Here is a 212,427-nt window from a genome sequence, read left to right as displayed (position 1 = left end):
AAGTGAAACCCATGAACCAAAAACATGAAGTCCAGGGAGTTAAAGCAGGGTGCAAGGTAAATCTGCAGGATCAGTACAGATGTGAGAGCTGGACTAAGAAACAGCTATAGAGAGGTGAGCTACACACAAGATCAGGAGGAACAGGAAGGACTTGAGGAGTCATTCCAACCCAGTCCAGCAAAGAACGATGGAGGATTTCTAAAAGATGAATGGAGTCAATAGCCACAGGAAACAAGTGGAAAACAGAAAAACAGAGCTCATTCAGCAGCAGGGAGGCAGAATCCAGAGTAGAATTAGAGCTAGTTTGGCATAGAGTGACAAATTCCCAGCGAAGGAGCAGAAATCATAGAATCAAACTGATTACTGGAATAAGAATACGAACATATGATATAGGACCAGGAGTAGGCCATACGACCCATCAAGCATCCGCCATTCAATAAGATCATGACTGAATGTCTATATCAACTTCACTTTGCTGCACTATCCTGATATAAGAACATAAGAACAAAGGAAACAGGAGCTGGAGTAGGCTATTTGTCCCTTCAAGACTGCTCTGCCATTTAACAAGACCATGGCTGATCTTCTACCTCTAGGGCAAGTATGTCCTTAGGTAAGGAGACCAAAACCTCACACAGTACTCCAGGTGTGGCCTCAGCAATGCCCTGTTTAACTGTAGTAAAAGTTCTTTACTCTTATACTCCAATCCCTTTGTAACAAATGCTAATATACTACTTGTCTTCCTAATTGCTTGTGGACCTGCATGTTAACTTCTTGTTATTCATGTACAAGGACATTCAGGTCCCTCTAAATGCAAATATTTCCCAGTCTCTCACCATTCAAAAATACTCTGCTTTTTTATTTTTTTCTGCCAAAGTGGATAACTTCACACTTCACCACATTGTATTCCATCTGCCATGCTCTTGCCTACTCACCCAACTTGTCCATACCCCTCTGCACCCATTTTGCATCCTCCTCACCACTTACTTTCCCACCTTACTTTGTATCATCAGCAAGCTTGGATATATTACACTCAGTTCTCTCATCCAAGTCATGAATATAGATTGTAAATAGTTGAAGCCCAAGTACTGATCCTTGCAGGACCCCACAAGTTACAGCCTGCCAACCCGAAAATGTCCCATTTATTCCTACTCTCTGTTCTCTGACCATTACCCAATCTTCAATCTATGCTAATATATTACCCCCAATCCATGAGTCCTAATTTTGTGTAGTAACCTCTTGTGTGGTACCTTATTGAACACTTTTTGAAAATCCAAATACACTACATCCACTGATTCCCCGTTATCCATCCTACTAGTTACATCCTCAAAAAACTCTATTTGTCAAACATGATTTCCATTTCATGAATTTATGTTGACTTGACTTAATCGTATGATGATTTTCCAAGTGCCCTGTAACCACATCCCTAGTAATAGATTCTAGCATTTTGCCTACTGCTGTTGTTAGGCTAACTGGCCTAAAGTTCCCATTTTCCTCCTTTTTTAAATAGTGGGGTTATGTTTGCTATCTTCCAATCCTTGGGAATTGTTCTAGAATCTAAAAAATTCTGGAAGATCAAAACCAATGCATCTATGATTTCTGCAGCAACCTATTTTAAAACCTCAGGATGCAGGTCATCATGTCCAAAGGATTTGTCGCCACTTAGTCCCGTTAATCTCTCCAGTACTATTTCTTTATTTATGCTGATTTCTTTAAGTTCCTCATTTTCACGAGACCCTCATTATTTCCATTATATCCCTCAATTACCTTAGTACCCAAAAATCTATCAATCTCAGTATTGAATCTACTCATTGACTGAACATCCACAACCCTCTGGGGTAGAGAGTTCCAAAGATTCACAATACTCTGAGTGAAGAAATTTCTCCTCATTCATTTCATTCCTAAATGGCTGACCCCCTTATCCTGAGATTACAACCTTTTGTTCTAGATTCTCCAACCAGGGAATGTTGGGCCCTAGAGACAGTCCAACAGAAAATACAGCCTTAATAGGAAACAGCAGTGAAGATGGATATTACAGTAATGCCTAAAGCTACAGAAAAATGAACCTTGGCTTAGAAGGCATTGTTTTGTCCAGGATCCAACCGCAGTCACAGAGTAAAGCAGAGAATCCAGCAGTTCACTCAGTCACATAATAATAACACTCTGCACACTTAAGATTTACATTATCTTGGTTGTATAATTACATTTTTCTGAAGCACATTTATATATTTTCTCTAACTTTAGTACTTTTTACCAATGCTATTCACCCACTTACTCATGGCTATCCCTTTGTTAAACTGAATAGCCAGAAGCAATTTAGGACCCCAAGTATCAAATACCTGAATCCAATGTGTATAAATCTGGCAACATAAATTGGTATTGGTCAATAAGTGAGTGTTTCAATAGAAAAAAAAACTAGAAAGGAATAAGATATACAATACTTACAGATGTTAAGAGTAGAAATAGACTGTGAATTCGCATGTTCAGGGGTAATGCAAGGAGCTCACAGCAGAGACCGAGTAACAGAATCAGTGAGGCTTATGTAAATGAATCGGACAATTACTATCCCTTGCTCTGGGAAGGAAAGGTGTGTGTGTACATATTTTCCGTGTGCAATAAAAATTTAACAAGCAGCTAAATGCCACAGGTTACCACACCTACTATTTTAAATGGCATAAATTCACAGATTTTTCTTGCTAGTCAGCTGTCTGACACATCTGGGAACCCATCATTATATTTTATGGCCTCCAAATCAAGCTCCTGAGAAATTTACGCCCACCTGTAAGGTGTCTGTTACTCAATATGGAGTGTGCTCTCTTTCACAGAGGGACACTTAGCAAGTCCAGAATGCTTATGTGCCGGTTGGCAGAGAAAGGGGTAATGCTGGCATTTTACTAACTGAAATCATTCAGCCTACCAGAACTGCTTCTCACTATTTGTCAAGCGAGGACTGCCATACCCACAGGTGCATTGATTGACAGGGTTATCTGAAATTGAGTGGAAGGAATCAGAAGCTTTCGTCACTGATCTACTCCTAACCCTGCAAATTTCATTCCTGAGCCAAGCTGGCTGGTCAATTATTGGACCTGAATTTGCTTCAATGCTGTGTTTGGCGGTGACCATGTTAATTGGGCTTTTGAGCTCTCTGTTAACTTCATACCATATTTATGCTGCAATTTGCTGGAAGATCAATCCATTAACAGCATGGTGAGGCCAATAACACATCAGCTACCTCAAGAACACCATGCTCAATGGCTTATCCTGCAGACCAACCACATATCACAAAAAGCTGAAAAAGATGCTATAACTATAAGATTACTTTTCTCTCCTGTTCAAAATACAAAAGGCTAAAAATTAACAATACACTGTAGTTATTTTCTAACTTTAAAGAATTAAATTTAAAACTGAGCACAACAGTTTGTACCAGTAGTAACTTTTCATAAAACCTTTTTCTAGTAAGTATAACACAGGACAAAGAATTGATCGAGTTCTTTGCCTTGGGAAGAGAAGGTTCGTCCCCTATGTTGTTTTGTCCAGATGCCGAATGTGGTTCTCCTGAATACCCTTGTAGAATGGGCAGTGTTATATGAACATAGAACATAGAACATTACAGCGCAGTACAGGCCCTTCGGCCCTCGATGTTGCGCCGATCTGTGAAACCATCTGACCTACACTATTCCATTTTCATCCATATGTCTATCCAATGACCACTTAAATGCCCTTAAAGTTGGCGAGTCTACTGCTGTTGCAGGCAGGGCGTTCCACGCCCCTACTACTCTCTGAGTAAAGAAACTACCTCTGACATCTGTCCTATATCTATCACCCCTCAACTTAAAGCTATGTCCCCTCGTGTTTGCCATCACCATCCGAGGAAAAAGACTCTCACTATCCACCCTATCTAACCCTCTGATTATCTTATATGTCTCTATTAAGTCACCTCTCCTCCTCCTTCTCTCTAACGAAAACAACCTCAAGTCCCTCAGCCTTTCCTCGTAAGACCTTCCCTCCATACCAGGCAACATCCTAGTAAATCTCCTCTGCACCCTTTCCATAGCTTCCACATCCTTCCGATAATGCGGTGACCAGAACTGCACGCAATACTCCAGGTGCGGCCGCACCAGAGTTTTGTACAGCTGCAGCATGACCTCGTGGCTCCGAAACTCGATCCCCCTACTAATAAAAGCTAACACACCATATGCCTTCTTAACAGACCTATTAACCTGGGTGGCAACTTTCAGGGATTTATGTACCTGGACACCAAGACCTCTCTGCTCATCTACACTACCAAGAATCTTCTCATTAGCCCAGTACTCTGCATTCCTGTTACTCCTTCCAAAGTGAATCACCTCACACTTTTCCGCATTAAACTCCATTTGCCATCTCTCAGCCCAGCTCTGCAGCCTATCTATGTCCCTCTGTAACCTAAAACATCCTTCGGCACTATCCACAACTCCACCGACCTTCGTGTCATCCGCAAATTTACTAACCCACCCTTCTACACCCTCATCCAGGTCATTTATAAAAATGACAAACAGCAGTGGCCCCAAAACAGATCCTTGCGGTACACCACTAGTAACTAAACTCCAGGATGAACATTTGCCAATTTGCCATCAACCACCACCCTCTGTCTTCTTTCAGCTAGCCAATTTCTGATCCAAAGCTCTAAATCACCTTCAATCCCATACTTCCGTATTTTCTGCAATAGCCTACCGTGGGGAACCTTATCAAACGCCTTACTGAACTCCATATACACCACATCCACGGCATTACCCTCATCCACCTGTTTGGTCACCTTCTCAAAAAACTCAATAAGGTTTGTGAGGCACGACCTACCCTTCACAAAACCGTGCTGACTATCGCTAATGAACTTATTCTTTTCAAGATGATTATAAATCCTATCTCTTATAACCTTTTCCAACATTTTACCCACAACCGAAGTAAGGCTCACAGGTCTATAATTACCAGGGCTGTCTCTACTCCCCCTCTTGAACAAGGGGACAACATTTGCTAACCTCCAGTCTTCCGGCACTATTCCTGTCGACAATGACAACATAAAAATCAAGGACAAAGGCTCTGCAATCCCCTCCCTGGCTTCCCAGAGAATCCTAGGATAAATCCCATCTGGCCCAGGGGACTTATCTATTTTCACACTTTCCAAAATTGCTAACACCTCCTCCTTGTGAACCTCAATCCCATCTAGCCTAGTAGTCTGTCTCTCAGTATTCTCCTCGACAACATTTTCTTTCTCTACTGTAAATACTGACGAAAAATATTCATTTAACGCTTCCCCTATCTCCTCTGATTCCACACACAACTTCCCACTACTATCCTTGATTGGCCCTAATCTAACTCTAGTCATTCTTTTATTCCTGATATACCTATAGAAAGCCTTAGGGTTTTCCTTGATCCTATCCGCCAATGACTTCTCGTGTCCTCTCCTCGCTCTTCTTAGCTCTCCCTTTAGATCCTTCCTGGCTAGCTTGTGACTCTCAAGCGCCCTAACTGAGCCTTCACATCTCATCCTAACATCAGCCTTCTTCTTCCTCTTGACAAGCGCTTCAACTTCTTTAGTAAACCATGGCTCCCTCGCTCGACAACTTCCTCCCTGCCTGGCAGTTCGAGGTAGTGCTCAACCCAACGGTCCATTTGCTTGCGTTGGTCAGTGATTATGTCCCCTGATTTAGATTTGAGGGGGGCGATCTTCTTGATGGTTGGCCCAAGAGCTCTCTTCATGCCATCATACATTCCTCTGATGTTTCCGGTGTCTGAGGCCAGCTGAATATGACTGCATAGGTGTTGCCAGTAGTCGTTTGTGCAGCACCTGGCTGTTCTTTGTGCAGTGCTTCTGGCTGCTTTCAGTGCTACAGATGTTAACTCACTGGGGGCTTTCTTGTAGTTCAACAGTGCAATGGTTTCCTTTCCTGAATCTTCTGTTAATTATCATACTGCTCATAACAGATTTTTAACATGAAAGAATCTCATTGTTTTGCAGGCCTTGATTCCTTATCTCTGCAACTATCATGGTTACTTCTTCCTTTCATTTCCTTTGGATTTTATCTTTTGAAGGCTCCATTTCACTGTGTTGATGCATACTTTTCTTTCTCAAAATTGTTTGTTCTTTACTAAGAAATTCAGAGTTTCTGTCCATTATTTTAGTCTTCTTTAAAATAACAACTTTGATTTATATAGCATCTTTAACACAGTAAAACTTCCCATGGCACTTCACAAGAGCTTTATCAAACAAATTTGTCATAAATTCGTGTCACGAAAAGAGATATTAGGTTAGGTGTCCAAAAGCTTAGTCAGAGGTAAATTTTAAGAAGCTTCTTAAGATAGAGAGAGATAGAGAGGTGGAAGGATTTAGGGAGAGGATTACATGGCTTAGGGACTCGGTGGCTGAAGACACAGCAGCCAAAGGTGGAATGAGTAAAATAGGGGAAGCACAAGAGGCACAGAGATTTTGGGGGACGGGGGGTGGTTGGAGGGCTGAAGGAGGTTACAGGGATAGGAAGGAGCGAGGACATGCAGAGATCTTTAAACAAGGATGAGAATTTTTAAACTGAGGCATTGCCAGACTGGGAGCCAATGTAGGTAAGCGAGCAGAGAGTTGGAGGGTGAATGGGATTTAATGGGGGTTAGGAGATGGGCAGCAGAGTTTTGGATTTATTTATGAAGGGTAGAAGATGGGGGCTGGCCAACAGAGCACTGGAATGGCCAAGTCTAGAGGTAACAAAGATATGGGTGAGGGTTTCAGCTGGCTGAAGTGTGGAGACGGAGGTGGAAGTAGGTGTGCTTGGTGGTGGAGTAGCAAACATTCAGAATGAAAAATCCAGAATCCTGCATAACTCAGATTGAGGCATGGCTTTGGGAGGTAATGAACCTGCACCTTCTGAAATCACAATAATTCAACATTTTAGAAATAATAACACTGAAAGAGCCTTTTAAAAATCTTTGTAAAATTAAGTAAGAAGTAACTTCCAGTGTCTTGAATACTCAATTTCTCCCAAAAATGTTGCAAGAGGAAAGTAAGAAGAGAACCCCAAAACTTGGGAATGAGGACCTGCAGGGCTTTGGAAATCTAAAGTAGAGGTGAAAACTGCTGCTGGGTAGTGCCAGGGTGACAACTCCCCACAAAATCAATCAGGTGGCATGGAGGTAGGTGGTGAAGATCCTGACATCCATGAATGGGGGATCAATGCCATATAAACTGCAATGTCTGGTACCTGCAGAATAAGGCAACTGTGACTTGACAGCTCCATGGCTGATGTTACAGATGCCTCCAGTGCCTTACTGGAAGAAACCTCCTGGCTTTCCTGGCTGGCCTCCCATCTTCCATCCTCCATAAATAGAAATTGAAGGCTATTATTATTTTCATTGCCACTGGCAATTATCTGAAGAGAAAAAATTTGCCGGCCTAAAGGGAAAGTGTGGGGGCATGGGACTAGCTGAACAACTCTTACAGAGAGTCGGCACAGACATGACAGGCTGAATGGCCTCCTTCTGTGCTGTAATCATTCTATGATTCTATGACAAGGCTCTATGGGAGGTAGACTGTCGTTTCATGAAGCATCTCCAATTGCTTCCTTGCTCAAGTGTAGTTTATGGATGCACAGCTTCTCCGAGGATGCATCAAAAGACATTTACTCCTGTTCAGTCTCTGGGGGTTTGTGGTGCAGTGAGACCGGTTCAATTTCTGGCTATGGGCCTCATGCAATGCACCTACTCCCTCTGGTCATCCTCCGTGTCAACCAAAACAGTAAAGGTTTTTTTCTTAGCTTTTTTTATAGCTCAATTGCTCAGGAAATAAATAATGTCACAGAATATCTTGTTATCCCTTTATATCCTCTAGGAAAATTAGGAACCTGAATGTTACTTTATTAATATTGATTCCCTTTAAGTTGCAGCAGAATTTATAAAATGAAGGACTTTCCTTTTCTTTAGACTTTCTGGGATTGACAGATGGGTCTAAATGCACTGATCCAGCCTTTTCCACCTTAGAAACTGGGGATGCTAGTATCATAAGGCAATATGGAATTGTAAACTCTTATAGGTGGAAATGTGAGTTCCATAATCTAAACACCAACCCCATTCAGGAAACATCCAAGATCACATACACAAAAATCTCATGGCTCTCATACATAACACTGTGAGCCTCCTATCATGAAAATTCTGGGCTACTCAAGAACAAATAAATTCATGGACATCATTTTTTTTCTCCTTCACTTCCCCACGCCAGATGCTTGGAACTTGGAAGCTTCACAAATATACTCATAAAGTCATTATGTAGGCCAGGTTTGACACACAGATCTGTAAAAAGCAGGCTTTGTGCAATAGAGAACTTAAATGTTGGAGGCACCTTGATAATATTTTCATGAAATAGAGTTGCCTAATAACAGTAGACATTAGGAGCAATGTATGCCAGGAATCAACTATACTACACCTCCTTTGGCAAATTTAGTACTGGTGTAAGGATTATGGGCAAAACAGTAAAAATATTATGTTCTTAGCATTTCTCAGCTTTGTTGCTGAGGAAATAATGCCACAGAATATTTTGTCATCCCTTTAAATCTGCTAGGAAAATCTGTAATCTGAATGATATTTTGTTAGGATTGTTTCCTTTTAAGTTACAGTAGGATTTATAAATTATGGCGTTTCCGGGTTTCTTTTAGACTTTCTGGAATTGAAGGGCATCAATCTAGCCTTTTCCAGTGTCCCCATATAGAAGGTTTAAAGAGTGAAGCTAAGCAGAAGTTGAAGTAGCTTTGTTGACAAACAAAGATGAAAGGAAACTGTAAAGCCTTTGATAAAATAGCTCTTGGGCTGGATTTGGCCAACAGCTCACATCTTGAACCTCTCCACTCAATCTGGATGGGCACTTCAGGCATTTATCACTCATTAACCGAAGAAGTTCTTTCTAACATCAGTCCTTAACATGCCTTTTACTGTTGTTAATTGTGCCTTGTCAGCTTTTTAATTTGAAACATCGCTCTGGATTAATTGTTTCTACCCCACTTTGCACCTTAACTTTATTTAGCAGCTAAACCACAAATTTTAAGTCATTGCAAAGTGATTAAAACATTATAGCAAACTCAAAGGCTGAGAAATTGGTATCATTTGAGTCCATTCTATGGGCACAATGAGTGGCCTGAGAGTTCCAGTTGTCATCTGCGGCATGCATGCACATTTGCCGGGTGAAATGTGCTGGATGCCGTATTGGTGAGGGTGATGCCGTGCACACAATGCGCATCTGCCAGAAGTATGCAGAGCAGGCAGGTCAAGACCTCAATCAGTGATTTGCTAATGGTGCCATTCTGGAGCATAATTCGATAGCTAACACCCTTTCGTAACCTTTCACAGCTGAACATGTGTTAAGCAATCGGAAAGACCCCCTTCCCCGCCATGCTGCAACATAAAATGTGATAGAGCAGGCTATTAGCATGCTGAAACAATGCTCCATTGCATAGATTGCTCTGGTGGAGCTCGGCAGTACTCGGCAGAGCAAGAGTCAAGATTTCTAGTGCTCCGCTCAATGCTGCACAACCTTGCCATCAAGAAGGATCAGCCCATGACACCACCTATATTATGAGCAACTAAGGAACAGGAGCATACAAACATATGAATTAGGAGCAAAAGTAGGCCATTCGGCCCCTCTAGCCTGCTCCGCCATTCAGTAAGGCCATGGCTGATCTGTTTCCGTCCGAATTCCATACTTCCATCTACCCCAATAACCCTTGATTCCCTTGCCTAACAAAAATCTATCTATCCCCGCCTTAAAATTATTCAATGACCCCGCCTCCTCCATCTTCTGATGCAGAGAGTTCCAAAGTCACACAAACCTCTGAGAGAAAAAAATTCTCCTCATCTCTGTCCTAAAACGGTGACTCCTAATTTTAAAACAGTACCCCCTAGTTCTGGACTCCCCCATATCCACCTTATCAAGACCATTCAGGATCTTCTCTACTTCAATCAAGTCTCCCCTCACTCTTCTAAACTCCTGAGAAAACAAGCCCAGTCTGTCCAACATTTCCTCGTAAGACAACCTGCTCATTCCAGGTAACAATCTAGTAAACCTCCTCTGAACTGCCTCCAACACATTCCTTAAATAAGGAGACCAAAACTGTACACAACATTCGAGATGTGGTCTCACCAATGCCCTGTATAACTGAAGCATAACATCCTTACTTTTATTTTCAGTTACTCTCGTAATAAAGGATAGCATTTCATTAGCCTTCTTTATTACTTGCTGTACCTGTATACTAACTTTTTGTGATTCATGCACCAAAACACCTAGAACCCTCTGGACCTCAGAGTTCTGCAGTCGTTCACTGTTTAATACTCTGCTTTTTTATTCTTCCTGCCAAAGTGAACAACTTCACATTTTCCCACATTATACTCCATCTGCCAGATTTTTGTCCACTCACTGAACCTATTTATATTGGTCTGCAAGCACCTTATGTCCTCTTCACAACATACCTTCCTACTTATCTTTGTGTCATCTACAAATTTAGCTAATTCAGGCCATTTCTCCCCTCATCTAAGTCATTGATATAAATTGTTAAAAGTTGAGGCCCCAGCACAGACCCCTAAGGGACACCACACGTCACATCCTGCCAATCAGAAAAGGACCCATTTATGCCTACTCTCCGTTTTCTGCCAGCCAGCCAATCTTCTATCCATGCTAATATGTTACCCCCTACACCATGAGCTCCTACTTTACGCAATAACCTTTTATGTGGCACCTTGTCAAATGCCTTCTGAAAATCCAAGTACAGTACGTCAACGGGCTCCCTTTTATCCACAGCACATGTTACTCTGTCAAAAAACATGACCTCCCTATCACAAAGCCATGCTGACTATTCCCGATTTCCTTGAGTTTTTCTAAGTGCCCAGCTGTAGCCTCCTTAATGATCGATTCTAACACCATGACAAACGTCAAGCTAACTGGCCTATAGTTGAGAAGGAGCATGAGCAGGAGGAGGAGGAAGAAGAAAGGAGGAGGCAACCTAGACAGCCTCCATCTGGCTGGCTGTCCGTTGGTGACTCATCGACTACGATACCAGAAAACACAGCCCTAATTCCCCATTCACAACTTTACCTTCACTCTCACTAGCCAACACAGTCTTTGCTTGGCTACAATGACAATGCTGAAATAAAAGCCAGAAAAAAACAAATATTCCAAACCAAATTTATAAATTAAATCATGGCATATTGCATACAAATGTCCATAATTACCTTTATGCATTCCCTTTGTGCCTGTCTTCCATGTGCCTTTGCCTGGTGCTCCTTCAAGTGCTACTCCTGTGGCTACAACATGGCTGGTGAAAGGCTACTGACTTCCAGTGGAGGAAACTGCAGATGGCCTTGGAGGACGACCTCAAGCAATTCTGGCAGTAGCAGGCCCAGCTGTGGACTGCATTATCTCAGCTTGGACAGCGGCAGTCTCGGCTGACTTGCTGACAGGCAACAGCAAGGGCACTGGTGGGCTGGCAGTGGTGGGTGCACAAATGCTGTCTTCCCGAGAGAGGCAAGCAGGTTCATGCTGCATGGAGTCACTACCACTCCCCTGTGGTGGCACCTCAGATGTTGGGTGTTTGCTGCTTGTGCTGCAATGGAAGCTGAGACGTCTGCCATCTGACGTTGTATCATGGTTGGATCCACAGAAGTGTGCCAATGGAGTTGGCCATTACTTCCAACCTGGAAAGGATGGGTTCCAGGTCCAGCACAAAATCCTTTATCAAGTTGGTTCTGGACTCCTCCATTCTCCTTGACATTAACTGCAGGCTTTCTGGCAGGCTTCCAAATTCACCAACCATTTCATTATGCATATCCAACTGCACTCTTCTGTAGGCTGCCCTCCCAAAGTCCAAATCTGAGTCTTCCACAGCAGAATGTGCAGAATCTGGAGTCACTCATGTCCAGTGTTTCACCGCATGCAGATTCCAGCCTTCTTGCTGTTCCTCTACTTCCTGGCCACATTCCACTTCTTGGGTATCTGAAGGGAGAAAGGCACAAGGATCAGATTGTGGTGTGGGGAGGGGGACAAAGTAAGAGGTGCATGCTTACACCATCTACAGCTTGTAAATCAGAACAGAGTGTGGGATGAAGGGGGGGGGCGGTAGGATCTGAGAAGGAGGATTAGTTATGAGGATACAATCCTCTTCAATGATTTCAGTCCTGCCACTGGCTCAGCAATGGGTGCCCTAATAATGGTCAGCACCGTCTCTTCCATGGGGGTTGGGACCTGCAAGCATGCCTGTCACCCTCCAGTTAGCTCGGTTGTATGAGACACCTTTCCTGCAACAGAGAGGGAAGTGTGTCAGTGGGAATAGTGCAATCTGTTTGAGTGATGTGGCTATCATGGTTGAAATGCTGGCAGTGTACACAAGCCATGAGATGTGGATGTGAGGCTTGCAGCAGTGCTAGTGAGGATGCAGTGGAGCATATGAATGTCAAGTATGAATCCTGATTGATAGAAATTGTTGGTAGGTGAATGAAGGGTGGGTGGTGAATTGAGCGACCATCTTCAGCTGCTTCATCAATGACCTTCCCTCCATCATAAGGTCAGAAGTGGGGATGTTCGCTGATGATTACACAATGTTCAGCACCATTCATGACTCCTCAGATACTGAAGTGGTCTGTGTCCATATGCAGCAAAACGTGGACAACATGTAGGCTTGGGCTGTTAAGTACCAGGCAATGACCATCTCCAACAAGAGAGAACCCAACCATCTCCCCTTGACATTCAATGGCAATAACATTGCTGAATCTCCTACAATCAACATCCTGGGAGTTACCTTTGACCAGAAACTGAACTGAACCAGACATATTAGTACCATGGCTACAAAAGCAGTTCAGAGGCTGGGAATTCTCTGGCGGGTAGCTTGCCTCCTGACTCCCCAAAGCCAGTCTATCATCTACAAGGCACAAATCAGGAGTGTGATGGAATACTCTCCACTTGCCTGGATGAGTGCAGCTCCAATAAAATTCAAGAAGCTCAACACCATCCAGGACGCTTGATTCGCACCCCATCCACTACCTTCAATATTCACGCCCTTCACCATCGATGCACAATGGAGGCAGTGTGTACCATATACAAGATGCACTGCAGCAACTCACCAAAGCTCCTTCGATAGCACCTTCCAAACCCGTGAACTTTACCACCTAGAAGGACAAAGGCAGCAGATGTATGGGAACACGACCATCTGCAAATTCCCCTCCAAGCCACACACTATCGTGACTTGCAAATATATCACCGTCGCTGGGTCAAAATCCTGGAATTCCCATCCTAACAGCTCTGTGGGTGTACTTACATCTCATGGACTGCAGCGGTTCAAGAATGCAGTTCACCACCACCTTCTCAAATGCAATTAGGAATGGGCAATAAATACTGGGCTAGCCTGGATTAAAGGCCTGCTCAGGTCGGGAAAAAAACCTGATGCGAACCCAACTGAACCACAGCGGACCCGAGACCGAACCGGCCCGAGTCCCTCCAATTTTGCCCTGAGCCCGACTCGACCCGATCCGAGCCCAACTCCGACTCGACCCGACCTGAGCATGACTCAACCATCCCTTTACTTACCTTCCAACTTGGAACCTCCAGGAAGCTGCAATGCATGCATGATGACGTCATAGTGAAGTCACTCGTTCACTGCGCAGACTCAGTTTCGTCCCGGACTCCCAGCTCAGGTAAGTTTTTTAATTTCAATACCTACCAGCAGACCACTTACCGTGTGTGTCCGGCCCGGCCCGACCTGGCCCGACCTGGACTCGGCCCAATCCGAGCCGAGCCCGACAGCCGGATCCGGAAGAGGGTTCCGACCTGAATCCGACACGTATCGTCGGGTCCCGTCGGGTTTGGGTTGGGTAGCAGGCCTTTAGCCTGGATGCCCACATCCTATGAATGAATTTAAAAAAATCTGAGGCTAGTGGTGCAGTTGGTCAGATATGGCATTTGAAGATGCATTCACTGACCTTGATCACTTGTGTGAGGTCATTGAACGTCTTGCGATACCATATCCAGGTCCTCGTGGCTTAACTCCTACCATTGACCTCAACGATTATTTGTTCCCATTGCCTTCTGAGTTGTGTCTGTAGGATATCCTGGCCCCTTAGAAATACAGTACATCTCTCCTCCTTTCTACCTGGTCCACCAAAGCCTCCAGTGCAGTGACTAAAAACTCTGGAGTCTGTGCACTCTCCTATCTTGTGTCATTCTTCAAAGTTTCCCAGCTCAGAGTCATTTCCTGCATGACTACCAGCACCTGCTGTAGCCACAATGCACTTCCAAATTAAAAGACGTAGGCTAGCTTAAGCAGTGCAGCCTTGCTTTAAGTAATGCTAGTCCCTCACAATATTGGCCCTCTGCTGATGCATCCAGCCAATCAATTAGCGCTGGTTGAAATCACTCAAGTTGGTGTGCTGCCTGCATTGCAATCAGCGGGTGCAGGTTAATCGTACAACACAATTCCCACACACGTTTTTTGGGGCTATTGAATTTAGCCCCCAGTATGTGCAACATGATATAACCAAATTAGTGTCAGTTCAGTTTTTTACATTTGGCTATGAGATCTCTGGAGGTAGCAGTGCCACAGCTTTTGTGCATTGCACCGGCTCTGCGATATCTAAGTTCATATACACAAAATTCTCTCATACATAAAAATGTGAGTCACTTGTACAGTTAGTACTAAGTCATCTTTTAATCTCTCCATTTAAATTATTAAAAATGCCCAGCCTGCTGATCCACCTTTGTAGGGCCTGTAATTCCTGGAGCCTCATTACATCACCAGTGTGGCCAATGTCGATCCTGCTCCACATTTCGCAGTTGGAGTCATCAGCATAAAAGGGGTTGATATTGAAGCAATTTGTGCCATTTCATGGGCACCAAATCTGTGGAGGGCCAGGAAATTTGGTGCAATACTATTGTCAAGGAGATTGGTTTCTGTGACTGATGCTAATTTTGTTTCCAAAATGACCCTGCAGCATTTCTGTTGCTCTATTCCTAATAGCAGTAGGTTGCTCTTGTAAACCAGCATTAGGCCCCAATTGTGAAACTGGTAAAGTAAATACACTTTCTTCATGCAGTCAGTCCCATTATATTGAATGATGTCATGACAGAAGGTTGGGTGGGGACCAGAAGCACATTCCACCCTCATCCCCCGCTGACATTTCAGAACTTCAAAAAATTGGCCGAGCCTATCACAATAAGGTCTTGGCCCAAGTTTTAGCCCACCACCCCCACCCCTGCTCAATTTACACCCTGGTGCCATTCTCCAAAAACCAGGGATTTTGTGCCTGATAATGAGCCAAAGGGGCAGTTGCCTCTACTAACATTCAAAATTTCCGGTTCAGACACCAGTGAAAAGATTGTGTATATAGGAATGCAGAGCTTTCCTTTTCTCTGGTTTGAGAGCTACAGACAGTAGAATGTTGTTTTGAGATCCATGAGACCCATCTCCTGCTCTCTTGACCTGATTTTCACAGAATCACTGACCACCAACTTCTCTTCCCAGCTGTGATGTTAGCTGACATTGTCAACAGTTCTCTCTCCTCAGGTTCTATCCCTCTCTCTTTCAAATCTGCCATCATCACTGCTCTCCTCTCTATGGAGGCAGGGTGGACTCTCTCTCGATGGCAGACATTCTGCAAACTCTCGGTCTCTCCGAGAGGGACACAGATGTACCACTTTTCTCCATGGCCTCCTCCTCTACATCTGTGAGCTGTACTATGTATGGCGTCCTGTCCTTCTCTCTTGCATTTTGCGCTGTCTTCTCCTATAAGGAGTGATAAAACAGATCTCTGAGTGAGTGTAGATGAGGGATTTACCCAATGGATGCAGTGTATTTAGTGAGGGTGACTATGAGAGAGATACATCACATTGAATAAGGATTGGAGTGAGTGCCACCAGTGGATGGACAACTGGAGAGACAATAATGTATATAGAAAGTGAAAGTTGGGTGCTGCTGAAAATTAAGTGGGTGTTAGAGGTGATGTGATAAAGAATGCTTAGCAAGACAGAATGAAAGGGGATGGGAGCTGAAAGCTCCGGATGTACCTGTACTCATTTTACCTGACCTGGTTAAATTATTAAACTGCTTCCTACAATGCATGCATGACCTGGGCATTATACTCCCACTGTTGACCACCTCAGCTACCTTCAACCATGCCTTCTTGGTAAGAACGGCAGGTTTCTCCCTTTCATTGTGGGGAGGAGTATGCCCTCCTCCTCTTGACTGCACCCAACAGTAATTCCAGTGAGGTGTCATTAAATCTGTGTGCTACTCTTGCTCTATTTACACCATGCATCCTGAACATCTCCAGTTTTCATTTGTGGACTGTCCCTTTAAATACAGCTGAGATTGCATCATGCGAGTTCACATCATGCACACTGCACAGTTTGGAGACATGAAGCCCAGAAGTCAAAATGAATTGGTACAATAGAGTTGGGTTCACAGATTTCAACCCACTCAATTAACTTCTAGGTTTCCCTCATGCAATTTCACTCACCCACTACCCCACCAGGAAGCTGCCTTCAGATTAATAATGTGGCCATTGTGTTGATAGGGAGTTGGGAAAGAAAGGTTTTGTCAGAGTATAAAACTATCATGTTAGCTTGTTGCTAGTATTAAAAATATAAGTGTTGACAAGCATGCAATCTGCAATCTTTTTAAACATTATTATGAAATGATCTTACCAACATATTGGCCAGAATTCTACACCCCCCCACACCCTGACAGGAGTGGGCTAGAGGCAGAGGGTGAGGGGTTGTAAAATTGAGTGGGAAGTGGGGCCCCATTCCCGTCGCCTTCCCGCCCCTGCTGCAATTTTATGAGCAGCGGCAGAGAGAAATGGCATGCCCACCCCAGGCCAATTAGACCCTTAAGTGGCCAATTGACTGCCACTTCAAGGCCTCCTCCTACTGCCGCTGGTATATAACCAATAGCGGGCGGGCGGCTCAAGACCTCAGGAGGCTGCCCAGTAAAACCTGGCAGCCTCCTTGCAGGCTGGGGGTGGCTCTTCTGATCAGACACCATAGAGAGTCCACCCACAGCACAAGCCACCCCCACTGCAACACATTCCCCCACCCAACCTCTCAACCAACACCCTTTTGCCTGTTTGGGCCTGGCTGATTGTCCTTGGTGAAACCCCATACACTTACCTTAATATCAGGTCCTCCTCCATTGCTGCTCCTCTCACTGGGTGCTGTCCCAGCAGTGTCCTCCATTTCTGTTAGCACTGCTGGGACTGAGCTGCTAGTCAGCTGATTGGCTGGCAGCTCTGAGAGCAGGACTTCCTGCCTCAGAGGGGTGTAAGGTCCACCTGAGGCCAAATAAGGGCCTGTGCCATGTAAAATCATTGTGTGGCTTCCAGGGCCAGTGGAGTGTGGCTTGCCTCTGACTTTTTGGCTGGTGGGCGGGGCCTCCAGCCCAATGTCAAATTCCAGCCAATCAAATGGGCAATCTCCAACTGAAATTACATTATGGCTGATTTCTGTGGCTTTTGAGCCTGGGCATTAGTCAGGCACTATACATTTCCAATGTGCTTCAGCACACCTCGCTACACTTAGACCCATCTGGACATGTTGAGTTGGGCTACTTAAATGGCCAAATGCTTCTCCAGTCTAGTCCAGGCTCAGCCTCTTGGAAGGCTTAGTTCTTGAAAAATGGGAAGGGAAGTCTGTCACTGCTGCGACCAGAAAGGCTGAGGATTGTCATTCTCTTACTGCTGCCTCACTTGAAACCAGCTAATTCCGCACGGAACCAGTAGTCAAATCGAGCTGAGGAAAATTGGGGCCAAGTGCTAAAGTAGTGATTTTGAAGGAGCACCTTAATCATTAAAAATTACTTGTCAAAGGATTTTTGTTTCTAAACATAAAACATGACCTTTTCAACATCTTCAATAAGATGCAAATAAATTTGATTCTTTTTTTATAAATAAAAACGTTGGCCAAATCTTTTTTTAACTTGAACATAATGTCCCTTTCTAAAGCCTCAGGTGCTAAATGACTCACGTAATGACATGAAGCAAAAACCTCAAACACGTATAAGGCAAACATTCTTCATCAATTAAAGAAAGCAGAAACACCAGTTTAAACTCGTTCCATTTTAAAGATGATAGATTGAATGCCACATTAAAACAAAATTGAAGCATGAGTCCTCCCTAATCCTGTTACCATAAAACACTTCGATTGCGCACAGTCTGGATGATTAATAGTTTGTTTATTCAAAGAACAAAGAACAAAGAACAGAACAGCACAGGAACAGTTTTAAAAAGGTTGGTGAGAGAGCACCTCTATGTTGAAGCGGCCTCTCAGTTACCATATGACCATACGAATTAGGAGCAGAAGTAAGCCATTCAGCCCGTCGCGCCTGCTCCGCCATTTAATAAGATCATGGCTGACGTTAGGATTAGAATTTCTGTCTCGAATTCCACACTCCCATCTACCCCTGATAATCTTTGATTCCCTTGCCTAAGAATCTATCTACCTCCGCCTTAAAAATATTCAGTGACCCCGCCTCCACCACCTTCTGAGGCAGAGTTCCAAAGTTACACAACCTTCTGAAAGAAAAAAATTCTCCTCATCTCTGTTCTAAAAGGGTGACCCCTAATTTTAAAACAATGCCCCCTAGTTCTGGACTCACCCACGAGATGAAACATCCTTTCCCTATCCACCTTGTCAAGACTGTTCATGATCTTATATACTTCAATCAAGTCTCCTCTCACTCTTCTAAACTCCAGTGAAAACAATCCCAGTCTGTCCAACCCTTCCTCATAAGACAATCCGCTCATTCCAGGTATCAATCTAGTAAACCTCCTCTGAACTGCCTCCAACACATTGACATCCTTCTTTAACTAAGGAGACCAAAACTGCTTACAGTATTCGAGATGTGGTCTCACCAATGCCTTGCATAACTGAAGCATAATATCCTTGCTTTTATTATCAATTCCACACATAATAAAGGATAGCATTCCATTCCTTCTTTATTACTTGCTATACCTGTATACTAACCTTTTGTGCCTCATGCACTAGAACACCTAGATCCCTCTGCACCTTGGAAGTTTGCAGTCATTCCCTGTTTAAGAAATACTCTGCTTTTTTATTCTCCCTGCCAAAGTGAACAACTTCACATTTTCCCACGTTGTACTCCATCTGCCAGATTTGTGTCCACTAACTCAAGCTATCTATATTAGTCTGCAACCTCCTTATGTCCTCTTCACAACATACCTTCCTGCCTATCTTTGTGTCACCTGCAAATTTACCTACCAGGCCGTCGCTCCCCTCATTTAAGTCATTGATATATATTGTAAAAAGTTGGGGCCCGAGCACAGACCCCTGCGGGAATCCACTTGTCACATCCTGCCAATCAGAAAAGGACTCATGTATGCATACTCTCTGTTATCTACCAGCCAACCAATCTTCTATCCTTGCTAATATGTTATCCCCTACACCATGAGCTTCTACTTTGCACAATAATCTTTTATGTGGCACCTTGTCAAATGCCTTCTGGAAATCCAAGTACAGTACGTCACTTGGCTCTCCTTTATCCACAGTGCATGTTACTCCTTTAAAGAACTCCAATGAATTGGTTAAACATGATTTCCCTTTCACAAAACCGTGATTTCTTTGAGTTTTTCTAAGTGCCCAGCTATAACCTCCTTAATGATCATATCTAACACCTTCCCAGTCACCTTCCAGTTACTTATTTATTGCAGCCTCCTACTCCTCTCAAGCTGGAAGGCCTCTGATTGGCCCTTCAGCTTCGAGAGCACATCTGCCTCCCTTAATTGGACAAGAAGCTGTCTCCATGCTGTCATGAGTTTCTTTGTGTTATCTTAAGCAATACAATGAGGTACATGGATTCCAATTCCTTGTAGATCTCTGGAAGGTTTATTAACAGCTAAACTAATACACAATACTGAGCAAACTATATACAGAAACTTTGTCCAGGGTGTTACAGTGCAGCGTGACTATGGCTTCTAGTCACATGACTACATCCTGGTACTTAGCTCATTAGCACACAGTTCTTAAAGGGACATCACTCTAAAGGCGATCATACAACATCCCCTTTCTTTCCAAATATAAATCTTGTACGCTACATAAAATTAGATCATATCAAATTTGTTATACAGGAATAGAGTTTATAAAATTTACAAGTCTAAAGATAAGGATTGTGAAATTTACAAGTGCAGAAGCTTAAGAGTCCATATAACATTTCGGTGTTTTAACAACTCTTCCAGATCTTGTTATGATATAACCTTCCGGGGATGTGGATTTCACCTTTGGCTGTTTTTGGCTTGCAGACGTGTTGTCAATGTGTTGGTTGTTGTCCTGTTGTTCTGTCATACCCTCATCATCGGAGTGTGTTCTTTCGAGTCCGCTGGGCGCAATTGGAGTATTGAACACTTCTCTTAGTTGGCTTCGGTTCCTCCTCAACACTGCTCCATTAGATGTTGTATCCTCCTGGGACCTAGGCTCACTGCAGACTTTGGATACCTCTGTGGGTAACCATGTTCTCATTGTGAGGTGTATGACCCTGATCTTTTGTCCTATGTGTAGTTAAGGTAGTTCCACGCCTGCATGTCGGTCATGTACTATCTTCATTCTCCCTTGCTTTATGAGCAGTGTCTCCTGCATCTCGGAGAATTTGGACAGATAATGGCTTGGCAGAGTTGTTCCCACTTGTCTGCCAAACATGATCTCTGCTGGTGACGGTAAGCCCATATCCATAGGTGTAGCTCTGAGGTGGAGCATGACACCACAGAAATCTTGTTTCATTGTACTGCACTTCAGTATAAGCGATTTAACTGTGTGAACCATTCGTTCAGCAAGACTGTTGGATGTAGAGTAGTGTGGTGAGGACATCACATGGTTTACGCCTATTTGGCACACATATTCCCATATCCCTGAAAAGTCTGCCCCTATACTGTGAGCCATTGTCAGAAATAATTTCTTCAGGTGCACTGAACAGACTGAATATGGCACTCAATGTGTCTACGACACTGCCTTGAAGTGTCTTTTACCTGTCTGACAATTGGAAATTTGGAGAAATAATCGGTGACTAAGATAAAGTCATCTCCATTCACAGTACATAGATCAATGGTGATTTTGGACCAAGGGACTGATGGAATCTTGTGAGGGTGTAGAGGCTCTTAACGTTGTTGTGGCTGGTGGTTCTGGCATGCCTCGTACATCCTCACTAACTTTTCATGTCACCGTTGATCCCTGGCCAATAAACAGTATCTCGTGCCAGACGTCTTGTTCGCTCTATGCCCATATGGCCTTGGTGAAGTTGTGACAAGATGTCCTGGTGGAGAGCTTAGGGCACAAACACTTGATTTCCCTTGAAGGTGATGCCTCTCGAGATACCGAGTTCATCTCTATGAGGTCAAAAGCATCTGAGGGTTTCTGACACCTCCTTTATCGTATCAGGCCATCCTTCTATGATGGCTTGCCACAGTGCCTTCAATTGTGGGTCATTGGCTGTTTCTGATTGTAGTTGGTCACATTTGTGCTGACCAAAAATGCAGTAAATCGATTTTGAGCACATCTTCCACCTTGATGTCCATGTTATCTACTTGTAGATCCAGTGGGACTTCTTCATTCTTGTTCGGATTTGGCAATCTTCTCAGCGTATCCGTGATGACCTTTTTGGTACCCGGTTTGTAGCAGACGTCAAAATCGTACCCTTGTACTTTCATTAAAAGTCACTGTAGTCGAGGTGGTGTGCTTGTTAGTGGTTTGTACCAGATCATCTTCAGTGGTTTGTAGTCAGTTTCCACAGTGAACTGCTTACCTGACAGGTAGTTGTGCAACCTTGTGATCCCAAACACCAGAGCAGGTGTTTCATGCTTTATGTTAGAGTAATTTGATTGTGCTGAGGATAAACATTTGGATCCGAATGCAATTTGTTTGCCATCCTGAAGGATGCACACTCCTAGCCCTTTCTGTGAGGCATCGACTTCCAGGATTGTCTTCTTCCTTGGATCATAATACTGCAGGGTACAGGTTTCAGCTGATGATGCTTATTTGAGAGACTCAAACACATGTTGATGGTCCTCCTGCCATATGGTGCATCTTTCTTTAAGAACTCCCTCAGTGATGATGCTTTGTCAGAAAAAACTGGAATGAATGGTGCCAAGAAGTTTGAAAATCCAAGGCATCTCTGTAGATCTTCTTTGCCTTGTGGCGTAGGCATATGCCTTACATATTCGACTTTGCCTGGGCCAGGATGGATTCCACAACCTGAATAGATGGAGCCAAAGAAATTGATTTGACTGACATTCACCTGGCACTTCTTGCTGTTAAAAATGAGCCCTTCGTAACAAGCTTTTGCCATCAGTGAATGAAGATTTTGATCATGCTCTTCTTCAGTTTTACCCATTACTGCAATATCATCAGCAATGCATATACATCCAGGCATGTTTTCGATAGTTCTGTCCATATGCTGCTGAAGCAAATCTTGACTAACAGATAAGCTGGAGGGTAGTCTCTGGAAGAAATATCTTCCAAATGGTGTTTTGAAGGTGGCGACTTCCTGAGATTCCTTAGCTAGGTGTACAGATCAATATCCATGTTTAGCATCCAATTTGAAGAATAATTTTCTCCTGTAAACTTGGGATTCAATTCCTCTAGTGTTGGAATCTTGTGAGGCATCTCTTTAGGGAGAGGTTTAGATGCCTCCGATCTAAATGTACCATGTGTTATGAAAGTACTTCCATTTTTAAAATATTTTGTGAGGACTCTTGTTTTAAAATTGTGGAAATGGATTCCCTTGGAGGACTAAAGAGATTACATAGATGCTGGGCTTTGTTTTTCTTTAAAAAAAGGTCACTGGAAAGACTTTGGGACTTTGTTTAGAAACACAGTTACTAGAAGTCACATGTCTTCAGCTAAATAACCAACACCAGCCTCAGTGACATGTCAAGATTTGTGTTGGTCAAGAGTGGGTTTCGTTTTGGATGGTTTTGAGACAGTTGGGAGGGGGGTCAATAAAATAAAAGTTATAATACCACCAAATGTATCGTTGGCAAAGTGCTCAACTTGCGCTTCAGGTGCCTGGACAGATCTGGTGGTGCCCTTCAGTATCCACCATCCAGAGTATCCAGAATGATAGTGAAGCGCTACACTCCACACTCTACGCAGCAGTGAGGATTGCAGCTGCGGGAGAAACAAAGCATTGAGCATAATAAAAGCAAAATACTGCAGATGCTGGAAATCTGAAACAAAAACAAGAAATGCTGGAATCACTCAGCAGGTCTGGCAGCATCTGTGGAAAGAGAAGCAGAGTTAACGTTTCGGGTCAGTGACCCTTCTTCGGAACTGGGAACATCGGAACATTGAGCATACACTGTCGGTAACTAAATGTTAATCATGTTTTTATCATAGCAACTCTTCCTCTAAACCTTCACCATAAAATTCCCTAAAATGAAACATATACCCTGATTTTTTAGAAGAAAATTCAAGGCTGCCTGCTTTCAGTCGAGGTGCAATCATGTATATTCTGGCAGTAGGAAGGGCCTCATTAATCTCATTCTGACATGAAGTGCTGTAGGTGGGTGCACCCATTATTTAATGACCCATGGAGTATAGCCTGTGGAACTGTGATAATTGCTTAATCTCCATCTTTGCTACAGACAATGATTCATGCTTGACTGGTAGGTCTGGTTAGTTGTCAGCCTTAGCTCAATGGTAGCACTTGCCTCTGAGTCAGAAAGTTGTAACTTCAATATATAATAAAAGCAAAATACTGCAGATGCTGGCAATCTGAAGTAAAAACAAGAAATGCTGGAAATACTCAGCAGGTTTGGCAGCATTGGTGGAGAGAGAAGCAGTGTTAACGTTTCAGGTCAGTGACCCTTCATCAGAACTGACAAATCTTGGAAATGTAAAAGCTTTTAAGTAAGCGAGGGTGGAGCAAGAGATAACAAAAGAGGTTTTAATAGGACAACGTCACAGAGAATAACTGGAGCAAAGGCAAATAGTATGTTAATGGTGTGATGAAAGACAAAGCATTATTACAGAGGAGATGTCAATTGACAGAGAAATGAACAGCCCTGGCCCCAAGCACAAACATGAAAAAACAATATGTAGGCACAGTAGAAACAAACTAAAATAAAATAATCAAATAAAAAAGATTAAGGAAAAAAAACTGAAAATAAAAATAAAAAGGGAGGGGCGCTTCACGCTCTGAAATTATTGAACTCAATGTTTAGTCTGGCAGACTGTAACGTGCCTAATCGGTAAATGAGGTGCTGTTTCGCGTGTTTGCGTTGATGTTCACTGCAGCAATCCCAGGACAGAGATGTGGGTGTGAGAGCAGGGGGGAAGTGTTGAAATAGCTAGCAACCAGAAGCTCAGGGTCATACTTTTGGACTGAGCAGAGGTGATCCGCAAAGTGGTCACCCAATCTGCGTTTGGTCTCCCCAATGTAGAGGAGCCCACATTGTGAGCAGCGAATACAGTATACTAAATTTAAAGAAGTACAAGTAAATCGCTGCTTCGCCTGCAAGGAGTGTTTGGGGCCTTGGATAGTGAGCAGAGAGGAGGTAAATGGGCAGGTATTACACCTCCTGCGATTGCATGGGAAGGTGCCATGGGAAGAGGGTGAGGTGGTGAGGGTAATGAAGGAGTGGACCAGGGTATCACGGAGGGAATGATCCCTTCGTAATGACAGGGGAAGAAAGTGGAAGATGCGTTTGGTAGTGGCATCATGCTGGATGTGGCGGAAATGGCAGAGGATGATCCTTTGGATATGGAGGCTGATGGGGTGGAAAGTGAGGACAAGAAGAACCCTGTCGTGGTTCTGGGAGGGAGGGGAAGGGGTGAGGGTAGAGGTGCAGGAAATGGGCCGGACACGGTTGAGGGCCCTGTCAACAACAGTGGGGGGGAATCCTCGGTTGAGGAAAAAGGAAGACTTATCAGAAGCACTGTCATGGAAGGTAGCATCATCAGAGCAGATGCGTCGGAGACGGAGAAACAGGGAGAATGGAATGGAGTACTTACAGAGGCAGGGTGTGAAGAAGTGTAGTCAAGGTAGCTGTGGGAGTCGGTGGGCTTATAATGAATATTAGTAGACAGTCTATCCCCAGAGATGGAGACAGAGAGGTTGAGGAATAGAAGGGAAGTGTCAGAGATGGATCATGTGAAGGTGAGAGAAGTTGGAACTTCAAACTCAGTCTTGAAACCTGAGTACATAAATCAGGCTAATACTACAGCGCAGTGCTAAGGGAGTTCTGCATTTTGGATAAGATGTGAAAACAAGGTCCTTTCTATCTTCCCAGCTGGATATTACAGATCCCAGAGCACTATTCGAAGGACAGCAGGAAAGTTCTTCTCATGTCCTGGCAATCTTATCTTTCACTAAAACAGATTTTCTTTTCGTGTATATCATTGCTGTTTGTGGGAGCTTGCTGCATGGAAATTACTTGCCTTGTTTCCCTACATTACTATAATTCAATAAAATTCTTCATTTGCTGTAAAGCACTTTGGGATGTCATCAGGTTTGAAAGGTGAGATATAAATACAAGTTCTTTCATTTAGGTAGAAGACGTGTATTGAGCTGTCTTATTGCACATTGCCCGCACAGTGACGCAGTGGTTAGCCTCACAGCTCCAGGGACCCGGGTTCGATTCTGGGTACTGCCTGTGCGGAGTTTGCAAGTTCTCCCTATGACCGCGTGGGTTTTCGCTGGGTGCTCTGGTTTCCTCCAACAGCCAAAGACTTGCAGGTTGATAGGTAAATTGGCCATTGTAAATTGCCCCTAGTGTAGGCAGGTGATAGGGAATATGGGATTACTGCAGGGTTAGTACAAATGGGTGGTTGTTGGTTGGCACAGACTCGGTGGGCCGAAGGGCCTGTTTCAGTGCTGTATCTATAAATTAAAATTAACATTTAAAAAAAATATGATTGTTGCTAATTTGAAGGACCTAGTACCATGTCTGTATCTAGCACATACTGAAGGAGAATCAGTACCAGTGGGCTGTATTTAGAAAGTAATGCTTTGTATAATTCAGCAGTGTTTCACCTTGCAAGAAGCGATCATCTGCTTTTAAGGTTTAATGTATTCTCAGAGCTAAGAGAAAAGCATTTTTTACTGTTTTGATGTATATTGAGGTATATTGTTAGGTTTTTAATTACTTTAACATATACTTTTTTGGACTGAATACAGTTCATGTACCTATTCCATGTTAAATATATTATCTGTTAGTTTATATTCTGACTCTCAATCTCACAGAATGCATATTAAATATCCCTACTTAAAATGAGATTCTCGTAGCAGGACATGATACATTCCAGTATGTATGTATACAATTTTAAGGTACTCTGCTCAATCCCCTTATTTCGTAATCACTTATCTAGATATTGGGTGAATCAATGCACACTCTGATGCAAGGTCCATTGCTGGAATGGCTGGTGATACTTAATGACAGTAAAATTTCTAGTACAAAACCCAAAACGCATAACAGGTAGCCAGCCACATGGAAACACCCAAAACTGCATGGATAGACATTGTTGAGCAAGTGAATGCATTCACTTCCACCCACTGAACTGGGAGTAACTGAGAGAAAGCTTCCAGTACCATTGGAAATGCCGATATAAGTTTAAGCACCATTGTATACCTGTGTACTTTTCCTTACAATACTGCATGGACGCATATGCACACCTGTCTGCTGCATGCTTAGGGAGATAACCTGCAAAGCATTGACATATCATTGACATTATCTGCAACAAACTTTCATTTCATTGATGCTGCAGAGCACATTTTCAGTGGTGGACAATAGCACCATGCACATAGCTCTTTGTCCTCCAGTACTCATTCTCTCCCTCTTGTTATTTGCTGCCTTCTGCTACAAAAGGATTAGCTTGCATTGATTAGCTGACATTGGCAGTGTTGAACCCATCTAGACCCATGTGTCAGGATGATCTCCACTGGTGTAGAAAAGTGCAATATGCAGTTGGTGGTCCTGGAAGGAGTTAACAATCAGTTAACCTGTGCACCCTTCAACTAAAGGAAATACTGGGAAAAGTAGATACTGGGAAGCGCACAATGCAAAAACAAACCCATCTGGAGATACAGAAAAAAGTAAATGAAAACATGGGTAAGAAAGCACAATTCATGATGGTTACATGTGATATAGTGCATAAAATATGAGCTGATGGTGTGTTCCCCAACGATATTCCTTTTGATGAGATTTTGGATAAATACTTTTGTACACTTTGGCTTGCTGTACACATGACACCTCTAATATCATGATATGTAAATAAAGGCTTTTGACAGTAGCCATTTCATACACCACATGGAACATGGTGTCAGAAGTGAGTGGCTGGGATTTAAGAGGATTTTGATAGCTGTAAGACAGGCTGCAGATGGGCAAAACAACAGAGTTTAAAACAACTTCTTGCAACTTTCCTGCTACTTTCAGGATTCAACTTAATCCAACAAGGGTGACTTGTCCGTGACTGCTACAAACTACTATGGGTACAGGTATATATTGGTTGTAAGTATAGCATATTTATTAATATTAGTTTGCATCCAGCACAAAGAAGTAATACTTGTTGTGACCTGTGGAGTCGTGGACCAAAATAAACAGTGCTCTCCCCCCACCTTGGTCTTAACATAGTTATATTATTTCTGTTAAGACTGAGGCAGGAGGAGTGCACTGTTTATTCTAGTCCCACTTCTCCACAGGTCACAACATATATATTTTAAATTTTCCCACCTACTAGTACAGTCAATTTTTTAATACAGTCAATATTTTCCCCAGAATAGAACACACTAACTAGGTTTCTTTAATGAACAACAAAATTAACAGTTTATTATCGAATGAGTCTTAACTAGTAATGACGTAAAGCATAAACACACAGAGTTTACATTTTAGAGTCCTTTTGTTTTTACCTTAGCCCCTCACACTCACACACCGGTTAACCAAAAAAGGGATTTAAAAAAAAAATTCAGAGCTGTGTTACAGAGAAAAAAGCACTTGGGCTGATTACTTGAGTTTGCTGAAGAAAACAGCAGACGAGATATGTTGTTCCAAAACTGGCATACAGTCTAACTTCCGAGTACACAAAGACAGATCACTAGGATCTTTTAGAACAGTTCTTTTCAGGCAGCGTTGAAAATTATTTTTAGTAGGCTTTCTTCAAAACCAGGAGACAAGATGAATTGACACAGTGGACCTCTCAGGGTCTTTTCGAGATTTGCTGGAAAGTGAGCTGGGTTATGGTGTTCTCTCCTTGCTTGACACTTCTTATGCGAACTTTATCAGCCGCTCACTCCAGAAGGTAAAACACACTCTGACACATAACCAAAAGCTTGTGAGTTTGCTGCCCTCTCTGCTCTGCTGCTCCCTGGGCTTGTCCAATCAAGGAGCTCACGACTGACTTCTCTGCCCACATCTCCCTGGTATCAGGGTTTCTGTTCTATTTTTAACATGAGTTGTGTGACAACCAGTATATATTGTTGCCAAATTAGTTCTTTCAGTGCCCTCTTGATTTACTAAATTGGTCCCTGGAATGAGGAGGTTGCCCTATGATCAGAAGCTGAGTATATTGGGTCTATGTTCTCTAGAGTTTAAAAGAATGAGAGGTGATCTAATTGAGACGTACATGATTCTGAAAGGGCTTGATAGGGTAGAAGCTGAGAGATTGTTTCCGCTAGTCGGGAAATCTAGAACACGGGGACACAGTCTCAGGATAAGGAACCAATCATTCAGGACTGAGATGAGGAGAAACTACAACACTCAAAGGGCTGTGAATCTTTGCAAATCTCTACTCCAGAGGGTGTGGATGCGCCATCATTGAATACATTTAAGGCTGGGATAGATAGATTTCCGGTCTCGCAGGGAATCAAGGGATGTGGGGAGTAGGCAGGAAAGTGGGATTGAAGCCCAACATCAGCCATGATCGCATTGAATGGCAGAGCAGGCTCGATAGGCCATATGATCTACTTCTGCTCCTGTTTCTTGTGTTCTTGTGTTCTTGTATACTCGTGATTCTGACCCAGCGACAGTGAAGGAACGACGATATAGCTCCAAGTCAGGATGGTGTGTGGCTTGGAGGAGAATTTGCAGGTGGTGGTGTTCCCATTCATCTGCTGCCCTTGTCCTTCTAGATGGTAGAGGTCATGGGTTTGGATGGTGCTGTTGAAGGACCCTTGGTGAGTTTCTGCAGTGCATCTTGTAGATGGTACACACTGCTGCCACTTTGCATCGGTTGTGGAGGGAGTGAATGTTGAGGCTGGTGGATGGGGTGCCAATCAAGTGGGCTGCTTTGTCCTGGATGGTATCCAGTTTCTTGAGTGTTGTTGGAACTGCACACATCCAGGCAAGTAGAGAGTATTCCATCACACTCTGACTTGTACCTTGTAGATGGTGGACAGGTATTGGGGAGACAAGAGTTGAGTTACTCATCGCAGAATTCCCAGCCTCTGACCTGCCCTTGTAGCTACAGCATTTATGTAGCTGGTCCAGTTCAGCTTCTGGTCAATGTTAACCCCAGGATGTTGATAGTGGGGGGATTCAGCGATGGTAATGACATTGAATGTCAAGGGGAGAACCTTGTTTGATCTGGTCATTGCCTGGCACTTGTGCAGCATGAATGTTACTTGCCACTTATCAGCCCAAGCCTGAATGTTGTCCAGGTCTTGCTGCATATGGACATGGGCTGCTTCAGTATCTGAGGAGTCATGAATGGTGCTGAACATTGTACAATCATCAACACAATGATTGTCTCAATATAATCATGCAGTGATCAATATTCTCCCTTTCTTCCTGAGCTCTAGTGTTAAGCACATAATGTTCATAAATTACATTAGTAGAGGGTTGAAATTGGGTCTTCAAGGCATCCAAAATCTCGCAACTCTTGCTTTTCTTACTCTAGGGGTGTGACTGCCTCCTGGAACTCCCTTCCTGACAGCAATGTGGCTGTACCTACACCCCAAGGATTGCAGCAGTTCAAGAAGGCAGCTCACCACCATCTTCTCAAGGGCAATTGGGGATGGGCAACAAATGCTGGCCTAGTCAGCAATGCCGACATCCCATGAATGAATAAAAAAAATCTGGCTGAGTCTTGTGAGTTTGGGCAACTGAAGAATAATCTCATCAAAGATAGAATTGTCTTAGGAACAAGAGATCCCACCGTGAGAGCACGACTGCTGAGAGAAGAAAAGCTTACACTCAAGAAAGCTATTGATATGTGCAGAAGCTCTGAGGTGTCTAATCAACAACTGAAATGTATTGACGGGAGAACGGATGAGGCTGTGCACTATGCTGAGAGGAAGTTCAAGTCTCCCAAGCACAAATCAATGATGTAAAGGTAGGACAACTTTTAGAACGGCCAGCAGAAAGATCATGGCCAGATTACTGGATGTATATTCTATGGGGGACACCACAAATAGGAAAAGGAAGCATGTTCAGCATGAGGAAAGCAGTACTCTAACTGCAAGAAGCTGAACCACTTTGCATGCAAGTGTTTTGCTGGAAAGAACAAAAGCAAACCTGTAAAAATGGTTGATGGAGAGATGTCAGATGATGATTCTGACATCACTCTGCACCCCAGAACATGTTGGTGCTGTCAAGTCTCGAAGTAAAACGTGGTTTGTGACTGTTGGAATGATGATGGCAGAAGGAGAGCATCAAGCTGATGTGAGGTGTCAGATAGATACTGGTTTGACATGCAACAGTATGAGCTTTGCAGACTTGTGTGAAATTGCAAAAGATAGTGACCCAAATATGAAGCAGTCAAATGGAAAGTTGAGGCTTTATGATGGAATGATGCTCACCCCAAGAGGACAAACTAAGCTGAGAGTCCAATGCAATGGGAAGAAAGAAGAATTTCAGTTCTAGATGGTAGACATTAAGCAAGCTCCTCCCATATCACCTGAAACAAGTCAAAAGCGTGGACAAGTAACCCTCCACTTACCAGAAGAAATTTGCTGTTTTTCACATGTCACCAAGCCATTAGCTGCTGAACAAATGCCAACAGATGTTTTCACAGGTCTTGGATGCCCTCCTGGTGAATATCATCTTTAAGTAGATGAGAGTGTGAGGCTAACTCAACATCTTCCGAGGAGAGTTCCAGCTACCCTCAAGTCCACCCTGAAAGACAAGATCATGGAGCTTGAAAAGACAGGAGTAATCAGGAAAGTGACAACTCCTACAGATTGGATTAGCAGCATGGTAGTAGTGAAAAAAATTGAAAAGTTGAGAGTGTGTTTAGATCCAAAAGACCTCAATAAAGCTTTGAAGAGATCTCATAACCCTATGCCAACCTTAAAGAGATTCTGCCTCAAATTGCCAAGGCAAAGATCTTTACCATCCTCAATGTTAAGGATGGATACTAGCAAGTGAAGTTGGATGAAAGCAGCAGCTTTCTGACTACTTACTGTATGCCACTTAGAAGGTAGAGATGGTTGCACGTGCTGTTTAGCATTTCTACTGCTCCAGAAGAGTACCAATGCAGACAGCATGAGTCAATGGTTTACCAGGAGTAGAAGCTATTGTGGATGATCACCTAGTCTATGGACGTGGAGCTACAATGGAAGACGCCATCGCAGACCATGATTGGAATCTAGTGAGACTGCTAAAGACAGCTCGCCAGATGAACCTGAAGTTGAACAAGAAAAAGTTGCAGCTGAAAATGACTGAAGTAAGGCACATAGGTCATGCATTGACAGCTAAAGAACTTTGCCCTGATCCTGATAAGGTGCAAGCTGTAGTGGAGATGCAGCAACCAACAGATGTGAAGGCAGTTCAATGATTTCTTGGATTTGTGAACTACCTAACCAAGTTCCTGCCCAATTTGTCATAGGAGTGTGAACATCTGCATAAACTCACTGCAAAGAATGTTCAGTGGTATTGGGGCACAGAACAAGAAGCAGCTTTCACTCACATCAAACAATGCCGGTGCTGAGGTACTATGGTGTCAATGAGGTAGTCACACTCAGTGTGATGCCAGTGGAGAAGGACTTGGAGCCAACCTCATGCAGCAAAGGCAACCAGTTGCGTTTGCATCCAGAGCATTAATGCAAACTGAATGACGCTATGTACATATTGAGAAAGAGTGTCTGGCTATTGTCCTTGTTTGTGAGCATTTCAAACAGTACCTGTTTGGGAGAGAGAAATTGATGATGGAGTCTGACCACAAGTCACTTCAAAGCATCTATGCTCAACCGGAGAAACTACTGCTTCACAAACAGTTAATGAGACTGATCTGAGTTTGCCAACTGAACAAGGAACTGAATGACCCATAGGTCAACCATACTCCAACCAGTGCAACACATGAGCAACAACAATCACCGTAGCAACAATATTCCCCAGAGAAAGAACATCTACAAAATCATCCAAGGAACCAGCAGATACCAGACAAACAGCCAACAACAACTCACACGCCTAACATATAACAACCTGAAAGCTTTAAAGATTTGGCCGGAATTTTAACCCCCCCACCCCACCCGCACCCCCCCCCCCACCAGTAGGAGCAGGCTAGATGTGGGGGGCATAAAATTGAGTGGAAGTTGAAGGATGCTATTCCCGTCACCTGCCTGTCCACGTTGCAATTTTACGAGCAACAGTGATGGTGACAAATGGCCTGACCTCCCCAGGCCAATTAAGACCCTTAAGTGGCCAACTAATTGCCACTTAAGGGCCTCCTCCAACTGCCGCTAATATATTACCATGCAGCGGGTGGGCAGCTCAGGACCTCAAGGGGCTGCCCAGTAAAACCTGGCGGCCTCCTTGTTGGATGGGCAGTGGGCCTTCCTGATCTGGCAGCCTATGCCCCACAGAGTGCCCCCCTACGCCACAAGCCTCCCCCACTGCAGCACATCCCTCCTATCAACCGACCACCCCTTGCCTCACCGGGGCCTGGCCGATTGTCCCTGGCGAGGCCCCGCACACTGACCTTAATTTTGGGGCCTCCTCCATTGCTGCTCCTCTCGCTGGGTGCTGTCCCATCAGTGACCACTGCTCTCAGTGGTGCTGCTGGGACTGAAAAGCTGCCAGCCCGCTGATTGGTCAGCAGCTCTTGGAAGCGGGACTTCCTACCTCAGAGGGGTGGAAGTCCCACCTGAGGCCAATTAAGGGCCTGGGCAACATAAAATCACAACGTGGCTTCCAGGCCTGGAGGAGGTGGGCTTGCCACCAACCTTTTGGCCAGTGGACGATACCTCCAGCCCGACATAAAATTCCAGCCTAAGTGTGCAAACAAGTGTGTCAGGACAAACAAATTTGAAAGGACAAGAAAAACAGACTTTTTATGAAAAGGGATGTTTGGATAAATACTTTTTTATACTTGGGCTTGCTGTACACATGTGACTTCTGTTGTCATGATATGCAAATAGAGGCTTTTGGCAGTGGCCATTTTATACACCATATGGAACAATTAGGCCATTGAATTTCTTAGGACTTTGCAGCCACAAGCTCTGCAAAGTGCTTTTTCATTGCCTCTTCCAGCCCTGCAGTCTTGCTCACCTGATATCCATCACAGAGCAACAAATGGTCCCTACATGAGCTGCAAGTAATGCAACAAGATTTCTGTAGTCTCCTTAAAGTAGGGTGCCCTATTTCTCTATACACAGATATGTCTTCAGCTCCAGAGCTTGTTTAAGCAGTCAACATTGTAAAGTTCCATTCCCCATTTATGAATTCTTTCTTCCCTCTATTGGGAAAGATCCTAAATCTTAGCCCCATGCCCATCTGGTACTCCACCCACAACATACTAATGTTATGATCCTGAAGTTTATTTTCTGGGAATATGCGCTGTGCCTTTAAGACTTGCAAAGAATCAATATTGCTTTGAGAATCAGCAAGCCTCAGGAGTTGGAGAAAGTGCATTTTTAGTTGCCGTTGGATACAGCCATTTGGAGATTGCAATTCAAAGGGTGCATTCTCGTTGCCTTGGAACAGCCACGTGGATTGAGCGTCAAGCGATACATTTGTTACAATTTGAACTGGCTTTTTAGTTGAAGACAGTCTGTTATAACAGAGCACAAACAGGCAGCTGGTGTTAGCACCTGAAAGAACAGTTCTCAGCCATTTAAACTGAAGGAAGAGAATTTAGTGTGTTTAATTATTATTACCTCTCAAAATTCTAAAAAAAGTCAAGCCAAAGCAGAGATCTCTGATAATTTAAACTGAAGGAAGGGAAGTTAGACTGGGACAATCTTTTATCCCTCAAAAACTCTAAAGTCAGATTGATTCTATTGAAAGTATTTGCAAGTTGTTAATTGTTGAAATTCATCGCTGAAGAAGGAAAGCATCACTTACTGCTGGAGTTAGCCGATAGACTGTTCTACTGTTGAAAAACCTTTTTTTACCATCAGATGGCTGTGAGGACTTCAAGCAACATTGGACTGTAATTTTGCAAGGACTTTTTTTTTCTATTTTAAATGTTGCTTATACCTTCGTAGTGTTTAAGAATTTAGTTTTTTTGTTAAATTAGTCAGTTAATTTGTTAATTTAAAGACACATGGTTTAGTTATCCGCATTCGGGTGTAATAGATGGTACAATTTGGCTGGGTCTTTCTTTAATTTGGAAAGTTTAAAATGTGGAGGGACGGGATTGAATTAACAGTATGTTTCTCCCACCATAATCGGAATTGTATATTTTGATTAGGGGGCTGTGACTGGAGCGATCAGGCCTAGTGACATGAACCTGGAAATACAGAACATCTGGAGACAGGCTGGGAGGCATGAGGGGTGGTAAAATGTTGGTGGAAGTCGTTGGGAGGGAAGTCTGATATGTTCCCACTGCTGCTGGATATGATCCACCAACTGGAGGCAGGCAGCTAATTAAGGTATTTAATTTGCCTATTGGTGACCATTTTACAACCCCACCAGGATCTTACTAGCCTTGGAATGGCACCCCACCATGTGGTGAGTCCACGAGCTACATCCAAGAGGCCTCATGGCGACTTGCCGGGGGGGCCTTTCTTTCCAAAGGCTCCATGGCCCACGAAGGGGTCCATGGGTGGCAATGGCCACTTCTGCAGCCCTGACACCGCCACTGGAGGGTTCACCCCTCCGATTACTGGGACCTACCTGCATGGCCCTGGCATGTAACAAAAATTTTCCACATACCTGTGAGGGCACCGGAATATGGAGGCACCCTCTCCTTCCCCTTTCAGTCTAGGCAGCAGCCACCTCTGTCAGTGGTGCTGCGAGGCTGCAAATCCGCTGGCTCTCTGATTGGGCCAGCAGCTCGGAGAGGCAGGCAGCCATTCTTAATTGGATTTGCACCGCACTTTGTGTGAAGAAGTGCTTCCTGACATCACCCCGAACGGCCTAGCTCTAACTTAAGGTTGCACACCCTTGCAACCAAATGATAAAGGGTTCACTCAGCAGTCTCTCATGAAAACTATGCCACTTTTATGACAGTCAAAAGCATGTCTAATTTGCATCAAAATGTTGAGGTGGAAGATGGTGAAATTTTGTTTTGCATTAACAATCCTCCTGATAAAGTTCCTCTTCTCTCCTTTAAGTAATGATGTCTGGTTTCTTCTTCACTCAAGTGGGACTTTAAAAAACTTGCATTTGTGTAACAGCTTAAATAATCTCAGGGCATCCCAAGTGCTTCAAAGCAAATTAAGCATTTTTTTTAAGTAATTACTATTGCACTGTATAGAAATGAACCAGCTAGTTTGTGCACACCAAGGTCCCACAATTAGCAATAAGATAAATGATCAGATGATCCATTGTGTGGCTGAAGGCATAAATGTTGGTCAGGACAATAGGACACCTCCACTGCTTTCCTTCAGATACTATCATGGTATCTTTTACACCATTTGTGAAAGCAGATAGGGCCTTGGTGTAATGTCTCATCCAAAACACAGCACATCCAACAGGGCAGTGTTCCCTCAATACCGCACTGAAGTATCAGCATGTAAATGATGTGCTCAAGTCTCTGCAGTGAGGATTGAGCCAATAATCTTTGACTCAGAAGTGAGAGTGCGACCAGCCAAGCATAGTTTATGTGAAGGTTGACACTGGCAGACCATATGGGTGTATTACATTTGACTTAACCCTGTTCTCACCCAATGTGTACATATATATAGACCTAGAAATCCAATGAAACTGTGCCTGCTTTACAGCTATGAAACAGGTGACAAAGTGTTAAAAATCCATATTCTGAGCTGGAAATGTGCTGCCTGTCATTGTATGGGCATCATAGTTGGTGACCAGTGCCCAGACCTGAATGCAAGTTGTGAGGAGGATGCAAGGAGGCTTGGATAGACTAAGCGATTGGGCAAGAACATGGCAGATGGAATATAATGTGAATAAGTGTGAAGTGATCCACTTTGGTAGAAAAAGCAGAAAGACAGAGTATTCTTAAATGATGAGATGTTGGGAAGTGTTGCTGTCCAAAGGGAATGGGTGTCCTTGTTCATGAGTCATAAGAGCTATATGCAGGTGCAGCAAGCAATTAGGAAGGCAAATGGCCTTGTTACGAGGGTTTCCATTTTTTGTTAAATTTTGAGAGTTTGTGTTTAAAAAAATGTAAAGGACGTTTGGGTGTTTTTTTTTAAAGAAGGTTTAGCACTGAGTTTGACCTGAGAGTAAACAGTTACCGGAAGGCACCTGTTTTCAAAGAACCCAGAAGGGGTTGTTTTGACTTGAAGAGATGTTTGCGAAGGAGTGACAGGCCAAGATTTATAGATGTCATAAGACTTGCTTCTGGAAAGTTTTGGTTTTAATTTGAACTGTTTAAAAAGGCAGTTTGCTTCCTGATCTGCCAGGAGCAGACAGCTCACCTCTTTCTCTTGAAAAGAAATCCTGCATCAAGAGTGTTTGCTACATCCTGCTGTATTTGAAGAATCCTTTAGTGCTATATTTCTGCTGTAAGACCTAACTGAAAGCTCTTGGTGCTGCATCTCTTGGAAAGCCTCCCGAAACTGATCTTCAACATCACCTGGAAGGAACTGTTGTGGGAAGATCCTAGTGACAGCCGCCTATTTGCATTTGGGACGCCTAACCAACACAACGGACATTTTTCCATACCGTCTTTTCAGCCTAAGTGGTCTTTTTTTTTTACTCCTTCTATTTCTTTGTAACAGCTGTAAGCAAAAATCTGTTTTTTTTTCCGGTTAACTGGTTGTGTATATATGTGTATGTGAGTGAGGGCTAGGATAAATCCTTTAATATTACAATTTGTTTGTATGTTCTACTTCATTACTGGTTAAAACTTGGTTTATAATAAACTGATAATTTTGTTGTTTACTAAAGAAGCTTGGTTGGTGTGCTTTATTCTGGGGGAATAAATAGAGTATATGATTGACTCTTTCAGTCAGTGGGAAAATTTAAATATATGTTGTGACCTGTGGAGAGGTGAGACTGAATCCTCCTGTCTTAGTTGTAACAGCCTTCATTGCAAGGGGATCTGAGTACAGGAGTAAAGATGCCTTGCTGCAGTTGCATAAAGCCTTAGTGAGACCGCACCTGGAGTATTGTGTACAGTTTTGATCTCCATATTTAAGGAAGGAAATACTTGCCATAGAGGGAGTGTAACGGAAGTTCATCAGACTAATCCCTGGGATGGCAGGATTGTTTTATGAGGTAAGATTGCAGAAACTGGGTCTGTAATTTCTAGAGTTGCGAAGAATGAGAGGTGATCTCATTGAAACTTACAAAAAATGACAGAGTGGATTTGAATAGGATGTTTCCTCTGGCTGGTGAGACTAGAACCAGGGGACACAGTCTCAGAATAAGGAGCAGGCCATTAAGAGTGAGATGGGGAGGAATTTCTTTACTCAGAGGGTGGTGAATCTGTGGAATTCTCTACTCCAGACGGCTATGGAAGCTCATTCATTGAGCATGTTCAAGACAGAAATCGATAGATTTCTAAATACTAATGACATCAAGGGATGTGGGGGTAGTGGGGAAAGATGGTGTAGAGGTAGACGATCAGTCATGATCTGTTTGAATGGCGGAGCAGGCTCGGCGGGCTGAATGGCCTACTCCTGCTCCTATTTCCTATGATCCTATAACAGGCATTCGGCTCTTAGCAAGTAAAATAAGGGACCTAGTCTTTTATACCCATTTGCCAATTTATTTTGCCCTGAATTTTCAGGAAAACTAGACCTCCATTCAGCCTAAACTGCAGCAGGTCACCACCAAAAAGCTAAGTTTAAAAATTGCTTACCTGAATGTAGAGCTAAGAGATTTAGAAGTACTCCTCCCAGTTCCACATTAAAACCACAGGTGCTGCCAGTCACTGCTCCCCTCCCCTCCCCCTAATGCTACTTTGATTCCCCCCTCCTTCTCCTGATCACTCTTCCATCTTGCAAGACCTACCTGCATCACCAGTAATGGCCCAAATCTCAAATGGTCTTCTCCAGTGAGCTGCCTGAGGATGGCCAGCAGGCATGTGAAACTTGCTGGTATGAAGTAAATGAAGCCCAAGGCCCAGATCTACTTGTTCCAGTGCCGGGACCGTTCCCTGTTCCCAGTTTGTACCGGCAAGCTGGTGCCAATTTCTCAGCCATACGCTTTTTAGGAGTTACTGAATAGCAATGAGGGTAAGAAGTATAACTGATCTTTCCCCCTCTCTAGCCCAGTAGTATTAAAATCAATTGCTGCACCTGAGATTAGCTAATTTAGCACAGACTGGGAGTTAAACCTAGGACATACTGGGCTATATGACCTGGTACTATTTCAGATGTTTCTATCAGACCATTCCAGCAAGTAATTCTGGTTTAACTACATACTAGTTGAAGGAGCGAGACAGAGCACTGGCTGGTTGAATTGTTTTCTAAATGGAGGCTGGGATTTCACAGGACCTGACGGGAAAGGGACGGCACAACGGGAAACAGGTGGCAAATGGATGGCCGGCCACTCAGCAGCAGGAGGCATGCTTTCAGGAGGTGGCTGTATCGTCACCTGATGTGGAAGGAAGTGCTGGCGCTATGTGTAAAAGGCGACCTGCACCAGAGCCCTGATGCACATGTCCGTTGCTGCAGCATTTCTCCCAGCAACCATCCCTCAAGACTCAGGCATGCCACCATCCAGCTACAGAGATCCATCCACCATCCCGCTGCCAGTGACCCCTGCACCATCCTGCAGCCAGTGACCCCTGCATCATCCCACTGCCAGTGACCCCTTCACCATCCTGCAGCCAGTGACACCTGCACCATCCCGCTGCCAGTGACCCCTGCACCATCCTGCAGCCAGTGACCCCTGCACCATCCCACTGCCAGTGACCCCTGCATCATCCCGCTGCCAGTGACCCCTGCACCATCCCGCTGCCAGTGACCCCTGCACCATCCTGCAGCCAGTGACCCCTGCACCACCCCACTGCCAGTGACCCCTGCATCATCCCACTGCCAGTGACCCCTGCACCATCCTGCAGCCAGTGACCCCTGCACCATCCCGCTGCCAGTGACCCCTGCACCATCCCGCTGCCAGTGACCCCTGTACCATCCTGCTGCCAGTGACCCCTGTACCAACCCGCTGCCAGTGACCCATGCAACATCCCACTGCCAGTGACTCCTGTACCATCCCACTGCCAGTGACCCCTGTACCAACCCGCTGCCAGTGACCCCTGCACCATCCTTCTGCCAGTGACCCCTCCACCATTCCCCTGCCAGTGACCCCTCCAGCATCCAGCTGGCAGTCTCGGAAAAAAGTCATGGGAAAAAAACACTTGTCAGCATGGCAGAATCAAGATCCTAGGTGGCCCCACGGTTCAGTGCTGACTCGCTGTGTGTTCTCCTCCGGGCTACTCGACCAAGTCGGGACGTCCTCTTCACCAGGGACCGAAGGAAGAGACCGTTCAATCTAACAAAGTAAGCTTGGACAGAGATCACAGAGAAGGTCAGCAGCTGTGGGGCTGTCCAGAGAACCTGCTTGCAGAGCCACAATGCGTCAATAACCTTCTCCGCTCTGCAAGGGTAAGTACCCAATTTGGTTCCCTTTGGGGGGCAGCAAATGGATAAGTGGGGGGGTATGGATGGTGGGGAGGAAACGCCCATCATGTTGATGGCAATGGGTGCAAGTTGCAGCATTTTCTAGGGAAGGAATGGCTGCAGCTCTCTCAAATGGAGCGTGTCTGGCATAACTGACCTTGCATGGTAGCTCCAGAATGACCCAATGCTGTATGCATGCGATTGGCCACAGACGCAGCAGCAAGCATGCAAGGCGATTAGGCGTTGTGTTTCCTCTAGTGCGGCCAATAACATTTTTCTTCCGTGTTCCCACAGGACAGCGGGGCCCAGAACGGCAGGGCGAGGGTCTGGACCGGTGGCAATGTACAGATATCGATGTGAGATAAGAACATAAGAACATAAGAAATAGGAGCAGGAGTAGGCCATTCGGCTCCTCAAGCCTGCCCCGCCATTCAATAAGGTCATGGCTGATCTGCTCCAGACCTCAACTCCTCTTTCGCGCCAGCTCCTCATAGCCCTTAACTCCCCAATATTTCAAAAATCTTCCTCCTCTTTAAATACTTTCAGTGATCTAGCCTCCACAACTCTCTGGGATAGAGAATTCCAGACATTCACTACCCTCTGAGAGAAGAAATTCCTTTGCATCTCAGTTTTAAAGGAGTGTCACCTTATTCTGTAACTATGTCCCCTAGTTCGAGATTCCCCCACTAGTGGAAACATCTTCTCAACATCTACCCTGTCGAACCCCCTCAGAATCCTATACGTTTCAATAACATCACCCCTCATTCTTCTAAACTCTAATGAATAAAGGCCTAATCTATTTAGCCGTTCTTGATAAGTCAACCCCTTCATCCCAGGAATCAGCCCAGTGAATCTCTTTTTAACTGCTTCCAATGCCAGTATATGCTTTCTTAAATACGGGGACCAAAACTGTACATAGTACTCCAGGTGCCGCCCCACCAACACCCTGTACAGTTGTAACATGACTTCCCTATTTTTAAACTCCAACCCCCTGGCAATAAATGCCAAAATTCTGTGGGCTCATGCCTGGAGCGGCAAGGATTGCTGATCATTCGGTTCTCTCTTGCATGTCAACCACAAGAACAGAGAGCTGCCATTTCCTGGGGTCGGTCGTCCACCTCAGAGGAGGAGGGTGCAGTGTCACATCATTCCCCCACACCCTCGACCAGTGCAGATACTTTCACTTTTGTGGGTATTCATTCGCAAGTAGATTCGGGGTCACAACCTGGTAAGAGCACCACACACATGCCTGACCAGTCTCCAGAGGGTGGACAACCAAGGCCACTGTAACTCGGAGGAGTGTGGGAGGCCAGCCATGCAGAGTCCTAGGCTGATGATGTGCCTCTGGAGACATCCATAAGGTGACAGATGCTGGAAGTCCAGCATGAGGTATATGAAGATCTGGCGGCAATTCCAACGGGTATGTGCACCCTGGCTCAGACAGTGGAGGTAACCATCCAAACTATGAGTGCTGCAATCTTCCTTTCATCTGAGCACGTGGCCTCCTCTATTGAGTGATTGGTGACTTTGAGGGAGAGCCCCATTCAGCAAACTAGTGAATGCTGGAGATGTGTGCAGACCTGCATGCCATCGCCTTGTCCATGAGCTCTATACAGCAGTGACACAGCAAGAAAGGGACGAGGCACCTGGAGTCTTCATCAGGTCCTTGTCTTTCTTAGGTCTGCAGAGAGGTGTATGTGTGCCTTACAAGGAAGGAGAAGCGGCTGCCTTCTGCTTCTGGAAACTCCTCTCAGGGTGCTCCTGCTGTGGACAGCAGCACATCAGCCCCTCTGCCAGTGGCAACAGCACCTCAAATTTCCCCGACGATGGAGGAGGCTCCTGCACCTGAGCAGGACTTCCTCAGCATGCCAGACCTGCTAGGCCTCAGACAGAGGATGGCCACCAAGGTCATTCAAGGCTATGGGGCAACAAGGTCAGTAGCCTGCCTCCACCAAAGTTGGCAGCGAAGGGTTGCACTATGTAGGAGCATTCGTAAAAACAATTAAGAAAAATACAAGATGCACTTCGGACTCAGGGGTGATTAGATAGTTAAAGATTCTCTGCTTGTGTACAAGAGATGTAGAAGTGTACAAAATTATGACAGGCATAGATAAGTTAGACAGGGAAAACTGTTCCAATTAACTAGTGGCGTGATGATTTATGTAATAAAGGCTGGATTTGGTTTCTGTAAGTTTTCATCCATTGTTGGTGACCCTCTGTCAGTGCAAGAGTGGATTGGGCTGACCCAAGGACTGGCAGGGGGGTAACCATGCTTGTGTGTTCATCCTTTGGCCGAGGGAGTCAGGGCTAAGAGCAGCAGTAAGTGGCATTAGTGTTGGTGGAATGTGGGTCTTTATTTGGCTGGTTGGTTGCAGTGGTAGGGGTCAGGCGGAATAAGCCTAGCACTCAGCATGGCTGGCCTCCCACACTCCTCCGAGTTACAGTGGCCTTGGTTGTCACACCCTCCGGAGACTGGTAAGGCACGTGTGTGGTGCTCTTACCAGGTTGTGACCCCGAATCTACTTGCGAATGAATACCCACAAAAGTGAAAGTATCTGCACAGGTCGAGTGTGTGGGGGAATGATGTGACACTGTACCCTCCTCCTCTGAGGTGGACGACTGACCCCCGGAAACGGAAGCTCTCTGTTCTTGTGGTTGACATGCAAGAGAGAACCGAATGATCAGCAATCCTTGCCGCTCCAGGCAGGAGCCCACAGAATTTTGGCATTTATTGCTAGGGGGTTGGAGTTTAAAAATAGGGAAGTCATGATACAACTGTTGGTGGGGCGGCACCTGGAGTGCTGTGTACAGTTTTGGTCCCCGTATTTAAGAAAGCATATACTGACATTGGAAGCAGTTCAAAAGAGATTCACTAGGCTGATTCCTGGGAAGAACGGCTAAATAGATTAGGCCTTTATTCATTAGAGTTTAGAAGAATGAGGGGTGATGTTATTGAAACGTATAGGATTCTGAGGGGGTTCGACAGGGTGGATGTTGAGAAGATGTTTTCACTAGTGGGGGAATCTCGAACTAGGGGACATAGTTACAGAATAAGGAGACACTCATTTAAAACTGAGATGCAAAGGAATTTCTTCTCTCAGAGGGTAGTGAATGTTTGGAATTCTCTATCCCAGAGAGTTGAGGAGGCTAGATCACTGAAACTATTTAAAGAGGAAGTAGATTTTTGAAATATTGGGGAGTTAAGGGCTATGAGGAGCTGGCGCGAAAGAGGAGTTGAGGTCTGGAGCAGAACAGCCATGACCTTATTGAATGGCGGGGCAGGCTTGAGGAGCCGAATGGCCTACTCCTGCTCCTATTTCTTATGTTCTTATCTCACATCGATATCTGTACATTGAAGGACCTGTAAACACCACCCGTCATGCTCGCATGAGGCTTCCCTCGTGCCTGGTGAGAAGGCGACTCACTCTCCTGCAACTGTACTCTGACCTCACCGTCTGGGATGGAGCAGCCGCCATGATACCCTGCTAACTCTATAGCTTGCTCTTCAATGGGTGTCAGGATGGTGAGGACTGGGACTTGCCACCGGTCCAGACCCTCGCCCTGCCGTTCTGGGCCCTGCTGTCCTGTGGGAACACGGAAGAAAAATGTTATTGGCCGCACTAGAGGAAACACAACACCTAATCGCCTTGTATGCTTGCTGCTGCGTCTGTGGCCAATCGCATGCATACAGCATTGGGTCATTCTGGAGCTACCATGCAAGGTCAGTTATGCCAGACTTGCTCCATTTGAGAGAGCTGCAGCCATTCCTTCCCTAGAAAATGCTGCAACTTGCACCCATTGCCATCAACATGATGGGCATTTCCTCCTGAGCCTCACTTACGCCTATGTCACTGTGCCCTCCATGCACCCCCTCATGTCTTTCAGGGGGCTACAGCTGGTCATCAGTGTCCTCATTTCCTCCTTGTCTGAGCACTCCTCGTGTTCCTCAGTTCAGCAGCCAAGGCCTCCCCTCTCTGCAGTGCCAGGTTGTATAGCGTGCGGCAGACCACCACTATCTGGGAGACCTTTGCTGGGGCATATTGAAGTTTCCCACCGGAATGATCCAGGCACTTGAATCTCATCTTTAGGAAACTGATTGTCTGTTTGATGGTGGCATGGGTCACCATGTGGCTTGCGTTGTAGCATTCCTCTGCCTTCATCCTAGGTTCCTCACAGGTGTCAGCAACTAACTCTTCAGCGTGTATCCCTTGTCCATCCTTAAAGGCATGGGAGATGGGGGGGGGGGGTTGGTGAAAAGCTGTGGCAGGAAATGCGAGGGTATGCTACTGAGTTGTTAGTTTGACTGAAATAAAAATAATTTAGTTGATTTCTACAATTAGCACTGCAAGATTAAGTGTTGGGGTCATTATAGTAAAAGTAAGCTATGCTTTGGGGCAACTTTTTTTTACTCTTTCATGGGATGTGAGCGTCGCTGGCAAAGCCAGCATTTGTTGCCCATCCCTAATTGTCCTTGAAAAGGTGGTGGTGAGCCGCCTACTTGAATTGCTGCAGTTCATCTGATGTAGGTACAACCACAGTGGTGTTAGGAAGGTTTTGACCCAGCAACTGTAAAGGAACAGCAATATAGGTTCAGGTCAGGATGGTGTGTTGTTTGGAGGTGGTGGTATTCCCATGCATCTGCTGCCCTTGTCCTTCTAGATGATAAAGGTCATGAGTTTGAAAGGTATTGTCGAAGGAGCACATCAATCTGCATTACTGAGACATTTTCCTACAAGAATGAAGGGTGAGCATTACTATCTTGAGTTTAGGGAGACCGAAAAGGACAAGGGTACAGAGGCATGTAACTATGTACTATTATTGTGTAGATGTGATTTTAACCCAGCCATTGCATGCCTAAATACTTACCTCCCAGCCTAATCTTTCCCGCCTGCTGCCATCTTAACTGATGGTTTTCAGATTTGGCGCAGGCACTTGCTCCAGAGAAGCGGGAATCTCATTAACATTGAAAATTTGCACTTTGATGACACCATCAGACTCCAACACGATTTTAGCTGAAAAATCAGAGGATCTTCTTACTCTCTGGGTTGCCAGGAAAGTTTTCAGTTTCCAGAATTCCACTTCTTTTTTTGCCTTACCAACCTTAGGAAGCTTTCTGCCCTTATTATCTTTTCCATTATTGTTACTTTATTTTGGATGAAGGAAGAGTGGGATAAGGAACAGAATCAGTTGCCTTAGCAACTTCAGCAAGCTGTACCTGTAGTAACTGGGCCTCTCAGAAAACAACAGGTGAGGGGGCTACTTCTAGGAAACCATACACACCACACTGGATGTACAGGACAAGAATCGCCTCCTAGGACCCATGTGAAGAGGAGTGCAGGAGGAGGCTGCACTTTTCCAAACAGACTGATGCAGACCTTTGCAGCTTCCTGCAACAGGAGCTGCTTCCTGCTGTGGAGAGGCGGCAGGGGGTGGTGTCAGGCTTTGCCACTGTCACTCAAAGTCACCACAGCCCTGAATTTTTATGCCACTGGATCCCTTCAGGATACTACAGGGGACATCATGATACAAGTCTGTGCAGGGAGCTAACATGATATATTTATCCTAAGACGGTCTACCAAAAGCTCAATATTCAATCCTGTGAGGAGTGTGACAATGACACTCCTGCACAATCCCACCACGTCTCAGCAACATAGAAGGTAAAAATCCATCACATTAGAGTTTCTGTTCAGAGACACCTGGCCTTCTCCCCTGGTGTAACCACATAATGGACCAGGATGTGGAAGCCATGGCCACCTATTGATGTTTGGATGGATACCATTCTTTCATGATGTGGCCACTTCACACCTATTCATTCTGATTTTGATTGTGAGTCAGACTGTCTCCAGCATCATTTGTTAATTCATTCATGTTAATGAGTAATTAATATATGAAAGTCCACCTTTAAATTTCAAAGGGGTTTTCCACCAAACTATTTCAGATGAGGTGAACAAGTTCCATCTTTTCAGACAAGTTTGTTTATTTCCAGTACAGCAGGGGTCATGTGACCGCTGTTCCATTTTGACTGTGGTTTTGTTTAACAGTTGACTTTTTAATTTATAATTCCTCCATTTCAATATTTCATCACTGCTCCTTCCATGCATGACCCTACAATATGCCCAGGTAGAGATCCCACATCATAGTGGTGAACTGCATACTGTATAACCTTGATTATAGAGAGGCCTAAAACATTAACTCTGTTTCTCCATTTTTGGATCCCGAAGGAAGCAGATCTGTTACTTAGTTCCATTGCTTTTACTTTTGCATCCATGAGCTGGATTATTTGAGGCGGCCCACCTCCAATCCTCAATTTGCACAAGGGGCACAAAACAGATCTGTGAGTGAGTGAAGGTGAGGGATTCTCCAGATGGACACAGTGCATTTGGTGAGGGTGACTTTGAGACAGGCACATCACATTGCATAAATATTGGGGTGAACAGCATATGAGCATATGTACGAACATACGAATTAGGAGCGGACGTAGGCCACTCGGCCCCACAGGCCTGCTCCACCATTCAATAAGTTTATGGCTAAACTGCTTACTCTACATTCTCACTTACCCCCGATAACCTTTCACCCCCTTGCTTATCAAGAATCTATTTAATTCTGCCTAAAAATATTCAAAGACTCTGCTTCCACCGCCTTTTGAGGAAGAGAATTCCAAAGACTCATGACCCACTGAGAGAAAACATTTCTCCTCATCTCTGTTTTAAATGGGCGACTCCTTACTTTTAAATAGTGACCCCTAGTTCTGGATTCTCCCACAAGAGGAAACATCCTTTCCACATCCACTCTGTCAAGACCCCTCAAGATCTTATATGTTTCAATCAAGTCGCCTCTTACTCTTCTAAATTCCAGCAAAGCAAGCCTAGCCTGTCTGATCTTTCCTCATAAGATAGACTGCCCATTCCAGGTATTAATCTAGTAAACCTTCTCTGAACTGCTTCTGACGTATTTAAATCCTTCCTTAAATAAGGAGACCAATACTGTACACAGTACTCCAGATGTGGTCTCACCAATGCCCTGTATAGCTGAAGCATAACCTCCTTACTTTTGTATTCAATTCCCCTCGCGGTAAACAATAACATTCTATTATCTTTCCTAATTATGTGCTGTACCTGCATACTAACCTTTTGTGATTCATGCACTAGGATGCCCAGATCCCTCTGCATCTCAGAGCTCTTCAATCTCTCACCATTTAGAGAATATGCTTCTTTTTTATTCTTCCTGCCAAAATGAACAATTTCACATTTTTCTATTTTATACTCCATTTGCCAGGTCTTTGCCCCCTTTGTAGCCTCCTTATGTCCTCTTCACAACTTACTTTCTTACCCGTCTTTGTGTCATCAGCAAATTTAGCAGCCATGCCTTTGGTCCCTTCATCCAAGTCATTTATATAAATGGTAAAAAGTTGAGGTCCCAGCAGAGATACCTGTGGCACACCACTCGTTATATCTTGCCAAACAGAAAATGACCTATTTATGCTCACTCTCCGTTTCCTGTTAGCTAGCCAATCTTCTATCCATGCAATTATGTTACCCCCTACACCATGAGCTTTTATTTTTTGCAATAACCTTTGATGTGGCACCCTATCAAATGCTTTCTGGAAATCTAAGTACAGTACATTCACCGGTTCCCCTTCATCCACAGCACATGTAACTCCTTCAAAGAACTCCAATAAATTGGTTAAACATGATTTCCCTTTCACAAAACCACTTTGACTCCGCCTGATTACATTGAATTTTTCTAAGTGCCCTGCTATAATGTCTTTAATAATAGCTTCTATCATTTCCCCTAAGACAGATGTTAAGCTATCTGGCCTATAGTTTCCTGCTTTCTGTCTCCCTCCCTTTTTGAATAAAGGAGTTACATTCGCTATTTTCCAATCTAACAGTAGCATCCCTGAATTTAGGAAAATTTGGAAAATCAAAACGAATGCATCAACATCTCACTAACAACTTCTTTTAAGACTTTAGGATGAAGTCCATCAGGACCTGAGGACTTTTCAGCCCGCAGCTCCAACAATTTGTTCAGTACCGCTTCCCTGGTGATTGTAATTTTCTTGAGTTCCTCCCTCCTTTCCATTTCTGACACAGCAAATACTGGGATGTTACTTGTATCCTCTATAGTGAAGACTGATGCAAAATATCTGTTCAATTCATCTGCCATCTCCTTATTATCCATTATTAATTCCCCAGACTCACTTTCTATAGGACCAACGCTCACTTTAACTTTTTTTTAAAAATATCTGTAGGAACTCTTACTATCTGTCTTTATATTTCTATCTAACTTTCTCTCGTACTCTAATTTTACCTTCCTTATCAATCTTTTAGTCATTCTTTGCTGTGTTTTATATTCTGTCCAATCTTCTGACCTACTGCCCATCTTTGCACGATTATATGCTTTTTCTTTAAGTTTGATTCTATCTTTAACTGTTTTAGTTAACCACAGATGGTGGAATTTTTCTTTCTCGTTGATGTGTATCTATTCTGTGTATTCTGAAATATCCCCTTAAATGTCTGCCACTGCAACTCTGTTAACCTATTGCTTAACCTAATTTGTCAGTTCACTTTAGCTAGCTCTGCTTTCATGCCCTCCTAATTGTCCTTATTGAAGTGGGTCTTGGACCCACTCTTCTCTCCCTCAAACTGAATGTAAAATTCATCATATTATGATCACTGCTACCTAGGGGCGCCTTAACTATGAGGTCATTAATTAATCCTAACTCGTTGCACAATACCAGGTCTAGTATAGCCTGCTCTCCGCTTGGCTCCTAGAAATTTTCCTGAAAATATTCTATGTATTCCTCATCTAGGCTCTGCCCATCTGATTTTTCCAGTCTATATGTAGGTTAAAATCCCCCATGATTATCGCCGTACCTTTCTGACAAGCTGCCATTATTTCTTCCTTTATACCCCGTCCTACAGTGTGGTTAACGTTAGGTGACCTGTACACCACTGCCACAAGTGACTTCTTGCCGTTATGATTTCTCATCTCTACCCAAACTGCTTCCACATCCTGGTTTCCTGAACTTAGGTCATCCCTCTCTATTGCGCTAATATCATTAATTAACATGGCCACCCCTCCACTTTTTCCTAGCTACCTGTCCTTCTTAAATGCCATGTACCCTTCAATATTCAGGTCCCAATCTATGTCATCCTGCAGCAGTAGATAGATAAATGGGAAGGTGATGAAGTGCCTAGGAAATGAAAGCTGAGTGCAGCTGAAAACTGAGTGGGTATGAGGAGTAATGTGATGAAGTATGCTTGGCAAGACAGAGTGCAAAGTCATGGGGGCTTAAATCAATGGATATGGCGGAACCAGCAAATATACTCACTTTCCTAATCTGGCTAGGACATTAAACTGCTTCCTACATTGCATCCTAGACCAGGGCACAATGGTCTTGCAGCTCACCTCCTCAGCTTCCTCCAACCATTCCTAATTGGTGAGAATAGCAGGTTTCTTCTTCCCATTGCTGGGGAAAATTATGACCCAACTACTCCTGAGTGCACTCAGCAGTAAATCCAGCGATGCATCATTGAATTTGGGTGTTGCCCTAGCTCAATATGCATTACCCATCATGAACATCTCCAATTTCCATCGTGCCTTGAAATACAGCCTGCAATTCCAGTGCACCTCCCCACTTGGCTCGGAAGGCAACTTCAGATTAATATTGGGGCTCAAATGTTTCAAGGGAAAATAGCAAAAGAGAAAACACTGAAAAAGGTGTTTCCCAGGTATTCAACTCTCCAGACTTTTCAGGTTCAGACACTCATTTTCAGCTGTATCAGTTGATCCTGGTGGTTGCTGCACCTTACAAATCTCACTCTAATTTACCCAGAATATATTTCCAGTGCAAAAGGAGGAAACATGGAGGTGCAATACTACTATCTCATTATCATATATACAAGGTCAATCAGGATCAGACAAGTAGATTGTCGAGTGGTTTAACTGATGTGAGCAAACTCAGAGGAAGTGTTTTAATCATGAAATGTTGGGGAAGTAGCGGCTTCACAAATTGCCAAGTGCTGTCTTAGCCCATTGTAATTTCTATGACAAAATCAAACAGATTTAAATTAGGTGTAGATCTAGCATAAGGGATCTCTTCAAATTTTTCGAATAAAACTGTTGACAATGTTTCTTGAAGTGATGATCATGATAGCAGATTCTTCACAGGCAAAGGTCATGGGCAGGCTTACCACTGTGGTAGTTGGCATGATCCTTGGTATCTGAAAAGGCCAATTCTTGATCTACAGGCTATTGAACAGTCAGGGCACAATAGCTCCTGGTTTGGAGGGGCTCTGGTATAAAAAGACTCCTTCCGTTATTTGCGCCTTTTTTGCGTCTGTTTGTTTCAAACATATAGGCTGCTTTCCTGGTTGCTGTGCACTGGCTGTTTCTGTTGGCAGCCTCCTGCTCTCACACCTGTTGGTCAGTGTCAGCCAGAGAGAGCTGCCTTTTCAGCTGATCTTTAAACCATTTGCAAGGTGCACCTCCATCTTGTTTACTGGAGCATAACTCACCATAAAGCACTACTTTTTGACCTTCTGGAATCCTCCATGCATGACATGTCCTGTCAGTACAATTGATGTTGTAAGAGAATGCATTCAATGCTGGGCAGATTGGCTCTGTTTAGGATTTCATTGTTTGTGATATAGTCCTGCCATCTGATGTTCATAATGGATCAAAGATACCGTTAATGGAAATGCTCCAAACAGTCACATTTGTTTTCAGTTCAGAACCTTTGATTCTGATCATATAAGAGGCTGGTGATGACAACCGCTCTGGTTTCTTGAATTTTGGTCGAGGTATGTAGTGAATGGTTTCGCCAGACAACTTCAAGAGGTGACCCAAGGAGCTGTTGGTCTTGGACAGTTGATTCTCTAGGTCCTTGTTGACGGTAGCATCATTTGAGATAATGCTACCTAGATAGGTAAACTGTTCTACTGCAATGAGGTTGCTGAAGTCAATGCTGATCTATGGTGGATTGTAATTTCCTCGGGTCAGTGGTTGGTGCAGACTTTCTGTTTTCATTCGGCAAATAGTAAGGCCAATGGCATTTGCTGCCTCAGAGAAACATTTTAGAATGAGCTGCATTGCCCCTTCCTTGTATGCCAGAAGGGTTCAATCTCCAGCAAACAGAAGCTCATGATAAGCTCTTCTGTGGTTTTGGTATGTGCCAGCCGTTGCAGGTGGAAGAGATTACCATCCAGTGGCGGATGTATATGTCTTCTGTCAAAACTGCCTTTGCCTCTTGAACCATCATACTGAAAAAAATAGAGAAAAACTTTGGTGCCGGAACACACCCTTGTTTAACACCATTGGAGATAGGGAATCTGTCTGAAAGGGCTCCATTTTGCTTGACCTGATCTTTCTGGCCTTTGTGCAGTTGACAGAAAATGATGAGTAACCTTGGAGGGCACCCCGATCAAAAGTATCTTCCAAAGTATCTTCCGGCCAGCTAACTATCAAACGCCATGGTGATATCTACAGAAGTAGCGCAGAGGCCTACGTTTTGTTCTCTACACTTCTGGATCTGCTTCTTCATGCCAGCAGTTCCCCTATTGGGTCTGAATCCGCAATGACTTTCAAGAAGGCTTTCTTCAGCTATTGTCAGAACAAGTCTATTTAGAAGCACTCTGGCCAAGATTTTGCCTGCAATGGAGAGTAAGGTGATGCCTCTGTGGTTTGAACAGTCAGACTTTTCTCCTTTGTTTTTGTAAAGGGAGACAATCACTGCATCTTGAAGGTCCTGAGGCACTGTGATGGTAATGGTAGAATGAAGGATATTCTGGGCCAGGGAGTTAGAGATTGTGGTGGAGTACAATTATGTAGCTGTGAGATCCAGTCTAAATCTATCCCATTTAGCATGGTGGTTGTGCCACACAACACAATGGAAGGTGTTCTCAGTGTGAAGATAGGACTTCGTCTCCACATGGACTGTGCAGCGATCACTCCTATAAATACTGTCATGGACAGATACATCTGTGACAGATTGGTGAGGACAAGATTAATGTAGGTTTAAAGATGGTGTACTACTGTTGCTCTGTGCCATTAGCAATTAACCAGCAAAACTCAGGACGTTAATGAACATACAGTATATTTTATATTTCATCATATTTGTGTAAATAAACTGTATAATATGTAAACAAATATTAAGTCAGGAAATACTTTCACAGTTAGGAACTTAAAAACCCAAAGTCAAAATAATCCATTCTCAAAATGTAGCTATTACTTTCCAAAAAGAATTGTTCTTTAAAACAGGTAAATCTGTATCATTGTATCTTTTACATTGTCTTCTAACCACCTATTTTGTTAGAATCATTACACAAAGTATTTATATATACACAGTTTACTGAATGTACAACCCTTTATAATTATCATTCAAGCAAAGAACTAATGCAGAAGATTGCCAAATTCCATTCCAAAAGTAGAATCTACCATTTATATCCTAATTCAAACTCATCAAAAATATTCTGGGCTAGATTTCTTTCTTATTGGTGGGGCAGGATTTCCACACACTACTTTGACCCTGCCATGATCCCAATCTAATTTCCTAACTTGGATCTCATCAAGCATACAAGATGGGCTACTGGTGGGAAACCCTCTCACAAAAGGTGAGCCCACTGCTACTGAAAAGGAAAATATCAGTGGCGAAGTTGCTGGACCATTTAAAGGGGGTAAATGAGGTCTGAAGACCCAGGAGGGATTTGGAGTACTTAGGCCTTTCACTGCGCTGAAGGCCAGATCAAAGGCTTGAGAGAAGGGAGAGAGGCCCATGAGTATGCCCCTTCTCTCCAAAAAGGACATCTGCCACTCCAGGGAGTAAAAGCGCCCCTCTGCTGGTGGTCCTTGAGGTTTGCAGTAGTAGGGGTGAAGGGCAGGGAAATGGGGTGGCTGACAAGGCCCAACTCCCCTGCTGTAATTTACATCTAGTGAGAAGGGAAAGGATGGCTTGTGGTTGTCCTAGCAGAGTCTGGAGGGAAGGAATTGTGGTCAGGGCAGGAACACACTGGTTGGCCTCACTTCCTGATTTGGCCCTGTTTTCCACCATTATCCCATCTGATTTCAAGTGGAGTGACAAATGAAAATCTAGCTCTCTATTTCAATGTTGAAGATTCCCTAAAGAAAAAAGTAGAATTTAATATTTAATCTTTTTTATATAAAAAATATTTTCCACATAATGCTTCCTATTGCTAAATCTGCATTTTTATACCTGTTCATAATATTTATCCTGTTATATTAAAATGTTTACAGCCAGTTAGGTGATAGTATTCAAATAAGAATAGAAACATTATAGCCCAAACCCAATATTAGTATAAAATATTGTAACTGTCCTTCCCAGTCAGGAGCTTTAAAAAGTTTATGAAACACTTGTAATTTGTATGTTCTTAACTAAATGGACAATAGTAGGTTTTTAGTTTAGAGATACAGCACTGAAACAGGCCCTTCGGCCGACCATCAACCACCCATTTATACTAATCCTACACTAATCCCATATTCCTACCACATCCCCACCTGTCCCTATATTTCCCTACCACCTACCTATACTAGGGGCAATTTATAATGGCCAATTTACCTACCAACCTGCAAGTCTTTTGGCTTGTGGGAGGAAACCGGAGCACCCGGAGGAAACCCACGCAGACACAGGGAGAACTTGCAAACTCCACACAGGCAGTGCCCAGAATTGAACCCGGGTCGCTGGAGCTGTGAGGCAGCGGTGCTAACCACTGCGCCACTGTGCCGCCCTAAGTAGGTGTCCATTTCAATTTATTAGAAACAGTATTGTGGAGTTAATTTTCAAGGTGCTCCTCCTGTCAGCAGAATGTTCACAAAAACGCTAGAGTAAATTATTATTGTGGATACTTCTCCTGACAGATTCTTGCTAGTGTTGCAAACTTTGGCCCCAAATCATTCAAGTAGTCAAAGCCAGTGTTATCCTCAGCTATGCAGATGGATTCAAGAGATGGTACATTTAGTTCTTCTCCTTCATAGCTATATACACGAGGCTTATAGCTAACTTCTAATTCATCTGTATCCAGTTCCTGAAAAAAAAAGTTGAAGCTATAATAATCAACATAGATAGATAGCTAGAATAATAGGTTTACCTGATCTTCTATTAAAATGATGGGCATATATCAAGCAGTTTCAGTTCTTTCACTTCTGAAAATTAAAATCTAAATATTCTATTTTGTTTCAATTCTTGCAACCCTAATTCCCTGGGATGGAACATTTAAGCTATGAAGCGAGGTTGGATAGGCTTGGGTTGTTTTCACTGGAGCAGAGAAGACTGAGGGGTGACCTGATCGAGGTGTATAAGATTATGAGGGGCATGGACAGGGTGGATAGGGAGAAGCTGTTCCCCTTCGTTGAAGGGTCAGTTACGAGGGGTCACAAGTTTAAGGTGAGGGGCGGGAGGTTTAAGGGGGATTGGAGGAAGAACTTTTTGTCTCCAGAGGGTGGTGACGGTCTGGAATGCCCTGCCTGGGAGGGTGGTAGAGGCAGATTGCCTCACATCCTTTAAAAAGTACCTGGATGAGCACTTGGCACGTCATAACATTCAAGGCTATGGGCCAAGTGCTGGCAAATGGGATTAGGTAGACAGGTCAGGTGTTTTAATGCATCGGTGCAGACTCGATGGGCCGAAGGGCCTCTTCTGCACTGTATTATTCTGTGATTCTGTGAAAATATCTTAAAGCAATATTTTAATAAGAAGAAATGCAGAGGAAATGTAATTACTGATCTGGTGACCTGAAGAGACAGTGAGGGGTCTCTCCTCTTTGCGGTCCAGTTTTTGTGGGCTAATGCAACTGAGGTAAACACCAGTGATACTGCAGTGGAAATGCCATTCTGTCACTGTCAAAGGTGGTGAGAAACCTTAAAGGGACAAATGTCCCAAAGATCAGAGTCAAGGCTCCCAGTCAAGGTCTTTAGTTGGGCCTGACTTAGAGGGAGAGCCCTCTGCACCTCACACCCCCCTCACCCCCCACCTACCCCATTTCCATTGTTGGAACACAAAGCCTTTACAACCGTTTCCTGGGACCTATTAACATATTTTATAGGTTGTGAATAAGTCTGTGGTAGGGAAATACACCAGCAACCTGGACTCCATCCCTCCCCCCACAGCTATTTAAATGCAGCAATTGGAGAAGGTGTAACCTGTGGTGAACAGAGGCAGGGGAAGGGAAATCCTGGTTGGTGAGGTAGAGGCCTCGCTCTTCAAACTTTCCCTCATTCTCTGCAGCAATCCTGCCCAGATTTTTTAAGACCCGAAGGAGAATTCTCCCTAATGCGTACAAGAAGCTGTCTTATCTACAATTATGAAAAAGATATCTACACCTTGCAATAGATCTTGGAAGCTAAATTTACTGAGTTCATGCAAGTCTTGAGGAATGACTGACAAATTTTCTGACCTTGGGGTATTTAAGTAAGTTGTCTCTTATTATACCATATCAGATCAACTTAGTTTCTTACCACTTCTGGAAAAGACAGAGAGGGATCAGAGACGCAGTTTGAGAGTATCTCGGACATTAGTGGCGGTTATTTGAAAGAAACAGGCTGAGGTAAATCAAAACAATTCATTTTGGTAAAAAATAAGCAAACTTTTTTTGAGAAGGAGATCGGTAACACAGATATAAAAGGATTTGAAATACCAAGAATTGAGAAATTGGTCTTGCTCTGGAAATCGGTGCTATGTGGGTGGTGTGCCTTAAGAGGAAGGCCTGAGGCTTGCCAGTGATTGGGCCTTACATCTCTTGTATGTAATACAAGTGAGCTATGGACAGCAATTGGGCATTCCAATACATTTCGTCAGTTGAGGCCTTCTCAAAATTCATGAGCTTGGATGCTGAGAACATAAGAACGTAAGTAATAGGAACAGGTGTAGGCCTTGCAGCTCCTTGAGCCTGCTCCGGCATACAATAAAATCATGGCTGTTCCGATTGTGGCCTCAACTCCACTTTCCTGCCTGTTCCCCATCCCCCTTGACTCCCATGTAGATCAAAAATCTGTCTAACACAGTCTGGAAAATATATTCAGTGACCCATGCTCCATTGTTCCCAGGGGCAGAGGGGAAACATCCTCTCAGCATCTACCCTGTCAAGCCTCCTCAAAATCTTATATGTTTCATAGGAACATAAGAAATAGGAGCAGGAGTCGGCCATTTGGCCCCTTGAGCCTGCTCCGCCATTCAACTAGATCATGGCTGATCTTCTACCTCAATGCCATTTTCCCGCACTATCCCCTATACACACTATCTAATGTGTATAGAAATCTATTAATCTCTGTCTTGAACATGACTAAGCCTCCACAGCCCTCTGGGGTAGAGAATTCCACAGATTCACCACCCTCTGAGTGAAGAAATTCCTCCTCATCTCAGTCCTAAATGGCCTACCTCTTATTCTGAGACTATGACCCATGGTTCTAGACACCCCCAGCAGGGGAGACAACCTTCCTGCATCAACCTCGTCGATCCCTGTCAAGAATTTTGCATGCTTCATGAGATCACCTCTCCATTCTTCTAAACTCAAGAATACAGGCCCAGTCTCCTCAATCTGTCCTCACAGGACAATCCCACCATCCCAGGGATCAGTCTGGCGAAACTTTGTTGCACTCCTTCTATGGCAAGTATATTCTTCCTTAGGTAAGGAGACCAAAACTGTACACAATACTCCAGGAGCAGTCTCTCAAAGGCTCGATAAATTGCAGCAAGAATACAAGAAATAGCAGCAGGAGTAGACCACATGGCTCACGGAGCCTGCTCCACCATTCAAAACGATCATGGCTGATCTTAGGCTTCAACTCCACATTCCCGCCAGCTTGCCATATCCCTGGTTCCCTGAGACACCAAAAATCTGTCTATCCCAGCCTTAAATGTATTTAACGATGGAGCATCCACAACCCTCTGGGGTAGATAATTCCAAAGATTCACAACTCTTTAAGTGAAGTTATTTCTCCTCCTCTCAGCCTTAAATGATCGCCTCCTTATCCAGAGACTTCTTTACTCCTGTACTCAAATCCTCTTGCAAGCAAGACCAATGTACCATTTGCCTTCCTAATTGCTAGCTGCACCTGCATGTTAGCTTTTAGTGACTTATGAACAAGAACACCTAGGTCCCTTGGCTCTTTCGTATTTCTGGGAGATTTTTTTGTATCTTCCTCCGTGAAGACAGACACAAAGTATTTGTTTAGTTTCTCTGCTATTTCTTTATTCCCCAGTATAAATTCCCCTGTCTCTGCCTGTAATGTGCTTACATTTGTCTGTGTTAATCTTTTCCTTTTTACATACCTATAGAAGCTTTTACAGTCTCTTTTTATGTTTCTCGCTAGTTTACTTAAATATTCGATCTTCTCTTTCTTTATCAGTTTCTTGGTCCTCCTTTGCTCAATTCTAAAATATTCTCAATCCTCAGGCTTACGACATTTTGGCAACTTTCTAAGCCTCCTCCTTTGATCTTTTAACTTCTCTTGTTAGCCATGGTTGGATCACCTTTCCCGTTGGGCTTTTGTACCATTATTCAAGAAGGGTCGCAGGGATAAACCAGGTCTGTGAGTCTAACATCAGTGGTAGGGAAAGTATTGGAAAAATTCTGAGGGACAGGATTAATCTCCACTTGGAGAGGTAGGGATTAATCAAGGATAGAGAGCGTGGCTTTGCCAGGGGGGGATCATGTCTAACAAACTTGACTAAATTTTTCGAGGCGGTGACTCGATGTGTAGATGAGATTAAAGCAGTTGATGTAGTCTACGTGGACTTTAGTAAGGCTTTTGATAAGGTCCCGCATGGGAGATTGGTTAAGAAGGTAACAGCCCATGGGATCCAGGGTAATTTGGCAAAGTGGATCCAAAATTGGCTTAGTGGCAGGAGGCAGAGGGTTATGATCGAGGGTTGTTTTTGTAAGTGGAAGCCTGTGACCAATGGTGTACCACAGGGATCAGTGCAGGGACCCTTGCTGTTTGTAGTGTACATTAATGATTTAGACATGCATATAGGAGGTATGATCAGTAAGCTCGCAGATGACACGAAAACTGGTGGTGTCGTAAATAGTGAGGAGGAAAGCCTTAGATTACAGGACGACATAGATGGGCTGGTAAAATGGGCAGAGCAGTGGCAAATGGAATTTAATCCTGAGAAATGTGTGATGATGCATTTTGGGAGGACTAACAAGGCAAAGAAATATACAATGGGTGGTAGGACCCTAGGAATTACAGAGGGTCAGAGGGTCCTTGGTGTACTTGTCCATAGACCACTGAAGGCAGCAGCACAGGTAGATAAGGTGGTTAGGAAGGCTTATAGGTTACTTGCCTTTATTAGCCGAGGCATAGAATATAACAGCAGGGAGGTTACGATAGTGCTGTGTAAAACGCTAGTTAGGCCACAGCTGGAGTACTGTGTACAGTTCTGGTCACCACTCTATAGGACAGATGTGATTGCACTGGAGAGGGTGCAGAGGAGCTTCAACAGGATGTTGCCTGGGCTGGAGCATTTCATTTATGAAGAGAGACTGGATAGGCTAGGGTTGTTTTCCTTAGAGCAGAGAAGGCTGAGGGGAGAACTGATAGAGGTATACAAAATTATGACGGGCATAGATAGGAAGAAACTTTTTCCCTTAGCGGATGTGTTAATAACCAGTGGACTAAGATTTAAGGTAAGGGGCAGGAAGTTTAGAGGGGATTTGAGGAAAAATGTTTTCACCCAGAGGGTGGTTGGAATCTGGAACACACTACCTGAAGGGGTGTTAGAGGCAGGAACCCTCACAACATTTAAGAAGTATTTAGATGAGAACTTGAAACGCCATAGCATACAAGGCTACGGGCCAAGTGTGGAAAATGGGATCAGAATAGATAGGTACTTGATGGCTGGCACGGACACGATGGGCCGCAAGGCCTGTTTCTGTGCTGTATAATTCAAACTTCATCGGAAGTGCGACCATTTTCTGCTTATACATCTAAACAGGGTTTCCACCATACATGCAGCAAAAGTTATAACAGTGGAGTGGGAGCAGTTCTGAGGACATTCCCAGCCTTTCAGTGAAAAAGACAACATTTCTAAATATAGTTATCTGCTTACATTGTCACTGGCAACTTCTGCTGTACTGTCTGTGCTAATGGAAAACAACTCAAGACTGAAATAAAAACAAAAAATGCTGGAAATACTCAGCAGGTCTGGCAACATCTGTGGAGAGAGAAGCAGAGTTAACATTTCAGGTCAGTGACCTTTCATCAGACTCTGATACCTGTTATAGCTGTGAATTGGGAGGGGTGCATACAGTTAGAACTTCTATCCAACCATCATGAGAAGTATCACTGTGGTAACTAATGTATAATTTTAATATATTTCATTTCAATTTATTCTTACCAAATTGTGCCTGTTAGCCCAAGCTTTTGAGTCATGTTCTTGTGATGTGTTGATTGGTCTCAATGTGCTATCACCATATTTTAAACTGCCCTATAGTAAAAAGCAAAATAAATAATCCTAAATGAATTGAATTGCACAAAAAACTGAAAGCAATTAGATTAAACGAAGGACTGCGTTTCTGGTGATTTACAAATTATGACATATCTCTAAGGGTAGCTGATTCCCTCAGTACAATTTTCTGCTATCATTTTTGCTTCCTGATTTCCTGCACTAGAACAGTGACTACAGTTCAAAAGTACTTCATTGGCTGTAAAGCAACTTGTGATGTCCTGTGGTCATGAAAAGTGCTATATAAATGCAAGTCTTCCTTCTTCCTTTATGACGTGATTATACCAGTTGTAATTGTTAAGGCCAAGGAGAAGGAAGGAAGGGAGAAAGGAAGGACTTGCACTAATTAATACCCTTAACAACCTCAGGTTGTCCCTTTGTGCTTCACAGCCAATCAAGTACTTATTTTTAAGTGCAGTCACTATTGTAATGAAATGGGGCACATTTCTGCTTAAAAACAGAGTAATAGTGGAACCAACATGAAGCAGTGGGTAGAGGTGTTGATTTACTGCTGCATTGATGTCTGTCCCCTTTTTTGTAGTTCTCATTGGAAATAAGCGCCTCCTAAATATATGCAAATAAAGATCAAATGGCGCAGTTAAGATAGGCTGCCATTTTTGTCTCACGTGTATCCCTAGTTTGAGCTCTTGCCCAACCAATTGTGGCTGGTAGAAGGAAGTGGCCATTTCCAAAGATGATTAAAGGGATCCTCAGCTGCTGTCGGGAAAGGACTGACACAGCTAGAGCATTTAAGATGGAGTTTTCCATCGGAGGCTGAACTACTGTATATATTTTAAAACAGAATAAAGTTATTCCCTTTCATTCAATATTCAATTCTAAAAGAATGTATAGCAAGATTAGCTTATCGAACAGTTCATCATAATTTTTTTTTAAACGTAAAATACTATGTATACCGAAAGAGTGATGCCCACACTTTAGAAGTTATTGTTGCATATTTTAGGGTTGAGAGGAATGCTTTTGTTGACAACATAAAGAGATTTGGTCTCACCAAATAGCTCCTGGAGTCCCAAGCTTTTGAACGATAACTGTGTGAACTTGATCTGAATAAATCAGCTAGTTGTGGTGAAGTCTCCTACAATGAAAATAAATCATGAATTCTGAATTAATTTAATGGTCCCAAAAAGTAAAAGCATTCAGGTTAAATGAACTGATACTTTTTCTAAAAGGTAATAAAATATTTACTGTTTGTACATGCAGTATAGTTCCTGACTTCAAATTTCTGTCATACTTTTGATTCACCAGCCCTCTCTGCAACTTCTACCCTCCTCATCTTCAGAATGTAAGTATGTCTATTCACTTTTGAACAAGACTCTTGATATCCACAACCTAATTTTGGATGATTACATTGACATGTCTTTGATTGAACCTTGACTTGCAGGTAACATCACCTTGCCCCTCACTGAAACCTCTCCACCTGGCTATACTTTCCCCCATCTGTCTCAGCCAAACCGCCATGGTGGCAATTTGGTCCCTATCACCAAAGCACACCTTGGTCTCTCCCCTGCCTCCTCTGGCAACATCTCATTCAAATACCCAACCTGTTCCACCCCTCTCACCCCTCCCATAAAAACTTAATTTTGTATTGCTCTGCCGACGTCCCATCCAGAGCTTCTCTACAAGATATCCTCCCACCCTTCTTCTGATAGCTTCTGCACTGAGCAGCTCCTCATCCTCAGTGATTTCAATTTCCATCTCAACTTACCTTGCCACTTCTACACTAATTTCACGATCATCCTGTCCTCCTTAAACTTCGTCCTCCTTATAAACTCTCTTATTCATATTGACAGCTACCTCTTCTCCTCTGCCATCTCCACTTTCACATCCAACAGCAAATACAACAACCTCTTTGTCACTATGACAGAACATCTATTCATCTGTCTCTGCTGCCTCCCCACCACACTGCTTTTCCCACTAAACTAAGCCGCCCCCCAGGCTCCCTCCTCCCCTGGCCCCAATTCCACATCTTTCTGTACTTTCTCTCCTATCTTCTCACATGCCCTCTCTGATCGCACCTTGTCGATGAGATGGTTCCTTGACTCTATTCACATTAAACTGCAGCGCATTCAACTTTGCTTCCTGGTTCCTATTCTAGCTGACATTATAAATGGCTCACTCTTCTCAGGTACTGTCCCACTCCCTTTCAAAACCACCATCATCACCACGCTCCTCAAAAAAAACAATAATCCCTCTGTCCCTGCAAGCTACACCCCATATTCAAGCTTCCTTTTCAATATCCTTTGATGTTGCCTTCCAAATCCATGCGTTATGAATGCTAGACTTTGTAACATGATTATTTTTTTAAAACTGTGATTTTTAAAAGTTTAAGATGGAGCCCAAGACGTCAGGTAACCTCATGTCTAATCTTCTCACATACAAGACTGAAATCCTGGTTACTAAGACAACAGAGAACCCAGAGCAAAGACTTTTTTTTTGAAAAACAGAGACTGTGGGGGTAACACCTGAAAAACAATGGGTTTCACTCTCCCAGACTATTGGATCGTTAACAAGGAGTCAGTGATTCAGAGGATGCAAACGTACCAGGCAGCTGTTTACACCTGGGATCAAAGGAAGGCCCAAGTGGCTCAGCTAAAACAAGACTTCTGGACTTTGCATTTTGGAAAAAGGACAATAAGCTATTAACTTTTGAGTTCCGACAAATTTAACAGATTTTCTGAAGGCAAACAGGCTGTATAGAAGACTAGTGGTGGCAGTCTCCGAGCAGACTGTTAGAAAGGAAACCAGCAGTGGCAGCCTTGAGAGATAGAAAGGGAATGCCTGCTCTTGGAAGCTTGATACAGCAAAAGGCTGCGAAGACTTGAATTTGTTTTGAAAGTTGAAGCTTACGGAGAAGTAAAAGCCCAACAGGATTACCAGGAATCACCTTATCCTCGTATGTCCAGGTCAAAAATGCTCAGGGAAGTGAGGGAAGAGGACATTAATTTTGAAACGGTCTGGGAGATCCAACTCATTGCAACTGGGAGGAGTTTGGGACATTTAACTGCAAAAGATTTCACCATCAAAAAGGACTGTGTAATGTATAAGTGTGGTGTGAGGTTTTCAAGTATTCGAATAAGTAAAGAAAATACCTTTCTTTGTAATTTGGAGTATCAGCTACTTACAAAGTGCTATTTAGTTAATGGGGATTTCTTTTAGTTTAGTTGTTCTAATAAAAGACTTAAAACGTGAAATCTTGTGTAATTCTTTAAATTGGTCTGGGGTTCATATCTCATATTTCTAATGTTAACAGTCTCACTGAGGCCGCAATAAATGTGAATCTTTCCCACAGCTCTAAATTTGAATCTCTCCAATCAGGTTTCTGCCCTGAAACAGGCTTCATCAAAGTCACAAATGACATCCACTGTAACTGTGACTATGCTGCATTTTCCCACCTCATCCTCCTCAACCTGATTGCAGCCTTGTTAATAGTTGACCATACCAACCTCATCCAATTCCTCTCCTCTGTTGTTTAGCTCTGTGAGACAATAGGATTGTCCTTGCTTATTTCCACTTTTAGTTATCCAATTTTAGCCAAAGCATCTCCAGCAACGGCTTCTCTTTCCACACTCACACCCTTATCTCTGAAATACCCTAAGGATATATCCTTGGCTCCCTTCTGTTCCTCAAAGTCCCTCGGTGATATTATTTGAATGCATAGCATCAGCTTCCGCAGAAGAAAATAGCCTACTGTTACGAACGCTGGACTTTGTAGTATAGTTATGTTTTAAAATAGTGATCTTTAATGCAATGTAAATTGGACATTTGGAGGAGACATGTGACCTCACACCAACTCTGCCGAAAGACAAGCCAGGGGTCTTGGTTACCATGAAAACAAGGAACCCAGATCAAAGGTTGTAGCACCTAAAAGACAATGGGTTTCACTGTCCCAGACTCTCAGATTGTAAACAGGGAGCCGGGGGCTCTAAAATGCAAATGGGAGTTGCAATTTTTAACAGCTGGAAACAAAGGAAGGCACAGATAGTTTTGCTACAGTTAGATTTACGGGAGAGAATTTTATGCCCTCCCTCGCGGCGGATTTGGAGGCCTGTGAACAGCCTTCCCACCCTTCTGCCAATTGAGGCCTTTAAGTGGGCAATTAATGCCCAATTAAGGGCCTCATCCCACCGCTGCTGGAATTAGCCTAGCAGTAGGTGGGCCTGTTGCACGGCAAGAAAAACCCAGAAGGTTGCTTGCTGGTTCTGCGCGTGGGGTTCTCTCGTTAAAAGGCTGATGACTGAATGAGGGACCCGGCATCGGGAAGTGGGGTGCCCACTGAGAGTAACCCCCCCACCACACCCTTGCTCCAGACGCCCTTACATCACCCCTCCCCCGTGACCCCCATCCCGTGAGACCCATCCTGCCTTGACCGGTCCAACGCAGCTCCTAGGCCTCAGGTGGGTGCTGCTCAGTTAAAGAGCTGCTGGCCTCTGATTGGCCAGCAGCTCTCAGAGGACATGACGTGCATCACCAGGGTCCTTGATCCCATGGAAGGCCCGCTGCTGTCCAGTTAAGGGCCTAATTGGAACTTGATTCGGCGGGCCTCCCACAGAAGGGGCAATGCTGGGTTTTCGCTGGAGCATTTGCCAGAAATCGAGACCCATGTTGTCCGGATAAAATCCTGGCCATGGTCTCTAAGAATTGTAAAAGACAAATGACTATTGTCTTTTGATCTGCATATATGTGAGAGGCTTTCCTCAGTCTGGAGGCTGAAAGGAAGAACAGCACAGCTGTGCAGCCTGAAGAGAGAGGGAAGCCAATGAGCTGTTTCCTGAGAAACAGCAGCTCTCAGATCACCAATACAGCAAAAGGCTGCTAAGATTTGAACCCGATTTGAAGGCTTGAGGTTTGCAAAGGAGAAAAGACCAACGGGATCACCAGAGATTGCCTTATTGACGGAAATTCAGGTCAAATGTGCTTGGAAGAAGTGAGAGAAGACAACACTGGTTTTGAGAAGGACTGGGAGATCCAACCCATTGCAGCTGGGAGGAGTTCGGGACTTTTAATGATGAGAACACTGTATAATATATACTGTATAAATGTGGTATGGGTTTTTTGAGTGCGTTAATAAGTTAATGGGAAACACCTTTCTCTGTAATTTAGTGTATTACTACCTAGTAAGTACTGTTTAGTTAATGTTAGCAACATATGAAATCTCCCGCATGGGAGATTGGTTCAGAAAGTAAAAGCCCATGGGATCCAGGGTATTTTGGCAAATTGGATTCAAAATTGGCTTAGTGGAAGGAGGCAGGGGGTGATGGTAGAGGGTTGTTTTTGTGAATAGATGCCTGTGACCAGTGGGGTACCGCAGGGATCGGTGCTGGGACCCTGACTGTTTGTAGTGTACATTAATGATTTAGATGTGAATAGTAAGTTTGCAGAAGACACAAACATTGGTGGTGTCATAAATAGTGAGGAGGAAAGCCTTAGACTACAGGACGATATAGATGAGATGGTAAGATGGGCGGAGCAGTGGCAAATGGAGTTTAATCCTGAGAAGTGTGAGGTGATGCACTTTGGGAGGTCTAACAAGGCAATGCAATATACAATGGATGGTAGGACCCTAGGGAGTACAAAGGGTCAGAGGGACTTTGGGGTGCTTGTCCATAGATCACTGAACGCAGCAGCACAGGTAGATAAGGTAGTTAGGAAGGCATACGGGATACTTGCCTTTATTAGCCGAGGCAAAGAATATAAGAGCAGGGTAGTTATGATGGAGCTGTATAAAACGCTGGTTAGGCCACAGCTGGAGTATTGTGTACAGTTCTGGTCGCCACACGATAGGAAGGATGTGATTGCAGTGGAGAGGCTGCAGAGGAGATTCACCAGGATGTTGCCTGGGCTGGAGCATTTCAGTTTTGAAGACAGACTGGATAGGCTGGGGTTGTTTTACTTGGAGCGGAGGCTGAGGGGGGACCTGATTGAGGTATACAAAATTATGAGGGGCATTGATAGGATAGATAGGAAGAAACGTTTTCCCTTAGCAGAGAGGTCAATAAATAGGGGGCATAGATTTAAGGTAAGGGCAGGAGTTTTAGAGGGGAGTTGAGGAAGAATTTTTTCACCCAGAGGGTGGTTAGAATCTGGAACACACTGCCTGAAGAGGTGGTAGAGGCAGGAACACTCATGACATTCAAGACGTATTTAGATGAGCACTTGAAATGCCATAACATACAAGGCTACGAGCCAAATGCGGGGAAATGGGATTAGTTAGGACGGGTGCTTGATGGTCGGTGCAGGCGCGTTGGGCCAAAGGGCATGTTTCTGTGCTGTTAAAACTCTATGATTCTATGACTCTAGGAGCAAAAGTAGACCATTCGGCCCCTCGAGCCTGCCCTGCCATTCAACTAGATTATGGCTGATCTTCGACCTCAATGTCATTTTCCCTCACTATCCTCATATCCCTTGATATCTTTAATAACTAGAAATCTATCAATCTCTGTCTTTAATATACTCAATGACTGAGCTTCCACCGCCTTCTGGGGTAGAGAATTCCAAAGATTCACCACTCTCTGAGTGAAGAAATTCCTCATCATCTTAGTCCCTGTGTTTCCAGTTTCTAGACCCTAAGCCATGAAAAACATCCTTTCTGCATCTACCCTGTTGAGCCCTTTAAGAATTTTGCATGCTTCAATGAGATCACCTCTCATTCTTCTAAACTCTAGAGAATATAGACCCAGTCTCCTCAATCTCTCCTCATAGGACAATCCCTCCATCTCAGGGAAAGGTCTGGTGAACCTTCATTGCACTCCCTCTATGGCAGGTATATCCTTCCTTTCATAAGACGACCAAAACTGTGCATAATATTTCAGGTTCGGTCTCACCAAGGTTCTACACAATTGCAGCAAGACTACTTTACTCCTGTACTCAAGTTCTCTTGCAATGAAGGCCAACATATCATTTGCCTTCCTAATTGCTTGCTGCAATTGCATGCTAGCTTTCAGTGACTTATGAACAAGGACACCCAGGTCCCTTTGAACATCAACACTTCACAATCTCTCACCTTTTAAGAAATACTCTACATTTCTGTTTTTCCTAACAAAGTGGATAACTTCACATTTTTCCACATTATATTCCATCTGCCATGTTCTTGCCCACTCACTTAGCCTGTCTAAATCCCCTTGAATCCTCTTTGCATCCTCCTCAGAACTCACATTCCCACCTAGTTTTGTGTCATCAGCAAACTTGGAAATATTGCATTTGCTCCCCACATCCAAATCATTGATATAGATTGTGAATAGCTGGGGCCCAAGCGCTGATCCTTGCGGTACCCCACTAGTCACAGCCAGCCAACCTGAGAATGACCCGTTTATTCCTACTCTGTTTTCTGTCCATTAATCACTTCTCAATTCATGCCGGCATATTACCCCCAATCCCATGAGCTGCAATTTTGCTTATTAACCTCCTGTGTGAGGCTTTATCGAAAACCTTCTGAAAATCCAAATACACGACTTCCACTGGTTCCTGCTTATCTATTCTGCTAGTTACATCCTCAAAAAACTCTAACAGGTTTGTCAAACATGATTTCCCTTTCATAAATCCATGTTGACTCTGCCCAATCCTACCATTATTTTCTGTTTGAGTTCTGATAAAAGGTCACAGACTTGAAAAGTTAACTGTTTCTTTCTCCACAGATGCTGCTAGACTTGCTGAGTACTTCCAGGACTTACTGTTTTTATTTCAGGTTTCCAGCATCTGCAGTATTTTGCTTTTATTATTTTCCAAGTTCCAGTTGTCATATCCTTTATAATAAATTCTAGCATTTTCCCTACTACTGATGTCAGGCCTAAAGGTCTGTTTCCTGTTTTCTTTTTTAGTTTAGTTGTTGTAGTAAAAGTGTTGTTGTGTAATTCTTTAATCAGTCTGGGGAGTTCCCATCTATTGTTTTAAAGTTCTTTTTTCTTTTCTTTCTTTTGGGCCTCCTTATCTCGAGAGACAATGGATACGCGCCTGGAGGTGGTCAGTGGTTTGTGAAGCAGCGCCTGGAGTGGCTATAAAGGCCAATTCTGGAGTGACAGGCTCTTCCACAGGTGCTGCAGAGAAATTTGTTTGTTGGGGCTGTTGCACAGTTGGCTCTCCCCTTGCGCCTCTGTCTTTTTTCCTGCCAACTACTAAGTCTCTTCGACTCGCCACAATTTAGCCCTGTCTTTATGGCTGCCCACCAGCTCTGGCGAATGCTGGCAACTGACTCCCACGACTTGTGATCAATGTCACACGATTTCATGTCGCGTTTGCAGACGTCTTTATAACGGAGACATGGACGGCCGGTGGGTCTGATACCAGTGGCGAGCTCGCTGTACAATGTGTCTTTGGGGATCCTGCCATCTTCCATGCGGCTCACATGGCCAAGCCATCTCAAGCGCCGCTGACTCAGTAGTGTGTATAAGCTGGGGGTGTTGGCCGCTTCAAGGACTTCTGTGTTGGAGATATAGTCCTGCCACCTGATGCCAAGTTTAAAGTTAACGGTCTCAAATGTACACAATATGTAGGCCCCAAAAATCATTGGCCCTTCTGATGTACTCCTGCTGTAACTTGACAGAAGGGCTAACCCAGATAAACATAGTGTTGAATTTTAGGATAGTGATCTCTGTCATTGGCATAGAAAGGGGGTGGGCTTCTTTACATGAGGAGTTCCAGGCCTTTGATACGATTCAGCAGGCCAGGTCTACCTCTCTGATAACCAACAGTTGTGGGGATCACCTGTGGGTCCAGTTCACAATCCAGTTCAGGATTATGGCCTGGACCCCAGAGATAGAGAACACAAATGGGGCTGAGGAGACAAAGAACGATACTTTCCAGTGGGCACCCAGCATCTCCTCCTCAGACCAGTTCTACTTTCTTGTCTCTTCAGTCAGCGGCCACCCTAAGTGTGCTTGGCGTACATTTTCAGGGCCATAATGTCTATTGGTAATATTTCTGAGATTGTTCCATCCTGTACCGTTGTCAAAGAGATAATGTATGTTTTGTTTAAGAATATAACTAGGGGGAACAGGTTCAAACCAATATGCAGAATGCGCAGAGAGTAAAAGACCCTTCCTCTGCAACTTGCAGCCTATATGCAGTATATCAATGTGTCTCTATGAAAGCCACATAACTTAAGAGACATTAGAATATACAATGGTCTGTTCTTACCCAATAGTGCCTGTTAGTCCCAGAGTTCAAGCCATGTTCTTGTGATGTATTAATTAGTCTCAAAGTCCCCCCTCCATATGGCAAACTGTCCTATAGTGAAAAGAAAAATTAATAATTCTAAATAAATTCAACTGAATCAAAAACTAAAGCAATCAGATTAAATGAGGGACTTAAAAAAATTGAAATAATAGTTTCAATTGCAGCTTAACTACAACTTTCTGCTATAATTTTTGTTTCTTCTAAGTATACAAGTGGTAATTCACAAAACCAAGAAGGGTTGCTTATGTTTTATAACTTATCTCAATAACCACTGATTAACAAGCACACATTCGAACCAACCCTGAGGGAGGTTTGGCTGTAATCCTATGTTCGTCTCAGTCAGATCAGTAACTTTAGGTCAACTCTACCTTTCCTATTGGAGATATATTGCTGTTAGTCCATGGCATCAAGCTACTTCTGGTGCTTTGGAGCAGACTGAAGTGAATGAATGCTGGTGAGATGAGAGATGTGTGGGACAGCAAGAAGGGAAAGAATTGACTACCCGATTTGCCCGAAACTGCTCCGCCTCTTCACCTCTCTCTCCTCCTTTAAGACCCTCCTTAAAAACCTACACCTTCGACAAAGCATTTGGTCATCTGTGCTAATGTCTCCTTCTTTGGTTTAGTATCAAGTTTCGACTGATTACGCACCTGTAAAGCCTCTTGTGGTGTTTCATTATGTTAAAGATGCTATATAAATGCAAGTTGCTGTTGCATTAGTCTTGGTACTCAATGCAGTGTGCAAAAGTACACAAGTAAAAGTGTACAGAGCAACATGGTTTCTGCCTCTAAAACACTAAAAGGTTAATGTGACTATCATTCCCAATGTTTTCTGGCAATTATCCAGGATAATTAGCACAGAACGTTTGTTTTCTCAAAAGAAAATGGTTATTTATATGGCCCAAGATTTTGAGTCTAAAATCACCTGCAAGTGATGAACTCCACGATAGTGAAAGGAAATCATGAATTTAATTACTCTAAAAACTACAAGCATTCTGGATAAATGAAACATTGATTTCTAAAGATTAATATTACATTATGCACTTCTAGGTTCCACAGTTTTCACTACAATTCTGATTCTTGGTCTCATAATGGCAGTGATAATTAATTAAACAAGAGTTTCATAAATCTGACATTTTGTTTCCTAACTTTTCTGAGACTTGCAAATAATTATGACTCCTCTCCCCAAAATTACAAGAAAAAGTCATGTTGGTAAAGAACATACAAAGCTGAACTTGCCACCTGTTTGGAAGCACTGGTGCTAAAGCAGATTGTTAACTGTTTGAAAGCATCAGCAGTCCATTAAAAGTTTGTTGTATCTTGGGTTCTTCCAGTTGAATTCGTACCTCAGAAATTTGATCATCCAAGTTTTAATTCCTGGTCTCAAAATCATAGCATGATTGACAAAGTCTACACAGCTTAAACTTTCTGATTAGCATTATTTTAACATTAGTTTTAGCTCGTTTACAATAAATTGATCATTGGGCTATTAAAACAACACTGATTGCAGAATCTAGGTTTGAAGGGACCTCAATTTTACTTTGATTTATAACTTATTTTGAGGCTTACAAACATTTATACCTCCTATCATACTGCAATGAAATGGAGTTTTGTGTCCCTAGCCATCAGAGATAGAGAGATAGCAACCTCCCAACTACCTGGCGATACAATTAAATATCAGTGACCCACATATCATACAAGTATCAGTCATGTTGACTAGATTTCAACATTGTGTAAAATATGATCGTCTTCAGAATAGTAACTTTCAACAATTTTAACTTTGCCAATATTAATTCATATCTTTTATCTCTGACGGGGCATTCATGCGTGAAACAGAAGTCGACAGAGTTGCGGACAACAATTCCTCAGAGGAGCTGAGGGTGCACCGTCACAGGACTCATGCTTGCCATGTACCAGCTGAGATACTCGCACTTTGGTGGGATCAACAAGGCAGATGGTTGAGTTTACACCTGATGACTCACTTCACAAGTGAGCACAAGCAGATTGTGGTGACAGGGACAACAATGAAGAATCTGCGTCAGAGGGTGCAGCCCTCTCCAAACTCTGCTCAGCTGGACACAGCAGCTGTATCCAGAGGGCCGTTGATAAAAAGGAAAATAATTGAGTAGCAGCATAAACTGTGCAATGTACTGACAGGTCTTCCAAGCACACTGATCATGACTGCAGAGAGTATGAGGAGTCCACTTCAAGTATGAGTGGGTTGATGTCATAGGGCATTGCAATGATGTCTTCTGGCATGGATAGAATGGCCAACTCCACGGCCATCAAACGCGGCAATCAGATGAATCCATGTACGCCTTGACCGTTCTGAATGACAAGGTGTCTGCGACATTAACTAGGATGACAGATACCTTAGCCTTATAGCGCCGCACTGATCTGAACCAAAGTACTTGCTAGCAGAATGGTAGCAGTGAAATGCCAATGGCTTGTTTGATCACACATCTGGTGGTCATATGGGATGCACTGAGCACAGTTGGGCTTTACTGGTCAGGTTTCTAATGGAATTTATCAGCTAGGTTTGAGGTGGGTATACCTGGTCTCCTAGCAGCCACCCCTTAAGACAGCCAGCAGTTCCAAGGATGTCAGGGAGATTAGACTGCTGCAGGATGAAAGCATCATGGAGGTTCCCCAGGAATCTTGTAGAAAAAGCATTTGTGGTTGCACACCACCTGCACATTGGAGTGAAATCCGTTGCAATTGATGAATTCTCCTGGTTGATCTGAGCATGCCAGATTGCCACATGTTTGTAATCGATGATACCCTGCACATGTGCGAAGCAAGCCGGAGATGCAAAGCCGAGCACCAGTTATTCTGACTGGTGTCAGTACAGGCAAAGTTCATATAATTTTCAGCCTGGCAAACAACCCATCTGTCACCTGTCTTATGCTTTTGTGTGCTGCCGACTGGGAGATCCTGGATATGTCTCCAGCAATGCACTGAAAGGATCCGGACGGTTGAGGGTGATGGTGACTTTGACAGCCACGAGTAACATATGGTCCAGCAGGCAGCAGTTCTTTTTCTAGGTGGCTGCAGATGTCTGGCACCATCTGACCCACTAACCTGAGCTGCCTGAAGCACTGTTGTTCTGTCATGTCAAAGAAGCTTAGCCTCTGACTGTAGACTCTGTCGTGGGTTGTTCCGCCTGTGAGCTGCTCTCCCTTGCTGTTCCCCTCTTAGCTGCCGTCCTCTTTGCTCTTGAACACTAAGGCCGCAAATTTACGTTGTGGCGTGGCCCCGCCCACTGGCTAAAAAGTGGGGGGATAGCCGCCTCCATCAGGCCTGGAAGCAACAATGCAATTTTGTGTGGCCCAGGCCCTTAATTGGCCTCAGTCGGCACTTCCACCTGTTATGAAAGTGATTCTGTTTTGTTAAAAAATATTTTTAAAGGAATTTACAGTTAAACTAAATAAATGTTGGACCAGGTTTTTTTAAAAAGAAGAGCGCCTTCAAGAGGACACTGAGGAAGCTGGATTGGCAACATTGTTGCTGGTTGTCACATGGCTTGGGTTAGGGATATTATATTTATTTATATTATATTATATTTATATTTTATATTTTATATTATATTATATATATATTTTTTAATATTATATTAGAGATACAGCACTGAAACAGGCCCTTCGGCCCACCGAGTCTGTGCCGAACATCAACCACCCATTTATACTAATCCTACACTAATCCCATATTCCTACCAAACATCCCCACCTGTCCCTATATTTCCCTACCACCTACCTATACTAGTGACAATTTATAATGGCCAATTTACCTATCAACCTGCAAGTCTTTTGGCTTGTGGGAGGAAACCGGAGCACCCGGAGAAAACCCACGCAGACACAGGGAGAACTTGCAAACTCCACACAGGCAGTACCCAGAATTGAACCTGGGTCGCTGGAGCTGTGAGGCTGCGGTGCTAACCACTGCGCCACTGTGCCGCCCTATGATGGATGGAACAGAAACCCTGGAAACAGGGGCAGAGAAGTGACAAGCGCTTCTTTGATTGGACAAGCCCAGTAGCAGCACAGCACTTGGAAGGGCAGAAAAGCGACAAGCTTTCTGGAAGGAGATAAAGTCATGTCTGCTGAAGTGTCAAGGAAGGAGAAAAGACTACAGCCCAGCTCGCTTTCTAGCAATTCCATGAAAGACCCTGTGAAGTCCACTGTGTCGATTCATTTTGTCTCCTGTCTCTGAGGAGGGCCTGTTAGAGTTGCTTCCCCGCGCTGCCTGAAGAGAACTGTGCGAGGGGGATTTCAGTAGCCTGTCTGCATGTGCTCGGAGGTTGGACTGTATGCCATTTTTGGTGCAGCCTGTCTCATCTGCTGTTTTCTTCAGAGATGGGCAAGTGATATATATATATGTGTGTGTGTGTGTGTGTGCGTGCGTGCGTGAGTGTGAGATGCTAAGGTAAAAAAGCAGACTTTAAAATTTAATGTTGGGACTTTAAAAAATCCGATCTGTGTGTTTATGTTCTACTTCATTACTAGTTAAGACTGGTTTTATAATAAACTGATAATTTTGTTGTTCATTAAAAAACCTGGTTATTCTGGGAAAAATACAGTATATGATTGCCTGTATTAGTAAGTGAGAAAATTTTAAATATATGTTGTGAACTGTGGAGAAGCAGGACTGAATTAACAATGCACTCCTCCCGCATTGGTCATAACACACCTCTCTGAGGAAGGAAGTCCTTCCTCCAAGAGCTGTCGGCCAATTAGAGGGCTGGCAGCTCTTCAGTCCTAGCAGCGCCACCGGGAGCGGTGGCCACTGCTGTGACTGCACCCAGCAAGAAGAGGATGATGGATTTCACCCTTCAGAAAGGTTAGTGGGTTTTGGGCCTCACTGGGGACCATCGGTTTCGGCGCCGTCGAGGTGGGTGGGAGTCAGAGAGCAGCGCAGGGAGGATAGTTTCAGTTGGGGGGGGGGCCCTTGTTGGCACTGGGTGCCCAATAAGGTAGGCCCCCACCCCCCCCACAGCCACAAGGAGGCTGCCTTTCCTCAAGTTCAATACGATTCATTAGAATATATGCCACATTTCCTTCTTCCAATGTGGACTATCTTGCACTATTTGTATTTAATTTTATCTGACATAGTTCAGTCACATATTGCCTATATGTCACTCCATGGCTGTCTTTCTGACCCCAGGCACCACCGTCCAACCCCCACCACACCACTGGGATCGCCAGGCCACTAACAAATTTAAGTATTTTTTGTGTGTATTCACAGCAAGCTGGAAAAGCAATGTTACTTCTTTCTTATTCTGAAATATTTTAAATGTTTCCAAACATGTTTACAATTTTCCAGGAAATCAGAGAAAATCTTTATGAATATATCCGCAATTTCACACCATATGACCAAAACAATTCTTACTCGATAACATACAGAATGTACATGCACCACTCTTCAGGATTTCATGTTTCATGCAAAAATGTGAAAATTACAAAATAAACTAAATGCAACTAAAACAGGTATCAATATGTATTTAAATTAAGTTGGAATGGCAGGAACAATTGCTTACTTTCTTTCTGTATATTACTTGAGCACCTTTTTGTATATTAGAATTGTGTGACAGTTTTCTTCCAGCACCCACTCCAGCATCAGTAGAAACTACTAATGAAGATGAATGAAAAATTGGAGCTGTCTGTAGTAGAAAAACATGTACATGCATTTCAAATAAATCTTAATTTCACAGTTTGGAAAATTAGCATGATGGAACTCAATGAGCTGCCATTGACTTTATAACAGTGAATGAATCTTAACTAATTCATCTTAATCAAAATGTTACATAAAACTGAATGCTCATCGTGGACTATTTGCTATGAGAATGATGCACAAGATCCACGTATGTCACACAGTATGTAAAAAAATGTCTTAATGATTTTCACTCAGTAATTAAGTTATTTATACTTAGCAGAATAAGGGTAATTAAGGGAACTAACATTACTGTGTAATTGTAAGGCTTAAGAGTTTTGTAGCTCAGTGCAGTCACTTACCTGATTATCTGCTGTGCCTCCTTCTTCGTTGTATTCAACCAAAGTCCACAGGGGTTCATTCAAAGGTAAGGAATACTGAGCCTTCTTTTTTGTAAATGCACAGAATAGAAATAAACAAAAACCCACTGCAAAATGTTAAAAGAAATGAATGAAATGAGTTAATTAATCAATGCCTACTTCAAAACGAGCTTCATCTCTTTTGGTAAGTAAGATGTTTAGAAGTTCTTCATATTTCTTTTGAATAATAAAATAACAATAGAATTGCAACAATAACAACTACTTATATTTCTACAAAGCCTTTAACATAAATATCCCAAGTACATCACAGGAGCATTATAAGGACAGTATTATAAGGCACATAAAGAATTAATAGACTAGATGACAAAAGCTTGGTCAAAGAGGTAGGTTTAGGGAGTGCCTTAAAGGAAGAAAGCAAGATAGAGAGGTGGAGAGGTTCAGGAAGTGATTTCCAGAGTTTAGGGTCTTGGCAACTGAAGGTGCAACCACCAATGGTGGAGCGATTAAAATTGGGGATGCTCAAGAATCCAGAATTAGATGAATGCAGATACCTCGGAGGGTTTTGGGGCTGGAGTAAATTACAGAGATAGGGAAGGGTGAGACGATGGAGGGATTTGAAAACAAGGATGAGAATATGACAGTTGAAACATTCCAATATTGTAAGCACTAAGATATTGCTAATATTTTGTTTGGTGAATAGCAGGCATGGTTTTGCAGAAGAAGAGATATGCTAACAGGATCATGAATATTTTATGCTGAAACAAAGGACTGGGGACTCCCTGAGGTATAAGGAACAAACTGAGTACTTTATTCAGTTCAAGATCTCCTACTTCACCATAAAGCACTCTTCAAAGTTTATTAGAACTACTGGTGAATAAAGGTGATTTCAGGAAGGACAAACCTCAATTCGACCACCATTTTATTTGTTAATGCAGCAATCTTTTAAATGATTCTTCAATAAATATTTAATGTACGCTCTAATGACTTCTTGAGCTTCAGTAACTGGCTTCACAGAAATATATCTTTTTTACTCAGCATCTAAGGTCATATTTACATCACCTTGCTCTAATCTAAACTTGCAGCGTAATTCCCGAGTTGAGGGCCCAATCTTACACCAGAGTGATGAGTAGTGAGACTCCTTGGAGCTGTTAATTCCCCACTTCTTCTGCTTGATAATACATGAAAGGAAATCCAATGCAATGTAAAAATTGGACAGCAAAGTTACATCGAGTCATAAAGTTATACAGCACAGAAACAGGCCCTTTGGCCATCGCGTCTGTGCCGGCCATCAAGTACCTATCTATTCTAATCCCATTTTCCAACACTTGGCCCGTAGCCTTGTATGCTATGGCGTTTCAAGTGCTCATCTAAATACTTCTTAAATGTTATGAGGGTTCCTGCCTCTATCACCCCTTCAGGTAGTGTGTTCCAGATTCCAACCACCCTCTGGGTGAAAACTTTTTTCCTCAAATCCCCTCTAAACCTCCTGCCCCTTACCTTAAATCTATGCTCCCTGGTTATTGAAACCCCCACTAAGGGAAATAGTTTCTTCCTATCTACCCTATCTGTGCCCCTCATAACTATGTATACCTCAATCATGTCCCCCCTCAGCTTTTTCTGCTCTAAGAAAAACAACCATAGCCTATCCAGTCTCTCTTCATAGCTGAAATGCTCCAGCCCAGGCAACATCCTGGTGAATCTCCTCTGCACTCTCTCCAGTGCAATCACATCCTTCCTATTGTGCGGTGACCAGAACTGTACACAGTACTCCAGCTGTGGCCTAACTAGCATTTTATACAACTCCATCGTAACCTCCCTGCTCTTACATTCTATGCCTTGGCTAATAAAGGCAAGTATCCCATATGTCTTCCTAACCACCTTATCTACCTGTGCTGCTGCATTCCGTGATCTATGGACATCTAGGTCCCTCTGACCCTCTGCACTTCCCAGATTCCAACCATCCATTGTATATTCCCTTGCCTTGTTAGTCCTCCCAAAATGCATCACCTCACAGTTCTCAGGATTAAATTCCATTTGCCATTTTACCAGCCCATCTACATCATCCTGTAATCTAAGGCTTCCCTCCTCACTATTTACGACACCACCAATTTTCGTGCCATCTGCAAACTTACTGATCATACCTCCTATATGCATGTCTAAATCATTAATGTACACTACAAACAGCAAGGGTTCCAGTACCGATCCCTGCTGTATACCACATGTCACAGGCTTCCACTCGCAAAAACAACCCTCGAACATCACCCTCTGCCTCCTTCCACTAAGCCAATTTTGGATCCAATTTGCTGAATTGCCCTGAATCCCATGGGCTCTTACCTTCTTAACCAATCTCCCATGCAGGACCTTAGCAAAAGCCTTATTGAAGTCCATGCAGACTACATCAACTGCCTTACCCTCATCCACACATCTAGTAACCTCCTGGAAAAATTCAATCAAGTTTGTTAGACACGATCTCCCCCTGACAAAGCCATGCTGACTATCCCTGATTAATCCCGGCCTCTCCAAGTGGAGGTTAATCCTGTCCCTCAGAATGTTTTCCAATAGTTTCCCTACCACTGGTGGTAGACTCACTGGCCTGTAATTACCTGGTTTATCCCTGCTACCCTTCTTGAATAATGGTACCACATTCGCTGTCCTCCAATCCTCTGGCACTTCTCGTGTGGCCAGAGAGGATTTGAAAATTTGTGTCAGAGCCCCTGCTATCTCCTCCCATGACTCACAGAACAGCCTGGGATACATCTCATCTGGGCCTGGGGATTTATCCACTTTTAAGCCCGCTAGAACAGCTAATACTTCCTCCCTTTCAATGCTAATTTGTTCAAGTATATCACAATCCCCCTCCCTGATCTCCACACCTACATCGTCCTTCACCATAGTGAACACAGATGAAAAGTAATCATTTAAAATCTCACCTATGTCCTCCAGCTCCACACACAGATTGCCACTTTGGTCCCCAATGGGCCCTACTCTTTCCCCAGTTATCCTCTTGCCCTTAATATACTTATAAAATGCCTTGGGATTTTCCTTTATCTTGCCCGCCAGTGTTTTTTCATGTCCCCTCTTCACACTCCTAATTATTTTTTTTTTAAGTACCCCCCCCCACCCCGCATACTTTCTATACTCCTCTCGGGCCTCTGCTGATTTCAATGCTTTGAATCTGACATCAGCCTCCTTTTTTTCCCTTATCCAATCCTCTATATCCCTTGACATCCAGTGTTCCCTGGACTTGTTGATCCTACCCTTCACCTTTATGGGAACGTGTTGGCCCTGAACTCTCACTATTTCCTTTTTGAATGACTTCCACTGGTCTGATGTAGACTTTCCTACAAGTAGCTGCTCCCGGTCCACTTTGGCCAGATCCTGTTTTATCATATTGAAATCAGCCTTCCCCCAATTCAGTACTTTTATTTCCAGTCCCTCTTTGTCATTTTCCATAACTACTTTAAATCTTACTGAGTTATGATCACTATCCCTGAAATGCTACGCCACTGACACTTCTACCACTTGTCCGGCTTCATTCTCTAGGATTAGGTCCAGTTCCGTCCCTTTCTCTTGTAGTACTTTCTATGTGCTGGCTCAAAAGGCTCTCCTGCATGCACTTTAAGAATTCCTCCCTCTTTAAGCCTTTTGCACTAAGACTATCCGAGTTGAGTTATCTCCCCTTAATTTAAGATGTAGAGAGTAGTAACTCTTCCCTTTAAATTTCTGACTTTGGCAGCCATCTCTGTGCATTCTTGTATTCAATTATGAATACAGCTTTCTCATAAGGAGGACAGTTCAAGTTCTAGCAAGGTATGAATCAAGCAATATAAACACAGTAATATAAAAGCAAAATACTGCAAATCCTGGAAATCTGAAATAAAAACAAAGTGTTGGAAATACTCAGCAGGTCTGGCAGTGTTTGTGCAGACAGAAAAAGAGTTAACATTTCAGGTCGATAACCTTTCATCAGAACTGGCAAACGTTAGAAAGGTTTTGAGCAAGTAAAAGGGGGGAGGGGGGAGAAGACCAAAAGGGAAGGTCTGTGATAGGGCGGAGGGCGGAAGGATTAAATGACAAAGATATCATGGAACAAAAGGCAAAGGGAGTGGGAATAGTTGTAGTAAAGACAAAGCATTTGTTGAGAGGGAGTGTTAATGGCGAACAGTGAACACATCTGTCGAAAACAAAAACATGAAAAACAAGATTAAGACCAGGTCATGGTCCAAAATTGTTGAACTCAATGTTGAGTGCAAAAGGCTGGAAAATGCCTAATCAGAAATGAAGTGCTGTTTCTCGAGCTTTCTTTGAGCTTCACTGGTACACTGCAACAGGCTTTGGGGAGGCAGTGCGTAGTGGTACTGTGATTGGACTAATAACCCAAAGACCCAGGTATTGCTCTGGGAATGTTGGTTCGAATCCCCCCACAGCAGAAGGTGGAATTTGAAATTAATTCATAAATCTGGAGTTAAAACCTAGTCTAATGATGGCCATGAAACCATGGTTGTAAAAACCCATCTGGTTCACTAATGTCTTTTAGGGAAGGAAATCTGCTGTCTGGCCTACATCTGACACACAGCAATGCCATTGACTCTTAATGCCCTCTGAGATGGCCTAGCAAGCCACTCAGTTGTATCCAAACTGCTACAAAGTCAATAAGGAATGAAACCGGACACACCACCCGACATTAACCTAGGCACCAGAAACGACAACGACCCTGCAAAGTCCTCCTTACTAACATCTGGGAGCTGGTGCCAAAGTTGGGAGAGCTGTCCCACAGGCTAATCAAGTAACAGCCTGACATAGTCATACTCACGGAATCATATCTTACAATGTCCCAGACACCGTCATCACCATCCCCAGGTATGTCCTGTCCCACCAGCAGGACAGACCCAGCAGAGGTGACGGCACAGTGGTATACAGTCAGGAGGGAGTTGACCTGGGCATCCTCAACATTGATTCCAGACCTCGTGAAGTCTCATAGCATCAGGTTAAACATGGGCAAGGAAACCTCCTACCATCTACCGCCACCACCCCTCCCCACCCCCACTCCCCCCCGCCTTGATGAATCAGTCCTTCTCTGTGTTGAACACCAATTAGAAGCAACATTGAAGGGAGCAAAGGCACAAAATGCTCTCTGGTTGGGGGACATCAATGCCCATCATCAAGAGTGGCTCGGTAGCACCACTACTGACCAAGCTGGCCGATTCCTAAAGGACACAACTGCTAGACTGGGTCTGCAGGACGTGGTGAGGGAACCAACAAGGGGGAAAAACCTATTTGACCTCGTCCTCACCAAACTACGCGTTGCAGATGCATCTGTCTATAACAGCATTGGTAGGAGTGATCACCCCGCAGTCCTTGTAGAGACAAAGTCCCGTCTTCACATTTAGAGTACCCGCCATCATGTTGTGTGGCACTACCACCATGTTAAATGGGATAGATTTCGAACAGATCTAGCAACTCAAAACTGGGCATCCATGAGGCGCTGTGTGCGATCATCAGCGGCAGAATTGTATTTAACCACAATCTGTATCCTCATTGCCTGGCATATCCTGCACTCTACCATTACCATCTAGCCGGGGGACCAACCATGGTTCAATGAAGAGTGCAGGAGGGCATTCTAGGAGCAGCACCAGGCATACCTCAAAATGAGGTGTCAACCTGCTGAAGCTACAACCCAGGGCTATCTCCATGCCATACTGCATAAGCAGCAGGCGATAGACAGAGCTAAGCGATCCCACAACCAACAGAACAGATCTAAGCTATGCGGTCCTGCCACATCCAGTCGTGAATGGTGGTGGACAATTAAACAAGTAACTGGAGGAGGTGGCTCCACAAATATCTCCATCCTCAATGATGGGGGAGCCCAGCACATCAATGCAAAAGACAAGGCTGAAGCATTTGCATCTATCTTCCACCAGAAGTGCCGAGTGACTTATCCATTTCGGTCTCCTCCTGAGGGGTCTCCGGCATCACAGATGCCAGTCTTCAGCCAATCGAATTCACTCCACGTGATATCAAGAAAAGCTGAAGGCACTGAATACTGCAAAGGCTGTGGGTCCTGATAACTTTCCAGCAATAGTACTAAAGACTTGTGCTCCAGAATTAGCTGCGTCCCTACCTCAAGCTGTTCCAGTACAGCGACAATACTGGCATCTACCCGACAATGTGGACAATTGCCCAGGTGTGTCCTCTGCACAAAAAAAAACAGGACAAACCCAACCCAGCCAATTACCGCCCCATCAGTCTACTCTCGATCATCAGCAAAGTGATGGAAGGGATTATCGACAATACTATCAAGCGGCACTTGTTCAGCAATAACCTGCTTACTGACACTCCGTTTGGGTTCCACCAGTGTCACTCAGCTCCTGACCACATTACAGCCTTGGTCCAAACATGGACAAAAGAGCTGAACTCCAGAGGTGAGGTGGGAGTGACTGCCCTTGACATCAAGGCAGCATTTGACCGAGTGGTGCATCAAGGAGCCCTAACAAAACTGGAGTCAATGGGAATCAAGGGGAAAACTCTCCGTTGGTTGGAGTCATACATAGCACAAAGGAAGATGGTTGTGGATGTTGGAGGTCAATCATCTCAGTCCCAGGCCATCACTGCAGGCGTTCCTCAGAGCAGTGTCCTAGGTCTAACCATCTTCAGCTGCTTCATCAATGACCTTCCATCCATCATAAAGTCAGAGAAGGGGATGTTCACTGATGATTGCACAATGTTCAACACCATTCGCGACTCCACAGATATTGAAGCAGCCCATGTCCATATGCAGCAAGACCTGCACAACATCTAGGCTTGGGCTGATAAGTGGCAAGTAACATTTGGGCCACACAAATGCCAGGCAAACACCATCTCATACAGGAGAGAATCTAACCATCTCTCCTTGACATTCAATGGCAGTACCATCGCTGAATCCCCTATTATCAACATCCTGGGGTTACCAGTGACCAAAAAATGAACTGGAGCAGCACATAAATACTGTGACTACAAGAGCAGGTCAGAGGCTGTGAATCCTGCAGCTAGTAACTCACCTCCTGTCTCCCCAATGCCTGTCCACCATCTACAAGGCACAAGTCAGGAGTGTGATGGAATACTCTCCACTTGCCTGGATGGGTGCAGTTCTAATAACACTCAAGAAGACCGACACCTACCTCCTAGAAGGACAAGGGCAGCAGATGCATGGGAACACCACCACTTGCAAGTTCCCTCCAAGTCACACACCATCTTGACTTGGAACTATATTGCCATTCCTTCACTGTCGCTGGGTCAAAACTCTTGTCAACAGCACTGTGGGTGTACCTACACCCCAAGGACTGCAGCGGTTCAAGTAGACAGCTCACCACCACCTTCTCATGGGCAATTAGGGATGGGCAACAAATGCTGCCCTAGCCAGCAACACCCACATCCCACAAACAAATACAAAATAATCCTTCCTAAAAGCCCAGGATGTTGATAATAGGGGATTCAGCGATGGTACTGCCATTGAATGTCAAGGAGAGATGGTTAGATTCTCTCTTGTGTGAGATGTCTACTAAATTGCAGTCACCTTAAAGACTTCCTCAAAAAACTATCAAAATTGTTAGGTAGGGCCTTTCTTTTCGGAACATTGTTGTGAATTTCTAATGCTCCTTCCCTTTCCCAGTGATCATAAATGGCATCTCTTATGAACACTTTTAGCATCTAAAGATCCCTTGCTTTGATTTAGAACATAGAACAGTACAGCACAGTACAGGCCCTTCGGCCCACGATGTTGTGCCGAACCTTTAACCTACTCTAAGATCAAACTAACTACCTACCCTTCATTCTACTATCATCCATGTACCTATCCAAGAGTCGCTTAAATGCCCCTAACGTATCAGCTTCTACAACCACCGCTGGCAGCGCATTCCACACACCCACCACTCTCTGTGTAAAGAACCTACCTCTGACATCTCCCCGAAACCTTCCTCCAATCACCTTAAAATTATGCCCCCTGATGATAGCCCTTTCCACCCTGGGAAAAAGTCTCTGACTATCCACTCTATCTATGCCTCTCATCATCTTGTACCCCTCTATCAAGTCACCTCTCATCCTTCTTCGCTGCAATGAGAAAAGCCCTCGCTCCCTCAATCTTTCTTCGTAGGACATGCCCTCCAGTCCAGGCAGCATCCTGGTAAATCTCCTCTGCACCCTCTCTAAAGCTTCCACATCCTTCCTATAATAAGGCGACCAGAACTGAACACAATATTCCAAGTGTGGTCGAACCTTAGAGAGCTGCAGCATAACCTCGCGGCTCTTAAATTCAATCCCCCGTTAATGAAAGCCAACACACCATACGCCTTCTTAACAACCCTATCAACTTGGGTGGCAACTTTGAGCGATCAATGGACGTGGATATCAGCCTGTTCCACGCTGTATTCCGCATTCAAATTCGACCTTCCAAAATGAATCACTTCACACTTCTCCAGGTTGAACTCCATCTGCCACTTCTCAGCCCAGCACTGCATCCTGTCAATGTCCCATTGCAACCTACAACAGCCTTCCACACTATCCACAACTCCAGCAACCTTCGTGTCATCGGCAAACTTGCTAACCCAGCCTTCCACTTCCTCATCCAAGTCATTTATAAAAATCACAAAGAGCAGAGGTCCCAGAACAGATCCTTGCGGAACACCACTGGTCACCGAGCTCCATGCTGAATACTTTCCAACTACTACCACCATCTGACATCTATGGGCTAGCCAATTCTGCATCCAGACAGCCAAATTTCCCTGTATCCCATGCCTCCTTACTTTCTGAATGAGCCTACCATGGGGAACCTTATCAAACGCCTTGCTAAAATCCATATACACCACATCCACTGCTCTTCGTTCATCAATGTGTTTTGTCACATCTTCAAAGAATTCAATAAGGCTTGTGAGGCATGACCTGCCCCTCACAAAGTGATGCTGACTGTCTCTAATCAAACCATGCTTCTCCAAATAATCATAAATCCTGTTCTCAGAATCCTCTCCAATAATTTGCCCACTACCGACGTAAGACTGACTGGTCTATGATTCCCAGGGTTATCCCTATTCCCTTTCTTGAACAAGGGAACAACATTTGCCACCCTCCAATCATCCGGTACTACTCCAGTGGAAAGTGAAGACGCAAAGATCATCGCCAAAGGCGCAGCAATCTCTTCCCTCGCTTCCCGTAATATCCTTGGGTATATCCCGTCTGGCCCCGGGGACTTATCTGTCCTCATATCATTCAAACTTTCCAGCACATCCTCCCTCTTAACCTCAACATGTTCGAGCATATCAGCCTGTTCCACGCTGTCCTCACAAATGACCAAGTTCCTCTCACTAGTGAATACTGAAGCAAAGTATTCATTTAGGACCTCCCCTACCTCCTCCGACTCCAGGCACAAGTTCCCTCCACTATCCCTGATCGGCCCTACCCTCACTCTGGCCATCCTCTTGTTCCTCACATAAGTGTAGAACGCCTTGGGATTTTCCTTAATCCTATCCGCCAAGACTTTTTCATGTCCTCTTCTAGTTCTCCTAAGTCCATTCTTCAGTTCCTTCCTGGTTACCTTGTAACCCTCTAGAGCCCTGTCTGATCCTTGCTTCCTCAACCTGAAGTAAGCTTCCTTCTTCCTCTTGACTAGCTGTTCCACATCTCTTGTCATCCAAGGTTCCTTCACCCTACCATCCCTTCCCTGCCTCATCGGGACAAACCTATCCAGCAGTCGCAGCAAGTGCTCCCTAAACAACCTCCACATTTCTGTCATGCATTTCCCTGAGAACATCTGTTCCCAATTTATGCTCCTCAGTTCCTGCCTAATAGCATTGTAATACCCCCTCCCCCAATTAAATATTTTCCCATCCCGCCTGTTCCTGTCCCTCTCCATGACTATAGTAAAGGTCAGGGAGTTGTGATCACTATCACCGAAATGCTCTCCCACCGAGAGATCTGCCACCTGGCCTGGTTCGTTGCCAAGCACCAAGTCCAACATAGTCTCCCCTCTAGTCGGCCTATCTACATATTGAGTCAGGAAACCTTCCTGCACACACCTGACAAAAACTGCTCCATCCAAACTATTTGCACTAGGGAGGTTCCAATCAATATTAGGGAAGTTGAAGTCACCCATGACAACAACCCTGTTACTTCTGCACCTTTCCAAAATCTGCCTCCCAATCTGTTCCTCCATGTCTCTGTTGCTATTGAGGGGTCTATAGAAAACTCCCAACAAAGTGACTGCTCCTTTCCTGTTTCTGACTTCCACCCATAATGACTCAGTAGACAAACCCTCCTCGACGACCTCCCTTTCTGCAGCTGTGATACTATCCCTGATTAACAATGCCACTCCCCCACCTCTTTTACCTCCCTCCCTATTCCTTTTGAAACATCTAAACCCCGGAACATCCAACATCCATTCCTGCCCCTGCGATATCCACGTCTCCGTAATGGCCACAACATCGTAGCTCCAAGTACTGATCCATGCTCTAAGTTCATCACCCTTATTCCTGACACTTCTTGCGTTAAAATAGACACACTTCAACCCATCATACTGGCTGCAACTTTGCCCTGTCAACTGTCTAACCTTCCTCACAGACTCTCTGCACTCGGTATCTGCCTGTTCAACAGCTACCCCATCCACTGATCCGTGGCTCCGGTTCCCATCCCCCTGCCAAACTAGTTTAAACCCTCCCGAAGAGCTCTAGCAAACCTCTCGCCCAGGATATTGGTGCCCCTCCAGTTCAGATGCTACCCGTCCTTCTTGTACAGGTCCCACCTTCCCCAGAAGGTATCCCAATGATCCACATATCTGAATCCCTCCCTCCTACACCAGTTCTGTAGCCACGTGTTCAGCTGCACTCGCTCCCTGTTTCTAGCCTCACTAGCACGTGGCACCGGTATCAATCCTGAGATTACTACTCTGCTCGTCCTGCCTTTCAGCTTCCAACCTAACTCCCTATATTCGCTTTTCAGGTCCTCATCCCTTTTCCTAGCTATGTCATTGGTACCGATATGTACCACGACCTCTGGCTGCTCCCCCTCCCCCTTAAGAATCCTGTGGACTCGATCCGAGACATCCCTGACCCTGGCACCCGGGAGGCAACATACCATCCGGGAGTCACATTCGCGACCACAGAATCTCCTGTCTGTTCCTCTAACCATTGAATCTCCTCAATGGTTTGTCCCTTGTTTTGAAAATAGGAACTAATTGAGCTAGTTTCCAGACCAAGAGAACTATTTCTGACTCTACTGAACTACTGAAGGGTCTTATGAGGTTATAGTTTGGGGGTGGTGGGGGACGGATTTTGATGACTATCAAATTTGCCAAGGTGAACACTGACAGCTGCAGTGAATAGAACATTTTCCCTCTGTTATGACTCTTAAGAGAGAGCTTCTCACCATCCAAGACCCCAAACACTCCTTCCAGGCGAAACAGCGATTTAGTTATTATGCTTCTTTCAATTTAGTATACTACATTCGCTGTTCGCAAATGAGATCTCCTCTACATTGGGGAGACCAAATGCAGATAGCGTAACTACTTTGCAGAACAATTCTGCTTAGTCTGCAAGCGTGACCCTCAGCTTCTGGTTGCTTGCCATTTTAATTTACCACCTTGCTCTCACACCCACATCTCTGTCTTTTTTTTATTCATTCAGACTCTGGTGGGCCGAAGGGCCTGTTTCAGTGCTGTATCACTATGACTCTATGTGGGCATCACTGGCTAGGACAGCATTTATTAACCCTCCCTAATTGCCCTTCAGCAGGGGGTGGTGAGCCGCCGCCTTGAACCGCTGCAGTCCATGTAGGGTAGGTACACCCACTGTGCTGTTCGGAAGTTAAAGTCGCTTTTAATGATGGAAAACTTTAAAATATATTTTAACAACATATTTGATTTATAATGTAAAATTAAATCCTACTACTTTAGCTTTGCAAGTATTAAATCTCCATGTAATGGCAGGTAATTGCAAACCCCTAATGCATAAGCACCTTTCTCAACTAAATGTAAAAATATATCACATGAGATTCTAACATTTTGAGTCAGTGTGTACTTACAGAGCAAAAGTAATAAACCAGCAAAGAGCACTCCAATCGCAGCTCCGCCTAAGACAGCTGTTCTATGCTTTGAAGTAGGGCATGTTTTCCCATCAAGACAATGACAGATGTGCAGATTCAATGAACATTCCTGGGTAATCCCCTGCCTATCTCGGATTTTGAAAGGCACAATGTAGTTTCCGATGGGAATTCTCTTTTGTCTCACAAGCTGAGCAGTGTGAGCTGACACAACAAAGTACCAAATGAAAGAATGTTAGGGTATTGACAAGGTAATAACTTTCTACACTATAGTTTCAACCTAACCATTACTCATGACTTGAGAAGTGATAAAAATGCTTTAAACTAATTTTACATATCAACTTATGCATTGCTTTCTCACTGATTACGAGGATTCATTTTGTGGGGACTGACCTTAGCTATGCAAGTTAACTTTACCTGATTAAATATCACCAGTGTCAGAAAAAGTTGTGGCAAAACTTCATTGCTCTACTTTTCATTGGATGGCAAATGAAAAATATTTAATCTAAAAAGCAAAATACTGCAAATGCTGAAAATGCGAAATATTAATTTGTCAGGTCTCCTCATAGATGCTACCTAACCTGAATACTTCCAGCATCTTCTGTTTGTCTCTCCATATTCCATCTATTTCACTTTCAGAAAATATATATATTTTATATATATATATATATATGTTATATCTACCTGTTGCTTTGCGTAATTTCCACTCGTCCTTTATATGTTGCTCATTGTCTAACAGTTCAAATGTGAAGGGACCACTGAAGGGATCCAGGTCATCATCTTGTGCAGTAACAGTTATAAATTGTACTTCACCATCATCACACATATCTTGGTGTGTATTGACAAGATACGGTAGATTGTCATTTATATCAACAAGAAAAAGAGACATTGTGCCAGTTCCTGTAGTGGGAATCTCACCTGGAGTAAACAAGAGATGGATGTCAGTACAAAAATGAAGTGACCTCACTTACAAAAATGTCTTTGGGAAGCGATTGCTCTGCAACCATTTAACCAGGTTCAGAGATTTTAATTCACTTATTACCTTCTAAAACATGAAGGTAATGGAAGAGAATTATTCAAAAGATGTATAATTTGAATTAATACAACAACAACTTATATTTATATGGCGCCTTTAACATAATAAAACGCCCCAAGGCGCTTCACAAAAGCATTATAAAATGAAGTATGACGTCGACCCACATAAGGAAATATTAGGTCAGATGACCAAAAGCTTGGCCAAAGAGGTAGGTTTTTAGGAGTGTCTTAAAGAAGGAAAGTGAGATAGAGATATGAAGAGGTATCGGGAGAGAATTCCAGAGCCTGGGCAACAGGCAGCCAGTGCACCAGACGCAAATAGGCAACAGCCTTATTAAAATATTTGAGACGTCTTTAGGACCCCAATTTGGAGTCCAGTGGAACTGAGTATTCAGTGGCCAAACCAGCAGTCCTTAAGGAGACCACTGCAGAATGTTCCAAACAAAGGAAAGTAACAGGATTTCCAATGACATTTTGCATTTTTAATTCCCACTGCCAGTCCATCATGGCCTCCTTTAAGATTGCCTATCCCCTGTTGATGACATTTTTTGCAGATGACACAAAGATAGGAAGGAACGTATGTTGTGAAGAGGACGTAAGGTGTTTGCAGACCGCTATAGATAGGTTGAATGAGTGGGCAAAAATCTGGCAGATGGAGTATAATGTGGGAAAATGTGAAGTTGTTCACTTTGGCAGGAAGAATAAAAAAGCAGAGTATTACTTAAACAGAGAACGACTGCAGAGTTCCGAGGTGCATGAGTCACAAGAGGTTAGTATGCAGGTACAACAAGTAATAAAAAAGGCTAATGGAATGCTATCCTTTATTACGAGAGGAATTGAAAATAAAAGGATATTATGCTTCAGTTATACAGAGCATTGGTGAGACCACATCTTGAATACTGTCTCCTTATTTAAGCGTGTAAATGCGTTGGAGGTAGTTCAGAGGAGGGGTTTACTAGATTGATATTTGGAATGAGCGGGTTGTCTTATGAGGAAAGGTTGGATAGATTGGGACTGTTTTCACTGAAGTTTAGAAGAGTGAGGGGAGACTTGATTGAAGTATATAAGATCCTGAATGGTCTTGACAAGGTGGATGTGGAAAGGATGTCTCCAGAAGGTGAGTCCAGAACTAGAGGGCAATGTTTTAAAATTAGGGTTCACATATTTAGGACAGAGATGAGAAGAAATGTTTCTCTCAGATGATTGTGCGACTTTGGAACTCTCTGCCTCAGAAGGTGGTGGAGGCGGGGTCACTGAATATTTTTAAGGCGGAGGTAGATAGATTCTTGTTAGGCAAGGGAATCAAAGGTTAGAGGGGGTAGATGGGAGCGTGGCATTCGACACACAAACAGATCCGACATGGTCTTATTGAATGGCAGAGCCGGCTCGAGGAGCCGAATGGCCTACTTCAGCTCCTAATTCATATGTTCGTATGCTCGTACATTTCTGCATAGGAACGAAAGGAGTTTCTGACTTTATCTGCAGGACTCATCCCGACTTCCTAAAATACAGCACTAGCCAATTCATTTATAGATATTCTTCTATAACACAGAAAGTCGCCACAGAAACATTGTCTGGGATTTTACTCAGCTCCTGATATCAGCTCCATGGTGGGAGGGGCTGGAAGATCGCTCCGGCAGTTGCCCGTCACGGAGTCCGATGCTGGGAGTGCTGGACCCTATCTTCCTGGCGGTGGCGGGCTCCATGGTGACACCCCCTCACCGCTGGGCAACGGGACCCAGCTTTACATATTTAAATGAAGTGAATGAATACATTTAAATACAATTCACTGCTATCTTACCTTCTTCCCAGGATCTTCCGAGTGGCAGCCGGCACTCACAAGCCTTCACTTTCCCGTCCAGGGAAAGCAGGCACCACTGTGGGGAAGGGGGTACTTAGGATTATTAACGTTGGGGGGGGGGGGGGGATGTACGGGTTCCGAACGCCATTAATAATGTAAAGGAGGGTGGGAAGGGGTGACCTCTGCACTTTGGTCAGTTTGGGCAGGGAGGGAAAGTTCAAGTGTTGAAGTTAAGTGTTTTGGCAGGGGGAGAGGGCAAACATTGGATTTAATTGTTTTTTGGGGGGCGGGGAAGGGGCGATAGTTTTTTTCAGGGACCTAGGTGGAAGATGGGTATGACTTTAAAAATTTAAATGAGCCGGCCTTTAAAAATGGCGCCAACGCCTGTGCACAGGCAGCTGATGCCACTGCCTGCGCTGCAGTGCCCACCGCCTCCATCACAAGGTAGATCCCAACCCTGTTCTATGTCAGCACTTGCCATCCGTAGTAATTTTCAAGGAGGAAGCCAATTAGTGGCCTGATGGCACATCGCCATCCAATTAGAGAAGCAGATACCATGAGGAGATGGGTGTTAGACATGATGAGCACGATTTAAAGAGCACCCAGCAGCCATTAATCTGTACGCCGGATTCTTCGGAATGGCAGAGCGCGAAGAGCAGCGGAGCAGAAGCATGTCCGGCATCCATGGAAGGGTGGCCCCACAATTTACTGATGCCTCCCTGGAGATAATTTTAGAGGTAGCGGCAGCCCAGCAGAGTGCACTTTTTCCAGAGAGTGGCTGGAGACAAAGCAGGCATAGCTGAAGGTGCCTCAGGATGTGAGCTGCCACAGTGCTTTCAGCAGGATGTGGGTGCAGTGCAGGAAGCACTTCAACGACCTTCTGAGGTTTGGCAAGGTGAGACCAATTCTACACTCAGATGACAGGCCTCTAGTTCTGGAGTCACCAGCACACCCACGAACTGAGCAGCCTGAGGGTGCACAGTGTTCAGGAACAGTGAGGACATCTGTGCCTGGGCATCTGTGCAAAGCCCACACCACAGGCATGTGTGGAAGAGGCTACAATGGAGACAGTGACATCGAATGAATGAATCCCTGGATGTGGTGAGGACAGCACCACAGTCTTAATTCTCTCACTCTTAACCTTGCAGACAAAAAACACACAACTTGCAAGAAAGGGATTGGTCTGGTGGTGGAGTAGCACATCTCGCTATTCTGATGTCCCTGGAGCAGGAGGATACGAGCACATGAACATACAAATTAGGAGCAGGAGAGGCCATTCAGACCCTTCAAGCCTGCTCCGCCATTTAATAAGATTATGGCTGATCTGATTGTGGCCTCAACTTCACTTTCCCACCTACTCCTGAAACTCTGTGACTTCCTTGTTAGTCAAGAATTTATCTAACTCTGCCTTAAAAATATTCAATGATCCTGCCTCCACTGCTCTCTGGGGAAAAGAGTTGTAAAGACTCACAACCCTGAGAGAAAAAAAATCTCCTCATCTCCATCTCAAATGGGCAACCCCTTATTTTTAAACTGTGTTCCCTAGTTCTAGTCTCTCCCACAAGGGGAAACATCCTTTCAGCATCCACCCTGTTAAGACCCCTCAGGATCTTATATATTTCAATAAGATCACCTCTCATTCTTCTAAACTATAATGCATACAGAGTCAACCTGTTCAACCTTTCTTCATAAGATAACCCCCCCATCCCAGGTATCAGTCGAGTGAACCTTCCCCGAACTGCCTCTAACGCATTTAGATCCTTTCTTAAACACGGAGACCAAAACTGTAGGCAGTGTGATCTCCAGATGTGGTCTCATCAATACCCTATATAACTGTAGTTAAACATCGCTACTTTTATATTCCATTCCCCTTGCAATAAACAGCAACATTCCATTTGCCTTCCTAATCACATGCTGTATCTACATATTAACTTTTTGTGGTTCATGCACTAGGGCACCAAGATCCCTCTGCTTTTCAGAACTCTGCAATCTCACCATTTAGATAATATGCTTCTTTTTTATTCCTCCTGCCAAACTGGACAATTTCACCTTTTCCCACATTATACTCCATTTGCCAGATCTTTGCCCACGTAACCTCTCTAAAATAAAAACAGAAAATGCTGGAAATACTCAGCAGGTCGGGCAGCATCTCTGGAGAGAGAAGCAGAGTTAACGGGCTGGATTTTACCTTAGGTGAACGGGAATTTGCCACTGATGTAAAAGTCAGTGGCGAACCTGCTTCTGCCGAGCCCAGGGATCTGTCCTGTATTTTACGGGTCCCCGGGCTTTAATTGTCCCGAGGCGGGACTTCCACCCGCTTGAGGGAGGAAATCCCACCTCAATGAGTTGCTGGCCAATCAACGGGCTGGCAACTCTTAGTCCCAGCAGCGCCACTGGGAGCGGTGAACCACTGCTAGGACTGCAGCCCAACCAAACACATGTAGCCAGGAGATGAGGTAAGTTGGGCATGCCACACCAGAGAGATCGATCCTTTCCTGGTGAGGCTGGAGTGGTCATTTGGGGAGAGGGGGGTGTCTTGGGTCCCGGGGCTGGGTTGGGAGGCACCCTGTGCCCGACTGCCATGGCCCCCCCCCCCCCATCCCGGGGCGTGGAAAGGCCGGCAGCTATCACTGGGCGGCCTTTCACGACCCCAGCACACCCATGATATGGGTAAAATATCCATGGAGGCGGGTGGGGGCCCTTAAGTGGCCGTTAAGTGGCCACATAAGGGTCTTGATTGGCCTCACCCAACCGCCATAAGGTTTACCGGAGGCGGGCGCGGGGTGGGTACGCTTCCCAGAGCCCCATGCCACCATCCGACCCGCTGGGGCGGCGTAAAATTCAGCCCAATGTTTCAGGTCTGTGACCTTTCATCAGAATTGGCCCTGCTACAACCTCCTCAATAATAGATTCTAGCATTTTCCCTGTGACAAATGTTAAGCTAACTGGCCTGTACTTTCCAACTTTCTGTCTCCCTCTTTTCTTGAATACAGGAGTCACATTTGCTTATTTTCCAATATGATGGGACCTTTCCAGAATCTAGGGAATTTTGGAAAATTAAAACCAATGCATCTACTATCTCAGCAGCGACTTCTTTTAAGACCCTAGGATGAAGTCCATCAGGACCCGGGAACTTGTCAGATTTTAGTTCTAATAATTTTTGCTGTCCCCTGTCCCTGGGGATTGTTTTAAATTCCTCCCTCCCTTTCACCTCCTGATTCACAATTATTTCTGGGATGTTATTTGTACCCTCTACAGTGAAGACAGATGCAGATTATCTGTTCAATTCATCCGCTATCTCCTTATTTTTCATTATTAGTTCCCCAGACTCACTCTCTAGAGGACCAATGCTCACTTTACTTTCTCTTTTCCTTTTTAAATACCTGTAGAAACTCTTACTATCTGTTTTAATATTTCTAGCTAGCTCTCTCGTACTCTAATTGTACCTCCTTATTAACCTTAGCCATTCTTTGTTGTTCTTTATATTCTGCCCAATCTTCTGACCTGCCACTCATCTTTGCAGAATTATATGCTTTTTCTTTCAATTTGATACTATCTTTAACTTCCTTAGTTAGCCAAGGATGGAGCGTCCTTCCCTTAGTCTTTCTTTCTCACTGGAATGTATATTTTCTGAGTATTCAGAAATATCTCCTTAAATATCTGCCACTACATCTCTACTGACCTATCCCTTAACCTAATTTGCCAGTTTACTTTAGCCAGCTCTGCCTTCATGCCCTCATAATCGCCCTTATTTAAAACACTAGTCTTAGATTCACCCTTTTCTCCCTCAAACTGAATGTGAAATTCGATCATATTATGATCACTGCTTCCTAGGGGCAACTTCACTATGAGGTCATTAATTGCTGTCTCATTGCACAGTACCACACCAAGTATAGCCTGTTCTCTGGTTGGCTATAGAATGTGTTGCTCCAAGAAACTGTCCCAAAAACATTCTTATGAACTTGTCATCCAGGCTACCTTTGCCATTCTGATTCGTCTAATCAATATGTAGATTAAAATCACCCATGATTATCATCGCACCTTTCTCACAAGCCCCCATTATTTCATTCTATATATCCTGTCCTACAACCTGGTTACTGTTAGGGGGCCTATAAACCACTCACACAAGTGACTTCTTACCTTTACTATTTCTCATCTCTACCCAAACTGATTCTACATCTTGGATTTCCAGAACTAAGATCATTTCTCTCTATTGTATCAATGTCATCCTTAATTAACAGAGCTACCCCTCCCCCTTTTCCTAGCTTCCCATCTTTAATAAATGTCACGTACTTTTGAATATTCAGGTCCCAGTCTTTGTCATCTTGCAACCATGTCTCTGTAATGGCTATCAGATCATACGTATTTATTACTATTTGTGCTGTCAATTAATCGATTTTGTTACAAATACTATGTGCATTCAGATACAGAGCCTTTAGTTCTATCTTTTTACTATTTTTGCAACCTCTAGTCTTATCTGCTGGTGCACTCTTAGTTTTGTACACTCTGTCCCTTCCTGCCACACTCTGATCATCATTTCCTTATTGCTACCTTGCTCTCTTGCCTAGTCTTCTCTACTTAACTTATGACATCTTCTCAATCCTGATCCCTCACTCCCACTACTCAGTTTAAAGCCCTCTCTACCTCCCTAGTTATACTACCCACCAGAACACTGGTCCCAGCACAGTTTAGGTGAAAACCGTCCCAACGGTACAGCTCCCACTTTCCCCAGCACAGGTGCCAGTGCCTGACGAATCAAAACCCATTTCTCCCACACCAATCTTTGAGCCACAAGTTTAACTCTTTAATTTTATTTATCCTATGCCAATTTGCTCGTGACTCAGGTAATAATCCAGAGATTATTACCTTTGAGGTTCTGCTTTTTAATTTAGACCCTAGCTACTCATACTCCCTCAACAAATCTTCTTTCCTAGTTCTAGCTACGTCATTGGTACCTATGTGGACCATGACCGCTGGATCCTCCCCCTCCCATTTCAAGTTCCTCTCCAGCCCAGAGCAGATGTCCCAAACCCTGGCACTGGGCAGGCAACACAGCCATCTGGACTCTCACATTCGGCTGCAGAGAACTGTGTCTATCCCCCTGACTACGCTATCCCCTACTGCCACTACATTCCTATTAACTACCCCCCTTGAATAACCTCCTGTACCATGGTGCCATGGTCAGTTCACTCATCCACCTTGCAGTTCCCGCTTTCATCCATACAGGTTGCAAGAACCTCAAACCTGTTATACGACTGCAAAGGCTAAGGCTCCTCCACTTCTACGTTCTGGGTCCCCATACCTGCCTTGCTCACAGTCACACCCTCCTGCCCTAAATCAGAAGACCCTATCCTAAGGGGTGTGACCGCCTCCTGGTACAAAGTGTCCAGGTAACTTTCCCCCTCCCTGATGTGTCGCAGTGTCTGCACCTCAGGCTCCAGCTCATAAAATCTGAGCTGAAGTTCCTGCAGCCACAGACACTTACTGCAGACGTGTTTGCCCTGGATCACATTGGCATCCATAAGCTCCCACACCGTGAAGTCACAACACATCATAAGTGATAATTAATTAATGTTTTACTTAAATAGCTTACAATTAATAAACCTTACTACTCCCCGTTCCTATGCCCTTGGCATTGCCAGGGTGGCAGCTCATCAGGAAGTCAGCAATGAGAAGTTGGGAGTCCTCCAAAGACAGGGAGAAAGGATTTTACCATCTCCAAGAGACGGGGTGGTTCTCCCTCCTCCTTTGTTTCCTCCATGCCAATACATAAGTTTTATTGGCCTGCTGCAGCTCACAAAAGCAGCTGCTGACAGAGGAGTGCTTTCTGAGCCAAATTCTTATGTCTCCTGCAGGGCCAGTTGTAGAGGGACAGGCTCAGCATACCACTGTGGCACGAGCGACAACCTCAGAGGAGGAAGATGCATCTGATATTCAGCACAGTGACTCATTTAAATGGCAGGGCGGGCCACTCCCCCACCGATGACGTGGAGGGGGCAGGCAGTCTGTCCCCAGCAATGGCATCAGACATCACTGCGCAGGTGCCCACGCCATTTTTAAAGGGCTTCAAGCCCTACATGGCAATTTAAACTTTTAAAGAGGAATCAAATTAAAGTTTATTAGAAAAAAATTAAATGTTTCTTGCCCCTCTCCCACAGCCCCCACCCACAATAACCATATACTTCACTCCTTGCCCTCTCCCACAGCAAAATACTTACCTGTGTACCTGTCCTTTGCCCCATCAACCCCACAACAATACACAAACCTTTAACTTCACTCCTTCCCACCATCCCCTCCACCAATCAGGTTAGTTTGATCCCACTCATACGAACATACATATGAACATACCAATGAGGAGCAGGAGTAGGTCACTCAGCCCTTCGAGCCTGCTCCACCATTCAAAACGTTCATGGCTGAACTGATTACTCCACATTTCCACCTGCTCCCAATAACCTTCCATCCCCTTGCTTATCAAGAATCTATCTACATCTACCTTAAAAATATTCAAAGACTCTGCTTCCACTGCTTTTCGAGGAAGAGAATTCCAAAGACTCATGACCTTATGAGAGAAAATATTTCTCCTTATCTCTGTCTTAAATGGGCGACCCCTTATTTTTAAACAGTGACACCTAGTTCTGGATTCTCCCACAAGGCGAAACTTCCTTTCCACATCCACCCTGTCAAGACCCCTCGGGATCTTATATGTTTCAATCAAATCGCCTCTTACTCTTCTAAATTCCAGCAGATACAAGCCTAGTCTGTCCAACCGTTCCTCGTAAGACAGCCCGCCCATTCCAGGTATTAGTCTAGTAAACCTTCTCTGTACTGCCTCCAATACATTTGCATCCTTCCTTAAATAAGGAGGCCATTTATGCTCACAGTACTCCAGATGTGGTCTCACCGATGCCCTGTATAGCTGAAGCATAACCTCCCTACTTTTGTACTTTAGTTCCCCTCACAATAAATGATAACATTCTATTAGCTTTCCTAATTGCGTGCTGAAGCAAAGAAGTTCAGCACCACTGTCAATTTCACGATTACTGGCAGGGCATGCCCACGTGAACATTGAGGCCTGAGTTCCTTCTCCACGAGGGCACACTGGTCAGCAACCAATTGCCTTGGTAAGTGCAGTTTCCAGTGGCACTGATGCTCATATATGTCCAGGAAGCTGATTATTTGATGGCAGGCCCCATGATGAACTTATCGCCTTTGTGCCCTCCCTACCCCTTGTGCATTACCTCTGCATCTATCAGGACCAAGGGTCTGCATTTGTTGTTGGAGTGGCTGCTCCTCATCGCTGCTCATCACCAACTCTGAGTAGTTGAGCCCCATGTCTGGGAATTGCCTTACTTGCAACCACCTGCACTGTAACAACTGCCTGGAACACCCTGCTTTGCCCCACTAACCCCTGTAGGCACTCCCACTCAATGGCCCTAGTGCCTCCACAGTAAACTTTCTGCAAGCTCTGCTCATGGAATGGCCACTGTGTGCTAATGAATGAAGTGCTCCCTGCTCCTTCCCCTTTTATTCATCGTTAGAAATTGTTGCTGCCTCTGTGACTGGCTCCTCACTGCGCTGTCGCCTCCTCGCCACAGACATGCTTGTGGCCCTGTGTGTGCCTCCACACCAAAACCTCTTTCTGCCCTTCAACAAGCTCTCAATTGGCTCGTTTGCATCCTCAGTTGATGATCTGCCACTTTCAGTTGGGTTGCTGCTACCCACTATACGTGTTTCCATCCAAATTCCTTGGATACGCGACTGCATCAGAAAGCTGTCACGGTTCTCAGTAATGCAAATTTGCGGCACTCCTGCCTCTGGTCCTGCATCTGCTATGAAAATTCAATTCATTTTTCCCTGTATTCTATGCCTACTGCACAGAGAGCCTGCAAAGCACTGGGCCACCAAATAAAGACTCCCCAACCAGGGGAAACATCTTAGCTGCATCTACCCTATTTATCCCTTTAAGTATTTTGTATGTTTCAATGAGATCACCTCTCATTCTTTGAAACTCTAGAGAATACAGGCCCAAGTTTCCCCAATCTCTCTTCATAGGACACTCCCGCCATCCCAGGAACAAGTCTGATGAACCTTTGTTGCACTCCCTCTATGGCAATTGATTGCTGCACCTGCATGTTAGCTTACAGTGACTTATTGACAAGGACATTCAGGTCCCTTTGTACATCTACACTTACTAATCTCTTACCATTTAAGAAATACTCTGCACATTTGTTCCTCCTACCAAAGTGGATAGCCTCACATTTTTCCACATTATTTTCCATCTGCCACGTTCTTGCCCACTCACTACGTCTGTCTAAATCCCCTTGAAGCCACTTTGCATCTTCCTCACAACACACATTCCCACCTTGTTTTGTGTCATCCGCCAACTTGGAAATACATTTGATCCCCACATCCAAATCATTGATATATATTGTGAACAGCTGGGGCCGAAGCATTGATCTTTGCGATACCCCACTAGTCACAGCCAGCCAAGGCGAGAATGACCAGTTTATTCCTACTCTCTGCTTTCTGCCCGTTAACCAATCCTTAATCCATGTCAGTATATTACCTCTTATCCCATGTGCTTTAATTTTGCTAACCAACCTCCTTTGGGGGACTTTATCAGAAGCCTTATGAAAATCCAAGTATACCACGTCCGCTGACTCCCCTTTATCAATTCTGTTAGTAACATCCTCAAAAAACTCCAACAGGTGCGTCAAACATGATTTCCCATTCATAAATCCAGGTTGACTATGCCCAATCAGATCATTATTATCTAAGTGTTCATTTATCACATCCTTTAGAATAGATTCTAGCATTTTCCCAAAGACTGATATAAGGCTAACAGGTCTGTAGTTCCCTGTTTTCTCTCTCCCTCCCTTCTTAAATAGTGGGGTGACATTTGTGACCTTGCAGGAACTGCTCCAGAATTTATAGAATTTTGGAAGATGATCATCAATGCATTCACTATCTCCATAGCTACCTCTTTCAACACTCTGGGATGTAGAATATCAGGTCCTGGGGACTTATCAACATTTAGTCCCATTAATTTCTCCAATACAACCTTCTTACTAATACTAATTTCCTTCAATTCCTCATTCCCCCAATCCCTTGGACCTCTAATTCTGGGAGATTTCTTGTATCTTCCTTAGTGAAAACAGACACAAAGTAATCATTTAGCTTCTCTGCCATTTCTCTATTCCCCATTATAAATTCTCCTGACTCTGCCTGTAATGGACCCACATTTGTCTTAACCAAACATTTCCTTTTTACATACTGGTAGAAGCCTTTACAGTCTGTTTGTATATTTTTTGCTAGTTTACATTCATATTCTATTCTCCCTTCCTTTATCAGTTTCTTTGTACTCCTTTGCTGTATTCTAAAATCCTCCTAATCCTCAGGTTTACTACTATTTCTGGCAACTTTATAGGCTTTTTCTTTTAATCTTATACAATCCTTAACTTGCTTTGTTATCCATGGTTGACTGTCTTTACTTTGGGGTTTTTGTGACAAGCCAAGATTTATAGATGTCACAGGACTTGCTTCTGGAAAAGTTTTAGTTTCATTCTAAACTGTCAAAAAAGCCAGCTGGTGTTTGGCCTGAAACAGAAAAAGTTTGCTTATTGACCTGCCAGGAGACTACCAGCTCAGTTTTCTCTTGAAAACCAATCCTGTACCTCCAGTGTTCAGATTCCTATTTCCTCCTATATTTGAAGAGAGCCTGCACGATTAAAGAACGTGCATGTCAAATGTGTGGAACTGAAACCTTTGTTGCTGTATTTCTGCTTTAAGATCTGACTGAAGCCTTCTGTAGCTGCATCTCTTGGAAGGCTTCCCAAACTGATCAACATCACCTGGAAAGAACTGCTTTAGGAAGATCCCAGTGACAGCCACCTATTTGAAGTTGGGACACCTCATTAAAACAAAGGAATTCCTTCCATGCCTTCTTCTCAACCTAAGTGTTTTTTTTTAAATTCCTTCTATTTCCTTGTAACAGTTGTGTCTCAATAAGGATTCTTCAATTTAATTGGTTAATTGCTTGCCCTATTTACACAGATCCCAGATCTCTTGTAAAGGGCACCGCACTAATTTTGGCTTTCCAATCACTGCAAGTTCCAGTGCCAAAGCCCGAAGGAGGTCTGTGGGCAAATGTATGTATAATGAGAACTAGCACCATCCATTTGCCACTGGGCAGTTGAGAAAGGTAAAACAGAATTGTGTGCTTGTTTTGGAAATATATTTAGATCCAATGCCCATTTTAGCAAGTAAACTGTAAATTAATATTTGCAGAAAAAAACCTACCATCATCAATTGCAAAAACAGTAAATGTATAAACACTGTTATTCACATAAGCTGATTCCCGATCCAATGTTTTCACTGTTGTGACAACACCAGTGTCTGAATCTACTGTAATCCATTCAGCTGGTTCAAATCCTCGAACGTATCTTTCAAACAAAAAGACACATGGTGGGTTATTCAAGAATTGAGACCATTAATCACTGATAAATCACCAGATCTGTGACATATTACAACTAGAGAAGTTAAGTCCATTTGATCTCTGGCACTGGTTTTGATCACCTGAGAGGGTCAGAGAGGAACTTTCCAGAGTATTTTTTCTCTTTTTTGCCCTTGGTTTTACTTTGTATTTTTACCTTGGCTAGGCGATTACATGGTTGCAGGGTTACAAATTATTGGTGAGTGGGTGTCGCTTTATGACACTGTTGATAATTCCTTCTATCATTTTGCTGATGAATGGGAGGTGTCCTTTTTAATTACATTACCAGGTTTTCTGAATCAAGGTAGTTCAAAAGACAGGACAGAGATGGTCTAACTAGGTAGTAATTGGCTGGGTTAGATTTATCCTGTATTTTTGGTGCATAGGCCATCCTCGGGCAATCTTCAGCATGGTCAGGCAGATGCCAATGCCATAGAAGCACTTATGTAGCTTGACTAGAGAAGCAACTAGTTCAGGGGTGCAGGTTCTCAACACAAAACAGCGATTTTGTCAGGATCCACAGTCGTCTGGTACATTCAGCCACTTCTTGACATCACGTGGGGTGAACTTAATTGGCTGGACAATCAGGTGTTCAAAATCATGAGAGATCGAGATAGAGTAGATAGAGAGAAACTGTTCCCTTTGGCGGAAGGGTCGAGAACCAGAGGGCACTGATTTAAGCTGACTGGCAAGAGAACCCAGAAGCAGCATGAGGAAAAACCTTTTTTACGCAACGAGTAGTTATGATCTGGAATGCATGGCCTGAGAGGGTGGTGTTTAGCATGTAGGTATCCCTGTTTTTTTAGCATCACTAGGTTGATACCTCATTCGAAGGTGTGCCTGACACATCCTTCTACAGTCTGCATTGAACCAGAATTGGTCTCCTGGCTGGTGAAAGATGTATTGAGACACAAGGTTAAAAATTGTAGAGATATCTAGTTCTGCTGCTATTGATGGCCTACAGCAATTCATTTATGTTCCGTCTAGAGCTGCTAGATCTATCCTTAGTCTATCCAGCAGTGTCTCACTGTAACAATTAAATATATATCAATCCGTCATATCGAATGATTATATTTCATGATGCTAGTTCTTGTGTTGCCTGATTTTACTGAATTCCATTTCACAACTTTCCATGATGGGATTTGAACTTACTAACTCTGGATTGTTAGCCCAGTACCATACCACAGCACTATTTTAAAATGTAAAGTGGCAGATTTTTATCGGGCTAATTCCACATGTCCAATAGACAGCTGTGTTTCAGGAAGTTTTGAATCAGCCCTTACGTTGTGAACAATGTTAGGACTAGTTAGGAACGTGTCAGATACTTTTTAGTGAAATTTAATAAGAAAAAGTATGATGAAAGAAATGGAGAACAGGTATCAGCACAAAATTACAGTTATGGTGAAACATTTCTGATCAACGCTGCACACCTAAAACATCATAAGCTATCTTCTCTCTTTCAATATGGTGACCAACCTTCCCTAACAGCACTGTGGGTGTACCTAACCCACATGGACTGCTGTGGTTCAAGAAGGCAGCTCACCACCAGCTTCTTAAAGGCAATTAAGAATGGGCAATAAATGCTGGCCTTGTCAGTGATGCCCATATCCCATAAACGAATTTTTTAAAAATCCAGATTTTTCTGCTTTTATTTCAGATTACCTGCATTTCAATAAAGCTGTAGCTGCTTGACAAAAAAACATTTAGTGATAAATAAAAACAAGAAATGCTGGAAATACTCAGCAGGTCTGGCAGCATCTATGGAGAGAGGAGTAGAGTTAACGTTTCAGGTCAGAGTGATAAATATGTTGCCTGGTAAATTTTACAGAATTTGGTGCTGCCAGATAATGTTGGTAAAGTTAGGTAACATAGGGAATTAATTCACTAGACATATAGGGGGCGAAATTGGACTTGGCTGATAGCACAAGACAGGTGGTAATGAATCGACAGCCTGTTTTATAAGTTGCCTGATTTTCTTTTCTATTAAATGAGCAGGTCATTTTGAATTACTTACAAGGCTACAAATGCTATACAACAATATTTTGACAAAAATAAACAATTAGAATATAAATGTGAAAAGCCATGATGTATGTTCTCTTACGTTAAATAATTTTTTTTACCTGATGGAATGCTTGAAGAATTTATCAGTATCAGTAGCATTAAATCTTCCCAATATCTTTCCAGGCTTCTGACCTTCAACCTCATTAACAGTTAATACCGGAGGGGAGAACACAGGAGGGTCATTCCTGTCCTTCACAGTAATAACTGCAGTAAATTCTTGCAATACATCTGAACCTTTGTCTTTCATTTCTGCACATTTAAAAAATGGTTCTTCATTCTCAACTATTATCTTAAGTTTCCTTCTAGGTCCATGCTCATAATCCAAAGACTGCAACAGTAAAACACACACAATCAGTTTGAATCGTAGTTCAAATAGCTTAGAAAGTTTTTCATTATTCTAATAGAGCTGTTAAAAGTTGTGTTACTTCTCTGCTATTCTTAATATATTGAATGAAAATTCAGGGTGTTGCTGAGTTGCCACATTTTGGGGGGCTGTACCAATTTTTTTCAAGCTGATGGTCAACTTGCCATTTTCCCAGCTTTAGGTATATACTGAATTTGGAAAGTGGGCATCCTTCACCCTGGTGAAAATAAAATAATTAAAGAACACAAGATTGTAGGAAATAGAACAGACTTCTGATAGGGAGAAAAGATAGAATACAGATTATTAGCAAGGAAGTGAGTTTAGAAGGCAGTTAAAGGAATACATTCAATGAAAGTCATGATTTTTTTAATCCAGAGGATACTATGATTACAAAACTATTCTATTCACACTTTGCTAACTATACTTCAGTGACACTATTAGAAAATTATTTGTGCAACCATTTTGAATGCATTCTTAAAGAATGATCACCAGCATGATTTGTAAATCCAAATTTAACAAAGCTTTGAAAATTGCGTCATTATGATCTACTTACATTTTATTGTCCAATGGCCAATTAAGTGAATAAAGCTTCTTTTATTTTTTTAAGCACAAACGTAATGCCTCTAAAAGCTAAAATTTGATAGAAATTCAAGTCTCCACTTCAGATTCCGTGATCTACAAATTATTTTACTCTCTGGCCAAGGTAGAAGAGTCTACTGGCCCTTGGGAGTAGAGGATTCCAGTCTTGATTCCCAGCTGTTAAATAAATAGGTGATTCAGGAAGCAATTGAGGCACTATAACTAGCCTTGGCACCCCTGGAATAAGAAGGGAAAACAATTTGGGGGAGTTCCTGCCCCTGATTGCTATCCAGTCAACCTTCGTGGAAGGAGAATGTATGTGGATGCAGAATGAGAACAGGACTGGACTTAGCTCTTATGCCTCTGGAAATGGATTCCAGCAAGAAATTTACAAATCTGACTGCAAAGTTCAGACTTGGAGTCCCTGATCACTAAATGCTAAGAGGTGGAAACCAATATTTAACTCAATTTTCAGGTGACTGGCACACAAAGAAAATAATGAATTAAGGATGTAAAAAAAAAAGTTAAATATACTGGAACAGTGACAGAGAAAATAAAAATATAGATATTCATGCCTGCAAAGGTAAAATTAAGTCAACATGATTATCTCAATTCTTTTGTTCTTAAAGCACAAATAATGCAGTTAAGGTCCAAACAATATTCCCAAATTAAAATACTATACCTTTATTAGAAACAGAATTCCGTCATTTGTTTCTGGATCTGTTTCAATCTTGAAATTTTCATCCTCATTCCCTTCTACTATTTTGTACTTTGCCCTCCAGGCTGGTGTATTAGGGGTGTCTTTATCAGTAACATTTAGTCGTAATATAACTACATTGTTGTCAGTCTCGCCAATAATAGCTGAAGCCTAAGGAAAAGGAAATTAGATTGCAACAGAAAAATTTAAACTTTAGAACTTGAGAAAAAAAAAACTGAACATTTTCCTTTGGTATAATAGTTTTGATTCATATGCATAAATATAAGATTTTAACGTCAATATTTAAAGTCAAAGTAAGTTTACATTTCCATTATAAATTCCTGCAACCCTCTGGTACCCAAATTTATAGGTCTATGTCATTTGTTCTTTAAGTGAGTACCAAAGTTACTTTTTTGGAATGGTGCATCATGCCTACATTAGCAATTCATCTGAATCTTCTGGATTGCTGTCCTCATTAAAAAAGGAAATCTGAATCACTGTCCTCCGGAAGCACAGCAATGTTTATCCAGAATATCAAGGCAAGTAACTGAAACTGGAGAAGTATTTTTATGGCAATATTTTTAACAATATTTAAGCACTTCAGGAGACACGCCTCCCTGCGAGCAGGTCTCGAAGACAGCAAGATTACACCTTCTACTGGCAGGGTAGGGATCCTGAAGAACCAAGACAGCATGGAGTGGGCTTTGCCATCAGAAACTCTTTGCTCAGCATGATAGAGCCAACTTCAAATGGCTTGGAACACATACTGTCCATCCAACTGCTCACCGCCTCTGGCCCAGTACACCTACTCAGCATATATGCACCAACACTCTGCTCCCCACCTGAAGGTAAAGACCAGTTCCACAGGGAACTCCATAATATCATCAGTAATATTCCTAATATCGAACATTTGTTCCTGCTGGGGGACTTTAACACCAGGGTTGGGGCCGACCATGACTCATGGCCCTCCTGCCTCAGGCACTATGGCATTGGAAGGATGAATGAGAATGGACAGAGACTGCTGGAGTTGTGCATCTATCACAACCTCTGCATCACCAACTCATTCTTTCATATTAAACCCTGTCAAAAGGTTTCATGGAGACACCCAAGATCACGTCATTGGCACCAGTTGGACCTCATCATCACAAGGCGAGCCTCTACAAAGTGACCAAATCACATGCAGCTTCCACAGTGTGGACTGCGACACCGACCACTCCCTGGTGTGCAGCAAAGTTGACACAAACCAAAGAAGCTACATCACTCCAAGCAGAAGGGCCACCTGCGCTTTAACAGTAACAGACTTTCTTGTCCACAGCTGTTACCTAAGTTTCTAAAGTCACTTGAAAAAGCCCTTCAAAACACTGCTGCAGAGGATGCAAAGATGAAGCAGGCCCACATCAGAGATGCCATCTATGGCTCTGCAATGACCACCATTGGCAAACGTGCGAAGCAGAATGCAGACTGGTTTCAATCGCACTTTGAAGAGCTGGAACCTGTCATAGCCGCTAAGCGCACTGCACTGTTGAACTACAAGAAAGCCCCCAGGTAGTTAACATCCATAGTACTTAAAGTAGCCAGAAGTGCTGCACAAAAAACAGCCAGGTGCTGTGCAAATGACTACTGGCAACACCTATGCAGTCGTATTCAGCTGGCCACCGACACCGGAAACATCAGAGGAATGTATGATGGCATTAAGAGAGCTGTGGGTCAACCATCAAGAAGATCGCCCCCCTCAAGTCTAAATCAGGGGAAATGATCACTGACCAATGCAAGCAAATGGACCGCTGGGTGGAGCACTACCTGGAACTGTAGTCCAGGGAAAATGTTGTCGCTGATACCGCCCTCAATGCAGCCCAGTCTCTGCCAGTCATGGATGAGCTGGACGAACAGCCAACAAAATCGGAACTCAGTGATGCCATTGATTCTCTAGCCAGTGGAAAAGCCCCTGGAAAGGACGGCATTACCCCTGAAATAATCAAGAGTGCCAAGCCTGCTATACTCTCAGCACTCCATGAACTGCATTCCCTGTGCTGGGATGAGGGAGCAGCACCCAGAACATGCACAATGTCAATATCATCACCCTCTATAAGAACAAGGGTGACCGCGATGACTGCAACAACTACCTTGGAATCTCCCTGCTCAGCATAGTGGGGAAAGTCTTTGCTCGAGTCGTTTTAAACAGACTCCAGAAGCTGGCTGAGCGTGTCTACCCTGAGGCACAGTGCAGCTTTCCAGCAGAGGGATCCACCATTTACATGCTGTTCTCCCTTTGCCAGCTACAGGAGAAATTTCGCGAACAACAGATGCCCCTCTACATTGCTTTCATTGATCTCACCAAAGCCTTTGACCTCGTCAGCAGACGTGGTCTTTTCGGACTACTAGCAAAGATCGGATGTCCACCAAAGCTACTAAGTATCATCACCTCATTCCATGACAATATGAAAAGCACAATTCAGCATAGCGGTGCCTCATCAGACCCCTTTCCTTTCCTGAGTGGTGTGAAACAGGGCTGTGTTCTCTGTTTGGGATCTTCTTCTCACTGCTGCTCTCACATGCGTTCAAGTCTTCAGAAGAAGGAATTTTCCTCCACACAAGATCAGATGGCAGGTTGTTCAACCTTGCCCATCTTAGAGCGAAGACCAAAGTACGGAAAGTCCTCATCAGGGAACTCCTCTTTGCTGACAATGCTGCATTAACATCCCACACTGAAGAGTGTCTGCAGAGACTCATCGACAGGATTGCAGCTGCCTGCAATGAATTTGGCCTAACCATCAGCCTCAAGAAAACGATCATTGGACAGGACATCAGAAATGCTCCATCCATCAATATCGGCGACCACGCTCTGGAAGTGGTTCAAGAGTTCACCTACCTAGGTTCAACTATCACCAGTAACCTGTCTCTACATGCAGAAATCAACAAGCGCATGGGAAAGGCTTCCACTGCTATGTCCAGACTGGCCAAGAGAGTGTGGGAAAATGGCGCACTGACACGGAACATAAAAGTCCGAGTGTTTCAAGCCTGTGTCTTCACTACCTTGCTCTATGGCAGTGAGTCCTGGACACCATATGTCAGCCAAGAGCGACGTCTCAATTCATTCCATCTTCGCTGCCTCCAAAGAATCCTTGGCATCAGGTGGCAGGACCGTATCTCCAACGCAGAAGTCCTCGAGGTGGCCAACATCCCCAGCATATACCCCCTACTGAGCCAGCGGCGCTTGAGATGACTTGGCCATGTGAGCCGCGTGGAAGATGGCAGGATCCCCAAGGACGCATTATACAGCGAGCTCGTCACTGGTATCAGACCCACCGGCCGTCCATGTCTCCGCTTTAGAGACGTCTGCAAATGCGACATGAAGTCCTGTGACATTGATCACAAGTCGTGGGAGTAGTTGCCAATGATCACCAGAGCTGGCGGACAGCCATAAAGGCGGGGCTAAATAGTAGAGAGTCACAGACAGAAGTGCAAGGTGAGAGCCAACTGTGTAACAGCCCGACAACCAATTTTATCTGCAGCGCCTGTGGAAGAGTCTGTCACTCTAAAATTGGCCTTTATAGCCACTCCAGGCGCTGCTCCACAAACCACTGACCACCTCTAGGCATTTACCCATTGTCTCTCGAGACAAGGAGGCCAAAGAAGAAGAAAAAAACAAAAGTTCTATCATTGAAATAAGTTATGTTGACTTTGGAATATTATAGGCCAGTTATGCAGAGATACAGCACCGAAACAGGCCCTTCGGCCCAATGAGTCCGCGTCAACCGTCAACTACCCATTTATACTAATCCTACATTAATCCCATTTTTTCCCTCTCGCATCCCCACCTTCCCTCAATTCTCCTACCAACTACCCACACTAGGGGCAATTTTTATACAATGGCCAATTTACCTATCAACCCGCAAGTCTTTGGCATGTGGGAGGAAACCGGAGCACCCGGAGGAAACCCACCCGGGTCACTGGAGCTGTGAGGCTGCGGTGTTAGCCACTGCGCCACATATATACACTATACATCTTGCAGTAAAATAGTGTCAGCTTTGCATTACAAAATTGTAATACATAAACTAAACGTCACAATTTTAAATGGGTGCAGGAACAGAGAAACCTCGGGATTTGCATTCAGAAATCTTTGAAGGTGGTAGACAAGTTGATAAGGCTGTTGAATAAGCATACAGAATACATGGCTTTACAAAGAGAGACATAACATACAGTGGCAAGGAAATTATGCAAAACCTTTATAACTCACTGATTAGACCTTAGCTGGAGTATTGTGACCAATTGTGGCACCACAGTTTCGAAAGAATGTCTAGGTCTTGAACAGAGCTGAAGAGATTTACTAGAATGGTACCAGGTATGAGGGACTTCAATTACCTGGCGAGACTAGAGAAGCTGGGATTGTTCTCATTAAAGAAGGTTAAGGGAAATTTATTAAGCATCTGATTATACTGTCACACAGTAATCCCAGATTACACATCAGCATGCACAGATCTACCCCCTTAGTTTAAGACCAAGCAACTGCGAACAACAACCTCATACATACGAACATCAGCGAGTGGTCAGTTTGGCAATGACTCAATGTAGCTCTTTAACTGGCAACCAAGTTGCCTTTGACTGCAGCCCCGAGTATCTTTTTACAACATCTTTTATACCCTTTTTCAGGGTGGACCTTGGTGTTATATTGATGGGACTTTATTGTGCTATAAAGGTCCTCCTCAATACAAAATACCCAATAGAAAGTCGAGTTCTTTGTCTAAACCATGGGGTCAAAGCTTGCCTTTATCTTATCCACCTTCCATGAGCTTCCAGAGCCTTCGAATGTGCCTTCTATCTTTTATCAACCAGATCTTTCCAACATCTTCCCTTATCTCATCCTGTGGTGTTGCCCATGACCAGTTTCACAACTGCCTCGAGACATTCTCTCTCTGGTCTTCAAACTAGCTTTCAGGAGCTTCATTGTTTGTATTTGCCTGTTATCAATTGTTTATACTTAGGGCTGTTCAAAATGGCTGTCCAATCCAGCTGTTCTCATTTCTTATCAGACTACTGAAACATTAAGTGCTTCACTAAGGTCCACACACTAATTAACTTTCACAGCCCACAGGCATGTTAATTAGGCAAGGTGAGTATGGTTGTTTGTTTTGTTACTTCCTCTTAATCACCCATTGGCCTCAAGGTCCGACATGCCAGCATCTGGAGATGTTAACAGTTTGTTCCTGCCCCAGGTCTTCCTGACCTGTGAAAAGCAGCTTGCAGCATTCAGCAGTTTTATTTTAGTTTAAAAAGTCTTCGGTCTTGCGAAGTATACTGGTACAAATAATATTCAATTCTTCATTTTGGTTAAGTTACAGCAAACTGTACTGCAGTAATCAGTATTCTTACAATGGGTGCAACGTAGAAGTCAACTCAATGGGTCAGAATCTGCGATCGCAACTGAATTGAAGTTGCTAAGGAGGTAAGCAGCAGGGGTGTTGTGCCCAAGTCTTAGATGCAATGTAGGAAGCAGTTTAATGATCTAACCAGATCAGGAAAAGCAAGAACATTTGCTGAATCAAATACAGCCTGTGGTTTAAGTCACCAGCCCCTTTCACTCTTTCTTGCTAAGCTTATTCCATCCTATCACTTATCGCACTCACTCAATTTCCAGCAGCACTCAGCCTTTGCTTTCTATACACTTCATCACCTTCCCATTTATCCATCCACTGTTGCCACTCAACCGGAGCGTTGGTCCTATAGAAAGTGAGTCGGGGGAATTAATAAGGGAAACTAAGGAGATGGCAGATGAAATGAACAGGTATTTTGCATCGGTCTTCACTACAGAGGATACAAGTGACATCCCAGAAATAGCCGTAATCAAGAAATGGAAGGGAGGGGGGAACTCAAGAAAATTATAATCACCAGGGAAGTGGTACTGAGTAAATTGTTGGAGCTGCGGCCTGATTAGTCCCCAGGTCCTGATGGACTTCATCCTAGGGTCTTTAAAGAAGTGGCTAGTGAGATAGTTGATGCAATAAAAACAGAAAGTGCTGGAAATACACAGCAGGTCAGGCAGCATCTGTGGAGAGAGAAGCAGAGTTAATGTTTCAGGTCTGTGACCTTTCATCAGAACTGGCAAAGGTTAGAAAAGCATTAGGTTTTAAGCAAGTGAAGGGGGTAGGGGGGATGGTGGGGAAGAGAACAAAAGGCAAGGTGTGTGACAGGGCAGAGCATAGGAGAGATTAAATAACAAAACTGTCCTGGGACAAAGGCAAAGAGTATGTTAATGCTTGCGGTGAAAGACAAAGCCTTAGACCAGAGAGAGTGTTAACAGCAGAATGCTTTGTCTTTCACAAGCATTAACACACTCTTTGCCTTTGTCCCAGGACAGCTTTGTTATTTAATCTCTCCTATGCTCTGCCCTATCACACACCTCCCCTTTGTTGTCTTCCCCACCATCCACCCACCCCACCACCCCCTTCACTTGCTTAAAACCTAATTCTTTTCTAACTTTTACGAATTCTGATGAAAGGTCACAGACCTGAAACATTAACTCTGTTTCTCGCTCCACAGATGCTGCCTGACCCGTGGAGTATTTCCAGCACTTTCTGTTTTTATTTCAGATTTCCAGCATCTGCAGTATTTTGCTTTTACTGATATAGCTGATGTGTTGGTTTTCATTTTCCAAAATTCCCTCAATTCTCAGAAGGTTCCATTAGATTGGAAAATAGACAGTGTAACTCCTTTATTCAAAAAGGGAGCGAGACAGAATGCAGGAAACTAAAAGCCACTTAGCTTAACATCTGTCATAGGGAAAATGTTTGAAGCTATTATTAAAGACGTTATAGCAGGGCACTTAGAAAAATTCAAGCTAATCAGGCAGAGTCAACATGGTTTTGTGAAAGGGAAACCCTGTTTAACCAATTTATTGGAGTTCTTTGAAGAAGTAACATGTGCTGTGGACAAAGGGGAACCGGTGGCTGTACAGTACTTAGATTTCCAGAAGACGCCACAAGGTATCACATCAAAGATTATTGCAGAAAATAAAAGCTCATGGTGTAGGGGGTAACATGGATAGAAGATTGGCTAGTTAACAGGAAACAGAGAGTAAGCATAAATGGGTCATTTTCTGGTTGTCAATAAATGGTGTGCCACAGGGATCAGTGCTGGGGCCTCAACTTTTTAAATTTATATAAATGACTTGGATGAAGGGTCCGAAGGTATGATTGCTAAATTTGCTGATGACACAAAGATAGGTAGTAAAGTAAGTTGTGAACAGGACATAACGAGTGACATGGATAGTTATGTGAGTGGGCAAAGATCTGGCAAATGGAGTATTATGTGGGAAAATGTGAAATTGTCCTAAATAGGCAGGTAGAACCAAAAAAAGCATATTATCTAAATGGTGAGAGATTGCAGAGTTCTGAGATGCAAAGGGATCTGGGTGTCCTAGTGCATGAATCGCAAAAAGTTAATATGCAGGTACAGGAAGTAATTAGGAAAGATAATGGAATAGTATTGCTTATTGTGAGGTGAATGGAATGTAAACGTAGGGAGGTTATGCTTCAGTTATACAGGGCACTGGTGAGACCACATCTGGAGTACTGTGTACAGTATTGGTCTCCTCATTTAAGGAAGGATGTAAATACATTGGAAGCAGTTCAAAGAAGGTTTACTAGACTAATTACTAGAATGGGTGGCTGTCTTATGAGGAAAGGTTGGACAGGCTAGGTTTGTATCGTTACAGTTTAGAAGAGTAAGAGGCAACTTGATTGAAACATATAAGATCCTGAGGGGTCTTGACAGGGTGGATGTGGAAAGGATGTTTCCTCTTGTGGGAAAATCTAGAACTAGGTGTCACTGTTTAAAAATAAGGGGTTGTCCATTTAAGATAGAGATGAGGGGAATTTTTTTCTCTCAGATGGTCTTGAGTCTTTGGAACTCTCTTCCTCAAAAGGCAGTGGAAGCAGAGTCTGAATATTTTTAAGGCAGAGGTAGATAGATTCTTGATAAGCAAGGGAATGAAAGGTTATCAGGGGTAGGCGCGAATGTGGAGTTGAGGTGACAATGAAATCAGCCATGATCTTGCTGAATGGTAGAGCAGGCCCGAGGGGATGAGTGGCCTTCTCCTGGTCCTAATTCGTATGTTCATATGTTATGCAGTATGATGCACCTGTTTCATAGCACCCTCATCAAATGCACTGCATCCATCGGGTGAACACCACACCTTCACTGCTCACAGGCCTTTTTTTTGCCCCTTTTAGGAGGAGAACGCAACATGCAGGGGCTCACCACAAATAGTCTAGCTCACTGATGCAGAGGAGGAGACTATGGAGATAAGTGCATTCCTCTCAATCAGAGTTGGAGAAACAGGGAGTTTGCAGACAGATGGTGGCAGCATTACAATTATCTCTGGCTTTATTTCATTCATGACTGAACTCTGAGAAGGCTGAATATGGCGATTGTCAAGACTGCGATTTTTCCATGACTAAATCATATCCTTTTCTTTTGTCTTTCAGGGCCGTCACGCACAACAAGTGCCACAGGACGTGCATGTTGATTCCTCAGATGACCTCATTTCTTCTGAGGGTGCACCATCACAGGAGATACAGCCATCCCACACTGCAAATATTTGCACCCAGACAGTTAGTTCTATTTTCACCTGGTAATTCACACTTCACAAATAAGCACAAGCATTCACTAGTGGCTGGGACAGCAGTGGAGAGTCCATGTCAGGTGCTGCAATCCTGTCCAAGCTCTGCTCAGCCGGACACAGATGCTGAACTCCACAGGCTATCTTTGAGAAGGGGGATGTTAGAGGTGCTTCAACAACGTAGCCAGGTACTGACAGACATGTCACTCATACGCTCCTAGCGGAGAGGATCGAAGAGTCTATGGCCTTACAAAGCGCTCCTGATCTCCACCAAGCTGCCTTGTCTCCCTATGGCTGTGACTGCAATCTTTGGCGGAGCCCTTCAGGGACTAGAAAACCCAGAGGCGGTCGACCAAAAGGATCTCAGCAGTCAGAGTAAAGATCTTAGCCGTCTGCATCTACCCCTGTGGAAGGCATACAGGATGCACCACGTAGCAACAGTAGGAAGTGTAAATGCAACAAATTGTAATTCACCAAAGGTGTATTTGACAAAATGTTTTGTCGCTAAATTTCATTTTTTGATAATTCCACATTATCCGAGTACCTGCTTTTATGAACTTTGGACTTTGTAGTATGGTTATTTTTTTTTAAATTGTGATCTTTAATGCAGTGTAAATTCTACCCAGAGACAAGCCAGAGGTCTTGGTTACCATGAAGATCAAGGGAGCCAGATCAAAGACCCTTTTGAAAGCAGGGTGCAAGGTTGTAACACCTACAGGACAATGGGTTTCGCTCTCCTAGACTCGCAGACTGCAAACAGGGAGCTAGGGGCTCTAAAAATGCAAATTCAAGTTGCAATTTTTAACACCTGGAGGCTTTGCTCTGGCCAGACTTGTAAAAGGCTATTGATTTTGTTCAAGATAAATTCAACAGGCTTTCCTAGGTCTGGAGGCAGGCAGAAAGGAAGACACAAAGAAAACAACAGAAGCTGCACAACCTAAGCACAGAGAGAGAGAGAGAGAGAGAGAGACAGAGAGAGAGAGAGAGAGAAAGAGAAAAAGAGAGAAGTGGCTACTCTCAGCACACTGATACAGCACAAGGCTGCAAAGATTTGAACCCGGTTCAAAGGCTCAAGGTTTGTGGAGGAGAAAAGACCAACAGGGTCACCAGTGATTGCCTTATTAACAGAAGATCAGTGGAGTATTCTCAGATGAAGTCAGCGAAGAGGTCATTAGCTTGTTAAGGATAGCTTTGTTAATAAAGAAAGGAATCAGTGCAGTTGTGTTTAATGATATAGATGTAATAGATCGGGATGTAGAATCAGTTTGGGTGGAAATAAGGAATAGCAAGGGAAGGAAATCACGGGTGGGGGTGGTCTATAGGCCCCCAAGGAGCTGCCTCTCTGTGGGACTAAGTATCAATCAGGAAATAATGGAGGCATGTAAGAAGGGCACTATAATTATCGTGGGTGATTTTAATCTGCATATAGACCGGACAAATCAAATTGGCAAGGGTAACGTGGAAGACGAATTTGTAGCATGCATCAGGGATTGTTTCTTAGAACAATACGTTGCAGAACCTACCAGGGAACAGGCTATTTTAGATTTGGTAATGTGAAATGAGGTAGGATTAATAAGAGATCTCATAGTTAAGGATCCTCTAGGGGGAAGTGATCATAACACGGTAGAATTTCAAATTCAGTTTGAGGGTGAGCAACTCCGATCACAAACCAGTGTCTTCAACTTAAACAAGGGCAATTACAGAGGTATGAAGAAAGAGTTGTCTAAAGCGGGCTGGGAAAATAGACTAAAGGGAAAGTCAGTAGATGAGCAGTGACGGACTTTTAAGCAGATATTTCATAACACTCAGCAAACATTTATTCCGGTCAGAAGGAAGGACTCGAAGACAATGATGAACCACCCGTGGACAACAAAGGAAGTTAAGGAGAGTATCAAATCAAAAACAAAGGCGTACAAAGTGGTGAAAAGGAGTGGTAGGCCAGAGGATTGGGAATTTTTTAGAAACCAGCAGCGGATGACTAAAAAACTAATAAAGAGGAAGAAAACTGATTGCGAGAGTAAATTGGCAAGAAATATAAAAACAAACGGCAAGAGCTTCTACAGGCATATAAAAAGAGAGTAGCGAAAGTAAATGTGGGACCCTTAGAGGATGAGACTGGGGAATTAATAACAGGGAACAGGGAAATGGCAGAAATTTAAACCAATATTTTGCATCGGTCTTCATGGTGGAGGACATTATAAACATCCCAACAATAATCGATGAACAAGGTGTAAGTGGGAGGGAGGAACTTGTAACAATCTCTATCACGAGGGAAAAGGTGCTTGTCAAGCTGATGGGACTAAAGACAGACAAGTCGCCAGGACCTGATGGCCTGCATCCCAGGGTTTTAAAAGAAGTGGCTGCAGAGATAGTGAAGGCATTGGTCATAATATACCAACACTCGCTGGATTCTGGCCTTCCTCTTCTGATGTGGTGTCAAACACTTTCAGCTACCTCCCCTCCTGATCTTGTCAGTTTGCAAGTCTCCAAAGTTGTATCCAAACAAGAACTCTCTACCAAATGTTTGCCAGAGGAACTGAGACACCAGTTGTAATCATTGAAGTTTCATTCAGATGGGGCAGTCACAAGTTTAAATACCCACCTGAACTGCAGCTTAATCCTGCGTCCCTTTCACTGGTCAGTTTCCCAAGCCCCAGGAAACACATGCTGGGGATGTTAAATTTAATTTACAAATGTCTCATTAACATCTTTTAAAGACTTTAATTGCAACGTTATCTAACTGCCCGCCAGCAATAATTTGATTTCCGACTCTGGCGAGCAGCTGACTCGCAGGATTGCATCCGTTAAACCTGAAAATGGGTGCATTGGAACTGGGTTGCAGCTGCAAATGAAGGATTTTAAGTGCCCACCTGCCTTCAAGGCACCTGTTCTTCAAGGTTAAAGCTCCCCCTCAACCCAACACACCAACCCACAACCCCAACATCCCCCCCCCCCCGCCCACCGCAACCCATGTACACCTCTGTAAAAATACTTACACTTTCCTGAGTCAAAATCGGAGGATTATTATTGGAATCTATCACATTAATCTGTACTTCTGCACTGGAAGACAGTATATTTAGTCCATTGTCTCTTGCTTTAATGACTAAAGAGTAGGATTTGAGGGCCTAAAACAAAAATAACAATCAGATATAAAACACAACTGACATCTTATTTTTAAAAATTACCATGCCCCATCAACATCTTACCATTAAAAAAGGTAATTACATGACTATTACATGAGTTGAGTGCATTTGTTTATTTTGGATAAAGCTGGAAAATCTTTTTAATCTGCAGTCTGTGAAAAATTTAAGTTTTCTGTTAATCTATAATTGACATAATGCATCAGTATTGTCCAAATGTAATACATCCAACACACTAGACTGGATTTCTCTCTGAGAGCCCTCCTGAAATTGAATGTGATTGTGGCAGAAAATGGGGTAAAATGCAGCCAGGCCTACCTCTGCATCCTGTCCCAAGTTCCATTTCTTTCCCCTACCACCCATGATCAACAGGTGCATTGAAAATCAAAAACTCAGCAGGAAACACCCTCAGGAGTTAAGGATTGTATTAGATTAAAAGAAGAACCTTACAATGTTACAAAAAAGAGTAGCAAGTGTGAAGATTGGCTGTGTTTTAGAAACCAGCAAAGGGCCACCAAAAAGTTGATAAAAACGAAATAATAGAACGAGAGTAAACTAGTCAGTAATATAAAAACAGATAAGAGCTTTTATAGGTATGTAAAAAGAGTAGCTAAATAAGCATTGGTCCCTTAGAAACAGAGACAGGAGAAATTATCATGGGGAATGAGGAAAGTCAGAGGCTGTCTTACAAGGAAAGATTGTACAGGCTAGGCTTGTATCCACTGGAATTTAGAAGAGTAAGAGGCGACTTGATTGAAACATATAAGATCCTGAGGGGTTTTGACAGGATGGATGCCGAAAGAATGTTTCCCCATGTGGGAGAATCGTAGAACTAGGAGTCACCGTTTAAAAATAAGGGCTCGCCTATTTAAGACAGAGATGAGGAGAAATTTTTTCTCCCTGAGTGTCGTGAGTCTTTGGAATTCTCTTCCTCAAAAGGTGGTGGAAGCAGAGTCTTTGAATATTTTTAAAGCAGAGGTAGATATATTCTTGATAAGCAAGGGGGTGGAAGGTTATCAGGTGTAGGTGGAAATGTGGAGTAATCAATTCAGCCATGAACTTATTGAATGGCGGAGCAAGCTCGAAGGGCTGATTGGCCAAATCCTGCTCCTAATTCGTATGTTCCTAAATATTTTGTATCTGTCTTCACAGTAGAAGACACTAGTTTCATGCCAGAAATGGACAGTAAACTAGTGGCTAAAAGGAGTGAGGAAATTAAGGAAATTAATATCAGCAGAGAAAAAGTATTGGACAAACTTAAGGGACTAAAATCTGACAAATTCCGGGACCTAATGGCCTACAACTTAGGGTTCCAAAAGAGATAGCTGCAAAGATAGTGGATGTGCTAGCTATGATTTTCCAAAATTCCTTAGATTCAGAAACAGTCCCATCAGATTGGAAGTTGGAAAATGTTACACTGCTTTTCAAAAAAGGAGAGAGAAAACAGTCATTGGAAAAATGCTGGAATCTATTATAAAGGAAGTCTTAACAATGCACTTAGAAAATCACCATTTGATTCGAACAAGTCAACATGTCTTACTAAGGGGAAATCCCGGTTGGCAAATTTATCAGAGTTTTTTGAGGATGTAACTAGTAGGGTAGATAAAGGGAAACCAGTAAATGTAGTATACCTAGATTTCCAAAAGGCATTTGATAAGGTGCCACACAAAAGGTTGATACACAAGATAAGGGCTCCTGGAGTTGGGGGTAATATAAGCATGGATAGAGGATCAGTTAATGCACATGAAGCAAAGAGTGAGCATAAACAGGCATTTTCAAGATGGCAAGCAGCGAATAGTGGAATGCCGCCAGCATCAGTGCTGGGGCCTCAGCTATTTAGAATCTGTATTAATGACTTAGATGAAGAGACAGAGAGTAATATATCTAAGTTTGCTGATGATACAAAGGTAGGTGTAAAGGTAAGCTGTGGAGAGGACACAGAGAGGTAAGAAAGAGATATAGACAGGATGGCAGATGGAGTATAACGTAGAGAAATGTGAAGTTATTCACTTTGGTCGTAAGAATAGAAAAGCAGAAAATGTTTTCAAAGGTGTAAAACTTATACATGGTGATGTTCAAAGAGACTTGGGTGTGCTTCTACAAGGAACACAAAGTTAGCATGCAGATACAGCAAGCAATTAGGAAAGCAAATGGCATGTTGGCCTTTATTGCAAGGAAATTGGAGTATAGGATTAAAGAAGTCTTTCTACAATTGTACAGGGTTTGGTGAAACCACATTTGGAGTACTGTGTGCAGTAGTGGTAGTGTCTGGCTCTCTGGCCATTTATCTCCATTCGGCCCCTATGACCACCGCTTGCCAGGACCATCTGGTGAAAGGTGGTGTTAGGCCCAAAGTAGTGGGAATGAGGCCCTCTAATTTGTAGATGGAGAGAGAGGGTATAAGGGAGGCCTTCTCTCCCTCCAATTCAGCCCCATATACTTACATTTTTAAGCCTCAGTCTCTGCTGATGCCTCTAAAGCCAAGGATTTTCTTCATCTTTTGGGCTCTTCTTTTCCTTGAGAACCTCTTCCTTCCTCTTCTGGTACTCCAATGCTGTTTTAGAGTTGCATTGTTGTAAGCACTGCCTCGCCTCTCCTTTCAGCACTGGAGGGCTTCCTCTCAGAGGCAGGATCCTGCTGGAATCCTGTCCCGCATGCCAAATGACACCTGGCCCAGGAAAATAGGTGGAGTTGGAGGGGCAGGTGGATGTTCTGCCCGACCACTACTTTATCCTAAGGAGGAGAATCCCGCCATTGTAGTTTTGAACCAGAATGTGAATAGAATAGCCCATTTTTTCCTCCAAATTCATCTATCTTCAAATTGCTCCTCCTGGATCCACAAGGATACCTTAGAACTCCCCTGCCCCGGGTTCGACTCCAAACCCCTCGCCCCTGACCGCAATCAATTGTGCACATTTTGATTTTCCACTTCAGGTTCTCAACCCTCCTTGAATGATAGGGGTTTTCCCGGAATCAGTACATTAGTGAGAGAGAATCTTAGATCGAAGGATCAAGATGTAGAATCAGTTTGGGTGGAGCTAAGAAACAGCAAGGGGCAGCAAACATTGGTGGGAGTTGTTTATAGGCCACCAAACAGTAGTGGTAATGTTGGGCACAGTATAAATCAGGAAACTGGAGGTTGCAATTTACATGGGATCTACAGAAATAATGGGCAAAATCAATTTACATATAGACTGGGTAAACTTAATGAGCACTAATGCTGTGGAGGATGAATTCCTGGAGTGTGTATGAGATGGGTTTCTGGAGCAGTACATTGAAGAACCAACTAGGGATCGGGCTACTTTAGCTATAGTATTACATAATGAGAAAGGGCTAATTAATAACCTTGCTGTAAAGGAGCCATTAGGAAATAGTGACCACAATATGATACAATTTTACATTAAGTTTGAAAGTGATATAGTTCATTCTGAAACTAGGATCTTAAATCTAAACAAAGGAAACTATGAAGGTATGGGGCCAGTTGGCTATGGTGGATTGGGAAAATGCACTAAACGGTTTGACAGTAGACGGTAGGCTAGTATTTAAAGAAGTATTACATGGTCTACAACAAATAGGCATTCCTCTACAACACATAAACCCAACAGGAAAGATGAATCAACCGTGGCTAACAAAAGAAGTTAAAGATTGTATTAGATGTAAGGAAGTGGCTTATAAGGTTGCCAGTGAAAAGGAAAAAGATGAGGCAGGACAAATGTGGGTCCATTACAGGTGGAGACAGCAGAATTAATAATAGAGTAATTAAGCAGAGAAACTAAACAATTACATTCTGTCTGTCTTCAGGAACGTAAATCACCAGAACTTACAACCCAGCAACTTATTTATTCCTAAGAAACATCATTTATTTTTTAAACCAGTTAGCCATTGTTTTTTTTGCATATATGTATGTGTGCATGACGGTTAGGATAAATAAGAAGTTATAAGATCTTTAGACATCAACTTATCTCAATAGTGTTTAAGATTTAGTTTATTAATAAATAGTTAATTTGTTGTTGTTTAAAGATACATGGTTTGGTTTGTTTTATTCTGGGGGGTTGATAAAGTCTTTAATTTGGCTAATTTCCAGTAGGTGGGAAAACTTTAATAATATCTATGACCTTTGGAGTGATAGGAATGTATTGACAGTGCGTTGCTCCCGCCTCGGTCGTAACACTTGCCACAGAGGGAGTGCCACAGACGTTCATCAGAATAATCCATGGGATGGCGAGATTGTTTTATGAGGAGTGATTGTGAAAACTGGGCTTCTATTGTCTTGAGTTTCGAAGAATGAAAGGTGATCTTATTGAAACATACAAAATTCTTACAGGGGCATGACAGGGTGGATGTAGATAGGATGTTTCCCCTGGCTGGTGGGTCTAGAACCAGGGGACACTCAGAGAATGGTGAATCTTTGGAATTACATACCCTAGAGAGCTGTTGAAGCTCAATCGTTGAGCATGTTCAAGACAGAAATCGATAGATATCTGATACTAATGACATCAAGGGATATGGGGAAAGAGCGGGAAAGTGGCGTTGAGGTAGACAATAAGTGGCAATCAGCAGGAGCTCTCCTTGCCCATGTTTGACCCAATGCTAGGAGACGTCATGGGGCGGAAGTCATTTTCGAGGACTCCCAGAGCCACTGTGCCACCACCTCTGATGGGTCTGTCTGTTGAGGTAGCCATGATCTAATTGAATGGTGGAACAGGCTCGACGGGCTGAATGGCCTACTGCTGTTCCAATGTTCCTGTTACGACCAGGTGAGAAATGTGTCTAGGGGTCTGTTACTATCTTCACCTGGTCTTATTGTAACAGGGTTTAATTTTAAACACACTGTTTTTAGCTCCCCCTTTGTGAATCCTTGTTCACAACTTTCTAATTATAAGGCAAAGAAATGAGCACAAACAGGCTTTCTTTGGTTTAAAGAAGAAAGATGAAATTTATTAAACCTTAAGCTTAACTCTAATACAGTTCACGACTACGGACATACAACGTGCCCATGACAGAAAAGAGAAGAAAAGATAAGTAAAACAGTTTGAGGCAATATCTTGTTATTGTTTCTCAAGCTCGTTGTAGTCCTTGATTGAAGATATGGTCTTGCGTTTCTTAAAACCTTGTTCACGTAGGAAACCTTTCTCTCTGAGTTTCACCTGTTTTCACAAGATTCAGTTCCGTGGGAAAACATTAAGGCAGGAAGAGAGGAGAGGAGATGTTTTCAGTCCATGAGTACACAGCATTCTCTGCTCCAATTCCTTTGTTGGGAGTTTAAATTCAAAAAAAACTCGCAGTTTGCCCAGCGGGTTAGAATGTGACTAGGTCCTTATATAGAACAGTCTCTTCAACTTCCTTTGTTGGAAGTTCAAATTGTCTGCAACAGCCAGTTAGTCATGTGCCTCAGTCTTGGCAGGTGGGGGGGGGGGTGGGGGTTTGCCTGACACCTCCACACCCAGGGGAATGAAATGCTATTTGAAGAAAATGTCACATTTCATTACAGAGTTTGAGAGAAGTATAAGATGCAGAAAGAAACCATGCTTTTCTCTCATTCATTTCCATTCATTCACCAATCCTGAAGTTCATAAAAAATGGTCCCTTCTGGGTGCCAGGGCTGCTTTAATTTCCCATTTTTCTTTCCTCAGGAGAGTTAGTAGGGGGGGTGGGGGGGGGGGGGGGGTGGGTCTATCCTGAACTCCCTGTTTCATGCAAAAACTTTTGGCTTCAGGGAATGGGTGGTTCCCTTTTTCTCTGACTGTGGGGGAGGAGTCTCTGTTATTCTCCCCTTTGTTCTCTGGCACACTCCTACTTGCAGTTATTTGCGCAGATTTAACTGCATTCTCCTGTGACACTTCAACTAGGTGTGGCATCACCCTCACGGTTTCTCTGCCCCTTAGAGGTTCCTGCAAATGTTGTTAGCAACTCTGGTGGGTGCCTCTAGAGTCTGCATTCACATAAGAGGATGTGGGGTCTAACTTTTCACATTTTCCGGGGTTCATTGACCGGTCAGTAGGGGTTTTCATCCATGTTTCTTCCCGGAGTTCCGGGCTTTGGTTTTTCGTATACCGGCATGTACGGCTACTATAGTTGCGTGGGCCCTTAATATTTCTCCCCGGTACCTCTGTGGCACCACTAACTGGTGAACTACTGTCCACTCCTTGCCCTCAGGTCTGTGAGGAGAACTGCATTTCCTCATCAGTACCTCATTCTTTAAAAAGTAGCAGTCAGGGACTCCCTCTGCTTCAGTTTCAGATTGGGCAGCCTATGCTAACTCTCGCAATACCGGGTCGGCTCGCTAAGCTTCACGTAGGGAAAATCCATTTAATTCATTCCCTGGCTCTCCTAACTTTCCAAAGAAAGTCTCGGACAAGCAGACCTCATGGTCATTTGCCTGCAGTGACAATGCAGATGCCTCTGGGATTTAATCATGGCCTGACCCACTACACATTCAGGGACTCTGCAGGAGACCATCTCCTGCCACCGCCCTGTCTCTCTAACCTCCTGTAGTCTTTCTTTCACTACCTTCACCCATGCCAGATCATTACCGAGGAGCAGGTCAACCCCGTCCACAGGGAAACTAGGGGCAATCCCTACAGTCTCCGGTCCCGATACTAGGTTGCACTCCAGGTGCACCCAGTGTACAGGTACAGGCATACACTGCCCTCCAATACCATTCACCACCACCATTTTGGTGTTCACTGCACTATCTGGGGGAAAGATCAGGCCTTTTCCCAGTAAAAGGGATCTGGTGGCCCCTGTGTCCCTAAGAATCACTATGGGCTTGCTTGCCCCACTCGAGGGGTATGGGGTTACTTTCCCTTCAGATACAAAACCCTGATAACCTTCAGGAATCCTATTAACTTTTCCTGCATTGGCCATAGTAAGCTTCCTGGGTTGCACCATTACTGCAGTCAAAGCCACAGCTTTTTTCGTGTTTTCCATCAGGCCCTCATCTTCACTAAGCGGGTGTGCCCTGACTAACCTACCGGTTTCCCCTTTAGTTTCCAGCAGTCGGCTTTTAAATGCCCTGCCTTGTTACAATGGAAGCACACAGGTCTCTGGGTCTCACTCTTGCTCACAGCACCTTCCTTTTTGGCTGGAGAAGGGCCCCTGTGTCTCCTGCTTTCCTTTCTCTTCCAGGATTGCCTGGACAGATATCACCTTCCCACCGTTTATCCATTTCGGATTTGTGGGGTTGACTAGGAAAGATTCCCCCCTGGGAGAACAACTTATAAATTAAAGCAAACTCATCAGCCAGAATGGCCGCTTGCCTGGCTCCCTGAACCCGCTGCTCCTCGACATGAGTTTTTATTGAGAATGGGAGTGAGTTTTTAAATTCTCTGAGAGTCTCATAGCTGAGCTGTATTTTTAAAGCCCTCAGTCACTGGTCAAAAGCCAGCTGCTTGCTTCTTTCAAACTCCAAATAGGTTTGATTGGCTTGCTTTTTGAGGGTTCTGAACTTCTGGCGGTAGGCTTCGGGTACTAATTCATAGCATTTTTGATCAGTTCATAGTTTGATGAACTCTCATCTGGCAGCAAGGAATAGACCTCATGGGTTTTTCCAGTTAGTTTGCTTTGCAGTAAAAGAGACCAGGTCTCAGCTGGCCATTTTAGCTGCCTTGCCAATTTCTTGAAGGACACGAAAAACGCTTCCACATCTTCCTCATTGAATTTTGGAATTAGTTGGGCGAGTTGTAGAAATCTTGTACTCAGTCCTGAATTCCTGAATTCTAATCTTCCATATGGGCCAACTTTCACTAGGGTTACTCTGTCACCCTCTAACTAACTCAAGCTGCTTCAGCTCTCGCTCTTTTGATTCTTTCCGGAATATTCTTTCTTTCTCTCTCTCTCGTTCCCTCTCCTGTCTTTGTTTTTCTTCACATTCCATTTGGAAGGCCCTCTCTTTCTCCCTCTCCTGCCTCTCTCTCTCTTTTTCCAGCCTCTCTCTTTCTCTTTCCTTGTCTTCTAATTCAAGTTTCTTTTGTTCCAGTTGTATCTTTGCTAGCAGTACCCTGTATGGGTCTGCTTCTAACACTGCTTCTGCTTTGTCAGATTCAAGGAATTCAAGGGGTCTGTTACTAGCTTCACCTGGTCTTATTGTAACAGGGTTTAATTTTAAACACACTGTTTTTAGCTCCCCCATTGTGAATCCTTGTTCACAACTTTCCAACAATAAGGAAAAGAAATGAGCATAAACAGGCTTTCTTTGGTTTAAAGAAGAAAGATGAAATTTATTAAACTTTAAACTTAACTCTAATAGGGTTCACGCCTACGGGTATATGACGCACCCACGCAAGATTGCACATATGATATAAACACGCACATAGGGACAGAAAAGAGAAGAAAAGATAAGTAGAACAGTTTGAGGCAATCTTGTTACAGTTTCTCGAGCTCGCTGTAGTCCTTGATTGAAGATATGGTCTTGCGTTTCTTTAGGGCCCAGTAGTCTTCTTAAAACCTTGTTCATGTAGGAAACCTTTCTGTCTTTGAGTTTCACGTGTTTTCACAAGATTCAGTTCCATAGGAAAAGATGAAGGCACGCAGACAGGAGAGGAGATGTTCTCAGTCCATGAGCATATGGCGTTCTCTTCTCCAATTCCTTTGTTGGGAGTTCAAATTCAAAAAAAACTCCCAGGTTGCCCAGCAGGTTAGACATGTGATTAGGTCCTTGTATGGAACAGTCTCTTCAACATCTTTTGTTGGAAGTTTAAATTCGCTGCAACAGCCAGTTAGTCATGTAACTAAAACTGTTCTGACTACTTCCATGTATTGGGGAAGCAACTGCTGGGTCCCCATTGTTTCAACATTGTCTGGTGCTATGCAAATCTCCTTCCAATCAGGGCTTGCAATTTTTAAGTTTTAGTTCACGTAGCGAAATAATGTGTGCCTCAGTCTTGGCAAGTGGGGGGGTTTGCCTGACAGTTCCTAAGAACTGTCCAAGTCAAAATAAGTCAAAAGACCTCCTGTTGTGTTGTTAACTGGTTATACAGTTGAAAGAATCCCCCACAAAATCAGTGTATCACTGAAGAGCACCACAATGACACCTGAACCTGTTCCCAAAATCCCACTTAACTGGTTATCAAAGGACTCAAAAGAGCTTTTATTGGCAAATGTCCTGAGCTGTATAGAGAGAGAATGGTGGCTGCTGATAGGCGGCTGTAATGAGATGGACTGTCGATCCATTTAGTAGCCCAGAAAGCATCTATATTAATATGTTGGCGCATATTTCTCAATTATAACCATTCATTTTGCCAGCATAAATTCGACAAGCACATGTAAATTAGGGAATCAGTATGTGGTGATGCCAAAAGTCCCTGCCTCACCTGCATTAGTTCCTCTTTTGCCCTTATAAAATTAGCAGCCAATCAGTATTCAGGACTGCTGGTGTTGTTTAAAAAAAGGCAGAAGCAAATTTAAAGTGTCTAATATCTATATTTGTCGATTTTAAGAAACCTTGGTAATCTTAACCCCAAAAGTGTGGGATTTGGGTCAGGTAGTAAGTTAAAAACGTTAAAAATCTCAAACCTGCCCGTTTCCAGTTTTAAATCTCAGAAGGCAGTCAGTCACTGAAAGTTTTAAAGGAGGCTGCCAGCCATTTAAACATGCTTTCTATTTTTAACTTCCTGGCCGTGGGAAAAATGACAGGTAAAAGGCGAGAAGGGCTAGATCCACACATGCCCTTACAGCACTGTTCGTGGGTCAGGAGGAGCAGGAGTAATTCCTTTCAAGCCAACAAGCTAACCTGAAATCACCCCTGCAATCTGTCTAGCCTCCAGCTCCATGATGGTGATCCCCCATCCCTCCATAATCACTGACCCACCATCCCAGCAATCACCAACTCCCCCCAGTCTCCCCCCATGTGCCCTGCAATCACCAACCATCCCCCCACACCCTGGAAAACTTTACTCCCAGATTTCCCATCCAGAACTCCTCCCACTTCTGCTCTAAACGTGCTGCTAAGTAAATATCAAGGTCCTTATTTCTGACCTGATTTCAATGTTTAGTCTAATTTTCTTATTGTCAATGGCTTTCCCTGGACCAGAATATACTGGGAGAGGTGTGCATAACACTATTTGTCCCAGCAACGACGATTGTAAAGATTCACTTTACAAAGGAAGTTGTTACTAAGATATATCACATACTGCAGCATTGACTAGCAAACTAAGAACGCACCACCTGATCTCCACATTCAAAATGGCACAGGAAAGACTAATTACATAGGTCATGAGCCCAATTTTAAGCCTCTCTCAGGAAGATTGCCATTGTGTGCTAAACCATGTTTTGTGTTATGAGCTCATGCACAGTGAGTTTAGAATGCTGAGATTATTTCCAGAGCAAACCCTGATAGCTGATGAAGAAAGGAGATTTCCATCTCATTACTCTTGACAGAATTCAAATCCAGGTCTCAAAGTTGAAAACATTAGGAATTATCCCATTGTTACAGCCAGGCATAATATTTAAGATATTTGCATTAAATTTGATACAACGGCTTACAAATTTATTGGAACATAGGAACATGAGTAGGTCATTTAGCCACTTGAGCCTGTTCTGTCAGTCAATCAGATCATGGCTGATGAGATCATTATGGTTGTAGAACATAGGGCTGAATTTTCCCAGCCCACTGGAGATGGACTGGGAGGGGGAAGGGCTGGCAATATGATGGGCAAGACGTCAGGAGGGGAGCCTGGCGTCTTCCCACTGCCATGCCTTATTTACAGTGGCAGGAACCTTGGTGGTGCCAAGGGCCATTTTTTGCCCCATCCCACGTCAGGAGGGCCTGCTGTCATGTGGGGAGACTGCCAAGTAAACCCTGGTGGCCTCCCAGTGGGCTCCGGGGGTGAGGGAGGGTTGAGCGGGGGGAAGGGGGCCTCCTTGATGTGTGCTCCATGGCCCACGGAGGAGGGCTCCCAGTGACAACAGCTGCATCCTCGCGGCAATGGCACCACCGGTGCACCAAGACCCCCAGTGCCTTCCAATCGCCGAGGCCTGCCTGCCTGGCCCTGGATTCCCCCAACGAAACTCACCTTTCTTTGAGGGTGCTTCACTATTGAGGTGCCCTCTCCCTGGTGATGCGGCCACAGCAATGGCCACCACTAGGGCAGCTCTTGCAGGGTGGAGGGGGGCACCATCATCAATTCGGTGGCAGCTCTGGCATCAACCTGTTAATTGGTCATCATAGGCAAAATGCTGCCCCAGGGTCCCACCACCCGAAAAATTCAGCCCATAATTTTTAATTGATACTTAATTGCTTATATTAATTGTCCAATTATTAAGATTATTTTAAATGGGTTTTTTTAATTACATTTCCAGAAGCATAAACAATTCTGTGATTCAGAAAAGTGACAATTTTTTACATATGGATACATAAAACATACCTCATAGTTTAGACATTTTCGAAGAATCATGGATCCATTCTCTGGGTTAATTTCAAACACATTTGATGGTATTGTCGGATTTTGAGAAACAATTGAGTAGGAAACTTTTCCATTACCAAGTCTTTCATCATCAGGATCTACTGCTTCGACTCTGAAGATTTCTTCACCTAAAGTATAGAACATGAATTACTCAGTAAATATGCATTGAGTAAATTATGCCTCCAAAAACCAGTGTTGCTGTCTTCACATCGCTTTAAGAGATACGTCTAGTGGAAACAAAAGATACTGGAAATGTTTGGCAGCTTGGTTAACATTTGACACAGAAGATACATTAATGTTTGGAGTGCAAGGTTTGCTCTCACCTCCAGCACGATTGCACCTGAAATATTAATCTTTGTCTTTCAGATGTTGAAGGAGTTTCTCTGCATTTTCAGCAATTTTTACTCGGCTTTCCAGCACACACTTTCCTTTTCAGTTTTACAGTGTGTAACCATTTGTTGTGATCATTGCATGTTCAGAAACCAAACACAGTCTCGGAAAATACACAAGCGTCACTTTGGTTCAAATGGTATCACTGAGTGGTGACGCACATCAGGACTTGAAGGGATAATCTAAGCTGATACTTCTGTGAAATTTTGAAGTAGTGCTGCATTGGTACTGATGCCCCATCCGCCTGTTCAAAGCAAATTAGGAAATTGTGCTGGTCTTTCATAAAAATTACCATGGAAATTGCCTCTTGTGTTTGCCTATATAACAATAGCGACAAAACATCAAAGTAATCTGCTGCATCTGAAGGGACATCCAAGAGATGTAATATTATAAATGCAAAAGGAAAGAAAGACTACCCGGTCTTCAGGGGCAAGCTGTAAACCTCAAGTGACCAGCAGAAAAAAGATTTATCAAGCTTCATGATTTTTGGAGCACTTTTCAACAGCAAAGATTTGAAAATAAGAATTATTTTTAATGTTGGGGTGTTGGGAGGGGGTTGGATGCATGGAGACATTATGTAGGGATTCATTGCACTCATTGCTGCCCAAAGTTCAGCTCCCACAAAGTTTTGTGGCCTTTCTGAAGGAGTATCCAGCAGCAGGTGATAACTGGAGTATGCAAATGAGTATGCTACCTGTTTGTACCTCTAGTCAAACCCCTCCCTTTAGATGTCTACTAGTTGTGCTAAGCAACCAGGCAGCAAGAGATGTGAACTGTATGGGCCAGGAGTTTCCATGAATTGGCAAGGAGGGGAAGGCAGGATCAGAAGTTGGTGGTGCTGGTGCTCCTGCTCAGATCCCTGATCTCGCCCAAATCTAGAGCTAGCTGGCGGGGGGCTGACCATTCACTGGCCAGAGATGGGGACTGACGCATCAGCCACGGTGTCAGCTGACATAGCCGGATGTGCTGGCACTATCTTTAAAGGGAACACAGCTTCAAACCTCCTTTTGCACATGCTTCCACACTTGCTTCAGGCCATCTCCTTCAACACCTGCAGCCAATAGTGCAGCCCTCCCAATAGGAGAAAGCCAAGAGGTCAGCGAGGCAGGCAGTGAGGGCCTGAGGAACGACACTTGTCGGTGCTAAACTTCAGAAACCTGGTTATGGAAGGATAATGCTGGAGCCTCTATTTACTCAGTTTCACGTTTACTGTGCAAAGTAAAAGGATTACAAACATCTAGCTCCTCACACAAAACCATCCACCAGTCTCAGTGAGTGTCTGCTTATAAGTGCTCAACTAAGACCCTAATTAACACCCTTCAACTGCATATAATAAAACCATTGATATACAATTAACAGATTCCCTTCTTTCTTTTACAATACAATTTGGATTAACATGCTCAAACAACATTTCAAAAATAAATCAAATATTATGCAGCAAGAATTAACATAGTCAAAGAACATTTCAAAATAAATTAAAATAAATTCCATATTGGGTACGAAGTATTACATTGACAGACACCCTTCCTCTAGCACCCCAAACAATTTCTTTGCACTAGCATTCCTTTTTGTGAAATAATGGAATAGCTGATGACCTGCAGCTACCCATTTAAGTTTGGCGATTTCCTTTCTCTCCAGCATTTGTTTAAATCCAGCAAGGCCAATACGTAGGCTTTTCTCACTCGCACTTCCTGTAGAGTGTACATTATCCCACAAAGAACGATTATCCAAATAACATTTCCTGGGTATCCTATCTTCAATATGTCCCTTTTTCAGAATTTCTGAATATATTTGACAAATAGAACACCAGATCAACTGCCTCCACAAGGCCCAGTGTTTCCACAGCTAACATGCTTTTAAAAAACAGTTTTATTTTCTTAGCCTCCCGAGCTAAAGAACATTTCCCATTTTCAGCCTTCAGAAATATTATGAAGGCAGCTGCACTCAAATACCCATCAGCAAGATTAGCATGTGAAGCATCACTAAAATTATCAGCTTCGTGTTCTTTGGGTCACCTAAGGATGGGAACTTCAGTACACATTTCTCCAGATTTAGTTTTTCAATGTTTTATTTGCTCTTAAAACATTCTCAACTTTTGGATGTTTCATCATTGTGCTTAACTCCAGCATATCAAAAATAGCATCAGGCCTAGTCTGAGAGTACAACCAGTTTAATTGACCAACCAAGCTTCGCAATTGCTCAGTCTCTGCTTTAGATAGATCATCTTTCTGTGACGACCTAACACGATTAACCAGGCTGGGAGTAACACTCTCTAAATAGGATTGTTAATTCAAACTTAGTCCAGGCTTAGTCTGCTTAATATCTAAACCAATATATTTAAAGGCCCCTTCCCTTCCCTTCCTCGACTTCTCTGTCTCCATCTCTGGGGATAGGTTGTCTACCAATATCCATCATAAGCCCACTGACTCCCACAGCTACCTCGACTACACTTCTTCACACCCTACCTCCTGTAAGGACTCCATTCCATTCTCCCAGTTTCTCCGTCTCCGACGCATCTGCTCTGATGATGCTACCTTCCATGACGGTGCTTCTGATATGACCTCCTTTTTCCTCAACCAAGGATTTCCCCCCACTGTGGTTGACAGGGCCCTCAACCGTGTCCGACCCATTCCCCGCACCTCTACCCTCACCCCTTCCCCTCCCTCCCAGAACCGTGACAGGGTTCCCCTTGTCCTCACTTTTCATCCCACCAGCCTCCATATCCAAAGGATCATCCTCCGCCATTTTCGCCACCTCCAGCGTGATGCCACTACCAGTCGCATCATCCCCTCCCTTCCCCTGTCAGCATTCCGAAGGGATCGGTCCCTCCGCGACACCCTGGTCCACTCCTCCATTACCCCCACCACCTCGTCCCTGTCCCAGGGCACCTTCCCCTGCAATCGCAGGAGGTGTAATACCTGCCCATTTACCTCCTCTCTCCTCACTATCCCAGGCCCCAAACACTCCTTTCAGGTGAAGCAGCGATTTACTTGTACTTCTTTCAATGTAGTATACTGTATTCGCTGCTCACAGTGTGGTCTCCTCTACATTGGGGAGATCAAGCGCAGACTGGGTGACCGCTTTGCGGAACATCTCCGCTCAGTCCGCAAGCAGGACCCTGAGCTTCCGGTTGCTTGCCATTTCAACACTCCCCCCTGCTCTCATGCTCACATCTCTGTCCTGGGATTGCTGCAGTGTTCCAGTGAACATCAATGCAAGCTCGAGGAACAGCATCTCATCTACCGATTAGGCACACTACAGACTGCCGGACTGAACATTGAGTTCAATAATTTCAGAGCATGACAGCCCCCCATTTTACTTTCATTTTTAGTTATTTTTTCTTCCTTTTTTTTTACATTCCTTTTTACATTTTTTACAATCTTTTTTTGCATTTATTTCATTTCATCTTAGTTTGTTCAGTTTGCTTACCCACTGTTTTTTTCAGGTTGTTTTTCTTCAGGTTTGCACTTGCTGCTGTTCAATATTCAGTGTATTCACACTTAATCTGTACTAATGCTTTGTCTTTCAACACACCATTAACATATTGTTTGCCTTTTCTCCGTGACCTTTTGGTCAGCTATGTGGCCTGGTCCAATCTGCACCTTCTCCTTTGTTATCTCTTGCCCCACCCCCACCTCACTTGTTTATAATCTGTGACTTTTCTAATATTTGTCAGTTCCGAAGAAGGGTCACTGACCCGAAACGTTAACTCTGCATCTCTTTCCACAGATGCTGCCAGACCTGCTGAGTGATTCCAGCATTTCTTGTTTTTGTTTCAGATTTCCAGCATCCGCAGTATTTTGCTTTTATTTAAAGGCCCCACAAGCCTGACTCCCAATCTTAAATTCTGCCCTAATCTTATCTCAAATCTTATTTTACCTAATCTCAAAATCCACAGTACCACCCCATAAGAAATCATCAATGTGCATCATGAAGATGCCTGAAAGTTTTCCTTTATGATATCAATAAAACGTTGCAGGATCTGCTTTTAGTTGAACACAACCAATTTTCAACAAAACAGAACTCACCGAGAAATACCACACCCTGGAAGCATCATTAAGGCCATAGACGCATTTGTTCAGTTTCCATAATTTTCCTTCTGAAGCTGCTGCCTCTCTAGGTGGTTCCTCTGAAAAGTATGACCTTGCAGAAACGCAGCTTTTATGTCAATGGATCTACACTCCCATGAATATGTGGCCAAAAGAGCCAAAACGATTTTCAAGATTACTTTTCCAGCTGTGGAAGAGTCCACTCGAACATCGGAATCACTCAGTTGCTCTTCAAAACCCCTTGCAACTAGCCTTATATGTTCCACCCGGAAGGACTTTTTCGATACAAATCCAATCTATATGACAAGGCTGGCAGTTCCCTATCTGGTACCTCAGAATAAATTCCAAACTCTCTCCAACTCTCTAATTCATGATACGAACATACCAATTAGGAGCAGGAGTAGCCACTACACCCCTCTAGCCTGCTCCGCCATTCAATAAGTTCATGGCTGAACTGATTACTCCACATTTCCACCTACCCCCGATAACCTTCCATCCCCTTGCTTATCAAGAATCTATCTACCCCTGCCTTAAAAATATTCAAAGACTCTGCTTCCACTGCCTTTTGAGGAAGAGAATTCCAAAAACTCACAACCTCTAAGAGAAAAAATTTCTCCTCATCTCTGTCTTAAATGGGCGACTCCTTATTTTTAAACATTGATTCCTAGTTCGAGATTCTCCCACAAGGGGAAACATCCTTTCCACATCCACACTGTCAAGACCCCTCAGGATCTTGTATGTTTCAATCAAATCACCTCTTACTGTTATAAATTCCAGCAGATACAAGCCTAGCCTGTCCAATCTTTCCTCGTACGACAGCCAACCCATTCCAGGTACTAGTCTAGTAAACCATCTCTGTACTGCCTCCAACGTATTTACATGTTTCGCTTCTCTTATTCACTTATCCGCAAGTTTATTGGCAGACACAAAAACTTCACGGTCATGAACACTTCTGCTTCTGGTTCTATTCCGAGACTACTCTCTAGCCTTCATTTCATTGTGGAATCTATTCAAACTACGGACTCTATTAGCACTTTGATGTATTTCGAAATTACTGTTAGAAAATCTCCCTCGTACTTTATCGGAGGTTCTTTCTCCAATACGTGATCACTTCCTTTTGTAAGAATCACTTCCAGACCCCTCTTAGACCATACACTGCACTTTCTTACCCTCCACTCTTTCACCCCATTCTGCCAGTCCATGGGCCTTGCTTCTTGGCCATCATCTTGAATATTTAACCAATAGTTAAATTTGCCTGTAGATTTTCCTGCATATCCCTCCATTTATTAGACCCCTCTGGAATATATATCACTGAGCACCTACTCAAGATAATTGGCCTTTGGATGCGAAAGCTCGTTCCTGTGCATCATGATTGGTCACATTACTATCCAACTCTTAATCTACCATATTCTGTGCCTCAGGACTTTCATCACAAAACACATGAGTATTTGAGTTACAAGGTGCCTTTTTTCCCTTTTTCAGCTGCTCAGATTCTGAGATTTTGTAATCAACCCCGATTAATCGTGAGGAATGAACGTTAAAAGTTTGATTGCCATACTTGATAGCTACTATCTAATCAACACGACCGATTACCAGGGCCTTGCATTCCCTATGGCTGTCTCTTTTATAATAGACCAATCTCCTGAATTAAATTCCACCTCAGATGGCCTTGTACAATGCCTCAGAGCTCTGCAAATTTTCTGAGACCTCAGCCTTGATGAAAGCCCATCTCCCTGCATGTTCTTCTTCTTCTTTGGCCTCCTTGTCTCGAGAATGCCTGGAGGTGGTCAGTTGTTTGTGAAGCAGCACCTGGAGTGGCTCTCAAGGTCAATTCTAGAGTGACAGACTCTTCCGCAGGTGCTGCAGAAAAAATTGGTTGTCGGGGCTGTCACACATTTGGCTCTCCCCTTGCGCTTCTGTCTTTTTTCCTGCCAACAACTAAGTCTCTTTGACTTGCCACACTTAAGCCCCGCCTTTATGGCTGTCTGCCAGCTCTGGTGATCACTGACAACTGACTCCCACGACTTGCGATCAATGTCACAGGACTTCATGTCGCATTTGCAGACGTCTTTAAAGCAGAGACATGGATGGCCGGTGGGTCTGATACCAGTGGCGAGCTCGCTGTACAATTTGTCCTTGGGGATCCTGCCACCTTCCATGAGGCTCACATGGCCAAGCCATCTCAAGCTGGCTCAGTAGGGTGCATATGCTGGGGATGTTGGCCGCCTCGAGGACTTCTGCGTTGGAGATACGGTCCTGCCACCTGATGCCAAGGATTCTCCGGAGGCAGCGAAGATGGAATGAATTGAGACGTCGCTCTTGGTTGACATACGTTGTTCAGGACTCGCTGCCGTGGAGCAAGGTACTGAGGACACAAGCTTGATATACTCGGACTTTTGTGTTCCGTGTCAGTGTGCCATTTTCCCACACTCTCTTGGCCAGTCTGGACATAGCAGTGGAAGCCTTTCCCATGTGTTTGTTGATTTCTGCATCGAGAGACAGGTTACTGGTGATAGTTGAGCCTAGGTAGGTGAACTCTTGAACCACTTCCAGAGCGTTGTCGCCAATATTGATGGATGGAGCATTTCTGACGTCCTGTCCCATGATGTTCGTGTTCTTGAGGCTGATGGTTAGGCCAAATTCATTGGAGGCAGCCGCAATCCTGTTGATGAGTCTCTGCAGACACTCTTCAGTGTGGGATGTTAATGCAGCATCGTCAGCAAAGAGGAGTTCCCTGATGAGGACTTTCTGTACTTTGGTCTTCGCTCTAAGACGGGCAAGGTTGAACCACCTGCCATCTGATCTTGTGTGGAGGAAAATTCCTTCTTCTGAAGACTTGAACGCATGTGAGAGCAGCAGGGAGAAGAAGATCCCAAACAATGTCGGTGCGAGAACACAGCCCTGTTTCACACCACACAGGATAGGAAAGGGGTCTGATGAGGCACCGCAATGCTGAATTGTGCTTTTCATATTGTCATGGAATGAGGTGATGATACTTAGTAGCTTTGGTGGACATCCGATCTTTGCTAGTAGCCTGAAGAGACCACGTCTGCTGACGAGGTCAAAGGCTTTGGTGAGATCAATGAAAGCAACGTAGAGGGGCATCTGTTGTTCACGGCATTTCTCCTGTAACTGGCGAAGGGAGAACAGCATGTCAATGGTGGATCTCTCTGCTTGAAAGCCACACTGTGCCTCAGGGTAGACACGTTCAGCCAGCTTCTGGAGTCTGTTTAAAGCGACTCCAGCGAAGACTTCCCCCACTATGCTGAGCAGGGAGATTCCACGGTAGTTGTTGCAGTCACCACAGTCACCCTTGTTCTTTGCCTGTGCTGCTCCCTCATCCCAGCACAGGCAAACCAGTTCGTGGAGTGCTGAAAGTATAGCAGGCTTGGCATTCTTGATTATTTCAGGGGTAATGCCATCCTTCCCAGGGGCTTTTCCACTGGCTACAGAATCAATGGCATCACTGAGTTCTGATTTTGTTGGCTGTTCGTCCAGCTCATCCATGACTGGCAGAGACTGGACTGCATTGAGGGCGGTTTCAGTGACAACATTTTTCCTGGAGTACAGTTCTAGGTATTGCTCCACCCAGCGGTCCATTTGCTTGCATTGGTCAGTGATTGTGTCCCCTGATTTAGACTTGAGGGGGGGGATCTTCTTGATGGTCGGCCCAAAAGCTCTCTTAATGCCATCATACATTCCTCTGATGTTTCCGGTGACGGAGGCCAGCTAAATACGACTGCATAGGTGTTGCCAGTAGTCATTTGCACAGCGCCTGGCTGTTCTTTGTGCAGCGCTTCTGGCTGCTTTAAATGCTACGGATGTTAACTCGTTGGGGGCTTTCTTGTAGTTCAACAGTGAAATGCGCTTAGCGGCTATGACAGGTTCCAGCTCTTCAAACTGAGATTGAAACCAGTCTGCATTCTGCTTCACACATTTTCCATAGGTGGTCATTGCTGAGTCATAGATGGCGCCTCTGATGTGGGCCCACTTGGTCTCTGAATCTCCTGTAGGAGTGTTTTGAAGGGCTTTTTCAAGTGAATTTAGAAACTTATGTAACAGCTGTGGATAAGAAATTCTGTTCGTGTTGATGCGCGGGCGGCCCTTCTGCTTGGAGTGATGCAGCTTCTTTGGTTTGAGTCTAACCTTGCTGCACACCAGGAAGTGGTCAGTGTCGCAGTCCGCACTGTGGAAGCTGCGTGTGATTTGAACGCTGTTTAAAGAGGCTCGACTTGTGACGATGAGGTCCAGCTGGTGCCAACGACGTGATCTTGGGTGCCTCCAAGAAACCTGGTGACAGGGTTTAGTATGAAAGAACGAGTTGGTGATGCAGAGGTTGTGATAGGTACTCAACTCAAGCAGTCTCTGTCTATTCTCATTCATCCTTCCAATGCCATAGCGCCAGAGGCAGGAGGGCCACGAGTCATGGTCGGCCCCAACCCTGGCATTAAAGTCACCCAGCAGGAACAGATGTTCGGTATTGGGGATGCTACTAATGATATTATGGAGTTCCTCATAGAACTGGTCTTTAACTTCAGGTGGGAGCAGAGTGTTGGAGCATAGATGCTGAGTAGGTGTACTGGACCAGAGGCGGTGAGCAGTCGGATGGACAACATGCGTTCCGAGCCATTTGAAGGTGGCTCCATCATGCTGAGCAAGGAGTTTCTGAAGGCGAAGCCCATTCCATACTGTCTTGGTTCTCCCTACCCTGCCAGAAGAAGGTGTAGTCTTGCTCTCTTGGAGATCCACTCGCAGGGAAGCGTGTCTCCTTAAGTGCTGCAATGTCCACAATGAGTCTACTGAGCTCGTTGTTAATGATGGCGGTCTTCCGAGAATCGTTGATTTGTGTAAGGTCTTCCGACGTTCAGGGCACATAGTTCTGAAGTTCCAGCTTGCAAAACGAAGGGCTGGTATCTTATTTCCTTTTTTTGTCGTGTTGTTTGGTGTGGTGTTACAGTCCACTTGTCAGGCAATGACCCTTAGCTCCAAGCACCCATTGAAGCAGGTGGACTATGGTGGGACAGAACTTTACTGACCGGGGGCTGCCCGGTTTGAGGCGAGCAGTAGCTGTCCAGTGAGATGCGATGACCTCTCCCACCGACAAAGGCAACCCGTGGCGCCCAATCTCTACACCAATTGGGCTGGACCTATAACCCGTAACTGCTGCCTTCCGTGCTGTTTTGGTCGCTGTGAGGCGACTATGGAGTGACCTCTCCATGGTGCATGCTTGGGCGGATGTATGGAGGTTGTGAGTTGCCCAAGCGTTAAAACTCCCCTCTCGACCTTCCTGGTGGGGTCCAAAGGAGTGCAGAGCACAACGTTTAGCACCGGTATGGCTGCAGGAACTGCCGGAAACATGCCAAAGGTGACACATGACCGCCTTCGGGGTTCCGTTCCGGATTTTCTGTTAGGGTTTACTCCCTTAGCCTTGGTCTCTCCCGAGACGCCCACAAGGCAGTGGGGTTGTTAGGGCCCCTGCTCAGGGATAGGTGGATGCCGGTGGGAGGAGGTGGGTGGAAGGGGGCGCGGGGGGGTGGGGGTGCAGGGGAAGGGGGTGCGAGGGGGGAGCTGGGAAGGGGGCGCGAGGGAGGAGCTGGGAAGGGGGTGAAAGGGGGTGGGGGGGAAGGGGGTGCGCTGGGAGGGGAGCGCGAGGGGGTGTGTTGGGAGGGGGCACAGGTAATAAAACATTTCATCAGCTCCCACACAATGCGGTCCCCATGTAAAGTTGGGGTTGCCTGGTGTAGTTTCAACCTCGACACAAAATTTTGCCGGTCTAAAGTATTAAAAAAAGCTACCGTGATTTATTCGCGATATGCCATGCAGGCTGTGGGCTGGCCTGCTCACCAGGGTCGTGGCCCCTGCCGGACGCTTCTAGGATTCTTGGGATGAAATCAATCCTGCCAGGTCTACCCCTCACTCGCTGCACCAAGAATTTTGCAGAGCTGGGGCTTTTAATGCTTTTTACTCTCCGATGAAATATAATACTTATAGTAATAACCAATAGAGCACAATTTCAGTTGAGATCACCTTTTCTAGGATGTCCCCTTTCTGAAAAATGCAATATGACAAGGGACAACTGGAGGAGCAATACTAATCAAATTAGTATCAATATATTATCCTGGGTGTTAGGATTTCCTTAATTACAAAAACTTATTTTGTCTGTAGCACATAATGTCCCTGTGTCCCACCATTCAGGAACTTACTTTCAAAATAAATTAATTATTTTTAAAGAGTATTTAAATCTATGAATGTCTTGATGTAAATTTAAAATTAAATTGTTCATGAGTCCCTGTATATCATTCTAGCCACGTTTCCTGTTAAACTATTAGAGTATATGCAGAGTAGTGCCACAGAAATATTTGGGGAAATAGCCAAATGAATGTGTTATAAGTTAGGAAAGAATCTAACAAATTTACAATAAAAAATATTACAATATTACTACCCATTAGTGCTTAGTTTTTTTCATTCTATAACATAAAGAAAAAAAATTTTATCGGTATCCAAACAGCTCCAGTGAGACTAGACAAGACACATATTTAGTCATTTTCCTCCTGCTTTACTCTGAACATCAGCATATCATTTCAGGGGTGGTGCAGCTCAGTCATTTCCACACCTTAATAGCACTGAACAATATTTTGTGTTCCTTTGCCATCTGATGACTTTCCTAGTGCCTAGTTATTCACTCTGCTTCACAAAATTTTTTTGTCCCAAGTGTTGTTTTTGTTTTCTCAAAGCATAAGATTCTGCCACGGATGAGCAGAATTTCTTGTGGAGATTCTGAAAATAGGGAGAGATTGTAAAGTGCATGGTATTCTGGGAGTTGTAGCTTGTTCACCCACTGCTTGCTGTACAGATATCAATAATACAATAATAAATTCCACCTTAAATGGCCTTCTACAATGCCTCAGAGCTCTGCAAATTTTCTCAGAGACCTCAGCCTTGATGAAAGCCCGTCTCCCTGCATGTAAAGCATTCAAGTGTGTAGGATATGGGGTATGCCATTTAGAACCGAGATGAGGAGAAATTTCTTCATTCAGAGGGTGGTGAACCTGTGGAATTCTCTACCACAGAAGGCAGTGAAGGCAAAATCATTAAATATATTCAAGAAGGAGATAGATATATTTCTTAATGCTAAAGGGATCAAGGGATATGGGGAAAAAGCGGGAACAGGGTACTGAATTAGATGATCAGCCATGATCTTTTTTGAATGGCGGAACAGGCCCAAAGGGCTGAATGGCCTACTCCTGCTCCTATTTTCTATGTTTCTATGTTTAGTACCTTCTACAGCAGGAGGACTGTCACACAGTACAGAAGACAATTTGGGACTCTGCCTATAGATCAATTGATAGGGATTATATCCTCCAACCATCTGAAGTGAATTCTTTGCATGAACAGCCCATGCCAGGGCAGTTGTCAACTTGCAATTTGGCTGGTCAACTAACATTTTATGTAACATTTCATCAACCACTGTATGATTTCTTTCACAAAGCCCACTGTTGAAAGGACTTTCAGCTGCAGTATTCATAACCATCATGTTCATGTTTTTACACATATCTCTGAACTCGTCATTGTAAATTCCTCTCCATTCTCGGACAGAAACTTAGCTGCTGTCCCAAGTCCAGTCCCTATCCATTTCTCCATAATTTTGTCTATAATAATCCTTTTGTCCTTACTATTTATTGTTGTAGAAAGACTAAATCTAGTTGCTAGGTCTATAAAATGTAGAATGAAAATATTCTTGTCTTTGTTCAATACCTTTAAATCCATGACAACTACCTTGTTAAAGCCACGTGCCAATGGAAGGCTGACAACAGGACGTGATGGTGTCCTCTGATACTTTTTACAAATTTCACACTTTTCACTAATCTCTTCTGTTATCCCTGTATACCCTTCATCAATCACATCTGCATCTTTTAGCAGGGTTTTTAATCACTGACAAGAAGGGTGAGCAAATTGTCTGTGTAACTTTAAGACAATTTGCCTTTTATCACTCTGATTCTTAACACCTGATGCCATCAATACTTCTCTAACACTGAGACTGGAAATATCAGAGGTATAGAAATACCCCTGACTAAATAAAATGCAAATTCACTGATTTCCCAAAAACAATTGCCTTATCATGTTCCATATCAAGTTTCTGTACCTTTTTCATTGAAGGCTCACTCAACAGTAAAGGTATCTCACTGGAGACTACATTAGTACTGATAAAGTAGCTTACTCCAGCTATTTTACATGGAATTACTACTCTCTTCAGTGACTTCAATGTGTTGTCATCACCAAACCTAAAGTTGGTAGTATTTTTATACTCCTTAATCTTGCATCGCTCCTCACTACTGAGTGAATCCAGATAACACTGTAACCAATCAGTTCTACATACTGTCGACATGCAAGCATTATCCAGTACAGCACAGTTGAACGAATCCGCAACTAAAACAAGACTAAAACTTCTTGACTACAATTCGTTTAAATCCATCCGTATCTTCCTCTTCTGCCTCAGAATTCTCTGCATCATATGTTATTTCGAGGACTCTGCCCCTCCACTTAGGGCAGTTCATTGCATAATGATACTTTGAGTCACATCTGAAGCACCTACTAACTGTTGCTACGCATTCCTGGGATTCATTCGCTTCTGATTGCTGTTCCAATTCTGTCTTCCACTGTAATAGTCCAACTTGCTAAAGGTGCTTTCATCTTCATTCCTTCTGTCTTTAACTCTTCCATTGTACTTATGCCTGCTTCCAGTATCTGGATTATTTCTAAATCTTGTAAACATTGAGTCCTCCATTCTTCATGTCACTGCAGAATGCCCTGCTTGTTCTACCAGGACTGCAGGAAATGACTGTTTCCCCAGAAAGTTTTTTTTAAGGCCACTGACATTTGATCCAACAAGGATTCTTTGTCCCAGAACCAAACCCCAGTTAGAACCAGGAGCCTGTCCATATGTGACCCCCCCTAGCACAATCTAGCAATTTAAAAGCTATCGCTGAACCAGGAATCTCCAAATTGAATTTCCTCAATCTTCTACACTGTCTGTTCAAGTACAGATTTATTCCTCCACTGAATAACCATCTGTTTTCCGAAATCTATCAAAGTCTGACCAAGCCTCATACATATTCAATGGGTCATCTTTCTTGTAAATTTCATCCAAGCATTCTAACAGAAGACCTAACCTTTCATCAGAATCCAGCTGGCCAGCATCCAGTTCACAAAACACTTTACTTCTGATTTTAGTTTTGGTATTTTTTTTTAGAATTAGAATATTACAGCGCAGTACAGGCCCTTCAGCCCTCGATGTTGCGCCGATCATCTGACCTACACTATTCCATTTACATCCATATGTCTATCCAATGACCACTTAAATGCCCTTAAAGTTGGCGAGTCTACTACTGTTGCAGGCAGGGCGTTCCACGCCCCTACTACTCTCTGCGTAAAGAAACTACCTCTGACATCTGTCCTATATCTTGCAGGCAGGCCCCCACCTGCCAAGAATGAGGCATATTAATTTCGCCACATGGACATTAAATTTCAAATTGTTGCTGGGAAGAAGAGAAGGCCTGTTACAAGGGGTTACCAGGCCCCTGGCTGGAAAGGCATTTTTGCATATTAACAGACAGTGTTTGTAGACAAAGGACCATTCCCTGACACACACAATACACAGAGCCAAGACATGGTCAGACCAGTTAGTCATATGACTAATCTGCTTGGCAACCTGGGATTTTCTGAATTGTACAGTTTTGAACTGAGAACCTGCAGAAAGCAGAATGCTCCTGGACTGAAGAAGACCTCCTGCCTGTCTGCCTGCTCCCAACTCTTTCTCACGGAATTCCAAAACCCACTGAAGACACTTGAACCCCAAGAAAGAAAAGTCTCCTACAGTTAACAAGGTTTAAGAAGAATACTGGGCCCCAACGAAAAGCAAAATCTACCTACAATCAAGGACTCTAAAGTGAGCTCAAAGACCCGTAACAAAAACTCTTCAGATGTTGCCTCAACTTTACTTTCACTTTATTTTTCTTTTGCTCTTTCTGTCCCTATCTGCATGTGTGTATCGTGTATGCATGCTAGCATGGGTGCGTTGTGTTTCCATAGGCTTTAACTGAATTAGAGTTTAAGTTTAATAAATTTCACTTTTCTTCTTTAAACCTGAGAAAACAGGTTGCGCTGGTTTCTTTGCCTTATAATTTGAAAGCGGTGAACAAGGATTCACCAAGGGGGAGTTTAAAATAAAACCCTGTTACAGTAAGACCAGGTGAAGGCTGAAAGGGACCCCTAGACCTCTTTCTCACCTGGTCCTAACAGTAGGAAGTGACAACGCCAAGGCCATACCTTGTCTCCTCTTTGGTAGGGATGTAGCTCGTGTCCACATTTTTCCACTAGTCATATGGTTCAGACTCTGAGAGCATTGGACGGTAATCATACCCATACACTTGCTTTCTACCATATTTTCCACAATAGTTCTTGAGATTTTAGTTTTCTATCCAAAAAAAAGTCCTATTTTCCAACCTTCATATTTAAGCAACCATCCTCTGCTACCAAGCTAAATTAGGGAGCCTCACCTCCCTAATACTGGGCTTCAACTGTAGGATATGGGAGTCAGTGAATTATCTGAGGTTTGGTTTTGGTTTGATTTATTAATTTTTAAATTTGGTGAAAAGTTATGAAATTGCATGAAAACTTAATATGATGCTACTTCGACGTCCTTTGTTGAATCTGTGGAATTTACACGGTGTTTCTCATGGGTCGACACAGTAGAAACATATGAGAAGCAGTATTTATTTAAACATCACTTATTCTTAAACTTTTCTATTTTGTGCTCTTCCTTTGACTTATAAATTGTATTGCAATTTATCTGGCTAGGAAAATAGTCAAATATTTTATCGGGGTCTTGGTGAAAATGACACACCGAACTAAGGTAAATATTATAACATTTGCAAACAGTGGGAAAATGTCAAGTGATCAAATATCATGTGATTATGCATCACATGAGCAGTGTTACATGATTGAATGCCAGCTAATCAAATGTTACGTAATCAAATCTCCTGGATTATGTCAAACCAGAATTGGCAACCCAAATGGCAAATCCATACCCCTTGGCACCCTCCCTCTTCAGGGCGGGTGGAAAGAATGAATCAGACCTTAAAGAAACACCTGCCCAAACTGATACCTGAAACAAGGTTACCCTGGACAAAATGTTTACCTATAGCGATACTCAGAATTCGGACAGCCACTAGAAAAGATGTGGGACTGTCCCCCTATGAAATGCTATTCGGATTACCCTATATGGGAACCAGGGGCAAGATGCCAACCTTAGAAACTAAAGATTCGTTTCTAAAGAACTATATACTGGCGTTGTCTTCCTCATTGTCATTCCTCAGGAAGTAAGGCTTGTTAGCACAGACACCACCTCTCGAATTTGCAGTACACAAGATCCAACCAGGAGATTGGGTTCTGGTGAAATCGTGGAAAGAGACTAAACTACAACCGAACTGGGAAGGACCATAGCAGACTAGCCTGACCACTGAAACAGCCATAAGAACGGCAGAAAGAGGTTGGACCCACTACACAAGAATCAAGGGGCCGGTACAACCCCCGGCCGAGGAAGGAACTTGGACAACCGAATTAACAGAAGAACCATTGAAAATAAAGCTAAAAAGACTTTGAGTAACAAACTTTTTTTTAATATAACGGCGCGAGCGCGGAAATACTGTCTGTAATATTGTGTGCCTTCTCTCTTTCTTTTCAAAAGTAGCCAGGAAATAAAATGGGTTGGATGTTTTTGTATTACCCACTTCCAATTAGACAACAAGGTGTTTGGAGTAACAGTTAGAGAAGGGAAAAAGAAAGGTGAATTAAAATGTTGTTTTCAGGTAACAATAGATAAGACTGGTAAACCATCTAACAAACTAAAAGGGACCTCTCATAACGATCCTAACATAGTAAAAATAATAGAGGTAAAGGACCTGAGAAAGACGATTGAGATAGAAACCGGTTACGGGGACACAAATGCCTGGGTAGAATGGATAAAGTATACTGTAAAAAGTTTGAACAAAAACAATTGCTATGCTTGTGCATATGGTAGACCGATAGCTCAAGTAGTACCTTTCCCGCTGGGGTGGGAGCGTGACCGAAAGGGCATGGAATGCATGTTAGCCCTATATCAGGATAAGACGGCTTGGGGTATTCAAACTTGCATATCCTTGTCATTAATGTTCCCTCCCCTAGAGAAAAAAGATTCAAGGACTCCCCCTTCATTTTTAGCCACCAGTGTGAATCACACATCATGCGTAAGTCGACACGGTGCGGAGCTAACCAGAAATATGGGAGAGTTGAAGTCATGCATAGAGACTGAGGACGAAACTGGAAGAGTCAGGGGAGGGAACTACTCATCATTGAATGTCCCCAGAGCAGATTTATGGTGGTATTGCGGAGGAAAAATCCTGAGACAGACCCTACCCTCCCAGTGGAAGGGGACGTGCGCAATTGTTCAATTGGCAATACCATTCACCTTGGCATTTGAGAAACAAAAGATAATAACGAGGGAAAGGGGTAAAAGGGAAGCGATAGCGAACTCTTTTGACGACCAGGTATACATGGATTTCATAGGGGTCCCAAGAGGGGTACCTGATGAATTCAAGGCCCGAAACCAAATAACCGCCGGTTTCGAGTCTTTGTTTTGGTGGGTCACTATTAACAAAAATGTCGATTGGATAAATTATATTTATTACAACCAACAAAGATTTATAAATTATACTAGAGATGCGGTAAAAGGTATAGCTGAACAATTAGATGCCACTAGTAGAATGGCTTGGGAAAATCGACTGGCTCTAGATATGATCTTAGCAGAAAAAGGAGGTGTGTGTATAATGTTAGGAGGGAAATGTTGCACATTTATCCCAAATAACACAGCACCCGATGGTTCAATCACCCGAGCACTGCAAGGGTTAACAACTTTAGCAGAGGAGATGGCCGAAAATTCAGGAGCAGACACTTCCCTGACGGGGTGGCTTGAATCCTGGTTTGGAAAATGGAAAGGCATGATAATCTCGGTTTTTACCTCCCTGATCATGGTTGTCGGAATACTAATAGCCATCGAGTGTTGTATTATTCCTTGTGTAAGAGGGCTGACACAGCGATTGATTGAGACAGCTTTGACGAAGCAGATGTCAATACAAAGAGGCCAGGAAGAGAGTATGTACCTGTTAGGTAATGACAAAGTGGATAGTATCAACGGAAATACAGACATTGAAAAGGCGGCTGAAATAATGCTCAGAGGATTTGAGAGGACATATGAGAACCCTCCGTAGTATGTAGAAAACAACAAGGATTAAGTAAAAGAAAAGGGGGAATTGTGAGAATAAGAAATACTGAAATGTTGTTTCTACAGCTTGTGGAAAGTTACCAAGAAGTCATTTGTGCACAACATAATGAAATCACTGAAAAAGAGAACTGATAAGGATATGTAAGTGGAGACCTTAAGACAGTACATCACTGACAAAGAGAACTGATAAGGGTATGTAAGTGGAGACCTTAAGACAGTACATCACTGAAAAAGAGAATTGATAAGGGTATGTAAGTACAGACCTTGGGACAGTACATCACTTAAAAATTGTGCTTAGGCAGATAAAAGAGAAACAGCAAGAGTTAGAACAAAGGATGTAGTGAATAAGAAACTGCCCCACTAAGATAAAGGCTGACAGCTGCAAGTTAAAACACACAATGGAGAGCCAAATAAGGTAAAACAAAAACAAGAGTTAGGGGCTAGAAAGTTAGAGTAGGGGGAGAAGTAAACAGAGGAGGAGACTGTAGCAACCATAGGATAGGTTAGTGTCATAATATGTTATAACCAATAATGTAAAATAAAGGCGTGGACAAATGGATTTGTATTGTATAAACATGAATTGAATATGTTGATCGGTGTGCCTGCTTGTAGGACACCCGATCTTGCAAGAACGTTAAATAAACTTACTTCTTCAGAGTTTGACTTGGTGTAAATTATTATCAAGTGGGCTACGTTTCTCACAAGCTCAAAATAGATGAAGGAATGGGTCATTGGCACAGGAGTTAGTGCAGATAAGAACAGTGCTAAGAGTGCACTTGATTTCTGCATTGTGCATATGTAGAGAAAACCATTTATGTACAGGGATGAATTGCTCTGGTGGCAAGCCAATCTCACCAATAAAAACGTGTGGATTTTGCTACCTGCAAATGTGAATCATTGCCAGCTCTCAAACACAAAAGGCAGTGACCTAACTTACTGCACAACTCAATTCCTGCCACAAAACAGTCGGTGTGTTATGTAGCATAACATTAATAGGTGATTAAGGATGTTGGGGTAGATTTTCTGCTTGTTTAAGTTCGCAATATTATCACAATGTGGGTGGCAACAGCCATATTCGTGCAAAAGATTGAGGAATTTTAAACATGTTAGTTGTGCTCAAAACCGCTTGCAATCATGTTTTCCATGATCTTTACGCTGGTTCAAGATTCAACATACCGGATCAGGCCACACCCACAATACTGGCCACACACTCGCTTGTTGAAATTGCAAGATTCTGCCAATCAGGCTTGTTTGGGAAGGCTCTTCAAATTGTACTAATTTTCTTAGGTGCGCAGGCACCAGTAGCCACATTTTAAAAGCTATTTTCACATCTAAAACGGTTTTGTGTCATAAGAAACTAACTAGTGTACACCAATGAAACTATTGCAGCTAGTAAATTGTTCGGCACAGTTTTTTTAAAGTCACTTTCACTGCACAAGGTTACTACTTTTGAAAACATAAGCGAATACTTTCTAATGGAAAGAAAAGAAAGCTTCATGTTATAGTACGCTGCTTGATGGCACTGGTTGATTGTAGACTTTTGGGCTGAATTTTACTGGCCCTTCGGCACTGCGGATCACGGTGCAGGAACTGGTAAAATTCTGCGGAGAAAGGCCCTTCTCAACCCGCGATGTCGAGAAGGACCTGCCGCAAATTACCGGCAGCGGGAGACCTCAGTGCGGCCCTCCGCCGCACGGTGGCAGCACCACAATTAGAATATGTTAAACGGTACTCACCTCTGCAGATTATGCAGCCTGCTGCCTCTCCATGTGTCACCTCCGGATTTTTCGCTAAACGGGCAGAGGTCACGTGTCATCCGTTCACGATTGGAAAAGCTGGCAGGTCCTCAGAGACAGAAGTTTTCGCCAGCGAAGGTAAGTTCTGCTATTCAGGGTTCTCACTCTGCGTTACGGAAAGGAGGAGGGAGGGGGGATATTCAGGGGTCTCACTCTGCATTCTTAAAGGGAGGAGGGAGGGGGTCTGGGATTACTGGAGGGAAAGCTCTGCAAGCATGAAAGGAGGTACCCTGTATCTTCTCTCTGTAAACAGTGTATGCTCTGTGTTTATTCATGTATGTGAAGGAGCAATGGCACTCTAGTCACCCTGTGTGTGGGGAGGGTGCCAGAAAGGCTCGAAGCACTATGGTTATATGGATTCTGGGGGCAATCGATTCAGCTGGTAGGATCTTGATGTGGTCATGCTGTGCCACTCTGAGTGTTGGCCAAGATGGACAATGCCATGGCGCGCCACGTAGTTGATCCATGAAAGCAGCTGATGTACCCGTCAACACCAATCCCTGCCCTGTTAGGAACTTTCGAATACATGAAAGGTTCAATTTTATTTATCACATGGAAATAGGTATGGCTCATCCTACATTGTGTGATCCTCTGCTCATGAGGATCCGTATGCGCCAGATTCAAAATTAACAGGCAGGTGTGATCCACGTAGAAGCCTCCGGTTGTGAGCAGCAGCCCCCAAGGGGAGCCCGTCATGACGATTACCGTGCATCTACAGGCCCCACATGACATGCCATCGGATGTCAGAGCACCAGTGGCAGAGGCGATTGCGCATGTAGAGAGGGTGGTGACACGTCTCTGTGCCCTGCTCAAGGATGACCTGCAGCCCATGAGCTTCATTGGACATCGTATGCCTTTGTTCCTCAAAGTAGCAGTGGTTCTCAAGCCTGACGCCTCTGCAGCTTTTCAGGGGCCCATCAGAGACCTTTGTGAGGTCACACAGTCAGCAGTGCACGACTGCATCAGGAAGGTCACTGATGCCTTGCACTGGAGGGCCAATGAGTATGTTCGCTTCAGGACAAACTCTCACAGCCAGGCCCAGAGGACCATCGGCTTCGGCACCATTGCCAGAGAACCAAAGGTTGTAATGTTCATAGACTGCACTCATGTGGCCATCAGGCCTCCCGCCAGGCTACCACCTGCAGACGTCAACATTAAAGGAATCCTCTCAATTTAGGTGAAGCTGGTATGTGAACACTGCAGATGCTTCATGCAAACCTGTGACTGCTTCTCAGGCAGCTGTCATGACACCTGGGACCTGCGCCAATCCCAGCTGCCACCACTGCTCACTGAACTGGCTCAGATGGAGGGGTGGCTTCTTGGAGACAAGGGCTATCCCTTGCAGACATGATTCCTGACACGGGTGAGAGACCCCACCACTGCTGCAGAGGAGAGATACAATGCCATCCACTGAGCTACAAGAGCCACCATTGAGCAGGAGATCGGCTTGCTGAAAAAGCGCTTCCAATGCCTATATGGATAGGGTGATGCCCTGTACTATGGGCCGAAATGGCCAGCTCCTCTCTTTGCTGCTGTGCACAACTACACACCCAATAGGGGCCAGGCCTGGCATGATGAGGAGAGACATCAGCAGGATTCCTCCTCGGACTATGAGGACGCTGAGGACCTACAACATGAAAGACGTATGGGAAGGCAGATGGCACCCAGGCTCTGCACACAGGGCTAGAAGTGAGCTAGGGATGTACGGCAGTAGCTTATCAGACAAAGGCTGTCTGCTCCATGGGAACTGACATGAGCTCTGCAAGCCACACATCACCCTCGCTCACCTGCTGTGCACCAATCCACATCTGCAGCATCCTTGTGTAAACTATTAGAGGCAGCAGCTGACTGAGCCAATGTCCATGTCACTACATCCGTGGAGACGCTCATGAGTAATGGTGGTATGGCAATGATGTTATTGCATATGTTAGTTCTCCTGAAGGGCCAATGGTGCAAAGGGATGTGACATTGGTGCTACATGCTGGCACACATCATTCGCACAGAGAAAAGGACACACATATTGGTGAAAGACGTATTTACATTGCTGTGACACCCGTGCATTCCCATTTGTGTCAGTGTGTTCTCTGTAAACCTCTGTAATACCTTTTATGGTCCATTTAAGTCTCATGTCCTGGAATGGGCAAAATGAAGATTATTCACCCAGGTGTGGCATGCCTACAAGAAGGAATGTTACACTTGAGTGGAAGAAGAGGATCACAACTTCACAGGACACTGGGACACAGCAGGGTAAGTATGTGGCAGCAAAGCGGAAAGTGCTGGGGTAACTCAGCAGGTCAGGCAGCATCTGTGGAGAGAGAAGCAGAGTTAACTTTCAGATCTGTGAACTTGGACAAGTTAACTCTGCTTCTCTCTCTACAGATGCTGCCTGAACTGCTTGATTTCTGCAGCACTTTCTGCTTTGTTGCCAGATTGACAGCAGCCCCACTCTTCAGCAGTCAGGTAAATATTCTTTGACAGCTGTCAGGAAGCAGGTGCTGGGGTGCTTAAAATAGGGCCTCAGCACCTGCTGCACAACTGTCAAAAGGTCTCTCACTGCGCTGAATGTCCCACCTCTCCCCATGTAATATAGGGAGGGCGGCTCGGCTCCGTGGTGCTAATGAGCCCCCGCACATAATATTGTGGGGGCTCTGCGGCAGCTGCTAAATGTGAGCATGACGCCCAAATAAAATTCAGCCTTTTATGTTTGTGATTATGCAAATAAATGTTGGCAGAAATTTGAACTGTAGTCTAACCAGCAAGATTGAAAGTCCATTTTGGGCATAATATCCTGATTGCGCACAAAGTGGAAACTCTACCCCATCATCTGTATTTATGCAAATTATATCTTAAAACTATTATTGGTGATCACAGTTCTCAGGTAATCAATTAATGAATGTTTTTAATGGAATAACCCAAGCTGCATGTCAAATGAAAGAAACAACATTTAAGGATTTGGTGGCATAGTGGTAATGTCACCGGGCTAGCAATTACAGGCCCAGGCTAAAGCTCTGGGACATGGGTTCAAATCCCACCACATCAAATGGTGTGATTTGAATTCAATTAATCAAATCTGGAATTAAAAGCTAGTCTAATGGTGACCATGAAACCACTACCGATTGTTGGAAAAACTCATCAGGATCACTAATGTTCTTTAGAGAAGGAAATCTGCTGTCCTTACCTGGTCTGGCCTACATTTGAGTCCAGACCCACATTAATGTGGTTGACTCTTAAATGCCTCTGAAGTGACCTAGTAAGACACTCAGTTATATCAAACCGCTATGAAATCTAAGAAAAGGAATGATTTCAAACAGATCTAGCAATTCAAAACTGGGTATCCATGAGGCGCTGTGGGCTATCAGCAGCAGCAGAATTGTATTCGACAAGAATCTGTAACCTCATGGCCTGGCATATCCTCCACTCTACCATGACCATCAAGCCGGGGGACCAATTTGATTAAATTAAGAGTGCAGGAGAACATACCAGGAGGAGCACCAGGCATACCTAAAAATGAGGTGTCAGCCTGGTGATGCTACAACACAGGACTACATGCATGCCAAACACAGGAGCAGAATGTGATAGACAGGACTAAGTGATCCCACAAACAACGGATTGGATCTAAGCTCTGCAGTCCTGCCACATTCAGTTGTGAATGGTGGTGAACAATTAAACAGCTGACAGGAGGAGATGGCTCCACAAATATCCCCATTCTCAATGATGGGGGAGTCCAGCACATCAGTGTAAAAGACAAGGCTGAAGCATTTGCATCCATCTTAGTCATAGAGAAACAGGCCCTTTGGCCCACTGAGTCTGTGCTGACCAACAACCACCCATTTATACTAATCCTACATTTAATCCCATATCCCCCCACCACATCCCCACCTTCCCTCAATTCTCCTACCACCTACCTACACTAGGGGCAATTTACAATGGCCAATTTACCTATCAACCTGCAAGTCTTTGGCTGTGGGAGGAAACCGGAGTACCCGACAGAAACCCACGCGGTCACAGGGAGAACTTGCAAACTCTGCAGAGGCAGTACCCAGAACTGAACCCAGGTCGCTGGAGCTGTGAGGCTGCGGTGCTAACCACTGTGCCACCCCAGAAGTTCTGAGTGGATGATCGATCTCGGCCTCCTCCTGAGGTCCCTAGCATCACAGATGCCATTCGTTAGCCTATCCGATTCCACGTGATATCAAGATACACTGAAGGCACTGAATACTGCAAAGGCTATGGGCCCTGACAACATTCCGGCAATATTACTGAAGATTTGTGCTGTAGAACTAGCCACGCCCCTAGCCAAGCTGTTCCAGTACAGCTACAAAATCTACCCGGCAATGTGGAAAATTGCCCAAATATGTCCTATCCACAAAAAGCAGGACAAATCCAACACAGCCAATTCGTGCCCAATCAGTCTACTCTCAATCATCAGAAAAGTGAAGGAAGGGGTCGTTGAAATTGCTATCATGCGGCACTTGCTCAGAAATAATTTGCTCACTGATGCTCAGTTTGGGTTCCACCAGGGCCACTCAGCTCCTGACCTCATTACAGCCTTGGTCCAAACATGGACAAAAGAGCTGAACTCCAGATGTATGGTGAGAGTGACTGCCCTTGACATCAAGGCAGCATTTGACTGAATATGGCATCAACGAGCCCTCGCAAAACTGGAGTGAATGGGAATCAGGGGGAAAACTCTCCGCTGGTTGGAGTCACACCTAGCTCAAAGGAAGATGGTTGTAGTTGTTGGAGGTTAATCATCTCAGTCCCAGGACATCACTGCAGGAGTTGCTCAGGGTAGTGCCCTAGGCCCAACCATCTTCAGCTGCTTTATCAATGACCTTCCCTCCATCATGAGGTCAGAAGGGGGGATGTTCGCTGATGATTGCACAATGTTCAGCACCACTCACGACTTTTCAGATACTGAAGCAGCCCGTGTCCATATGCAGAAAGACCTGGACAACATCCAGGCTTGGGCTGATAAGCGGCAAGTAACATTCACACCACACAAGTGCCAGGCAATGAACATCTCAACCAAGAGAGAATCTAACCATCTCCCCTTGACATTCAATGGTATTGGTTTCCTGCCCAATGTAAAATTCCAGCCATAATCTGGGTTTACACTCTGGTACCAGCACTTAGGGAGTGCTGTGTTGTCAGAGGCTCTGACTATCAGGTGAAATGTTAAATGGCGACCTCCTCTACCTTCTCGGGTGGACATAAAAGATCCTACAGCAGTATCTAGGAACAGCAAGGAAGTTATCCCAGTAACATTTATTTCTCAACCAAAACCATCAAAAATAGTTTATCTGGTCACTTATTTCATTGCTGTTTGTGGAACCTTGTGCGTTATGCAATATGGCTGCCATATTTTCCAACATTACAACAGTGACTATACTTCAAATGGATTTTCTTGGTTGTGAAGTGCTTTGAGACAACCTGAGGTCATAAGAGTTACTATATAAATGTAAGTTCTTTCTTTCTGAACAATACAGTGCTTTTCTCAAAGAAGAAAGTGCAAGCGTCCTTGTGTCCTTGCCCAATTCGGGCCAGTACCTTGCCAGCAAATTATAGAAAAATGCCTATAAAGAATTGCATACCAAAACATTTGTATTCTGAATAAACAGGGAAGAATGTAAGAACAAACATCTACTTTGGAACAAACTCCTACCTGGACGTGTATTTTCCAATACATCAAATTTGTATATGTGTTGGCTGAATTTAGGAGCATTGTCATTGATATCAGCAATGACAATTCGATATAACATATGATCATCTAAAATTCGCAAACTGTCCTTTTCCAGAACATCGACTTGAAACTGAATATGGAAAAAATTGATGGAATTAATTATTAAAAACTGGATTATGCATTAACAAATATTAAGGCAATTAACATATGAACATATGAATTAGGAGCAGGAGGAGGCCACTTGGCCCTCAAGCCTGCTACGCCATTCAACAAGATCTGATCTGATTGTAACCTCAACTCCACATTCCCGCCTGCCCCAATAACCTTCCACCCTCTTGCTTATCAAGAATCTACCTCTGCCTTAAAAATATTCAAAGACTCTGCTTCCACTGCCATTTGAGAGACTTCCGAAGACTCACAACCCTCTAGATTTTCCCACAAGAGGGAACATTCTCTCCACATCCACCCTGTCAAGAACACTCAGGATCTTTATGTTTTAATCAAGTTGTCTCTTACTCTTCTAAACACCAGCAGATACAAGCCTAGCCTGTCCAACCTTTCCTCATAAGACAGCCTGACCATTCCAGGTATTAGTCTTGTAAATAAAATGCTGGAAATACTCAACAGGTCTGGCAGCATCTGTGGCGAGAGAAGCAGAGTTAACATTTCAGGTCAGTGACCCTTCTTCAGAACTGACAAATATTAGAAATGTAAAAGATTTTAAGCAAGTTAAGCGGGGTGGGGGGGGGTGGGGGCGGCAGGCAAGAGATAACAAAAGAGAATGTGTTGATAGGACAAGGTCACAGAGAATTACTGACCAGAAGGTCATGGAACAAAGGCAAATGGTACGTTAATGGTGTGCTGAAAGACAAAGCATTCGTACAGAGAGGGTGTGAATAGACTGTAAAGCACAAAGCACTCCAAGCGCAAACATTAAAAATATTTTTAAAAACAGAAACAGTGGGTAGGCACAGTAGAAACAAAGTAAACACACAAAAAAACTAAAACAAAATAACCAAAGGAAAAAAAAAGAAACAAAGAAAAAAAGAAAAAATAACTCAACATAAAAAGGGCGGGACCCGTCATGGTCTGAAATTATTGAATTCAATAAACCTTCTCTGAACTGCTTCCAATGGATTTACATCCTTCCTTAAATAAGGAGACCAGTACTGTACACGTTAACTTTTCTACTGTTTAGGTTAACAAACAGAAATTTGATACCAAATTCAAAGAGCAGTCGATTGCACTTTTATATATTTAATGTTTTAATTTAATTGTCATGAATTTATTTTAAACTGTACCCTAAATACATCTGGTCAATCCACCTGCTCTCCTATTGTACACTTTTGATTTTAGGTTGAAGGCAATTTGCTCACAAAATGCCAGGCTTGGCTCAGTAATAGCACTTTTATCTTGGAGTCAGATAGGTTGTAGGTTCAAGCTCCACTCCAGAGACTTGAGACATAATCTAGGCTGGCACTTCAGTGCAGTACTGACAAAGTGCTGCACTGTTAGGAGATGCTGTCTTTTGCATGAGATGTTAAACTAAGCTGCTGTCTGCCCTCTCAAACATATGTAAATGATCCCATACTATGATTCGAGTTGGTATTCAATATTTATCCCTCAACAAAAACCACCCAAAAAGCAGATTATCTGATCATTTATCTCATTGCTGTTTGATGTGCACGAATTGGCTGCTGCATTTGCCTATGTTACAACGGTGGCTACATTTCAAAAGTACTTAATTGGTTGTGAAGGTACAGCCTGAGGTTGTGAAAAGCATGATATAAATGCAAGTTCCTCGAAATGAACAATTCATAATTGATTAAATTTCTTGGTCAACACATTTTCCAATATCAGCAAAATCTACTAGGAATGGTTGGCTGAAGAATTAAGTTAGCCTACAGCACATCGAGCTGACGGCATGCAATTTTGTGAGGTGAAGACTTTGGAAAACCTACCATAAGTTCCCAGCACGTCTTTGGTCGTGTACTGACAGCTAGCCTAATAGCAAAGGTGAAAAATCTGGTTACCAGCTTAATCAGGGTAGTAAGGATACCCTTTAGCCTTACATCAAATCTTCATCAGATCAAGGAAAGTGCTGTGGGAAAATCACTCTGGGCTATGCTGCATCACATCCCCATTTTGTAGTGCTCGTCCCCATTTCCTGCCATGTGGATAGGTGTATGGAAAGTCAATGCAAATGAGGGAAACACATCCTGTTTGTGTCACTACTACTATTGTTAGGCCCAGTGCTAAAGGTGATGGAGAAGCCCTGTTCATTTCTTTTAGCTCTCAAAGCAATGACCTGCTCAAGCCCAAATGGTATAATCATTTTTCTTTAATGTTAGAGTACATTTCATAAGCAGCACGGAGGCTATCTGCAGCTCCGATGCAGTGATAGGATCACAGGCCTGTTGCAGCAAAACTTTGCCCCTAATCTGTTGGGACATGCTGCCAGAAGCCAGGGAGTATCGTAATGTTACTGAGACAGGACAATCAGCCACACGATCTAGCCAATTGGAGATGTGACACAATTCTGCCAAACCAGAAATTCTAGGTTGGTGAGTCATTGCATATTAATGCCAAATTACAATGTATAAAATTTTAGAGCTGCACCCTTGTTCCAGCAAATGGAGGACTGGGCTCACTGCAAATTGTAAGGGTAGACCCTCCTAATAGCAAATTGGAAAATGGATGCTGGGAATTCAGTGAAATTCTGATTGGCTGAGGGAGATTGGAAATTTCAGAAAAGTAACAGTTCCTAAAGGACTACTGCTTACCCTTGAAGAGAAGTGAGTTTCTATTTGCATTTAAAAAATAAATTTTGGTGTAAGCTATAATGGAGCTAAGGAGCAATGTACGCAGAACTGCACCTCTTCAGCGAAAAGCATTGGAGGCACAATTAAAGGAAGTGCAGCAAAGGAGGATGGTAGGTTTTTGAGTGGAAGTAAAGGTGCGAGCTGCATAGATGGAGGTAGCAGTAAGTGTGAATTATGCCTCCCAGATACATTGACCAGATCCAAATGAAGAAGCAGTTTAACGCAATGAGGAGTGCAAAGTAAGGGCTGAATTTAGTTGAGCCGATGGGAGTCCTGGCACCAGTCCAAACAGATGAGGGGAGCCCGGCCTCGGTGCTTCGGAGCTCCCCTGACCCAATTAAATTGCTCTCAGGCAATTAACTGCCTAGCGGTGGGGACCCCGTCCTTAAAGGGACGGGTGGAGAGACAATCAATGGACCAGCAGTTCAGATGATTCAACAGCGCCACTGGGAGTGGTGGCCACTGCTAGTACTACACCAGGCCTGGGGCCAGGCTCAGTGCTGGAGCCCCGGACCCAAGGTAATTGAGGCGGGGGTCACCGGGGCAACCCAGCTGGCCCTAACTAGGTGGGGGGAGGGTGGTCTTTGAAGGCAGGGGAGGTTAATGGAGGTTCAGCCTTTGTCACCGGGGGCCCTCCATGAACCACAGGGTTGCTCAGTAGATTGGGGCAATCTACTGGATTGGACCACCACCCGCCCCCGCTCCCCCACAAGCCTGCAGGGAGGTTGCCTTGTTTTACCGGGAGATCTCCCCGCGTGGTGGAGGCTTTCTGCCACTGATATAATTCCAGCGGCGGTGGGACGAGGCCCTTACGTGGCTAATGATTAGCCACATAAGGGCCTCAATTGGCCTCTGGGTGGGAATTCCATCTTCAGCCAACCCCACACCCAACTTAATTGCGATGCACTGGGAAGATGACAGGCCCTCCATCCCCCTGCCTTCTGTCACAATTCTATGCACCCCCCTGCCTCCTAGCCCATCTCCTGGGGGCCCAACAAATGCCACAGTAAGTGTGCAGATCTTTTCACAATTTATGTTGGAGTTGACATGTACAACACAAACTAAAATTCAGAGTTACAACAACCTCAGGAAGGTACCATGCAAAGCTTCCAAACACATTATTCCCTCTGTACTATTGCAGAAAGGCTGTAAAACACAAGGCTGCATGGCTGTTCCCACTAAAGTTCCACCTTGACTGCCCCAATCTACTGTACACTTGTAAAAAGCAACCATGCAGTATTTCACAGTGCAAAATTGGAGACTGCAGGACTATTCCAGGCTGGTTTGAAGGCCTGACATTATCACTCAGAGGTCCTTGCAACAAGGATAAGCAGCCATTGAACAAAAGAAGGGATAATTTTTATCGTTTACTGACACAGTCAACCAGCTCTTCCAGCTCTCCTCTGTGGAATACTTTACTGCCCCAATCCCCACCCCCTAAGTTGCCCATCTGCACCAATACTGACACAGGCACCTACCAAAATTACACTAATTGCGTGACTCTGAGAATTTCAGCACATTGGAAGTTCCTCTCTAGCACTGTTAAGGTGGTGGAGCAGGACCACTAACATTTTATGTTGGTCGACAGGGAACAAACACGTGCAAGTTTTAGAATCCAACATATGTGCTTTGAATCCTATGGCAAAACTTATGTGAAAGAAACTCAAAAGAAAATAGTCTGTACCTCCATTTTTTTTGTTTTCTCACGATCAACTTTGCGATTGATAAATACTTCTCCAGTGTGGCGATCAATTGAAAACAAGCCTTTCTCAGGTTCCTTTTCTACACCCTCTCCCGAAATTGAAAAAATCAGTGAATAGTTTAGTGCCCTGTCATTGGAAAGCTGCAGAAGAACAAAATTGTTACATGTGGAAATTAGCAAACAAGGAAATTGTGACTGGAATGATATAGTAATAGTATTTTATTAAACTATAAAAACATTTCTCATGGTACATCCTTGTCAAAAATTTTGCCCTTGAATTTAGACTATGGGATTTTTTTCATTCATTCTTGGGATGTGGGCATTGCCGGGTAGGTCAGCATTTATTGCTCATCCGTAATTGCCTTTGAGAAGGTAGTAGTGAGCTGCCTTCTTGAACTGCTGCAGTCCTTGGGGTGTAGGTAGAACCACAGTGCTATTAGGAAGGGAGTTCCAGGATTTTGACCCAGCAACAGTGAAGGAAAGGCGATATAGTTCCAAGTCAGGATGGTGTGTGACTTGGAGGGGAACTTGCAGGTGATGGTGTTCCCATGCATTTGTTGCCCTTGTCCTTCTAGTTGGTAGAAGCTCTGTGGGCCATCAGCAGCAGCAGAACTGTACTCAACCACAATCTGTGACCTCTTGGTCCAGCATGTCCCCCACTCTACCATTACCATCAAGCCAGGAGACCAACCCTGGTTCAATGAAGAGTGCAGGAGGGCATGCCAGGACCAGCACCAGGCATACCTCAAAATGAGGTGTCAACCTGGTAAAGCTACAACAGAGGACTACTTGCATGCCAAACTGCGTAAGCAGCATGCAATAGACAGAGCTAAGTGATCCCATAACCAACGGATCAGATCTAAGCTCTGTAGTCCTGCCACATCCAGCTGTGAATGGTGGTGGACAATTAAACAACTGACTGGAGTAGGTGGCTCCACTAATATCCCCATCCTCAATGATGAGGGACCCCAGCACATCAGTGCGAAAGATAAGGCTGAAACATTTGCAGCAATCTTCAGCCAGAAGTGCCGAGTTGATGATCCATCTCAGCCTCCTCCTGAAGTCCCCAGCATCTCAGATGCCAGACTTCAGCCAATTCGATTCATTCTGCCTGATATCAAGAAACGACTGAAGGCACTGGATACTGCAAAGGCTATGGGCCCTGATAATATTCTGGCAATAGTACCGAAGACCTGTGCTCCAGAACTTGCTGAGCCCCTAGCCAGGCTGTTCCAGTACAGCTACAACACTGGCATCTACCCGGCAATGTGGAGAATTGCCCAGATATGTCCTGTACACAAAAAAACAGGACAAGTCCAACCCAAGCCAATTACTGCCCCATCAGGCTACTCTCAATCATCAGTAAAGTGATGGAAGGTGTCATCAACCGTGCCATCAAGCAGCACTTGCTTAGCAATAACCTGCTCAGTGACGCTCAGTTTGGGTTCCGCTAGGGCAACTCAGATCCTAACCTCATTACAGCCTTGGTTCAAACATGGACAAAAGAGCTGAACAACAGATGTGTGGTGAGAGTGACTGCCCTTGACATCAAGGCAGCATTTGACTGAGTATGGCATCAAGGAGCCCTAGCAAAACTGAAGTCAATGGAAATCAGGGCGAAAACTCTCCGCTGGTTGGAGTCATACCTAGCATAAAGGAAGATGTTTGTAGTTGTTGGAGGTCAATCTTCTGAGGTCCAGGACATCACTGCAGGAGTTCCTCAGGGTATTGTCCTAGGCCCCAACCATCTACACTTGCTGCATCAATGACCTTCCTTCAATCATTAGGTCAGAAGTGGGGATGTTCGCTGATGATTGCGCAATGTTCAGCACCATTCGGGACCCCTCAGATATTGAAGCAGTCCGTGTAGAAATGCAGCAAGTCCTGGACAATATCCAGGCTTGGCCTGATAAGTGGCAAGTAGCATTCATGCCGCACAAGTGCCTGGCAATGACCATCTCCAACAAGAGAGAATCTAACCATTTCCCCTTGACATTCAATGGCACTACCATCGCTGAATCCCCCACTATCAACATCCAAGGGGCTACCATTGACCAGAAACTGAACTGGAGTAGCCACATAAATACCGTGGCTACAAGATGAAGTCAGAGGCTAGGATTCCTGCAGCAAGTAACTCATCTCCTGACTCCCCAAAGCCTGTCCACCATGTACAAGGCACAAGTCAGGAGTGTGATGGAATACTCTCCATTTGCCTGGATGGGTGCAGCTCCAACAACACTCAAGAAGCTCGACACCATCCAGGACAAAGCAGCCCGCCTGACTGGCATTCAATCAGTTGGATGCCCAATCCACAATTGACAGCCCATCCATAAGCATTCACTCCCTCCACCACCGACACACAGTGGCAGCAGTGTGTACCATCTACAAAATGCACTGCAACAATGCACCAAGGCTCCTTAGACAGCACCTTCCAAACAGATGCATCTGCAGCAGGCAGATTGGTGAGGACAAGGTCAAGTATGTTTTTTCCTCTTGTTGGTTCCCTCACAAGCTGCCGCAGACCCAGTCTAACAGCTATGTCCTTTAGGACTTGGCCAGTAGTGGTGCTATCTAGTTTGGGAGGGGGATGGGAACCGGACTTGTAATCCAGGGACCAGTGGGTCCACTCAGAAAGACAAAGAGTGTAGTGAGGTATTGGGGAAGGTAGCACTGTCACAGAGGACAGATGGGCACGGAGAAGGGTTAAAGTGCGTATACTTCAACGCAAGAAGCATCAGGAATAAGGTGAGTGAATTGAAGGCGTGGATGGGCACTTGGGACTACGATGTTGTGGCCATCACTGAAACGTGGATAGGTGAGGGGGAGGAATGGTTTTTGGAGGTACCTGGTTATAGATGTTTTCATAAGATTAGGAATGGTGGTAAAAGAGGTGGGGGGGTGGCATTGTTAGTTAGAAATAGTGTAACAACTGCTGAAAGAATTTTCGAGGAGGATCTGCCGACTGAGGCACTGTGGGTTGAGGTCAGGAACAGGAAAGGAGCAGTCACCTTGATGGGAGTTTTCTATAGGCCCCCCAATAGCAGCAGGGAGGTGGAAGAGCAGATTGGGAAACAGATTTTGGAAAGGAGCAGAAGTCACAGGGTAGTAATTATGGGGGATTTCAACTTCCCAAATATTGATTGGCAACTCTTTAGATCGAATAGTTTGGATGGGGTAGTGTTTGTGCAGTATGTCCAGGAAGCTTTTCTGACGCAGTATGTAGACTGCCCGACCAGAGGGGAGGCAATATTGGATTTGGTACTAGGTAATGAACCAGGGCAAGTGATAGAGCTGTTGGTGGGCGAGCACTTTGGAGATAGTGATCACAATTCTGTAGCATTCACTGTGGTAATGGAGAGGGATAGGTATGTGCAACAGGGCAAGGTTTACAATTGGGGGAAGGGTAGATATGATGCTGTCAGGCAGGAACTGAGGAGCATAAGTTGGGAGCATATGCTGGCAGGGAAGGGCACGGTCGAAATGTGGAACTTTTTCAAGGAGCAGATAGTAGGGGCCATTGATAAGCATGTCCCTGTCAGACAGGGAAGGGATGGTCATGTGAGGGAACCGTGGTTGACAAGAGAGGTTGAGAGTCTTGTTAGGAAGAAGAAGGATGCGTATATAAAGTTGAGGAAAAAGGGCACAGGCATAGCTCTGGAGGGATACAAGATGGCCAGGAAGGATCTGAAGAAAGGGATTAGGAGAGCTAAGAGAGGGCATGAAAAATGCTTGGCGGGTAGGATAAAAGAAAACCCCAAGGCCTTTTACGCGTATGTCAGAAATATGAGGATGACTAGGGGGACCGTAGGTCCGGTCAAGGACAATAGCGGGAGACTGTGTGTTGAGCCGGAAGAGATAAGTGAGGTTTTGAATGAGTACTTCTCTTCGGTATTTACGAATGAGAAGGGGTGTATTACTGAAGAGGACGGTGTGAAACAGACTGGTAAGCTCGAGGAAGTGCTCGTTAGGAGGGAAGACGTGTTGGGGTTTTTGAATAACTTGAAGATAGACAAGTCTCCCGGGCCTGACGGGGTATATCCAAGGATGTTATGGGAAGCAAGGGATGAAATTGCAGAGCCGCTGGCAATGATCTTTTCATCTTCTCTGCTGACGGGGGTGGTACCAGGTGATTGGAGGGTGGCAAATGTTGTGCCCCTGTTCAAGAAAGGGAATAGGAACAACCCTGGGAATTACAGGCCAGTTAGTCTTACTTCGGTGGTAGGCAAGTTGATGGAAAAGGTGCTGAGGGATAGGATTTCTGAGCATCTGGAAAGACACTGCTTGATTCGGGACAGTCAGCACGGTTTTGTGAGGGGTAGGTCTTGCCTCACAAGCCTGATTGAATTCTTTGAGCAGGTGACCAAGCAAGTGGATGAGGGTAAACCAGTGGATGTGGTGTACATGGAGTTTAGTAAGGCATTTGATAAGGTCCCCCATGGTAGACTTATGGAGAAAGTCAGGAGGCATGGGATAGTGGGGAATGTGGCCAGTTGGATTAAGAATTGGCTAACTGATAGAAGGCAGAGAGTGGTCTTAGATGGTAAATACTCAGCCTGGAGCCCAGTTACCAGTGGCGTGCCGCAGGGATCAGTTCTGGGTCCTCTCCTGTTTGTGATTTTTATTAACGACTTGGATGAGGAAGTCGAAGGGTGGGTCAGTAAATTTGCAGATGATACAAAGGTTGGTGGAGTTGTGGATACCGAGGACGGCTATTGTCGTCTGCAAAGGGACTTGGATAGGTTGCAGTGCTGGGCTGAAAAGTGGCAGATGGAGTTTAACCCTGAAAAGTGTGAGGTCGTCCATTTTGGAAGGACAAACATGAATGCAAAATACTGGGTTAACGGTAGGGTTCTTGGGCATGTGGAGGAGCAGAGAGACCTTGGGGTCTATGTGCATAGATCATTGAAAGTTGCAACTCAAGTGGATAGGGCTGTGAAGAAGGCATATGGGGTGTTAGCGTTCATTAGCAGAGGGATTGAATTTAAGAGCCGTGAGGTGATGATGCAGCTGTACAGGACCTTGGTAAGGCCTCATTTGGAGTACTGTGTGCAGTTCTGGTCGCCTCATTTTAGGAAGGATGTGGAAGCCTTGGAGAGGGTGCAGAGGAGATTTACCAGGATGTTGCCTGGAATGGAGAATAAGTCTTACGAGGAAAGGCTGAACATTCTAGGCCTCTTCTCATTAGAAAGGAGAAGGATGAGGGGTGACATGATAGAGGTTTATAAGATGATCAGGGGAATAGATAGGGTAGACAGTCAGAAACTTTTTCCCCGGGTGGAGCAAAGCGTTACAAGGGGTCATAAATTTAAGGTGAAGGGTGGGAGATATAAGGGGGATGTCAGGGGAAGGTTCTTTACCCAGAGAGTGGTCGAGGCATGGAATGCCTTGCCCGGGGAAGTTGTTGAGTCAGAAACTTTAGGGACTTTCAAAAGGCTTTTGGATAGGTATATGGATAAAGGAGAATGATGGGGTATAGATTAAATTGTCCTTGACAGAGGACAAAGGATCGGCACAACATTGTGGGCCGAAGGGCCTGTTCTGTGCTGTATGTTCTATGTTCTATGTTCTATCGAGCCACTCTTGGAGATGGACATTGAAGTCCCCCACCCAGAGTACATTCTGCACCTTTGCCACCCTCAGTGCTTCCTCTAAGTGGTGTTCAACATGGAGTAGTACTGACTCATCAGCTGAGGGAGGGCAGTAGGTGGTAATCAGCAGGAGGTTTCCTTGCCCATGTGCGACCTGATGCCATGAGACTTCATAGAGTCCAGAGTCGATGTTGAGGACTCCCAGAGCAACTCTTTCCCTACTGTATGCCACTGTCCCGCCAGTGTGACAGGACATACCCAGGGGATAGTGATGGCAGCGTCTGGGACATTGTCAGGTTAAATACAACTGAGTGGCTTGCTAGGCTATTTCAGAGGGCATGTAAGAGTCAACCACATTGCTGTGGGTTCGAAGTCACATGTAGGCCAGACCAGGTAAGGGCAACAGATTTCCTTCCCTGAAGGACACTGATGAGCCAGATGGGTTTTTAACAACAATCGACAATGGTTTCATGGCTATCATTAGACTAGCTTTATAATTCCAGATTTTTTATTAATTGAATTCAAATTCCACCTTCTGCTGTGGTGGGATTTGAACCCATGTCCCTAGAGTAATACCCTTGGTCTGTGGTTTACTAGCCAAGTGATAATACCACTACACCACCACTTAAGTTATGAATCAAAAAGTCCCTTTCTCTGTTAAGAAAGCTCCTTTTTTTATTATTTTAATTGGATTAATGTTCTCTGCTGAGTTGGAGTCTGTAAGGATAATTTCCCACAGTCTACATGAGGTGGCCATGCCAATGCCTATAGACCTGATGAATGACGTTTTGGTAAATACTATCAAACAAGTTATACTGGCTGTTGATTACTCTGGCATCCTGTTTTTCTCACAATAGAACATACAACACTATTGAAGTGATCCAAAATCATTTCTGGCTGCAAGCTGAAACTCTTGTTCACCAGACAAACACAATACATTGTACACCTGCCTAACATTATTCTGGCCTGGGGATGTACACAGTGCTGTTGAGGACTGGTGAAGATCTTCAGGAGTCCCAGATCTTGTGGCACAGAGCAATGCACTGGAGTACTCAGGGTAGAGCTGGCAAGGGGAGCAACTTGGGCGTAACTAGAAATGGAAACAAGCCCTGATTATAAAATACAGTTTGTTAAATACCTTCAAGAAAGTAACCAATATCAAGCTTTTTATTTAGCAGGCATTGAACTGATCATAATGCTTAGACATGAGGCTACAACGAGCCAGTCATCAACCTTACTCATAAGACTTTGGACACACAGACAAAAAATATAGAATTTGGAGCAATAAATACTTGTTCAAATTGTACCAACTGGTGGCTGTTAAAAGATTTGGGTATTTTTCATGCTTATCTATGTAGAAGCTACAAAAATTCTCCTTCTTTATCTTTTTGTCTCATATTAACACTTACTTTCATTGCAATTTTAGGGAAAGGTCCTTTATCTTCTTCAGTAAGTTTGAAAACAGAAGAAATCCACCTTCTCTTCTCACGGTGCAACACCACTGAATGCTGGCCTTCTACTCTGTTCAGCTCCTAAAATTAAGCATTTCGATATTTAACACTTTAATATCTAAAATTAATATTGATCACCATGTCAAACAGCTTAATAGGTTCTGGAGGTTCCATTCTGAAGAGATGGTATTGTTCCAATCCAAGCCAGCAAGGAATCCTCCTCAGAGTAAAAAAAATCAGTTTACTTGAATCTTAAAGTGTACCAAATTCTCACCACTCCTGTTATCTACAATTAATGTTTATTCTTACATTCTTGTTAACAGCAGGATATCCTTAAATACACTTTAATGCAAAATTTAAATTAGTAATTCCACACACATATTGTTATAATGTTAAATTAATTAATGATATACAGGCTTTGATCTTGACTGGGGTGGGTTTTCCAAGTGGGCAGGTCAAGAGGGGGTGGGCAAGGTTTTGTGGTCGTCAGGCACACTGTGGAGTTCTGAGTGTGCATCTTTTTTTCCAGCTGGTTCCCTGCCCAGAGCCAGTCTGATTGAGAGTCGTGGCACCCCATCGGGGAATGCTCTGGAGGAGACCACAGCTTAGGAGCAGGTAGGGAGCTTTCTGCTGGGATAGTCATAGAGTAGTGGGGAGGTGGTGACAAGTAATCCAGAGCCCAGGGTAATGCTCTGGGAACACGGGTTCGAATCCCATGGCAGATGGTGAAATTTGAATTCAGTTAATAAATCTGGAATTAGTCTAATGGTAACCATGAAACCATTGTCAATTGTTGTAAAAACCCATCTGGGTTACTAATTGCCCTTTAGGGAAGGAAATTTGCAGCTACAAGTGACTCCAGACCCATAGCAATGTGTTTGACTCTTTGAAATAGCCTAGTAGGCCACTCAGTTCAAGGGCAATTAGGCAATAAATACTGGCCTAGCCAGCGATGCCCAAATCTCACAAACAAAAAAAGTGGGAAGTGGGGCCCTCTGGGTTTGATCTGGGGGAGGAGGTTGCCAGTGATCCTTGAAGGGGATAATTGAGGGAATTTGTGTTCATGGGGTTGGTGCTGCTGGAGGGGTGGCCTCCTGGAGGTGGGAGGGTGAAGCAGGTTTGCTTGGTGGGCTGGGAGGAAGTAGTGCTGCTCCTTCTGGCACACAAAAAGTGCTGGAATGGCACTTATCCCTTCCATGCAGTAGTTACCCACCTCTCTTTAGCTGCTGGTTTTCCAAGGTCCAGGAAACCTGGTTGGCCAGGGTTGAACTTGGAAGACAGATAAACTCTGAGGTGTGCAGCCTCATTATAACATTTAAACAATTAGTTCACCTTCTGGGTCCTATTCTGTTGCGTCCATTAAAACTGGAAGTGGGCAAGTTCAGGGTGGGTTGGGTTCAGATTTGAGATTTTTAAACTTTTGACACGTCTAAATGAAGTATCCCTTTTATCAGTCATCTTTACTTCTCCCTTTTACTTTCCCTCTCTTTAGGCTGAATTTTCCCAAGGAGGCAGGAAACAGGCATTGGGACTGTTTTCAGGTCCCAAACCCACTTCTGGTGAGAAACCGCTTAAAGTCAAGATTTTCACATGGTTTAGTCCTTACTTGGCATAGAGACAGGTTCCCTGTCCAAATAAGGGTGATGGGTGGACTCTCAAAGCTGGAGGGCCAATCAGAGGTCTTCCAGCTTTAGAGAAGCACCCAGCTGCAATACAAGGCCACTCAGATCAGGGGCAATTAGGCAATAATTACTTGGAGAGCACATCAACAAAAAGGTGCTCTCTCAAACACTTAGAATCATAGAATGTTTAAGGCACAGAAAGAGGCCACTTGGTCCATTGTGTCTGTGCCGGCCGACAAACGATCCACCTATTCTAGTCCCACCTTCCAGCATTTGGTCCATAGCCCTGAGGTTTATGGCACTTGAGGTGCATATCCAGACTTTTTTTGAATCAGTTGAGGGTCTCTGCCTCAACTACCCTTTCAAGCAGTGAATTCCAGACCATCACCACCCTGTGTGTGAAAAGCTTTTCCTCATCTCCCCTCTAATTTTTCTACCAATTGCTTTAAATCTATGCCCCCTCGTCACTGACCTCTCTGCTAAGCTGAATAGGCCCTTCACCTCCAATCTATCCAGGCCCCTCAAAATTTTATACATTTCAATCAGATCTCCCCTCAGCCTTCTCTGTTTCAAGGACAATAACCCCAGCCTATCCAATCTTTCCTCATAGCTGCATTTTTCCAATCCTGGCAATATCCTTGTAAATCTCCTCTGTACCCTCTCTAGTGGAATGACATCCGTTCTGTAATGAGGTGACCAGAACTGCACACAGTACTCAAGTTGTGGCCTAACCAATGAGTTTTGCACTTCCAGCGTAACCTCCCTGCTCTTGTATTCTATACCTCAGTTAATAAGGGAAAGCCTCAGCTAATAAAGAAACTTTAATTAAAAACTTTAAGTTTAATTAAAAAACATAATAAGCAGCTAGTGGCGTGGGGCTGGAGTGGTGGGAGCGGGGGAGATCCTCTACAGGGCGGCCTTTGGATGTACCCCCACCTAAGCAGGCAGGGAGGGCCTGTAGGCCTACCAGGAGCACTGGCACCCCAGCTGCTGCTGGGTGCCCGCCTACAGGCAGTTGATCTACCTCCCCATCATGCCAGGAAACTGGAGGTCAACTGGAAAATCTGAGTCAGCCTCCTTCATCCCTACTCAACAAGGCTCTTAACAAGCCTAATTGACTGCCCACCTTGTGGGAATGGGCGGCCTTCCCGGGCCCCGAATCTGTGTTGGCCAAAACGGTCAGCATTGGGAATGGGGTCGGGAAGCCAGCACGCTTGCCGGCCTCGTAATCCTTGGGCCCCAACTGCCTCCCTTCCTGATGTCAGCTGAGCCTGAAAATTCAGCTCTTTATTTTACTTTCTGTACCTGATTTGACAGTAAATATTCTAACTGATTCAGACTTGGGTGGAGTGTAAAATGGTCGATCAATTCAGTGTAGCTTGTTCTTCGCCTGACCATAAATGTGCAGATTACCCCCATGGGTCTGTACTAGGCCACAGATTTTCAAAGAAAATTTATGTAATTTGTAAGCAACTTTAGAATCGTAAATCCTAATGGAAAGCATAGATACAGCATTTTCTTTTCAATTTTCTCCCATTTTTATTTAAGAAGATTGTAGGATGAACCAGAAATTCCCTCTTTTTTTAAACACTAGTTTTTGTGCTGACCTGAAGACCTACATCCCTGCGGCCCCACTCTATTATGGACAACAGGTCCATTATAATTAATGCAGTGATTGAATCTGATTTTTGGGTGACTGAAGTGAACAGACAACAATGATTTTTAGGCCACAGCCACATTTCAATTAAGCCAGAAATCTGAAGGGTGCCAGAAAGGCGTAACTCGCCAGATTGAGGCCTACTGATATCAGGCCGTCCTGGCAACCAGCAAGATAGGTTCGGGGAGAGGGGTTTTCCTGCTCCTCCAGATCCCACAAAAATAATTCCAGACATACCAACCCCACTGTCTCATAAACCAGGAGACAAACTCTTAAAAATCAAGAGTTGCAAATTTTTCAAACATAAGCCAATATAAATTGACAATTGGTTTATAAACCTCAATCGAGCATTATTTATTTGTAACAGGTCAGAGCTCTTTATAAAAACTATTTTTACTGTATCTGAAAATGTTTTACAAAAAACATTTAAAAAATCCAACCAGTTACCACCATGTTGCTATGCATCTCAGCTCTGAGAAATTTCTTTTACCAAAAGATATTTCTCTGGAAAAAGAAAAAAGAACTTGCATTTATATAGCGCCTTTCATGACCTCAGAACCTCCAAATGTTCATACAAATTATCTAAATGTTTCAAGATGTTTTAAAAAGGGCATTGCCATCTTTTAAGACAAAACCTCTACCTAGTCAAATTAGTGATTCAAAAATATGGGCTATAGTTTGTTCCTTTAGTTTCAGTAGATTTGTTTTTGAACAGTTTCAAAGCTACATCTTGAAACAGAAACTCTTCAATGGCGCTGATATTACAAAAATAAAAATGGATATAATGACTACTACATTGTCTATAACATGGACTTGTAGCACTGAGTTTTTCTCCTGCTTGAGATAGGACTTTAAAAAGTGTTATCATTTCCATTAACAATAGCATCGTTTTAATTATATTTACAGAACCATAAGAAAGTCAAAAACTGAAACAACTGTTTTGAATCCAAAGTGGCAGATTCAACTTGTTCCAAAATCTTTGACAATAAAGCTCATGTCTGCACTCTGAGCAGCACCATCTGTTTGTAAATAGAATTCTCTGACTTACATACCAGAAGTATTGATCGTGTCGAGCCCTTTAACAGAGTGTCTGCGTATTTCAGGCAGCGCAACATGACGGTTTTCAAATGCTGCCTCAAACCAGCAAAAAAAAAACTGCCAATCACATGCAAAAGGCGGTCAGACAGTCGTGCAGGCTGCTGGGGGCTGACTCTCTGTCCACAGCTAGAAAAGCTGTTAATCCAGCCCTGGGGTCTGATTGCCCCAAGCCTCTCACACTGAGCTGAACACATTTACAAAAAGATAAACATGCGGTCATGATGGAGGTTGTCATCTTTAGGTTTCAGTGTTTATACCTTTCCCACCCTCGCCCAATATTAATCTTACCCCAAGATAAATGCGTTTTTGAAAAATCCTGACACTTCAGAGCTCAGATCACAAGAGAGGCCCAACTTTACTCCCAACATCTCATGATAATTTTGGGAGAGTTGACATGTCTAATTCCAAACTTACCTTTGCTGAGCCTCTTCAGCTCCATCAGAGCCTATACACTGCACAATCCAGTCAGTTCCAGCTTAAAATGATAATCGAGGTTTTATTTTTGTCACAGGATTTGCCTATTAACAGCAGGCTGCTGCCTGAAACAGGCAGACATTTTGGACACCTGGCAGAAGTACCCTTTCATAATGGCCACATTGTCAATGTCAATTGAGCAGGAAGAATACTGATCCCATTTTGAACTAGGTGAAGCAAGTGAAAATCGACCTGTAAGGATAGAGTTTCTTGTTTCACATTGGACTAAGTGTCCATCTGGAGCCAGTCAAGCCCAGAAAACAACACTTTAAAGCTGGAAATGTTAAATTGGCAAACAATGGAATTTAACTAAAAATATTGCACAACATTATTTCAATCCCATTGAGGATATTTGACACTCTGTAGTGACTATATGAATCATTATATTTCAGTGAACACTAGGATGCATTGTTGGAATCTATAAGAAGAAAGATATTATTTTACATTATTTTAATCAGAATTGGTTTAACTTGTATGCTCATAAATCCTATCTTTTGATCACATTGCACGGATAACATTGGAGAAGGGTGAATAGAATTTCAGGGCTGAAGACACTGTACAAATTAAGGATAGGCACATATAGATTATAAAAAGAGTAAGCTAATTGACGTTCTATAGATTTATTTGATGTTGAGTTACGTTAAGAGACGGACTTTTACCACAGCTGGGGCAGAGGGTTAGTATAAAAAAGGGATTTTGATTGCCAGTGAAGATAAATAATACATTCCTCCGTAATTAAGGTTAGACGGGATAAGACATTAGAGGTGTACAAAACAGGGGATACAACCAATAAACTGAGTAATCCCTGCAAAATGAAACATATAAGAATGCAATATTCTGAAGCTCAAAGTAAGGTAAAAGGGAATTCTATGATCTACTTTATTTGATGCTAGCATAAGCAGCATCGCTTGATGTATGTGAGGACACTGGTATCTATATCAAACATACTTCATGTAAGGGGTTATGTTTTATTATTTTATTGATTTTATTTGATTTAATAATATTTCAATCAGACATTTTTTCAGTGTTTTCCACTCCTCAAGCTTGTATTAGAGGTAAAGGATGTATGACAATATCCAATAATAATAATAATACAAATCCCTTTATATAAAGGCAACAAGGCTATATGGCAATATCCTATATAAACACAACAGGATTTCTGTTAGGATTTGACAGGAAGTTATATAACATCTTTATGTAGTAGAGTTAATATTCGATGTATAACTCCTGCTGCACCATTAAACTAAAAAAAAAAATGCCTGGAATTTATCATCTCCCAAAAATAAAATCTCCTGTGTAGATAAAAATTTCTTGATAACCTTCAGATTTTGCACTTCCTTGTGGGGAGCCAAGGCTGCTGGTTGTGCTTTTGGGCTGCACATGTGTAAACTTTATAACCAATCATTGTAAATTAAAGCTGTGAGCACATCCTGTTTTCCAATACGTTCTCCCTACCGGCCAAGCTCACTGTCAGAAGTCTAAAGTTTGAAAATGTAAAAGTCTCTTCCTTTCCTTCATTTTAAACATTTTGGAGTGTAGGTCTATTAACTGCAAAAAGCATCTCTTTCTCTTTTGGGCCTCCTTATCTCGAGAGACAATGAATACGCGCCTGGAGGTGGTCAGTGGTTTCAGTCGCTGTGAGGCAACTATGGAGTGACCTCTCCATGGCGCATGCCTGGGCAAATTTATGGAGGTTGAGAGTTGCCCAGTCGTCAAAACCCCCCTCTCGGCCTTTCTGGTGGGGTCCAAAGGAGTGCAGGACACGACGTTTGGCACCAGTATGGCTGCAGGAACTGCCGGAAACATGCCAAAGGTGACACATGACCGCCTACGGGGTTCCGCTCCGGATTTTCTGTTAGCATACACTTACAAATTCTACTTGAAATTTATAAAACCTATTTTAACAATATTAATATAAAGTTAGGTTCAATAATTGTTTACCATTCAACATTAAAAATGAATAAGTAAAGCAAACTAGGACTTACCATTGTTAGGAAAAGTACCAAGGCATACGTCCCTAACCCCATGTTGATGAAACCTTGCAGCAAAAATGCAACACTGGATATTATCTTCAGTTACAAATACAGCATACAATAAAGGATATAAACAAGGTAGGGTGACAAGTCTTGAAATGCCGGTTTTTTCATGACTCATGATAAACAAATTCCACAGACTGAAAAATGCTCTGTGCACCAATGGGAGTTGTGCTAAACAACAAAACGTTATTTGCATATTACACTTAAACTGGAAAGATAAATATGGATAAAGCTCCCATTAGTAACTTACCTGGAAGTCAATTCTAAAGTACACTTAATTATCAATACATCAGACAACAAACCTTACTTTAGCTTACACAAGAATATCTCTTTGATTTTGGACTCAGTTTTTTTGGTTGCAATATAAATGTTAATCATGTTTATATAACTGCTTGTTTTAAGATGCAGTTTGCCAACCTTAGGCCAATTGCTGTTCCCGTATTATGTACAATAAGTTGAGCAGAAATGTATGATTATATATTAATTTGTATGTGGTGTAAACTGTGGCGTGGAGTCAACTCCTCCTTGTCCCCTTTATTCCCTATACCCACTTGATCCTGGTCGTCACGTGGAACTAGGTCCTCTTAATTCAGGCTCAGGCTGGGTATTTGGGATATCAGGTTACATGAGAAAATATACAAACTGGGTGGTTTTATTTTAATTTAAAAAAGTCAACAGATGAAACTCTCCACCCTCCTGCTTACTCCACAGGTACAGTTAATGGCTTAGTACAAAGAGGAGGAAACGCAGTCCTTTCTTTAACTATCAATTTACTTTATTCACGTTGTTGTACAATGTAAGAATAAGGCTCTTACACTTAGTTAGACAAAAGCATGCAACTTCAACTGAGTTATACAGTTAATAACAAAACTAGCTAGAATTCATAAGCACATCCACTAGGTTCCTGTGACCTTTCCCGACCTAGTCACAGGAAACTAAGGATAATACCTGAAAAAGGGAGAGTTAACACTGGCCAGGCGTTCCGTTCTCTCTCTCTTCTACGTCGTCGCCGCATTGCTCACGCAGTGTCTTCCACTTCCACGATAGTTGGTCTCCAGAGTCTTTGCTGGCTCTATGCCCAAAAAGCTCTCTTCTTATCCTCCCTCTTATCTCTCCAAATCTGAGCTGCGTCTTTCCAGTTGGCTTTAAGCCTGCTCACCTTGTTCGCATCTTCTCCTAATTGGCCCAGGCCCAAAGTCCCCGATATCACACCGTGTCCAAATAAGGCCCTTTTCCTGTGATCGCTCCTTTGTCTTGTCCTATAAATTAATTAGTTCAAACTGGTTTTTACCAGTACAGGCCAGTGTTCGAGTTCCTGGTTACTACAGGTCACAAACAATCCCAGCAGCTTGTAACTGATTCTGTATTTCTTGCAGCCCCTGGCCAACAGTGGAAACTGTAAACTTGCATATCAGATTAAATACATTGGCCCCAATTTTGCAGAGGGGATGGGGGTGTGTTGACAGTGAACTGTCAATGTTCACCTCTGAAACTGACAACAACTTCAGTACGTCGGGCATGTGGAGACTCACACGGAAATCCTAAAGTTGCAGTCTGTCACTCAGTGTTCTGTCATAGACTCCGCTATGGCCCCTACCCACCACTCACCACCCAACCTCCACCGCACCCCCCGCCGCCCAAAACCACCAGAGCTCGCAATCATTGAAATCAGTGAGAATTTCAACTCTGCCCATATCAATGTTGGAAACCCCATAAAAAGTTTGAATCAGGTTATCGGGTGTAACTGGGTTTTTAACAGCAATTTAATTAATAAAATTTGCTCAACAACAGAACTGGTCTTGAAAAAATAGTTGTACATTTGTGGAGTGCTGTTAAATGGTTAATGAGTAGATTTTTTTTTAAAACTAATTCGTTTTCAGAATATTTTAGCTTCTAACTTCACTCCATGTATATGTCCCAATTTTTAATTTGCTCTATGTAAAACAAAAATTAATTTTATTTCACTGCTTTTTCTTTCCTAGTTTGGGGAAATCTGAGAAAATCTTTTGATGTGATTGGCTGTTTGGACAGGCTGATTGATGGCATTGTTCCAGCTCCATGGGAATATCCACTAAAGAAGGCTGCAATCAGTTGCTGTGTCACTGCACAGTGCTGGAAGGGAAGCTCATCTCTCAGCGATGCTTAGTTCATATCAGCAGTGACCGTCCTTGCTTTGCTGCTGGCCACAAGCTCCAGGCCATTAATTTTGTTCTCCCAGGAAGGAATACGGGCTGGAAAATTGGCACAATCTTTTAGCCCTATCCCTGACCCACAAGTAGAGCTCCCCACTCAGTATACAGTATCAGTGAATTATGTACCAATGTAAAACAAATCATATTCCATTGAATATAAAATAATTAGAAATTTATAAATGTTACAACATTCTTTAAAATGTTATAAATATAAAATCGAAGTCAATAACAAATGAAACAAACTTTCAGTTGAAGATGCCACTTCCGATTATAATTACAGCAAAAGGTTACAACACAGTCCTTTTGTGATTCTTATGTGCAAATCAGGAGAAAATGGTGTGGCGTAATGTGTTTGTCCATTTGCCAGTGTGAACACTGGTTAACCTCATGTTATTCACTGTTTTGGAGCAGGAACTTACTTAATTGACGCCCTCACCCTGCTTCTTGGCAGTATCTGCCTTACCAGTAACAAATAAATGTTCTGTCCCTTCAAGGCAAGTTGCAGATTCCCAGAAGTGGAGAGACCCATTGGAGCCTGGTCTCTGCCATTTTCTAGGGCTTTAACAATCTACCAATAAGCAATTGAGGAATCCGTGAGGAAATTTGGCCCCTCAATCTCACGGTCTTACTTTGCCAAAGTCTTAAAACTGCGGAGCACTTTGGAAGTAATTTTAACCTATCTGGCCCAGCAGAAAACTGATGGGAACTGATTGCCACCCATTTTATACTGATACTTTAAAGGGACGAGGAAACCGCCTCCAAGAGCTGCCGGCCAATCAGAGGGCTGGTAGCTCAACAATATCAGCGGTGCCACCAGGAACGGTGGCCACTGCCAGTACTGCAGAGGTCACGGACCCAGGCCCAGCGGTGGAACCACGGAAAACAGAAGGCACCGGTGAGGAGGGGTGGGGATGTGGTCGTTAAGTCCAGGGGATGGGATCCAGCGGGGTAAAGTTCTTCCTAGTGTGGGTCTTCTATGGGTCACAAATTGCCCATGAAGGAGGGACATTCCCCCGCTCCCAAGCCTGCAGGAAGGGTGCCTTATTTTACAAAGGATCCTCCCCATGTGGCGGAGGTACCCCACCACTGGTAAGATCCCAGCGATGGTGGGAAGAGGCACATAAATGGCCTTAATAGGCCTCTTAAGGGCCTCAATTGGCCTCTGGGCGGGAAGGCCGTCATCGACCTACCCACCCATGGGAAGATCACAAGGCAACAGGGGGCGATGAGCTCTCCACCACCATCGTGATTCTCCGTGCCCCTGCCACCAACCCCACCTCAGGGGGGCCTGAAAAATCTTGACCCCTAACTCAAAGACCAGAGGATCACTCCAGGGAGGGGTGGGGGGGGGGGGGTGGCATGAAAAGGCAGAGGTGGGGTTTCCCCCCGCCTTTTGGGCCAAGTGCCAGGACCCCCACTTCTAGCACAAAATCCAGCCCTTTGTTTACTTCCTGATTTTTTTTTTAAGTCGTTCATGGGATGTGGCCATCGCTGGTAAGGCCAGCATTTATTGCCCATCCTAATTACCCTCAAGAAGATGGTGGTGAGCTGCCTTCTTGAACCATTGCAGTCCTTGGGGTGTGGGTACACCCACAGTGCTGTTAAGAAGGGAGTTGCAAGATTTTGACCCAGTGACAGTGAAGGAACGATGATACAGTTCCAAGTCAGGAGGAGAACTTGCAGGTGGTGCTGTTCCCACGCATCTGCTGCCCTTGTCCTTCTAAGTGGTACAGGTCATGGATTTGGAAGGCACTGTTGAAAGAGCCTTGGTGAGTTGCTGCAGTGCATCTTGTACATGGTACACACTGCTGCTATTGTGCATCAGTGGTGACGGGAGTGAATGTTGAAGGTGATGGATGGGGTGACAATCAAGCGTGTTGTTTTGTCCTGGATGGTGTCGAGCTTCTTGAGTGTTGTTGGAACTGCACCCGTCCAGGCGAGTGGAGAGTATTCCATCACACTCCTGACTTGTGCCTTGCAGATGGTGGACAGGCTTTGGGGAGTCAGGAGGTGAGTTACTCACCACACAATTCCCAGCCTCTGACCTGCTCTTGTAGCCACAGCATTTATGTGGCTGGTCCAGTTCAGTTTCTGGTCAATGGTATCCCCCAGGATGTTGATAGTGGTGGTGTCTTGTTCCAAAGTATATGGGGCTAAACTGAGCCATGTCACACCTAATTTTTAGGTGTTATGCAGTCAACTAAGACCCAAAGATGGGGGCCGAGCCTCGTGGGTACTCTTCCAATTGGAGTGTGCAGGGTGCCACCTTGGTAAAAGGGCTTGCAGACACATGCACCAAACAACTGCCAGTGTCATGTAGAGCAGCAAAATTATGGCACAAATCAGTGGCAAACACAGATTTGAAGCCATTGCTGCTATTTTCCAATTTCACACTCCAGCCAGTGCCTGTCTTAGCCTCACACAGCTCAACACAATATTAAATGGAATGGAAGGGCATCCACAAGTGCTATGTACAGGGAGCATGCAGTACTTGCATGTTAGTTGCTGGATTACTCTACAGGGAGGAGGCTGCTGGTCTTGCAGTATGGTTTTGATCATAGAAAATATTGTGCTGAAAGGAGTGCTTCCAGATAAGCGTGGCCTGGCAGGCCTGCCTCTGGGAATTGAATATGACTGGGGGAATGAAGAAAGGCTTTGCAGAGCAGGACATGTTGCTCTGACAAGAAGAAGGAGAAAGACAGGGAGGAAGTGGAGGAGAGGGAGGAGGAAGTACGTGAGAAAGTAGAGCATGATGAAGGGAGAATACAACATAGACAGCCCCTTTGTGTCCGGGCTCTATGTGATCAGATTATTCTTGACTGATATCAGTAACCTCAACGACATCTTCCCATTCACCAATGGTTCCATATGCCTTACATTTCCTCTATCATTGATCAACATATCATTCGCTTTCTGACAATACAAAGGGATCTAGATAGGTTAAGTGAGTGGGCAAAGACCTGGCAAATGGAGTACAATGTGAGAAAGTGTGAAATTGTCCACTTTGGCAGGAAGAATAAAAAAGAATAAAAATATTATCTAAATGGTGAGAGACTGCAGAGCTCTGAGATGCAGAGGGATCTGGGTGTCCTAGTGCATGAATCACAAAAGGTTAGTATGCAGGTACAGCATGGAATTAGGAAAGCTAATAGAATGTTACCATTTATCGTGAGGGGAATTGAATGCAAAAGTAGGGAGGTTGTACTTCAGCTATACAGGGTATTGGTGAGACCACATCTGGAGTACTGTGTACTGTGCTGGTCTCCTTGTTTAAGGAAGGATGTAAATGCGTTGGAGGCAGTACAGAGAAGGTTTATTGGACTAATACCTAGAATAGGTGGGCTGTCTTACGAGGAAAATTGAACAGGTCAGGCTTGTATCCACTGGAATTTAGAAGAGTAAGAGGTGACTTGATTGAGACATATAAAATCCTGAGGGGTCTTGACAGGGTGAATTTGGAAAGGATGTTTCCCCTTGTGGGAGAATCTCGAATTAGGGGTCACTGTTTAAAAATAAAGGGTTGCCCATTTAAGACAGAAATGAGAAGAATTTTTTTCTCTCAGAGGGTCATGGGTCTTTGGAATTCTGTTCCTCAAAAGGCAGTGGAAGCAGAGTCTTTGAATATTTTTAAGGCAGAGGTAGATAGATTCTTGATAAGCAAGGGGGTGAAAGGTTATTGGGGGCAGGTGGAAATGTGGAGTAATCAGTTCAGCCATGAACTTATTGAATGGCGGAGCAGGCTCGAAGGGTCAAGTGGCCTACTCCTGCTCTTAATTTGTATGTTCGCCTCGCTGCCAAAACACTTATTTTATTACGTAACTGAAATTGAAGATTACAATGAAGTTCCTAGAACAAATCAATAAAAATTTTATGATCAAGCAACCTGCTGAGCAATTGAATACTTTACTGATTCTGAGCAAATCCAGTTCCATTCTGTAGCATGAAAGCAAAATACTACAGATGCTGGAAATATGAAATAAAAACGGAAAGTGCTGGAAATACTCAGCAGGTCAGGCAGCATCTGTGGAGTGAAAAGCAGAGTTAATGCTTCAGGTCTGGACAGTCTAAGTGGCTGTAGCAATCACAGTGAAATTAATTCAGCAAACCTGATCTAACCTTTGATTTTAATGGGATTGGAGCTATGATACTTAGCTGTTCAACTTGCACATTAGGAGTTTCTGTGGAGCAGAGTAAAAGTCCAAGCAAGTTATGATGTGGCGTAAACAATGTTATAAGTCACCCACACCATAATAATGGTGCACACCACAGATGCTAGATTAATATGAATCGAATTTTCAGTAAATTCAGGCTCAAAGGAAAAAATGTTAACCCAACAGAACTACCATGGAATTATGCTAGGTGTTCATTTAAATATGTTTGCATGAAATCTGGAGTCTAAATGTGGCTAATGTTTAAAATGGGTCCAAGCAACTGAGCGCACTAGAACAGAAAAGTACTGAGTTGCAGGCCGAAAAGAAATTAACACAGGTGTTACTTTCCAGTTCAGCACCATCTTTGTCAAGTGCAGCTGCTCTTGTGGTACACAAGACCAGGGAATTGGTCACCAATGAAGTGCATGGTATAATTGCCATGATACACTGTGGTACTAAGTGAACTTTACTGGAAGACTTGGGATGCGAATAACCCTGATTAATCAGATTTATTTCCAACTGTTACACAAAAATGGAAATAAAAATTGAGTGTCTTAAAATTGCCATGTAATGGATTTGTGATATGAGCTAAAGTAATATTTGCTGATTTTGAATGTGTTTTAATTTGGGAGAAATCCAGCTGCAATTCAGTATTGATTTTTTTTGTTGACAAAGCTAAGCTAGTTCAATAAAATTTGTCTCCACATTATCCAGGTAGCTGAATCTAGCATCACGGTCAACCATAGTGATGCAATCAAGAGATGCTGTTTTGTTTTCTTCATCTGCGTTGTGATAAACATGGGGCTGATGGTGTCCTTATGTATTTTCCCTGGCATTGTAAGCATTCAGTCTCTGCAAAGTAAAACAAGCAAAACATTAGTTAATATAGAATAGTTTAATCATTGCACTCGTGATTTATTTAACAATTCCAAACGAGTACACTTTATGGTAAGCTTTCTTCACATCTTGAAAACAACAATTGTTTGTGCTTGGTGAACATAATTCTGAACAGTAAGAACATAGTAAGTTCAGCTAATGAAATTATGGTTCTTGCCATCCATAAATTTAAGGGACCAAATTAGTGCATCTGCAAGAAACAAACTATTAACCAATCCAAATTATCTGATAAACCTCAAGATGATGTTTCAAAATAATGCAAAAATACCATTTTCCCAATATTGGCAGCCATGAATGGATCCTGTCCAAGAATTCCTTATGTAATAGTTTTTAATGGCAGAATATTGGAACTCAAACTATATCACTGTTCCTGATTTCACGTTACATTTGAGGCACTCTTTTTCCTAATGTTCCACCATTAGAATATGCCACCAATTATTTCACTTCTCTCTGAGGTCATTAGTTGCACAATGGTGCTGCTACCAGAAGGGAGACAGAAAACAGAGCTGTACATATATAGCTATAGAGGGAGATGCAGTACAATGGTTTCACATGGAAAGACGACGACACATATGAATTAGGAACATTTACCACACATTCAAAATCCTGGAACTCCCTTCCTAACAGCACTGCAGGTGTACCTATCTGACATGGACTGCAACGGTTCAAGAACAATTAGGGACCGGCAATAAATGCTGGCCTAGCCAGTGATGCCCACATCCCAGGAACGAATAAAAAAAATTCAATAAAGAGTTAAATCGCTTTGTTGGATGCATTTCTGATTTGATAAAGAATTAAAAGTAAATTCAGGAATCCACATAATGGGAAAGGATGAAGGTGGAGAAATAATGGCAACATATAATGTAACAAATGTCCTGTGGTGTTGCTCAAAGCGAATCAAAAGATAGAGTGTTTTTTAACAAGTGAGCTGTTGTCACCAAGATATGCCAGGTGCATTGCTACCGGAAGGTAATTGTGACATTTACTTCAAATGCATGGTTGTATGCAAGGTCTTTAATATATTATATGTAAATAAACTAAGTAGAATTTCTTTATATATGTATAAAGGGTCAAATCTAATTTGTCTGAAACTAGTTTTTATATATGTGTATCTATTTTGCACATCAATCATAATAAAGATATTTAGAAATCATATAATAAAAATATTTAGCAATGTCACATTTATGCAACAGTTTCTCTGCCTGTTGGAAGTTGGATATGTGATGGTCAGAGCACATACATTCGGACTTCAGTTTCAGCGGTACAGCGAAAAGAAAGAAAAGAGGAGGAAACAGAGGTTGTGTTACAAAGTGACTGATAAAGGTTGGGTGACGGAAAGTAGTGAAGTTGTAGAGCTATAAATTTACAGGATTCAGAGAAGTTGGTGGCAGTGAGTGATGAGCACAGAAGAGCCCTGTCACATCATTGTTAACTGGGATAAATAAAAACAGAAACGTCAAGCACAACAATAAAGAGGTACTGAGACTGATGAGGAAAAGAAACTCCAGGATTGAGACGGACGATGAACTGAAACACCAGGGGCTGCATTTTAAGAATCCACAGCCAAAGTATGTGGTGGATGGAGCAAAATGCAGCCTGCGCACATGGGCGTCACGTCACAGAGCCGCCGTGATTTCAAATGCAGCAACTCATTTGCATGGCCGCGGCACCCACCCCCCGCAATGACTTAAGGGGGCTGTGAGCAATTGCCAGGAATGGCTTCCGGCGCCAGTGAATAGGCACCAGAGCCATTTTTAAAGGGCTTACAGCCCTCAATGGAGATTTAAAAATTAAATGGCCAGGTCAGTTCAATGACCAAAAAACAAAACTAAATTACCGTTAAATTAATTTTCCCATTCCCCCTCCCCCAATAGCATTTCAAAACCTTCCTGCCCTTCCCCCCACTCCCCCCCACCCCAGAATTTGTTTAAGAATTTGACTTCTTCCCCTTCCAATCAGCCGCCCCCCCCCAACCCCATCCAAACCGCAGCAATGCCAGCCCATCCCCTCCGCCCCCCCTCCCCCGCCACACAGAGAAACAATCCCTCTACCTCTCCCTAGAGGTGTTGCATCACGTTTCCCTGAACAGGGATTGGAAGGCATGGCATTGTCGGCTGCCCGAATGAAGATCGGTGCGACGATTAAGGAGGCGACGGGACCTTCATTAAATCAGGTATGTAAATTAGTTTACATATTGAAATGGTGGTTCCATTGCCGATCGGTGGGGTGGCTGCCAGGAGGCCTTGCCGCCGCCGCTGACATCAGCACGGGGCCTGCCGCCATCGGGGTTGGTGGCAGGCTTCCGGCCCGCCAAACTTCACTATCCCCCTGACAACATTCCAAACGGCAGAGGGGCATTAAAATCTAACCCCAGGACTGAGACCGAGAATGAACAGAAACACCAGGATTGAGACTGAGAACGAACAGAAATACCAGGACTGAGACTGAGAACGAACAGAAACACCAGGATTGAGACCGAGAACGAACAGAAACACCAGGATTGAGACTGAGAATGAACAGAAATACCAGGACTGATACTGACAATGAACAGAAATACCAGGACTGAGACTGACAATGAACAGAAATACCAGGACTGATACTGACAATGAACAGAAATACCAGGACTGAGACTGACAATGAACAGAAATACCAGGACTGAGACTGAGAATGAACAGAAACACCAGGATTGAGACTGAGAACGAACAGAAATACCAGGACTGAGACTGACAATGAACAGAAACACCAGGACTGACACCGAGAACGAACAGAAACACCAGGATTGAGACTGAGAATGCAAAACCAGGACTGAGACTGAGAACGAACAGAAACACCAGGACACAGACTCAGAATTGACAGAAACACCAGGACTGAGACGGAGAATGAACAGAAACACCAGGACTGAGACTGAGAATGAACAGAAATACCAGGATTGAGACTGAGAATGCAAAACCAGGACTAAGACTGAGAATGAACAGAAATACCAGGATTGAGACTGAGAATGAACAGAAACACCAGGACTGAGACTGAGAATGCAGAACCAGGACTGAGACTGAGAATGAACAGAAACACCAGGACTGAGACTGAGAATGAACAGAAACACCAGGACTGAGACTGAGAATGAACAGAAACACCAGGACTGAGACTGAGAATGAACAGAAACACCAGGATTGAGACTGAGAATGCAGAACCAGGACTGAGACTGAGAATGAACAGACACACCAGGATTGAGACTGAGAATGAACAGAAATACCAGGATTGAGACTGAGAATGCAGAACCAGGACTGAGACTGAGAATGAACAGAAATACCAGGACTGAGACTGAGAAAGCAGAAACACCAGGACTGAGACTGAGAATGAACAGAAACACCAGGATTGAGACTGAGAATGAACAGAAACACCAGGATTGAGACTGAGAATGTACAGAAACACCATGACTGAGACTGAGAATGAACAGAAACACCAGGACTGAGAATGAGAATGAACAGAAACACCAGGACTGAGACTGAGAATGAACAGAAACACCAGGACTGAGACTGAGAATGAACAGAAACACCAGGACTGAGACTGAGAATGAACAGAAACACCAGGATTGTGACTGAGAATGCAGAACCAGGACTGAGACTGAGAATGAACAGAAACACCAGGACTGAGACTGAGAATGAACAGAAACACCAGGATTGAGACTGAGAATGAACAGAAACACCAGGATTGAGACTGAGAATGAACAGAAACACCAGGACTGAGAATGAGAATGAACAGAAACACCAGGATTGAGACTGAGAATGCAGAACCAGGACTGAGACTGAGAATGCAGAACCAGGACTGAGACTGAGAATGCAGAACCAGGACTGAGACTGAGAATGAACAGAAACACCAGGACTGAGAATGAGAATGAACAGAAACACCAGGACTGAGACTGACAATGAACAGAAACACCAGGATTGAGACTGAGAAAGCAGAAACACCAGGACTGAGACTGAGAATGAACAGAAATACCAGGATTGAGACTGAGAATGCAAAACCAGGACTAAGACTGAGAATGAACAGAAATACCAGGATTGAGACTGAGAATGAACAGAAACACCAGGACTGAGACTGAGAATGCAGAACCAGGACTGAGACTGAGAATGAACAGAAACACCAGGACTGAGACTGAGAATGAACAGAAACACCAGGACTGAGACTGAGAATGAACAGAAACACCAGGACTGAGACTGAGAATGAACAGAAACACCAGGATTGAGACTGAGAATGCAGAACCAGGACTGAGACTGAGAATGAACAGACACACCAGGATTGAGACTGAGAATGAACAGAAATACCAGGATTGAGACTGAGAATGCAGAACCAGGACTGAGACTGAGAATGAACAGAAATACCAGGACTGAGACTGAGAAAGCAGAAACACCAGGACTGAGACTGAGAATGAACAGAAACACCAGGATTGAGACTGAGAATGAACAGAAACACCAGGATTGAGACTGAGAATGTACAGAAACACCATGACTGAGACTGAGAATGAACAGAAACACCAGGACTGAGAATGAGAATGAACAGAAACACCAGGACTGAGACTGAGAATGAACAGAAACACCAGGACTGAGACTGAGAATGAACAGAAACACCAGGACTGACTGAGAATGAACAGAAACACCAGGATTGTGACTGAGAATGCAGAACCAGGACTGAGACTGAGAATGAACAGAAACACCAGGACTGAGACTGAGAATGAACAGAAACACCAGGATTGAGACTGAGAATGAACAGAAACACCAGGATTGAGACTGAGAATGAACAGAAACACCAGGACTGAGAATGAGAATGAACAGAAACACCAGGATTGAGACTGAGAATGCAGAACCAGGACTGAGACTGAGAATGCAGAACCAGGACTGAGACTGAGAATGCAGAACCAGGACTGAGACTGAGAATGAACAGAAACACCAGGACTGAGAATGAGAATGAACAGAAACACCAGGACTGAGACTGACAATGAACAGAAACACCAGGATTGAGACTGAGAATGAACAGAAACACCAGGATTGAGACTGAGAATGAACAAAAACAGCAGGACCGAGACTGAGAATGAACAGAAACACCAGGACTGAGACTGAGAATGAACAGAAACACCAGGACTGAGACTGAGAATGAACAGAAACACCAGGACTGAGACTGAGAATGAACAGAAACACCAGGACTGAGACTGAGAATGAACAGAAACACCAGGACTGAGACTGAGAATGAACAGAAACACCAGGACTGAGACTGAGAATGCAGAACCAGGACTGAGACTGAGAATGAACAGAAACACCAGGATTGAGACTGAGAATGAACAGAAACACCAGGACTGAGACTGAGAATGAACAGAAACACCAGGACTGAGACTGAGAATGAACAGTAACACCAGGACTGAGACTGAGAATGAACAGAAACACCAGGACTGAGACTGAGAATGAACAGAAACACCAGGACTGAGACTGAGAATGAACAGAAACACAAGGACTGAGACTGAGAATGAACAGAAACACCAGGATTGAGACTGAGAATGAACAGAAACACCAGGACTGAGACTGAGAATGAACAGAAACACCAGGACTGAGACTGAGAATGAACAGAAACACCAGGACTGAGACTGAGAATGAACAGAAACACCAGGACTGAGACCGAGAATGAACAGAAACACCAGGATTGCGACCGAGAATGAACAGAAACACCAGGACTGAGACTGAGAATGAACAGAAACACCAGGACTGAGAATGAACAGAAACACCAGGACTGAGACTGAGAATGAACAGAAACACCAGGACTGAGACGGAGAATGAACAGAAACACCAGGACTGAGATTGAGAATGAACAGAAACACCAGGATTGAGACTGACAATGAACAGAAACACCAGGATTGAGACTGACAATGAACAGAAACACCAGGACTGAGACTGAGAATGAACAGAAACACCAGGACTGAGACTGAGAATGAACAGAAACACCAGGACTGAGACTGAGAATGAACAGAAACACCAGGACTGAGACTGAGAATGAACAGAAACACCAGGATTGAGACTGAGAATGCAGAACCAGGACTGAGACTGAGAATGCAGAACCAGGACTGAGACTGAGAATGAACAGACACACCAGGATTGAGACTGAGAATGAACAGAAATACCAGGATTGAGACTGAGAATGCAGAACCAGGACTGAGACTGAGAATGAACAGAAATACCAGGACTGAGACTGAGAAAGCAGAAACACCAGGACTGAGACTGAGAATGAACAGAAACACCAGGATTGAGACTGAGAATGAACAGAAACACCAGGATTGAGACTGAGAATGAACAGAAACACCATGACTGAGACTGAGAATGAACAGAAACACCATGACTGAGACTGAGAATGAACAGAAACACCATGACTGAGACTGAGAATGAACAGAAACACCAGGACTGAGACTGAGAATGAACAGAAACACCAGGACTGAGACTGAGAATGAACAGAAACACCAGGACTGAGACTGAGAATGAACAGAAACACCAGGACTGAGACTGAGAATGAACAGAAACACCAGGATTGTGACTGAGAATGCAGAACCAGGACTGAGACTGAGAATGAACAGAAACACCAGGACTGAGACTGTGAATGAACAGAAACACCAGGACTGAGATTGAGAATGAACAGAAACACCAGGATTGAGACTGACAATGAACAGAAACACCAGGATTGAGACTGACAATGAACAGAAACACCAGGACTGAGACTGAGAATGAACAGAAACACCAGGACTGAGACTGAGAATGAACAGAAACACCAGGACTGAGACTGAGAATGAACAGAAACACCAGGACTGAGACTGAGAATGAACAGAAACACCAGGATTGAGACTGAGAATGCAGAACCAGGACTGAGACTGAGAATGAACAGACACACCAGGATTGAGACTGAGAATGAACAGAAATACCAGGATTGAGACTGAGAATGCAGAACCAGGACTGAGACTGAGAATGAACAGAAATACCAGGACTGAGACTGAGAAAGCAGAAACACCAGGACTGAGACTGAGAATGAACAGAAACACCAGGATTGAGACTGAGAATGAACAGAAACACCAGGATTGAGACTGAGAATGAACAGAAACACCATGACTGAGACTGAGAATGAACAGAAACACCATGACTGAGACTGAGAATGAACAGAAACACCATGACTCAGACTGAGAATGAACAGAAACACCAGGACTGAGACTGAGAATGAACAGAAACACCAGGACTGAGACTGAGAATGAACAGAAACACCAGGACTGAGACTGAGAATGAACAGAAACACCAGGACTGAGACTGAGAATGAACAGAAACACCAGGATTGTGACTGAGAATGCAGAACCAGGACTGAGACTGAGAATGAACAGAAACACCAGGACTGAGACTGTGAATGAACAGAAACACCAGGACTGAGACTGAGAATGAACAGAAACACCAGGATTGAGACTGAGAATGAACAGAAATACCAGGACTGAGACTGACAATGAACAGAAACACCAGGATTGAGACTGAGAATGAACAGAAACACCAGGATTGAGACTGAGAATGAACAGAAACACCAGGACTGAGAATGAGAATGAACAGAAACACCAGGATTGAGACTGAGAATGCAGAACCAGGACTGAGACTGAGAATGAACAGAAACACCAGGACTGAGACTGAGAATGAACAGAAACACCAGGACTGAGACTGAGAATGAACAGAAACACCAGGACTGAGACTGAGAATGAACAGAAACACCAGGACTGAGACTGACAATGAACAGAAACACCAGGATTGAGACTGAGAATGAACAGAAACACCAGGATTGAGACTGAGAATGAACAAAAACACCAGGACCGAGACTGAGAATGAACAGAAACACCAGGACTGAGACTGAGAATGCAGAATCAGGACTGAGACTGAGAATGAACAGAAACACCAGGACTGAGACTGAGAATGAACAGAAACACCAGGACTGAGACTGAGAATGAACAGAAACACCAGGATTGCGACTGAGAATGCAGAACCAGGACTGAGACTGAGAATGAACAGAAACACCAGGATTGAGACTGAGAATGAACAGAAACACCAGGACTGAGACTGAGAATGAACAGAAACACCAGGACTGAGACTGAGAATGAACAGAAACACCAGGACTGAGACTGAGAATGAACAGAAACACCAGGACTGAGACTGAGAATGAACAGAAACACCAGGACTGCGACTGAGAATGAACAGAAACACCAGGACTGAGACTGAGAATGAACAGAAACACCAGGACTGAGAAAGAACAGAAACATCAGGACTGAGACTGAGAATGAACAGAAACACCAGGACTGAGACGGAGAATGAACAGAAACACCAGGACTGAGATTGAGAATGAACAGAAACACCAGGATTGAGACTGAGAATGAACAGAAACACCAGGATTGAGACTGACAATGAACAGAAACACCAGGACTGAGACTGAGAATGAACAGAAACACCAGGACTAAGACTGAGAATGAACAGAAACACCAGGACTGAGACTGAGAATGAACAGAAACACCAGGACTGAGACTGAGAATGAACAGAAACACCAGGACTGAGACTGAGAATGAACAGAAACACCAGGACTGAGACTGAGAATGAACAGTAACACCAGGACTGAGACTGAGAATGCAGAAACACCAGGACTGAGACTGAGAATGCAGAAACACCAGGACTGAGACTGAGAATGAACAGAAACACCAGGACTGAGACTGAGAATGAACAGAAACACCAGGACTGAGACTGAGAATGAACAGAAACACCAGGATTGAGACTGAGAATGCAGAACCAGTACTGAGACTGAGAATGGACAGACACACCAGGATTGAGACTGAGAATGAACAGAAATACCAGGATTGAGACTGAGAATGCAGAACCAGGACTGAGACTGAGAATGAACAGAAATACCAGGACTGAGACTGAGAAAGCAGAAACACCAGGACTGAGACTGAGAATGAACAGAAACACCAGGATTGAGACTGAGAATGAACAGAAACACCATGACTGAGACTGAGAATGAACAGAAACACCAGGACTGAGACTGAGAATGAACAGAAACACCAGGACTGAGACTGAGAATGAACAGAAACACCAGGACTGAGACTGAGAATGAACAGAAACACCAGGACTGAGACTGAGAATGAACAGAAAAACCAGGACTGAGACTGAGAATGAACAGAAAAACCAGGACAGAGACTGAGAATGAACAGAAACACCAGGACTGAGACTGAGAATGAACAGAAACACCAGGATTGTGACTGAGAATGCAGAACCAGGACTGAGACTGAGAATGAACAGAAACACCAGGACTGAGACTGTGAATGAACAGAAACACCAGGATTGAGACTGAGAACGAACAGAAACACCAGGATTGAGACTGAGAATGAACAGAAACACCAGGACTGAGACTGAGAATGAACAGAAACACCAGGACTGAGACTGACAGTGAACAGAAACACCAGGATTGAGACTGAGAATGAACAGAAATACCAGGACTGAGACTGACAGTGAACAGAAACACCAGGATTGAGACTGAGAATGAACAGAAACACCAGAATTGAGACTGAGAATGAACAGAAACACCAGGACTGAGACTGAGAATGAACAGAAACACCAGGATTGAGACTGGGAATGCAGAACCAGGACTGAGACTGAGAATGCAGAACCAGGACTGAGACTGAGAATGCAGAACCAGGACTGAGACTGAGAATGAACAGAAACACCAGGACTGAGACTGAGAAAGCAGAAACACCAGGACTGAGACTGAGAATGAACAGAAACACCAGGATTGAGACTGAGAATGAACAGAAACACCATGACTGAGACTGAGAATGAACAGAAACACCAGGACTGAGACTGAGAATGAACAGAAACACCAGGACTGAGACTGAGAATGAACAGAAACACCAGGACTGAGACTGAGAATGAACAGAAACACCAGGACTGAGACTGAGAATGAACAGAAACACCAGGACTGAGACTGAGAATGAACAGAAAAACCAGGACTGAGACTGAGAATGAACAGAAAAACCAGGACAGAGACTGAGAATGAACAGAAACACCAGGACTGAGACTGAGAATGAACAGAAACACCAGGACTGAGAAAGAACAGAAACATCAGGACTGAGACTGAGAATGAACAGAAACACCAGGACTGAGACGGAGAATGAACAGAAACACCAGGACTGAGATTGAGAATGAACAGAAACACCAGGATTGAGACTGAGAATGAACAGAAACACCAGGATTGAGACTGACAATGAACAGAAACACCAGGACTGAGACTGAGAATGAACAGAAACACCAGGACTGAGACTGAGAATGAACAGAAACACCAGGACTGAGACTGAGAATGAACAGAAACACCAGGACTGAGACTGAGAATGAACAGAAACACCAGGACTGAGACTGAGAATGAACAGAAACACCAGGACTGAGACTGAGAATGAACAGTAACACCAGGACTGAGACTGAGAATGCAGAAACACCAGGACTGAGACTGAGAATGCAGAAACACCAGGACTGAGACTGAGAATGAACAGAAACACCAGGACTGAGACTGAGAATGAACAGAAACACCAGGACTGAGACTGAGAATGAACAGAAACACCAGGATTGAGACTGAGAATGCAGAACCAGTACTGAGACTGAGAATGGACAGACACACCAGGATTGAGACTGAGAATGAACAGAAATACCAGGATTGAGACTGAGAATGCAGAACCAGGACTGAGACTGAGAATGAACAGAAATACCAGGACTGAGACTGAGAAAGCAGAAACACCAGGACTGAGACTGAGAATGAACAGAAACACCAGGATTGAGACTGAGAATGAACAGAAACACCATGACTGAGACTGAGAATGAACAGAAACACCAGGACTGAGACTGAGAATGAACAGAAACACCAGGACTGAGACTGAGAATGAACAGAAACACCAGGACTGAGACTGAGAATGAACAGAAACACCAGGACTGAGACTGAGAATGAACAGAAAAACCAGGACTGAGACTGAGAATGAACAGAAAAACCAGGACAGAGACTGAGAATGAACAGAAACACCAGGACTGAGACTGAGAATGAACAGAAACACCAGGATTGTGACTGAGAATGCAGAACCAGGACTGAGACTGAGAATGAACAGAAACACCAGGACTGAGACTGTGAATGAACAGAAACACCAGGATTGAGACTGAGAACGAACAGAAACACCAGGATTGAGACTGAGAATGAACAGAAACACCAGGACTGAGACTGAGAATGAACAGAAACACCAGGACTGAGACTGACAGTGAACAGAAACACCAGGATTGAGACTGAGAATGAACAGAAATACCAGGACTGAGACTGACAGTGAACAGAAACACCAGGATTGAGACTGAGAATGAACAGAAACACCAGAATTGAGACTGAGAATGAACAGAAACACCAGGACTGAGACTGAGAATGAACAGAAACACCAGGATTGAGACTGGGAATGCAGAACCAGGACTGAGACTGAGAATGCAGAACCAGGACTGAGACTGAGAATGCAGAACCAGGACTGAGACTGAGAATGAACAGAAACACCAGGACTGAGACTGAGAAAGCAGAAACACCAGGACTGAGACTGAGAATGAACAGAAACACCAGGATTGAGACTGAGAATGAACAGAAACACCATGACTGAGACTGAGAATGAACAGAAACACCAGGACTGAGACTGAGAATGAACAGAAACACCAGGACTGAGACTGAGAATGAACAGAAACACCAGGACTGAGACTGAGAATGAACAGAAACACCAGGACTGAGACTGAGAATGAACAGAAACACCAGGACTGAGACTGAGAATGAACAGAAAAACCAGGACTGAGACTGAGAATGAACAGAAAAACCAGGACAGAGACTGAGAATGAACAGAAACACCAGGACTGAGACTGAGAATGAACAGAAACACCAGGATTGTGACTGAGAATGCAGAACCAGGACTGAGACTGAGAATGAACAGAAACACCAGGACTGAGACTGTGAATGAACAGAAACACCAGGATTGAGACTGAGAACGAACAGAAACACCAGGATTGAGACTGAGAATGAACAGAAACACCAGGACTGAGACTGAGAATGAACAGAAACACCAGGACTGAGACTGACAGTGAACAGAAACACCAGGATTGAGACTGAGAATGAACAGAAATACCAGGACTGAGACTGACAGTGAACAGAAACACCAGGATTGAGACTGAGAATGAACAGAAACACCAGAATTGAGACTGAGAATGAACAGAAACACCAGGACTGAGACTGAGAATGAACAGAAACACCAGGATTGAGACTGGGAATGCAGAACCAGGACTGAGACTGAGAATGCAGAACCAGGACTGAGACTGAGAATGCAGAACCAGGACTGAGACTGAGAATGAACAGAAACACCAGGACTGAGACTGAGAATGAACAGAAACACCAGGACTGAGACTGAGAATGAACAGAAACACCAGGACTGAGACTGAGAATGAACAGAAACACGAGGACTGAGACTGACAATGAACAGAAACACCAGGACCGAGACTGAGAATGAACAGAAACACCAGGACTGAGACTGAGAATGAACAGAAACACCAGGACTGAGACTGAGAATGAACAGAAACACCAGGATTGAGACTGAGAATGAACAGAAACACCAGGACTGAGACTGAGAATGAACAGAAACACCAGGATTGAGACTGAGAATGAACAGAAACACCAGGATTGAGACTGAGAATGAACAGAAACACCCGGATTGAGACTGAGAATGAACAGAAACACCAGGATTGAGACTGAGAATGCAGAACCAGGACTGAGACTGAGAATGAACAGAAACACCAGGACTGAGACTGAGAATGAACAGAAACACCAGGACTGAGACTGAGAATGAACAGGAACACCAGGACTGAGACTGAGAATGCAGAACCAGGACTGAGACTGAGAATGAACAGAAACACCAGGACTGAGACTGAGAATGAACAGAAACACCAGGACTGAGACTGAGAATGAACAGAAACACCAGGACTGAGACTGAGAATGAACAGAAATACCAGGATTGAGACTGAGAATGCAGAACCAGGACTGAGACTAAGAATGAACAGAAACACCAGGACTGAGACTGAGAATGAACAGAAACACCAGGACTGAGACTGAGAATGAACAGAAACACCAGGACTGAGACTGAGAATGAACAGAAACACGAGGACTGAGACTGAGAATGAACAGAAACACGAGGACTGAGACTGACAATGAACAGAAACACCAGGACCGAGACTGAGAATGAACAGAAACACCAGGACTGAGACTGAGAATGAACAGAAACACCAGGACTGAGACTGAGAATGAACAGAAACACGAGGACTGAGACTGAGAATGAACAGAAACACGAGGACTGAGACTGACAATGAACAGAAACACCAGGACCGAGACTGAGAATGAACAGAAAAACCAGGACTGAGACTGAGAATGAACAGAAACACCAGGACTGAGACTGAGAATGAACAGAAACACCAGGACTTAGACTGAGAATGAACAGAAACACCAGGATTGAGACTGAGAATGCAGAACCAGGAATGAGACTAAGAATGAACAGAAACACCAGGACTGAGACTGAGAATGAACAGAAACACCAGGACTGAGACTGAGAATGAACAGAAACACTAGGACTGAGACTGAGAATGAACAGAAACACCAGGACTGAGAATGAACAGAAACACCAGGACTGAGACTGAGAATGAACAGAAACACCAGGATTGCGACTGAGAATGAACAGAAACACCAGGACTGAGATTGAGAATGAACAGAAACACCAGGACTGAGACTGAGAATGAACAGAAACAGCAGGATTGAGACTGACAATGAACAGAAACACCAGGATTGAGACTGACAATGAACAGAAACACCAGGACTGAGACTGAGAATGAACAGAAACACCAGGACTGAGACTGAGAATGAACAGAAACACCAGGACTGAGACTGAGAATGAACAGAAACACCAGGACTGAGACTGAGAATGAACAGAAACACCAGGATTGAGACTGATAATGAACAGAAACACCAGGATTGAGACTGAGAATGAACAGTAACACCAGGACTGAGACTGAGAATGAAGAAAACACCAGGACTGAGACTGAGAATGAACAGAAACACCAGGACTGAGACTGAGAATGAACAGAAACACCAGGATTGAGACTGAGAATGCAGAACCAGGACTGGGACTGAGAATGAACAGAAACACCAGGACTGAGACTGAAAATGAACAGAAAAACCAGGACTGAGACTGAGAATGAACAGAAAAACCTGGACTGAGACTGAGAATGAACAGAAACACCAGGATTGAGATTGAGAATGCAGAAGCAGGACTGAGACTGAGAATGAACAGAAACACCAGGACTGAGACTGAGAATGAACAGAAACACCAGGACTGAGACTGAGAATGAACAGAAACACCAGGACTGAGACTGAGAATGCAGAAACACCAGGACTGAGACTGAGAATGAACAAAACACCAGGACTGAGACTGAGAATGCAGAAACACCAGGACTGAGACTGAGAATGAACAGAAACACCAGGACTGAGACTGAGAACGAACAGAAACACCAGGACTGAGACTGAGAACGAACAGAAACACCAGGACTGAGACTGAGAACGAACAGAAACACCAGGACTGAGACTGAGAACGAACAGAAACACCAGGACTGAGACTGAGAATGAACAGAAACACCAGGACTGAGACTGAGAATGAACAGAAACACCAGGACTGAGACTGAGAATGAACAGAAACACCAGGATTGAGACTGAGAATGCAGAAGCAGGACTGAGACTGAGAATGAACAGAAACACCAGGACTGAGACTGAGAATGCAGAACCAGGACTGAGACTGAGAATGAACAAAAACACCAGGACTGAGACAGAGAATGCAGAAACACCAGGACTGAGACAGAGAATGCAGAAACACCAGGACTGAGACAGAGAATGCAGAAACACCAGGACTGAGACTGAGAATGCAGAAACACCAGGACTGAGACTGAGAATGAACAGAAACACCAGGACTGAGACTGAGAATGAACAGAAACACCAGGACTGAGACTGAGAATGAACAGTAACACCAGGACTGAGACTGAGAATGAACAGTAACACCAGGACTGAGACTGAGAATGAACAGAAAAACCAGGACTGAGACTGAGAATGAACAGAAAAACCAGGACTGAGACTGAGAATGAACAGAAACACCAGGATTGAGACTGAGAATGCAGAAGCAGGACTGAGACTGAGAATGAACAGAAACACCAGGACTGAGACTGAGAATGAACAGAAACACCAGGACTGAGACTGAGAATGAACAGAAACACCAGGACTGAGACAGAGAATGCAGAAACACCAGGACTGAGACTGAGAATGAACAAAACACCAGGACTGAGACTGAGAATGAACAAAACACCAGGACTGAGACTGAGAATGAACAGAAACACCAGGACTGAGACTGAGAATGCAGAAACACCAGGACTGAGACTGAGAATGAACAGAAACACCAGGACTGAGACTGAGAACGAACAGAAACACCAGGACTGAGACTGAGAACGAACAGAAACACCAGGACTGAGACTGAGAACGAACAGAAACACCAGGACTGAGACTGAGAACGAACAGAAACACCAGGACTGAGACTGAGAACGAACAGAAACACCAGGATTGAGACTGAGAACGAACAGAAACACCAGGATTGAGACTGAGAATGAACAGAAACACCAGGATTGAGACTGAGAATGAACAGAAACACCCGGATTGAGACTGAGAATGAACAGAAACACCAGGATTGAGACTGAGAATGAACAGAAACACCAGGATTGAGACTGAGAATGAACAGAAACACCAGGATTGAGACTGAGAATGCAGAACCAGGACTGAGACTGAGAATGAACAGAAACACCAGGACTGAGACTGAGAATGAACAGAAACACCAGGACTGAGACTGAGAATGAACAGAAACACCAGGACTGAGACTGAGAATGAACAGAAATACCAGGATTGAGACTGAGAATGCAGAACCAGGACTGAGACTAAGAATGAACAGAAACACCAGGACTGAGACTGAGAATGAACAGAAACACCAGGACTGAGACTGAGAATGAACAGAAACACCAGGACTGAGAATGAACAGAAACACCAGGACTGAGACTGAGAATGAACAGAAACACCAGGACTGCGACTGAGAATGAACAGAAACACCAGGACTGAGATTGAGAATGAACAGAAACACCAGGACTGAGATTGAGAATGAACAGAAACACCAGGACTGAGACTGAGAATGAACAGAAACACCAGGATTGAGACTGAGAATGCAGAACCAGGACTGAGACTAAGAATGAACAGAAACACCAGGATTGAGACTGAGAATGAACAGAAACACCAGGACTGAGACTGAGAATGAACAGAAACACCAGGACTGAGACTGAGAATGAACAGAAACACCAGGACTGAGAATGAACAGAAACACCAGGACTGAGACTGAGAATGAACAGAAACACCAGGACTGCGACTGAGAATGAACAGAAACACCAGGACTGAGATTGAGAATGAACAGAAACACCAGGACTGAGATTGAGAATGAACAGAAACACCAGGACTGAGACTGAATGAACAGAAACAGCAGGATTGAGAATGAACAGAAACACCAGGACTGAGACTGAGAATGAACAGAAACACCAGGACTGAGAATGAACAGAAACACCAGGACTGAGACTGAGAATGAACAGAAACACCAGGATTGAGACTGACAATGAACAGAAACACCAGGACTGAGACTGAGAATGAATAGAAACACCAGGACTGAGACTGAGAATGAACAGAAACACCAGGACTGAGACTGAGAATGAACAGAAACACCAGGACTGAGACTGAGAATGAACAGAAACACCAGGATTGAGACTGATAATGAACAGTAACACCAGGACTGAGACTGAGAATGCAGAAACACCAGGACTGAGACTGAGAATGAACAGAAACACCAGTACTGAGACTGAGAATGAACAGAAACACCAGGACTGAGACTGAGAATGAACAGAAACACCAGGACTGAGACTGAGAATGAACAGAAACACCAGGATTGAGACTGAGAATGAACAGTAACACCAGGACTGAGACTGAGAATGAAGAAAACACCAGGACTGAGACTGAGAATGAACAGAAACACCAGGACTGAGACTGAGAATGAACAGAAAAACCAGGACTGAGACTGAGAATGAACAGAAACACCAGGATTGAGACTGAGAATGCAGAACCAGGACTGGGACTGAGAATGAACAGAAACACCAGGACTGAGACTGAAAATGAACAGAAAAACCAGGACTGAGACTGAGAATGAACAGAAAAACCAGGACTGAGACTGAGAATGAACAGAAACACCAGGATTGAGACTGAGAATGCAGAAGCAGGACTGAGACTGAGAATGAACAGAAACACCAGGACTGAGACTGAGAATGAACAGAAACACCAGGACTGAGACTGAGAATGAACAGAAACACCAGGACTGAGACTGAGAATGAACAAAACACCAGGACTGAGACTGAGAATGAACAGAAACACCAGGACTGAGACTGAGAATGCAGAAACACCAGGACTGAGACTGAGAATGAACAGAAACACCAGGACTGAGACTGAGAATGAACAGAAACACCAGGATTGAGACTGAGAATGAACAGTAACACCAGGACTGAGACTGAGAATGAACAGAAACACCAGGATTGAGACTGAGAATGAACAGAAACACCAGGATTGAGACTGAGAATGAACAGAAACACCAGGATTGAGACTGAGAATGAACAGAAACACCAGGACTGAGACTGAGAATGAACAGAAACACCAGGACTGAGACTGAGAATGAACAGAAATACCAGGATTGAGACTGAGAATGCAGAACCAGGACTGAGACTAAGAATGAACAGAAACACCAGGATTGAGACTGAGAATGAACAGAAACACCAGGATTGAGACTGAGAATGCAGAACCAGGACTGAGACTGAGAATGAACAGAAACACCAGGACTGAGACTGAGAATGAACAGAAACACCAGGACTGAGACTGAGAATGAACAGAAACACCAGGACTGAGACTGAGAATGAACAGAAACACCAGGACTGAGACTGAGAATGAACAGAAATACCAGGATTGAGACTGAGAATGCAGAACCAGGACTGAGACTAAGAATGAACAGAAACACCAGGATTGAGACTGAGAATGAACAGAAACACCAGGATTGAGACTGAGAATGAACAGAAACACCAGGATTGCGACTGAGAATGAACAGAAACACCAGGACTGAGATTGAGAATGAACAGAAACACCAGGACTGAGACTGACAATGAACAGAAACACCAGGATTGAGACTGACAATGAACAGAAACACCAGGATTGAGACTGACAATGAACAGAAACACCAGGATTGAGACTGACAATGAACAGAAACACCAGGATTGAGACTGACAATGAACAGAAACACCAGGACTGAGACTGAGAATGAACAGAAACACCAGGACTGAGACTGAGAATGAACAGAAACACCAGGACTGAGACTGAGAATGAACAGTAACACCAGGACTGAGACTGAGAATGCAGAAACACCAGGACTGAGACTGAGAATGAACAGAAACACCAGGACTGAGACTGAGAATGAACAGAAACACCAGGACTGAGACTGAGAATGAACAGAAACACCATGATTGAGACTGAGAATGAACAGAAACACCAGGATTGAGACTGAGAATGAACAGAAACACCAGGATTGAGACTGAGAATGAACAGAAACACCAGGATTGAGACTGAGAATGAACAGAAACACCAGGACTGAGACTGAGAATGAACAGAAATACCAGGATTGAGACTGAGAATGCAGAACCAGGACTGAGACTAAGAATGAACAGAAACACCAGGATTGAGACTGAGAATGAACAGAAACACCAGGACTGAGACTGAGAATGAACAGAAACACCAGGACTGAGACTGAGAATGAACAGAAACACCAGGACTGAGACTGAGAATGAACAGAAACACCAGGACTGAGACTGAGAATGAACAGAAACACCAGGACTGAGACTGAGAATGAACAAAACACCAGGACTGAGACTGAGAATGAACAGAAACACCAGGACTGAGACTGAGAATGCAGAAACACCAGGACTGAGACTGAGAATGAACAGAAACACCAGGACTGAGACTGAGAATGAACAGAAACACCAGGATTGAGACTGAGAATGAACAGTAACACCAGGACTGAGACTGAGAATGAACAGAAACACCAGGATTGAGACTGAGAATGAACAGAAACACCAGGATTGAGACTGAGAATGAACAGAAACACCAGGATTGAGACTGAGAATGAACAGAAACACCAGGACTGAGACTGAGAATGAACAGAAACACCAGGACTGAGACTGAGAATGAACAGAAATACCAGGATTGAGACTGAGAATGCAGAACCAGGACTGAGACTAAGAATGAACAGAAACACCAGGATTGAGACTGAGAATGAACAGAAACACCAGGATTGAGACTGAGAATGCAGAACCAGGACTGAGACTGAGAATGAACAGAAACACCAGGACTGAGACTGAGAATGAACAGAAACACCAGGACTGAGACTGAGAATGAACAGAAACACCAGGACTGAGACTGAGAATGAACAGAAACACCAGGACTGAGACTGAGAATGAACAGAAATACCAGGATTGAGACTGAGAATGCAGAACCAGGACTGAGACTAAGAATGAACAGAAACACCAGGATTGAGACTGAGAATGAACAGAAACACCAGGATTGAGACTGAGAATGAACAGAAACACCAGGATTGCGACTGAGAATGAACAGAAACACCAGGACTGAGATTGAGAATGAACAGAAACACCAGGACTGAGACTGACAATGAACAGAAACACCAGGATTGAGACTGACAATGAACAGAAACACCAGGATTGAGACTGACAATGAACAGAAACACCAGGATTGAGACTGACAATGAACAGAAACACCAGGATTGAGACTGACAATGAACAGAAACACCAGGACTGAGACTGAGAATGAACAGAAACACCAGGACTGAGACTGAGAATGAACAGAAACACCAGGACTGAGACTGAGAATGAACAGTAACACCAGGACTGAGACTGAGAATGCAGAAACACCAGGACTGAGACTGAGAATGAACAGAAACACCAGGACTGAGACTGAGAATGAACAGAAACACCAGGACTGAGACTGAGAATGAACAGAAACACCATGATTGAGACTGAGAATGAACAGAAACACCAGGATTGAGACTGAGAATGAACAGAAACACCAGGATTGAGACTGAGAATGAACAGAAACACCAGGACTGAGACTGAGAATGAACAGAAATACCAGGATTGAGACTGAGAATGCAGAACCAGGACTGAGACTAAGAATGAACAGAAACACCAGGATTGAGACTGAGAATGAACAGAAACACCAGGATTGAGACTGAGAATGCAGAACCAGGACTGAGACTGAGAATGAACAGAAACACCAGGACTGAGACTGAGAATGAACAGAAACACCAGGACTGAGACTGAGAATGAACAGAAACACCAGGACTGAGACTGAGAATGAACAGAAATACCAGGATTGAGACTGAGAATGCAGAACCAGGACTGAGACTGAGAATGAACAGAAACACCAGGATTGAGACTGAGAATGAACAGAAACACCAGGATTGAGACTGAGAATGAACAGAAACACCAGGATTGCGACTGAGAATGAACAGAAACACCAGGACTGAGATTGAGAATGAACAGAAACACCAGGACTGAGACTGAGAATGAACAGAAACACCAGGATTGAGACTGACAATGAACAGAAACACCAGGATTGAGACTGACAATGAACAGAAACACCAGGATTGAGACTGACAATGAACAGAAACACCAGGATTGAGACTGACAATGAACAGAAACACCAGGACTGAGACTGAGAATGAACAGAAACACCAGGACTGAGACTGAGAATGAACAGAAACACCAGGACTGAGACTGAGAATGAACAGTAACACCAGGACTGAGACTGAGAATGCAGAAACACCAGGACTGAGACTGAGAATGAACAGAAACACCAGGACTGAGACTGAGAATGAACAGAAACACCAGGACTGAGACTGAGAACGAACAGAAACACCAGGACTGAGACCGAGAACGAACAGAAACACCAGGACTGAGACCGAGAACGAACAGAAACACCAGGACTGAGACCGAGAATGAACAGAAACACCATGACTGAGACCGAGAACGAACAGAAACACCAGGACTGAGACTGAGAACGAACAGAAACACCAGGACTGAGACCGAGAACGAACAGAAACACCAGGACTGACCGAGAACGAACAGAAACACCAGGACTGACCGAGAACGAACAGAAACACCAGGACTGAGACCGAGAACAAACAGAAACACCAGGACTGAGACCGAGAACAAACAGAAACACCAGGACTGAGACTGAGAATGAACAGAAACACCAGGATTGAGACTGAGAATGCAGTACCATGACTGAGACTGAGAATAAACAGAAACACCAGGACTGAGACTGAGAACAAACAGAAACACCAGGACTGAGACTGAGAACAAACAGAAACACCAGGACTGAGACTGAGAATGAACAGAAACACCAGGATTGAGACTGAGAATGCAGTACCAAGACTGAGACCGAGAACAAACAGAAACACCAGGACTGAGACTGAGAATGAACAGAAACACCAGGATTGAGACTGAGAATGCAGTACCAAGACTGAGACTGAGAGTAAACAGAAACACCAGGACTGAGACCGAGAACGAACAGAAACACCAAGACTGAGACCGAGAACAAACAGAAATACCAGGATTGAGACCGAGACCGAACAGAAACACCAGGATTGAGACTGAGAATGCAGAACCAGGACTGAGACTGAGAACGAACAGAAACACCAGGACTGAGACTGAGAACGAACAGAAACACCAGGACTGAGACTGAGAACGAACAGAAACACCAGGACTGAGACTGAGAACAAACAGAAACACCAGGACTGAGACTGAGAACGAACAGAAACACCAGGACTGAGACTGAGAACGAACAGAAACACCAGGACTGAGACTGAGAACGAACAGAAACACCAGGACTGAGACTGAGAACGAACAGAAACACCAGGACTGAGACTGAGAACGAACAGAAACACCAGGACTGAGACTGAGAACGAACAGAAACACCAGGATTGAGACTGAGAATGCAGAACCAGGACTGAGACTGAGAACGAACAGAAACACCAGGACTGAGACTGAGAACGAACAGAAACACCAGGACTGAGACTGAGAACGAACAGAAACACCAGGACTGAGACTGAGAATGCAGTACCAAGACTGAGATTGAGAATGAACAGAAACACCAGGATTGAGACTGAGACCGAACAGAAACACCAGGATTGAGACTGAGAATGCAGAACCAGGACTGAGACTGAGAACGAACAGAAACACCAGGACTGAGACTGAGAACGAACAGTAACACCAGGACTGAGACTGAGAACGAACAGAAACACCAGGACTGAGACTGAGAACGAACAGAAACACCAGGACTGAGACTGAGAATGCAGTACCAAGACTGAGATTGAGAATGAACAGAAACACCAGGACTGAGACCGAGAATGAACAGGAACACCAGGACTGAGGCTAACAATGACGGAAACACTCGGGGCTTAATTTTACCAGCCCCGACATTCGGGATCGTGGCGGGAGGGCCCGGAAAATACTTCCGGGAGAGACTCACCACACGTCCCGACGCTGGGAAGGCCCCACCCCAATTTGCTGCGGTGGCGGACCTCGGAATATCCCTCCCCCCAAGCTGCTCGGCGGTGGCACCCCAATTTAAATATTCAAAGCGCTACTTACCTTGCCTCATTATGCATCCTGCTGCCTCTCTGTCCACAGTTCAGCACTTTTCTCTGAACGGGCGTCTCTCACGTGTCGTACTGTTCATGACTAAAAAAATCTGGCAGGACAGCAGAAAGAGTAGGCATCGGAGACAGTGCAGGTAAGTCTTGTGAGACGGGTCTCAACTCTGCATGCGTGTGTACGGAGGTGGGAGGGGTATGGCATTACCGGGGGCACAACTCTGCAAACATGAAGGGAGGTACTGCATACCCTCCCTCCATTACGTGTAGCCTCTCTGCGCCATTGTTTGTTTGTGAGTGAAGGAGCAATGGTACTCCACTCACCGTGTGTGTGTGGGGAGGGTGCCAGAAACGGTAGTTGTGTGAAGGTTATCTGGCTGGTGGGCCAATCGATGCAGCTGTTACAATCTGAATGTGGTCTTTCTGTGCTACTCTTAGTAGGAGCTAATACGGGCAATGCCATGTCACTCCACTTGGTTGATGCATGAAAGCACCTGATGTACCAGTCAACATCAATCCCTGCCCAGTTAGGTATCTTCGAAGAAGTGAAGGAAGCGAATTTAATTGTAACTTGGAGATGGTTCACCCTTTATTCATTGACCCGCTTGTCATGAGCAGCCATATGTGGTGGAGGCAACACCAACAGGCAGGTGCAGCCCACGTAGAGGCCCCTGGCTGTGAGCAGCAGCCCCCAAGGAGCATTCGCCACTACAGAACACCGCGCCCTTACAGATCCCGCATGACATACCTGCAGATGTCTGAATGCTGGTGTCAGAGGCAACTGCTGATGTCAAGAGAGGCGGTGACACATCTCTGTGCCCTGCTCAATGATGACCTGCAGCCATTGGGCTTTGGTGGACATCCTATGCCTGTGGCTCTCAAAGTGACAGTGGCCCTTACCTTCTACTCCTCTGCATCATTTCAGGGGGCCCACCGGAGACTTTTGTGGGGTCAGTCACACAGTCAGCAGTGCACTGCTGCTCTGTACCACTATGTCTGCTTCATGACGGATCCTGAGAGCCAGGCCCAGAGGGCCATCAGTTTTGGCTCTATTGCGGGATTCCCACAAGCGCACCCTTGTGGCCATCAAGGCTCCCGCCGGGCGACCAGCTTATGGCGACATAAACCATAAGGGCTTCCACTGGCTCAAAGTACAGTTAATATGTGATCACCGTAAATGCTTAATGCAATTCTGTGCCCGCTTTCCAGGCGGCTGCCATGACGCCTTCCTCCTGTGCCAGTCCCAGCTGGTACTGCTGCACACTGAACTGGCTCAGATGAAGGGGTGGCTTCTTGGAGACAAGAGCTATTCCTTGCAGACATGGCTCCTGACACCAGTGAGACACCCCACCACTGCTGCAGAGGAGAGATACAACGCCAGCCACAGAACTACAAGAGCCACTATTGAGCAGGCCATCAGCATGTTGAAAATGCACTTCCGCTGGCTGGACAAATTGGGTGGTGCCCTGCAGTTTGAGCCGGAAGGGGTGGCACGTATCCTTGCTGTTTGCTGTGCTCTAATCAACTACGGATTCAATAGGGGGAAGGCCTTGCAGGATGAGGAGAGATGTCAGTAGGACTCCTCCTCGGACGATGAGGATGCAGAAGACTTGAAGCAGGAAAGGCGCATGAGAGGACAGAGAGCATCCAGGCACCACATGCAGGGTGAGCAGCAAGCAAGAGATGCAGGGCACTGCCTTATTGATCAAAGGTTCCATGCCATAGGAACCACCATATGCCCAGCAAGCCACACAGCACCCTCATTCATCTGTTGTGCAGCAGTCTGCATCTGAAACATCTTTGTGTCCAACATTACTGGCAGCAGCATACTGAGCCATTGTCCATGTTAGTGCATCCATGGAGACGCACATGAGTAATACTGGCACGGCAATCATGTTATTCCATACATTGGCAGTTCTAAAATGCACATGGCCTGCAACATCTCCACCAGATGTTGCCACGACTGGTGCTGCAGCTCCAGCATGCCCTGCGCTGTAGACAACGGAGTGTCATCAGTAGCCTGGGGCTGAGCATGGGCCTGTCCCCTCACCTCCAACTGTCAGGGGCTGCGGCTTTCGCAGCCTCAGTCAGCTGCTTGGGTGCATGTGCAGTGCTCTCACCAGCTTGTGAACACGACTGTAAGCCCAACCGGATTCCCACCGAGGTGAGTGTATCTGTGCTGATAGAAGGTGTGGGAGTGTCATGGGATGCTACTTCCTCGTAGGATGTCACTTCTTCTGAGGTGCGTGAGGTGTCCTGGACCGCCATTGCCGACTCAGAGCGTTGACCCGCTAGATACAAAGGGAAGATCACACTGTCAGTCTTTACGGTGAGCATGTAATGATTGTGACAGCATTGCGTCAAACAGCACGATTTTCAGAGTGATCATTGTGTATATCTAATGGATGCATGTTCACCCAGGGCCCCGAGCTCAACATCACAGAATGCATGGTCCACATGTGTCGCAGCCAGTTTGAGGGCTTCCTCTTCAGCCTGTGTCAGTGTCCGCACATCTGGCACTCCTCCACCAGTCTGACTCACCTCATGAGCATTGTGAGCCCTCTTTGCCTGGAGGAGCAAGGAGGCAGAGATTAAGGATGGCAAGGCACCAACCCAACACATGTCACAAGTGGAGTGCTGGGCCCAAAGGTGTGGAAGGCTCGGTGTGCCACTCACGTAGGTGCCATGTTCTGAGCTGCAGACAAGGGTGAATTTCTTTCATAATTTCATCCATTCATATCACGCCATTCATCCCTGCCCAACCTCACCGTCTTTGGCATGGCAGTGGCACACATGTGCCACTCCGTGTGGGGACACCCAGGTTCAGTGGGGCCATGATACAAAGTGCCACTTCGTATCTGCGAAGCAGATCGTTCATTCTCTTCCAGCATTGGAACCACTCATGCCGAATGGCCCCAAGACTACGTAACTCCTCTGCCACCTCCAGCCAGGCTGCCTTGGTCAGGCATGAGGGCCTCTTCTTACCGTTGCTGGGGAAAAGGACCTCCCACCTTGCCTGCACAGTCTGGATAAGAGTGAGCAGGGAGGAATCGCAGGGTGGAGCCACCCTGGAGCGCCCCTCTGCCATCTTTAGATTTTTGTCTAGTCCTTTAAGTGCAAAGCATATTCCATGGTGTAACTGCTCTAACTTCTGACTACAAGGTTTCTTTCTCTCATGTTTTAAAACTAATGCAGGACTAGTGAGGAAATCTGTGCTGTTGTACAAGTTTTTTTGTACGTGACAGATATGTCCATGCACATTTTACTTCTGCACCAGTTGATCACAATTATTGATGTAATAATTCAGGTTTGAGAAATAGTTTTTAATTCCACTTACATGCTTTTTCACATAACAGATAAAAAATGAATACAGATTCCATATGCATTTTGGTCTGTGGCTTTTTACATTCAGGACATGAAAAGATCATTGTATGTAGACAGTATTAAATGATGCTTTCATTTCTGATAGAGTATTTCCATTTAATGATGGAATTCAATCTCACTTTCACGTAGATACAAAAGTAAGTTTATTCACCCAGGTGCAGCAAGCCTACGAGATCAAATGTTGCACTTGAGTGGAAGACGAAGATCTCAACTGCACAGGACAATGGGACACAGCATTGTAAGTATTTGGCATAAAAACTGAAAGTGCTGGAAATACTCAGAACTTCTCTCTCCACAGATGCTGCCAGACCAGCTGAGTATTCCCAGCCTTTCTCTTTTTATGCCAGATTTCCAGCATCTGCAGTATTCTGTTTTACGTAAGTATTTGGCAATTGTCAAGAAGCAGATGCTGGAACGCTTTAAATAGCACCCCAGCACCTGCTTCTCAGCTGAGCAGACACCAATACTGCGCCGGAAATCCCGCCCCATCCATCTCATTTGGGGGGGGGAATGGCGCGTCGCCTTCATTATAATGAGCCGCCACGCTGAATTTTTAAAGCGCGCTGCCGAGAAGTGGACAATTAACTAGCACTTAAGGACCTCCTCCCACTACCATGGGTATTCTACCCTTGGCCGCCGGAGGCAAAGGCCTCAAGAACAGGAAGGGTGGCTCAACCATGGCTTACAAAAGAAATTAGGTATAGTATTAGATCCAAGGAGGAGAAATATAAAATGGCCAGAACAAACAATAAACCTGAGCATTGGGAGCAGTTTAGAATTCAGCAAATGAGGACAAAGGGATTGATTAAGAAGGGGAAAATAGAGTATGAGAGTAAGCTTGCAGGGAACATAAAAACTGACTGTAAAAGCTTCTATAGATATGTGAAGAGAAAAAGATTAGTGAAGACAAATGTGGGTCCCTTACAGTCAGAAACGGGTGAATTTAAAATGGGGAACAAAGAAATGGTGGACCAATTAAATATATTCTTTGGTTCTGTTTTCACAAAGGAGGGCACAAATTACCTCCCAAAAATGTCGGGGAACATAGGGTCTAGTGAGAAAGAGGAACTGTATGAAATCAGCATAGCAGGGAAATGGTGTTAGGGAAATTGACGGGATTGAAGGCCGATAAATCCGCAGGGCCTGATAATTTACATCCCAGAGTAATTAAGGAAGTGGCACTAGAAATAGTAGATGCTGGTCATTTTTCAAAATTCTATAGACTCTGGAACAGTTCCAATGGATTGGAGGGTAGCTAATGTAACCCCACTATTTAAAAAAGGAGGTAGAGAGAAAACAGGGAATTATAGACCGGCTAGTCTGACATCAGTAGTGGGGAAAAGATTATAAAAGATGCAATAGCAGAGCACTTGGAAAACAATGACAGGATCAGACAAAGTCAAACATGCTTGACAAATCTACTGGAATTTTTTGAGGATGTATCTAGTAGAATAGATTAGAGAACCAGTGGATGTGGTGGATTTGGATTTTCAGAAGGCTTTCGATAAGGTCCCACATAAGAGATTAGCGTGCAAAATTAAAGCACATGGGATTGGGGGTAAGGTACTGACATGATAGAGAACTGGTTGGCAGACAGGAAACAAAGAGTAGAAATAAATGGGTCTTTTACCGAGTGGCAGGCAGTGACTAGTGGGGTGCCGCAGGGATCAGTGCTAGGACACCAGCTATTCACAATATATATTAATGATATAGATGAGGAAATTAATTGAAATATATCCGAGTTTGCAGACGACACAAAACTGGGTGGGAGTGTAAGCTGTGAAGAGAATGCAGAGAAGCTCCAGAGTGATTTGGACAGGTTGAGTGAATGGAAAAATACATGGCAGATGCAGTATAATGTGGATAAATGTGAGGTTATCCACTTTGGTGGCAAAAACAGAAAGGCAGATTATCTGAGCGGCGATAGATTGGGAAAGGGGAAGGTGCAGCGAGACCTGGGTGTCCTTGTGCGCCAGTCGCTGAAAGTAAGCATGCAGGTGCAGCAGGCAGTTAAGAAGGCAAATGGTATGTTGGCATTCATAGCGAGAGGATTCGAGTACAGGAGCAAGGATGTCTTGCTGCAATTATACAAGGCCTCGGTGAGACCACATCTGGAGTATTGTGTGCAGTTTTGGTCTCCTTATCTGAGGAAGGATGTGCTTGCTATGGAGAGAGTGCAGTGAAGGTTTAGCAGACTGATTACTGGGATGGCAGGGCTGACATATGAAGAGAGATTGGGTCCATTAGGCTTGTATTCGCTAGAGTTTAGAAGAATGAGAGGAGATCTCATAGAAACGTACAAAATTCTAACAGGACTGGACAGACTAGATGCAGGAAGGATGCTCCCGATGGCGGGGGAGTCTAGGATCAGGGGTCACAGTCTAAGGATAAGGGGTACACCATTTGGGACTGAGATGAGGAGAGATTTCTTCCCCCAGAGAGTGGCAAACCTGTGGAATTCTCTACCACGGAAATCTGTTAAGGCCAAATCATTAAACATATTCAAGAAAGAGTTAAATATAGTTCTTAGGGCTAATGGGATCAAGGGGTACGGGGAGAAAGCGGGATACGGGGAGAAAGCGGGAACAGGTTACTGAGTTTGGATGATCAGCCATGATCGTATTGAATAGCAGAGCAGGCTCGAAGGGCCAAATGGCTTACTCCTGCTCCTATTTTTCGATGTTTCTAACCCCGCCTGGTTTCTTGCGAGCTGGGGGAGCGGCCCTCCTGAAAGGCACTCTGAGCCCCGTGGAGGCCCGCCCCCGAAGTCCCAACTGCTCCCAACGCACAACACTTCCCCCTCCTCCCCCTCCCAAGCAACTCTCCTTTGCCTCGCCAGGATTCCGCCAATTGTTCCTGGCGAGGCCCCAAAAACTTACCTCCCTTCCCGGGCCGTCCATCCTCTTCCTCCTGAAGATGGGTGTGGTCCCAGCAGTGGTCACCGTTCCCGGTGGCGCTTCTGGGACTAAGAGCTGCCGGCCCGCTGATTGGCCAGCAGCTCCATTAAGTGGGACTTCCTGCCTCAAGGAGGTGGAAGTCCCACCCAAGAACAAGTCTGGGGAGCGATAAATCCTGCCCTGGCTCCCCAGGCCCAGTGAAGGCAGGCACGCCACTGACTTTTCGGCCAGTGGGCAGGGCCTCCAGCCCAATGTAAAAATGTTGGCCCACAGGTTCAAAGTCATCTTTCTTCCTTGCAAGCTTGTTGCACTAACTACATGACATGTCTAAAATTAATCACATACTATATCTCCAAATGTCATTTTCTGTAAGAAATCTAAGTTGCACTCAAATGAATCAACACTATCTGCTTCCTCCATCTCCCTCGGAAGTCATTTCCATAGCTTGATCACATACATGCTCACTAAAACATTCAGAGTGATACAGTTATACAGCACAGAAACAGGCCCTTCAGCCCATCATGTCGATGCTGGCCATTAAGCACCTATCTATTCTAATCCCATTTTCCAGCACTTGGCCTGTAGCCTTGTATGCTATGGCATTTCAAGTGCGCATCTAAATACTTCTTAAATGTTGTGTGGGTACCTGCCTCCACCACCCCTTCAGGTAGCATGTTCCAGATTCCAACCACCCTCAGGGTGAAAACATTTTTCCTCAAATCCCCTCTAAACCTCCTTAAATCTATGCCCATTGTTAAGGGAAAAAGTTTCTTCCTATCTACCTTGTCAAAGCCCCTCATAATTTTGTATACCTTAATCAGATCTCCCCTCAGCCTTCTCTGCTCTAAGGAAAACAACCCTAGCCTATCCAGTCTCTCTTCATAGCTGAAATGCTCCAGCCCAGGCAACATCCTGGTGAATCTCCTCTGCATCATCTCCAGTGCAATCACATCCTTCCTATAGTGTGGCAACCAGAACTGTACACAGTACTCCAACTGTGGCCTAATTAACGTTTATACAGCTCCATCATAACCTCCTTGCTCTTATATTCTGTGCCTAGGCTAATAAATGCAAGTATGCCATATGCCTTCCAAACACCTTATCTACCTGCGCTGCTGCCTTCAGTGATCTATGGACAAGTGCACCAAGATCCCTCTGACCCTCTGTACTTTCTAGGGTCCTACCATCCATTGTATATTCCCTTGCCTTGTTAGTCCTCCCAAAATGCATCACCTCACACTTCTCAGGATTAAATTCCATCTGCCACTGCTCTGCCCATCTATATCATCCTGCAATCTAAGGCTTTTCTCCTCACTATTCACAACACCACCAACTTTCATGTCATCTGCAAATTTACTGATCATACCTCCTATATTTATAGAGAGATACAGCACTGAAACAGGCCCTTTGGCCCACCGAGTCTGTACTGACTAACAACCATTCCTTTATACTAATCCTACATTTAATCCCATATTCCCTACATTCTCCTACCACCTACCTACACTAGGGGCAATTTATAATGGACAATTTACCGATCAACCTGCAAGTCTTTGGCTGTGGGAGGAAACCAGAGTACCCGGCAGAAACTCACGCAGTCACAGGGAGAACTTACAAACTCTGCACAGGCAGTACCCAAAACTGAACCCGGGTCACTGGAGCTGTGAGGCTGCAGTGCCAACCACTGCGCCACCCCCAATTCATGTCCAAATCATTAATGTACACTACAAACAGCAAGGGTCCCAGCACTGATCCCTGTGGTACATCACTGGTCACAGGCTTCCAATCGCAAAAACAACCCTCGACCATCACCCTCTGCCTCCTGCCACTAAGCCAGTTTTGGATCCAATTTGCCAAATTACCCTGGATCGCACGGGCTCTTACCTTCTTGACCAATCTCCCATGTGGGACCTTATCAAAAGCCTTACTAAAGTCCATGTAGACTACATCAACTGCTTTACCCACATCTACACACCTAGTCACCTCCTCGAAAATTCAATCAAATTTGTTAGACACGATCTCCCCCTGACAAAGCCATGCTGATTATCCCTGATTAATCCCTGCCTCTCCAAGTGGAGATTAATCCTGTGTCTCAGAATTTTTTCCAATAGTTTCCCTACCACTGATGTTAGACTCACTGTCCTGTAATTACCTGGTTTATCCCTGCTACCCTTCTTGAATAATGGTACCACATTCACTGTCCTCCAGTCCTCTGGCACCTCTCCTGTGGCCAGGGAGGATTTGAAAATTTGTGTCAGAGCCCCTGCAATCTCCTCCCTTGCCTCACATAACAGCCTGGGATACATCTCATCTGGGCCTGAGGATTTATCCACTTTTAAGCCTGTTAAAACCATTAATACTTCCTCCCTTTCAATGCTAATTTATTCAAGTATATCACAATTCCCCTCCCTGATCTCGACACCTACATCGTCCTCCATAGTGAACACAGATGAAAATTAATCATTCAAAACCTCACCTAGGTCCTCCGGCTCCACACACAGATTGCCACTTTGGTCCCTAATGGGCCCTCCTCTTTCCCTGGTTATCTGCTTTCTCTTAACATACTTATAAAACACCTTGATATTTACATTTATCTTGCCCACCAGTGTTTTGTAATGCTCCCTCTTCACTCTCCTAATTACTTTTTTAAGTACCCCCCCCACCCCCCCCCCACACTTTCTATACTCCTCTAGGGCCTCCGCTGTTTTCAGCGCTCTGAATCTGCCATAAGCCTCCTTTTGTTTCCTTATCCAATCCTCTATATCCCTCGACATCCAGGGTTCCCTGGACTTGTTGATCCTACCCTTCACCTTTACGGGAACATTTTGGCCCTGAACTCTCATTATTTCCCTTTTGAATGACTCCCACTGGTCTGATGTAGACTTTCCTACAATTAGCTGCTCCCAGTCCACTTTGGCCAGATTCTGTTTTATCATATTGAAATCGGCCTTCCCCCAATTCAGTACCTTTATTTCCGGTCCATCTTTGTCCTTTTCCGTAACTACCTTAAATCTTACAGAGTTATGGTCATTATCACCGAAATGCTCCACCCCTGACATTTCTACCAGTTGTCTGGCTTCATTGCCTAAGTTTAGTTTTAGTTTTTTTTAGTTTTAGAGATACAGCACTGAAACAGGCCCTTCGGCCCACCGAGTCTGTGCCGACCATCAACCACCCATTTATACTAATCCTACACTAATCCCACATTCCTACCACATCCCCACCTGTCCCTATATTTCCCTACCACCTACCTATACTAGGAGCAATTTATAATGGCCAATTTACCTATCAACCTGCAAGTCTTTGGCATGTGGGAGGAAATCTGAGCACCCGGAGAAAACCCACGCAGACACAGGGAGAACTTGCAAACTCCACACAGGCAGTACCCAGAATTGAACCCGGGTCGCTGGAGCTGTGAGGCTGCGGTGCTAACCACTGCACCGCCTTTTTTTTTTCTTTTTTAGGTCCAGTACTGCCCCTTCCCTTGTAGGACATTTTACGTACTGGCTCAAAAAGCTCTCCTGGATGCAGTTTAAGAATTCCGCCCACATTAAACCTTTTGCACTAAGACTATCCCAGTTAATATTGGGGAAGTTGAAATCCTCTACTATTATTACCCTATATTTTTACACCTCTCTGAGATTTGCCAACAAATCTGCTCCTCTATCTCTCCCTGACTGTTTGAAGGCCTGTAGTACACTCCCAGAAAAGTGATTACCCCCTTTTTGTTTTTAAGTTCTACCCATATGGCCTCATTTGAGGAACCTTCCAAGATATCATCCCTCCTTACTGCAGTAATTGACTCCTTGATCAACAGTGCAATGCAACCTCCTCTTTTACCCCCTCCCCCACCCCCCTTCACGCTTGAAGATTCTATACCCTGGAATATTGAGCTGCCAGTCCTGCCCTTCCCTCAACCATGTCTCTGTGATTGCAGTAATATCATATTCCCATGTGTTAATCAATGCCCTCAATTCATCTGCTTTACTTGTAAGACTCCTTGCATTAAAATAGATGCAATCCAGCCTGGCATTTTTCATTTGTACCTTAACAGGTCTATATTTGCTCTGCCTTCCAGACTGACTTAGTTTCTCTTCTATATTTGGCTGTGCATCACCCCCTACTGTACCTCCACTCTGTATCCCATCACCGTGCCAAATTAGTTGAAACCACCTCCCCCCCCGCCACAACAACACTAGCAAACAACATTTGAGGCCCTGCTTTTTAATCTGCTACCAAGCTCCCTAAATTTTTGTTGCAGGACCTCATCCCTCTTTCTAACTATGTCATTGGTACCAATGTGACCCACGACCTCTGACTGTTCACCCTCCCCCTTCAGAATGTCCTGCAGCCGCTCCGTGACATCCTTGTCCCTAGTACCAGGGAGGCAACATACCATCCTGGAGTCACGTTTGTGGCCACAGAAACGTCTATCTTTACCCCTCACGATAGAATCCCCATCACTATAGCTCTTCCACTCCTTTTCTTCCCCTCCTATGCAGCTGAGCCACCCATGGTGCCACAGACTTGCCTCTTGTCGCATTCCCCTGAGAAGCTATCTCCCTCAACTGTGTCCAAAGTGGAGAATCTGAGAGAGTGGGAGGTGGACCCAGGGACTCCTGCACTACCTGCCTAGTTCTTCTACTCATCTGGTGGTCACCCATTCCCTTTCTGCCTGAGCATTCTTTACCTGCAGTGTGACCACCTCCCTGTACATACTATCCACGATGATCTCAGCATCGCGGATGCTCCACAGTGTCCCCAGCCACCGCTCCAGATCTGAAATGCGGATTTCAAGTAGCTGCAGCTGGAGACACTTTCTGCACACATGTTCACCCTGGATACTGGAAGTGTCCCTGACTTCCCACATTGCACAGGAGGAGCACTCCATGCTGCCAAGCTGCCCTGCCATGACTTACCCTTAATTTGCTCCCTTAAATTACTCAAAAATTCAAGATCATTTACACTAGGGTCCTTGATTCCCTAAAAAACACTACTTACTACATAAAATAAACTGTAGACCTTACCTTTCTCTTTACTTTATTTACTAACCCAGCTATTTGGAGTTATTCCTTAACAGCAGTTACCCACCAACCAATCACCTTGCAGCTTTCCTGTGACATTACTGTTCACTTTGTTTTCAAACTCTCGCTCTCTCTTTATGCTCTGGCTTTACTCTCGCTATTTCCCGCTCACAAACTCTCTCTCCCAGGAAGAATCTTAACATACTAGATCCACATGTACCAGGGGGGCTGGCATTGGGCTGGGAACCCAATTGTAATAAAGGGACTTTGTCATGGCTCATGAACTCAGTCACGGCATTAGCATTCCCCTTCTGGATTTCCTGACCAATCACAGAGAGCGGGCATGATGACGATCCACATCTGTCAAAAGAAAGATTTCTAGTTAAAAGGGACCCCAACAGGGGTCAGAATGGCTG

At 44.0% G+C, this 212,427-nt stretch overlaps 1 protein-coding gene across 1 annotated transcript; it reads right to left on the bottom strand.

Moving 5' to 3' along the window:
* Positions 1 to 53,743: 53,743 nt before the first annotated feature.
* Positions 53,744 to 177,679, bottom strand: cdh26.1 (cadherin 26, tandem duplicate 1). The gene is made up of 21 exons (XM_068048521.1): positions 177,578 to 177,679; positions 177,188 to 177,362; positions 173,067 to 173,089; positions 171,430 to 171,448; positions 170,450 to 170,502; positions 163,572 to 163,694; positions 156,557 to 156,715; positions 152,033 to 152,180; positions 126,776 to 126,942; positions 115,269 to 115,397; positions 103,641 to 103,826; positions 102,075 to 102,343; positions 99,762 to 99,904; positions 87,311 to 87,544; positions 86,609 to 86,830; positions 74,549 to 74,673; positions 74,074 to 74,196; positions 68,503 to 68,592; positions 60,365 to 60,448; positions 59,248 to 59,337; positions 53,744 to 53,935 (listed from the first exon to the last, which is right to left on the bottom strand). Exons 1-21 carry the CDS (start codon positions 177,677 to 177,679, stop codon positions 53,744 to 53,746), a joined length of 2,856 nt encoding a protein of 951 aa, XP_067904622.1.
* Between the last annotated feature and the right edge of the window lie 34,748 nt (positions 177,680 to 212,427).

The sequence above is a fragment of the Heterodontus francisci genome, chromosome 16 (genome assembly GCF_036365525.1).
Source record: "Heterodontus francisci isolate sHetFra1 chromosome 16, sHetFra1.hap1, whole genome shotgun sequence".
NCBI lineage: Eukaryota > Metazoa > Chordata > Chondrichthyes > Heterodontiformes > Heterodontidae > Heterodontus > Heterodontus francisci.
The sequence above is the reverse complement of the archived record's forward strand: the minus strand, read 5'-3'. Positions and strand labels throughout refer to the sequence as shown.

Excerpts from the sequence above, each read along its gene's own strand:
- cdh26.1 (XM_068048521.1), bottom strand. The coding sequence starts at position 177,679 with ATGCCAGGGAAAATACATAAGGACACCATCAGCCCCATGTTTATCACA. Across the intron at positions 99,905-102,074 it reads TTCTTCAAGCATTCCATCAG|ATACGTTCGAGGATTTGAAC; the intron begins GTAAAAAAAATT and ends TTTGTTTGAAAG. Across the intron at positions 60,449-68,502 it reads GGACTAACAGGCACTATTGG|GAGACTTCACCACAACTAGC; the intron begins GTAAGAACAGAC and ends TTTTCATTGTAG.